Source organism: Anabas testudineus, chromosome 12 (genome assembly GCF_900324465.2).
Source record: "Anabas testudineus chromosome 12, fAnaTes1.2, whole genome shotgun sequence".
NCBI lineage: Eukaryota > Metazoa > Chordata > Actinopteri > Anabantiformes > Anabantidae > Anabas > Anabas testudineus.
In genome coordinates this window covers 14975027-15220318 of record NC_046621.1, presented here as the reverse complement: position 1 = coordinate 15220318, position 245292 = coordinate 14975027, and the positions used below count along the sequence as shown (strand labels likewise).

At 40.9% G+C, this 245292-nt stretch overlaps 20 protein-coding genes across 31 annotated transcripts; 11 read left to right on the top strand and 9 right to left on the bottom strand.

Annotated features, from left to right (window-relative positions):
• The first annotated feature begins 3334 nt into the window (after positions 1-3334).
• Positions 3335-9377, top strand: utp25 (UTP25 small subunit processor component). The gene is made up of 12 exons (XM_026356912.1): positions 3335-3503; positions 4272-4305; positions 4433-4619; positions 4705-4929; positions 5038-5126; positions 5219-5629; positions 5770-5986; positions 6077-6279; positions 7047-7229; positions 7456-7565; positions 8184-8429; positions 8840-9377. Exons 1-12 carry the CDS (start codon positions 3403-3405, stop codon positions 9093-9095), a joined length of 2262 nt encoding a protein of 753 aa, XP_026212697.1. The 5' UTR covers positions 3335-3402; the 3' UTR covers positions 9096-9377.
• A 7000-nt stretch (positions 9378-16377) lies between these two features.
• Positions 16378-19385, top strand: zmp:0000001267 (b(0,+)-type amino acid transporter 1). Its single transcript, XM_026355828.1, has 6 exons — positions 16378-17091; positions 17754-17887; positions 18070-18199; positions 18288-18412; positions 18502-18589; positions 18676-19385. The coding sequence occupies exons 1-6, from the start codon at positions 16393-16395 to the stop codon at positions 18904-18906; spliced, it is 1407 nt and encodes a 468-aa protein (XP_026211613.1). The 5' UTR covers positions 16378-16392; the 3' UTR covers positions 18907-19385.
• Positions 19386-19763: 378 nt separating this feature from the next.
• Positions 19764-22596, bottom strand: adprs (ADP-ribosylserine hydrolase). Its single transcript, XM_026354717.1, has 7 exons — positions 22450-22596; positions 22139-22351; positions 21539-21635; positions 21247-21454; positions 20943-21130; positions 20661-20761; positions 19764-20527 (listed from the first exon to the last, which is right to left on the bottom strand). The coding sequence occupies exons 2-7, from the start codon at positions 22323-22325 to the stop codon at positions 20139-20141; spliced, it is 1170 nt and encodes a 389-aa protein (XP_026210502.1). The 5' UTR covers positions 22326-22351; positions 22450-22596; the 3' UTR covers positions 19764-20138.
• Positions 22597-24238: 1642 nt separating this feature from the next.
• On the top strand, positions 24239-41056 carry si:ch211-266o15.1 (zinc finger MYM-type protein 4). Of its 7 annotated transcripts, none has more exons than XM_026354714.1 (29): positions 24239-24286; positions 25877-26492; positions 26965-27014; positions 27097-27246; positions 27448-27511; positions 28090-28286; positions 28536-28660; positions 28779-29013; positions 29125-29340; positions 29551-29701; positions 29815-29936; positions 30044-30406; positions 30567-30717; positions 31015-31190; positions 31323-31494; positions 31604-31717; positions 31992-32035; positions 32265-32403; positions 36961-37106; positions 37229-37346; positions 37436-37669; positions 37787-37863; positions 38057-38186; positions 38291-38442; positions 38549-38663; positions 38764-39021; positions 39182-39293; positions 39399-39467; positions 39561-41056. In XM_026354714.1, the coding sequence occupies exons 2-29, from the start codon at positions 25913-25915 to the stop codon at positions 39700-39702; spliced, it is 4602 nt and encodes a 1533-aa protein (XP_026210499.1). In that variant the 5' UTR covers positions 24239-24286; positions 25877-25912; the 3' UTR covers positions 39703-41056. The 7 variants fall into 7 exon arrangements, with proteins under 7 accessions (XP_026210499.1, XP_026210495.1, XP_026210498.1 ...); XM_026354710.1 differs by lacking the exon at positions 24239-24286 and adding an exon at positions 24613-24743 and having other exon boundaries at positions 29128-29340; XM_026354713.1 differs by lacking the exon at positions 24239-24286 and adding an exon at positions 24613-24743 and having other exon boundaries at positions 29815-29930; positions 36979-37106.
• Positions 41057-46824: 5768 nt separating this feature from the next.
• On the bottom strand, positions 46825-50675 carry LOC113158957 (tubulin beta-4B chain). Its single transcript, XM_026355362.1, has 7 exons — positions 50537-50675; positions 50206-50314; positions 49264-49374; positions 48764-49008; positions 48340-48662; positions 47903-48247; positions 46825-47772 (listed from the first exon to the last, which is right to left on the bottom strand). Exons 1-7 carry the CDS (start codon positions 50591-50593, stop codon positions 47625-47627), a joined length of 1338 nt encoding a protein of 445 aa, XP_026211147.1. The 5' UTR covers positions 50594-50675; the 3' UTR covers positions 46825-47624.
• A 1080-nt stretch (positions 50676-51755) lies between these two features.
• On the top strand, positions 51756-60407 carry nrde2 (NRDE-2, necessary for RNA interference, domain containing). Its single transcript, XM_026356655.1, has 19 exons — positions 51756-51865; positions 52659-52743; positions 52914-53117; positions 53234-53374; positions 53493-53755; positions 53880-54097; positions 54529-54753; positions 54885-55074; positions 55320-55453; positions 55741-55861; positions 56017-56189; positions 56290-56461; positions 56591-56811; positions 56921-57416; positions 57755-58149; positions 58479-58618; positions 58875-59013; positions 59725-59796; positions 59962-60407. Exons 1-19 carry the CDS (start codon positions 51790-51792, stop codon positions 60085-60087), a joined length of 3591 nt encoding a protein of 1196 aa, XP_026212440.1. The 5' UTR covers positions 51756-51789; the 3' UTR covers positions 60088-60407.
• A 1407-nt stretch (positions 60408-61814) lies between these two features.
• Positions 61815-69447, top strand: calm1a (calmodulin 1a). Its single transcript, XM_026354812.1, has 6 exons — positions 61815-61960; positions 67286-67316; positions 67424-67567; positions 67674-67780; positions 67956-68091; positions 68246-69447. The coding sequence occupies exons 1-6, from the start codon at positions 61958-61960 to the stop codon at positions 68272-68274; spliced, it is 450 nt and encodes a 149-aa protein (XP_026210597.1). The 5' UTR covers positions 61815-61957; the 3' UTR covers positions 68275-69447.
• A 1681-nt stretch (positions 69448-71128) lies between these two features.
• On the bottom strand, positions 71129-89673 carry ttc7b (tetratricopeptide repeat domain 7B). Of its 2 annotated transcripts, XM_026354810.1 has the most exons (23): positions 89479-89673; positions 87210-87364; positions 87011-87086; positions 86523-86615; positions 85847-86010; positions 85021-85142; positions 84097-84175; positions 83356-83531; positions 83082-83145; positions 82827-82964; positions 82432-82620; positions 82200-82317; positions 81887-81944; positions 81265-81337; positions 80978-81138; positions 80769-80885; positions 80073-80170; positions 79253-79603; positions 77427-77477; positions 75199-75339; positions 73989-74191; positions 73185-73258; positions 71129-72747 (listed from the first exon to the last, which is right to left on the bottom strand). In XM_026354810.1, the coding sequence occupies exons 1-23, from the start codon at positions 89597-89599 to the stop codon at positions 72600-72602; spliced, it is 2970 nt and encodes a 989-aa protein (XP_026210595.1). In that variant the 5' UTR covers positions 89600-89673; the 3' UTR covers positions 71129-72599. The 2 variants fall into 2 exon arrangements, with proteins under 2 accessions (XP_026210595.1, XP_026210594.1); XM_026354809.1 differs by lacking the exons at positions 77427-77477; positions 79253-79603 and having other exon boundaries at positions 89479-89672.
• A 229-nt stretch (positions 89674-89902) lies between these two features.
• On the top strand, positions 89903-93793 carry fam177a1 (family with sequence similarity 177 member A1). Its single transcript, XM_026354811.1, has 5 exons — positions 89903-90031; positions 90465-90644; positions 91593-91659; positions 91932-92029; positions 92174-93793. The coding sequence occupies exons 1-5, from the start codon at positions 89963-89965 to the stop codon at positions 92396-92398; spliced, it is 639 nt and encodes a 212-aa protein (XP_026210596.1). The 5' UTR covers positions 89903-89962; the 3' UTR covers positions 92399-93793.
• An 855-nt stretch (positions 93794-94648) lies between these two features.
• On the bottom strand, positions 94649-98674 carry ppp2r3c (protein phosphatase 2, regulatory subunit B'', gamma). Its single transcript, XM_026353694.1, has 13 exons — positions 98483-98674; positions 98142-98266; positions 97602-97706; positions 97396-97508; positions 97117-97214; positions 96803-96873; positions 96507-96639; positions 96259-96314; positions 95977-96052; positions 95640-95776; positions 95397-95534; positions 95198-95257; positions 94649-95098 (listed from the first exon to the last, which is right to left on the bottom strand). The coding sequence occupies exons 1-13, from the start codon at positions 98547-98549 to the stop codon at positions 94904-94906; spliced, it is 1374 nt and encodes a 457-aa protein (XP_026209479.1). The 5' UTR covers positions 98550-98674; the 3' UTR covers positions 94649-94903.
• Positions 98675-99071: 397 nt separating this feature from the next.
• Positions 99072-107365, top strand: prorp (protein only RNase P catalytic subunit). Its single transcript, XM_026356499.1, has 10 exons — positions 99072-99883; positions 100065-100203; positions 100373-100607; positions 100713-101017; positions 101125-101172; positions 101298-101430; positions 105682-105792; positions 106460-106608; positions 106835-107033; positions 107154-107365. Exons 1-10 carry the CDS (start codon positions 99457-99459, stop codon positions 107280-107282), a joined length of 1875 nt encoding a protein of 624 aa, XP_026212284.1. The 5' UTR covers positions 99072-99456; the 3' UTR covers positions 107283-107365.
• Positions 107366-107540: 175 nt separating this feature from the next.
• Positions 107541-113467, top strand: psma6a (proteasome 20S subunit alpha 6a). Its single transcript, XM_026356537.1, has 7 exons — positions 107541-107730; positions 108706-108800; positions 108951-109032; positions 109478-109633; positions 109873-110051; positions 112250-112344; positions 112523-113467. The coding sequence occupies exons 1-7, from the start codon at positions 107655-107657 to the stop codon at positions 112578-112580; spliced, it is 741 nt and encodes a 246-aa protein (XP_026212322.1). The 5' UTR covers positions 107541-107654; the 3' UTR covers positions 112581-113467.
• Positions 113468-114747: 1280 nt separating this feature from the next.
• nfkbiab (nuclear factor of kappa light polypeptide gene enhancer in B-cells inhibitor, alpha b) lies at positions 114748-118474 on the bottom strand. The gene is made up of 6 exons (XM_026356349.1): positions 118135-118474; positions 116965-117070; positions 116625-116835; positions 115806-115894; positions 115380-115640; positions 114748-115269 (listed from the first exon to the last, which is right to left on the bottom strand). The coding sequence occupies exons 1-6, from the start codon at positions 118386-118388 to the stop codon at positions 115234-115236; spliced, it is 957 nt and encodes a 318-aa protein (XP_026212134.1). The 5' UTR covers positions 118389-118474; the 3' UTR covers positions 114748-115233.
• Positions 118475-125398: 6924 nt separating this feature from the next.
• LOC113159847 (insulinoma-associated protein 1) lies at positions 125399-127585 on the top strand. The gene has a single exon (XM_026356795.1). The coding sequence runs from the start codon at positions 125611-125613 to the stop codon at positions 127579-127581; it is 1971 nt and encodes a 656-aa protein (XP_026212580.1). The 5' UTR covers positions 125399-125610; the 3' UTR covers positions 127582-127585.
• Positions 127586-131029: 3444 nt separating this feature from the next.
• On the bottom strand, positions 131030-186304 carry ralgapa1 (Ral GTPase activating protein catalytic subunit alpha 1). Of its 4 annotated transcripts, XM_026356793.1 has the most exons (46): positions 185864-186304; positions 182862-182972; positions 182701-182750; positions 181814-181871; positions 181533-181576; positions 181232-181406; positions 180978-181093; positions 180445-180583; positions 180077-180285; positions 179442-179765; positions 178875-179054; positions 178634-178705; positions 178403-178551; positions 178093-178216; positions 176947-177093; positions 176634-176724; positions 176030-176194; positions 170500-172311; positions 167433-167557; positions 167067-167301; positions 166759-166941; positions 165846-166016; positions 165541-165734; positions 165361-165459; positions 165023-165178; positions 164376-164504; positions 164121-164246; positions 163287-163345; positions 163046-163154; positions 160694-160804; positions 160371-160439; positions 160145-160282; positions 159729-159912; positions 158782-158900; positions 158557-158676; positions 157786-158434; positions 157318-157433; positions 156218-156342; positions 153475-153546; positions 153125-153248; positions 152682-152837; positions 150340-150498; positions 149121-149248; positions 135474-135598; positions 134286-134317; positions 131697-131828 (listed from the first exon to the last, which is right to left on the bottom strand). In XM_026356793.1, exons 1-45 carry the CDS (start codon positions 185967-185969, stop codon positions 134289-134291), a joined length of 8082 nt encoding a protein of 2693 aa, XP_026212578.1. In that variant the 5' UTR covers positions 185970-186304; the 3' UTR covers positions 131697-131828; positions 134286-134288. The 4 variants fall into 4 exon arrangements, with proteins under 4 accessions (XP_026212576.1, XP_026212577.1, XP_026212579.1 ...); XM_026356791.1 differs by lacking the exon at positions 134286-134317 and having other exon boundaries at positions 131030-131828; XM_026356792.1 differs by lacking the exon at positions 134286-134317 and having other exon boundaries at positions 131030-131828; positions 180987-181093.
• A 330-nt stretch (positions 186305-186634) lies between these two features.
• On the top strand, positions 186635-192684 carry brms1la (BRMS1 like transcriptional repressor a). The gene is made up of 9 exons (XM_026354156.1): positions 186635-186763; positions 187701-187859; positions 188393-188483; positions 188688-188815; positions 189197-189276; positions 189436-189532; positions 189642-189731; positions 189848-189912; positions 190018-192684. Exons 2-9 carry the CDS (start codon positions 187721-187723, stop codon positions 190114-190116), a joined length of 789 nt encoding a protein of 262 aa, XP_026209941.1. The 5' UTR covers positions 186635-186763; positions 187701-187720; the 3' UTR covers positions 190117-192684.
• A 976-nt stretch (positions 192685-193660) lies between these two features.
• ctage5 (CTAGE family, member 5) lies at positions 193661-212246 on the bottom strand. Its single transcript, XM_026354155.1, has 28 exons — positions 211922-212246; positions 211595-211728; positions 210749-210835; positions 206192-210545; positions 205781-206053; positions 205377-205477; positions 202042-202173; positions 201877-201898; positions 201672-201760; positions 201410-201481; positions 201146-201256; positions 200964-201035; positions 200725-200829; positions 200371-200493; positions 199962-200153; positions 199559-199649; positions 199247-199314; positions 199064-199134; positions 198872-198973; positions 198654-198750; positions 198320-198387; positions 198119-198204; positions 197873-197986; positions 197217-197375; positions 195470-195643; positions 195282-195334; positions 194984-195161; positions 193661-194901 (listed from the first exon to the last, which is right to left on the bottom strand). Exons 1-28 carry the CDS (start codon positions 212040-212042, stop codon positions 194672-194674), a joined length of 7479 nt encoding a protein of 2492 aa, XP_026209940.1. The 5' UTR covers positions 212043-212246; the 3' UTR covers positions 193661-194671.
• A 254-nt stretch (positions 212247-212500) lies between these two features.
• Positions 212501-215718, top strand: gemin2 (gem (nuclear organelle) associated protein 2). Of its 2 annotated transcripts, XM_026353870.1 has the most exons (11): positions 212501-212545; positions 212645-212783; positions 212937-213021; positions 213412-213501; positions 213783-213842; positions 214011-214127; positions 214295-214339; positions 214427-214495; positions 214664-214774; positions 214955-215013; positions 215301-215718. In XM_026353870.1, the coding sequence occupies exons 2-11, from the start codon at positions 212662-212664 to the stop codon at positions 215338-215340; spliced, it is 798 nt and encodes a 265-aa protein (XP_026209655.1). In that variant the 5' UTR covers positions 212501-212545; positions 212645-212661; the 3' UTR covers positions 215341-215718. The 2 variants fall into 2 exon arrangements, with proteins under 2 accessions (XP_026209655.1, XP_026209653.1); XM_026353868.1 differs by having other exon boundaries at positions 212501-212783.
• A 474-nt stretch (positions 215719-216192) lies between these two features.
• pnn (pinin, desmosome associated protein) lies at positions 216193-220603 on the bottom strand. The gene is made up of 9 exons (XM_026356455.1): positions 220454-220603; positions 219912-219995; positions 219561-219632; positions 219231-219306; positions 218971-219065; positions 218799-218874; positions 218413-218568; positions 218084-218222; positions 216193-217976 (listed from the first exon to the last, which is right to left on the bottom strand). Exons 1-9 carry the CDS (start codon positions 220564-220566, stop codon positions 216730-216732), a joined length of 2058 nt encoding a protein of 685 aa, XP_026212240.1. The 5' UTR covers positions 220567-220603; the 3' UTR covers positions 216193-216729.
• A 2026-nt stretch (positions 220604-222629) lies between these two features.
• On the bottom strand, positions 222630-236585 carry LOC113158788 (F-box only protein 33). Its single transcript, XM_026355013.1, has 6 exons — positions 236004-236585; positions 234155-234265; positions 232975-233135; positions 232672-232880; positions 232256-232553; positions 222630-231435 (listed from the first exon to the last, which is right to left on the bottom strand). Exons 1-6 carry the CDS (start codon positions 236447-236449, stop codon positions 231170-231172), a joined length of 1491 nt encoding a protein of 496 aa, XP_026210798.1. The 5' UTR covers positions 236450-236585; the 3' UTR covers positions 222630-231169.
• Positions 236586-245292: the final 8707 nt, after the last annotated feature.

Here is a 245292-nt window from a genome sequence, read left to right as displayed (position 1 = left end):
TCAAACAGACTTCAGGATGCTGGACTTCATGGCAGAAAAATAAAGGAAAAGGAAAGAAAGCTATCATGAAATTTTGCAAAACAATGCCATACCCTGTGGACAGCACCTGATTGGGGCCAATTTCATCCTACAACACGATAATGACCCAAAATAGTGTAGAAGAATAAGCAGTCAGTCGGAATTCAGACAGCAATGTGTGGCCAGCACAGTGTCCATATGTGAACTGTATTAAGCTGTTGTGGGAGCAGCTTGACCGTATGGTACGGAGGAAGACTCCATCAAGCCAATCAACTTGTGGGAGATGTTCCAGGAAGCATGGGGTGAAATCTCACCATATTATCTTGAAAGATTCACAGCTAGAATGTCTAAGGACTGAATATGACAATGTCAGCATGTCCTGTTCTTTTCCTATATTTCCTATTCAGACTCATTTCCAATGTGCTTTCTTGGAAAACAATAACATTTCTAAGTGATCCCAAACTTTTGAACAGTAACTGTAATGGCTCTTAACTATGGCTCTTAGGAAGAGTGAAAAGTCTGTATATGAATGGACAATAAACTTTGCACTTTGGAATCTGCATCATGATCTTTATTTGAAGGAGAATGTTTTCCAGACTTCTTTACACCTGCTTTTTGTGTTTCAACATACGTTTGACACTATTTTACTTACTACTTACAAAGTTCTGACACTACATGAAGGCATTACATCTGATGACATTACATTTTAAACAGTGACTGTTTGTAAAAAGATGGATACTTTTGCAAGCAGGGAAGTAAAAGTAATAACATTTCCTTTTTAATTGTAGTGAAGTTGAAGAATAGATGGGCACAAAATGCTGCTACAAAAGTAGAATACAATAATCTCCAATTAGCACTTTGGTGACATTAATCAGTTACTTTGTTGACAGCACCACAGATTCTAACTTTGTGGGTTTTATTTAAACTGTTGCAATAAATCCAACCTTCATAGTTCCAGATCATCATCACACTTTTTACTCTTATGCTTTTTTTCATAGCTTTTCATTGTTAAGGCCCAAAATAACATGATAATACCATAGCCGACTTTGCAAGGTACAGTATGTGGGCTCAAGCGAAGATGAAAATTAAAATAGTTTTACACCTCTACTCATTATACCACCAGGTGGTGTTAATGTTGTGGAAAGTTGGGTACATTTGTAATTTCAAGATAAATCCACTATCTCTATGGTTGCATTTCAGGTAAGAAGTACTTCAGTATTTGATGGATTGAACAAAGACACAGTTTCCATTACTGATTTACAGCTGTGTTGAACCTGAATATAAAAGCTGTTACACCATGCTTCACAGTATAGTATGTGAAATGTTTTCAAAAACCATATAAAACCCCAAATCCTTTATAAAATCTATTGCAGTTTAGCAACGGGAAATAACTGTAAAGTTTACACAGCTACTGTATAGACGTGGAATTCCAGTTAAACCTCCTATGAAGCACACTAGTGGTATTATCAAAAAGGACTTACAAAAGCATGTATGCTTACATCCATCATATGAAATTCTGTGTCACAATTGCACTCACGATGTCTTAAAAAATACAAAAAACCTTTCAGAACCCCAGCAAACATCTCACAGGGTTCATTGAAGCGTGGTTGACAGCTATCTGCCACAGGGATGTGGGCATGCACAGTTTAGCTGTATGTGTATAAAAACATGTTCAGATGTTTAGTTGATGTGTTACATATTTAGAAATGGTTAACATGATTATGTACTTGTAAACAACAACATCATTATAGATTTACATGATTTGCCAATATCATGGGGATAAATCTGACAGTGAAGAGATTTTAACCAGATACTTGTCATAAATTAATTGAGGATTCCTGGTGTAAAAAATCCAACTGTGATCAATCTTCAACCACAGGCTTTTCCCTCTTATTGACTGCACTCCTGTGAAACTCCAGCTTTGAGTTTACTCCTTTTCCCAGGGTGTCCTTTTCTGATGACGAAGTGAGCTCTTAAAGAAAAAGAGAATCAGATGAATACATATCAAAACACATGACTGAACATGCACCAAGGCCAGTATAAGAAGGTGAGGCCCTTATGATTGTAGTCATCCTGGACTGAACATACTGTAGAATCAAATAACAACTTTAAATGTATTCCTTCACTTACAGCGTACATGTTAGAGAGGTTGTTGAAAAGCACTTGGCCCGCGCTCACTTTGTTCCTCACTCCTCGAACGGTCCCGTTCTTGCTGCAGATGTTGATCCGTTTGTTGCTGAAGAGCATCTCTCTCTTGGCACTGGCGTACACAAGCAGCTCATCAGGTTCAAAGCCGTTCTCATCGACAGAGGTTTCCACCTCCAGACCATTCAAGTGGCTGTTGGCCTTGCTGGGGGGCGGTGGGCTCCCCTGCTCTGCCTCAGGGCTGCTGGTGCATTCAGAGTCCACTGAGTCCAACACTGAGCCACACCAAGCTGCTTCATCCTTGAACACCTCCGTCAAGACCCGTCCGCTGTTGGCAGATGCTACTCTAAACCTAACTGTTTTCCCACCTTTCTGTTTTAGTTTTGGCCCCTCCATTGAAATGCAAGAATATCTTACATGATTCACATCAGTTCAGAAAGGCCAGATGTGTTCTTTTAGCCTGGTCCATCGCTCTTTGCAAAACAATTATATCCTCTCTGATGTGTCAAATTGAACTGAAAATACCCCGAGTCCAAAAACTAGACACCCAAATGGTTAATAATAAATGAGGGTCTGCCATGGTAACGGTTAAAACAGGCAACAGTAAGTTGATATTAACATGTTCAATAATTGATCAAGGTTAGTTTTTACACAAGCGATAGACTACAGACCTCATGTCTAATCTTTACGAGACACACTTAGGATGTGCTCTGTCATCCCCAGGTTTAAGTTAACATTTACCCCCAACACACTACAGATCTTCCCAGTGCTGCACCCTATAGTATCATGATGTTTTAGCTGACTCGTCCCATCTGATGAAGCAACATTTTGTGCTCCTGCTTTCAAGAAGATGTTACAGAATTTGCTCCCCAAAGAGAAAAATAATAACACCAGTTAAATTGATAACTAATGAATGACTCACCACAGTTTGCACCTGTGCAAATGCCGTTGATGTTGAATGTGACCTTTTGCTATTGAATTCTTTTTTTTTCTTTTTTTCTATTTGCTTCTTTTTTTTTGTTTGTTTGTTTTAAATGTCCTGTTAGTGATAGTTAAGGAATTTAAAGGTTGTAAAAACATGTTTGTGAGCTCATATATGATCATTCATTTCATTTATTCACCACAACAGGAAAAAAACGCACATGTGTAATTCCCCGCCGATCCTGTAGGTGGTGTCAGGGAGACACAACAACCACCAACCACGAAACTGCAGAAACACACGTGTAGCACGTTGTCAACATGGGCAAAAGAAGACAGAATAAGCAACTTTTTACCAACTTGTCTAAAAAACAAAAGAAACACTTGAAAGAATTTGGAGAGGAGCATCCGTTTCACGATGTGTAAGTAGTGCAGCGGACACGGCACTAATGGTCTTAAAGGAATAGCTAAGCTACTTGTTGTTAGCCAGCTAGCTAAGTTACATTCTGTTTCCATGTCTTCAGGTGGTGATCGTAGCTGTAGACGTGTTATTGTTAAACACAGCAGTAAAACAAAGCTCATATGGATGAAAACCTAACGTCTTAAAGAGGCCTGACATGCTATGATTCTTCTTATTGCATGTAATAACCTGTGCATTCATTAGCAAAGTGGCTAGCAGCATAAAGAGTAAAGATTCAGCTAGATCCTCTGACCTTAAATACTGACTGTGACATAGTTGGTAGATTTATTTAATTCAAATTCCTTCATCAACCAGACGAATGAACCCCTCTGTGCACACACTGAACAGTAGAGAGAGATGTGCTTGGCTGACATTTTTTGGTTATCTCCTGGTGTCAACAGTATTTAAGATATGGAGCAAAATATGATGCAAAGATGTTTATTTTTCAGTAAATCTCAGTGTCTGACACGTTTTAATTTTGATGATTAGGTTTTCCAGCTCATGAAAATCAAACATTTCCTAAGATCGATCAATAATTATGGAAACGCAACAAAGAAAAGTCCAATTTCTTCAAGTGATCATTGATGTACTCTATGCTTGGTCAAGGCTCCTTTTGCGTGAATTACTTTCACTGTTGAGGTGTTAATAAAGCCCAAGATTCTTTTATAGCAGTTGTCAAGAACTTTTCTTCTCTAACTTTGTTCAACCACTTTTTCCTTCTTTTTTTTAGTGAACATCCTCAAAGAACTGAAATAGTAGAACTGGTAAGTAGACCTGAAAAATGCCAAATTATAAAAAACCAAAGACTTATTTAGGGCCATCCATTGATAATAGTAACCCAGTAATAAATAATAGTCTTATGAATTCAGATGTATTTCACATGTGCTACAGCCAGCAAGCCCAGAACAATCTGACACTGAGCCTGATGAGCTTGAAGAGGCAGAAGAGGAGGAACCTGAGCAGAAGACAGCCTATCAGAAACTTCTCTCAACTCTTAGCCATCCCACCAACAACGACCACACTGAAGACGTTGAAAGCACTGATGATGAAGAGGAAGAAGAGGAACTACTTGGTGAAGGTTAGTTATTTATTTGCAATGCTCAGAGCGCAGTACAAGCCAAGTTATAGATTTCATCCCAGCTTTGTTATATTTTTTGTTGTAGCTGGGGATGGCGATGAGGGTAGCGTTGAAGATGAGGGAGAGGCAGAGGAAGAACCAGAGGATGCAGATGAGTCTCTGACTGAAGCAGTGGAAGGGGAGGAGGAGAAAAAGCAGGAGGGAGGTGAAGAGTTCATAGACAAGACACATGAGTCCCAGTTCTGTCTCGAGACGAACTTCATGGAGAAAGAAGAAGAAGAGAACTCTGAAAGCACTGCTGACAGCAAAGGTAAGAAAGGAGTGAAGAATTTGAACAGTTTTCAAATTATTTGAACTACGCGTTGTATCAGAAAGTTTGGCTACAGTATCTCGTGTCATTTTGATTCTCTATACGCAGACATATTTTTCCAGCATTTGGACACAGAGCTTGGTGAAGATGATGTGCAGAAGATAACATCTGGCAGCAAATCCAAGACTCAGATCACGGTATTAACCACATCATTTCATTAAATCTATCAACAAGCTTTTTTCTTAAAAATAGATTGTAACTGCAGTTTCTGAAATTGCTGTTCTCTTAGTGGCCTAAATTGGGAACTCTGCTTTGTACCAGTCCCCTGGAGAAGTTTGGACCCATTGGCCAACATAAAGAGACAAACCTCCCAGTTTTTCACAAACTCTTGGAAACTCGTTGGAAGGATCTAAACCAGACATCTAACCCTAAGGGCAACCGTGAGGAGATCAGCCCTCTTCAGCTGGAGTTGTTGGCCCTTATGGGTTCCTACAAGGACCTTTATTACCCAGAAACATGTCCTCTGGACCGAGGCCCACAGGTTCGTAATGCTTACTGCCTCCATGTGCTAAACCACGTGCTGAAGGCCAACTCCCAGGTCCTGACTCACAATGCACTTCTGAGAGAGCAAAAAGCTCAGTCAAAACCTGGAGCTGAGCCACAGGATGAACCCAGAGACCAAGGACTGACTCGGCCTAAGGTAAAGCACATTAATACAGAGCTGCAAGTAGTACTTTGTCACAATAGAAGTTTGTTACTAATTAGTTTAAATGTTTATTTTTCCTCCCAAGCAGTGGTTTTGAGCTATTATTTATTTATTTATCTATTTGAATGTGTCAGGTCCTGATTCTCGTTCCATTCCGGGGGGGAGCTCTGCGAGTTGTCCAAACGCTCATAAGCCTGCTGGAGACCAAAAACAAAAAGATAGTTGTCAGCAACAAGAAGAGGTTCAAGGAAGAGTTTGGAGAGGAGGCGGATGATAAGCCACCCACTCTGCAGAGACCAGATGATTACCACGCCATCTTCACAGGCAACGTGGATGATCACTTTAGGATAGGTATGGTTTAACAAAAACAAGATGACCCACTTTTAAAAAACCTCCCGAGTTGATCTCTCTGATCTCTTGTTGCTGTCCTCTGTTCACCAGGTGTTTCCATTGTGAGGAGCAGCATTCGTCTGTACGCCCCCTTCTACTCTTCAGACATAATCATTGCATCTCCACTGGGTCTCCGCACTGTGCTGGGAGCTGAAGGGGAAAATAAGAGAGACTTTGACTTCCTCTCCTCCATTGAGCTGCTTATAGTCGACCAGGCAGACGTCTTCCTCATGCAGAACTGGGAACACATACTGGTAAGAATACATAGGGACACATCACTGCATCAGAGCATTAACCTTAGATTTATATTGCTGTGAAGATGAAGCACCATCTGCTGACCAACAACCTCTGTAGCATTTAAGAAAACAAAGTACAGATTTGTTTCCAGGAAAGTTGGGATTTTTTTCTAAATTGCATTAAAAGCTAAAATCTGTGATTTATTAACTCACTTGAGGAAAATTAACAAGTAAATTGGTAACAAGTAAGGTTATTGTGATTAGGTATAAAAGAAGCAGTTTTTGAAGAATGATTCTTCAATCAGACACATGAAACACAATTGATTTCCACTGTGTCTTTTTTGTGTTACATCTTTCCTCCTACACACTTTACACAGTGACCACACCCCAAACCTGAAATCAAACATATTAGACTATTTCCCCCACTGTATGTTATATGTGTGAGCCCACAAGTCCGTGCAGGGATAGTCCAGAGTGCAAATGTGAAAACAGCTAAGGAAGGCCATCCAGATTCTTATCAGCAAGAGGTGCAAAAGTGCTCACAACATGGGTGACTGAGCATTTGTGTGAAGATACCATTGACACAGATGTGTAAACTGGGACACAGACTGCCGCCTGTAACCTGGAAATGGATATTTCAGCAGGTCAATGCCAAATCTCATTCTGAACTGCCAGAATTTTCTTGTGACAAATAATCTTAATATTTCAGAAATGACTATTGTGGAAGGTTGTCTGTCTGTATGTTTGACCTCTTATGAAGCATAACATGGTTCCACCCCCACCAGCATGTGATGAAGCACATGAACCTGCAGCCTCTCGACTCTCACGGCGTGGATTTCTCCAGGGTGAGGATGTGGAATCTGAACAACTGGGCCCGACACTACAGGCAGACTCTAGTATTCAGTTCCATCCAGGATCCACACCTCAATAACATCCTTACAAAACATTGTGCCAACTACCGTGGTCAGGTACTACACTTTGCACTTAACAGCACACTGATCATTCGGTACGATAACAAGCAGTAATTATCTTATAGATCCTCAGTAGTTGGGCTCATTTGACAGTTTTGTGGTTTGCTATAATGCTGCATATCCCAAAAAAACACCTGATTGCTTGTACTATGCTGAACTTTCCCAGTAAACAGTGTCACAGGCAATTAAATTAGTATTTTATTTTTTAAATGGCGTGTTTCAGATCATGACTAAGAACATGCCAAAGACTGGTTCCATCTGCCAGGTGCTGGTTCAGCTGCCTCACGTGTTTCAGATGTTCTCCGCTGACAGCTTCATGGATCATGACGCTCGGTAAGGTTTTACTGCAGGCAAATCGCATCCAGTTCAACAAGTAGGCTCGGCACGATAGATGTGTGAAAAAGTGTTTTGTTTACATCCATGTTGACTCATTAGCGGTTTTCTCCTTCCCCCAATACCCTTTGTATTGCTGAAGCTCATGTGCATCCTCATGAATGCACCAGAAACAGAATAAGACCGTCTCATAACAGCATGCTCTGTAGTGCTACTTGAAGTCAGAATATTTCAATTCCTTTTTCTGTGAAAGTTATGTCTGCCATTACTATAACTCATTCAATTTCTTGGTTTATTAACCTTTTCTGCTTTTGTACTAATCAGCTGTGCTCGTGATCCAGATTGTCGTCTTTCTTTTGAAGAGTTTTTCAAAGATCTAGTCAGTGTTTATGTTGTAAATGACTATAACTGGAATCTGTCATTTTTTTAATGTAATATCTACATAGGTCAATGGCACATTGTGTTTGCTAATGTTAGTTTATCAATTTAAAAGAGTAATTGATCATTGGTCAAAATAAGAAAATCTATAATGCACCTTTCTGAGGGATCAAATTAATTACAGTACAATCATGCTTTTTAAATCTGCTCTACATCCACTGTTTCCCATTCTGCCCTCAGGTTTAATTTATTTGTAGATAAAATCCTGCCGCAGTACAAGGACTCAGTTATGTCCCACACTCTGATCTACATCCCCTCTTACTTCGACTATGTCCGAGTGCGCAACTACATGAAGAAAGAAGAGATCAACTTTACCAGCATCTGCGAGTATTCCAGCAAGTCAGAGGTGTCCCGAGCCAGACACTTCTTCCAGAAAGGGGAGAAACAGTTCCTGCTCTTCACCGAACGCTTCCACTTCTACAAGAGGTCAGTTCTTTTTAATGAGGTACCCTCAACACATGCTTGAGTAGAAGACAGTTTTTTCACCCAGCAGTCGGAGTGCAGGATTTCTCAGGTCTCTAAACTTGCTTGTCTGGAGCCACATGAAAAGTTAAAACTGAAATCTTTATTACAAATCACCAGTGGTGATTTGTCACCACTGGTGACAAACCACTGACAAACCACTGACCACTGACAAAGTATGTCAAGGACATACTTTGACAAGTTCACATTTATATTTATAAAGACTCATATGACACAGTAGTTATTACCTTTTAGTCTCTGTGAATTTTTAATGACACAAGGCTTCTTCATGCATTTCTGAAGGGATGCTAACAGATGATGATGGCACAAGCTGTTCGAGCTGCCCCTTTGATTTTCCATACTTTTTGTTTCAGATATACCATCAAAGGAATCCTGAACCTGATATTTTATGGATTGCCCACCTTCCCCCACTTCTACAGTGAGGTGTGTAACATGCTGGCAGCAGGGGGTCAGGCAGAGGAAGCCAGCTGGACCTGCACAGCCCTTTACTCTCGCTATGACGCTCACAAACTGGCCGCCATCGCTGGAGCCCAGCGAGCCGGACAGATGCTGCAATCCAATAAGAACGTTCACCTCTTTGTTACAGGAGGGGAAGATAATGCCTCCTGATGGACAGAAAAAATAAGACCATTAGACCAAAACCAGGGTAGACCTCTGAGGATGCACTCTGTTAAACTGGGATTACCCTGTGGACTAGGTGTTGACTGCAAGTCTGTAATACTGGATTACGAATTAACACAACAGGTGTTACGATCACTGAAGAGTGTAGAGATCATGAATCATTGTTATGGTTTGTAAACTGTGGTAAGAGGTTGTAAAATAATGATCATTATCACTGCTTATGTTTGTTAGGTGACCAAAACAAATAAATATATTTTTTTTGCCAGTTAACTAATTTGGTAATTAGCCATGAGCCTTTAGTAGTACTAGTAGTAGTACTAGTAGTAGTACTAGTAGTAGTACTTTCAGTTGTATTGCTACTAAACAATCTCATTTTTGATTTTGTGATAATACACAAATTAATTCAAATTTTTCAACTGAATCATTCATTTAATATATAAAATACAAAAATACAGTGAGATATGTCTGTGAGCAGCTGAGTGTGTGGATGTAAGGCACCAGCATACAAAGGACACATGAAGAACTCTGTTAGCAAGATGATAGATCTTATTTAATTTTAAGACTTATGATTACCTGGGTGTTCTCTGTCATTCGAAGACAAAAGATGGGAGCACAGTCCGAAAAGATATGTGGCCGTCACAGCATACACTTAGTAAAGATAAGGTACAAAGCATAACACGCTGTAATAAATACATTCAGAGCTATCACCCACCCACATAATTATTAACCCTGAGCTGCTGCAAGAGTGACTTTGGCCACATAATTACACTGTTTTCTCTGTAGGTAAGGTTATATGTGATAGGTGTCGGATGACAGATGCTCTGTAGGTGCTGACATTATGGATGACAAAGCACAGAAGCTCAACCTGAAGCGGGAAGTAGGGCTGGTGGGAGCCGTGTCCCTCATTGGAGGGACAATGATTGGATCCGGGATCTTCATGTCCCCACAGACAGTGCTTTCCACTATCGGCAGCCCTGGGGCCAGCTTGGTTTTGTGGGCATGCTGCGGATTATTGGTGATACTGGTGTCTTTTTGCTACGCCGAGCTGGGGACTGTCATAAAAGAATCAGGGGGAGAGTACATCTACATCCTCAGGACTTCAGGTCCAGTCGTTGCCTTTGTGTTAGTTTACACCTCTGTGCTATTTGTGAGACCTGCTGGGGTTGCTGGCATCTCACTGAGTTTTGCTCAGTATGTGGTGGCTCCATTCTACCCAGACTGCCCTCCTCCAGTGGTTCTGATCAAGTGCGTGGCTGCAGCTGCAATTTTAGTGCTGGCCACTGTGAACTGCCTCAACGTTCGCTTTTCAATGTCAGTCCAAGTGTTTTTTATGGTGGCTAAGGTTCTGGCCTTGACAATCATTATAATAGGAGGTGTGGTGATGCTTATCAAAGGTCACACTGAAAACTTTCAAGACTCCTTTGAGAACACAAATGTGGCCATCAATCCAATTGGCATTGCATTTTACCAGGGACTCTGGTCTTATGATGGCTGGAACAATCTGAATTATGTGACTGAAGAGTTGAAACGTCCAGAGGTAAGTCAAAGGCAATGAGGTGTTTCAGCTGGAGTGGCATTGACTGTGTCACTCTAGCACCATCCATCCTCCCCAGCTTCACCATAAAAAGATAAAGTAATAAATGTTTTTGAACAAACATTTGATTTATTTTTATTATTGCAAACCAAAGGCGAAAATACAGGAGTAATGTTTAAACTATTTTATTCACCACCTACATGGCTTTATAAAGTGTATGACGTAAGAGGTGGCAGTGAACACATCAGTAAACAGAATGCCTGGCTAACCAACAAGACCTGAAAACTGGGAGGAGGTTTTCAAGTCTGATGCTTTCAGCTAAACCTAAAAAACTCTCATCCAGAGCAGTGTAGTGTCACAGAACCACAGCAAATAAATACCAGGTGTACTAGCTGTATCATCATTGCACTAATCAGGCTGATGATGTAGATTACAAGCAAAGGCTTAACCAACCTGTTATTTCATAGCGTGAAATAATGTGTGAGTCATGGGAAGCATATAATGGGTTGTCATCTGTAACACAAGAGCCCACTTTGGTATAACGTAGCTGTTATGTGCATCCATCCATGTCCTGTGCACAAATACTTTTATAGAGTCATTGGAGGCTGCAGTTGATCTGATCCCATCACACATGGAGTGAGACACATCCTCTTACGGGGCACCACACAGGGCTAACACTTTGCACTCAAGAGTTTCCAGTTCACGTGACTTACTGCGAAATATCAACAAGCAGCTTTTCTTGAGATGCAGTCAGAATTATCAGTTAATCTTTGCTGTAAAACAGGAAAACATGATGGCATGAGGAGGGATGCAATGAGCAAAGTCGAACATAAACAGCCAGGCCACACCTTGGCTTAGTGGCTGTTGAAGGGTGTATTTACATCATTAAATTGTGATCACCGCTTTAAAATTACCCAGTATCCACCAGTTAATCTATAGCCAGTACAGTTCAGTAACTATCCAGTGACCACAGTGGATGCATCTGAAGAAGCAGCAGTCGGAACAATGGAGGGTGACAAACAGAAGCTCAACCTGAGGAGAGAAGTGGGGATAATAGGAGCTGTGTCGTTCATTGCTGGAACCATGATAGGGTCTGGGATCTTCATGTCTCCACAGTATGTACTCTCCACTGTTGGCAGCCCTGGAGCTAGCCTTGTTATATGGGCCTGCTGTGGGTTGATAGCCATGCTGGGGGGCCTCTGCTATGCTGAACTGGGAACAGTCATTCCAGAGTCTGGAGCAGAGTACATCTACATGCTGAGGACTGCAGGGAAGGTGGTGGCCTTCATGTTTGTCTTCAGCTTCATCCTTGTCATGAGACCTGCCAGTGCCACAGGAATTGCACTGAGCATTGCTGAATATGTTGTGGCCCCATTTTATGAAGGCTGCACCCCTCCACCGCTGGTGGTGAAGTGCGTGGCTGCAGGAAGTATCATAGTGTTGGCCATAATCAACTGTGTGAGCGTCCGCTGGGCCACCGCCATCCAAGTGGTTTCCACAGTAGCCAAAGTGCTGGCACTGGCACTGATTGCACTGGGAGGTGTTGTGATGCTTTTCCAGGGGAACACTCAGAACTTTGATAACTCCTTTGAGGGAACAAATCTTGGTGTCAGCTCCATTGGTATTGCTTTCTATCAAGGCTTGTGGTCCTATGATGGCTGGAACACTTTGAATTTTTTAACTGAGGAGCTAAAACATCCAGAAGTAAGAAACTACTGTTTATAAATTAGAAATTAAAAATGCTGCAGCAATTGTTAAGCGATTTTACATTAAGACAAAAATGTATGAACTTAAATGTACATTATCCAGCGTACTACAGCCTTAGTACGCTGGATAATGTACATTTAAGTTCATACATTTTTGTCTTTTATTGTCTATTGATGTTGTTGGGCAATCACTCAATGTTCATATCTTACACATAGAAGATCAGAATCCTGTGTCTCGTCACACAGGTAAACAAGGCTTGACAGTGAATTATACAGGTTAGTCGTTGAATAACAGAATCGGTCATACCTAGATAAGCAAAGAGACATTACAATCGATAGCTGATGTACAAACATTTACAACTACAGTGGAGTTAATAATAAAATGAAGTAACCTACGATGAACAGTTTTTACTGCCCCGTGTCCAGTGGTATTTTGCAAATCATTTCTAAAATCCGTAGCTTACATTCCTTTCATGTGTATCTATTTATCATCTATTTATTTCAAGTTCATTATTTATGTTATGCTCAGTGTTAAATATTTTACTGTTTTTAGATTTTATTTCAGATTTCTATCCTACCCAGACACAAAAAAGAGCTTTTTCTTTTTTGTTTGTTTGTTTTTGGCATTTTAGCCTTTATTAGATGACTTCACAGGAGAGAGACAGACAGGAAACATGGGGAAAGAGAGGATGTGACATGCAGCAAAGGTCCCCATCCGGACACTCTCTGGAAATGTTGCAGAAACGTGGCATGCACTCTAACTATTAGGCCATCAGTCCCCTACAGGGCAGTGTTTTTTTTTGTTTTGCTTTGTGTGTGTGTGTGTGTGTGTGTGTGTGTGTGTGTGTGTGTGTGTGTGTGTGTGTGTGTGTGTGTGTGTGCACTATATTACCCAAGTACGGTAGTACCAGGAGGGAGGGTAAATGTTTGCCAAAACATATACTTCTTAGCTGACAGGTCCAGATCCATCTATTATCTTAACTGCTTTTTCCTGTTAAGGGTAACAGTGGTGCTGCAGCCAATCCCAGCCGTCACTGGGTGAGAGACAGGACAGGTCACTAGTCCATCATATGGATGACATATAAAGACAGACAACCATTCACACGCATGGGCATTTTAGAGTCATCAATTAACCTAACCTAAGAGTCTTTGGACTATGGGAGGAAGCCTGAGTACCTTGATAAAACCCACCGGGCTGGATTCAAACTAAGGTCCTCCTAGATATGAGGCAACAGTTCCCCACACCATTGACTGGTTCTGAAGATTTTATTTTTGGCCAGGAAAGTGGTTGATTCTTCACACTGATCATTGCCATATTCAAATTAGCATTGCGTTGTTCAGCGTCATTCCACTTTGTTAGTGTGCACGTCTTTAACCAAGGCTCATTTCTTCTGTTTACGGTACAGTGTGAAGTGTTGGTACACAAGTAATTCACTTATTAAAACTGTGTCATGTAACTGACGTGCAGGAAAAAAAACCTTTCACCAGTATCGTTTGGCAGTGTTTATATACACTTTTGGAAAAAAAAAAAAAAAACTAAGGCACAGTTGCACCTTATCACTTTTTTCTGTACATGCACAGGTTGTTTTGATACAGAAAAGAGGCATCACCAGTATGGTGACCTTAGGATGGCATGTCTTACTTTTACAGGTGATTTTATATGTATTTAAATGTATTTATGGTTGACTCTGCAAATCAATTTTCAAAGGGAAAATGTTTTTTTCTAACATAATGGGTCAATTGTTAGAGGATTAAATTAACAGAAGAGCATGAAAAGTGAAATTGGCATACTTTAAATTTATCCTTGTCCTGTTAATATGTTCAAGACAGACAGGAAAACCTTATAGTCAGCCAATATAGCACTGCCAGTCAAAGCAATTACATGAAAAGAACTGTGCAATATAAGTAAGCAACAGTATTTTTACAATAGTTTGTTGTCAACTCATTATATTAATTTACACCGACCCCTATAAATTTACTTTGCACTTATTTCGATGCTGATTTATAGATATGAGATCACCTTTGCTGTAAAAAAGGAAAAATATGATTCTGTGGCAGGGCTTGTGAACACAGTTCTAACACTACAGAACAGTCAGCGGTTAATCTGTAGCCAGTTCAGTAGCTATCCAGTGACCACAGTGGATGCATCTGAAGAAGCAGCAGTTGGAACAATGGAGGGTGACAAACAGAAGCTCAACCTGAGGAGAGAAGTGGGGATAATAGGAGCTGTGTCGTTCATTGCTGGAACCATGATAGGGTCTGGGATCTTCATGTCTCCACAGTATGTACTCTCCACTGTTGGCAGCCCTGGAGCTAGCCTTGTTATATGGGCCTGCTGTGGGTTAATAGCCATGCTGGGGGGCCTCTGCTATGCTGAACTGGGAACAGTCATTCCAGAGTCTGGAGCAGAGTACATCTACATGCTGAGGACTGCAGGGAAAGTGGTGGCCTTCATATTTGTCTTCAACTTCACCATTGTCATGGTACCTACCAGTGCTGCCGCACTTGCACTGACACTCGCTCAATATTCTGTGGCCCCATTTTATGAAGGCTGCACCCCTCCACCGCTGGTGGTGAAGTGCGTGGCTGCAGGAAGTATCATAGTGTTGGCCATAATCAACTGTGTGAGCGTCCGCTGGGCCACCGCCATCCAAGTGGTTTCCACAGTAGCCAAAGTGCTGGCACTGGCACTGATTGCACTGGGAGGTGTTGTGATGCTTTTCCAGGGGAACACTCAGAACTTTGATAACTCCTTTGAGGGAACAAATCTTGGTGTCAGCTCCATTGGTATTGCTTTCTATCAAGGCTTGTGGTCCTATGATGGCTGGGGCACTTTGAATTATTTAACTGAGGAGCTGAAACATCCAGAAGTAAGTGAGTTTCAACATATATTTTTCATATATGATAACATTTACAGTTAGCAATTAAAAAAAAAAAAAAGCAGTATAATTAGGCGTTGTGGAGGTGATACAGAGCAGCACTGTCTATGTGAAAAATTCAAAAGTTGAATGGCTTTAAATCAAGTACAATAGTCTTGTGCTGACTGGCACAGAGGAGAGTGAGATTGTAACAAGCTGGATTGCATATGTTTGTTCGAGAATATAAATTATAACACTTTCTCCAAATCCAACTGTCCATCTCACTACCTGACTGGCTGTTATGCGCAGTTATTGACAGTGGTTAAACGTTGTGTTTGGTAATGTTAAGGTGATTAATTAGAAAGAGATGCCGTTGATTTGTCACTCTCTCTCTGGAAACCAGAGACCAGTGGAAACTGTACCAGCCAAATTCCTCCCACAACACAAAGAATCCCCTCAAGGATTTAGCGTTTTTCTGTAATTTATCACCCATCTGCCAACCAGATTACTCATTTACTCCAACTGCTGTAAATGTACAGTGGCATAAAAAATATGTGAACCTTTTGGAATATCCTGGTTTTCTGCATTAATTTGTCATAGTACATGACATCAGATCATCTAAGTCAAGATTAGTTACAAAAGTAATGAGCCTAAAATAATGACACACAGAAAAGTCTGATATTTCATGTTTTTTATTCAGAACAACCATATAAACCTCATAGTGCTAGTGGAAAAAGTACGTGACTCCTTGGAATTAATAACTAGTTGACCCCCTCTCCCCCCTTTGGCAGCAATAACGTCAACCAGGGGCTTCCTGTAGCTGGGGATCAGACCTGCACATTGTTCAGTATACAGTAGAAGCCCATTCTTCCCATCAGAATTGCTTTAGCTCTGTCACAGTCTTTGAACGTCTCATGTGTGTGACTCTCCTAAAGTCCATAGCTCGCATCTCTATTGATTTAAAGTCTGCGTTCTGACTTGGCCACTCCAAAAGGCGGATTTCGTTTTTCTGAAGCCATTCTGTTGTGTGTTTTGTGTCATTGCAAGTTTCAGCTGGCACACAGACAGACTCTCATCATGCTGAAGAATCCAGCTGGTAAATTTGTAGTAATCTGTTAATTTACAACCAGTTCTGTGTACACTGTGTGACCACAGTGGATGCATCTGAAGAAGCAGCAGTTGGAACTATGGAGGGTGACAAACAGAAGCTCAACCTGAGGAGAGAAGTGGGGATAATAGGAGCTGTGTCGTTCATTGCTGGAACCATGATAGGGTCTGGGATCTTCATGTCTCCACAGTATGTACTCTCCACTGTTGGCAGCCCTGGAGCTAGCGTTGTTATATGGGCCTGCTGTGGGTTGATAGCCATGCTGGGGGGCCTCTGCTATGCTGAACTGGGAACAGTCATTCCAGAGTCTGGAGCAGAGTACATCTACATGCTGAGGACTGCAGGGAAGGTGGTGGCCTTCATGTTTGTCTTCAGCTTCATCCTTGTCATGAGACCTGCCAGTGTCACAGGAATTGCACTGAGCATTGCTGAATATGTTGTGGCCCCATTTTATGAAGGCTGCACCCCTCCACCGCTGGTGGTGAAGTGCGTGGCTGCAGGAAGTATCATAGTGTTGGCCATAATCAACTGTGTGAGCGTCCGCTGGGCCACCGCCATCCAAGTGGTTTCCACAGTAGCCAAAGTGCTGGCACTGGCACTGATTGCACTGGGAGGTGTTGTGATGCTTTTCCAGGGGAACACTCAGAACTTTGATAACTCCTTTGAGGGAACAAATCTTGGTGTCAGCTCTATTGGTATTGCTTTCTATCAAGGCTTGTGGTCCTACGATGGCTGGAACACTTTGAATTTTTTAACTGAGGAGCTGAAACATCCAGAAGTAAGAAACTACTGTTTAAATTAAAAACTAAAAAATAATGCTGTAGCAAATAGATGTACATTGAAGATCATGCATTCTTTGTGTCATTCATTGTTTATTTATGTTGTTGGGCAATCACTCATTCTACAAAATAATAAGACGATCTCATTGCACACGCACATCCAGTCACCCAACCCCTCACATTTTCTTATCTCAAGATTAGAATCCTGTATATCCTGGTTTCTTTGCAGCAATGGCTTTTATCTTGATGATAATACTGTTCAGCATTGCCACAATGGCAGTTATCACTGCAGAGTATTCATTGCCATCAGAATCCAAAGTGATGGTGTTGGCATTCATTGTAGCTGGAGGGGAAGTGGAGGTTCTTTCAGAAGTCTAGAAATGTCTTCAAGAATCAAGTACTCTGGTTATATACTGACTTGTACAACAACGTCACTGAGCAGTTAAAAAGCCCAGAGGTGAGAAATTATATTGTGCACGTGTGCTTGAATGTAAAACTCTGGATGAGCAAAAGCAGCAGAACAGAACAGAATGTTTTCAACCACAGCTGGGATCAAAGTCAAGTTAAGAAACTTGTGTTAGGTAACAGTCCAACCATCGTGCAAGCTTATTTAAATTGATCAAAAGATAAAAATGTCTTCTCTTTTTTTTTTTTTTCGTAGGTCAATCTCCCTAGGGCAATTTTGATAGCCATTTCCCTGGTGACTGGCTTGTATCTGCTGGTGAATGTGAGCTATCTGACGGTAATGACGCCTAGAGAGCTCATGACCTCCAGTGCAGTAGCAGTAACCTGGGGGTAAGGAAGAACCTCATGTAGATGTCACACACTGAGGTAGTTGCATTTACTGCAAATGGATATTTTCACTTGTTTCTGGTGTTAAAATGTCTAATAGTCAAAGGAGCTTAAATCTGATTTGCCTTCGTTTTAACCTTTTCAAATGTTGAAGCTTGTGAGAGAACTTCGCTCTCTTTCGACAGGAATAAGGTGTTAGGAAGCTGGGGGTGGATCATGTCTGTAGCTGCAGCATTGTCTGCTTTTGGCTCACTGAACGGAACATTCTTCAGCGGCGGCCGCGTGTGCTTTGTCGCTGCCAGGGAAGGACACATGGTGAGAGTCTCTGTCCGTTACAAATGTGTGTGTGGTTGTTGAATATGAGAATATCGTCAGTGACTTTAACCCAGTCTTGTGTTCATAGCCAGATCTTCTGGCTATGGCTCATGTCCACAGACTGACTCCATCCCCAGCATTGATCTTCACCACTGTTGTCTCACTGTTGGTGTTAATCCCTGGGGACTTCCAGAGTATTGTCAACTTCTTCAGGTGAATCCTGGGCCTGCAGTACCTTATTTATTTCTTTATTTAAAAAAAAAAACAGTATGTTTGTCTGACATTGTTATTGTTCTTGTTAGTTTCACTGCCTGGTTTTTCTATGCCATCACCCTGGCCGGACTCCTCTATCTCAAGATCAAGAAGCCGGAGCTCCCGAGGCCATACAGGGTCAGTGTCACACACACTTCCCTGCTTTTTTACGCTACATGAGAATCCCCGCGTGTTGTCACGCTTGTCTCTTCCTCTCTCCACAGGTTCCCATTATCCTCCCCATCCTGGTCCTCATTGCAGCAATATTCCTTGTGCTGGCACCAATCGTTGACGATCCTCAGATTGAATACCTCTATGTGACTTTATTCATGTTCAGCGGAGTCTTAATCTACATACCCTTTATCCATTACAAGCTCCTCCCAGGCCTGTTGACCAAGTTAACAGTGGTCCTGCAGCTATTCTTAGAAGTTGCCCCTGCAGATAAAAACCTGTGATTTCTCGTTTTTATAGATTCGCTTCTTAATAACACGCCGTTTGCTATGACCCTCAAAAATTGCATTCACCATCCACACCCAGGGTGTATAGCCTGCCTTTTCTTCCTTGTATTATGTATGCACAGATTGTAACATCAACCATAATCCACTTGTAAAATATGTTAAATGTCAAAATTTTCATCATTAAATTGGTTTCTTCTTCTTCAGCCAAATCAGTGAAATTTGCCTGTGCAGCAGTTCATTCTGTGTAAGTACTGTATGTAGTGATAAATGACTGTGAATTTTCTACTTCAGTTTAGTATAAATGTTCTTTCGCAAATGGAGCTTTAAGATTTTATATTCCAAACATATTTCATACAATACAGGTTTTGTATAATTCAATATAGTTTTTTATCTTGACTGCTATTACCTGGCCCTGCAGCTCCATCAAGAGCATGAATCGAAAACTGCGTCATGCTTCATTATGAAACAATCACTGATTAAATACGTCTTACAGTTTCAAAGAGTTGTATGTGAATTATTTCAATGAAATCTGTGGTGGCATTAATAATGTTATTTGTTACTTGTCATCTGTGGAAAGAGTTGAAAAATTCAGTGTGTAGAAGGCACCCTTCAACAACGAGACGGCTGGAGCAGTTTGCTCAAGAGAAGTGGAACAAAATACCTGTTGACGGGTGCAGGAGTCTCATTGAGTTACAGAAATCGAACATATATACGGTTAATCATGCTAACCCAAAAAGATGGAGGTCATTTAAACCATCTCATACACTAATTTGTTGTTTTAGTTCATCTTAAATATAATATTTATTATTCAATATCTTTTACATGGCATAAAATAATTCAACACACAAAAGGAAAACAGGGAAGGGAGACAGCATTTAATATATATTGTATGCATTAGCAGACCAAATATCTGTATGACTGCTGAATTCAAAGTAGTTTGTCTGATGTGTAGCCCCGATGTAAAAGTATGACATTTTGAAAAAAAGAATTGGACATTTACATGTTGTTTGTCCAGGTTTAATATTTATTTTCTATTTGAATATCTGTGTTCTGGGCAAATGGCTGGTGGATCTTTCTGAAAAAGTCATTCTCCGTGTAAGCATAAAGGTCTCAAGACTTGCTGGATCCAAACGGGTTTTTCAAAAGAGCTAATGTGAAAGTGTCTCTAATGTGTGTTTTAAGTGTGCCTGTGTTTGTGTGAATCCTTTCAACAGAATCCAGTTGAAGCATCACTCTGCTCCAGTTTTCTTCTCTGTGCCATTAGAGTTTGACTTGTTTTTAGATCCATCTTCACAACTCTGCTCTCCTGTCCCACTCCCACCCCCCTGTGACGACTGGTGGTACAGCATGTGAAGCCGCTCTGCATTTATATCTGCATCTTTTGTCCCTTCACAGCAATTTATCCACGACTGACGAACGGCTTCGATACCATAGTGGGCACCAGCAATGGCGCCAGCCATGCAAGCTATGGTGTCTGTGTCCCCTCCCAGGGCCAGGCTGTACGCTATTGTCCTCTCCACACCACTGTAGCTCTCTGGAAGGCATTCCCGGGGCTGCAGGCAGTGGAGCACACAGAAGATGGCAGTGGGCACTGAGTGGAGTGCTGCAATGCCATTACCTGCGAAAACAAATAACGATTCACAGATTGGAAAGATGTTACTATATTAAAATGTTAAAGTTTTGCTGAGCGGTGACTGAGTGAGAGACAGAAGATTAAAGCTTGATGCAAGATGATGCAAACAGATACTGACCCAGTTCAGAGATGACCTCCTCTATGCTGACCTTGCTCCTGTCCATCAGGTCTCGAACTCTGTGGAGGCGCTCACAGAATGGCTTCTCTGCTTCCTTTAGACTGAACAGACACAGTATGTTAGGGAGCGCTGATACTGAAAAATAACACTCCCAGCATGGATTGAACTGGAAAATATCTTCCAAGTTTGCTGAGTAATAACACCAAACTTCAGATTGGACAGACATGACTAGATCATATCTGAGCTAAAGCAGAAAAATGGACATATTCATCCAAAACTTACATTCTGGCATCACGCAGTGCTGCCTCGTCGCCCTCCACTTCCTCCATCTCTGTGATTAGCCTGTTAATGAACTGGTGAGGTAAATCTAGAGCCCCATGCAGGGAGAGGTGCACAGCCAGCGCCTGCAGCACTGCTCCATTGTAACCCAGAGAACAGGAGTGGGTTAGCATGGCGCCCAGACGAGCAAACTGGATAGGACAATAGAAAGAGCACGCAGAATGTGACCGAAGACATAAATATATAAAAAATTATTTTAGTAAACATCATATGTGCACTATTTTGTTATTATATGGCCTTTTCTCACTCTTTTAACATCAGCCAGATCAGGGAAGGCCAGTGCAAAGGGGGCCGCCCTCATGGCGCCCCCATTTCCAAAGGAGCCGCGACCATTAAACTGGTCCCTGGCCGGCTGGTACACGTCACTGAGTTGGGGGGAGGATAGTTTCTTCAGCACTTGAATCACTCCAGAACCATAACCACGACCTGGGGATGAGCTGTACTCCTTAGCAAACCTAGAGGAGCAAGATGCCAAACCTCCAGTCTGCATGTTTGTGTATGTTAAGCTCGTTTCACTTACACTAGTTTTCACAACATACCTGCGAGCCATATCCTGCTCATCAAAGCCAGCATGATTGAGAAGGGACTGGACCACACAGCGTGCCATCGCCGTGTCATCACTGTACTCCAGGATACCTAACACACAAACACACACATACAAACAATGCATAATGCACAAAAAACATCTTGCATCGCATGTCCGCTCTGAAGGATTTCAACACCTTCTTCAACCCCATAAAAAACCAATCAAAGCTCTATGTCGTTAACAGCAGATGTAAATGTAATAGTGCTGAGTTTATCTGTCATAACCTTTGATTTGTCATGTAAAAGAGTTTATTACACTAAAATGAAAGTGAAGGTTGTTTTTCTCGGTTTTAAATAAAATATGGTTTTGTAGACGTCTCTTTGCATCATTTAGAAATGATAATTACAGAAAATGTTCTGTGTATAGCTTTGCTAACCACTACCCCAGGTCAGGATCATGCATCTTAATCACTGTATAAGTAATTGTAGTCTTTTCAAGCTCTTCTGCAGGATGACTACAGTAATCTGGGCGTCAGTGAAGAGCAGTGTTATCTATTCCACCGTTTTAACAACACACTGGTATGTGGCTTTTAATTTCCGCTCCTTCTACTAACCAGTCCCTTTCGTCTCATCGTCCAGGCTGTTAAGGTGCTGCAGCACATTCTCCATGGGAACATCCTCTGCTCCTTCAAACTCCCCGCCGACACAGTCTCCGAGCACAGCCGAGACCAGCGCTCCTCTGAAGCGGGACAAAGACGCAGGGCCCCCCGCTGCCACAGCTCGCACTGCCGTCATTGCCATTCATCCGCCGGGGAAGAGACTTGAACCTATACCGTAAAAAAAAACTCTTCCGCTGATCCACTGGCAGGTCGTAGAAAGTGTACGAGTGAAAACAGCAACAATCGTCGACTTAGATCCTTCTTACAACTGCTTCCTGAAAACGTTTTGATGCGTGTTTGACCCCGTTGACAGCTTCGTAGAAATAAAAACATAGAACGAGCTCGCCTTTCTTCTTCTTCGTTTTCCTCCTTCTTCCGCTTCTAGTGTTTATTGACCGTTTCAAACAGCGCCACCTTCTGGATTGACCTATGGATCAGAATGACACTATTATCAAAACTATGAAATTATTTTAAAAGTCTAGTAAAAACTTGGCTTGGAAAATGGCTATGTACAATATATGCCCTGCACTTCGTCAATATTATATATTTCTATATAATATATATTTATATATTTTATAATTGTTTAAAATCAAACGCTAATTTATGCATTATATGAGAATGCCTAAGTATTTGCCTCCCTTCTCTATTATATTACTACTATATATTAATACTCAAAGCAGTGTGATCAAACCTCATCCTAGAAATCCTCCTAGTTCTATTATTTTTACTGTTGCTGGTGTAATAACTTTGACCCTTACTTTCTTTATTCCACTCTTGTGGAATAAAGAATTATACATCAATTATACATTTAACCTTAGCTTTGCTATAACTTAGTCTCATATCTCTTACTATATATTTTTCTTGTACTCTTTCCATACCGTATTTGTCTGCTGCTTTGCTTCCATCCACCTCTGTATGGACAACAGAGAATGACACAGTGGGACTGAGGACTTTATCATCAATCTCTAAATCCTTCACCTTGTTCTCTATTGTCCCACCAAAACTCCTTATCTGTCCTCTTTACTTCTCTTCATAATATTTTAGTGACTTTGATTTCGATTCTTACATTGTTTTTCTAAATTTCAGAGCCATGTGTAAAACCGATACTGAAGTTGATCTAATAACACTACAGCACAGCCTTAAATTGGATGTTGCCAAAAAACTGAATAATGTCTTATTATGTCTTATTTCCTGAGCATGTCATGTGCTTTTCCTGCATGGAGAGATATTGCTGCTACGTTTGCTTTGTAAATTTGAGCTTTGACAGTATGCAGTCTGTTCTCCTTTGTTTATTTCTATACAGTAACATATGCTGGATACCGAAGTGGCTAGAACAAATGCGAACCTACTTTATTTAAAAAATGTAATTGTCGGTACCTAGTTGTTAAGGTTTTAAATTCTTCCTCAGTAGAGGCCTGTCAACCATCGTGATTTGCTTTTCTTTTTGCCACAGAGCTCACCATCCTTCTGCGCTACACCACTGTAGTTTGTGCACATTATAGACATATGGCGCAGATACTCTGTATATTATGGTAAAGGCGCACTTTTCTTGGGCTCGCCTCCAGCTGGACCAGACCTCTGAACCTAATGAAACACAAAGATGTCTCAGTGCTGATTTTGATTTAAGTCATTTAAAAGCAACTGATGTACAGTCGTGAAACTGAGGAAGTGCCTTTTCTTCCTCTATCATTGACTATACTCTTAACTGTGCTAATGACTTTTTGCCTAAATATTGCACAAAAAAACTCTAATTTTCCTCTTTTCACACATCCTGACAATACAGTCAGCAATACACACTACCTGTATAAATATATATCCCTATAAAATGAGGTTTCATTAATCATCACAAAGACCTAAGTAATGTAGTTTATGTGTTAAGGTTAGGTTCTTATTCAGTTTATGTTCGTGCAATCACTTAATCGTGATATTAAATTAAAAGGGGGTGGATGGATCGTGTCTGGTGTGGGTCACGATGAGTAAATCACTGTGCAGCCATTTAGCAAATATCTGTTATTTATGTGCAAGTATATCCAAAGTGGAGTTACCGTACTGTCACGAACAGAGCACCGTTCACTTTCTGTGAATTGCATTTGAAGTAGCACGGTATGTACTGCATATGGTCTACAAGTATAATGAATACAACTAATGACACTGCTATTACTGTGAATATTTAAAATATTACTATTTGCATTACATTATTATTACAAATACTAATTATCATGGCGTATTTAATGCGCTTGTAGCACGATGTTCAGCTACCGTGAGAAAATCCAGCAAAAAAAAAAAAAAAAGTCTGCAGCGTTGCAGCATAGATGTTGTCGTGTTTGCTTTTATAACCAAGTAACATATACAACTGTTTCTAAGTTATATCGTGTGTGTAACCTTATGTTAGCAGCCCAGTTGTACCAGCCTCACTGTTAGTTAGCATCGTTTTTTTCCTTTAGCTAGTTGCATACATAACCCATAACCCTCGGAGGTGGGTGGGTGTTTGGAAGCACGGCGTCTGCAGCATAATTAAAACATGGCGGATTCTGAGCAATTTAGACTTAAACGATTAAAGGTAAGAAACACACACATACAGTTTCACCACACCAACAGTCAGGCTGCAAGCTAAATCCGCTAGCTGACCTAGCTTCATAATATGTCAGTAAGTTTTTTGGGAGTAGCTTCCGGTCGAGATGTGCACATTTATGCTAACCTTAGCGAGCTAGCTTACAACCCTGTAGCTTGCTATTCAGCACTGATGAATGCTACTACGACAAGCTCAGTTATCAGGCGAACAGGCTCACCAGAATAGGACCCGGGTGTTTTTGTAACTTTGTGATCCTGCTGACTGCTGGTGCCACAAATCTCTTGCATCGCATAGGACTGCTGTGAACAATAAAGAAAAAAGTGGAGATTTTTTTAAAGTCAAGTGATGTAATGCGTGTCACTCAAATGGCATTTTATCACTTGAGTACCGCTGAAATGACTGCAGTGTCTTAATTGATTATGTGATGTACGCAATGATGTTCATAAACAAGTCAGCGTGATATATTGGTTCATTTTAAGTGGAGTTTGGTGGGACACCCCCCCCCGTGTATGACTTATCTGACATCATGAGTCCTGGATGTTATTAGTATCTGTAATGAAAGGGCACTGAGAACAAGATGCTGACTGGGAAGAATTTGTAAAAGCACAAAGAGCCAAAGTAGTTTCATACCAAATGGAAGACACTATTAAAAATGAAAGGAAGACTATGTTTATTAAAATCCTGTGTAGTTGTTGGGGAAAATTGATTGATTGATTGATTGATTGTACTGAAAGTGTTGGGGAAAAAACAAGCAGGCAGACTGTGAACAGCAGGGGCACCTGCTGGTCAGATGTATTTACAGTGAAGCTGAACATAGTGCTGCAATGTGTGCAGCAGTAATGTTGGTAGACCCATTTTCCAGCACGTATTCAGACATGTCATAGTTGGGAAAAGCACAGGTGTAAGTAATCCATTCCATTAATGTGAGCCAATACATTACGCTGTGACTGGTGTTATATGCGCTGTCACAGGCATAACATGGCACTGCAAGTAGTTTCCCATATTGTCCACTTTTATTAAGCAAATGTTATTTCAGAACATTTATGATTTGATACTTGTAGATGAATAAAGTCTAGCTGACATGAGTTTGCCCCTGTCAACTTGCTTTCCCTCCCCTACAGCACGAGGAGCACCTGTCCAGAGTGTTTGATGAAGTGATGGGACTGGGAGACTTCGCTGACTCCTCCAGGGGTTCTGCCACCTCTTCCAAAAGCAGCGGTCAGGATGAGGCAAAGGAACTAGATGACACATCGGGACAAGGGGTAAACCAGCAGGTAGAAGAGGACAGCAACAGCAGCAGACTAGAAGAAAAGATGGACGAGGGGGAGGGAGAGTCATCTTTTCCTCGCGTTTCCTCCCCTTCCTCTGGCCGAGGCTCCTCATTTACCATGGGAACTAACAAAGTAGGAGGAGCAGCAGCAGCAGCAGGAGGAGGAGGAGGAGGAGGAAGTGGAGGGGCAGCATTTGACGACGCATTGGATGGCCTTCCCTCGTTTGGACCAGAAGAAGATGACGAAGACTGGCACTTTGCCCTGCCAATGGGCTCACTGGAGGATGTTGATGTGGGTAAAGCAAACAGAAAAAGGAGCCAATCAGGAGAGGAGACTAGTGGAATTCAGGGTGATACCTTTGCTCATGAGCCCAGGGTGGAGGAGGAGGAACGAGACCAGGAAGGGAGCAGTGGGTCTGCCAACACCTCTCACTCCTCCCAAGAGCACACACCTGACAACAGCCAAGGTAAGGCTGCAAACACATGGGAACGTAGACAGTTGACAGAACAAGACCTCTTCATCTGCATCATACTGCAGTTCAGGGTCTATCCACTTTAATGTACCTTAGTGTCTTCATAAGGCCCTGACATACCTAATTACTCTAATTAAAGGAGTATTCTACTAATTTTTCATATCCTCTTCATTTTATTTGGTTTTCTCAGGATATAACTAGACTGTTTAACAAGGCTTTGAATGACTTCTTGTGAAAATGGTAGCCTTTTTATTTAGTCTGTCTCTCTGTTATACAGGATATTATTATCTTTTATTTAAGTAGTAATATTGTAATTTAAGGAACTGCAACATAACTGTAATGTAACAATGTGGTCCTTGTTTATTATTTCCTAGTATTTATAATGGCCTGTGCAGAGCACGTGCAGCTGTAAACTCTTTGTTGAAGTGTGTACTGTTGTAATGTAATAGTGTTTTCAACCTTTCAGATGGAGGCATGAACCAAACCGAGGAGACAGAAGATAGCCAGCAGGGAGAGGTGGGCATTTGGAAAGACTTCAACTAACAACAATCATTATTCAGTCTTCAGTAACTTGTCATAAATACAATCATTATTTCAGAAGTCAGACACAGCTCCAGTTGAGGACAGCAATCCCCCGCTGTTACCAAATATCAACATTAAAGATGAGCCCATTGATGAAGGGTACGACGCTGCTTTACTGCCTCAGAGCTCCATCAGACAGATCAAAGAGGAACTGGAGCATCAGGAGGTAGGTGTGGAGAGAAGAAGTTATTGTCATGCATCTGCTGTTTGCTCCTTACTCCTAACGTTTATTTTAAATGTAACATTAATTTTTTTATGTTAATCATTAGAATTCAGTCAGCAAACAACAGTATATTTGGACTGTGCTAATAGCCCATACTTTAACCACTCGAACAAAATCATAATTCTTAATGTTTGATCATTTCAGGAAGAGCTGAGGATCAGCTCTGTCTACTCTGTTGGAGGAGCAAACACCTTTGTGTCCCCTGCTCGTGAGTTGATAAAGTTCTATTTCAGGAGCATTGTTACAGTTCATTTTCCAAAATTATGACTTCACCAGCACAGGATATATAGATAATGCAGATGTTTACTTACTAGTTTTAGATTTGATCCTAAGGGCTGCATAATGAGGCCCCACACATCCATGTTACAACCACACAAGTGTTTATAGTTTGTGATTACACTTCCTCTTAAAGTTGTGTATGTGTGCACATACTGTGCTTGACTCTTGTAGGGCAAGGAAATGCACAATGTGTCAAGGTGGCCAAAAGCAGGGCAACAGGAAATGGCATGTGCAGTTTGGAGTGCTTAAGTTGTGAATGTGTGCACACATACACATACTGTATATATGTTTGATACAGAATAATTAGTGCATTAAGGTGTTCATTTCATACATGTTGGGTCAGTGGAATAGTTATATTACAGCACAAAACTCATAGACAATGCACAAAACACACGGTCAAATAAACATCACATCAAAGTTTATATAGTACATATGAGGAAATAGATGCACAATGCAGTTCATTTTCTAAATGAGAATCCTAAAAGTAACTTCTTCTATCCACCCAAGTTGCAGCAGCCGGTCCTGCCCCCCTTCCAGCAACCATTTCTATCCCAGGTAGAGGAGCTGTCCTACAAGCCATGGCCCCCCTTCCTGTCAGACCACCAGCTCCAGTCCAAGCCCTATTACCAGCTCTGGCACCAATGCCCCCGCGTCCACCTCAGCCCCCTGTTCCTGGTAGTGTTCGTTGTAGTGGCTGCTCTAAGGTACTGTTGTGTTTTGTTTTTTTTTATTTATTCACCTTTTCTCAAAGGAAAACAAAAGTCCCTGCTACATTGACATGTATATTATTAAAAAGAAAACAGTTTATTAACGTAGAATGTGAACACAATGTTTGCTCATCTACTACAGAAATGACTTCATCAGCAGATATTTGTCAGCACTGTAGGCAGTGATGAAGTGTTTTATTTTCATATATTTATGTTTATAATTTGTTGTTTTGAAAATGGTTCTAGGTTCTGTTGAAAGGCCAAACAGCATTCCAAAGAAAAGGTTCGACCCAGCTCTTCTGTTCGACAGTGTGTCTTACAGGCCATCTGCCTCCAGCCAACAAGAACCGAACCTGTTTCCAGTGCAACAGGTGCACCTCTCCTTCAGTTTGAAATCTTTTATGGTTTAGGTCTGCCTGTCAAAACTAGTCTGAATGCTTTTTTGTTTTTTTTTTTACTTCAATTTTTATTCCTTGTGCTTTTCTGCAGAGAGATTGTTCAGCCCAGGGACATGGTCACGATTCCAGCAGACGACAGCAACTACATGCACTTTTGTGGCCAGTTCTGTCTGTCTGTCTTTCGGCACAAAAGGAAAAATGCTGAGAAGATTCCTGACAAATGGGCTGACAAACGACTGGAGAGGAAACCTGATAAGCCGCCTCAGAAACAAGTGGAGCGGCAGGCTGAAAAACCCTTTTGCAGCGTCTGCAAAGTTACTAACAAGGTAAGAGAAACATTAGACTATGCAGTAAGGACACATATGGTCACGTTCTCTGAATCTTTACTCTTGTTTTCCGTCTTGTTCTTGTGTTGGTGACTGGGATCATCTCTACAGCAGATTGAGCATGAAGTTACCCATCAAGGTCGTCTGCACAGACTCTGTAGTGATGCTTGTTTCTTCACATGGCGTAAGATGCGTCAGTTAGCCATGAACTGCTGTGAAGGCTGCGGACTTTACTGTAATAGCAACTCAGGCTCCTGCCAGACGCTCACAATTGAAAGATCACAGCTCAACTTCTGTGGTCCCACCTGCATTGGAACCTACAAACAGGTATCTATCTGTGTAAAAAAAAAATACACAACTGTGTAGATTCAACAGTGCAGCGATGCTACACATGTCTGCATATTAGTTGCTTCATATGATAATAGGAGATAACTAGATATCAGCTTCAGTACTCAGAAGTCACATATCAAAAAAGTACACACCTCATCTTCAGTGTACTAAATATTGACCTCTACAATACAAAATGTTTTTGTGCAGACATGCAGAAAGACCATTGAGTGTGCCTACTGTCAGAAAATGGTGATAGTGTCCTCCACCATCATGGAACGAGACCAAAGGGGAAAAGTTCAGCTTTACTGTTCACCTGCTTGTGTGGAACAAAGTCGACCACCCCGACATACTCTAATGGGTAGGACACACCACAGCGACATATGAGCACGTGTTGGAGTGAGATAGCGAGTGGGTTAGGGTTAAAAGCTCATTTATATGAATACAAGTTCACATACAGTCCTCTCCTTCTAGGTACCCCATTCCCGTGCTGCCTGTGCAAGGTTACAGCTGTTCCTCAGTATCATCTGGCAATGGTGGATGGCACCATTCGAAACTTCTGCTCCTATGACTGTGTTTCCATTTTCAGGGTAAAGGTATCAACAACTTAATTTAATAAAAGTTGGTGTTGGGACATCTGCTGGTATAAAACTTGTCATTTTGTATATTTACAATGCAGTTTTTGTCCTTACATGTTTTACAGAGGTCTGGGTATCCCTCACAGCCAGACCTGACCAATGGAACCTCTTCTCTCAGGGACCTCTCTGTCAGAGATGCCCCAAAACCAGGGCCCTCTGCTGGAGCCAGCTCAGTCCCTCCAGTCCCTCAGGACTACCCATCTTCAGTACCCTACTCAGGCAATCATCTCAGTCATAGCTCAGTGCCCCCACTGGTGCCTCCCTGCCCAAGCATGTCCTCCCCCTCTATCCCAGGCCAAGCCCAGACCAGAGCAACCCCTGCCCAGCCCCTGAAACCAGCAGAGGCTGGGCCCAGTGATGCCTCCAAACTGACCTGCCATCAGTGCAGTAAACAGTTCAACACCAAGCCGCTGCTGTTCAGTCACCTAGTAAGGAGCACAGTTAACATCACAAAACAAATATACATGCTAAATGCTAAGATTCCTACTAGCTACCTGCATGACCTGAGTGTAACACTCATCAGTCGGCCATGATGATGATGATGATGATGATGATGATGATAATGACACTAATAATTCTTGTCTGTAGGGTCGAATATCTATGTTCTGCAGTAAGACGTGTTGTGACCAGTATAAAACCCAGAAAAATATCCTAGTACTGTGCGAGTACTGTAAAGGGGAGAAGGTGCACTTTGATACCATCAGCTACAACCAACAGGACGTGGTCTTCTGCAGTGAACGTGAGTTTACACAGAAAGTTTACTGGTGTTCAACAGTACAGTCCACATGTAAAATAAGCTGCTTGTTACAATGGTCAATGCAGAAAGTCTGATTAATGTTAGTCGACTCCATCCACTTACAGTCTTGACGAAGCAGAGTACAGTTATATATTGTAGATCTGGAATTCTGTATCCTAATTACTTAAATTTAACCCTTAAAAAACTGCTTCATTCAGTCCATGTTAGTGGACCTGTTGGAGAAACTATATGTTTGTAGTAATTTAAATAATCTCTGAACCTACGTATCCCGTGTGGCAGACTGTAAGCTACTCTTTATACAAGACCTGACCTCTCGTAACAAGGATCAACCTTGGCGTCCCTGCACCTACTGCTCTGGCATCAGCCAGAAGATGCTGCACAGCCACTATGGAGGAAGGATGGAGGAGTTCTGTAGACCTCACTGCATGTCCCAGTATACTGTATTCTACTATGGGGTAAGAAGATAGAGGTGCTAGTAAACTTTACATTTTAGGACATTGAACCAAAAGAAACATCCTACTATATGTTCTGTTTTGTTGTTTCTCTCCATCTTCTCTTGTCCCTCCTCCTTCTCTTCTCATGTCCAGATGGGGAGATGTGACAGCTGTCGGAAACAGAGCTACATGACTGAGAAGCTGCAGTGTTTGGGTTCAGTCCGTAACTTCTGCAACCTGACTTGCCTGCTGCAGTACTGCTACCTGCATTTTGAGATTAGCCAACACACCAACGGTACAGGAACAGCTCCACAGACACCATATGGTAAATTCTGTCATCACTTCAGTGTAATGTAATGTTACTATTCTTTATTTGTGATTATGTTAAAGTCATCACTCTGTGTCAGGTTTAATCCCTGTTATCTCTCTTCTAGCTCCAACCCAGCCTCATCACTCCCCAAAGATGAATCCTGTCATAGCTGATGTCGTCTCACTGGCCAATGGCTCTGCCACTCAGCCCAGCGTGTCAGCAGATACTGCTCTGACTGGTTAGTTCACACACATAGGCCTGGATGGTTGTTGTTCACAGTGACAACAGAGCAATCGGGGATGCCCCAGTGCTCCTTTCTCCTGCCGTTTCCTTTAATTTCTAATAACTTCTGAATAATGCCAAAACAAGTTCTATTTTAAATGAGTTTTTTTAGTGATTAAATCAATTGTTATAGGATTTTTTTAATGGATATTATTTATATTTGGTCATGATTTGCAAGTTTCACAGTGTGATCATGTGCTGCTGTCTGGTTTTTCATTTCTCTTTTGCAGGAGCACTTCCAACCTCCAACATCGACGGCAAGAACCTCGATCATGTATGTAATCTGTGCGTGTGTCTGTAGATCTTGACTCAACTATGTGAAACTACTCGAAAAACAATTTCAGTATCCAAAAACTACTTTTGATTTGAAGTGCAGTCAGAAATAAGAGGCTGTATAAGAGGCTCTACTGCAACAGAACATGATTAATGATTAAGAATTAAATGAAATAAATGAGATGATGTTTGTTTTTTCTTACTGTTTTGTTTTTAACATCTGTGTCCAGGCCAGTACTCAGACTGACGCCATGCGTGTGCCTGTGTCCCGGCGACGTCAAATGAAGAACAAGTCAGTTCTGTGTCGACCTTTCACCATGGACCAAGAAGTTATGTGCCAGCTTCTGACACCCACTACTGACTCAGAAGGTAACTACAAAACAAATCTCCTGAACAAATTCTTGTATTTTGCCTTCACAAACCCACACTCACACAGAACAGCTGCACAGCAGGGTTTAGGAGAACATGTTCAGGCTGAGCTACACACTGTCAAAGAGCGTTCTCACAACAGATACTTGCTGGTGACCTAATGGTTTGTGTGCATGTAATCACAACATCCCTGGTACAAGTCCGGCTGGTGACTTTTGTCGCATATCACATGCTCTCTTTCTCCTTCTTTCCTGTCTGACTGTCAAACAATTTCAGAAAGGCTAGACTACCAGCCCAACAAAAAAAAGCTTTCTCACAGCAAAGTGCACTCCAGGTTGTACCTGTACTATTTATTTTTTACCTCAGCCACTAATGTTATATCAGTATCACAGTTAGTATAATGAGTATAACAGTCTGATAGAGATTAGAAGTCAAGTACTTAGTAATAGAAAATTCTGTTTCTACATCTACATCAGCCGAGCCAGATGGAATTAGGAAGTTATGAAGTTGAATAGTCACCATAGAAAAAAACAACTTACTTGAACTTTGATATTATTGATTTTGTAGGATATTAGTTATTTATTTTTGTATGAAATCTCAACTTTCTCTGTCAAGATAAAGACCACAGTCCACATGCAGCTCTTTTAGATTTAAATGAAGTGCTTTAAAAAAGATAAAGATTCAGTTTTTTATTACAGCCTTGAGCTGTTGTCCTTTTAATTCAGATTGTTTGTGTTGGTGCTAATCAGAGTTGTTAAGTAAAGTACATTCACTTAAAAGCAATTTTGAGGTATTTGTACCCTATTGGAGTATTTCCATTTTATGTTACTTTTAAACCACTACAATTCAGAGGGAGATATTGTTCTTTTTGCAGATTCCTAATTAAAATAAATAAATGATGAACTAATATAGTAATAAATGTTTTAGATGAACCACCTGTCATTATATTAGGTGGTTACAATTGGCTTCATTTTTACCTGCTGGTGGTTTTTGAAAACCAAGTTACTACAGAAAAACAGTCCTTTGTCCTTAATTTTTATTAAATACCAGAAATGTTTCTTTGCCACTTTTTCTGCATTTCAAAGTTTATCAAATAGATCTGTGTTATTAACAACATCTAGTTCAGTGCTCTTTAAAAGACATTGCTTTCTTAGTGGAGTACAGCCCTTCTGGTACTTCTACCTTTGCATTGATTTATTTTTTAGGCAGGTATTATTTCATTTGGTGGCAGTGATGAAAGTGTCCATGTTCACCCAGGCTGTGGATGGTGGCAAAGAACAGTGCTTTACATGAGGCATAAGACAAGATATACAGTAAAAGAAAATGCGAGCCAACATTAAGACGCACATTTAAGTGATTTATGTTTGGGTTGTTTGTCACAACCCAGTTCTACATGTGTTTAATTTAATAATTGCTTTGGTTCATTCAGTTATTCACTGTTCACAACTAGCTGTTTCAACAATTGCACCAGCTCTGCTAGATAGCCCCTCGCAACCTGACCAGGCGGCTGCTGAAACATCCACGTCTCTGACAGTGTCACCGAAACCTCAGGGACAAACCGAGCCTTGTAATAGTGTGCCGGCACGCCTAACCGGACGCCATTTCCTGGGCAAGAAAAACACTGACTCTGACTGCAAGGTGTGCTCACAACACAAGAGGAACAGGGTGGAGGAAGAAGATGAGGAGAAGAGGAAGAAGCAGAAGATAGAGGAGCCAGAGAAGAAAACAGAAGAAGAGACACAAAATGAGGAGGATGAGGAGCGCAAAGAGGAAGAGCACTCTGACATGAAGGACTGTACACTGGACAGTGGACCAGTGAGGAGGCAAACTTTGTATTACTGTAAGACATGTTCATCAGAGCCCAGCCTCTGTCCTGTGCCCTGTTTTGAACTGTACCACACCAGACTGATCTACAAAACAGCTCCTGAACTGGAAACGCAAGGTGAGCTTTCTGAATAACACCAAAAGCTCAGTTCTGTCTAAACATTCAGCATTAAACAGTACAAGTTGTTTGTAACACAACTGCATCCAGTATTAAAGGTTTCTATTTCATATATGCGTACAGTGTGTGTAAACTGTGGGGGAAAAAAGAATAACAACTAGCTGACATGATCTGTTAACGCTTTTTCCAAGTAAATTCATCTGACTTCTTAAGAGGGTCGAGTGTGTCACCCGACTTTTTCTCTTCACAGCCTCCTGATATGCTGCCATGAGAAGTTGTCTTCTACCCTCACCGTGGGCAAAGATCAAACTACTACAGGGTTAATTAGTTGTGCTCACACTACTACACTACGTTCATAATGTTTATTTTTTGTGGTAGTGCTGTGAAAGGGGATGAACATAAAGGGGTCGTTCTGTATTTTGTGTTTCTTTTTTGTTAGTAATAAACTAAACTGCAGTATTTATGATTCATTCCACAGACGATATTCTCCGTTATGACTATATCCCGTTCCCATTAAGAGCATCCACTTGTGTTGCGATACTGTAACTAAGTGGTCTATATATGATGGACAAACAGACAAGGTTGAAATACAACCTCAAGTATTAACATTACACACAATAATGTAATGTTTTAAACAAACTAAGTTTTACCTCAATGAAATTAGCAGACAGATGTGCTAGTACAGCTGTCAAGTGTCTTAAAAGTCGTCAAGCTAATGTTCATGTTGTGTTAACTGCCTCAGGTAATTCAGCGGCATAGCACAAAGCTATGTTTAACAGTTCATCACGTCCAGTCCAGTGATATCATTCAGGATTCAGGCTGAAAAGTGATTCACAAATCATCTATTTCACTGCACAACAACATGTGTCCTACAGTCGGTAACCTTACTTATAATAAAGTCACTTGTGCCTACTGTAGCTCCCACCTAGATACAGCCCACAGAAAAGTTCTTTCAGGTCCAGAAGCAGTAAATTAAACAAGTATTGAGTAGATTTTGGTTCATTTTTTTATGTTAATGCAACATTCATAAGCAGATTGACATGAATTTAAAAAATAACTAAAGCACAACAGAAAACTCTAGTGCATAAATCACAGTGATTAATTATTTTAACCTTGATGAGTAGAAATGCAGTGATAAAGTGGCATAATGTGAAAAGAATGTGGAAAAAAAATGTCTGAAACAATCGCCACAGACAATATATCCTACAGGTCAACATTTGTTTGGTTATTGCACAATATGTATTGTTTGTAGATCTGGTTAAGATTCCTGAGCAGTCGGTCACACAGCTGAGAGACTCGCTGTCGGGTTTAAGAGATGCTGAAATCTGCTATCACTTGAATTTTTCTAAATGTCTGAGTGAAGAAAACAGCATTTGTTTGGATGTTTGCGCTGACTTTGTATCGTTACACTACGTGTCATGTTTAGTTTTTGAATGTGTGAAAGACTGAATTCCCAGCTGTACCTCACTGCTGATGCAGTCCCATGAACCAAGACTGACTCAGTTCATCCATCAGCTGCTGGTGGTTGCTCTTTGATTTGAACATGAGTTGATTCCAGCCTGTGTCACATTCCCGATGTTTACTTATTTTTGTTTTTTGTCGTTTGTTTGTTTTTACTTTAATATACTATAGGTGCATATTTCAGTTTCTCACACAAACTAATCTGTTTCAGAAAATGCGTTCATGTAGCATTTCTTTTGTTTTTGCTTTTCTTTTTCAAAGAATCAACCACCTGAAACAGATGTTTAGTGAAATGCAAAAAAATATGTCAATAAATTTAATTTGAAGAAAAGATGCAGATGGGACTATTTATTTCTGGTGTTATATGCCATTTTTCACACACACAAGTCAGTAATGAGTGTATATTTTGTGTAACAATGTTGAATGTACTGTCCTCACCTCAATCATCCATTAAACTATAAACTCCTGAAGGCTTTACTGTTTGAAAGTTGCCTTCATGAGAATATATGTGTGTGTGTATAGGCAGAAAGGTGTGAATAGTGATTGCTGAGGCATGTTGACAGTGTTTGACTGTTTGGTGCCACCTGCTGGTCTCAATCTTGATACTGCATTTGGATGGAAGTATTCAAACTGTATTCCACACTTCATGTGGTAAATGTAGATATTTTGATGTTGCAAAAGAAAAATATATGTTCACAACTGGCGTATACTACAGTTTGTCTCCTGAAATGTAATGTTTTAACATTTGTTGGACAGCTTAGGATTCTATAACAAAATATTTTCTTTAGTTTGAAAGACATAAATTGACATTACTGCTCACACGACTCAGAGGTTGGTAGTCTTATCAGTTGTATGATTTTTAATTTGTTTTAAAACAGGTTTTACAGTGCGATGATAGATGCTAGGCTTTGTACGTGATACATAAAAAAATACACCCACTCTAAACATAGATTAATTCTTGAAAGTACTTAAATTATATTTAATCATTTCCTTGTAACAGGAAAAGTAGATCTAGAGCTTCCAGGTGTACACAGCTAACTGTGTATGTTTCCTGTTTAATCGTATTTGTCCCTCTCTCTCCCTTTCTTTCTCTCTCTGTCTCTGTCTTTTTTTTTTTAATTGCTCCCCCTCTCATTTCCCCCTAACTCCTGCAGCTCTGCCTGTCTCCTCAGTTCCCCCTTCAGCAGGAGTGGAGAACATCAAAGTGGTGATGGTGCCAGTCCCTGTACCAGTCTTCATTCCAGTGCCTATGAACATGTACTCCCAGCACACACCTGTTCCAATGGCTATGGCCATGCCTGTACGTCTCATAACACCACATGCATGTACTCTCAGCTCTAGTTATTAAAAGGCCTTTTAATTAAGACTCAAACTCTTTCACTTACAATACGGCAGCAAATACCTCTCTTCTATTCTCTCCAGGTTCCAGTTCCTTTAGTAGTACCACCACAGAACAAAGATGTCAAAGATGCAGCTGTTCAATCAGAGCCTTTGGTTGTGATGGAAGAAATAACATATGATCAGCTTATTTCCAGTACAGGTGAGAGCTTGATAATATAGGATTTATCAGTGTTTTCTGACACCTGCAATATTTAGCTTATCCTGTTTGTTTTTATGTGTCTGCTACAGACCAGAGGGGTTCTTGTAACGGAGAGGCGAGGACAGTCACTGTCACTCCCATAATCTGTGAAGATAAGGACCCCCAACCAGCAGCACAAGGTGACCTACCTTTTTCTGCGAGTACAGAGAGGAGCACAGAGTCTACTGATCCCCGGCTTAATGCCCAGCCAGAGGGGAGCACGACAAGCACCGAGCAGCTTCCCTCCTCTCCAGTGATGGACTTGGAGACTGACTTTCCCTCTGGTGAGATACCACATAATTTAATTTCTACCCCGAATCTGCTGAAACGTGTAAAGCTGACAGATTGGAGATGGTAGGGGACAAACAGTCTCGCTCACACTCTTGTGTGTGTTTCTGCAGAACCGTTGGGTCAGAAGTCGTCTGCTCCACAGCGAGGAGTTAAGAGGCCTAGGGAAGGTTTCTCCAGGCGCAAGCGAGTACGACCCCCCCCAGCAGCTCAGCTAAACTCTTTTCATCAGCATTTGTTTTAAATTAATTTACTGTAATGACTTAATTTTGTAGCTACACGTGTCTTCCTGCGGGCTGCTCTGTTTCTCTAACAAACAATAACCACTGTACCTGTGGCAGTCTTCAGACTTAAATGTGTTTATCGCACATTTTTGTTTCCAGGGTCGAAGGCGCACTGGTTCACTGGAACGCAGTGCAGTAGTGACTCCGGCTGCCTCCAAACTGAACCACCTGTACGGGGTCAAAGCCTGGAAGAGCTGGGTCCAACAACGCAACCAGCAGCCACATGAGCGTGAGCCAGAGTTCCCCTCACTATTTCTCACCTAGTCTTTAAGTGTCATTTGCTCTTTTACATCAGTCAACTCTGTTTTATTCTACACTTCTCTCCACCTGCAGCGAGTCGAGTGCATATTAAAGAAGACATCCTTGAGTGCAACTCTGCTGAGCTGAGCTTTGCTCTGTCTTGCTTCATCAAAGAAGTGAGGCGGCCAAATGGAGAGGCCTACAGCGCCGACAGCATCTTCTACCTCTGCCTGGGCATACAGCAGGTCTACACACACACACACACACAAACATTATTCCTTTCTTTTTGTGTCTTCCTGGTTGTTCCCCACTCATTCACTCGTCTTTTCCTGTGTCCTTCTCTTTGGACAGTTCCTGTTTATGAAGGGTCGCATAGAGAACATCTTTACTGACAAGCTCTATAGCCAGTTTGCCACCGAGATCACTCGGATGCTGCAACTCTGGAAACCTAAACTACTACCTAGTGGTGTGATCATTAATCACTGTGTCAAAACACTACATCATATAAGAGGGTTGTCATAGAGACAGGCCTACAGAGAATTCTGAGCTTTCTTTTCCTCCTCCAGGCACCATTGCTTCCTCCCGTGTTGAAGAGTCGTACCTGTGGGAGTGTAAGCAGCTGGGGGCCTACTCACCCATAGTGCTGCTCAACACACTCCTGTTCTTCTGCACCAAAACCTTCCATTTTACCACACTGGCGCAGCACCGCAGCCTCTCCTTTACCAACTTCACTCGACGCTTCAAATCCTGCAGTCGAGCTGGGAAAGTCCACTACCTCCAATACCAGAGAAGCAGCACTGTTGCGCCCAGCCGGGAAGAGATAGGTGGGAGTCATACAATAAAATATATCTATTATAGTACGTGATGTCTTCTATATTTTAATACAATATATTTAAGATAACACAAGGCAGATTTATGCATTTTCTTCCTGGCTCACTGTCAGTTTGGAAATGCTGACTGAGTGTTGATACGTGCTGTTTCTAGAACGTTTAAGGAAAAGACAAGCAGAGAACGGAGGAGACCTGGAGATGCTAGAAAATGTCACCAATCCCCTACACTGTCCTGTCAGACTCTACGAGTTCTACCTCTCTAGATGGTGAGACGCACAAGCACACACACACACACACACACACACACACACACAGAAACACTGCTATTACAGTTAGGAAAGCTGAAGCAACACTTTCTCACTTGCTCACAGCCCAGAGGCAGCAAAGAAGAGAAGTAATGTGTTTTACCTCCAGCCTGAGGAGAACGTCCACACAAACAGGTCAGAGTTGGTCCACTAACGTTAACAAAAACTGCCTGTAAACACTTTTGTTTCTGTAAGCACTTTTAAGAAATGTGTGTTCAAAATCAACAGTTCCCACTGGTACACATCTCAACCGTTAGAGGACAGCACCCTGCAAAGCATGCTCACACGCATCTTGGCTGTCAGAGAGGTTCACCGGGAGGAGGGAGCAGCCCAACATCAGTCCTCAGCCACCACTGACAGCTTGGAGTGATACGAAGCTCTGCTTATACCACCATCGCCCTTTTCTGATGCCGAACAGTGCAGTCACTTCAGACTGAAGTTGGCAGGTCTATGAAATGAGGAGCTCACGTTTGGAGCCTGACCATCAAGATTTCAAAGGCAGGACAAAGAGAAATATGATGAAATGAGGCAAAGAGAGACAATATGACAAATCTGGGATTGTGGTGTAGTTGTATTTATTTACAGACAGATATTTGTATTTGTCACTGTCCAACAACATCTGATGAGGTTAAAGAGCTCATTTTTAACTGTCGTCTTGCACTAGAGTGACATTCATCCTTATCATTTCTCACATTTTGCAGGTTTATTTACTGGCAGTAAACAAACTTGCTCGACGATAATCAACTAGTGTAAGCAACAAGCTGCTCATGAAGACAGTCAGAGCTGCTATAGACAATGAGAAAGGTGTTTTATATTCGTTGGCTCTCTTTGCATAAGCATTTGCTTAAATGGAGAGTTTAGACTAGTATAGAGTGTTCAGACCTGATACTGGTATTTGTGAATTGAAAAATAACCCAGAGGAATCAGGCGTAGCTGCACAAAACTGAAGCACTTCCCACAGAAATCCATTGCATTGATAAGTGAGAGATGTAGCTGAAACACTGCATCAAAGTCATCACAATGAAGACAGATGTCACTGACTTGCTGAACTCTGACACATCTGTAATGTTGTTAAACCAGTAGATATATCAGTGTAACCCTTTGTGTAATGAGCAGACTCACAGTGCCTCTCATCTTCTGTTATAATCATCTAATATTATTTTGTTCCCCATTTATAAACTTCATTCTATGTGGCCTTATTCCCTCCTCTCCTTCCTCCTTTTACTCTGTATGTTTGCATGTGTTTGTGATCAGCTCACCAGTTTGTCCCCCTTCATTGCCTTTAATGTATCTTTGTTTTTGAACAGTGCCAATATTTTCTCATCTTAATCCCTCTTTTTTTTTCATTTTCTTTTGTTTTGTTTAGGATGACATAAGGTTTCCTGTGCTATATTGAATTTACCACAATTTTATTGGTAAATATCAGTTTTGTTCCTACTCATTCCCGAAGAATATATGAAAAATATCATTGGTCCATGCGGCTGCTGTAATAAAACTTGCCATGACACATCACTTGGCCATGAGATGTTTGGCATATGCAAACATACTGAACAGTTATGCTGTAATGTCTGTGACACATTGGTGAATTGATAGAATTGTTAAAATGTCCTTTTCATGAGGATGTCACAGTTCTGCTGGTTGGCCCACAAATCAAATATCTGTGATGCTATGTTTTTTGTGGTAATAAAAACGTATCTACCCTCAAAACCATGAGTGGAAGTCGAGGAGATGGTACATCTGGAATGTGCTCATTGTAATTTGCACTTGCTGTTACAGGTTTTTTTTTTTTTTTTTTTTAATTTAATCCCGGTGGTTGATGTGCCTTTATTGGTGCCTCCTGTCCATGTTAAAGTGTGAGTGAGCTTTAACACTATAAGACAAATCATCCCAAGATGTCTCCAGTGCTCCACACTTAACACTCCAGTTTAGAGAGTTGAGTAATGCTAAGCTAAATCTCTAATCTAATGTTGTTTTTTTAAAACATACATGTGCAAAACATGTGACTGACTGAAACTACCACTGACAGATTGTTTAGTAAGGAAAGGCCCAAAGACAGTGTCATGTTATATTACCTTTGTTAAAATGCCGTATTGCCATGAAGTATTAGAAATCATATTTACTCCTCCATTCCAAGGCACATGATTTATAACAAAAGCATGACTGAAAAGAAATGTGACGTTGAGATTGTGATTGAGGTTTTTGCAGTTTGCAGACATTGGTTCATAAAATGTGTGAAGTTGAATCTTTTTCCTGCGTTTTAGATTTAAATATCTTCATGAAAATGTCAGTTTAGTCTCTGGTGTTCTGTACACTCCCCTCCAAAAGTATTCTAAAGGAACTGGCCTCACTTTTACATTTGGGTTTGACATCAAAAGATCAATACAAGACAATTAAAAAATATATTAAAAGCATTAATTTCCAGGTGTTAACATCTGGATCTGATAAACAACTTTAGAAGATGGTACCTTTTGGTTTAATCCACCCATTTTTACATGAGAAAGGCTCCCACACTTACAGAAGCCAGGAGCTCAGACGGGTTTGATTTGCCTGGAGGCCCAAACCCTGAAGATGTCACCTGCTACCTGCTACACATCCAGACAGCCGACTTTCCAAGTGTTAACGAGGCTCAGAGGGATGTAGAGGCTGAGCACGGCTGGGACTGACAGGATTTTTGGCAAACCTGGAGCGCCCAAATGTGCCAAAAGGCCCTTTTCAGGGTCCTCGTAAAACAGTTCTCTTGTAATGCCAAAATGTTCCCAGGACAAGTGAAAACCAGAAGTAAGCTGGTCTGAGGGGAGGTCATGGTAGTCATAGTCAAAGTAATAAGGGGCAGGGGCTCTCACTGTAGTAGTGCATTTAATTTGGGCAAGGTGCAGGCATCAACAAGGGACAGACCTAGAAACAAAGAAACAGGGCTGGATGTAAAAACTGGGAATAAGGAATGGCTAAAAAGCAGTAGGTCTGATGTGAGCTTAAAAGGAGCAGGGAAGAACAGGTGAAGCAGATCAGGTGATTAGTGGCAGGGGAGCAGGTGAAATCAATGAGGGATAAAGGGACAGACAGGACAGGATCATGACACACTGTTGCATGGCCTCCTGGAGGGCTCCTGGTCTGTCCCCTGTTCCCTGTTCCTCTTGTTGTTTTCCTGTAAGAAGGAAAAAAGAGATATAAAAAAAGAAATAATAAACATGTGAAAGGAGATAAATATATATGTAGCTGTTACTTTCTCTATGGTTATGTGTTCTATTAGATTTGTCCAGTGATTGATATGTAAATACATTTTTGGATTTCCAGTTTAAGAACTATTTTTTTGGGTGACAGAAATTAATAGTGGGTTTCTATATTTAACTGAGAGATGGGAAACTTTGGTGATGTCTCAAAGAAAACATAAAGGAGATGTAGAGATTCTGCAGCTTAGCATGGTGAATAGTTTCTCTGTCACAGCTGCCCAGAGGAAATGAAGTGGTTTGCATTCCCAGGTGGCGTGGAAGTAATCATCAGGGCTTCCCAAAGGGCACTGTCAACAGATGTCTAGCCAGAGGAAATAAACCAGGTAATACACTTCCCGTCCAAAAAAAAACATCACACATTAATATTTTGTTGGACCATTAACTTTGATTACGGCACACATTTGCAGTGGCATTATTTCGATAACCTTCTGAAATGTCTCGACATTTATTCCCGTCCAGCATTCATTTTAAAAGATCTCGTATGAAGATCTTGTTGAGCATTTACCGCTCCATGGTAACATTTACTGAAGCAGAATATATATTTCAGTTTATTAGCTATGCTATATATATGTTTCCAGTTACATTTCAGTTATTTATATTAAACAAGTGTTAGCTTTGTTTAGTAATAAATGTTTTTAGATTGACTTAATTAAATATGTTACCTTGAGATTAGATAGGAAATAAAAATATTTTAAACCCATTTCAAACAGTTAGCAGTTCTTTTTTAATTATTTTGTCCTTACTTTAGCTGTTTAAACTCGGATCTGAGAGATATTTACACTAAATATAGAAATAATAATTTTCATGCTTAGTGATTAGCATTAACATTAAGCTGACCTAGCAAAATTAGCTTGTCTTGACGATACCTAGCTTAATGGCTAATCAGAGCTGAAATAAAATATGAATATGAAATTAAATAAAAACCAACTTCAAATTGTTTGATCATTATTACTTATTTTTACTCTAAACATAAATCTAAGTATTTTCACTAAACTGAGAAATATGAACTTCAACACTCAGTGATTAGCATTGACATTAGGCTAACCTAGCTTAATTATTAGCTTACTTGTTAGCTAAATTAACATTAAGCTAACTTAGCTTAATGTCAATTACCATCTTAGCTAGCTATTAAGCTAGGTAGCTTAATGAAATCGCTAGCTCAAAGGCTAGCAAACAAGCTAATTTTGCAAAGAAACAAAAAATATAAAAACTAAACAAGTTGCAACAACTATGTGAGTTTAGGTCAGGGTGGATATTCTTGCCCTACAGTGGTTTTTGTAGCTTTCTAACTATGTTGAGGCGCTCAGAGCGACGCGTCTCTCTCCAACTTCAGGAGTGAAATGACGACGATGACGAGATCGTCCAGTATTTATGTGTACCCATAGCAACCATAGAATCCTAACGTCATTCCGTTATTAATGTAAGTATGTGCTGCAAAGGCAAAAAATAACTTAATATAATTTATTTTATGTATTATTTATTTTAGTCCTAAAAGGAAAAAAATCAACTATTAGTCAAACGTATATTTAAAATGATACATAAAATAAAAACAGACCACCAACTAAAATAAAATTAATTAAAATTGCCATCGTGAATAAATCGATTCCCAAAGTTATGGACATTATTTGCAATAAGGCATATTACAATGTTTTAACATTAGTGAACGGTGTGAATTTCACACAACTGTTGCACAATTTTGCTGCAAACATTAGAGAAAGAAAAACAACTTATCAGCGCATATGTTCGGTAAAATCAGCAGTCGCTGAATTTCATTACAGTTCAAATCTTCATTAGCAGCCTCCGAATTCCTAAAACGAAATAAAATAAAGTAAATGTTTAATGTAAAATACAGTATCAGCTGTATTTATGTCATTGACATAAAACCGCCTGATTCTCACATGATAAGAAAATCTGTTCAAAGATCTTGTTAAACCCGACTTTTCACAGTGTGAATTTGGTGTGCGTTATACATGTGGGTTTTAAGACAAAATCTTTAGAGGCTTAATTAATCATTTCCTAAATAGACATTTTTACACTCAGGAATTGCACAGTAATGACGTCACTTGGGCACAAATGTAATGGGTTACAGATCAGCGAGGCGTTATATTATTATGTTATGTTGTATTGTATTATATTATATATGTATTTTTGATTTTTCCACCTTATGATACATTCACTGTCAGCAGCTCTTTCCTAAGAGAACTAGAGCTGAAGAAGGATGTGGAATTAGCATAAAAAATACATCAAGTAAAAGAAAAGTATTGTAGAAAATAACTAAGAAATATTTTTATTAAGATACAGTACATGTTCATCAATCATTCCAACATGGTTGATTTATTAAACCCCAACAAATCCTTAGCAAACAACAAATACTTTTGTAACCTTCAGAGAAGAACGGCACCACCCAGTGGAGAGTCGTGGTAATGACAGGTCAGTTCCTTTTCTGTCGCCTTCTCCAGTTCTGTGCATTGTAGTAATCACTGAGGCAGTTTCTTTGGTTTCTGTATACAGTAGGCTTTACTGATGTGCTGTCAGCTGTGAGGCACCTGAGCTAAATAAGTGTCTGATCACCTAGGCCTGTGTGATATTTCGGTTTTTCCTTTTTCATACATTGCAAACATTTCAAACATTATGGGGTACTGAGTGTAGATAAGATGAAAAAAAAAGTGAAGGGGGTTCTGAATTCACTGCAATACAGTATGACAGAATGGACATATTACATTTACTGCAATAGACTGCTCAAGTCACTAATGCTAAATATTCATAATATGGATTAACTTTAGAAATTTACATTGTGTTTTTATGGTTGAGTAAGAAAATGATTTTCAACTACTTATGGCTGAGGTCAAAGTTACCAGTCACAAGCTGTGACATGTGTCTCTGCATCTATTTGGTTTCAAGTGATAAAACACATCATTCAAATCAACCAAGTATGAAACAAAAAGACACACATCCTCCCATGATCATTTCCATCTTTCATCTGATCAAAGGAACAGGAACAGGAAGTTTTATATTATAATGAGGTTCATTTGTTATCTGCCATTCAATTGTTCCAGATGATTTTCCTTCTCTTGCACCTGCCAGGGGATGGCTCCACACGGCCACTGCTCATGTCTGCTGCAGACATGGCTGTTGCTTGTGAGGTTTATTTACTTAAATAAGCATCTGTTTGTATCTTCTTACCATAAAAAGGCAGTGAAGAGGCCAGAGAGCAATACGACAGCAACTCAAGGTACAGCTAAAAAGTCTGATTTGGTCAGAAAAACTCTGAGGATGTCTCACAATGACTTCATATGCCTAACCTAAGTCTGATTATCTGCATCTAACAGAGGACCGATGATTTCCAAGTCCATGTAGTGAGAGGAGGTGGATAAGGATGTTGTTTATCAGATGTGTCGCCTGTTCTACGAGATAACTTCCACTGATGTGTTGGACAGAAACTTCACCAACAGGCTTTGATTATTTTGCATAGGGTCATATCATCATTTGCATATCTTCTGTGAATATAAAACATGTGGATCTAATGATACGAATACAGGTCACAGCAAGAGCCTACCACTGTTCACTTACACACAAAAGCCAGGGACAGGAAACTCATGATGTACACGGTCAACAGGAAAAAAGGATGCGAGTGACTCACACAATTAAATTCTCAAACAGGAACTGATCTAGAAGAAGAATTTAGAATAAGATTTTAGAAAACAAATTAAAAATGTGATTTGGTTTAAAATCACACAACTTTATGACATTTTGACTTGTCATAGTAGGAAGAGCATGTGTTAGTAATGTTAACAATGGCTCAGCGCTGTGTGTCCCAATAAACCAACAGCATGAGAGGCAGCAAGTGCTCAAATTTCCATGATAAAATTGACCTCAGTTTAAAAGAAAAGTGGTTCTGCACAGTTTGAAATTGAACATACACACCTGACCGGACAAAGACAGGTTTATAGCTTTTCTCATTTGCTTAAATGTTTTATGATACACTGCTGCTGTTGTGAAAACAATGTGAGTCAGTTAAAGTGTGACTACTGCCACTGAAATATGAAAGTCCCTTTATCATTTTCTAGGCCAAGTTACTTGAATTTCCAGTCGCTGAAGTCCACTGACTTTGTGTTTTATTTCAATAGTATCCCCTAGTGCCTACTGAACTGGTAAAATAACCAAATAAAGTTGATATAACATTATGTATTATTGACAATTCAACAAACTGCAACTGTAGCAAAATTCTGTCATATGGCCAAGTAGCAGCAGTAATCAGTGAGTATAGCACCAATTCATAAAATCTTTATTCAAGTCTGTCTAAACTTTGATGTCAGTTACATCATAGAACAAGCACATTGACAATAACATAACAGAGACCAGTTTGACTTCAACCACAAATTTTAGTCTTTAGTGCAACTTTTGTTTTTACAATAAATGAAATTCAAATCTGCTAAAAAGTCACATTCAGTATCAAATCCAGAAAACTGTGCCTTTAACTGGTCAGTGTTACATTTTCTTTAGCCAAATATATTTTAAAACCTGAAGACTGAAAAAACACAAAGAATTAACAGAGGGCGATCATTTGAAGCTTCACACCCCTTGATGAGTGGAAAAAAGTGGTGACAGGTGCCTGCTATGGATAGAGCTGTAATACGAGAAGCCAGACTGCTCCGTGACACATTAAACAGTCAGCAGTTAACCATTAACTGTTTGTGCAGTCGATGGTCCACAATGCAATTTTAACACCTTGTTCCAAGGTTTTGCTTTTTCCATGTGAATATGAAGACAGATGCTAAATGGTGTACGTTTGCCACTCAGAAGGGAGTGATGCTTAGGCGATACCCTGAACAGAAGAAACAGTTGAAAGTTGAAAACATTCATATCAAGAACAGAGGAAGAAGAGAACTGTGTGAAAACAGAACAGACAACATTTAAAAATCAAAGTAGAATCATTTGCACTCCTGCTAAACTTGGACAGTTAACTTTCAGTGGAATTATTAAGTAGCTAATTTTCAACCAGTTTGACCCATACTACCCAGTTCTAACATTTGCATAGTAAGAAAGAGGTCAGGGAAGGTGACTAGGCTATGTCCTCTTCGCCCTCCTCCTCAAACTCTCCCTCTTCCTCAGCAGTGGCATCCTGGTACTGTTGATACTCAGACACCAGGTCATTCATGTTGCTCTCAGCCTCTGTGAACTCCATCTCATCCATACCCTCACCCGTGTACCTGAAACAGAGAGAGAAGGGAGGGGAAACAAAGAAAAAGAACTCAGGCATTTTCACAGTATAAATTTGGGGTAAAATTAGCCACCATAAGAACACAAACTTCTCCCCACTGACATCACAATTTTACTCACCAGTGGAGGAAGGCTTTGCGGCGGAACATAGCGGTGAACTGCTCTGAGATGCGCTTAAACAGCTCCTGGATGGCCGTGCTGTTGCCAATGAAGGTAGCGGCCATCTTGAGGCCACGTGGAGGGATGTCGCAGACGGCCGTCTTGACGTTGTTGGGGATCCATTCCACAAAGTAGCTGCTGTTCTTGTTCTGCACATTCAGCATCTGCTCATCCACTTCCTTCATGGACATGCGGCCACGGAAAATGGCTGCAACTGTAAGGTAGCGACCGTGACGTGGGTCGCAAGCTGCCATCATGTTCTTGGCATCAAACATCTGCTGGGTGAGCTCAGGAACAGTCAGTGCCCTTAAAAGGAAGACAATAAGCAATTTACTTAAGATCCATAAAGGTTTATGCATATAACAGAGTCTCTAAAATGCTGTTTTTGGCTGTTCTACCTGTACTGCTGGCTGCCTCGGCTGGTGAGGGGAGCAAAGCCTGGCATGAAGAAGTGCAGCCTAGGGAAAGGCACCATGTTGACAGCCAGTTTCCTCAGGTCAGCATTGAGCTGGCCAGGGAAACGCAGGCAGGTGGTCACCCCACTCATAGTGGCTGAGACAAGGTGGTTGAGATCACCGTAGGTAGGTGTGGTGAGTTTCAGCGTGCGGAAACAGATGTCATACAGGGCCTCATTATCAATGCAATACGTCTCGTCTGTGTTCTCTACCAGCTGGTGGACAGAGAGGGTGGCATTGTATGGCTCCACCACTGTGTCTGACACCTGGTGAGGAAGGGTGAAAGGTACGAGGAAGAGGGGATAGTGTTAAAGCACAGAGGAAACAAGTGGATAACCATTTCATCTTATAATATTTTAATGTGTACCTTAGGTGATGGTACCACGCTGAAAGTGTTCATGATGCGGTCTGGGTACTCCTCACGGATCTTACTGATGAGCAGTGTACCCATACCAGAGCCTGTGCCTCCACCCAGGGAGTGTGTGAGCTGGAAGCCCTGGAGACAGTCACAGCTCTCTGCCTCCTTCCTCACAACATCCAGGACTGAGTCCACCAGTTCAGCTCCCTCAGTGTAGTGGCCTTTAGCCCAGTTATTACCTGCGCCGCTCTGACCTGCGTTACATGCGAATCAAGGAAAACTTTACAACTGTGTTCTCAAAATCCAAAAACCACATCTTTTCTTTAAAATATGACTTAACTTTGCATAATTGCTTGCAATAAGCATCGCATACATTAAAACATAGGTGGCTTCTTTAACTTGAACTGTGGAACACTACTTTATTGCTTTTTAGCTTTACTTTACGCAGTTATACACAGTATTACAACTTTATAAGTCCACATTCAAATAATTTCCATTTAAATTCTCACCAAAGACAAAGTTGTCTGGTCTAAAGACTTGGCCAAATGGACCGGATCTCACAGAGTCCATTGTGCCAGGCTCCAGATCCACTAGCACTGCACGAGGGACATACTTGCCACCTGGTGATAGAAGAAAAGGCACAAAAATGTGATTACAGGAAACAATTTAACACACAATTTCTTTTTAAAATATACATTTATACAATGTACATTTATCAGCAAAGAGCTGATAAATGTACTCCATTATGATAATAGTTAAGTTATTAACTATTATCATAAGTTAATTAGTTATATGAATTATATTACTTTTCCAAATGTCAAAAGATCTCACATTTGTAATCTGTACCCCTGAATTTCCCCAAGGGGATCAATAAAGTATACATTATTATTATTATTATTCACTTGTTCCTACCTTCTTTTGTTTCAGTCATTTAATATCTGTTGATCTTTGAAAAGTCTAAATTGGGTCAAACAATTAAATTAACCTTAATCATTGTTTTATGTCTGAATGGTAGGTGACAAGCTAATCCAACACTAAACCCACTGCTAAAATTGTTTAAAAACCTGTTGAATTACATTTGTTCATAAATACTGAGGTCTATCTAACGTTCAGTTGCTTGTCATTTGGTGACAATGCGCCTTGTTTTGTTTTTAAAGTTTTAAAGAGTCGTTACATTAAAGCCAAGGCACCCATATTTGTGTGAGATCATATCGTTAGCCGGGGATTTGTTGATTTGTTGTTTCGTGGAAACGGGGCGACTGTAACTAGGAAGGAGAGCCAATAGGCCCCAGTGGATTCGAGACTAATTACTTCTTTTCTAGCGGGGGAAAGACCCTCTGCTGGATGGCTAAGGCACTAACAACCCTACCGTGGACTATTGAATTACTCTGGCTCCCTTACAAATGAGATAATCTAATACAGTAGCTCACAAGCAGCAATGTGAAGCTAACCTGTTGCCTCGTTGTAATAGACGTTGATTCGCTCCAACTGCAGGTCGCTGTCCCCGTGGTATGTCCCGGACGGGTCGATGCCATGTTCGTCACTTATCACCTCCCAGAACTAGAGTTAGAAAAACAGAAAAAAAAGAGTTGCAGTTTAGTTAGCTGTCGAGCTAACGTGAGTGAGCCTTGAGAGTGAAACGTTACGGTGGTATGGAGACCAAGGCTATCATTAGCTTCGTCGCTAAGTAAGCTAATTTAGCAGCCCGCCCAAACCAAATTTAACATTCACGTTTCTTTACAGTGAGTTAAGACCTCACTGTGAAATCAAAGTGTTCCTAACCTTGGCTCCAATCTGGTTTCCACACTGGCCAGCCTGCAGGTGAACGATTTCCCTCATTTTGGTCGAAATGAAAAACTTCTGAGCAACGACTGGACAAAGTTGTTACCGCTCTAACGATCCAGCAACGGACTAACCTGAGAAGGTAGGAACGGTGCCAATTACAGGCGGTCGAGTTACGCTATTGGAGCAACGAAACGTCAGTCAAAACATATCAGGCACCTGATTGGTCGAAAAAACTTGGTTTCGAGTTCTCATTGGGTAATGTTCTGGACTCCGTTGTCTTGGCAACACACAATAGAATCTGAAACGCCTCAGTGTTTTTTCCAAACTCAGGTTTAATGCATGTTCACGCGTGTTCGGCATTAAGGTAACACTGGAAACTCAACAACAAGAACTCTTAATGACTTTCACCGTGGCCTTGATCTCTGAATTAGATACTTAGAGTAATACATATGACAACAGTGACAACAAAATTAGACTTTATTGCATTAAACACGTGTCCTTATATGCTAAAAAAGACACTAAAGTATAACTTTACTTTTCCAAAGTGAGTGCTCATGCAAAAATACATATTTCCAAAAATCACAAACAATTATTTAATGCGACTAAAGGAAGAAGTAGATATCGGCTGTGGATTCCTTTGCCACAAGATGGTGGTGGAGAGTGTTACAAAAACGCACTTGCTGCACAAGGGCGTTTCTTCATACTGTCAAGGGATTTTGCTTGTAGTTTTCCGTCAATTCTTCAGTCTATTCTTGTGGGGCCTGGCCCTTGAATGTAAACCTCTATTAGATTATTTCAAAAGCAGTGCTTCATACATGCATCAACTCAATCGTTTTTCTTGTTCCAGGTTGTTGAGGTGATGGAGTCTATTTCAGGTTTTACTGTGTGAGAGGCAGGGCACATCCTGGACAGGTTGCTTGTCTATCACAGGGCTATAGGCTAGTAAGGTCCAAAAAAATAAATATAAATAATTTTTGTTGTAGGAGCTTCACAAAATGTTTGTGGCGTCAAGTTGATGTTGACCTTTGCGAATAAAATAGCCTACAAGAAAATTAACGTAAATAAAAAAATATTGCATACGTTGTAAAATACTTACTTGACTAACTTGGAATTTATAACGTATTTCTAAAATGATAAAAATACAATTATAAAATCTGACCGAATTGGCAAAAACTTCTCCTTTTATGAATTATTTGGTATATATCAATGGGCCGAATGTCAAGTGACGTCATGTTCCTGCGACTGTTTTTATGCGACAAAACAACATGGCTCTGTTTCCAGCTTTTGCTGAAGTAGCGAGTAGCAAAGTTGAAGATTCACCCGAAGGTGAGTACTCCTACATGTAGCACACATACACGTAGTTTACCTTGGAAAATCGCGTTGTATTTAACTGATTCAATTAGATGATATTTTCTCGAGACCTAAACCTTAAACCTTCTGAACCACAAGCTAGCTCATTTTAGCTGTTGCGGCATCAGCTTGTTGAAGTTGAATGACATGTCTTATTTGTACTTTATTGATTATTCGAATTAACTTACTTTCTGTTGTGTACCTCAGTATCATCGCGGCGTTCTAGACCACTGATATATTTTTGCATCATATTATGATCCTTTGGAGAGCGTTAGCAGAGAGGCATGTCAGGTTATTAAGGTCACTGTCTCCCATGTTTGTATGGAAAGTGACCAGATATACCAACAGAATCAAAGTTATATTTCACAAACTGTATACGTCTGTTAATAAACGACCCGTTTATTGGCAGATGCTTTACATAAGGGTGAGACCAAGCTTAAACAGTAGCAGGTGCCTTTGGTTGCAGTTTTGGGACTTTGTATAAGAATAGCATTAAACTTCCCTCTGCCTTCCCTGTATTAAAATATCTCTTGTATTTCTTGTTTCTAGTTGAAACACTTATCAAGATTAAGTCATCTATCTAAGTTAACTAACTTTGATTTATGGTTTAATAGACTCACCCCTATTCCACAGTCTACTGGATTCAGATTCTCTTTTTAATCATTAGTAATGAGTGACAGCACTACATGTCAACACACATAGTAAGCTACTGGACCTTCCAGTCTTTTAATTGCTTAGTGATGTTTTTTTGTCCCCTGTCTCCTTTTAGAATTAGACTGGCTGAACAATAAGAGTTTCCAGACCAGACATGCTCTCTCTCTTCACAGTCGGTTTTTAGAGGAGAAAGAAACAAGGTACGGACCACAAACAAAAGTCTAGTCTCTGTTTGCACACACAATACTAGATATTACTATATTTGCTCAAGCACAGTGTATATATGTATATTTTTCTTTCTTGTAGCATGTGTTACCACCTAACGTGTTCCGGCTCCATATTAACGTTTCATTAACATTACAATCCTCAGTGTTGGCAGAGAGGTGAGCTCTTTAGAGGAGGGGAAGGAAAAAGAGGACAATGTTCCACATAAAAACAGGAAAAAGAAAAGTGAAAAGAAGAGGAAAAAGAAGAAAAAACACAAAAAGAAGAGTGGGAGGTATTCAGACAGCAGTGGGTCTGACTTTGACACCATCTACCCAAGTGACCTCAAAAAGGAAGATGAGGCAGATAGGTATACACATGCATATATATGCTTACACTCTTACTTTCCTACAAAATAGCAGTGTCTTTATTCTGCCCTGTGCTTATGATCCATACGTTGTGGTGGTTCTATGTGTATATATGCAGGCACCAGGCTGCTCCGTTAGCAAATTGTTTCTCTTGGTTGGATGACCTCCAGTCACCCTCAGAGCAGCCTTTCTGCGTGGACCGAAAACCAGACACAGCCAACTGGACATACAAGTCTCTATACAGAGGAGATGTGGCAAGGTAATGCAAACCATTTGGGTAGTGCTGTGACAGCTGTTGTTTTTTTGTTCTTGATGTTAAAATAAAATGCCTATGGGTTGTCATTTTAAAGTAATTTAGAGACTGGTGTGTGTTTTAGGTACAAGAGGAAGGGCAGCTCATCGTTGGGTCTGGACCCTCGCAGACAGCAAGTCAGCTGGGAGGAGTCGGAGTCAAAGAAACAGAAAAGTGGGGACAAGAAGAAGGCAGCAGACAGATACTTTTCTACAGTCAGTCGCCAGCTGCTGAGGTCTGAGCCCCCCGTTTCTACACTACCAACAATTCCTGAAAGCAGTGACATCATTAAATCCACCTCCTTCCTCCCACTGGATGGTGTTGAGGAAAAGAAAGGAGTAGAAGCAGGTACGAGATTTTGTCATTTTGAAGTTGGTTACACACAACAGTACTGCTGTGGTCATTTGCAGATTTCAGATACACACAAGTTTCTTCTTTCATCTGACCTCAAACATTTACTGCTTCAAATCAGGTGTCAAACTGCATGAATCATCAGTAAATCCTCTTGGTGTGTACGACTCCTCCACATCACTCTGGCTGCAAGGGAAAGGACTGCAGGACCAGCAGAGGGAGGACATGCAGACAGGGCAGAGCGCTGCATTACTTGCTGGAAAGACTGAAGAGTTTAACAGACGCCTCAGAGAGCAGCCAGCAGACACACAACTGTGGATAAAATTCATACACTACCAGGTAAGGAGTAAGGCATTCTATAGCCTCATATGATTTCAAACTATGAATAGATCGACATGGGGATTTTAGATACACAATGTGCCTGATTCATTATATATTTGGCAATAAATACTGTGTTTAGTCTTCGTCAAGTTTATATTCAACGTGGGACTAATGTATTTAGTATTTGGGCTCACTCACACTTATCTTGTTTTTAATCCAGATGATTTTGTTTAATTTTTACTTTTTGTTTAAAGAAGTTTATGTGTGTTACATGTCTTTTTCATGTTTATTTTATCTTGTTGATTGTTTAATTTTGTGCATGCAACTAGTTGCAATAGAAACAAATGGCAAACATTTGTGGCAATAATTTATTGTTATTATTATTATCCTTTCTCTGGTTATTCTTCTGCAGTATCACTAATAATCTTTCTCATCTCCTCTTTCTCCAGGATGAGCTGAGTTCAACAGCATTTGGAGGAGAAGAGGAGCAGCAGGGCACCGATTCGGCTGAGCGGCGTAAATCTTCCCACAGAGCGGTCCTGGAGAAAAAGCTGAGCATCGCAGAGCGCGCAGTGGCCACCAACCCCAGCTGCATAGCTCTGCAGCTGGAACGGCTCAAGATCTGCCAAGAGCTGTGGGAGCCCTCAGCTCTGGCTAAAGAATGGAAGAAACTGGTCAGTCCTCATGTCTTTCTGTTTATCTCACTGAGATGTTTATCTTCACTGCATGCTGTAGGTGCCTGTATACCCATTCTTGTGGCCAACTTTTACTAATGAGGCCAACTCATGGTTTTGTCTCACATCAGGTGTTCCTCCACCCAAACAGTGCTCCCTTGTGGAAGGAATATCTGCTTTTTACCCAGAGCTACTTCAGCAACTTCACTGTGCCAAAGGTCAACTCTGCCTATGGGAAGTGCATAAGCACACTCAGCGCTGTGAGAGATGGCAGCATGGTGTCTCACCCTGCCTTGCCAGGGATTGAGGAGGATATGTTGGGTAAAACTGATTTTGTTTAGCTATTGCTGAACCACTTTTTTCTCACATGAATGTGAGATTAGTGGATAACTGTTACTTATTTAGTTTCTTTAGGTAGAGTTTACTACTCAGCCCACTTTTATCAACTGCTTCTCTCATACCAAGAAATTCCCCAACCCACATGTTTGCACATACACACTTGACTTAAGTGACTTTAATACATCATACATCATCACTGAATTTCTATTTTATGTTTACGTCTTTAGATATCTTCACCCAGCAGTGTCATTTCCTGCGTCAGTCTGGTCACTCAGAGAAGGCGATCGCTCTGTTTCAGGCCATGATTGACTTTACTTTCTACAAACCTGACAGCGTACAAAAACTCTCCACCAAGCAGCAGGTAGTTTTGTTTAAAATAATAAATTAATTTCAAGCTGTTGACTGAAAATGTCTGATTATTCTTTTAGTGAAGTGAAATGTAGTAACAATGTGGACACGGACAGTTTCTAGAAGTTTGTGTTCACTGGAACTTGTCTTTCTTAAGTTGGAGGAGTAAATATTTGTTACAGGCATCGTACAAAACCAACGAGACACACATGCTAGTGCTCACATAATGGAAATATAGAGGGAATTGTGGCTTTCAGTTTAGTTATGTCTTTATGTGTGTGTGTGCGTGTGTGTGTGCAGGTTGAGTTCTTTGAGCCGTTTTGGGACAGTGGGGAGGCGAGGGTTGGGGAGTTGGGGGCCAGAGGCTGGAAAGCCTGGATGCTCCAACAAGAGCGAGGAGGATGGATCCAGCCCAGTGCAGGTAGAACACACAGACACACTTGGTGCACTGTTGGGCAGGCTGTACTGCTGAGTTTACTAAGTATTTATGTGAATCCTGGAATAATTTGTAAATTGATTTATGTGCTAGAGCGATGACAACAAGAAACAAAGCTGAATGTTTTTGTGTGTTCACAGAGGAAGAAGAGGAGGATGAAGAGGATGAGGAGGAGGTGAAGGATCGGAGCCAGCCCAGATGGACAGTCTGGCTGGATGTGGAGGCGTCTCGTGAAGCAGCTCAGTGGATGCCCTGGAGGCCTGATAAAGCCAAGGGCCAATCAGAAGAAGACTGCGAGGACCCGGATAGACAGGTACTGCTGGAAAGACACACAGAGATTAATGGATATTTTTTTTCTAAGTCAATAAATAAATGCTTTATAAGATATCACTGTCAATCTTCTCCATCTGCAGGTGTTGTTTGATGACATCGGTCCATCCCTCATTTGTCTGTCTTCACCAGAGCTTCAGCTCAATCTTGTTCTCCATTTCTTGTCATTTCTGGGTCTGCCTGTCGACCTAGTTCACTTTGCCACACCTTTTCAGTCTGGCCTGCTGCTGGAGAACCTATCACTGCTCACTCAGGGTAAAAATTATTAATCATTTTAATCATATTAATAATAATAATGATATACATTTTGAAAACGGCGATCCACTTGAAGCATGTGGTTGAGATCAAGGAAGTAATGAACACATCCTACACATCCTACTGTAGGCACTGACCTCCAGCGTCCGATGACCTCCTATGACCTACCTGACCTTGGGGTTAATGCTGTAGGTCACATGACCACTCTGCAAGGGACAAAGAAGTGGGCAGGGCTTGGAAAGCATGGTGAGAGGTTTGTCACCAACGTGTTCAATATGGTCCAAGCTGTCCTTCCTGTGCACCACCGAGCTGTCCTGTCCCTCAGCTGGATGCAGTATGAGAAACTCAAGGTAGGACTCATTTGTCGCTCTATGTTTTATAAATCACTTTGGTCAACTTAATTTTAAGGGAAAAAAATTTTTTGCATTCATTTATTATTATTATGTCTTTGCATGTCAGGTCTTGCGCTGCATACACGGCAGCAACAAAAAGCGTGTCCGCTCTCAGGGCAAGAGCAGCAAGCGGGTTGCCAAGCGACTGCTCAAAGAATCTGATAACCGCTCATCACTGGTCTTGTGGCGGGAGTATGCCCACATGGAGTGGGTGCTGGGCAACCTCGACGAAGCTCGCAAAGTTTTCTCCACAGCTACAGCGATGGGGGGAACCAAAGGGCTGAGTAGCCCCAGTCTCTGCGAGCTGTGTCTGCTGTGGTCGCAGCTGGAGGTGGAATATGGGGCAAGTGTGCAAGGAGGGAGGCTAACTGATGTAACCACTTCCCCAGCTGGTTCGGTGCTAACAAAGCTAGCAGAAGGAAACTCTTCATTTGGTTCTTCGTCCTCCCAGTCCCTCTCTCCGGTTTCCATCCTAAAAGCCAGGAGGTCATATGAACAGGCTCTAATAGATGGTCTGTCAGCGCTGGATGAAGACCCCAACAAGCCTCAGACCAGCAGAAAAGGTTTGGTTTTACAACAACCTCTGTGTGTTTGAAGACATGCTCCTTTTGTCTAATAAAAATACCTACATCAGTGATTTTATATGTTTGAGCCCATCTGCTATTACTCCTTTATGGTTAGTGTTACCGCTCACTATTTATTAGTCAGAACACTGTTGGGTCTGTTTCAGGCAGTAATGTGAGGTATACACCACAGAATTTGTAGTAATTGTTGTGAAATGATGGACAATCTACAACAAAAATCATTATCTGCATCACTCTCTGCATCTTGTTGCATAGTTGTCCAATTGAATATTTTAATCATTTTATTATTTCTCATCATCACATTCTTATACCATTAGGTCAAGAGCACTTGCTGGAAGAGAAGCTGAGGCTGAGAGGCCTGGTTGGCTGCTACGCTCTGTTCCAGTACCTCACTGTGGGCATCCAAGCAGCTAATGCTGTATACAGCCAGGCCAGAGAGAGGTTGGAAGAGCTGCATCGCACATCAACAGCGGAAAGACAGCCCAGCGGCGATGGGGAAGCTAAACTTGCCAGCACTGATTCCACATATATGAGCTGTCGCTATGTTAACACGCTAGCTTCTGAGTGTACAGTATTAGCAGTACAGCACGCAGCATTGCTGAGGTACCACAACAGCATCAGTGTGTTTCCACTGGCAACATTAAGACAAACTCTGACTTCTGCCCTCTTCAGCTGGCCCAACAGCACCCCTCTGTGGAGTATTTATATACAGGTAAGCCATGGTCTTACAGCTTTTATCTAAAGCGACTTACAAGTGTGATACAAGGTACAAGGCAAAGGCAGGGTAAGCAAAGTCTTGCCTTAAGACCCTGGTCTCCCACATGGAGGCCTGTGATGTTACTACTACACTATCCAGCAGCCACATAACATATCAATTCATTTATTCAATTTTTAAAATAATAGATGAAAATCAGATAAATCTGAAATGAGCTTCAGTAGCAGATACATGCTCTTCAAACAGGTGGTGTTCCCTGGTCTTTATGCACATCCTGTTACTGACTCATTTTTATGTTCATGACCCTCCTACATCTTGTGTTTCAGGTGGAGAATCGTTACCATAGTGCTGGCCGGGCCAGGCGCTTTTTTCACACTGTAACCAGGGACAACAACAGTGTGGTGCCACGCCTCTTTGCCATTGTTGCCGAACAACAAAGGAAGCAGCTGGTGGACGCTGCTCAGAGGTGAGAGAAGGATGAGGGGTGGAGTACCTGTGGGGATTTCCTGCACCCATATTTTTCAACTTAAGAAGCAATCATAGTTTTATGATCTTTTTATGATTTTCTTTTTCTTTGTCAGCCACAAAAACTATAGACTATTAATATTAAATCTATGAAATGATTAGAGCTATCCATAATCATACTGCCTACATCCCCTACTAATGATTATACTATATTTAACTCACTTTTAAAAACACATTTATTTATGTGGTCTCTACAGGTCTTGCCATGGCGCTGCCTTGCCCATCCTGCCGGAGAATGGCCTCAGCAACCGTATTCGTGGACTGTTTGAAAGCACCATAGCGACAAAGATGGGTGCTCACTGTCCTTTACTTTGGAGGATGTACATGCACTTTCTGGTGAGATGGCAAATAACACACCCAAACTTAAACATGTTTGCGTGTGCAAACACACCACACACTTGAACTAATTTCTTACTCAAAACCAATAATACTAGTTCAGCATTTGTACCATCCTAATAGTCTACTTCACTTAAAGCTACATAGTTTAACTTTCTGAAATGGTTTTTCAGCTCTGGAAACAGATATATATTCAATTTCAAATGTTTTTGAGCCAAAAACTACAGTCCTCCATCTGTGCAAAAATATATCTGAAATAAGTAATAATATAAGTATATCTGAAACCTGTAAAATGAGTGGCAGTGATTTTAGAAAACAGTTAGCTCTTTTTGTTACTTTCTATCCATGGCAACTTAACAGGGAACAAAAGAGAGAAAAATACTGCAAAAATGTAATCCTGTTCTTTAGGTTTCATATTGTAGCTTAAATAAGAAAAAATATATTCAGCATCAGAAAGCGTAAAAAAATAAGTTTTCTTATAAAACACCTGTTAAAATTCAAATGTCATTTGTCTTGTTAATCTCTGACCTTTGACTGCTGCCAATTCTTTTCTCATTGTCCAAATATTGACTTAGAGATATAAGAACACATATAAAAAGACCAGTGTATACAGATTTAGGCTTTGTAATTTGCACATTTAGATACACAAATATTGACAGTTAAGTTTGTGCTGTGTGATTATAATATGTTTATATGGGTGTGTGTTTGCAGGTGTCAGAAGGGAAGGTGGATAAAGCCACCGGGATCTTCTACAGGGCCTTACAGAATATCCCCTGGGCTAAGGTGAGACACTCGCATAGCATAAAACATTTCTAACAGAAGCAGGTCTCTGCTCCATTACATTTTCAATTGTATTTGCAAAAAAGTAATTCTGTCTTTCTTTATCTTTGTGTATCGGTTGTGAATGGATGTACATTTCCATTGATGCAAAATGTGTTTTGTGATCAGGGTCTGTACATGGATGCTGTGCAGCTGATCCCTGAGCGTCTGCAGGAGTTTGTAGATCTGATGACAGAGAAAGAACTCCGTCTGAGACTGCCTTTGGAAGAACTGGATATATTGCTGGAAGACTAACATAAGCACACTTCATTCAAGAGCTCACTTTTGAGTCTGATTTACTGGCCACATGAAAACCCACAAGCACATAGTATCAAACTGTGAAGCTGCAGTAATCTTTTCTAAAGATGGCCAGAAAGGTCTTACTTTGTAGATAATGATGATGAATGAAAATGATTTATTTTACAAAGCCAAAAAAAATTATATAAAAAAAAAGGGGGTTTTAGTACCTGACACTGTCAATAAATATGAGTCGCGTTTATATTTTGAGTGTCTACATTTGTTTATGTAGCATTAACATGACATGTTATAAAATACTAAAATAAATAAAAAAATAAATGGACAAAAAAAGACTCATGGTCATGCTTTGGGTACTTTGAAAATATAACTTCTGTTATATACTAAGAGCTGAGAATTGCAGTATAAAGACATGACTTTTTTTTTTTTTTTTTTTACTTTCCACGTGTTGCACTTTTAGAGTTCGGTTCTTTTCATGTAAGAACATGTAATGCCATGTGATTTTTAGCCTGTACATCCAGTTTCTGTGTTTTAGTTCACACAGTTGCTGTGTGTTGTGCAAGTCTCTCAGGTAACACACCTGTGAACTACCTGCAGCTCACAGCACAGGACGTCCTGTACGCAGCCGCAGACGTGAACACGCTCCCTCCTGCCGCCGTTTCCGCGCCGTGGTTTGACGCATTGCAGATCCGGCCTGACCAATCAGCGGGCTCTGTACAGCGTGCGGAATATTGCGGGTCTACTCCGTCCAATCAGAATCCGCCTCTCAAAGGCAAGCCCGCAACTTCCCCAGTGCTGTCAGTCGCGATGTTTTAGAGCGTATCCTTCCGCCTGAATAAAGCTCAGTGCCACGCGAAATAGTCCGTCACTTTCTATGTGGCCGTGCCGTCACGTTGGTGTGTCCTGATAATCTCATCAGCCTGATCAGCATAAGATCCTTAAAGGTTTATCTCCTGAAGGGAACCGAGCAATATTATGAATAATTTAATTAATCATTTATAATTTAAAAAAAAAGTGATGAGAATGTTTTCCACAGGCAAATCTGTGCTCTGAATCATCCTCCCTTACATTTCCACTGATTATATTCAGAACAATTAAAAACAATACATAACCTTAAATATATGCGAAACTGACCAGAAGAGGGGGGAAAATATTTGGCGTTGTAATTAGGGTGATGATGCCGCACTCACATTTTGATTTTGACCTACATCATGTCATTACATACAGATCCAATTTACATGCCTGCTGCAGTGAAACGGGTTCAGATTTCTTTTAACATTGTCTGTGTGTGATTTTGATGCCAGATGTAGAGTCAGCCAATTGACTAGGGGGCATAAGTGGTGGATGGGAATTAATCACAATTTTGTGATGACCACATTCTGGCTCTAAGATAGACGAATATATTGTAAGGACTTGTATTCTGGTTGTCCCACAGGCCGTGCAGGTTTGTAGTCTAATAAACCTGCAATATCAGTGACAGCATCAAGGCTGGATAACCAACAAAGTACACAAGCAAAAAGTACACAACTGCCCCGTAGTTCCAGCTTCACTGCATGTCAAGATGCCAAGCATGCAGAGAGATAAAGAAAAGCTAAATCATGTCTTTTATAACTATGATGTCCTTAAGAGTTTTCTGTGGGGAAGATGACCAGCCCGGACACGGGTACGCGCACAGCATTAGAGTCGGATGCAAGTGTGCGTGCACGTACGTAGAGTAGCGAGGTCGCTGCGTCACTGACTGCGGAGGAATACAGTGAGTAGTACAGCGGTAGTTCGTCTTGCCTGCCCGCCTCCAGCCCTGCTCAGTGGCAACCGTCCATTTCCTTTCTACCGTAGTGTTAGCAGACCAGCGTTTGCAGCTCAAACAGACATGGTGAGTATTTAATCAAGCCTGGTTTGCGTTTTGTGACTATATAGGACTTGTGTGGTGTTGACTGTTAACCAGCCAGAGCTTCTTCTAAGTCTTTCCTGTATAGTCGTTTTGTTAAAATATCATCAAGCCTCCATTGCGGAGAGCGCGAGTTGCGGGCTCGTATGTACCGTTGAGTTGCTAGCTGGCTAATCAGTTAGCTGTGAGCGCTGAGTCGGCTAGGCAGCAACAACTTACAACTTAAACAATAACGTCACTGGTTAAGTAGCGTTAGTTGGTGTGTATTTTATTGTTTCAGGTGGGTTTAAACATTAGCATTAGCGTTAGTTGTGTTGGTTCGGTGGGCTGCGTGTTAGCATCGCAGTTAATGTTACACCCTCAGTGACTAATTTTCCGGTAGCGTTATCTGAATACTTCAGTTAGCTGTACATTTTCGCTTCAAGAGTACTTACGTGAGTTAGTTTCGGGTGTGATGCTGGGAACGCATTCGTCAGTGTTCACTCTCTATCTTTACACAGATTTTGCTGTGAAATGCGTGAACAGTTAGATTGAAAGACAGGCGTTCAGCTACGGAAAAGACTGATGGGTGAGGCATTGATGGGTTACACTCACCACTTTCTGCCTATTACACCCATCCGAACTGTCATTATTCCAGTAGCATGTACACCGACTAACCACAACATTACATCCATGTCCACATATGCAGCAAGCTGCTACACATTGTACTCTGACACCTGTCGATCATGGTCAGTGTTCAGTTTTTCACATGCAGTCTTGTTTCCGCCACCATATTAAAACTATCTGGTGGTGGTAATGTTGTGGCTGATGGGTTTACATAAGTATATATATTTTCATAGACATTCCTATCAAATTAGCAGTAATGGTTATCACAGTACAGTATGTAGCCAGTGTAAAAACTGCAATGGTAATCGATTACTGTCCTAGTTAGATGACATGATGTAACACCTCTATGTGGCTGGACAAACTGTTCAACTCTATGAAAACAACTTGGTATTAATGACGTTAGAAGAAAAAAGGAATTTTTTTGTTTCTGCAAAAGGTATTCTAGATATGATTGTCTCTCTCAGGTTTTGTACAGAACTGCCTGCACCATTCTGAATGGCTTTTGTCCATAAAAACAGCTTCTTATTTAGTGACCCTGCAACACACCCAAGGGAGTGGTAGAATCATATACCAGTCATGTAGTAAAGTTCATAGCCTCTGGAGGAAATTGCTTACATTCACATACATGTTCTGTTGTTATGAAAAAATCTGGATTGTATGGTACAGCAGACCTATGTTTCAGGTGATATGCAAGTCTTAAACATTGTTTGACAGGTTTGTAATCTGCAGAACACATAGCCTGCTGGTTATATAAATACTACTACAAAATGACATTTAAATTCATGTTTGTAGTTTTTTTGTTCTGGGTGTCACGTTAAATGAGTTAAGTGAAATAGTCAGTATTTATTTCTTTATACATCATCTTTAAATTAATGTCTTGACAAATAAATCACTTTGTTGTTGGTTTCTGCTTATCTGTTTATCCTTCCCCTCCCCCCCAGCATTGCATTAACAATAGTAAAGTATGCATCCTAGGTGCACAGTATTTTTTCTGATCACACTGCTTGGAAAAAAGGGAAGGTCCCTGTTTTAAGAAGACCCGGTTTGAAAATGTTTGTTGTTTTTGACATACTTGTAGAGTGATTAGAGTAAGAGTCTGAGTTGAATGGTAGCTGGACAGTTTCAGTGAAAATCAGACTGTGTGCAATTTCTTTGTGCGTTTAAAGGCAACCGTAGCATAACATATGCTACATTATACTTCTTAAATATAATGTGTTTTATTGTATCTTTTACTATCTTATAGTTTAAGATTTTCTCAACCAAAGTATGTTAGAAAACTAGGATGAACTCTTAGTAGTAACTGTGTATATGTAAGTAAAACACATACTCAGCTGCCAGATAACCACACCTGGATGACTTAGATGTTTTGCCAACATATCTGTTAGCATTTTCCTATACAGCTTTTAAAAATTGATATTCTGGCACATTGCAGGTTTCTGTATTGTTACTTTATCTAATTACCAGTTATATTAGATGCCATAGGTACAAAGTTGTTTTGTGGTCAGTGTGGTTAGCTAAGTTTGCAAATAATGGCCTGGGTTTGACACATCACAGTTGAAGTTGTAATGGTTCCTTCACTTAGTTGAATTGGTGTAAAGCAGAAAGACTTGTCTTATGACTCATCTTACTGCTGTTGGGGTGTGAATCATAAGCCTGCTTAAAATGAGACTATATGGGAAACAGAACATAGTTGTATTCCCAGAGTCAAATTTGATTACTGCAGTGTTTGCAGGTATAGTTCACTTTACTCCTGTTTTAAAGAAAGAACACATTAAATGGGTCAAGAAACCTTTTCTTATCAATTTTTTGTGATTGTTAGTGTTTATTCTTGATTATCTAAAAGCAGTTTTGTGATGTCAGTTTAGGTTCCCATTAGTTTTTAAATGTTGCCAATAGGTTCTGTAAAAGAAATCATAGGGCCTACTTGCTGCACTCACACTGCCTAATAAGAACATGCTCTGTATTGCCCGGCATTGCAGCACCTTCAGAGGAATTTGGCCATGATATTAGAGGGGTTAGCAGCTCGTTAACCATACCTAGTGTGCACACACACATGCATGGACACACAGACATCATTGGTACCATTATCTTCTGCTAAATCCTGAAAGCCTCATTATTATTTTTTAGAAAGTACCTTGCACAATACCTTGTAGTTAAAACATTTGAGTTTTGTCCAATATTGTCATCTTTTTGTGGCCATCCTTAAGGCCAGACAACCTATAGATTATAGAGAACATTGCATACATACTCTGTAATGAAAGAAATTGTTGCTCAAACTCTTTGCTGGTCTTGAACCAAGAGTATCGGGAGCTGGAGGTGGGTTTATTGTGACCAGCAAAAAGAACTGCAGTGTTGTGAAGAAATTGGTTTCACTGCAGCGATTCATAAGACTTTCATTCTAGTTGTCTACCAAAAGGATAATCAGACTTGTCCTGAAGTCAGGTTTTGTCTTAATAGTATGATTCTAGTCCCTGTCATGCTGAACGATGATCCATAATTCCAGTCATAGGTTAGTGGGGGCCCACAGACCTGATAAAGGAAGGAAATCTGAAGATTTGGAATAAATTAGTTGATTGTTAAATATTTGCTGTCAGCCGTATGTTGTGGAATTTATAATATTAAAAATAATATTATTATTAACCATGTGAAATGAATTGAGTTGTGTTATGTCAGATTTCTATTGTGCTTATTTACTCCAAAGAAACCCAAACTCAGGGCTCAGGGCAAACTCCTAGTGTAAACAGTGAGCCACACACAAAAAGTGAATGAGCTGATGGAGCCCCTGCCAGAGGGGGCCGTCTGACCCATGATACTGTCTAGGAGGTCATGTGACCAGCCAACTGATCCTCTGTAGGAGCTGCAACTGTATCTGTGAGATGACAAGCCACAATTGAACACATGCACATAGACATACAAAAGCCCTGTGACCTCGCCTGGTCAGGACACTAATAGTCTCACACACTCAAAATCGATTTTATTGACACATTTGGGCGACCCCCTTTGGCTTGGCCTCCTGGACACTACAGACATGCTCTTCATCTATCAGATTGTTCTTTGGTCTTCATTTCTTGAACAACTGCAGGAGGTGGAGCTTCACCTGTGCATCCATCTTTCCTGTACATCTCTAGAAGAGATGAACCGACAGCTAAGCCTTTGATTGTCTTTTACACACACACACACACACACACACACACACACACTCTCTCTCTCTCTCTCAGGGAGTGGAGATCTCCAATGTCTCACCCAGCTGGAGTCAGATGCAGTCAGAGAAGATAGCGTCTGGTCACCAACACTCACTGTTCTGCAAGACACATATACAGACAGATGGATTTATTGAGAGACGGATGAGATGGATGTTTACCTGACAAACATTAACAGAAGGACCAGCTATTCCATCAGCTCATCATGCAGCTACACTGAAGAGGGAGATATTGCCTGTCAGGTCCGCAGCAGTCCGCTGACCTTTGCCATTCCAGGAAGAGTGTGAAAAGTTCTGTCATCTATCCAGCCACACCCTGGAAAGATCGAAAGACAAGTGCTTTAATTGTCCAGTAAACCTGCTCACCATTCATTTGTCCAATGAACTTTCCACAGATCTGGGAGAACTGTGAACACCCATCTATCTTCTAAAATCAAGACTCAAACTCAAGTTGACCTCAGCTATAGGAGATGGCAAAATTGGTCCTTGCAGCCGTTTTACCAATTAGGAGCTGCTGATAGATGTCTGGCCATTTTTTTCATCCAGTTGTTCCTCCCATCCTGAGACATCATTTTTGCCCTTGTTGCCATTATTCATTTATCATGCTGCCTAAGAAGGTTGCTTTGTACCCACCAGAAGATGATCTGTTGAGCCTGTCCACCGTCTATGATCTCTTGGACGAACAACAGCAGTATTACAAGGAGCTCATCCAGCAGCAGGAAAGAAACTATAGAGCTTTCCTGCAGATGCTGATGGACACGTCGTCCAGTCGCATGGACAGCCTTGTCAGAGAGATGCAGGACTTGAGGAACTGCCTGCAGAGAACCAAGGCAGAGCTGGCCGAGGTTAAAAAACAGGGTGTCCAGAACAGCAAGCGTGCAGAGTGTCTTGCTGAAGGCTTGGTGATGGTGCGAGGGGCACTGGATGGCCTGAGCATCAAAACGGAGAGAACTGGAGGAAGTGCAGGAGGAAGAGGTTTAGACCTAAAGCAATGCCGAGGTGGCGGTGGGCTAAGACTGGATGGGGGAGGAAGAGGAGGTGGAGGCAGAGGTGGAGATGTGAAAAATACAGAGCCAAAAGCAGCAAAGCTAGTGGCAGACCTCACAGATATCCACTTTGATGATATAAAGGTTGTGATCAGATGTGCACAAATAATAATTGGAGGAGATAGACCTTTCTGTATCATTAGGTAGTGTATTGGTATTGGTGGTTTATGTGCAGCTTGGTGTTTCTGAGTTGGCTTATGGCTGTGGTTCAAACTGGACATGATCAGTAGCCACTACACATGTAAACTTGCTTGCCTCTATTTACTGTGTGCTCACTTTTTCTGTCTGACTCGTGATTGTTGCACAAATTGTATGCCTGTAAGTGAGAAGTATTGTGTTCTAGGTCAAGCATTGATTGAAAATCATTCTCTATTTGAGTCAAATCCTTTACCTGAATGATCATATAGAACTGTGTTTATTTTTCCTCATCTGTGTTCTTTGTCTCTTTGTTATTTTAAGGCTGACCAACTAACAGAAGAGCAGATTGCAGGTAATTGGACCACATTAAAACGCTGTTTTACCATCTTGAATATTTAATAGTTTTACGTTGCTTTGTTGACCCTCTGTATTAATTTTTGTTTGTTCATGCCTGTCTAGAGTTCAAGGAGGCTTTCTCCTTGTTTGATAAGGACGGAGATGGGACCATTACCACAAAGGAACTGGGCACCGTTATGAGGTCACTGGGTCAAAACCCAACTGAGGCTGAACTTCAGGACATGATCAATGAGGTGGATGCAGATGGTACGCTAGTTCTCCTCCACATTGAAGTTTATTTGTTACACTTTATGTGGCATAGCTATTTTGCAGAGCTTTATTTATAAATTCCTCCTGACCTCCTCTTCCTTAGGTAACGGGACTATTGATTTCCCCGAGTTCCTGACAATGATGGCAAGGAAGATGAAGGACACTGACAGTGAGGAGGAGATCAGGGAGGCATTCAGGGTCTTTGATAAGGTAGGCTTGTCTATGTGTATTTTTATTTTATTTTTTATTTTTTTGGTGAATGCAAGGTTGTGGTTAAGTGCACTTTGTTTTTCTAATTAGCAATTTAGTGCTAATACACACAATCTAAGTTGACAGTTCTTAAAGTGACTGTGTTTAACTGACTACTTCTCCCTCAATTGGCCAGGATGGTAATGGTTACATTAGCGCTGCAGAGTTGCGTCATGTGATGACCAACCTGGGGGAGAAGCTGACAGATGAGGAAGTAGATGAGATGATCAGAGAAGCCGACATTGACGGAGATGGACAGGTCAATTATGAAGGTAAAGGAAGTTGAAGTTTGTTTAAAAAAAGTTGGTTACTACTTTATGTAAACTGATCTAGTGGATGTTTTCTCTTAGTCTGATCATACACTTTTAATGTGTTACAAAATGTTAAACACTACCTAATGTTTTTATTTTGTTTCTCCTCCCACAGAATTTGTTCAGATGATGACCGCCAAATGAACTGGGCTGACATTATAAAGAATCAGTCAAATGTTTCACTTACCTCTTATTGCAAAAATATACATTTATTCATACTGTTCTGTATAGACAATTTAAACTGAATGTTGGAAAACTGAAAATCTGTCCATATAAACAAACTCAAAAAAGGTAAAAGACAAAAAGAGAAAACCTAAATTAATTTGCATGTACTGGCTTGTATCCCCACCCCCCCCCCCCCCCCCAATGCTGAGCTGCCCAATCAGATCTTAACTCGTTAGCCAAGCTGCTTCTCTGCAGCCGGCTGGCTTGGCCACTGCTCCTCTGCTTCCTGGTTCCATCTGCCTGATGTCATGATGATTATCTGGGCTGGGCAATTGCCTTTTCTCTATGACTTCCTGTTTTTGTTTTCTTTCCTTGTTCTTCATGCATGCAGCTTTAGATGGGTTACTGTTCAGAGCCCAGTGGTGGAATGCTAGTGTTGGGGCCCCAGGTTGGCCTGGGACCCACAGTGTCAAGGGACGACTTAAGTGATGGATGGGAGTGAGTGAACCAGTAAATGCTTTGCAGTTGCTTAACTAAAAGAGGTCCGTAACAACAGAGATATTTTTAAGAAAAACATTAAAACTGAATAAATAAGAACTCATTTAGATTCTGTGTTTCTGGCATGTCAGGATGCTCGCTTTATCCTTTGTGTGTTTACCTTTTTTGAAGGTGTAGCTCGGTTGGGGCATAGATTTGCGCCCCTTGGATGGCGTGTCCTAGATTATTGGAAGGGTTGGGTGGGCTTTAAAGGTGATGATATACAAGAGCAATTTTGGGGCAATAACACTATCTTGGGTATACATTTTTCAGAGTTGGACATTTACAAACAAATGAGAGTGTACATCAGTAGTGAACTAAAGTGTGGTGATTCCTCACTGAAGCATGCTCATGTAAAGTGTCTTGCCTCAGATATTGCATGTGTAACATGATTCTACGGGGGTTTAATTTCAGTTTAGTGGGGACGGGGTCGGTGCTTTGCGGCATTTCTATCTTGTGTTTGTATGTGAGTTTGCGTGTGTAAGTGTGTGTGTGGGTGCGGCGAGACCCGTCCCAGTCCAACTGTTCTGTTCAGTTCAGTTGATCTGCATTCCAAGTTGTACATGCTAGTCTTTACATTTTGTTTTTCCAATAAAATACCATGAATTAACATCTCGTATTGAGCCTTTGTGTCTTTTGTCAAAAGTGTCTTCTCAGTGAAGGCTGATCCTGTCGATCCTGCCTATTGCATGTGATGTCTTACAGAGAGCAAAGTGTTGGCACAGACACCCACAAACACCGAGTTACTCTGATTATCTTGCTATGAGAGAATTACAAAAACAGGAAGTAGGTTATAAAAAAACAGGAAGTATACAAACAGAAAAATAATTTTCTTATAAGGTAAATGTAGTTTCTAAAGCATCGAAGGTGTTGATTCAAGTTATGAGATTATTTCAGTTTTCCCATCTCAAGTGATGGTTATAGACACCATCGTGTCACAAATGCATGGATAGGTGCCGCAAGGGCTTCTCCACGTCGTCAAGAACCATCTGTCTACAGATTAAGAGCCGTTGCCAGGCAACGGAGCGAGGCATAGGATGGGTGGAAGTGAAAGAGGGGGAGCAGAAAACTGGGCATTTGAGAAGAGAGAAGGCGAGTAGGGGGGAGAAACCCAGCAGTTGAGGAAGAGAGCGAGAGATGACAAGATTATTGCATTTGATGCAGTTAATTATTTGAAATCTTGTAAAAATACCTTATTTTCTTTGTGATCCTGAAGCTCATACTGTTTTTACAACTTCAACTGAAGCCAGTTGAAGTTGTAGTTCTAACAAAGACACTAAAGCCTTCACTTAAAGCTTAATTACTATGTCTGTATATCCTATATAACTTATACTGTATTTGTAATACGTGAATATAGTGCTACTGATGCTACTTTTTAGCATTACACCATAGGATGTGGCCTTGACAGGAAGCAGACAGACAAATGAAGAGTAAAGACAAGAAGGAGAAGCATATAAGGTGTGTGCTATAATTTATCCGTGCATCTCTCTGTGTCTCACACACACAGTCAGTAGCTGAAGTTATGTAACTGAAGTGTATTAATATATCATGCTCCTCTCTGATGGTTATTGGTGAGCTGCCACTCCAGCGTTTTTTTCTGATCCAGAAGATTCTGCCTCATGTTTGCTTTAGATTCATCTCAGACACGCACAAAATCAGCATGCTGCTTATATTGGCAAAAATGCTCCAGTATTCACTCACATAAATATTCCAGTATTTTACCTGACAGCCAGAAGAATGCAGCGGGGAGAGTGTGTGTGTGAAAGAAAGGCAGGGTTGGTCATATTTCCATATTGTTGCCATATTTCAGTAAGTAATCATGACTTTAATTTATTACCTCAGAGGCTGTATTTTGGACCAAATACACTACAAAACTGGAACCTGTTTTAAACTACTGACTAAAACATAAGCTATGAGCACCCTTAAAAACTCCATGTGTCTGTTCTAGGGCCGTGACCTTTGCGAGAGACGGTTATTGACACCGGAGAGTCCAGCAGGGAGCTGAGCAGTGGGGGAGCTGTGGTGACTCAACTGTAGCTCCCTGACACTCCGGGACAAAACCTGTCAGTGCTGTAATCCTGTGATGAAAAAACACACAAAAAAAGGACACACCCATTCACTGACAGACACACATATGAGAAAGTAACACACACGGATGACCCTGAGACCACAGGCAGAGGGTATACCACACACACACACACACACACACACACACACTTACCAAAGTGTGGTGATGCACAGAGGCTGCATTTCCACATTAAGAAGAACTTACAGGGACAATAACAACAAATCAACATGTTTTTCTCCACTTTTATTATCTTGGTCATTATTGTCATCCTAATTTCAGACGTGAATTTACAGCACAAAGGAGTCACTGACTTAACTGAATCAGTTCAACCTCTTAGTTCTCCAACAGCATCTCAGTAACATCACTCTCCAGAAAATAGAATCATAATTTACTTTCTAAAAGAATAACAATAATAATATACACGGAACAATCAAATATGCAACAATAATTCTTTGTCTTTATAATTAAAATTTAAACAAAATTAAAAAACAAAAACTATATTCATCTGGTTGTATTAAACAAGACTGTGACAGGACACAGATAGCAGAGGTTGCATTTACACACAAGAGAAAGTCGGATTTTTGAGAAAATGTGCAACAGATTCCGATTTACAGATGTAATCTGTCTATTCCTTTATTGTCAATTTATTATTTAAAATTCCATGAGAAGACAGCCGGTGGACATTAGCTGTTAATAACTGGACCTCTCTGTGTGTAAGTGCAGCCTATGATTTGGCATGTAGACTTTTACTGGTTGATTCTTCTGTGATCTGTTGATCATGCACATTAATGCTCCAGTAGATTCTCAAAGATCTGGCTGTACTGAGCCAGACGTACAGTAACAATGGCCGTCACCATATGAAACAGCAACAAGTGAATATGTGGATGAATGTGATTATCAGTACTATTTGGCTTCGAAAAGACACCAATAAAACTGGTCGTCTGCACGAGATATATTTTTATATCTATAGCTTTACCCTCAGTGTGCGACATGAAAGTCAAAGTGAGCGTGTGTGTGTGTGTGTGAGAGAGAGAGAGTGTTTTGGGACTTAGTTCAATGTAAACAAAATGTAAACTCTTAGGCTTCTGAATGCGAGCAATCCTAGTGTAGTGCAGTAACCCGAACTGAATCTTATTTTACAAGACAAAACAGCAAACACACAGCTCACTACAAATCACCTTACGACCAGACACGAGCAAATATGCACAGGCGACATCTTGGCACACATACACAAACGTGAGTGTACATGCGCAGACACAAACAGGCACTTTAGAAGTGCAGGTCAACGCGCACAAGCAACATATAGCAGCACAGGGATTCACGCTCTCAAACGCATGCGCACACCCAGCCAGGGGACACAACTACAGAGGCAGGGATGGGGTTCGACAGCATTAAACCGAATCTGAATCCAGTCCTGAATCCCGAGACTGGATATTTTAACCAAGTTGGAACTGGATCCAAAATGGGACTGGGACTCCATCTCCACACAGCAAGGGATTGTAGGAAAGGTGGGAAGTGTGTATGTATGGTTATTTGTACTATGTGCATTTCTATACAGTGTGTTCTGAGGGTATGGCAGTAAAACCTTGGTGAAGGAGTGTGGAGGTGACATGCAGGCATGCTGTGTCTGTGTACAGCTTCCAGGTCCATCGTTTGTGCCGCTGTGCTACAGTACTGACGAGATAACTGCGCATGTGTCTCATAGGGCTCTGGGTATGATGGTGAATGGCAGGATGGGGCTGCTGGCCTCCAGCTCCAAAGCGGTGAGGAAACACTCTGTGGCAGCGGCAGCGTTTCCCTGAGCCTGCAACACCTCGCCCAGACTGTTCCACACATCATGAGCCGTACTGAGGACAGGAGAGGAGAGAGGAGGAGAGGAAAGGAAAACACAGATAAGGATGGAGAAAGAGGAGAATAGGAAGGGAGGCAATGGTGGGAAAGGGAAAGAGGCAGAAGAGGAGAGAGAAAGACGGGGAAAGAGAGGAGGAAGTGAGAGGAGCGGGAATGAAAAGTAGACAGTAGGAAATAAGTGAATGAGTGCAATAAAAAATGCAGTAATTAAAAACATTAATTAACACACACACACATTCAGTGTGAGGACACTCATTCATGTAATGCATTCCCCCTACTGTTCAACTGCTCTGTAACATTTTTTAAGTTATCACATGTACTGCCCTAACCAAAACCTAATTCTAACTCTACAACCTAGCTCGCTCACACATAACCACACACACACACACACACACACACACACACACACACACACACACACTCCTACACCTACCTGTTGACCTGCACGGCATCCCTCAGGACTTTTTCAGATAAGCTGTAGCGCTGCAGCTGGTGGAGAATCAGACCCTGTGGAAAAGCAGAACGGCAAAAAAATGAAGAAAAAAAAGGAGCATGTTGGCGGGCACAGCTTAACGGGACGTTTTAATTCACTTTAAAGTGTTGGTATTGTTTCTTTGAATTTAGAAACAGAAATCTACACTGTCTGTCCAAAAAAAAAAAAAAAATGTAACACTCTAATACTTGTTGGACCGCCTTCAGCTTTAATTACGGCACACAATGACACATTTATTCCTGTCCAGAGTTGAGAGTCGGACCGCTGCAAAAAGTCTCCTCCAACACATCCCAAAGATTCTCAGTGGGATAAAGGTCTGGACTCTGTGGTGGCCAATCCATGTGTAAAAATTATGTGTCATGCTCCCTGAACCACACTTTCAGTTTGAGCCAGATGAATCCTGACATTGTCGTCTTAAGGCCATTTCATTTACAGCAGGTGTTCATACATGAGTAACTGATGGTGTCGCCACCCTCCCACTGGAACTCTCTCCTTTAATGTACGTGTGTGTAAATCCACGATTAAAAAGGAAAACCATAAGGTGTGACAAACATATAGGAAAGAGCAGAGTTGTTTTGATTTGGATGTACTCTACGATAGAAAATTTAATAGTCGCCTGCAAAATAAATAAAATATTTTTTTATAAATATAGAAGATATATATTAGTGATTTATGAACTTGAAGACTTGAAGTCTGATGTCGACATGTCAAAGTGCAAACTCAGTGTGTGTTTGGTGCATGTACCAGTCTCTGCATGGTCTTGACATGTGTCGGGTTGATGGACAGGGCCTCTTCATACCAGCGCTTGGCCTCGTCTATGTTGCCCCTCAGCTCGGCTATTTGCCCCTTCGTGTACAGAACGTTATGAGATGTGGGAAAGAGGTTGGCGGCTTCCTGTGTGCATGCCGAGGCCTCTGCAGGTTTCGACATGCCAATGTACACCTCAGCTGTGAGACAGACACAGACAGGGAGGTCAAGTAAACCAGTGCGGCAAGTTTTACTACATTCTGGAAAATGTACAACTGCTGATTTCAACATCAGCATCTTTACGGCATTAACTGAGACAATAGTGAATGTTACTCTATCCACACATAAGGCTGCATTTCCCATAAATGATGTTGTTCTGCCGTACAAACAGGTTGTTGCTCCAATACAAGCAGCATTTCACTTTGTTTCCCATCTCTCAAACTGAACTAAGGTATTGTAATCAGACATGTCTTATGTCTTAAGAAAGCATAACTCAATTTGTTTACCTCAAACAGCATCAGCAGGAGAAACATTTTCACCTAATGCATTGAGTGTGTCGCTGTGATGTAGGAACGATCCTCGCAGAGGACGAGACAGACAGAGGAAATGAGTTTGAACTGTCTGTCTGTCTGTCCTGCGACTGGATGATTGTATTAGCTGTGTCGCCAAGCTGGAAATGACCACCTCTGACAGGAAGCAGCAGGGGACATTAACTGGAGTACAAAACAACCTGTGTGTGTGTGTGTGCTGTCTGCATCTGTTTATGTACACATTTTATTTTGCCTGGGTTTTTGTCTGCTGCTGATGCTGAAATGAGAATCAGGGCTCCGGTGTACTCTGTAAGGAAATCTGATACAGTGTGATTGTAAAGGCTGTCAAGCTGATGTTAAAGTCCTGCACGTTAATACCAGCATGTCCCTGACTATTCAGTTGGTTTGATGAAGTCTGTGCTGTTTTATATTAGTACATTGTACCACCAGTGGTATGTTGTATAATAATATGTCATGGAAAGATATTCATATAAACTCTACATGTTAAATATTATCTTGGGTTTAAATATTCACCTTGACCTCATCCAGAATTCACCAATATAAGATAAAAAACTACAAAAAACTTTTTGTTGAGATGGTCACTGTTAGGTAGGATGTGTCTGTGGAAAAAATACCAGTACAATGCATACATCTGTTGTGTTTGTTGATGTGCATACCTGCATGCAGCCAGATCTGTGCCAAAGTCATCCAGGGGTGCAGGGGACCATGTTTGGGTGCGCTGCTCTGCAGGGAGGAGGCGACCTCAGAGAGGGCCTGCTCTACACGACTGGCTGCTATAGATGTAGCATGCACTGAACCTGGAGGGAGAGAATCAAACCATTATACACAAAGGCCCCTGATGGTAAAGACTTATCACTACAGCAGCGTTTGGCTGGCATGTGCCACAGTGCAGGCTTCTAATTCAACCAAATATTGCAACAGATTTCACAGGTTACCACCATTTCAAGGAGAAAAGACGGACCCGTCTGTGAAATCTGGACCGTTTGTTTGCAATAAGAAGCTCAAGAATCTGGGCTCACATTGGCACACAGTTTCCTGCTCTAAAGCTTTTATCGGTCCACAGCAGTCCACATGCTGCAACACTCAGTGTGGTGGCTCTGGATTAACCATGTTAGAATGTATTAATTTCTGGCACCACCATGCATAAACACTGCATCACTCTGCACTCTGCGGATTAGTAACTGTAAGAAGTGTCTGTGATGTCTGGTCTCTTCGCTTCGGCACAGGGAAGCAAGACGGACACAACATGGGGCTGCAGACGCACAATATTAGGATTTTAGTTTTGTGTTTAGACTTGTGGTGTGTCGCGGGTGTGTTCACGTACAGTATAGATTGAAGGTCATCTGTGTTTTGTAAACAGAGCCTAAAGGACTGCATTTTAAATATAATGATAATAATAATACAATGATTAATAGATTTATTAAAGTCATTGTTATTATGCCATAGCTTTAGTCAGACTTTTTTTGGCTTCAGGCCTGTTTAGTTTTACTGATTTGTCATTTCAGTTACAGCCTAAATGGATTAGATATGATACTGTAGAGATGACTTTACACTGTGAAACATAGAAATTCTACTATTATTCTGGTCTCCCACAGTCTGTCCTGTTTCTACATTCATTACATTGATAGAAACTGCTTGTCTGTGTTGTAAGGGACAGAAACAACCCATGTGTGAACGATGAGCGAGAATAGAAAAAAAAAAAAAAAAAAGAATATTAAGGTTTGTGTGTGTGGGAGTAAGAGAGGAAGTGTGTGTGGCTGATAGTGGATTTTAGGGAAATGACACAAGAAAGTATCTTTAGCTTTGCCACACAACTCAAGTGCATTTCAATTTGTACATCTTGATTTAAAGGTTACACAGTAGGAAGTAACGTTTCAGATGAGAGCACACATATTAAGATATTTAATTGCTGACACCTTAATTCAGACAGCTTCCTGCGGCGACTTGTTTCTTAAATGTTCACTACTCACACAGCAACACTCCTGCTAAAGCTGCATCACTGACTTAAAGGAATACACTGACCTACAGGAAAGAAGCAACTAGTCATCTCAAACTAAGATGATTAGTGTGCTAATGTGCGTTTCCCCTCTGGTTTAGTACGTCCTTACAGCTGTTACACACAATTAGCTGAAATGTGAGTGTAAGTGGCAACACAACAACTAAATCATAACAGATAAGCACAGAGCTGAAATGGATTTATGGAGTTTTCTCTTAAAATTGTATTTTCAATGGGATATCACATGATGAATTTTTCCTCTGGTTGATCTTTATGAAAGACTCAGTCATGCAACCTTGTTAGATATCAGACTTATTCACTATGAAGCTTTGATAAAAGTACTGGAAACATCTGAGATCATTAGTAACCTCATGCCGAGAGCACCATTAGTATTCTTATTCGTCAATTACAGCCACATTTCACAGATGATTAGAGTCACAAACATGAAGCTGCTTCTTGTTTTCTCTCCTGCTGTCACTGTGAATATTTGCTCTTTTGCTTTTCACCTCTTTACTGAAAGAAAAGTGCAAATTCATCATCATCATCTGTCTTTTATTACTCAGTGTTACGAAAGATTTGCAGAAAAAATTTGGAGTTTCCCAGATAGTTTCCTACTATATTAGGAGAAGGTTCACTGGCTTTGGAAATATATTCCTCTAAGTCATTGTATTCCTTTAAATCATAGACTACCAACATGATAACAATTCTCTAAAATTCTCTTGGAAACTGGCTGCAGACATCAGCTTAAAGCGGTGGATATATGTACATAGTTTCTCCATACATATATCTGAACTTCATCAGGAAAGTGGAAGGTCAACAGGGACCAAAGGATGGACAGAACAATGGATGAAAAAAGGAACGTCAGGTGGAGGTTACATGGCTACTTACAAACAGAAAACATGGAGGAAAAACCAAGAGTGTTAGCGTCCTGAGGGCCGCCTTGAAACAAATGGAGGGATGGGAAAATAAAAAAAGAAAGAACTGTTAATAATTGAAATAGAGGAAGAGACAGAAGTAATATCCAAATTACTTTTGAAAACAAGGCAGGAGAGTACAACAAGGAGGTTTCCCTTTTGTTAGTGTCCTTTTAGACCACCAGCTGCTCCTACTTTTTTTTAAGCTTCCTAAATATGTTGACGCTCTCCGGGGAGATGTTACCTATTCTAGCAACTTATTCTCATACAACCTTAAATAATGCAATTGTTGTGGTGCTGGCTGAGAAAAGCCATGTCCTGGTGCTCTTTAGTGCAGCTAAATGATTTAACTAAATAACAACCAATGTTATTTTTCAATAGACAGATCACTAGTAGAAGAGACGGCAACAGGGAGGGAGAGACGACATAAGGTTGGAACTGGGAAACGAGACAAAATAAGTTTGGCAGAAATGACAAATCTTCACAGAAACAGAGAGAGCGTGAAAAAGGAACGAGGAGGATGCGAAATTGTGTCAAAAACAAAAGAGACAGAAAAACAGATAGATGTGATGAAACAGTAATGCAGTTATTGGTGAAAACTCTTCTTTTTTTTTTTGTAATGTCAACACAACTGTCATCTAAAATCACATCTGCACCAGGTGTGAGTGTGTGTGGTGGTTAAAACCTGTGTCAAATAAGTTTACCTGAGAGCTTGCAACAGTAAAACTACTGCTGGAGCTTTGTGGAGGCTCAACCGCACTCGATTCCACACCCAAAGCAACAACACACGTGACCATGCTCGGATCTACAGCAAGCCAGTCAAATATATGCGACTACGAAGCGCATCCAATACTCTGCAAGTTAGTTTAGTTTCAACTCATCCATGCGTGTGAGGTTTTAACAACCTGTTAACTTCAAGAGTAACCTCATCTGCTATCACTGTTTGGAAGGACGCTCGGTAACTTGTCAGAAGTGGAATACACTGAGTTTTTAATCGATCAGCTTGTTGAGTATCGTTCCTAAAATAATCCATATGTTTGTTGCAGTCTGGCCATGATGGTGCTACATGCTAATACTGCAGCAACACCACAAGATACTCTCCTTAAACTAGAAAATGATGGTATGGTATGCAGCTAAGCCTGACAGCTAAAAGTGATAAGCTCAGAGTTGTTCTACTAATACTAATAAGTATTTCCTGTGTATCTAAACTGTGATATATATTATATATATAACTTTATCTGTGGCTTTGAGGTCAACCTGTTTACGTAACACAAATGGGGGGGGGGGGGTTAGAAAAAAATGGACCCACTGACTAATACATTAATTTAGCTTTTTCATTAGACAAAAGAATTAATCAAATATTAACTGTGTTATTCTTTAGAAACCTGCAGCTCTGACATGTACAACAAAGCCATGTACTGAGATGCTGAACTTCTACTTGGGTGACAGTCAGCTTAGATGTATGTGGTGATTACTCACGATTATCTGCTTGGTTCACAATTTGCTGTAGGTCTAAATGTAAACATGTGCTGTGTATGTAGACATTAAAAGGATCATGTTTGGGGTTTTATGTTCACAGATTTTACACTGGCATGTGTCAAATAAGGAGGAAATTCCACTAAAATAGTTTTTGCGGCAGTCCAAGAAGGATCTGATTCTTGGTTCACATGTGAATGCTCCTGAATTCAAATAGAAGGATGATCCCCCATTTGTAACAGCTTATCTACCGAAAACTCAGTGTTTACTTTCTGTCACTTTCCACACCATGCTACAAGGTGAGTAGACGTGGAGGTAGATTACAGTTGGAGGAGAGCTGGCGGAGAGTGACGTGGTTGCAAAAGGAGTGTGTCCTGGTCTTGGTGGGTGCAGGAGGAGGATGTGGGACGTGAGGAGGATGAGGGACGTGAGGAGGATGAGGGACGTGAAGAGGATCAGGGATGTGAGGAGGATGAGGGATGTGAGGAGGATGAGGGATGTGAGGAAGAAGAGGAGGGAGAAAGGATGGGTTTTTGGGTGGTGGAAAAGGAGGAGGCTGGCAGAAGAAGACAGGGGAAGAAGGGGAGGACAGCGGGGATGAGATGGTGGAAAAGGTGGATGGGGAGGTGGGGGAGACTGGTTCAGAACCACAGTAAGAAGAGGAAGAACCTGAGACTAAAACAAATGAAATAAAAATTAAATTAATCAAGAAATAAATCAAACAGGAGATCACTGGTTTCACTTTACATAGTTAGTATTCGCTGTTTTTAAAAAAACAGAAAAACATTTCTAAGATTCTTTAATTTTAACTAATGTATCTGTGATTACAACAAAGCACAGGTAACAGAATATGATTAATTAAGTCAGTGCAATAACTGAAAATCTTTTTTGTCACATAAATAAAAGCAAATCACATTTTGGTTTATTCTTCTCTTAAAAAGGGGTTTGTAAAAAAAAGAGGAGGCTGTATCTCCCTGCCTCATAAATAAATAATCATTTACTGCAGGTGATTTTCCTAGTACCACAAAAAGCAATTAGAGTCTCTTTAGATAAGAGAAATAAATAGTGTATGTGAATGTGAGTGGGGAGAGCTCCTGAACAAGTCTCAAACAGGTAGTGGGTGTGTGTGTGTTTGTGCTCATACCTGTCTCAGGGTCACTGAAGTCAGGCAAAGTCATAGCATTGAGCTGTCTTCTATCTGCAATAGCTCTATCCAACAGACTGCTGCCACGCCCCGAATCACTGCCACAAACACGTTTATGTACACTTGAGCACAGATACACGCAGCTCTGTAGTTTCACAATCCCCAGGTTGCTAAGCTAGAACAATCCCCAAAACCAACAGATAATACAAGTTACCTTTTGTTTTGTTAGTGACTGTTTCAAAGAACAACGGAGCACGGTTGCTTCAAACTAAGCCTAGTTAAAACAGAACACAAACTAGCTCCTATATTGAAATTACTAGTTACAAAATATTTACACCGGTTTATGGATTAACTCCGGTAAGTGCAACTGAAAAAATTCTGTTTTATATATAACTTATCTAGACTGAATGGTAAAGGTGCTGATTTTAGAATACATATTGCTTTAACACTACTGACTCTCAGGCACAAATTTCTCCTGTCATACTTATATAGTACAGTTTATATACGTACAAAGAAACTGTATAGATACAAACATACATTATAGATGTTTCTATAGCAACCAATGTGCACATTACAGAAGTATTTGCAAGCAAAGGGCAAACTGATCTAATCAGTAGTTTGAATAAATGAGCCAAAAACAAACATAAGCACTGTTATTTGCATTTGGGGGGTGAGTGAGTGTGTGTTTGTGTGTACCTAGGGTTGGTAAGGTTGTAAAAGCTCTTCCAGATCTGCAACATGTGTTTACAAGTGAGCAGAGCTTCTTCTGGTCCTCTACACATCGCCTCCAACTTCACCTTGGTATATAGCAGACTAGAACAACACATGCGTAAGTACATCGCTGACACCTAATGCAGTACGACAGGCACGTGTATGAGATTGTAATGAAGTGTAGTGGGTCTTACTTGAAGTTCTCGGGGTACTCAGACAGAGCCATCTCGATAATGTTGAGAGCGTCATGGTAGTGTTTCTGAGCAGAGAGCAGCAAGGCCAGCAGATGAAGGGAGTGAACATCATCCCCTTGAAGCTGCAGCGCCTGTCGAACATAACCTAGTGCCTCGGGGATCTACACATACACACATATACAAACTACAGGTTTTTACTACAGTTGGGATCAAAAGCAGCACATAAAGTTTACAAATGTTTAATTTAAAGATCTTCTGACTTTTGCTTTCTAACACGCCCGTCATACCTGTCTGGACACAGCAAGCTGCAGAGCCAAATAGAAGGCTGCTAGATGGTCAGTAGGAGACAGACTCTGAGCTCTATAGATAGAGACAGAGAAACCTTTTTTGTTTAGGCATGCTGAATAAAAAATTTAATAAGATTAGATGAATCTTTAAAAATCCGTTGGGAAACTGGGCCCCTGCAGCAGCAAGAGACTGCAAAGTAGTACAAGATGGAAGGAATCTAATGTAAGTAAATGTAGAAAAAAACATTTACACAAACTTAAATCCACAGTACTATATTAACAAATACAATGAATAAATGAAAAGCATGAACAGACATATTGCAAAGCCGAGTATGTACATTAACACTATTACGACATTTTGCCTTTTTAATAGACAAATTTTAGTCAAGTATGTGCAATGAAGTCTTGTTCCAATACAGTCATCACTCTGTGAACATATTTATGGATGGAAATTAGTGCCAGATTACAAAAAGCTACAAGTAAATACAGAATCAAACGATCCAGTCTATCAAGCCGTCCTCATTTTGTCGACTGAAAAAAGCGGTTTGTGCTGTGACAAATAATGCTGAAGGAAATGTGGGTGTAAAAGAGAAAACAGAGAGCAACATGGCTCAGTCCCAACCTCTGGAAGGCTCCCAAAGCTTTCCTTTGGTAGTCCTCCTGTGTGCTTCGCAAAGATGCTAAAACGAGAAAATAATTGGGTTAGTTAATCGACATTATATTAAAGAGTCACTTAAGATGCAGATTCTACATGTTGCGCAACACCTGAATCTCAAACAGAAATGCATGCATCTCTTGTCTTGTGTTTCAACAGAGGAAATTTGATTTGCTGTCAATCATATCTAAATAAAAGGTGCCAATTCAGAATTCTTTGCGATAAGCAAGGAAGAGTTACTGTAAGTACAAAAACACGAACAAAAAGTGTACATACTTACCATCAGTGGCTTTGAGGCTGTAAACCAGGCCTATGGCCAAGAAGCCTTTGGCTCTAAACTCAGCTGCTTTCTCTCCCATGTCAATCACCATTTTTGCAAAGCACTCCCCCTCATCCAACTGGACCATGGAGTTCACAGACACAAGATGAGAGGAAAGCAAAGAAGTCAGACGCAAAAGGAAGCCCTACTAGTGTAGCTGCTTTTGAGTTTACATCTGCAGAATGGTTCTTACCCAGTGCAAGGGCCCAATACACAGCTTAACAGCCAGCAGTGGGATGGTGGGGTCATTAGGCTTCAGACGAATACACTCTTTGAGGACCTTAGCAGCACGAGCCGATTTGCCAGCTGCCATTAGTGACAAGGCGAGCTGGTACCACAAGTGGAATTCTTCAAATGCAAACTTCATGGCTCTCTCCAAACACTAGAGGCATTGGAAATAGGACACGTTTCATTAGTGTCATATTTTCGATAAGATCTTGTTAACGTGTTTTGTGGTTTTACTTCCGCTACAAAGTCAATTCTTGAACAAGCCACTGCATTGGCTTGTATAGGGAAGTGAATGTGGGTGTACCAGCTATTCGCAGTCACTATGATTGTGACTACGCAGCCTTCAGTAAGATTACTCACCTCTGACAGCATCTCATACTGCCCCCTCCTGCCCAGAGCTATAGTCAGCAGGTCGTACACCACAGAGGCAGACTGTAGGCTGATGATACGATCATTATTGTGTTCAGGAATTCTGCTAAGGACAGCATCACGATTAGCCTGAAACACACACGACAGTTTTTATAGTTAATAAAAAACGCACTGTATGAAGGCCACCTAGCCCTAGTATGATCTACTGCTTTAGAGATGAGCGTTTTCCACATGTTTGTGTCTTACCATGGACTCACTGATGAGCAGCAACAGCAAAGCTTCTTCTGTGTTCTCCTGAGGGCAAAACAGACTGGGAAGAGATAAATGTAGAGTCAGAAAAGATTGAGTTGGGAAAGGATGAGGGAGGAAATGGGTAAAATGTAAAGAAAAGTGATAAAGAGGAGATGGAGAGTGCTACTGGTGAATTATTACATTGGCCACAGACTTAATTTTAGAGCAATGTTGGCCATTTTCCTCAATACTCCAAGTTTAGCATCAACAAACACACATTATCACTTACTTCTCTCCTGAGTACACTCGTGGGCGCCGGCTAATGCTGTAGTTCTTGCTGAGAGTGTGTCCTTGCTGTGTGGGATCGTCCAATGGTGACACTGTGGGTGGGTCTTCCAGTGGGGACCAGTAGCTCTGTTCGCACATTCCTCTGAGCAAGATCTCTGCAAGCTGTCTGGCTATGGTCTACATGCACACACATACATACGCACTTGGCAAAGACATTCTGGCACCTACATAGCAGCAATCTGTCTAGTTGGGTGCTTACTTTACTTACTGTGAAACGGTTACATTACCACTGTTACACTGTTCACGGTGTAGCTGGCTTTTTAATATACATTATTAAGTCTGCTTGGATGTTTTGCATCTATGCTGATAATACTGAGCTGAGGTTAAGATTTGCCGTCACTGTTTTTAACCATCCAGAAAATTAGAAACAGTGAAAAATGGTAAATGGTGGAAACAGCTACCCTGGCTCCTAATTAACATGTTATATCTTGTTTTTTAATCTGAACAAAAGAATATTAAATGGAGAAAAGGTGGGGGCTATAGCCTAGTTCTTGGCTAGAAGAAAGCTGCCAGGCTACTGGAGACTTTATCTGTCTCTCAGCATGAAAACAAATAAGCACATTTCCCAAAATGCCAACTATTCCTTTAGGTACCATAAGACGCTTGAGGAGCCTGAGGGAAGTGAGATGTAAATACTGCCTCATGTAAAACAACAAGCCCACCCCAACAACCTCCCCCTCACCATGCGCAGATTCTGGGTGGTTCTGGTCTCAACGGCTCGAAGAATCTCTCGAAATCGGCCAACACCTTGTGTCAGGTTGCTAAGAAAATGAAGACGAGAAACAGTAAGAAAAACACTCAAAGTCAAATCAAATCAAACAGGTTCTTTATATTACATCTACAGCAGATCAAGAGTAGTGAGTCAGTAAATGGGTGAATATTAAGGTGCATCACTGGCAGATGTTTCTTTGTATCATCTTAAGATGATGTTCTAATGCCAAGTAAAATATTTATCACCAAACTTAACTTTCACATGTCTCATGACTTTGATGTCTTTATCTTTCCAGATACTTCAAGCTGTGCTCTGCCAGTATGCATTCTGACAGCTTTGAATACGAGCAAAATACAATGTCTTCACTGCATTTCTGATCAAATCTGCTTTTCCTTTAAAAACATGGTCATTTCTATGTGACTCTGAACCTTTTAATGGTAGTGTACATATTTCATGTTACCTCTTTGTTTCCTCTACTGTCATTGGGATGACTCCATTGCTAAAACAATGAGCGAGCAGTGAATCTCTTCACCACAATCTTACAATATATGCTCAGCACCAACTCTTTGCTTTACTTAAAACAACAACACTATCGTGACTACTTTCATTTGCACTGTGTATGTTACTTAACTGAGTTCACACTTTCCTGCTTTTAACCACCTGTCAGCAGCTTTGTAACACAATAACAGCAAAGTGGGTGGAAAATGTCAACAAAGGTTGGTTCTTGGTTTGAGTTTAAACAACTGATCTCCTATCTAAACTAGAAAAGTCAAAATTCTGTATAAATACTGCAGAACGTGTTTTGTGGCACTGAGTGACAGGCAACTCTCATTTTTCTTTTTCTCCCTTACCTGTCTTTCAGTATCTCTACTGTCACACTCTGCCATCTCTTACCCATTCTTGAAGTGGATAACGTGGGCTCTCTGCAGGCCTGTCTCCAGAAAGTAGCCCAGCTCCTGGTCCTGGGTGGTCGGGCCTGGCTTTGGACTGCGGTTCTGAATGCCTGCTGACAGCGCCTGCAGAAACACACATACAAGGTTAAAAAACGAACCGAAATAACGTTTTGCCTGAATCTCCCCGTAGATTAGATTAAGTGTAGATAGAATTAATAGATCTGTTTCAAGACAGATCTAAATGTTGCCACTTTTATGTGTACGGGCCTTTACTGACAACTCCCAAGAGAAACAATGGGTCTGATATTGTTTATAATTTGAAAACATTCAAACTGACTCACCTATAGATGCTTGTGTGTCTATCTTGGCTATCTTGAAAATGCTATTTGTTAATAGTAATCTACAGCTGTGTTAACAATAATCTCACATTCCTAACCGAGGGGAATATAATGAGACTGTAATTAATTACTCATTCTATTAAGGTCTACTGCTTCACTATGCGTAATAGAAACAATCATTGTAAATCTCAAACTATTCACTGAATAACTAACTTGCATTTTCATTTCCTCTTAGACCAGTTTGTGCTCCCTGTGAGATGTTCTCCAAATTAAAATGAAGACATTTGTTTGCCAGTTGGCCGTCATAGGCAGTAGTGGCCAATTAGTCAAACTGCTGACACTGTCAGCGGAATATTCATCACTCACCCACAGTGACAGCTTAACACTTGAGAGTCCAGGCGCTAACGGCATGTTTGGTGAGCACTTGTGTGACAGTTAAGAAAATGAAAAAAGTATGCCAATTTCACACCATCAAATACACAAACAAACCTTCTCAGCCTCCTGCAGGTAGAGCAGAGCAATGTCCCCAGACTTCTCATAGCAGGTGATGATTTCCTGCTCCCGCTCTGTCACGCCCTTATTGGATGCTGGAGACCCAGTGTTCTTATTGGACAGAGATGGCGAGGCGACTGGGATCTTCTCTAGACACAATCCTGAGAGCAGAGAGGGAGTGTGCAGGGTGACAGCAAAACAAACAAAGTGTGACAAATACACAACATCTTATCAGGGTCCTGTCAAGGCATTAATATATACAAATTCATATTACTTCATAACATATCAGTCTGCCTTGTACCTAAAAATATAACTAATAATTTACAGCAAGCATATTCATGTTTATCAATCACAAAAGAATGGCTATGGTTCCTTGAGTTTGATTAATTAATACAACTGCATTCATGAACAATTAAAAAATGGAATGGCAATAAAAAAATATGGAAAATGCATTTACATTAGTGACAAGGACAAACAGATTTGCCATATTTCAGGTTACACACGCAAAGCAGTACATTAGCAGTGACACTGTACTGACACCAAGTGGAGCAAACCTGTGTTGCAGAAATTAAACCAGATAGGATTGAAGGCAGGTGACATTAAGGACGACATGAGATGAGATATAAACTGATGACTGGTGTGTGTCTATATGTCTGTGTACATGTGTTTGTACCTTTAGTAGCATAGGCCTCAGCTATCATAGACAGCCTGTACACAGGAGCTCCGACCAGCTGCATGTCATCCAGGTTCACCCTGCTGTAGTGATCTGTCAACACATTATTTACATCCCAGTGAATGAATTGTAAAATTTTTTGATTCATTAAAACAATGTCCCTCAAACAGTAAAAAGTACTGTACAATTTAGAGGTACTTGTACTTCACAAGTTAAAAACACTGTACTTTATTTTACATCTATGCATTAATAAACATGAACCAGCTATCAGAACATAAAGCTGTTGTTTTTATCTCTATAGTAGCAGGTCTTTGTCCTATTTTGTATTATTAATTACTATAAATCATGTACTTCTATATTTAAAGTTAATTTTACTTTGTACTTGTGTGTGTAGTGAAGTATTTTTAGGCAAAATACTTAAACTTTTATGTAAGGGTTAAGTTTGTGTATATTAGTACAGGAACCAAACTAGAGCAGAGTACTGTTACCTAAAGCATCTCTGTATTCTCCCTCCACGTAGCACAGTTTGGCCATCAGCAGGCTGGCTTCTTGGAGGTAATCAGCCTGGAGGACAGAGACCACAACAACCACATTACTTCAGCATTACTTGCAATAAATAAAAAAAGAGCAACTTAACTAAATAAACTATTAAGTCAGTGTGGACACCATCTCTCACTCCACTGTTACCTTGAGGTTTCCTCTGTCCAGAGCAGCAGTAAGGTGCTTCCTGACCTCCACCAGTTTGGGATTTGGACCCTTTGGACTGGCTCCCTGTTTGATGGGATTCTCCTTCAAATATGTCTGAAGCTTGCATTCTCCCAGCAGCAGCTCCCCTAGATCATCTACACATACACATAAAAAAACAAGTATTTTCATTTAATAATAACATTACCTAATCCCTCTATTACATTAATATGCTTGGGTTAAGTAAAATACAGACACACTAGAAACAAAACCAGTCTGTCTTCCACTTTAAATCTGTCAACCAACCTGAGATAAAGTAATGTAAAATCTATGGCAATGTATCATTAGTTTAGGTATACTGTATATGTTTTTAATGTGCAATAACACACTGACGTGTCCCCTTTAAGGGTTCTCCTGAGGTACAGCTTAACTGAGATTATGGGAAATACAACAACATTAAACTCTGTACTTGCACATACCAGGCAGAATTATGAAAAGTCAAAACAAGCTCCAACATTGTGTGGGTTTATGTTTAAAGCTTCAAATGGTGAACTGAACACAAATTTAGTATTCCTCAGCACTTCATACTGATTCTAGTTAGTGATCAGAGCAAATAGCTCTCATGTGCCAATATTGCTGACATAGCACATCAACACTATTAATAGCAGTCAGTAACACTGACAGTTCAGTTTCAGCTTCCTATTGACAAGAACACATTAACCCTTGGTTTGGCTGTACATGCTTAACTACTACACAGAGCTAAAATATTAATCATTTATCCTTTCCTTTCCAGAATAATCTTTTACCCATTGGCACCTGACTCATAAGGATGATTATTCATATAAGAAATTTGTTACAGAGTTGTAACACTATTAAGATGTTAATGCCCCAGTAGGAGACACAGATTGCACTTACAGTACTTACAGTATATAATAGTACAATAAACCAAGACATGGCATGTTTTTGGTTTGCCATAGAATAAAACAAATAAGATGTGAAAAGAGCTGAATTGCTGCTTGCTTACACTATTTAAGTAGAGAGAAATATTCAATGTGCCATTTGGTATCATTGTGTGCATCTTACTTAGCAGTGAAATCCCAAACCATCTTCTTACTGTTACTGTTAGCACACTTGTTTTTTATTATTAAGAACAAAGTCAAGCTCCCAGGACGTGGTCACAAGCGGGCAACTGACTCCATACTAAACAGAGGGAACAGTTTTAGGACAAATTACACTAAATGAGAACTTTATGGTTACATCGGCTCTGTGTTCAAAGAAGAAATAAATAAGCATTAAAAGAAAAAAACACCACCCCCACTGAGAAACATGGAGAAGCTCAGTCATGTTAAGAGGTTGTGTTACGGAAATTGAAATGAATAAAAGACATCAACAGCTCTGAACCACATTTGGACCTCCTGCATGACAAGGTCATGATTTTTGTCAGTTTGTCAAATCTACTGGCTCATTACCAGCGAATAAAATTAAAATGCTCAGACAGGCAATGCTTTTTAATGTGTAAACAACCTTTTACCTAATGATAAACTGCACTATTAACAGCGCAGTTTTCCATTCAGTATCATTAGGATGCAGTTTGACAGCCAGCAGCTAGCTACGTTCAGTACGGCTAGCAGCTAAGCAAATCTACTATTTAATTATCTTATGTTGGCTTTGGCAAAAGGGAGAGGTTACTGAGGTAATTATTATAAATATAACTGAAAATACATAGTTCTAGTAAATTTAGCATAAAAAAAATCTACAGAAACTGTTTTACTCCAGTAAACTTTGAACGTGCTAGTAGCCTAACGTTAGACAGTCGAGCTACCATCCAGCTGATGGTGTGGGCTGAAGAGGTGTTGTTTTGGTTGTTAGGTGTCTATAGCTGTATGCCAATAACTGGTAAAACTTCATTAGCTTGTCACACAAGCCAAACAAAGACAACATTATTCTAGCTTTGCTGGAACCAGGGGACAGAGCTGTCAAACCGCAGGAACTAGCGTTAACTAAGAGTTGACTTACAAGTTCTCCTTTTGTTAATAATCAAAGGGGATGTTTTACGTGTACGCATAAAACTACCCAAAAGTGCTATAACACTCAGAGGGAAAACATGTCTCTTCATTGACCTTTGCTAGCTCGCTGGCTGTAAGCACATCACAGCGCCGGAAAACTCAGCAGCAGCAGCGGCGGCCGCTGTCAGGAAGTACCGAGGACTGAGCCCCCAGAGAAGGCCTTGTACACCAGAATGAACGAACGGGGGAATCTGTACGTTTCTTACCATTAGAGATTAGTTTGGCTGAGAGCTGTCGTACTAACTCTGGTATCTTGTCCCATTGATTCTCTGAACGGCACCGCTCTATTTCAGTCTCCAGTCGTGAGCCAGACTTCCTCGCTGTCATTTTGGTGAGAGGGGTCGACTGGACCAAAACACACAGAGAGGATCCTGCCTCTCTGTGGAGATGTGGAGGGGAAATACAACTTCCGGACATGACTTTCAACACAAGGCCCGTGTTTACACACACACACACACACACAGCAGACTTCCTATTAAAAGAGCATATAAACTGGTATAGCTTCCCTGAATAGTGTGTATAGATTAGTCGGTGCAAATTAGCTACCACATAACAATGCAGCTGAATTTTCTTTTCAAATTGCCCGATTTTATTTTTCGCTAACAGCTTTTATTGTGAAGGTATCAGGAAGGAAGTGTTGCTAGTAGAGCACGGACAACCAGATTGTATTAAGGTGGAAGTTTGACAGAGATGGCAGCTTTGTCGTTGTATTTAACTAATAACAACGTTTCTGTGGGACAAACTATGGAAGTTGAAAAGGTTAATCAATGCGATACTACTTTCGAAACTTTTCAATCTGTATTTGTTCTTTTTAAAAACAAAGCCTATTTACATTAATATCGAATTACTTCCTTAGCTGAGAAGCTAAGTTAGCTAACAGTCAACAAATCTAAAGTAGCTAGCTAGGGTAGAGATAGCTAATTAACAATACCGAACCTGTGGAAACAGGAAGATCTATGATTTAGGGTAATGAATTTTATTTATCTCCATGACTACCTGATGTGTATTTGGAGATACATAGCTGCATGTACCGATAGTTATCCCTAAATATGTTAAATAAGTTATATTTGAAGATGCCACCACACTGTAGGACACGTCCGTCTAAAATATTTGTTTGTTTGTTTGTTTTTATTATTTAATTTTATGGTGATGGCGTCGATTGCATTCATTGACTATTCTCAATTATTACCAGAGTCCAGGAGGGGCGACAGACTTTGAAAATGTGGAGATGGGAGAGCCTGCGGGGAGGCAGGGGAAAGTTCCCCGCAGGACCATCTATTTTGCCAGTGGAGAAACCATGGAGGAGTACAGCACTGACGAAGAGGAGGAAGAAGAGGAGTCAGTGAAGAAAGATGTCATTCCCGTAGATTCGGTAATCTGAGATTTTAAAGAAAGTTTTAGGGTCACTTAAATTTAATGGCAATCTTCTGTGAGGTGTTTGCGTGAGACCAGTTTTTTTGCTGAGGTCTAGGTATGACCACATTTCTTAGGCCCGACACTCCCTTCTAGTCTAGTAAATGATCTCAAAAGTCTGAAATAATAAAATACAGCATATGGCCCTTAAATAGAAAATTAGGTACAGAATATAAAAAAATCAGACTTTGCTACTCTCTTAGGGACTACTGTTAACCCTCCAATAAAGTCATTTAACATTACATGTTAAAGGCGAGTGCAGGCAGGTTGGAGCGGGTGGAGGAAAGTGTCAGGAGTGTTGTGTGACAAAAGAGTGTCAGCAAGACTCAAAGGAAAGGTGTACAAGACAGTGGTGAGACCAGCTCTGCTCTATGGGTTAGAGACGGTAGCAGTGAGACAGAGACAAGAGGCTGAGATGGAGGTAGCAGAGATGAAGATGTTGAGGTTCTCCTTAGGAGTGACCAGGTTAGACAGAATAAGGAACGAGTACATCAGAGGGACGGCTGACGTTGCCTGTGTTAGCGACAAAGTCAGAGAGGCCAGACTGAGATGGTTTGGACATGTTCAGAGGAGGGATAGTGAGTATATTGGTAGAAGGATGTTGGAGATGGAGCTGCCAGGCAGGAGGGCAAGAGGACGACCAAAGAGGAGATATATGGATGTGTTAACAGAGGACATGAGGTTGGCTAGTGTTAGGGTAGAAGATGCCCATGATAGAGTTAGGTGGAGAAGGATGATTCGCTGTGGCGACCCCTGATGGGAAAAGCCGAAAGAGAAGAAGAACATTACATGTTAAAATGATTTATTCTAATAGTGCTTGAGATGTAATGTCATGTTAAATTTCTTCCTTTGTGAAGAAAGGAAGCAGATGTGAGGTCTAACATAACTATTTTCACGTGTGTTCCAGTCCAAACTGACCTGGGGTCCATATTTCTGGTTCCAGATGTGGAGAATGGCCACCTCCACAATCACAGGTAAAAGAGTCTACTGCAAGATCTGGTATTCACGCTAGCGATGACCACATTTTACAGTGTTTTTACATGGAAAATCCTAAAATATGAGTTGTGAATAGTGTTTACCAGACAAAGGAAGTCATGTCAAAGAGGAATGTATTAGGATGTAGTTTGTTTCATGTTTTTGTTTCATTTAGATGTTAGATGTTTTTGATCCCCTTCACCTTTATTACCAAAATGTGGATTAAGTGTTGAAGTTACCTGTATGTAATCTTTGTTTATCCTTCCTGCAGTTTGTGACTATATGGGAGAGAAACTGGCTTCTCTTTTTGGCATTACTACACCTAAATACCAGTATGCTATTGATGAGTACTACCGTATGAAGAAAGAGGTAGGACACATACTCGAGCTTGGGGTCACTTTCTATAAATAGTAAATGTGAATAAGGTAAAATATTAAAAGGTATTCATGCAGTGCCAGGTGCAAGTGAGCAAATATCCTCTATTTATATCCACACACTGATGTCTTTTTGCAGGAGGAGGAGGAAGAGGAGGAGAACCGTCTGGCTGATGAGGCAGAGCGTCACTTTGCTGAGCAGCACAGGGTTGATCACAATGATCCCACAGCTTCACAAACTGCCACTGTGGAGCAGCCAGAGATGTCCAGAGCCTCCTTTGTAAACATTAGCTTCGAGCTTGAACCTGAGCCTCCTGTCAATGCTTCAGACACCAAAAGAGTCCCCTCTCCTCTGCCGTCCTGAAACAGACACTCACATAGAGAGCTATTACACTCACCTTTCTATCAGTCTGCAAAACCTTAACTTGCTCAGCGGTATATATTAATATTATTGTTATTTTTCTAGTTTAGATTTCTTTTACTACTACACAGTGCAGGGAATAACTAAAAGGGCTTTGGAAGTGGCTGCACCAGCCTTATCTGTGAATGTAAATTTGTGTTTTGTATATGATATATAGTCATATGAAAGTCTGAGATATAGAATTGAATTATTTGTGCATCAAAATTAATGTTGAAGTTCAAGAACAAACTAAAATTAAGGTCAACTCACCTTAAGGAAAATATTAGATGATGGATTTGAATCAGCCATCAGGCTCAGTTTTGTCATTAGCCTGCCCAGCCACTTGTGCTGTCAGTCTCCCTCTTTCTGTCTCTGACATTAACTGGACTTGGCGTTTGAATTCATTTGTAAAGTGTAATCCAGCTGGATTCTTTTTTATTCATAACTAAAATGATAAGCAAGTAGTGATGATCTGTAGCCAAAACAGCTGAACAGCTGTACTGCTGCACTGGGAATAGCATACTATGGCTATGCTGAAGAAATCTAAAAGAATACTGGTTAAATGTAATGGGTTATATGAACCATATGATGTTGACTTTAGCTGCACATAAAATGTTTGGGATGAACATGATGTTCAAATACATCTGACAACCTTTCCACTGCTGCCTTTCATCCAGTAGTGTACCTCTGGACACACTTATATCTGGAATCTGAAATATCTTCAGCTGCTTTACTGTGAGTGATACAGATACATCTCACTTGGTTGATTGTTGCACAGCCAAACTAAGAGATAATATAAAAGATAATATAAAAGTAAACTTTGAGCAGAATGATAATTTTCTTCATATGTTTGTCATATGACTATAATCTTTTAACATATTTACAGTAATCACAGCCAGTGAAAATTGGTTGGTTCAGACAAGAAACAGCAGCATTATGCTGATAAAATTGTCTTTAACATTCTTTACTTTCCAGTTGTCCAGATGTAAAACTTGTTTTTTGTGATGACGTACTAGGTGGTAAAAATGACATGCTAATTTTCATCTAAGTGAAAAGATCAAATAATAAAACAGACATAGTCCAAATCTTTTAAAGTCTGCTACAAACCAAATACTGACTGTTGAATTCTATTTGGAAATAGAACTGCCCTCAAACACTGGTAATACCTGTGTGTGTGCTGAGGGTTCATCCTTCAAGTGGCCTTGCCTGAGCTGTCATAAGCTTCTTATTAATTATTTTAGCCACTGGTGTGGCTGTGTGGTGTGACTGGCATTAATGTGTAACAACACAGCAACAACATATGCAAAATGTTTTATTTGAACTGAAACTTTTAATGAATCTGTAAATACATATTTATATTTTCTGCGTGTTAATAAAACATATTGAAAAGTTTTATTTTTGTTGCTTTTATTATGCACAACGTCCATTTTTACTTCTAGTGATATATTCATTATTTATGTAATGTAACTTTGATGATGTGGGTCCATTTTTAATGTTAGAAAATTCTCCCAAAAGATCTTTTTACATAAGTATGATGTTTTTAAAATCATTAGTAAAACATCCATAGATAACATCCATTAGTAAAAATTCTGAATTTCTGACATTGTCCAGAAATGTGCAACAAAATAATATTCTATTAATGACAAAGATTATAAGTTAAATCTGATTTCAGGTTGTTTTATCTGATTCAAATCCCCAAAACAGACCTCCATGCTCTATAAATCACGTATGTAGTACCCACTGCAGCTGTTCAATGTTCAGGACAGGATTTTTACTCAAACCTAAATGTTATTAAGGAGATGTTAACTGCAGTGTAGACCTTACTGGGCTGTTTTAACTCCTATCTTTCAGTAGCCTTCCCCTGCATGATAAATCCTGACAGCTTTCAAACTCCATTACACAGGCAGGTGCATGTGTCAAGTACAGCTCCCAGCCCTAAAGCGTGCTGACTGTGGGACTATGATACAGTCTTCTGATTATGCTGAGTAACCTGAACTTCTTGTTTGAAATTAGTGGAATATTCCTTTGATATCAGCAAAAACTATTTTGTAGCTTTTTAATATCCCAGTCCTTGTTTTGCTCTAATGACCTGCCAGATTTACAGAATGTTTGTGAATTTGGGCTATTTGAGTTTCTCACACCTGTTCCATTTCAGTAGGTGTAAATGAGATGGTGCTTCTTGCAAAACATGAGCAAAAGGGATGTTTAGTCGTTGTCAGAAAGGGTATGAAAAGATTTATTTTAAAAAGGTCAGTGACAAAAAATATTTATATACATTAAGCAGAGAGGAACACAGAACTACATTTACACAAAGTACCATGTCAGGATTAACTCTGTCTTCATCTCCTTTTCACATTGTAGACACTCAAGCAAAAGTTGACCAGAGGAATCTGAGTCCACATGTAAAAATGTTTAATGTCCTGAAAAGGCTAAGTTTTTATAGTTATTAATTTTTTTGCTCTTTGGTCTTCAGGTGTCGTCAAGGTCAGCTGTGTTGCTGCTGTCGTTGTCATTAGCAACCAACACTTCTCTGTTCTCATAGGTCCAGAAGCCGTTGAGGTCAATCAGGATGCTGGTGACAGTATCACCCTGGCAACTGTTTACCAAATCCTGCAGCGTGATCTTATAGGGGTCTTTAGGTTTCACCATGTCAAAGATTTCATCCTGAGGAGAGAGAGTGATATATAATATGCAACTTTACTCTTACCCCCAAAACCCATGTTAACGGAAAAAGTTTGTTAATCCACAATATGTTTTCTCTACCTTGACATCCTGGAAGGAGACAGGCTCCTGACCATGCAGCTTCATCTGCTCCTGAATGGCCTGAAGTACAAAAAAAATTATATAAAAAAAGTTGTAATAATGAACACATCATCCTCATGAAAAGCTGACACAGCTGTTTCAATGTATGGCTTCATTTTCCACCCGTATTTTGTTTGTGTGATAAATGAGCAGCTGATACCCTGAAGAAGTAGTTGAGTGAGAAGACGTTGAGGTATCCTTGATTCTCCATGTCCAAAAGCTTAAAAATGTACTGTAATGCTGCTGGCTCCTTCCTGTTTTCCAAGGCCAGTACAAAGTCTAGATACGTCTTATAGTCCTGGTATAGAAGAGGACGGCCAAACAAAATCATGTTCAGTAAATATCTGATTTGAGCCCTGCAATGATGATAAATATACAAATATGATAATATCACTGATTGTACCATTTCTCCATCATATGTGAGGCACTCCTGAAACACTCTGTCCAGAAAGACTGAGGTGAGAGTGGCTGTGCCATAGCGTGAAAGCTCCTCTTTGCTCAACATGCCATTGTGATCTTTATCCAGGTTGAGGTACTGACCTGCAAAAAGATGGGTACAAATCCAGAAATTAACAAGACAGTCAGGCTGTAGTTTCTAATATTTACTGAAGTTACACCTTACACAGACACATAAAGGGTTGTTTGTCTCCCTGATTCAAATTTTATAATTCATGATTTCAGGTCATAACACCTGATGTGAGTATGAGATTTTAGCATTTACACAGACATTTTGTCCTTACCATAGACTCTGAGAGCTGAAGGGGCTGAGAACCAGTTGGACTCCTGACTCTCTTTGGACAGCTCCTCATCTCTCAACTAGAAACTCAGAGGGAAAAAGAGCATGAGACGTGAATCAACAAATGACATCAGGAGCACCTAAAGGCCAAACTTTAGAATGTTTGTGCTAAACTGATTGATATAACTGTCATGAAGACTTTTACATTGCAGTATATTTATTTATTCATTACAAGTAGGGGGTTGGTATACGTATAATATGAATTCTAAGTAATAAAAATAATCACCTCCAACAAGTCGTCGAGAAAACTACAGGCCAAGATATCCTGGATTTTAATCTTTCCTGAAAAAAAAAAAACAACATATAAAGGACTGTAAACCAAGTTCACAACGACACAAGTCCACTATTCATACATGGTTCTCTACCTTCAACCTCTTAAATATTGCTATTGCTATGTTTTGATGTATATTATTTAACATTTTACAGTAGAAATACTTGTGCACATGTGTAATAAATTGTGAGGTTAAGTCTCACCGGTTCGCAGGGGGTCGAGGAAAAAAAAGAACTTGCGAACAGCAGTGCACACATAAAAAGAGTAGAAAGACTTCTCAAGTCCATCTAGTTGAGGCAAAGTGGGGATCAGCTCCAGGATGTAGTTCTCCAGATCCTAATAATGAAAATAATGAAGAGGATCATATTTTCCCAGCAGTGTAATTATCATGAAATAATTCCTCCACCAGCTGCTAATGAAGTTAGTGAGTAAAGTTGTTACTTCAGGAAGTAAAAACCTTTTGTGTTACTTCAACTGTAGTTTGTAATTAAATCCTTACCGACTCTCTGAGGTAGCCCTGCCCTGCCACATCATACAGACTCAGACCTATTCGGGTTTGATGCAACCACACTAGATGGATGGAGAAAACAGAAATAAGCAACACTCCTTTACCAGTACTGATGATACCACGTAAATCAATGACGGGAGCTTGCCAATAAAGTAAAATATCAAGACAGAAAATTGTAGCAGTCTTTATGACCTGGATTTGTTTAGTTCTGTTCCATCTAGCCTCCATACACCACTTTTTTTCTAACTGCTAAGCATGTGAAAAGAGATGTAATAAGAACAAGAAAATCAAATTGAAATCCAGACCCTTTCTCATGACGTAGTTAAAGAACTGCATGATGGAGATCCTGCCGTAAGGATCATTGTGGAGCAGCTTGGCGTACACTCTGGCTGTGAAGAATTTTCTGATGAAAGAAAGGAACAGTATGCATGTTAACATGTTAATACCACATTAATATAATGTAAAGTCAATGTCAGATTATTCCTTAATCAAACATAAATACTTGGTGTAAACAAAAAACATACATGCTCTTTTAAAGAAGCCTTGTGTGAACGGTTTAACTTTAAATTTTTTCTGTTACTTACTTGCACTTCGGCCCAGCCTTCTCGCCCACCTGCAAGTAGGCTTCATAGCTGATCATGGCCTCCTCTCCATTTACTGGAGGCACCTGGTGCTTATCAAGCAGGAACCACAGGTTCTAGAAAACAGAAAATGTTTTACATACACAGCAAAAATACAGCTTAAGCTGCGTCTGACTTGTATTAAGTGTATGTGTGTGTGTCGGTTTTACCTGAAGTTCCTCATTATCCAGCAGCTCTCTGCTTTTCCTCTGGAGGAAGACTGCTCTGGATTCCTCTCTCAGTTTCTGAAGTAGTACTTCATCCTCTGCTGGTAGCTGCAGAACATCATCAATATAAGTTCATTTTCATTCTGCACTTCTTCATTATTAAACAAGTCATGACACCTCTCAATTCTGGTGGGAGTTACACATTAGTAATGTCATCGGTTTTATGATTTGTTTTGTTTCAGCGCCATTTTTAAGAAGGTGTCCTACTATGCATTACTTTGAATTAATCTTGTGGTTGAATAATTTGGGAACAAAATATATTTAATTAAATAGCATGATACTGTATGTATTCTAGCTCCTTATACTCTAAACTTTTTATCTATCTATCTATCTATCTACCTTCTTTTTTAAATGAAAAAATATATTTATTTACTGTAACAAATGCTGCTAGGGAGATTTAGTGATGTGATTGTACCATAACACAAAATGTTTGTATGAATGAGAGCAGTTTTCATTGGGTTTACTCCTATATTTTAATAATACCCTGTAGTAGAATCGTGGGATGTTCTTGTAGGACTTGTCTTTGTCGCTTCCTTCTTTCCACTCGGTGTAATATTTGGTGAACAGCTCAGTTTCTTCTGCTTTCTTTTCCTCCTCCCTTCTCTCATCTGTAGTTATAATGATTGGACAATACGAAACGAGAAACTTATTAATATCCGTAAAATAAAGCGTAACGGTTCCCTGTAAATGTTAAAATGGTTTAGTGAGTAAAGCTCGATACATTCAATATAAAATAAGTATAGCTTATAGCTAGCTTGCTTTATTTAGCTGTCGTTAGCAAACACTTAGCTAAACATAGTTTAGTCTGTCTCTGCTAACATTACCTTTTTTTGAGTTTGTTATCCTTCTTTTCAGAATATCCGACCAGTGAGGTTGTTGTTCTTTAGCCATACTTGCAAAAAATTTAATCTAAAACGTCATTGTAACGACATTTCTAATCTTAAAAGTAAAAAAAGTAGATTTGTGTACAATAGCAGCTAAACCAACCGAAAGGGGACAAGTGTCAAGTTGGTGACTTGAGGCTTCCGGTATAAGGTATCTATTTCAAAATAAAAGCTCAACAGCACAAACGTCCTTGGGAATTAAAAGTGGCATTAAATAATAAAGTATCTTTGCTTATTTCCAAACAAAAAATGTAACTGACTTTTTGCAAAAATTGTACAAAATGCCAACTTTCTAAATATAACCTACATAAGTACACGGCGTGTGTGTCTGTGTAATAAATTACATATTAATGTGTAAGAAAATCATATAAATACAATATTTACTCTTGAAACGTCGAATTTCTTCAGCTTTAAGCAGGTTTCACTCGCGATATATTTTGCGCCCTTATTTTGAAGACAAGTAAGTTCCGTTTATTTCTAGTTTTCTTTCAAAAACTTGACGCAGCTCACAGAGTGAACTGTCAAGCGCTGATGACGTCGAAGTGTGCGACTCAAGTCATGCCTACGGTTGTGTTCATGCTGTATAAGGTTTTGTAACATAGAAGAACTGTTATTCTGTTATATTATTGAGACCATATGTGACCTTTAAAGACTATGGTGACCTTCAGGGCAAGCGAGAGAGTGATAGTTCTCTTTAAGTAACTTCAGGTGGGCGACAAGCAAGGTTAGCTGGGTAGCCTCAGTTTCCTGATTATTGATTCATGTTACTAGCAGTATGTGTTAGTTCTGTTTTCAGTTGCTTTGGTTAAAAAGTGTTTATAGAATTTGTAAATGTCTTGTAAATGATGATTACCGATCATTTATAACTGAAGCGAACGTGCAGCATACATTATATTAGCATCTACATATCTAATATGGGTTCCACCATGATATTAAAAGCAAGAATATGCCTTAAGCCCCTACAACCTTTCTATCACCAAGGAAGTTCATTGTGTGTGACACTGTGTGAGTCATCACGGCTGCCCTCCGCTGCACGCTTTCTGTGCACCAGAGATGCTAAACCTAACCATGGTGGCAGATTGACAGATATAAAGAAAGGAAGCCAGACTGATGGACAGGATGGGGAAAGAAATAGGACCGTCAGACAGAGGAAAGAGGAGCGGTGGGAAAACACAGTAGTTAGAAAAGGTAAGAGCTTCACTCTTCAACAGAAGTCTTCCTTCCCCAAATCTGTGTTTGCTGCTGGGACAGCAAAGAGGACGGCAGAGATGCTAAAGAGGAAAGCAGGTCTGTTTTCGGAAGATGAGGATGAGACTGAAGGGAAGGCAACTAAAGAAGCAGGTAGGACATACTAGAACTGTCTGCTTTAGTGTGCATCTGTTCTTATTTGGCAAAGATTTCTGTCTGACTATTTGTATTTAACTGTGCACACATATGTCTTATGAACTCTAAATGAATCATTCAAAGTGTATTAGAATGTAGTGGTTTCAGGTTTCCGCACTCAAACTTAAATGTTTCACAGAAAAGATACAGCCTCCTGACCGTCCACTATCTGTTGCTGAGTGGAGGAAGCTGAAGGAGTCTCTGGGAAATTTGCGGCGCTTTGAAATCCACATGATGCGTGTGCTGTTCAACTCTGGGGCAGAACTGGACATTGCCAAGTGAGAGGACGATTAGTTTGTGTGTAATGGTGGAAAACATTTTTTGTGGAAGTTTAAGTATTCTCACAGTCATGGAACGTTTTACAGATAGTTTGGAGTCAGGTTTACTGTGTACTTGAGGCTTTGTAGATGAATTAATTATGTCTGTGTTTAAAATCCTTTGTCACAGGTCTCTACTGACCTTTACAGCCATGGAAACAGGGACGCTGTCCTATGAGCTGTTACTACGCTACCTAACACTGTGTGTGAGTAGTGGCCACGATGCTGAGGTAATTGATGTCTACAACATCATGCGGGGAAGTTTCCCATCTTTAGAAACGGGAGCCTCCACCCTCTTTATCAAGTCCTTCAGTCGGACAGCAAGGTGGAGGGAGGCTATCAGCATCCTGCATGATGTTAAGAAGGTGAGAAGCTACTGGCTTGTTCATAAAGCATATTAAACTCATAGGGGAGCTATAGGACAGGCCATACATTGTATATCCTCATTTTATTTGCTGTCATCCCAACAGGTCTTCACCCCATCACCACGCAACTACGGCGATATCATTGCGGCAGCCATTCTGCACAGTGACATTACCACCGCCTGGGCTCTTTATGATGAATTAATTGAAAATGGTCTGAGTCCACACCAGGAGACTTGGGATGCTCTGTTTAAGGGATCGAGGAAGACTAAGGAGAGTGACACAAAGAACGTGGAGACCATTTCTGAGTTGGAACATCAGGAGAGGCTGTTGGGGATTCTGCAGTACATGAGGAACAACCAGATCTACCCGGACCACAACCTTTGCTCCAGCATCAAAAGCTGGTTTGAGAGGTACAAGGGAGTGATGGTTAGATAGTAAACTTCTTTATCCACTTCAACCTGTTACTCCTTACGCTCATATTTTGTTTATCTGTATTTCTCTTCATCCTTGCCTTCAGTCTCACAGGAGAAAAATGGACAGCAAGTTGGACCACCACCACCCCACAGTAATTACACTACACTACTCCTACCATAAACCCTTAGCAACAAAATGATATGTTCTGTATGTGTGTGTTATGGCATGTGCCATCTATGAATATCTGTATGTGTGTGTGTGTGTGTGTGTGTTTAGTGGTGTGTGTGGATGTTGTCGGTCAGAGTTAGAGTCCATCCAGCTGACTGCTGAGGAGTACCAGCACCTGAGGGACAGAGTGATGACTGACATAATTGAGGGTCAAGATGTTTTTAACAAGACTACACCAGAGGTACACACACACACACACACACACACACACACACACACACACACATATATTTGTATGGCAGTCATTGACCTAATGCACTCCGTAGCCCCCTACTGTCACGTAAGACATGTGCTCTCCCAGTTGGATGCATTTTTACTTTCAGGTTAAGACAAAGCATCAGTAATTCAGTCTAAGCTCTGCTAGATGGCATCATTGGTTCGCTTGCAGCAACCAGAATGTTGAAGTTAGCTGAAGAAGTTTATCGGTCTGAGTTGGTTAAACAGTGACTTTCACTTTCCAGATGAATGTGAGCAAAACAGATAGTGAACAGAAATCCTTTGATGCCCTTATTGGAGATTTACAGCACTGTACTGTAAATGAAGTTAGGTTTAGCCCAGGTGCAGTGAGGCATTTGTTTGTCCACCTGGCTCAAAGACGGTACTGATTTCCCTTTACTGGTATGACTTTGATATTTAGTAAGATTAGTCCAGGACACAGGATGAGACACCCAGTTGTTTTAACCATGCTCAATGTTTGATGTTTTATGGCTATTACAGTAATAGGGAATTCAGACAGTTTTTACAATACAGACAGCTAACAGGATAGTCGTAGTTCTACTCACAGCAGGTTTAGAGACATGAAATATAAAGAATGGTTTAAATAGTAACCATTTTGTACAACAAATATGAAGCTACAGTCATTTGTCAGTTGGCTTAGCACAAAGGCTGGGAAACTGGGGACTAAGCTAGGCTAGCTCTGTCCAAAGCTAACAAAATCCACTATCCACTATTTCTTAGGCTTACAAATGATATATCTCAGATTAAACACTTTTTTGTTGTTGATGTTTAAGCTAAAGAAAGACCCTTTGCTGCCTGTTGAAGGAAGCTGCCACATATGTAGTAGATACTGTACCACAAGCGTTCATTTAGGTCAGTTATCTACCTTATTAACAGGTACTGATATTTAAAACAGCTTTTTTAACATCTAACACAGCTGAATCTTTATCCTATTCAACTAAAAAGTAGGTTTTGGTGCAGTGACCTTCCTAATTAAGCTGTAGTAGAATCAATTTGTGTCTATAATTAAAAAAAAAATCATAAATTGTCATTCATATAGCAAAGGCATGCTACGTGGTTCGCTCTGTTTCCAGGATTTATGCTAGCTTCATAATAAACAGGCAGATATGAGAGTGCTATCGATTTTCTCATCAACTTTCGGCATAAGAGTGAATAAGGGATTTTCCCAAACTCTTCTGTTAAGGTAATTTTTTTTGCAGCTTTGTGCATCTGTGAAGTTTTACATGAAATGTGAAAGAAAACGCCGTATTTTGCATGTTTCGAGGCGGGTGGAACGATTGCTCCTCCAGTCACAGGAAGACAACGTGGTGCGTGAAGACTCAAATGCATCAATGAGAGCATCTGTCATTCAGCTCATGGTTAAAAGCTCTTTGAAACTCATAGGACTCATGTTGCCTGCTTGATAAGCAGCTTCCAGCTTACAATTAGGATCCTTGATACAATTTTATAGCCAAAACAAGGCAGTCAGCACTTGATCTTGCATGCACTCGTGCACTGTCTGTGTGGAGAGGGAGCCAGGGAACAAGCCTTTCATTGCATTGGAATGTACTGGCTGTATTTTCTTTGTAATGCCACTGATAACAAACTTAAAAAACAAGTTTATCACCTGAAATAGTTCCAATTATAAACTTGGCAACATTAGTCATTTGTAGTTAATAATAGGTCATATTTAAATGTATGCACACATAGAGGGTTAGAGTGTTGCTGTGTGTTTTGCAGTAGTCAGGGGGAGTTTGTTGGTGGAATGTTAAATTGAGGGGATTTCCAGCATATGGAGCACCATGTGAATCTGGACCACAACTACCTCCTGCCGAGCAGACGGACAGAGGAAGGCAGACCGACATGCACTTCAACTTGCCTTTATTAATTCCCCATTTAAGGCAATTAATTTTAAGGGCAAAGCAACACTAATGGAACAGATGCAGGGAGGGACGGAGATAGATGGGGGAAGAGGGGGAGGACATCGACATGTAGGAGAAGAGGAGCTGTGTCTTTCTTTCTGTGTGTGGTGACTGCTGTTAGGAAAGCATGATGCCTTTTTAAGCATAGATAAATGTACATGATAAATGTCACAGCATTTTCCAACAGTAGCTCTTTCTCCCTTTTTTGCTTTTGAACTGATAAAGTGTACTTCAGTGCATCTAAAAATATGTAGCAGATAATGAATTATAGTTTGAATAACACGAGAGTTGTCATAATTCATATTCTCTAATATACTGTAGAGTAAGTAAAGTAGTTTTATTAGATTGATGTGCTTTCCTATGTATTGTTCTCTACATTTCTCTACAGTGTGATTTTATGCATAATGACTAGAAGTAATCAGAAATAAGAAATATACATTCATAATCAAATCAAAATATAAACTTATGGATGTATTTATAGCATAGTGCTAATGCTGTGGGTTATGTCCTAATACTATCATGCTTTGTGCAATACTGGTGCATGAGCAGTATTGTAAGCTTATGGATTTATGTGCTGTGTGTGTATGTGTGTGTGTTGTGTTTAAGTAGTCATATTATCCACAGCAGCACAATGAGCTGGTTTCACATATCAGTTCTGGAAAGTCCCTGGATAATTATACTGGACTTTCTCTACGTCTTTCTCTTCATTTGCCTGCGTTTATTCTGTCCTTCTTTTCCTTTGCTAATTTAGCCGTTAGTCACTACTATTTTGTAGGTTTGTACTCGTATTCTATCATAACTAATCACTCTCCTCATCTCGACCCTTCCATCTGTCCATCTGCCTTCAGCCGTGTTCCCTCAACCCTCTTCGTTTCTACCCAAAATATAAATCTCCTCTGTCTCAACCAAAACCACTTTTCAGTGTCAAAATGAACATTGTTGTTAAGTAGTTCTTGCCCCTCCCTTTATGCATGTGTCTTTGACGAGTTAATGCAATCTAAACTGGAGCGCTGACGGGACTTAGCAAGCATTTTATCTAGTTCACAGTTCCATCAGAGGAGGAATATAGCACCCTTTTTGACATTTTTAGGGCCGCATTTGACTGTGATAGCGTGCACACAGTGCACACAAGTTTCAAGTCCAGGGGAATTCACAGCAGCCTATTTCCATATTGCTGCTATCTAAAAGTGAAAGTACTAACAATGTTCACATGCACTGCTATTCTAAGATACAGCGCTACTTTCCTGTTATAGTACACAATATATCTTGACTAGAATGAGATATGAGTAGAAGGACAAAATGGGGCCTGATACTATTTGCTGCAATTCTGTGCATTGAGCATATTAAGGCACTCTGCGAAAATATACAGATGTCTTTCCACTTTAAACATTTGAGTCAAATGCTGTACATTAGCCTATTTAGAGGAAGTTGGTTTAGGTACTGAACTGACTGCAAATAGTACTATTTGACCATTTGTAACATATACAGTACACCTGAGAGTCGGATGACAGTAGCCCTCTTTACATTTTATCATTCGAGCTGCCAGCTGGCACTCTGCCATCTCAGTACTAAGAAGGAAAAGCCAGGTAGATTTATTACTGGCAGGCTTGTGATCAGTCAGCGAGAAAACCAGCCAACCATCAGGCTAGTGAGCTCACAGATGGAGATCAGTTACGGTCTTCAACCACAATAAGGAACCCACCCATGTGTGTTATTAGAGAGTTCTGCAGACTTTTTCTTTTCACGTTTAGTACTGTAAATAATTTAGCTGTTCAGTTACTTAGACAGTCAAGTCATCCAGTTACCTTTACTTTTTGCAGCTGTTTCATATTTATCTGTGCAGTTCTTGTTTTGGCTCCACAGTCATGAATGGGGAATGCAACTGAGTAAATCTGAAATAATACACAAATGAAAGAACACATATCCCAGAGGAATAAAATAAACAACAGAAATGTCTGTGTGGAGGTGGTTGGTATCTATTCTTTCAATAAAAAGTATAATTTATTCTTTCTTCACAGGGTTTTATGGTCCTCAAAGGGTGAATCCTAAAGGTTACATAGAACCTCATAGCCACTGAACTTTTTTTTTAGCTCTAAATTATTGTTGTCATTATATTGGTAAATGTAGAATGTTCTTGTGCACTTTTTATTAGTTATAATGTTGGTGTCTGTCCTTGGACAATACATTACGGTATCCACTTGCCTATCTTTATCCATTTCTTCTATTCCTTCACTGACCTATTTTTCTTTATACAGTAGCATCATTCTCTGTTTATTTCTGTGTGTCTGGTCTAGGAGTTGGAACGGTTCAAAGCATTTGTGAAAAGGAAGCCAGCTTTTGATGTGGTCATAGATGGGCTGAATGTAGCTCATGTGAACAAGGACAAAAGCAAACTGTCAGAGACGGTGAGAATCCATACGCATGCACATGCATGCAAAATGTATACATACAGAAAGTAGCTGAGAGTTAAATTAAACAGTTGAACATATTTTGCCACAGAATATTCAGAATCTTCTCTGCACCTGCACACACACAGCTTTACAGTCTAGATTTGAGTGGCTTCTTCCTACATAGATGCCTGTCCGACCCAGGGGCTTTTCTGCCAGTTGCACAATGACTAACCAACAGTATGTGTTTGTATGTGAATGACAGATGTGTGTATGACTTTAACAAAATCTAGCCTACATGTCTGCCTTCCCACTTCTGGCTTGTCTGTCAAGATGTGCGTGTGTCAATTTAATGTCTGTCACTCTGCAGAAAATGTGTCACATTTTTCTCTCAAGTTTAAGTAGCTGCAAGACAAAAGAAAGTCCAGACACTAAACAAATCAATTTTCCTATCTACTTATCTAGTTTGTGGGAGAGCTAGACACTGAAATTATTCCAAAAGTCATCAATGTTTACACTAGAACAGAAACTTTTATTCAAATGATTAGCTAACAAAGAGTATACAGCCATTATATCTACACTTATCAGGCTAATTACACAGTAAGAGTAAACAGTAAAATAAGTAGTAGAACATAAAAACCATATAAAAACTGTCATGTATTCCTACACCGTGTGTGTTTTTTAGTTGTTGGCAGTGGTCTCAGAGCTCAACCATCAGGACTTGAATGTCCTGGTTCTAGGGAGGAAACATATGCTACTGCCCTCTCGATCCTGGGACAGACGCAACATGAATCTGATCCAGCAGAAAGCCCAGTGCTTCTTTACTGAAAACATGTGAGTACATGGTAGTAAAAGAATAGTGTGGAATACACTTCAGCATTGTATTCATCAAAAAGCTGCTCTAAAATAAAAAGTTAATCAAAGAAAAATACTGCAACATATGTGAGGCTGACTAATAGAGTAAAACCAGAACTGCGAACTTGCAACATTCAGCACTTTTTCTTCTTACAGGCTTCATTTTGCAATGAGTGTACCTCACATCTGTCTGTTTACATGTCAGTTCGGAGGATGACCCCTTCCTACTGTATGCCACTTTGCATTCAGGCAATGGCTGTCTGTTTGTGAGTAGCGATCTCATGAGGGACCATAAGGCCTGCCTTCCAGATGGTGCCACCAGACGGCTCTTCTTCAAATGGCAGAGAGGCCATCAGCTGGTGGTGGATGGATACGTCGCCTTAGGCAGGAGGGTCAGATTTCAGGTGAGGAAGAGGAGAAATTTGTTAGAGGAGACGGTGGAAATCTTGGGAGAAATGGAGATGCATACATATTAACTGTGTGTGTCTGTGTGTTTGTCTGTGTGTGTGCTTGTGCGTGTTCAGAGTATTCCCAGCTATGACACTATTATCCAGACTTCAGGAGATATGTGGCATATTCCCTATGATGACACACAAGACAGGAGCACCTATGAAGTACCACAACGATGGCTGTGTCTCACCAAAAAGCACTGAACACACACACACACACACACACACACACACACACACACACACTCATTACTCATATACTTTAATTTTAATTGTGGACTGTGGGCAATAAAATATTTGTCACAAATAACCAAGTGTCCTGAAACTTTACTTTAAGCCATAGAAAATGTTTTCTTAGTCATAATAAAAAAGAATAAACGCGTGTATTTGTGGAATATTATTGCAACATTATTCTGTGAACTCCACTTGTAACAGTCTGCGAAGGTGACCCGGATATAGAAGCCCTCAGTAGGACAGAGCACATCCGGAGCAGATGTTTGCCATGTTTTGCCTCTGTTGCCACTTACTTTAGTTTCAATTTTAAGTTACAACAGTTTACCTCAGTTATTTGCAGTCATGTCTCGGGGGTCAAGTGCGGGTTTTGACCGCCATATAACCATCTTCTCTCCAGAGGGAAGACTCTACCAAGTCGGTAAGCAGAGAAAGAAAATTACTGGAACTCAACCTGCTCTGTCATCACTACTAGCTAGCAGGCTAACATTAGCTTGTAGCTTATTCTTTTATAATCATTGTTGTGTAGACACATAGTCAGCTATTTAAATAAACAACTGTAAGGCAGAGATGTCCATAACAGGGTTAATACATGACTAAAATAAAAGGAATTGTAACACTAGTTAAGCAAATGATAATACAAAGTAATCATGATACAGCTATGCTAGCTAACTTGGCTATCCTAATTTAGCTGTAGACATGTAACTTAGGTTTGTGCCTACTTAATACGCATTAATAATTCATCAAAAATGAATTAGCCAGTGTAATTAGCATTTCAATATCAGATGATAAGCTTCATGGTAGCTGAGGTGATAGCACAAGTACTCGTTTGTTTATATATCGAAAATATTTACTTTATATTAAGTACTTCTCTATATTGGACCGCTGTAATTATAGAATATTTATTCTCATACCTACATTTTTTACGTCCTAAAATACTAAAATATGAAGACAACAGAAATGTGGTATGGTATTCGTTTAATAAGCAGATGTAGCCAGGCTAACACACCTCCTCAGCTCAACATTACCTTCTGAATATTAACACATTAGCATTGTTACTCTGTCTAATGTTAGCATTCTATGCTCACAGCACAGCTATGTACAGTATAGGGAAAAAACATATAATGCCATATTAGTTATATGGGTGTTGGGCAAGAAGGTACAACATGCACTTGCCTAGTTATATTGCTCTCGCTCTCTTTAGTGTGTCAGTATAGCTGACCTGGATTAAATTCTTTAGACCTGGGTGAAACAAAACAGTTTTCTTCTGTGTCAAAGGTTTATTTGTGCAAGAGATTTAATGTCATTTGTATGTACAGTACAGTTACAGTTACACACATCTTTGAAACGTTTGAAGTGCACAAAGCATGTAGTTTTTTTTATTCTTTGTCTTCAGAATATGCTTTTAAAGCCATCAACCAGGGAGGACTGACCTCTGTAGCGATCAGAGGGAAGGACTGTGTTGTGGTCGTCACTCAGAAGAAAGTCCCAGTGAGTATACATCCGCGCTGACGTTGTATAAACACACAGATAATTTATTATAACTCTTACAAGGCATGTAGTCCCATTCTCCAGTTGATTATGGTTGTTACATCACCGGTGGAGTTTATTGTAGATTTCAGAGTCTTGTGTGTTTCTCAGGACAAGCTGCTGGATGCCTCGACAGTCACACATCTGTTCAGAATCACTGAGAACATTGGCTGTGTTATGACTGGCATGACCGGTAAGAAGTATGTCCTGAAACTGGTGGTTATATAAAAAAGTCTCAAACCATTAAATGGGTAAAAGTGTTAAAACCTACTGCCAACAATAATGGTCAGTGAAATATTCTGTATAGTTTTTGTTGCCTGCAGGAGGTTTCCTCCTTGTTGTTGTACAAAGCTGGACATGCATCAGCAATACATTTTGTGTGAATGTGTAATTTTAGCCCAGAAAAAGTAAAATATGTTACCTCCATATTACAGCAAGTGGTAGACGTAGTCCATTTGAAGCTCTGTTGTATATCTAACATATAAAACATCTTACTGTGTGTTTCTATTTACTTATAGCTTTCTGTTAAAAGAGAAGAGTTGAAGAAAAAGTATTGTAATGTACTATTTATTCATGTGTTGGTCCGCACTTTAATTAATTCACATAAAATACCTTTTTCTGTCTCTTCTGCTCTCTAGCTGACAGCAAGTCTCAGGTGCAGAGAGCACGGTATGAAGCTGCTAACTGGATGTATAAGTATGGCTATGAGATCCCTGTGGACATGCTGTGCAAACGCATGGCTGACATCTGCCAAGTCTATACGCAAAATGCTGAGATGAGGCCATTAGGCTGCTGTGAGTAGTATCTAAGTTTGTTTGTTGCCAGAAACCTCCTCATTGATTATTTTACCTAAAATTGACCTGTTAAAAATGCATAGAATTACTAAACATTATCCCAAAACTCGCTGTCATCACCAGAGATGGGGAATTCTTGTGAACTCTGTGGCCCACATGTTCAAATTGATGTCATTGTCCCATTTCTTTGTTTCTACTGTCTTGTCTTCACTCTGCTTTGCTTTGCATCCTTCTTCTAGGTATGATAGTTGTCGGAATAGATGAGGAGTTGGGACCGCAGCTCTATAAGTGTGATCCAGCTGGCTACTACTGTGGCTTTAAGGCCACAGCAGCTGGAGTCAAACAGATTGAGGCCACCAGCTTCCTGGAGAAGAAAGTCAAGAAGAAGCAGGATTGGACCTATGAGCAGGCTATAGAGGTATGAGACAGCCAAAGACATACTCCCACATATGCTATATTTACAGCGATAAAGTGACAAAAAATAAGTCAACCATACGGAAATGCCTACACTCATGTATAAATTTTTCTTCAATTACAATAATGAACACAACTTATTTTCGCTTATAATTAGATACCATCACATTTAAACTGATGCAGGAACCTGAATGGTACTGAATTCATAATGTAACGTAGTAACAAAGAAGTCATTTCTGTTATGAAAAGCAAGTCCATGCTTCTCAATGTCAGTGTTTAGTTATGTGTTTTGTATATTTTACACACCACATACAAGTAAAGAGGTCATAGGAGGAGAACGTCTGTGTAACATAGAAATTATGTGTTATAAATTAACTCTGGTTTCCTGAAGGAAATAAACATAATACAACTACAGCGGTTCCTTCTGTTTTCACACCTGGGCTCACACAGATTAAGGGGCGCGCAGGATAACGTCCAGGTTGTTTCCAAGCTGCCTTACTCCAGTGCATTTGTGACAGCAGCAATAGTAATGTCAGGAGTTTTGACATTCATCAGTCCACAGTTTGACAAACTGTCTAAATAGAGAGCACTTAGTGCTATGTCCTGGTGGCCAGTGCAACATAGAAATCTCAGTGAATCATGTTTTTCTGCTCAAAGGAGAGAGCTGGGATACACCATCCTCAGTGTTTCTCACAGAATTTGGATTGTTTGTTTGATTGTTGTTGTAGTGGCTAACGGCACTGGGAAAGTAGGATTGACACGGTGACAACCTGGTGTGCATAGTAACACACAGTATGTTTGCTTATTTAATCTAAGTTTTTTTTTTTTTTTTTTTTATATCTTTGCCAAAGATGCTCAGTATAAATAGTAGAAATAAATGAGTGTACTGTAGACCTGACATAGCAGAAGAAGACTTAATAAATACTTTAAATGCTGAAGGTCCTGATTCTGAATTTGATTTATTGAAATGAACATTTGTACTAGGAGAGTCTGAAGCTGAACCGAAATCAGCTGCTGATTTTTCTAGAGATGACATTTGACCCTGAGTTCATGGAACTAGATTACACAAACAGTCCTCTCTGATTGTTCAGAGGAGTTACAGAGTGATGCCTCTTACCTCAGTTAAACAATCTTGGGCTACATACCACAATGTTGTATTGAATCTTTTCTCTCCACCACCATGCTTTTCTCACACACACACACACACACATACACACACACACACACACACACAGTCACCAGCATGCTTGTTCTGTCATCAATTTAAATAGTGGAATTAACATAAATTAGTGACAACCGATCAAAGCTGCTGTTTCATATTTTAACCAGCAAATGTCTGACCTACAGGTGCGGTAGAGCCCGGGGGGAAAAGTCTTTGACTTAATGGTTAAATATAAAATCTATCTGTGGGAACACAAATCCCAAACTAAAGGTGTTTTACCAGATAGACAGGTGCTGACTGGAATGATCTGAAACTTTATTAAAACATCCCTACACTTTGTGCTTTGACATTTTATCACCACGTAAGGGTTAATTTACGGGGGGTTTTTATACATGATGACTGTTGCCAAGCTTCCCGTGTTCAACAAATGCCTCATATAGTCATATTGGAATGTCATCCTAAAACAACCCTTAGCGATGTGGACCGTGGAATTCAGTCACGGATGTTTTACATTCTGGGGTTTCCACTGGTTGTGACATTTTCGGAATGTCAGGGTTTTTTTTCTTGACTCTTTCTTAACAGGAAAACTCTGGGAGTTGTCTGGGAATTTTACAAAAGTGCCACTTTGTTGTAATATCACTTCTATGGGCAACTGGAGGGAAAATCAAACTGTTACAGTCATTATAGATAATTTAGGGAAATATCAAAAGGACTCCAGATATTAATAGAATCAGTGTTACATCTGCATTTAGTGATGACCCTCACGTCCACAGTTTAATATTTATTGGTAGACAAGCAGAGCAGTTGGGCAAATGTGCTGTGGCTATGTTTATTTCCTAGACGTTAGAACATCTATTAACATGCTGAAACACAGCTGTTCCTTTTTAGTCTTTCTTGGTGACATTGAACATTGTATTTGCTGTCAAATGTTTACAGACATATTCATGATGACATCCCTATGCTGTCTCCAAATGTATTTGTTTCCTCTCCTCTCCTTCCCTTTATGCTTTTTAACAACTTTCCATCTTGTTTTGCAACAGACAGCTATCTCATGCCTGTCGACCGTTCTGTCCATCGACTTCAAGCCCTCGGAGCTGGAGGTGGGAATTATCACTAAACAGGAACCGAGATTCAAGTGAGTTATTTTCCTGAAGTACACATGAAGAGTGAAGTAGGTTATTGCTGAAAAGGGTAAATGGGCTACTAATTTAAAACTACTACTACAATTAAAACCAGAGATTTGCATAGTTAAATATGTTTGTGTGTGGCATGTAAAATTAGCAGCATTATGATGGTTGACTTGTGTGTTTCAGGATTCTATCAGAGTCTGAGATTGACACTCACCTGGTGGCTTTGTCTGAGAGAGAATAAGGGAAGTTTGCAGCCACTCTGTGGCCCTGTGATGAATTATAAAAACTGGAAAACCTCACCTCCCCCTCGAGACAAAGGAGGAGCTGGGTTCATCCAAATTCAGAAGAGGCGTGCGACAGTGAGGTCAAAGCAAACAGAAAGACAAACAATATTACCATTTTTACCAGGTGGATAGAAAAACTGATCCGTCGGCTCTGGCACTTACCCCTCCCCCTGACTGGACACAATCCACATCGACCCCTCCTGCGTTTATCATCTAGCCACACTGACACATCCCTACATTGCATCCAGCTGTCAAATGTCCCAAAGCCTGGAAAGATGTTGGGCATTCCCATCAGTCCCCTAAATATGACACGTCAGTTTGATTTGCTCAGTGGTCACTAATGACCACAGCGCCCAGCACAGATGACTTCAGCTGATTTGTGACAATAGCAGATTAGAAGATGAAGGTATGGCAACACTAAAACTACAGGAAAAAAAAAACCCTTAAGTAAGAACTCAGTGTGCCGGTACCATCCTGAGTTACTGTGTTCAAACAGTGCTTCCTGACCATCTTTACTCAGGGCTGCCACAACTTGTACTGTCTGAATCTCTGTCCTTTTAATCATCGCCTCACCGGCTCTCATCATTGCTGGGTTTAGCGTCAGAATAATGTTTATACTCCGATGGACTGTGATGATAACCTAGGGAGGGGCTGAGGGAGTTCTCCCATTGCATCAGTTATCATCCTCGTCATCACTGCCTTGTTTAGGTCTGCTCAGGTCAATCTCTGTAGGAAGTCACTAATAATTTTACCCTCTCCATTGTATTTTGATCCTCCTCCTCTCTGCTCCCATGTCTGTACATTACTGCGCTTCTATTAAACAGTGTTTTTATTGGACAGTTCAGGTTTGCGGTTTGTTTTCATTGCATGTTTAATCTCATGGTGCTCCCGCCCTTTCACATGAACTCGACAGCATTTAATTCAGACTGATGCTGTGTTGAAAAAGTTAATACAGACTTGTTATCGCTGTTGTGACTGTGACTGAAGTCACAACTCTGGTAACATTTGAAGAAATGAACTGCATGTCTGAATGTGTCTTCAGTGGCCACATTAATAGATACACACGTGCAATCCACTATTCTAGCTTTTCCATAACATCTGTCTTCACAAAAATGAAAAGCTAATAATGTTGACTTTTTGTTGATGTTCTTAGAAATGTGTCAATTCAATCATATATTTAGTACTGACGTCATTTTTAAAGGTGGTTCTGTGCTGGACTGATACTAATGATGCAGTCCAGTGCAGCACCGTCACTGTGATGTCAGCCCTACTACTGTATCATTGAATTAACGCCCCTGTGGCTGTGTCAACAAAAAGTGAACATTACAGGGATCATAAAATTGCAAAACTGCCTTTTTGGTTTTCATCAAACTGAACAAGCTTTGTCATGGTTCCTGTGATGATTGTCGTTACATCATGTCAGGTAATTTGACATGGGTTTTTTTTTCTATTATCTTACTGACATGATTTTTATTAAATGTTAATAAAATTGTCATTTATTATTTACATTTCCTTTAGACTAAGCTGGTCAAAGTTTGCAAACTTCTAAATGTGCATCTGCAGCTGTTTACACCAAAGACTACACACTGACAGGACAAACAGCAGCCTGTGCTTGACTGAAGCATCCTGTTGGACCGCAAAGATTCCCATCTTTGCACGATGATAAGCGGGAATGTCACGAACAGCTGAGTGTTCTGTTCCGCGGAATTTCCTGTCCCTTCCCTCGTAGCCCCACCCTCCTAAAAGAAACAACTTCCTGATTTAGATGACTGACTAATCAACCTCATTCCACACACACAAAATTTCCCAGAGCCTCTTATCGCCCTCTCTCTCTACACAAACCCCCAGCAGGAGGAACTGTATTGCATGCGCAATTGGCCAACATTTCCTCATTCAGTAGAAATGAGTTATCTGCGTTTTCCTGCATGAAAACAAAAAAGCGGTTGGTCTAAACTGAGACTCAGTTGTCATGCATTGATAGAAGCATCTATGCAAGTACAGACACATTGATAGCAGCGGTTACGAAACCATTCTTATCCAATCAGAGCCTCGGTTGCAATCTCAGGCCACCTGTTGACCCTCCAAGTCACTCAAAATTTCACAAATGCACTCACACAGGAGATCTCTTCTGTTAAATATGAGTCTTTTAATTTAAATGGAGTGTGCTGGACTGTTTGCTGCCTTAACATATACAACTTGCTCAACTGTACACATTCACAGCTTCCATAAAAATACATTTTTTGTATACACAGCATTTACAATATCATACAACAGAGCTGTTGCAGGTTCATCTGTGTGGATGGATGATTTAGTGACAATGATTTGCAGTGTCCAGAATACAAGTGATCCTCTTTATACAGCAATATGTAATTGCTCTCCTGCAGCGTAGTACAGTTTCATTGGTTCTGGCCATCTCTGTGATTTGCCTTTGCGGCTGCCTGTCCATCTGTTTGTCAGCGATCGTGTCCATGCCATGTCACCCACACGGTTGGGCTCCGGTGACGTCATCTCAGGAAGTAGCGGACGAGCCGAGCCATTTCTCCTGTCTTTTACCGTCATCATCACAGCCTCCTGCCCCTGTAACTTCCTCTCTCTCTCTCTGATTTCCTGCTAATGTCCATTCCACTGAATGTCATCATATCCCACCTGCAGGCACACAGAACAGGAAAATGGTTAGACACCAAGCAGGGATTTTTTTATGTTTCATTAATGCCAACCTGGTATTGGAGTGGAACTTCTACACTTTCAACACACACCTCCTCATCAGAAATGTTGCCCTCTTCTTCCTCGCTGTCATCTGACTCGCTCTCAGGCAGCTCCCTCAGATCGGGACTGGTTTGCAAGTACAGCTCTTGCCTGATGTCGAGACTACCATAACCGTAGGTGAGGTGGTAGGGGGTGTGGCCTCCAGAGGACAGGAGGTTGGGATCAGCTCCTTTTTTCAGCAGCAGTTTGACCAGTGAGAGGTTCTGCTGGTCTACGGCCAGATGCAGTGCACTGCGACCGTTGTGCTGCTCCTAGTAAACAGAAAGAGAGGCGTGAGTGTTGGCTGGTCCTCATTACCTCACAATTACTAATTATGAAACTTATACAATTGGGTATGGGTCCATAAATTGTTAATAATTCTATACAAAAAAATTTAAGGTACTCATTTACATAAAGATAGTTTGTTTTTTTGTTACCTTTGCATTAATATCAGCTCCCAGTTCCACCATGCTCTCCACCAGTGAGAGGAAACCATGAACTGAAGCCAGGTGGAGGCAGTTCAAACCTGCAGAAGACCAAAAAAAAAAAAAAAAAAACAGTTTAATGACTCACCGAAACAGTAAATGTCATTCTTTAACAGTTTTGAAGAACATCCAGCATTGTGGACATTATTGTTATTAGCTCAGATATGTGAAGCTTATTATAGGAGAACAGACTTTTACATAGTGCGATTTACATTTTAATATTTAATATTAGCTATTATATTTCAAAAACCAAAATTTAACGACTCAACATACTTAATGCCATACTTCTGGGCACAAGTCTAAAAGTAGAATCCTCTACCTTTCTATTTTGGAGCCTCAGCATCTAGCATTAAGGGTCATGTAATAGACAGGTCTTAGTCAGGATGTAATTCTATGAAAGGCTATGGCATTCCCCTTGCTTTCTTTAATGTTTCCTTCCTCCTAGCCATAGTGTTCAGGCATAATGGGCAGCAGAAATGACTCTTTCTGACCACCAAGCCTCCTTTTAAATACTAGTTAAGACCAGCAGCAATAAGTGTCTCATCTTATTCCATGCAGCAAGGGTGGCCTACCACAGAGGGAAAATATCCACCACCACAGAATGTAATATCCTAATAATGCTGCCTGTGACTGCTAAACTCAAACACTCTGGTTGCCTAACGTACAGTTTTGATGCTGGCAAAAGAAGTAGAAGCTCAGAGTGTCTAAACTGGGAACGGAACAGAAACAAAGATCGGGAAATAAAACTCACTTCTCCCACTATATTCTTACCATTATAGTTGCAGGCGGCCATCATTGTGCGTAGATGTTCTTTCTGAGAGTTCTGTGTGATGACGCTGAAGCACAGCAGGTTGCCATGGCGACAGGCGATGTGAAGAGGTGTGTCCCCTCTGTTGTCCACCAGCGTGGGGTCGCAGCCAGACTGCAGGAGGTGTTGACACACTTCTGCCTGGTTTGTTATTACAGCTAAGTGAAGAGGAGTCTGGAGTGGGAACATAGGAAGATGAGACACATAAGTTACTAAGTCTCAAACCTTTTTATTAACATTTATTATTGTGGACACGGTGGTGGAAGGTGGATAAATAACAATACATTCTTTTGAAAACTGTACCTGTCTCAGATCATTTTGTATGTTCAGGAAGTCTGTGTTCTTGGACTGGTCAATCATAGCTTTCATGTAGTCTTTGGCCTCGTGGATGATGGCAAGGTGGAGCAGCCTGTAGGGACAGAAGAGGGGACGTGAGCAAATCTGCAAATACATACACATCTGTTTATGCATTTAATCTACATCACACTGTAAGTGTTGAACAAGCCCTCGTGTTTGACAGTTATAACTAACCTAAGGGTTAGAATAATAAATACTGGTTTTACTGTGTGTTAAATCAAATGCAGGTTACAGGGACTTTTTTATGCGATAACAGTAGAGAACTGACAGATCAGCACTGAATATGCACCGTATGGAGATGATTCTTCAAGTGTTAATACTGCATTATATCATTTTCCACCTCAAACCCCCCCCCACGCACATTGAAACCCGCTGATTTGCTTTTGCATCTTTGCAATGTGGTTTGATGCTCGAGTGCTCGGTGTGAACCAGCCCTGCTGCTGCTGCTGCTGCTGCTGCTGCTGCTGCTTTCACCAGCACCGAGCACCGAGCACCGTGCTGGGACTAGATTTCTCAGCGGAAGGATGATGTTATAACAACACTTTGTGGGATTCTTTTCATGTTGTTCCCGTGAGTTGTTGTTTTTTTTTTTTTTTTGTGACATCAACAACCCGCAGGCGTCTGTTTCAGGTTAGGGTTTCGATCGCCTCCTCCACTTACACTGGTGTACTTTAAAAAAGGTACTTTTACAAGCTTTCTCTTTTCTCTTGTTTTGCGGGAGCGCGCCTCGGCCGGATTCCTTGGCGGCGCGCCCGGGACTTTCCCAGTGTGACCCGCGGCCATAGTAGATCCCCTCCTGATAATGGCCCTTTGTTTACGTCCTGTACACCGCGTCTGACCACAGCTAGAGCCATTAGCACACCGGACACCAGCTCTGTGCGGTGCTAACACTGCTACTTTTAAAGTCCCGACGCATAAACGTTAGCACCGGCCCGACTGAGCCGGGCCCGGGCCTGCGCGTCGTACTGCCGAGCTGGAGGAAGACGTTCCCACAGGAGGGGGATCAGGTTTCCTCCAGGACCAGCGCTGGGCCTACTCAGGCTAAACTCTCCCCAAACAAGCCGAGGGAACATCTCCGAGCTCAGCTCACCAAACGGTGTAAATCGTGAAACTTACGTGTCTCCGTCCTCCGTCGTCTCCGTTTTCCATTGGTGCAGCTGGGCGGTTACAGCGGGACACTGGCTGCGCTGCGGCGGCTCACAGTCCACCTGGAGCCGACGGATCTCGGCCGCCACAGCCTGGTACTCCTCCTCTTTCAGCGAGTCCAAACCGCTGTCGAGCCGCTCCTCTGTCGACGGAGACGGCTTTCCTTCTTTAGATTCCCGGTTGTAATCCATTTGGTTTAATATGCTGGTCCGGTGAAGGTCCATAGCGGTGTGTTCGTGACGAGGTTCGTTTGGTTGTATCCTGTCGTAGTTGTGCAGCGGTCTGTAAATGCCCTCTGTGTGTGTGAGGCGGGCGGAGCTAACTACTAGGTGGGGGATTTCCACAAACTGCCACCTAGAATAACACAGCACACAGATCGCTGGCTCCAAGAGGGGATTTCTGTTGAGACACATAAATACACTAGTCAGTTTGTCACCGAGACACCAACTTCATGTTGCAGGCTACATCTGCTGCACTTAAAATCTACATTTTCTAAAGTCGTTTGTGCAGCCTGATAATCTTTACTGCAGCATTGAGACAAATGCTGCACTCCACATCAAACATGCATTTGCTGTTAATAAATCTGTTTTTGTAGCAGATTATGTTAATGAAATAAACAAAAGGTTTATAAATAACAAGTTGCAGCTGTCAAACTTCATTATTTCAGTATATATTCATTCTTTATTAATTTATTTGTCATTTTTAATTCTATTTTAATTCTATTGCTGCAGTTTGAGAAAAAGAGTTTCCATGCAAGTGCTTCAAGAAATCAGATATGTTAATACTGCAAGAAGGGGAAACACTGAAGTCCAGGAAGTCAGAATAACTTGATAACTTGCTTATAGAGGCTATATTTTCCCTTCAGTAAAAACTGGTCACATAGGCGTTGGTGCATCACAATTCCATTAATGACTTTCTGTTTTGACATGACTGAGGGATGGATGCATGGAAAGTCCTAAAACTGCACCTTCATTAGCGTGTCCCCGCTGAATCATATGAACAGAAGGAAATGTTGCTCTGCAGCCCCTCTGCATTCGGGTAGGCGGGCGGATCTGCTGCAGGGGGTCTGCAGCATGCACAGGAGTTTCCTCCAAAACTTCAAGAGTGATTGCACCAGGTGTGTCTGTTTGCGATACTGAGAAAATAATACAGTAAACACAAGAACAAGCCCACAGGGCCCTGCAGCGGAGTTTCCCCAACACTAGCAGGTCTTGACCACATGGTTTATGTTTGCTGTTAAAGATATATTTTACTTTGAGATAACACTGACAGCTTTTATTTTGTATCTCAGGGGAGATGCTGCAGACATCATGTGTGCTTTATGCATGTCTCTGGTTTCTGAGAAATCATTCAATTTTGAAAAAAAAAAAAAGTATTTGCAAGTATTGTTGTGGCTTATGTGTGCATGCATTTGCTTAACATCCAACTCTATCTAAACATAATCAATTATTTTTACTGAGAAGTGGAATCAACACCCACAGATTCTAACACAGTGCCTCTAATAATCCAGGATCAAATCAATCATTCGGTTGCTTTGTAGATGAGGTGGAAGGACGCCAAGTTCTCAGTGAGGCCGCGAGACTTCATGAGGCCGTGACCTGTCGCTTTAAAAACAAACATCAAGCTGAACGTGATGTTCTGGATGCCTGGGGGAAACTCCGGGCTTCTTTTACCTCCCATTGTTCAGTCCATGTGACCAGTTAGACTGGGAAGCTCAGGCCTCGCTCTCAGCATATTTTTACTGTCACGCTAGCAACTGTTGAGTAACGTAGTAGGATTTTAGGCAGGACACACACACACACACACACACACACACACACATTCACAGTGTTACACAAAGTTTCTCTGCAGAATATTGTGCATCATTAATTAGATTCAGCTTTTACTATGTCTCAAAAAAGCCACATTCACACCCGCAGTTCTTATTAAATACATATTATGCATCTCAACTGGTGATTGCAATCAGCAGCGGGCAGAATCATAAACAAGGACTGTGTTTGAACCAAAAGAAGGCAGATGAATGGAGGGAAGGAGCGCACACACACAGAGGAACGTTTGTACTGTGCTCAAAGTTGTGGGTCTCATTTCAGCATCATTTACTTTCCGTTTTCTAATGCGGTTCAAGTAAAATTCACTAGGAGATTGACTCTCACACATAGATGACAGTGAAGGGGCCACGCCTGATCCTCCTGGGAGCAAGTGTCTTACCAGAGGACACGCTGACATACAGCATGGACAAAGGACAAGCTGGGGATTGAACCGCTCGCCCTGCCTGAACCACAGGAGGTGGAGTGGACACTGGGTCCACGAAAAAAGGAGTCAGTAAAAGTATTTAACTTGCTACTCAGGAGGGGTCCTGTGCTGTCTGAATTTTAGGAGGACCATACCAGTACACATGAGACGATTTAGAAACTAAAATGGGTCTAAAATCATAATTTTACAAGATCTAAAAACAAAGCACGTAAAGATGAAATGTAATATTTCAATGCATTAGAAACATTGTGCACCTCATACAACTTTACATGTGAACTAATAGGTATAATCAGTTGCTCCGTCTTTCAGTGTTGGACACTGACAGAAAACCCCAGGGTGCTTTTAATATTTAACTACAGATATGTTAAAATTATGCAAATATGACAGAGTGGAACTGAATCATTTTGACTGGAAATCAGGGGCACTGTTACATGATGTTACACGATATTCTGAAACAATCAACTCTTAAAACAGTACAGAAACTAAATTCCAATGAGCTGAAATTCAGCCCCGAGACGTAGAAGGAAGTAAACACAGTTGCAAAAGCAATCAGTTCCTGAATCATTGCTTGCAATTAGTACTTTTTCAGGCTTTTTCCAAATTGCCCACAGTAACCATTTGTGGTTCCTGGAAAACCTGGTGAAAGGGAACTTAGACACTGTTTTTTTAGTGGATCTCTGTATATTTCACAATATGTCATAAAGTCAAGAGACACTTTCAACAGGTTGTAAAAACACAGTCTGTGATATACATTAATGTTGCACGTGACAGTTTTTCCGTTATAGTTAAAATAATAAAAACCACAGTGAAGGGAAAAGATGAAAGAGTAGTTTTAGTGTGGAAATTCATTTGTAGCATGTAGAAAAAATGTAAAAACTCTGAAAAGCCTGAAAGTGTGAATTCATGTGCTGAATGTCCTCCAAGAGGATATGACACTTTGTGCACCTGCCTGTACTTCGTGCACGTTTGCGTGTCTGCCAATGGGAATCCCTGAGCCTTCTAGACATGAGCGGGCATGTACAGCATTAAATGACTCATAATGAATCACTCAAGCAGCCACACACCCAGTAAAATACAGTAAGGTGAAAGGTCCAACTGAACACTGATTCATCAAATCACATGCTTCTGACTATTATGAGACATAAAACCCCCTTGAACTCTGAAACATCACAGGGTTTCACTGTGCTCACCTGCGTCTTTACCTGCTTCCTCTTTTCTGCATTTTCTGTTTCCTGTGCTCGACTGGAGACCGACTTCTTGCCCGACTCACTTTCCTCTGCGTTTGCTGGACACTTTAATAGTTATGTGCTGTGTCACTGGCTGTTCTTTCAGTCTGACCTGCTGTGTGTCATTCCAATCATTTTAGATTGTGGTTAGTGTGATTAAACCTCGTACCATCTCCAAGGTACAGTTGGGTTTATTTCTCAAAACTTTCTGATAGTGCTGTTGGTGCCTCTGGACTTTGCTGAGTCTGCTTTATGGAGCAGTCAGCAGTGCAGACTTCCCTTTAGTAATGATTGTTTTTCAAACCGTCTGTCTCAGAGCACTGTGTTGAAAAAGCTGCTAAACAGATTGTGCAAACTTGGAGTATCCTGCAGAGATCCCGTTTCCTGTCATTCACTGCTAGTGGACACAAGGCGACTTGAGTCAAATGTTTTTTTTTGCTGCAGATCAAGTCTAAACATGATTCCCATTTGTATGAGCTGAGCTGAGCACTGGGTGCACAGGGACACACTGTCAGGGAGAATGAGAAAATACCAGCACCAGGGTGGGTCTGTGGGAAGCAGCTGTTTTCTCAGCAGACAGGATCTCTGTCAGCAGAGGGAGCGGGCCAGCTGCACATCATTACAGACAGTCGATCACAAGACAAAACCAATTAGCACAAGGGCTGGAGAGAGTCCTCGCTTTGCTCAAGGGCACCGACGCAGGGTCCGGGTTTTCTCACAGGCACATTTCGATCAGAGTCATCCAGAGATTAAGAGTGAATGTTAAACCGAAACCTTTACACAAATGTGGACAAGACGTCATTCAACTTCTCAGGAAAATGAAAATGCGGTCACCTACACTCTCATACAGTAACTGAGCAGACATCTTCGGCTGAGGAAGATCAGGAAATATGCTTGAAAGCTCCAGAAAAGCTCATGTGACTGTTTGGTCGAGTGAGTCATGCAGTTTAACAAAATGAGCCCCACTCAGGGCACATTGTCCACACACTGAATGTTCATCAGTGGACGGAGCTGCAGTTGCCAAGGAGCTGGGACAGTTACAAATTCATGGACTTATCTACACATGAATACAGTCTGATTGTACAGCAAAACAACGCCACACAACTCAAGAGTTGTGAGTCCTGGGACTCTCCATCACCACCAGATGGCGACAGATGATCACGTCAGTGGGATGAGGAGGTGTCCACTGCCACAGCCTGCAGCACGGTGTAGACTGATAGAGAGGGGGGGAAGTCATTTTAAAGACTGTGCTGTAAAGGTTACACTTCACCGCACGCACCCACAGAGCTCAGACACTTAACAGACTGTCGACGACGTGCATGTGAAAGACAGATTGAATCGAATTACTCTATATGTCTATTTGAATGTGTCCTTTCTGTTTTGTTACAGGTCCACATGGTGAGAAAGACGGATGATGGATTACTGCACTTTCCCTTCACTACATTCAGCCTTTTAAATAACAAATGTGTTAAATTAGGTTTTCTTGTTTGTTCTTATAAACGCACACAGAATGAATGCAGGTTGAAACAGAGTTCAGGTAAGATGCAAACTCAACAGAGGGACAGACAGCTCAGGTGTGATGCTGCAGTACTTAGTGGCTTGCTACTGAGAAGCACAGATCAATAGAGTCATTTTCAGCAGTCTGGAGGATTATCCACCTCACTGCCCACTGATGTGATGCAAACTAAACACACACACACACACTTCATGTCCTCCAGCCAGCAGTTTCTTCACATTGTCTATGGATCCATATTTTTTACAGGAGATTGACTGAGAACATTTACCCCGTTTTTAAAAAATGCTGAAAGCTGCTTGTTCCATCCTCTTCCTCCTTTTAAAATTAGGTTTTATACTTTTAGCCTCTGGCAAGGTCCCTACCCACTCTTTTCTTTTCTTTTCTGATGCCATTTGATTCACCTTTTCTTTCCTGAACATCACTGTGATGATGTTCTGTCAGCTTATGAACAAATGTAGATTTAGTTGCACTATGCCGATGAGCCGTCTATTTATTCTGCTGTAGCTGTTTCTTCAGTGTAGTGGCAAAATAAAACTGCAAACTCTAATTTCAAACTGACTGCCAAAGACAACAGTGTCAACTACAAATAATTAAAATGAATCGATAAAACGATACCTTCCAACTGTGATACAACTTATTTGCTTCCCATCTATCTCATCTGCTCTGATCAGGAAACCTTAATCTGCTGCATTTAAAGGTTAATACAATAATTAGTCAGTCACATGTAGAGCAGAAAGCAATTTGTTTGAACAGATGGAAAATTGTGTAGTTTAGTTGCTGCGATTGTGGAAAGTGCTCTACAACAATTTGTATTATTACAGTAATATCATAATAACGTTTTTAAATTGAAATATACACAGTCTAAATGATTGTGAGATATTCCACGTCAAATCTGATATGACCTTATTTAAGTAATAATTATAAAATAGATTTTTTTTTAAATGTCACAATTGAAATAAAATACAAAGGTATCTCATTGTTTAATTGCATTTAAATGTGTAAGAAGTTCAAATGAAACCAAATGGTGAAATTGGAAAAGGCCTCGGTCAATCACACGTTATCTGTTGGAGTCAGTGAGGTCAATACAAGTTGAACCAGGCCAAGTTGTCTCTGTGGGAAACAATTATATCGACACAACAACCAAACTGAAGTTCTAGGAAGCCTGGCGCTTAATTAGTGTCAAGTGTCTCATTTCTATTCCCTGAGCGGCCTCGTCAAGCCACGCTCTCCCCCCTTGATTGATTTCCAGGGAGCGACGCCGGCTGGCCAGAGCCCACTGGCCGAGCTATAGAGCGCCTGGCCCGCGCAGAAGGACCGGCCGAGCCCGGGGGGAGAGCATGGATGGATGGATGGATGGATGGATGTCCCTCCGATCTCTTATCAGCCAGAGCAGCTTCTAGTGGGGGAGGACGGGAGTGAATAGCCCCTACACACACACACACACACACACACACACACACACACACACACACACACACACAGAGCGCATGCATGCACGAGCACGAGCACACGCAGAGGGAAAGCTATACCCGAGGTATTCCCACCAACAACAAAGACTGATAATCAGACACTTAAGCGGGACAGAAGCGGTCATTAGCAGCCGTAGAGAGATGTTATCGGTATCTGATCCCCACGGGTGCTGCTCCTAATTAAAGCGGCTCTAACACATAAACCGACCCGATCAGTTTTTCTACTTTATGTGCATGTTCACCGGTGACAGGTGAGAGGTCATCAGCCCCTAGAAATAAAAGAGAAATCAGTGACAGAAGGTGTGACACAGAACAGCAAGAAGAGTCCTGAACAATTCACCTGGTGAATAAATCCTACTACTAATAATAATTTAACACGAAGTCTGTCGTTGGTTTGCTGTTCACCTTTTAAATCAGATATCTGAACCTGCAAAATGCATTTGTCGAAATTGTTAACCATAATATTAATATAAGATGAACATAATATTTAACCAATTGTAAACTTTTATTTTAGGAGGAAACAACATCTCGACAGAAGAAGAGTCAGAAGATTCACAGGATAACAACAATAAAACAATGTCTGACAAAAAAACAACAACAAAATAAAAAGGTAAAAACATACATAACACACAAACACTAAGAAGACGTCATTCTTTCATTCAGGGATTAATCAGAGACACTAACTCTTTTAAAGAGCAGGAAAAAAATGAATGAACTTATCCAGTGTTTGGGGTAAAGTGTGTGTGTGTGTGTGTGTGTGTGTGTGTGTGTGTGTGTGTGTGTGTGTGTGTGTGAGAGAGACACTGGTGGATAAAACATACACGCGCACCAGCAGCCCTCACACCTGCGCGCGCCCCTCTCTCTCTCTCTCCTCCACTTCAAAGCTCAACTTGAGAGTGAGCTCGAGACCGGAGTTGTTGTTGTTCGTGCCGGTGCCTCGTGCCTCGCTCCCAGCACCGGCGTCATCACCACCACCACCATCATGCCTCGAGGATTCTTGGTGAAGAGAACCCGGCGCTGCTCGGCGTCTTACCGGCCACGAAGTAACAACAACTACCAGGAGACCAGCCCGGCGGAGGGAAAGGACAGCGATGACGCGCTGAGTGCTCTCCCGTTTGGACGGGGTGGACAGTCCCCGGTGTCCCGCGAGGACTCCACTGGTGTCAGAGAGTCGTGGAGCCCGCACGTGGAGCCGGCGCTCGAGGCAGAGGCGGAGCGGCGCGCTCAGCTCCCGGAGACGGAGGAGCAGGAGAGCGAGGTGGACGTGTTGACCCCTGGTGGGGACTTCTCCTGCTTCTTCCCACCTCCTCCTCCTCATCCTCCTCCGCACGACTTGACGTTAACGGAGTCCTGTAGCCCCGTTAAACCGGTCGGCACGAGACTGCTGGAGCAGCACTCAGAGGGAGACAAGCAACCGCTGTTCCCGGTCAGGCGCTGTCCCCTGGCGTCACCCGCGGTGCCGGACTTACCGGAGCTGCCGTTCCTGGTGAGCTCCACGCCGACGTCCGTGTCCGCTTCTATCGAGAGGCTCCTCGCGAGCAGCGGCGGCAGCAGCAGCCGCCCCCACGCGCCGACCTACGGTGACAAATACGAGCCGAACGCGGCTCACGTGCACTTGTTCCCAACGCTGACGCTGATGGAGCAGGAGCAGCACGAGGCGAGGAAACGCTCCTTCGTGGAACCGGAGCATCGCGTGAACAGCAGCAGACACAGCAAACAGGCGGCGGGAAACCCGAGCAAGAAGCCCAAAGCCAACCGGAAACTTCACTTCGAGGACGAAGTCACCACGTCGCCGGTTCTGGGTCTGCGGATCAAGAAAGAGAGTCCCGAGCTGAGCAGACAGCGGGACAAGTCGTGCGGGCAGCAGCCGCTGGGAGAGTTCATCTGTCAGCTCTGCAAAGAGGAGTATCCAGACCCGTTCTCCCTCGCGCAGCACAAGTGCTCCCGCATAGTGCGCGTGGAGTACCGGTGTCCCGAGTGCGACAAAGTCTTCAGCTGTCCCGCCAACTTGGCCTCTCACCGCCGCTGGCACAAACCGCGTCCGGTGAACACGGGGCACGGGGGGGACGCTCAGAGCGACAAGAGCCAGCCGTTAAAGGAGGCCCGAGGGCTCGTTCAGCACGAGCGGCAGCCGTTGGAGACGGAGGGCAAAGAGAACGAGCTGCTGCGCGTGAACACCAACCAGCACCACGGGGCGCTGGACAGCTCCCGCATCAGGCGCGAGCCCCCCCTGCTGCTGCTCCACGCTCGGTCGCGGGACGGTCCGGACGGCGACGGCCTCGCTCCTCCTCGCTACGACTCCTCGCCTCGTTACCGGAGCGCGGCGGAGAGCTGCCTGGACCCGCAGCGGCAGGACGGGCCGCCCCGCAGCCTCCTGCTCCTCAGCGGCGACCCGGAGGAGCGCGCGGACCTGCCGCAGCAGCCGCCGCCGTCTCTCCCGCACCCGCCGCTGTCGTTCGTGCAGTCCCTGCCGGACGAGGACGTGTACGACTGCCGCTACTGTGGGAAGAAGTTCCGTCGACAGGCTTACCTGAAGAAACACCTGGCCGCGCACGAGCTGACAGCGAGGGCATCGCCGCCGCCGCCGCCATCTTTTGGCCAGGTGCGCGAGACCGGGGGCGGACAGAGCCAGGTGTTCCTGTGCCACCTGTGCGGCGCGCGCTTCCCGTCGACTGAAATCAGGGACAAGCACCGTGTGTGGCACGCGATGAGGGACGAGCTGCTGGCGGGGACTCTGGGAGGAGGACTCGGAGCGGACGTGTTTCACAGAGAAGAGAGCGGCGCCGCGGACTGCGAGCAGCAGCAGCAGCAGCAGCAGCAGCAGCAGATCTTCACGTGTAAGCACTGTCCGTCCACCTTCTTCAGCTCTCCGGGCCTCACGAGGCACATAAACAAGTCTCACCCCACTGAGAACCGGCAGGTGATGCTGCTGCAGATGACCGTGCGACCGTAGCACAGACACGCACACCGACAGGTGATGTACACTGACACTACAATGATGCAAATGTTGTTCATGGAAACTTCTGATGAATCAGTCACGTTAGCTCTGAATCCAGCTGATTGTTGTAATGTGGGGGACAGAGAGTGAACGCTGGGCCTGAACTGTCCATGGTGCTGAAACTAAGCAAGCGGCTTCTTCACACTTGACACAAGCAGAACTGCAATACTGCCACGACAGGATTACTGCATGGACACCAACTAGAGGCAAAACAGTGGCACCGTTGTTCAATATAATAAGTCAACATTTGCTATTTTCTCATAATGAATACATTCATAAGTCAAACTGTGTTGATGTCTACTCTCCTATAGAGAATATATACTGTATTGTATGTTACATCTCCTCACATTCAAATGTGTTTGACAGAAAGGGAGTTCTGAAACAATAATTCTCCACATCCTAAAGCAGCGAGTGATATTTTCTCTACATGTAGGGCACAATTAAAGTCATGGTCCACATATTCCTGTGGTGATCAGATCACACTGATGTTCCCGAGCCTCAGCATTAAGTTAAGTTAGTGGGTTACATTAGTGACTGGTGTCATTTGTGAAGCAGAGGCTGCATTCACATTTAGAGAGTGACCTTCCTCAACTTGAAAACTGGAGAGAGAATCAATATAACTCTATTTGAAAAAACAATTTTATGTATAGTTAATAAAAAGCAAAACGATAAAAGAATCAGATGGACCAAAATATGCAGCACAATAAAAGCGCTGGTTAAATTCTGGACTATAAAATATTTTCATAGAAAAAGAAAACATTTAATGTTAGAACTGGTAAAATGTCTTTCATCTTCATTGATTACACTTCAGTTAAAAATATTTGCTAAATGCCTTCAACTATGTAATTGTGGAAGCTTATACCTATACAGTACTATTTTGATATGTTTGAAGTTGAATGTGAAATTTATTCTAAATCACTGTCAATAAATGGTAATAAAGTCTAATCCAATAGATGCTGCATTGTCAGCTTATTGCTGTTCTGACACCCACACACCAGGTAAAACTCAGTCAGTGAGTCAGTGGTACGAATCATTTATTGTCAAATTTCATCATCGCACATCCACACTCTGCGTGTCCGGAAGAGACGTTAACATACTACAGTCTGACAGTATCGTAGTTTGAGGAGTGTGTGCCGTGGTACAGCTGTTACATGGTCAACACATGCAGTTAGTACTGGACTGGTGTCATGCAGTATGTATAGTCAGTAGTTACAAACATCAGCTTTGTCCCAAGCGGACAGCTGAACCCGTATCCTTCTACTCAGGCACAGAAGTTCCACATTTTCATTCAGGGCAGATGAAGGGGAATTTAGGCTGCTGCTATGAAAAACAGTAAAAAAACAACAAATGCTACAGATGAACAGGGGCTCTGCAGCTGATGGGAATTTTATTATACTGCTGAAAAGCTTTGAGTAACTTCTCGTTCTACACCTTTGGTTGCTGCTCATATTGTATTTATGAAGTCGTACGTCTGAGTTCAGTCCAGTCGAGCTATTTTTGAGCACAGTGCCAAACATGAGATACTCAGGCAGGTTTTCTGTTGGTAAAACATTGTAAAATGTCTCCAGCTTTGCTCCAGACATTAAAGGAGCAGCAGGACTCAAATCATCATACTAACTCACTGGTATTTTAATCCAGTGAGCATATAGGAGTGTAAACATAATGCTGCTGTGTGGTTCAGGTTCAGGGACAGAGTCTGGAATGTGGCCCTGTGGACAGGCTCAGATTGTCAAAGTGGTTACATGATGTAACCCATCAAACTTGGGGTTGGGGGCTGGAAGGTGAGTGCAGGGGGGTTATACCAGACCATGATACAATAAGGATAATAACTGTGACAGCAATAATTTAAAGTGACAACATGTAAAGTAACATGACATGAATTTGACCTGATATTCCAATGTTAAAATTGAAAAGTTAACAATTTCAACCCAAAGGAGGAGTCAAAACCAAAAATCCCTTTCCTCTCTCCAGAGACTCTATGGTTGAAATGAAAAATAAAACAGCAACAGAAACTATAGCTGTGAGTACACTTACTTAAAGCAGTGAAGCTAAATGCAAAACCTTTGACTCGGAGTTGTCATATACATGTTTCATTTATGAGGGATCAAGCCATGTTTAAAAAAATAAGTCATCATGTAAAATTAATGGAGAACAAATGGGAAACTACACTTGTGACATTTATAAAGACAAACCCGTGCTTCAGTACTTCAGCTGTTTGAGTGGAGCTAAGCTGCTGGGAGTGCTGACATGATAAATACATCATCATCATGTGTGGTAGTGTTAAAAAATGTCTGGACTGTGACTACATGCCAATCCCCTCCATGCACAACTGGAACCAGGGATAAGTCCACATGTATAAGATGAACATTAAATGAAAAGAAAAAAAAAAAATCTATGAGGACAAGTTGACATCTCTTTCCTTTCTCTCCGTCTTTGGCCTCGAAGCTACGTTGAACACTTGGCTTTTCTTCTTCCAAAACTTACTATGGTGCTGAAATTGACCAATGACGTGTTTTAAACCTGCCTGTGTGCATCATCTAACAACGTGTCGAACAGTAAAACACGAGGAAAACCTCGGCCACAAACGTGGCGTCATCGCAGAAGTTTTACCTCAAATCTCAGCCCGGTCGGGCCGGGACACCAAAATTATCAACAGTGAAGAAAAGTGTTTGAGCAAAAGAGAAAAAAAATCCTTGGATGAAGTGCAAACTGGTTATGAATAAAGAACCGTTGAAGCATAAAACATCGTAGTGTCAACCTATTGTTAGCAGGTTTGTGGTCCGAGGTTAAACCACAGTTTGGTTTTGGCAGCTATTCTCACAGAACAGTATATACACAACAATCCTCACACTGTACACATTCTTATAGATATTCATATATCTACTATATATATATATATATTTATAGTCATACATATATAGATATACAGAATATATATATATACTAAGACAAACATAGGAAGAAAAGCTGTGGTTCCATTGCATCAGAGTGACTAAAAATACAGCAACATCTTAGTTTGGTTCAAAACACATTTTACAGTCAGTTAAAAAAACAAAACAAACAAAAAAAAAAACCCCCCCCCAAAAAAATAACAAGGAGAAATAAATGCAATGAACATCAGTGCTTGTTCATATTTTACAGCATGAGCAAAACAAACACCAACCTTATGTAACAAGTGCTCGTTCTTTGATCAGTTTGTCGTGTTTAATTTTCTAGAAAGCGCTTTGTCTACTTCACGCAAGACAAATAATGCGTTTGTCGTTCCTCTACATCCAGTAACACTGTTTTCTTCACGCCGCTCCGCTCACACGGTCACCCTCAGTCCTTTAAACTCAGGGAGGGGATTCAAATGCAGAAAAGATGTGTGGCTTGAGAGAATTGTTAGCATGAGTGAGTGAATGAATGAGTTTCTATTTACATTAGATGAGGACCGAACAGAAACACCCCACCGCTCTTAATGTTGTAGGTCTAATGCTGCACCAAGAGCATAAACAGACTCGCATCACTTTCTCCATGCAGCACTTTGTAGCCATCATCAAAACTCTGCAGCCTCACTATAGCACAAATATACAGATTCCCCACTAATGCTTAACAGAACAACTTTAAATGTGCACTCCAGCAGCATATAATGTGGCACAGGTGTTTGCTGTTCTAGTTACACTGGAGTTTTTTTATTTTTATTTATAACTGTTTAAGATGGCACAGATTATTAGAAACTAATACACTGTATTGGCTACACTGATTCAGCTTTACCTGCTGTGGTGAAGATCAGCATGCTGCAGCACTGGTTGAACTTGTTTTCATGTTATTTGTGAGCAAAGCTGAGGATAAATACAGCAGTTGTGAGCGATTTCAAAATAAAGTTACAGTATAGCATACGCCACAGAATCCTATGATGTGCGATTTTTGGGAGTACAACTGTGTGACGAAGCGTACTGTACATAAAAGGGCAGTGCCTGTTCAGAACAGAGGCATGCTGGAGTAAGTTACAGCTGATTGGCTTGTGTGATATGCAGAGTCACTTTGGACTGGGCCAAACTCTACAACCTGGGGAACTCAAGTCTTGTTGGCCGATCCAGAGGAGCGTCGCAGCTTCATGGACATGCGGCTCTTGCTAGTCCGAGGAGACATGGGGGACGCTGAGTCGCTCCCGGCCTCCCCAAGAGCCGGACTTTCTCCCCGAAGAATCTCGAGGCAGGAGCCTGAAGAAGAAGAGGGCGAGGCAGGGTGGGGGTGGGGAGGAGGCAAGTGATGAGGATGGATTGGTGGAGGAGGGAGGGATAAAGGAGACGAGGTGAATACGAGGAGGGAGGGATAAAAGGGACAATAAGAAAATTACATCACACCGCATCGTGTTCTACTGAGCCAGACCCCTACAGTGACTGAGACACACACACACACACACACACACACACACACAGACACACACAGACACACACAGACACACACACACAGGACAACAGAAAAAAAGCCAGGAAGACAGGCGACATACCAACTCTCCTTACGTATTTGCTTATTTTTATTTTTGGCTCCTCTCAGGTTCCTTGAAAACCACTGGACAAGCTGAAGTCTGACAAACACCATCTACTATGAAAATCACCCTTTGCTGACGGTTCAACTTTGTACTGTAAAGAAATAAAACTCTCTGAGAGTTTACAGCATGTGAATTTAAAAGCTAGAGAACATGTCTACTCTTGACACTGTACAGTGCTGATGCTGCAACAGCTGTTGATCTCTGATTTCAACATTAGCTAATTCTCTTCTCTTCAAGTACACTTAAGTAGTTTTTTCTTGTTTTTTGAAATATTTGTGATAATGTACATCAATACTGCTAGAAAATCAGAACAGTGGGCATTACAGTCTAAAGATAATATTAAGTAGGTAGAAGATAAAAAAAAAAGTAACTTTTTGATCTGTAGTGTACCATTCACAGCCTGCATGAAGGACTTTCTGTTTGAGGCCTTTCCCCTTCACCCTGAGCAGGTTTAAACTGTCTAGTGGTTTAGGAACCATCAGATACATAACACTGTTGTCCTCTGTGAGGAGAGGAAGAGGAGAGGAGAGGAGAGGGGAGGAGAGGAGAGGAGAGGAGAGGAGAGGAGAGGAGAGGAGAGGAGAGGAGAGGAGAGGAGAGGAGAGAAAATAAGCGACAATGAAAGAAGAAGAGAAAAGAAAGCAGGAAGGAAATAGAGAAAAGCAAACAAGCAGAAAAGAAGGAGGAGGAGAGGCAAAGGGAAGGCCAATATGAAAAATAGAGGACAAGACATAAGTAAGGAAAAGAAACAGAGATAAAATACAGGGAAACAGAAGAAAGGAAAATAAACAGGAAAGAGGAGAAGGGCAAGTAAATAAAGAGAAGAGGAAGGAGCAGTTCAGGGAAGTGAAGGAGGGAAGGCCGGAGAAAACAATAGAAAAAATAATAATAAGAAGATAAATACACACGAAGAAAACAAAAACAACAAGAGATTCAACAGACTGAATGAAAAGAACAAACACACTGACAACACGTCACTTCATACACACAATCATTTCAAAGAACACAAAAGTAAAACATGTGCCGACCAGTCTGAAGTGACCTTTACCCATTCTTAACTGTGGCTATGTGTGTGGTGCTACAGTGCTACATCACCAAAACAAGGCAGAGAGGAGCATACGGCAGGTTAGAGGTAAAGCTTCACCAGGTCAGTGTGACATCACAGGTTAACAGAACACACAGGAACATTATTATGTGAGTGAACAGACAAGATAGGAGAGGTCTCATGTTATTCTACCAAACATTTCTCACTTTTCACCATGCCACTGAGTGTAGTTTGGTATTCTATCAGCCTTTCATCCAACAAAGCTGGAAGGTGCTGGGTTTGTGTCTTTGAGAATCTTAATTGTTTTTGGCTGTTGCCCTCAGCTGCTGCTATCCTGCACAGCGACTTTGTGAAGTTAGACCTTGTAGGCCAATACAGGAACTTAATTTATGTTTGGGTTGAGCTTTTATTTTGGTAAACTTCTACAAATCAATTTCTCTTCGCATGAATGCAGGTACAGGACTCCAACTACTGGGAGTTACCTTGTTGGACTGTTCCAGTCATAAGAGAGGAGGGAGTAGGTAGAGGGTGTTCACGTCTTTTGTGTGGTGTTGTTTTAGTTTGTCAGGTAATAAGTAGTAAAAGGCCAGAGATCCTGATCAAGTGTCTTCACACTGATGCGGTTTGTTTTTTCATTACGTTTGAGGGAATAAATCATCAAAAACACACTACAACACCTGTCTGGCACAAAGTTAGAGACTAGCATCTTTAACATGTGAGGAACCTGACAGAGCCAGGACCTGTTTAGTGGGTGGAAAATAGGACTAACAATTACAAATGTGTCAGGATGAAAAGCGGTGGTTGAAGTAGAGCTAATTTTTGAGCTCTTTTAATTTCATACCCTGTTCCACACACTGAAGTAGCCATCGTGAGTCATACCAAACTACACTTCGAGATGAGTTGAAAACAACATTTTTCTTTTAAATAGAAAGAGAAGGCTGCTATTAACACATGCAGACCTGTATAAACAGAGGAAGAAACGCAGAGATAAACACGAAACGGCGGACGAAGTGGAGGAAAGCACAGGTTAGGCTGAAGTGTCAGTAGAACGGGGCAGGTCAATCATGTGACCAGGCTTACCTTTTAACTATAGGCAAGTGAGACATTACGATCTAAAGGAGGGAGGAACAGAAAAAAACAAAAAAACACAAAACAAAACAAAATAAAAAATAAAAAAGGAAAAATAAAAAAGGAAACAGAAATAAATTAATAGGTTGTAAAACAAATCAAATGGATGAAGGAGAAAAAAAAACAGAGAGAAAAATGTTTGATCATTGTGCTGTTAAGGGAAGGGCAACCTGTGAGTTAATATAAGAAGAACAGGGTCAGAAGGGAGAGGGCTAGTTTGGGGCTGAACAACATATGTGCAGTAGTACTGACAAGCTGATACATTCTACTATGTGACCAAGGGGATTGAAACCCCAGATTCTGAATGAACATGTGTATCAGGCTGTGCTCACTGTTACTCAGCCTCAAAGCAGGTTGATTACTATTGTAAAATCATTGTTTTTGACACAGCAGCTGGTGAGGCTGAGGAGCTGCTGTACAAGAACAAACCTGATCAATTACTCTCACATATAGACAAACACATATACTTAGCCTTCGTGACCAGTAAAGAAGAGAGACTTTATTCCTTTGACCTGTCTCATCAAAACACTGATATGTGACAAACAAACAGACGTCACACAGCAGGTTCCTTCGTGCTATATATGTAAAACCTCAATGGAAAAAAAAAAAAAACAGTGTGGCTCTGTTATGGAATCAAATTATTGTAGATAAGTGCCGTGTGAAATAATCAGAGTGAGTCAGAGCACACTGGATAATTTCACCAGACACATCACAGGCAAAAACGTCTGTATCTGCCTAATAAACCTCACAGGATACATATTAGAGCCAGACATTTGAATCTAACTCCCACGTGCATGCTTGACATCTCCACGTCTGATCACATGTTGGCTAATTCCTCAGAGATGCTCTGGAGACAGGAGAAGGCTGAGCACAGCTTCGGATAGAAAACAGAACTCATCAGACGAAGCTCTGAGTCTGTGTGTGAGCTTCCTGTGTGTGTGTGTGTGGTTTTAAATGTCGCTGGAAAGTAAGCCATTTCTAACCTAGCAGCCAGATTCTTCCTTATATACCTCAAAAAGAAGAAAAGTCACTTCATTGAACTTTACATTAAGTCATGATGACACATTCATCTGGCCACCAAGGCTTTGACTGCTGTGAAGTGTGTCTGTTGGGGAGTCAGCTATATGTGTCGGGTCTTACCTGTGTCAGTGGGCAGGTGTGAGCAGGGAGCAGGGCTGTAGACTCGGGCTGCATAATCCTCAAAAGTGGTCGGCTCCAGGTGGTGCTGCACGATGTTCTCCAGATATCGAGCTCGCTCCTCATAGCTGAGGTCAAAGGTCAAGGTCAGACAGAAATAGAGAGGAATACCAACAGAACAAAGAAACAAAGGAAACAGAAGATAGAAAAAAAGTCAGTGGAAAAAATTGTGGCCTGATAACGAAATCCACAAAAGGCTGTGATGTTGGTTGTCACTCTCAATGCAGACGAAAAAATGCACTAGACAACAACACTAGACAGAAAAAGTAGAAACTGTCTATTGTTAACTAACTAAGTAACTACACAATGAATAAAAGGTTAAAATGCTGTGCGACATAAGCCAGCTTTAACTCCATACACATAGTTTTCCACAATACTGCAGCAAAAAAAAAAAAAATAAAAAATAAATAAATAAAAAAGCAAACCAAAGAGCTTTTGTCATTTGCTATTACAGCCTTTAGCGATGAATTCAAAGAAAGATGGATTCGGCAGAGAGCAGAGTAAATGGAAACCAGGACCTCAACTGTCCATCTATTAGAGGTAACCTCATTGACAGAATGACCCTTTCTTCCTTAGTCCTTGTCATACATCCAACTGTAATGACAGCCATATGCAGCAGTTACACTCTCCTGGACACACACAGCCTAATCATCTCCCAATAGTATTACCATTCACTCAGTGAGCTCCAATAACAGAGGCTTTTCAATGACAGCGGTGTGTGTCTGTGGATTTGATAAGGCTGGTTGTGAACAGGCATAATGTGTGTATGTAAGTGCGTGTGTCCCTGTTTGAGTGTGTGATGGGATTAGGCCAATGAATCTTCAGAATGAAATCTTTGTGTTTGTACCTCACTGTGTGTGTGTGTGTGTGTGTGTGTGTGTGTGAGTGTGTGTGTGAGTGTGTGTGAATGGGTCAGCCATCAGTAATAGCGCCCATGGGTTTTCTATTGAGTTAGAGAGCTGGCCTATGGGGCTCAGAAGGAGAAGATTCAGGTCTAATGGTAACTGATCCAGTTAGAGACAATGATAATAACAACAATATGGCTCCTTTAAAGTGGAGGGACAGACTGCGCTGGCAGAAAAGACGAGAAAGTAGGAGGGCAGAGACAGCGACAGTGTGTGTGTGTGTGTGTATGGGTGTGAGTGGAAAAATCTGGCAAAGCAGAGAGGACAAAACTTTGATAAACTTAAAAGAGATGATGCAGTCTAGTGAACATTTCAAGAAAACAGGAATTTCAAGGAGTAAAATCCCAGCTGTTTCAAAGACGAACGAAATCATGGGGGGGAACTAGTGAAAGAACGAAAGGAAAGCAGCATATAGGTGCATAGAAAGCAGGATGCTGAGGGAGAAAGAAAAAAAAACTCAGAGGAGGTGTGAGGGGAAGACAGAGGGCGCGATATTTGGGTAAGTGCATGGTGCGGTTTATCCGAGTGTGTCTGTCTCCTGGACAGAGCTGAGAGAAGAGCAGCAGTCACACCAGTGTCTCTCACACCGAGTCTCTGTGTGATCTCACGGTTTGCCTTCCTGCTTCCCGCTCCCCTGCATGACACTTCCCTCCTAGGTGAATGAATGAGTGAGTGTGTTTGTGTGTGTGTGTGTGTGTGTGTGTGTGAAGGAAAGGGAAGTAATTTGAGGATGCAATGCAATTAAGATCAAGTGTTATATATTGTGGCAAACAACACCTTCATATGATGTTTTAATAATGTGTGGCTGCAAAAAGAGAGGAAAAACAAAACAAACAAACAAAAACCTAATCGCAGGTCTTTTAAAGCGAGTGTTTCGTAATTTCTGAGAACAGGGACAGTCGTGGAAGAAAAGAAAGTCTACAATAAACACACACACGCGGTACCACTGCTGAGATAAACGACAGGAACATCCACTTGACTTTTCTTTACTTTTTGTCCGTGAGTGTCTTTCATTGCACTCCCCCTGTCTTCCTCTCAGCGTGGAAAAGAGGAAACGCCAGGAGAAAGGCATTATGTGCACGCGGCCTGAACCGTGATTTTTGAGGACTTTACAGAGAACATACATTTCACTGTTCAATCAATTTCAATAAAAAATATTAAGGTTAAATGATTTTGGAATAAGGTAAAGCCACCTGTGTGTGCACTATGTTTGTGTGTTTGGGCTTTAAAAGTAAGTTATAGATATTTAGACCATCATTTTTCTGAATGCTTTTCCAAGTTCGTATGTTGGCGTTATGTTGCAGCAAATTCCTCTTTCTGAAGAGCACGTTTCTGTTGATTCACTTCGCCAGAAGCAAACTGCATCATTTGTTTTTGCACGATGGGTTTTCACAGGTTTTTAGCTCATCGGGTTCGACCTTTCCTTTGTAATCTGCCTTTTATTTTTTGTCACCCTTACACAACTTTTTAGAAATTTATTTGAAATTACGATGTCACTCTTGTTCATTTTGAAAACAGTGACATTTAGCAGCTAAAGCTTCCGTTTGTGTCGCATCTTCTTTATCTATATTATTTATCTTTGTTTACGTCCCCTAACTTTTTTTTCCTAATGTTAATCTTATTACATGTATGGGGTCTCAGCATGAAACATGCTATACAAATAGTTATTATTAGCAGTGTTAAAAAAGTCGAAATCAGCGAGAGGTCAAAGAAAATAGACTTGCAGTGTGTTCACACGTCTGTGCCTCCATCCAAATGACAGTCATCACCATGAAATCTACTGTAATTGAATTTCAGATGGCTCCTCTTATTAAGTCATTAGCAGAAAATATCTCTCGTTTGGAGGGAAAAGAGGAAAGAAAGAGGGAAAATTATGAGGGGAGAAAGAGGAGAAAAAGCCTGGTGAGGGAGAAAAAGGAGAAAGCAGAGCAGAGAAAGGCAGACAGGAGAAAGATAGAGGAGAGAGGGGGTGGATGAAAAGGTTCTTTTGTGTTGAGTCAGAAACTCATTTTCTTGTGCGTGGCTCAAAGAGTGAAGTGTTCGTGCCTTCTGTGGCGCTTTCGCTCCCTCTCTCCATTTCAGCCCTTTTCTCTCCGTCTCTCCCGCAGCGCAGTTCATTGTGGCGGTGTTAGACTCCTGCGATCACTTGAGACCGAGGGAGGCTGGAGGAGAGGAGGCGAGGGGAGGAGAAAGGGAGCTTGTTAGCGCATTAGGAGCTGGGCCCACTGCTGAGGTGTGTGTGTGTGTGTGTGTGTGAGAGTGCGTGTGTGCCGGTACAGTGTTGCAAATTTCACATGGTTTATTAATATTCACAACAAAATGTATCCACTACAAGTTGGGCTTTCTACACCTGCATGCTGCTGACTGGGACTGGTTTGAAAGGAAGGGTGACCCCATCTGCCAACAAATCCTAGGTGCTGTACAGAAATACTGACGCCTGCTGTGAATACTACTGGACCTTGTGCCAACATAGCACCTCAGTGAGGTTGGCATTCCACGTGATCAGGATATGAATAATGTTATTCTGATTTATTCATAGACAGAATAAAAAGTGCTTGAACATTTTTTTTTTACTTAAATGTGTCCCATTATGTCAGCACCCCCTTTAATGCCACAATAATTCCCAAATTACAAGGTAGTCTCTCTTTTTCTGAGCTCATTGTTTGTGCTGATTTCTTAGATTAAGATGATTTATTTACCCGACATGAATGATGGAGGTGCTCAAATAAGTAGAAAAAGGTAGAGATGCCAATTTTACACATTTAAAGTAGTGAAGGGAAGGTTCTAATGTATCGATGCATGAATAAACTCATCAATGAGTCTAAGTTCTTAGTTTTTAACTACCGGTAACCTAAATACACTCATGGACGCGCACATAACACCACTGCTGGAAAATAAAATCTTTGGGGAAACACTGCTGTAGATGGTGTAAATATACTATGTGTATGATGTCATACATGTGAAAATACCTGTGAAAAACACCTATTAAGAGCGTTCACCCCCACTGGTATCTGACAGAATATCAGACCGGGTTTAAAACTGTGAGTCGACAGCTCATTTGGAGTCTTTCTCCACAGCGTCAGTACTGTATGTGACAAAATGTGTAGAAAAGATTTAGACTCTAGAGTCTCAAAATGTCCAAATTGTAGGTTCTCTGAATTTAAATATTAGACAGAAGGATCCAACTGGTGGACATACAGTACAGCCACATATACATGTCATTGTACCAACGCTGTAGAAATTACTTTGGTGACAGCAGCTACAACGTCACTGAGAGAGCAGATCAATAGAGTCCTCTGCTGTTCAAGTGAAGCAGCAGAGCAGATAATGTCTAACATGACTTTCAATATGATCAACCCAGGTGTCACTAACAACTAAAATAACATTTTAGCTTGGAGCAACACCTCTAACCTTTCCTACTAGCAGTGACCTGTGGATTGACACTACTTCTGAAAGAAAATTCCCTGGCATGAAAGACGTGATATGTTTGAACATATGGAAAAAAATAGAAGAACTGGGCAGTTAAACATGAGGAAAGAGAATCATACTGTATCTACAGACACCGAAGCCATCGCCACTGTATACACCCACCAAAATAGGTCTTGGCGACTCAGTAGAAAAAAGGTACACACTATAACTAAACCAAAACTAGGAGGATGACATTAGTATTTAATAAGAAGTAACCTGCATCACCTGCAGGGGTGAGATCATTATGCATGTTCTAAAAAATAAAATAAAAGCAAATAATAGCAAGGCAACTACAACTACATGGAGAACAGACATCCACTATAATAATCAGTTACAGCAGAGATGGAGCAGAAAAGTCTGCACATCAATTTATCTCCTGCTGTTTGCACTTCCTGACTTCAGGCTTCAGCCTGATATCTGCAGTTAGCTACCTAGCTACTGTTAGCTACCCCGCAGGAGTAAAATCCACTCACTGTTCTGTCAGCTCCTGCAGCTTTGTCTCTAGTAAGTGGTAATAATGCCTTATCTGTGAGGCATCAGCACAAACTGAGAGACTCTCTTCTGTCTGTGTTACTTTTACACTCAAAACAAACTTGGGCACATCTAAAATGACATAACATTTTGCACATTGTGTAAAAACACTAGTTTTGTCTGGAATGTTTTTATTAATCATTCTCCTTGACAAGAGGGAGACAGTGAATCAAACCATCATTCAAATGGGTGAATAATGGGTGAATAACATCTCTAATAGCATGAAGTAGCACAGTCTCCCCTCTTTTCCAGGACCTTTTAAAGGTTAACATTTTCTAAAGCTTGTCTATAACATACCTTTTAAGAAACACACTGTATCTCACCGTGTATCACACACACACACACACACTAACCCACACACCCACCCTATCTGTCCTCTCCACCCCAGGCATTGGAACAGACAACAGAGAGAAGGACATCAGAGGGATAATACAATTGGAAAAGCTTTACAGTGTGTAATGATAAACCTGTGTGTGTGTGTGTGTGTGTGTCCAAGCCCAAAGGAACAAGCTAATGGGTTTATATCTTTCTGTGATAGCAATGATATGGAGGCTTTGTGATTTCATTACAAGTGTGTGTGTGTCCACATACGCCAAAGATGAGGACAGAGATAGGTTGGTCTAATGCACTACTTATTGTCTACATGCACGAACACCCCACACACACACACACAAAATCATATTTACCCCCTATTCATCTGCTCTTTAACCCAATGTAGAAACAGAGGCAGAGGAGAAAACCAGACGTGATACATTAATTGGCCCCTTGTCACCCCACTATGTCACCCTTTGACATGTGTGTAAGTGTGTGTACACACACACACAGACAGGCACACACACACACACACACAGACCATCCGCACTGTCACCACTGGGGAGCCCTAAAGCTGCCAGCGCAATTACAAGCCTTATTTAACACGGGCACATGCACCAAAGTGCACAAACACACACATTCACACATGCATTGTGGGTGCTGGTGATCGTAACAGAGGCCATAATAATAATTCTCTGATTAGGGAGATGGATCCTGCTCTTATCTGCAGGCTCTATACAATATTCATCATCCACACACACACACACACACACACACACACACACACACACACACACACACCCATATACATAAGGTTTGAAACCTTATAACATGGATATGAATGATGGCAGGAATAACATGTCTGACATCCCAGCTGTTTTGTACAGATGTTAAACCTAGTCTCATTGAGAACACCTGCTAAAATTAAACTGGCATCCCACAGAAGCGCAAACACTGGCAACTGTTGGCTAATACAGTATGTGTTGTTCTTTTAATCTAAATTTTAATATTGATTAATCATTTTTGAATCATTCATCAACATCTCTACTCTTAGCCTCATTTTCTGTCCCTTTAAGGACAAACTGAAGACAATATTAAAACTCATGACACACAGTTTGCTAAGCTGCACTTCACCGTGGTCTTGGTTATTCGTGACATCCCGCCCTGAATCTTAAACAGCTTGTCACATGAAAATACTAACATTCACACACTCTGCCTCAAAGTGCATTCACGCATTTGCACACACACATGCACGGACATGCACACACATACTGCAGATTAGCTTGTTTACCAGTCAGAGGGGGGTCTGCTCCAACAAGGTGCGATCAAGCCACTGATGGCTACAACTCATGTGTCTGCACAGCTCTCGGTGACGAGACACGTACGTGTGAACACAAATACATGCACACACACTTGCAGAAACAAGCACACAAACAGTCATTAGATGAATCATATATTCCAGAAATTAGGCCAAAAAAAAAAAAAAAAAAAAAAAAAAAAAAAAACAAACAAACAAAACCAAAAAAACATGATAGAACATAAGTAATAAGTTACACACCTCGCTAGAAACTAATTTGTCTTTGTGATAACTCAGATCTCACATCTCTCTATGGACAATATCAAGTGTGTGTGTGTCTGTGCGTGCATGGCATCATATGCCTGAAACAGATATGTATCTTCACTTTACCGCAACGTTAAATAATAAAAACATCAGTGCTTTTTGATTTTGTGACAACCACTCCTGCAAGTTTGAAGATCAGATCTTGTCAAAATGTAAATACATTTATTTATCTTTAAGCAATGCAGGGAATGTTTCGTCATTTTTTTCCAATTAATTCAATCAATAATCTTTTGTATTGCCTCATGATTTCTACCACTTGATCTACTTTAATTATAATATCTGTATAATATCATTATGCACCAAAGCATCAAAGATCATGGTGCTAAAACTGCGTGTGCACACACACACCCACACACTTCCCCAAGGAGAAAGTGGAAGAGATTAGCCACGACCCCTCCTCCTCACCCTTTTCTTTTCATTTCCTCTATCTACCCAACGGGAAACAATTAACTACAATCAACCCCCCCACCCCACCCCCCACACACACCCCACACACCACACACACACACACACACACACACACACACACACACACACACACACACACACATATTTATTTCTTTACCCTTAACCCTAATCCTAATTGTATCTTTAAGCATCTATGATTTGCCATTGCTGCCTGTGTTTCCACTGAGATACAGATGTGTAAAATATATTTATAGTCTTATGTCTCATAGACATTTTATTCTTCACTTAAAACATGCTCCTAATTTAACATGTTCCTTTATTTTAATAATTTGTTGTTTTTTTTGTTTGAAATATGATATGTGTCAATTAGCAGCAGCATCAGCAGCTGTTGATATCTTTTTAATTTCATCAGGTGCAACAATATGCAATCTAAAGAGAAGCAGGGCTGCAGCTTTATTTTATGTCAAATCAAGTGCTCTTTCCCTATCTGATGACTATAGAGGAGCTCAGGGAAGGTTAAGAATAATATGACCCCGTTTCAGCATCAGCAATAACAATAACAAAATGTCTTCAATTTGTAAGGTTTTGCCCTCACCTTTCTACCATGGTGATAACACACACTCCTTGTCACACACACGGTAGAATGTAGCCTTACTGGGACAATAGGCTCTATTGTGGGAGCTGGCAAAGGGAAGCCAGGCAGGCCGCTAGGCGTTTGGCTGCTCTGTGTGTGTGTGTGTGTCTGTGTGTGTGTGTGTGTGTTTGTGGGGATATGGGGGATAATAGCGCTACATGCCCAGAGCTGCCATCGTTTCACTGGGAACGGAGTGTGAAAGAGATGGAAAGCCAGTGACACACACACAAACACGTGCACGGAAAACACAGACACACAAACACAGCATCGCTATCACACTGAGCCATATGCTGACCCCAGCCTCAGTGCAGCTATCTCTGCCAATCAACTACTAGAGGGGATGTCCCACACACGCAAACAATAGCTCTAATCCGGAGAGAGAAATTTATACACATATACGGATGAAACATAAAAACCAAATGCAGAAGTGTAAATGTAGAGATGATATACATTTGAAAATTCACGCATACATACACGCATACACACTCTTACTGGCAAAGTGTGTAGTAGCTTAGTATCTTTCCAACATTGTTCCCCAGAACCACAATCACCCAGGAGCAGATGGAGGATGGCCACAGCTTACTCTTTCACACACACATATACTAACACGTACATCCTCACATGCACAAATGCACACACACAAATGCCTATCAGGTAAAAATATCTATCAAACTCTGTCTCTCTCTCTCACACACGCACAGAGTAAAACAGATATCAGATGGGAGAGCAGCTGTAGCAGACCTAGCTAGGTGAACCTTGGCCAAAGAGACGGAGCAGTCCACTGTGGCTCCATTTGAAGAAAGCATGGTCACAGAAAGACTTTCAGAATAACCCAAATCTGTCTCTTAAACTGACAACGTCTACATTTTTTACAGTGGACTTTCTACAAAACAAACAAAAATAAATTGTCGATAACTATAAATCACTGTAGCACAGAGATTCAATTGATCAACACGTGATAAACTTTTAATGACCACTAATATAAAGTGACTGATACTTTTTGTAAGATTGTAAATAAGGTGATTGAATTTACAAAAGGAAAAATAACAATACATTCATATGGTGTAAGTCTGTCTCTTCATAACTTTGTGTTGCACACAGTCTCAAAGTCACGGTTATTCATAAAAAAGATCAATAAGGAAGCTAAAAGTTGACAAATGGGTCAAATAATCATATAATCAATAATAAATCTAATATGCACTAGTTTGTTTGTTTTTTTTTAGCAAACATTACTCAAACAAAAGGAAAATATGTTGTCAAAAGATGTTGGAAAGTTTTTTGCAATCCAAATGTGAGATAAGAGTTTGTATATTTATTAATTTACTATTTCAATTAATTAATGCAAATAGAAACCCTGCAAATGTAATAAATTGTTTGGCACATAAAAACAATACATAAAAACTTCCACTTTGTCATTATGGGTTATAGTGTGTAGCCTGACAGCGCAAATTGCATTTTTTTTGCATTTTAAAATAATTCACAACACAGTTAAATGTGCAAAGGGGTATGAATGCTTACTGAAGTGACTACACGAGGGACAGGCTCTAAATAAACTACAATTTATGCAAATAAACTACCGTTTATTTAGACAAAGCACTACAGCACACAGGAATAAGACATGTATGATATGTTGACAATAAGAAAAACACAAAGAATATCACGAGTGTTACCATTTACTGAAAGTGTTGCGTTCTCTCATATGACCTGTAGGCACTATTAGGTTCAAGAACTCTGCTGGCGCTTAAGGAGTGGTGACACCAATATATCGCACAGCAGTTTGCTCCTTTCTCTCATCTGCTCTGATCTAGGAGTTGAGAGGGATTGATTTCACTGTGGTGGGCTTCAGGAGGAATCCATCTGATTCTACGCTGACCACAGGTCTGCTGCTGTGAGTACACGTCATCAGAGGGTAGAAAAGTTTTTAAATCCAAGTGTGTATTGTGTTTCATTGTGCTGCATGTGAATTCGATGAAGGCTATATGCAGAGGGGCTCAATGTGTGTTAGGCAGTCTTGGAGTGGTTTCCTTGCTGCAATAAGCTGATATGTGAGATAGAGCTGTGCTCACACACAGCTGCCCCAGCAGCCTGGCACTCTGTGTTTGTGTGTGCGCGCGCTTTTGGATGGCTTGAGTCATGGTGAATGAAAGATCAGAGAGAGAGGGAAGGCAGATGGACTGCCCTGAGGGCCAGACGACAGAAAGAGAGTGATAGAGGGAGGGAAGACAGACAGAGAGAAAGAAAGAAAGAAACAAATAATGCCAGTTTAACACTGACACACTTAGCCCTGCCAACCTTCTTTCCATCTCTCTTCCCCCCATTCCACTGTGTCAGCCCCTCAGTGAGGATACTTGATGTCACAATGCAGCACTCAGAAACAAAGAGGACACAGTCTGCAGCCTGATGCAGCACTTAAGGGGGCCCACACACAAGGACATGTAACCCTGGTGTGTTTTATATGCCCTAATCTTTAGGAATGTCTAAATCTTATTTTAAAACAAAAACGTAAAAGCTGTGCATATTCTCTTCATCTATTAGACTCCACACCTCTACTGCTGCTGCTGTACCTCACGTGTATTCATTTCTTTTTTCTTTTTTTTTTTTTTTTTAATTAGTTGAGTTGAAGACTGCTATTCACCATCATGGTGTGTCTCTCTTAGTTTAGGACAATAAGAATGAGCAGAGAAGATAATAGAGTAAAATAAAACTTAAAAATTAAATGAAGTAAGAAAAGTAACAAAATCTGAAAGAGACAAAAAATGAACAATAGGACAGAGCAGAAAGAGGATGCCCTAAGATAAGAGAGTTAAAGAGACAGAAGACAAAACACAGGGACAGAGAATTAGAGATAGAGATAGAAAAATGATGATAAGGGGCAGAGATGGACACAATACAGGAGCAGACAGTGCCACGTTATGGCCGAGACATACAGTAGATGAAGAAGAAAAGGACAGAAGAACAGAGTGACAGAAGTAGAGTGGCAGAGTAGGGAGGGAGAGGTGGAGAGACAGAAGAGGAGAGGAGAGAGGTGTGTGTAGCAGAGAGATGGGGAGTCAATAATGACTGATTACTGTAATTCAGCCTGTCAGAGACATCGACCTGCTGCAACCACCAATCAATACACACCAGGACACTCGCAGACATACACAAACACCTCCAAACGAGCATGCACGACACATTTGTGTTATCTGCCACATGTACACGGCCCCACACACATACATACAGTAGGTGTGTGGACAACAATCGCACAATGTGTAGAGATGTCTACATGTCTGCACACTTGGTCAAGACTGCACACACAAAACTCACACACACAAAGTTGAGATGGGGAAGATATGCGAGTAGATGCACACTCTCAACACAATGGGGTCGGGGGAGGGGAGGGGGGTTAGATACAAGCTACAGCCCCACACTGAGCCTAACAATCTCTCCGTCTCTGCTTCACTTGGTGGACGTGGCAGCGCAAAATGGCTTCTTCAGCCTCCTACTTTCCCCACTTCCAACCCACACTCCTTCATGGCTAGCATTGCCTCTAGCACTCAAATTATCTTGCTGAAAAGGGGAGAGAGGGGGTGGAAGAAGAGAAGGAGGAGAGGAAAGGGATAGAGAAAGTGAAGAAGGTAATGTAATGGTCGAGAAGGTAAAAAAAAAAGTTGGACAAGAAGGGAGAAAGAGAAAGCTGACTTGAGAGACAGAATGATGAAGGAGAGATGGAAGGAAGGGATGAGGGACAAAGTAAACAAGTTGACAAACAGAGTGTAAGAGACAGCATTTAGGTGAAAAAAGAAGAAGACTGGTATCAAATAAGTGGACAAGGTTTCTATCTTTATATTGCAGGCCCTTTCTGAATAGAATGAGAAATAGAGACATTTCTACCTGGGATCTGTGCTATTTTGGGTTTATTATGAGTTGAATTATAGATATAAGACTACTTAACATTTGACCTTTTTGTCCACAGTGTGTCTCTTAGAGTTAGTCTCAGCTAATTTACTGCTTTACTGCATGGCCACCTGTTGCAGCCACCAGTTTATCCTTGACTGGAGAGGCATTACCATTGTTTAAGAAGGCCTTACCTCTTACAAGAAGATGCTCTTCAAATGGTTTTAGTAGCTACTGCAACATCCTGCAACGCTGCTACACTCAGTGATTTGTTTTATCAAGCCCAGTATAATCCATGGCTATGCTGTGGAGGCAGAGATATTTTTATAGATATAGCATGCAACTCAAGTATTTTTTAATTGAAGTATGCTCCAGAAAAATCCTAATGTGGAGAGGTGCTGTCAAAGCCTCCTTTGATTTAGACCCAAGCACTGAAAAGTTAAAGTGTTGTTGAGTGAGTCTTCTAAACAAAAAATCTTTGGAGCATTCTTGTACTGTAATTTCATAACAATGACTGTCTGAACCGCTGTACAGATCACGATGAAGCAAAGCAAAGCACAGAAAAACAGCAAAGGGAGGAGCTGGGTGTATCAGAGTTAATTGACTTAGACTCTTATGTAAGTTGCATATTGTAGCTTGAAGAGCTTGGGTTTTATATTTCTGTCATTCCAGGCTGCAAGTGACTGTATGCAATTTCCCCATTGTGGGACTAATAAAGGTTTTCTTTTCTTATCTTATCTTACTTTGCTGATGTAATTTATGTTGATCTGTTTATACTTGATGTGACTATACACTGTCTGCTAAAGCACTGCTTTTTGTTTTCACCATAATCACAGTTGCAATTTGTGTAATCTCAACGCAAAATTAACTTGACCTTTTCTGGATACGAAGGGAAGAAGTGTAGAAAAAAGAACAGGCAGACAAACTAGAAAACAGCACCACTGTATGTATATTGGTATGTAGGTGTATGCATTATTGAACTTTTGAGGTGTCCGTGTGAGTGTAATAATCTGTGTTTGTTAAAATGAAGAGTGTATAGATACATGTGACACCACATACCAAAACTCTCATTTAGACTCACTCATTTAGAGACAGTGTTTGAGGAGAGTTATTGATACTATGTTTTGAGGATCTGAATCTTCAAGTGTGCCAAATATAAAATATACTTTTTCACAGAACTGCAATTAGTGGCCACTACCAGATCAGATTAAGACAGGCTGTAAACACATCTGTCTCTTTCTCCTGCACAGCCACATGCATGCTCTCTCTCTCTCACACACACACACACACACACACACACACACACACACACACACACACACACACACACACACACACACACACACACACACACACACACACACACACACACAAACAAACTTGTGTGTACTAACCCAAACCCGAACTCTAAAACCTATTTTTAACCCCCAAAACACGTTTTTTACATCCTCACCATATAGCAAAAATGAGAAAACATGCACACACACGCACACAAAGACAGAGACACATACACATACACACACACACACACACACACACACACACACACACAGAGCCTGTCCCATATGCCTGACTGTGCATGACAAGCACACACACTTGATATACAGCACTTCAGAGCCAACTAAATACAGCTCTATCACACCAACACTTACAATCTGCCAAACACCACTGGACACTGATTTGCTATTCTTAAAACTAGAGCTACTAGTGCAAGGATGTGCAGCCAGCACAACAGTACAGACATACCATTTTTAAAGATACAATCACAACGTGTTACCACAGACAGAGAAAGGCTTCTGTAGTCCACCTTTGGTTTGTACCGTTTCAAAGGATACAAGTTCTGGTACAGAGGAATGAGTGATTTCAGAGCTCGACTGGCATTGATAGCTGTTGCTCTGACCATTGTGGGCAGAATCTTCATGTCCACTATGGCACCATCAAACAGGGGACCAAAGAATGGCACCTACAGGCACAAAGACAAGCAGTGAAACATGTTAATAATGAAGTTTCTCACAGACACAAAATTCGAGATATTTTTTTGAACCAGAACAAACTGGGGCAGTCACTTTGTTTTAGTGAACCAAGTGTGATACACAGTAACCGACATGGCAGTGTTTTCTCTGTGATATACTATTTGATTCAGGCTATGGCCTTCTGATTTAATTCAATACTCTGCTTGTGGAATCCACCAAAGAAAATAATGTCAGGGTTTTTATTAAATTTATCTGTAGACCAGGTCTCAAAACCATGCACTCTGTGACTGTGAGCAGTGCTTTCAGGACGACAACACAGAGACTATCTTATCTAACTTGTTTTTGGATTCATGATAATTCAATATTTTTGCTTGTAGAATGAATGAAAGAGAATAAGGTTATGACATTAGTGATGTGGTTTCTATGTCATACAGAAAAAACTGCATTTTATTGTGTTAGGTCTTGTTTGAAATACAGTTATGCTATCAGTGCTGCAGTATTAATGTCTGTGTGTTTTAGACTAATACATTGACCAGAGCAGCAAGACTTGGGACAAGACGCTCTCTAGGATTGTTAGTCAGTCTGGATACATATCTTCGTCCTATCTGATAGGAAACACAAAATTATGTATTAAAACACACTGTGTGTGTGTGTGTGTGTGTGTGTGTGTGTGTGTGTGTGTCTTTACAAATTTATGCCCTGCTCATAGACTGTCCAAATACATTCAACATTAAGCTCCTATCATACATACCTAGGGCTGTGACAATTAGCCAACAAACTTACTGACACTAGTTCTGACAACGGATAAAATGTTAAAGGTGTAAAGTTTTCACATTTAGGCTGTTGGGAAGTGTCACTGTGGCGAGTGAGAATGGTGTAAAAATGCTACTTGGTTTACAATTTTTATATCTGCAGTACTAGGTAGAAAATAATAAATAATAACCCCCCCCCAATAAAAGACTCTAGAAAAACTGTCAAGGATTCACCAAAGTGATTGGGATTCACCTACTTAATGATCAGTTTAAAAGTCAAATTTTACCCAATGACGCCAAATGATGGAAACACAGAACACTGTTATTACCTCTGGTTTTTTGAGAATATGGATGGAGTACATGTGGTTCTTCATAGGGTAGATGATGATTAGCACATCTCCAAACTCAGTGGGGATTATTCCTCGACGGTAGTCCCTGGAATGCTCTGACCAGACGATGTGGACCTCGTCGTTACCCAGGTGTCTCAGCTTCAGGAAATGCAAATGGTAAGAGATATTAATACAAGAACTAAAACAAAAGAAACATTTTTCTTGGCACTGCATAACCCCCCGCCCCCACCACACACACACTAAGGGTCTCATACAATGAGCCCAATAGACTATATCCATCATAAACATAAGGCTTTGGATTTTCTGTGTATGTGGTATAGGTGGCCCTGGAGTGATGGAGTGAGTGTGTGAAGATGGAAAGTGTACACAAAGACAGAGTGAAGCCCCAGAAAGATGGAGTATGTGCTGGAAGACAGATGGGATCAACTCTGACACTGGTGTGTGTGTGGGGTTTACATTCACTCAGTGGGCTACACTCAGGTCTGGTGACAGCTCTGTCATTAACCTTGATGTCTGCCAAAATACCCCCACACCCCCATCCTGCATCCACACACCGTCTCTCGACTTGTCTGGTGCATCACACACCTGCAGATGGTGGCTGATCTTGGCCTTGGCCCTGAGACTAACATTTCCTCTTAAATGTGTTTTAAGTAGAATGGGTTGTACATTTTATCCTCTGTGGTATCATAGAGAGGTATCGTTTCTGTGAATTATGTGAAGAGATTTGTTAAGGGGTTGTTCACATTTCATTAGAATGTGAATCTTTCCAGAATACACATAATTTTGTCTTTAAACACACATATGACTCAACTACACTCCCACAGGCCTGAGGTTGGATTCATTAATTTGTCACCTTATTCATCTTGTTTGAAAGTGACTTCACCCGTTTGCCGTAATGACACTCCTTGTATGTACCTCACTGCATTGAGTTATAGGCCTTAAGTAATTAACCCGATGTTTTCTTGAGTAGTGATACATCAAGTTGATAAATTAAGAAGAATTTAGAAAAGCGGATAAGAGATATATTTATCAAATTCTATTTGAAATATATCTATTAATGGCACTTCCATGTGACGGTGCTTGCAATTCAGCGTCAGAATCACAACTCACAGCGACACAAAGAACTGAAGGGCTCTGCCATTATCATATTTGGAGTGTGAGAATTATGAGCTCTCAGCAGTATTTTTGGGCATCAGAACAATTAGGTGACAGTCTAATAAGGCAAAGTGGAGTCTCACCGTCTGATGTGCTTCTTTGAGCCATATTTATTGAAAAAAAGAAAAAAAAATTAACGATGAAGGTCCCCAGTGATGTCATTTCTGATGCTACGATCAGTTGGTGTAATGCAGTTTTAATCCTTTTAGTCATGTTTCAAGCAAAGATCTGTGATGGACTGACAGCAGTGTGTTTGTGTATGATAAATGCATGCCTGTGTGTATGCCTGTCAGTTTAACCTTTCTTTGTCGAAACGTCTGTAAGCCTGTGTACTCACTAACGTGCGTGTGTGTATGTGCTCCTGTGTCCAACAGTAACACAAATTTATAGCCATGTGGTTATTTGCGCAGACTGATGTGAATGAAGCCCTTAGTGATTGTGTGTTTGTGTCAGCTTTATAGTCTGTGTGCGTGTGTGTATGTGAGAATGCGTGTTCGATAGGGCCCGTCAGCTGATCACAGAGACGGATGGTGTCGGACCAGGTGCTGATAATCCAATCAGGAGCCTGCAGCGACGTGATAGGCCGAGAAACAGGAAGTATGATCTGATTAAAGGGACATTATGGCCATGTGCAGAGTGCCCAGTGCCTGGGGGCTGACAGGTGTGCACACACACATACACACAATAAACCTGCTGCCTACACACTGATACAAGCCTGCACCATGCACAAACACAGACGTGATTGCTACTAAGAATTACTGAAAACACTGGTGTGCTGTAAAAACACCGACATCCACAGCTTGTGGGTGTGTTTGTGTGTGCTCGCTTGCAATGTTACAATGAGACAAAGAGAAGATTGGGCAAGAGGAAAAGAGAGAGGTGAAAAAGGAAAGGATCAGGAAAAGAGGACTCTCATTGTAAATATTGAGAGTCTCATTATATAAGTGATATTAGTAAGATCAAAAGCCTTTTGTTAACCTAAAGCGTTATTACTCTATACTTTGTATTTCACAATTCACAGACCCACATTATTGCAGTGTGTGTTGCTTGAAATTTCTCACAAACACAGGCAATTAGTTACCCTGACTTTAACTGGACTAGAATGAACACAGTACTTCCATTAAAAACAATGATACGTCACCGGTCAGAAAGCTGGTGTGTGTTACCTTCTTGGTGAGGTTATGGTCCTGGTCATGGGGCATGCGGGTGGAGACATGGTAGATAACCTCAGTGGTAGAGGTGGCGTAGTAAGGTGTGGTCTGTCCAGTACTGCGATTGCGCTGGAGGCCTCCCATGAAGCCACAGTGAGTGGTAAGGTCCACCTAAGTGAAACATACATTAGCAACTCCCTTCTTAATACAGCCCATTAAAGTAAAAACATAAATCAAACCTACTTGTGGTCAACACAAAAAAAAATCTGTTTCATTTTAATCAATTTAACTCCAAATCATATTATAATAATTAAAATATTAGCTGTAAATCAGATAATAATATAAAAAAGTCAAACCTTTTTGACATTCTGAAGAAAAAATATAAAGATAAAAGTATATTTTAAAGATGCTCACTTCTTCTGTATAAAGAAGAAGTGAGCATCTAATTCTGATCTTACCTCCCAGCCTAGTCCAGAAACAAAGTCTTCATAAGCCTGGCTGCCTGCTGTGTTGGTTAATATGGAGTGTTTGTCTTCTTGGCCTTCAGCCACATAAAACACTGCTATTTTATGGGTCTCTCGGCTAGAAAAGAACAAAGGACAACAAGACAACTAATGAGAAATGTAAAATCAGTAACTCAAAGAAGTATTTGTCTTAGTACTTACCCACCCCTTAATGCTGGCATTAGATTTGCCAAAACAGCTACAACATTGTCATTACATTAACACTAGTGGCTAAAATCCTAAACGAACAGATGGAAAAGAGGGAAAGGTACAGAATAAGTGCTTTATTTTATATAATTTCTTACCACTGCCTTGAGTCCAGGTTCTTCAGCTCTCTCAGTAACTTCTCATTCTTCCTCAACAAATGAAAGTTACTCCTGTAAGACACAGGTACACAGTTTAGGAGTCATTAGTCAATGTTATAATTAAACCTACCTCTCTACCACTATTAGATTGGAGTATGCTTTTTAAAGAGGTAATGTTTTAGGTTTTATGATGCAGCTGCTTTATAAAGTATTCAGACTCCTTAATTTCTAAAATTCCTAGAAAGGCACCAAACAAAAAGTTAAAAGGGTCTGAACACTTACTAAAAGCCAATGTGCTTGCTGAAAACCTTATGAACACAGTTTTAAAAATCAATTTCAGCTCAAAATATTTTTTCTCAAAAATGTGTATCATCTTCATATCATCATCATATAGATGTCAGCATAAAAATGATTGACTAAACAGCCTGTATTGCCATAAACACCATCAGGTGGTGGTGTGACAGATTGGCTAGTCCAGCTAAAGGTTTGATTATTGTATATTGTAATATTGTTACTTTTTTAAATCTAGAAACAGTCAGCAACATAAATAAAACCTACCCTCTCCAAGTTGATGACTGATGCATTAAAGGTCAAACTGTCTTTAAATTAAAAACTCAGCTCCAACAGTTGTTTTTGCAGCTTTTCAAACATTCATTTGGCTGGTTGATATCAAATGTAAATTAAAATTCCTCGGAGGAGATGGTCTCACGGCTTGTTAAAAAGGCCAAGTTTTGCCATTTTTTAGGACCTCATCCTCAGACCAATTCTTGCACAAAGAAACAATTGTGTGTACCTTGTGTATATGCACAGTGATACCCTGTGTAACGCTGCCCTTGAATGATGTCCTCTCTACAGGACAGGCCATGTCTGAAAAGAAATATCTGTGTGTTGTGTTGTCTGTCAACATCTGAAAACAAAACTATTCATAAATGACCTGACCACATTCAAAGGCAGGCTGAAAACACGTCCATCACACCGAGAGGCGAGAAATGTGATAATGGTTTAAATATGTCGATGATGGCATGTATGATGAAAAGGAAGTGTTCACTGAAAAAGTGACAGAGGGCTTATTACAAACTTCAAACCCTGTTTACTTTCTCACCTCTACACACCTGGCCAGTTGCTGCGTGAAGTAGGTGTTAATGACGGATGATTGTTTGGAGAAGTTTTCAGATTTTGCCTAACAACACGGGAAAGAGGATTTCTGAGGTTTGGCCAATCAGCAAGCACATCTGTTTCTCAATATGGTCCCTGGTTTGGCCTTACAAATACAGATCACTGCTTATTATTACTGTACCACAAATGAGTAAATACAACAGCATCTGATGCAGAACACAGCTAGAGTCATCACCACTTTCAGGGTCCACTTAGAAAAGGAAAGGACCTTATATCTTAATGAAAACAAAAGCCTTTCATGTAGACCACAGGTCGCTCAAAATGTCCAAGGGACCAGCCCCCAGCCCTGGCAGTGCCAATATAAAGCCAAGACTCAAGCAGTGAAGCTTGAAGTGGACTGATAATGACACGTCATTCTTTTCACTCTTCCAGAGAGGAAAAAAGAGAAAGAGCTGGAGATAAAGAGAGAGGCAGCAATTTGCTCTTTATTAAAGTGATACTTGGTAATGGCCTCATTCTCTGCTCTCAAAGACTCCATTTACACCCTGGATTATAGGGAAAAGCATAAAAGGGGACATACACACGCACATGCACACACACGGGTGACTGTCAGTATCTTAGTGTCTGTAATGTCCCATATGAATACCTGGAGAGACATAAGAGGACAATAACAAATCATTAGACAATCTCTTCTTCTCTTTCCTTCTATTCTGTCTTTCTCCTTTCCCCCCCAGTTTCTTTACTCTTCTAATTTTCCACTGTGGATCCATTTATTTATTTTTTTGTTTTTATTCTCTCCATCTACACTTGCCTTATCATCCTGTTTTCTGATTTGCCATGTCTCCATCCAGCATTCTCTTCTTCAACTACAGCCTTTTATTCTAACTCCAAATGGGTTGAGTTTGATCAATAGAGTACTATGCTCATTATCGCACACACACACACACACACACACACACACACACACACACACACACACACACACACACACACACACACACACACACACACACACACACACACACACGTGTCCGTGTGTGTGTTGTTAACGCACACAGTGCGTTAAGAAGTCTATTGTGCAGCCTGAATGTAGACGGTGTAATTCCCTGGATAAAGTATAAAAAGGGATGAGTGTCCATTAGCTGGCCAGACACATTTAAAGTGATACCTTGACATTGTGTATTTTAGCCCAGAGTCATTGAGAAGATGAAATGCTGCACTGTGTGAATGGGAAAAAGTGGGGTCTAATTAACGCAAAATACTTGTTGAATTTTGAATTTTTTGTCTCATTTGCATTCAACAAGCATTTGGTTTGTTCTAGGGGAGACAAAAATTAATAAAAGACTTCCCACGTGCCTTACAGCAACATGAAAAACAGCCTTTTATTATTCGTTTCTCCTTAGGCATAAAACGTGCTTTCGGTTGTATTCATTTTAGTTTTCTACATGTTTTCTTGTAAAGGTAAAACTGTAGAGGAGGTTAAAGAAAAATCCCTACAAAAAGAAAGTCAACAGAAATACACAGAACAAACTAAATATTTGAGACATATGCTTATTGTATCTTTTAACATTTAAAACAAACAAAAACTTTTTAATTTGAGTTTTTGTATGCATGTGTCTGGTCTCACCTCTTTTCCCAGGAGTTGAGTCCCAGTATGTTGATCAGTAGTCTGCAGTAGTAGAAGGCCGACTGTGGTGTCTGGGTCTCTGGTTCCGTCTGCTGCACCGCCCTCATGTTCAGCTCCTCACCTCTCTGAAATATTCTACATTTAGTTGCAATAGTACAAACTGAAAATACATACAATACATAAATGAATAATGAACAGAGCTGAAAACATTGTGTATGTGCTTTTTAGAAAGGGTAACAGTGTTTAGATTTGATTTATCTGTTTTTGTCAGTTTGGATGTAAAAGTTTTGTAACGTTGAATCCTCTGGCCCCGACCAAATTGTGCAAAAGATGAATGTGAGAGAAAAGATCCACATTTCAGTTTTTATGTTCAGATGTTTACATCTGTACTTTTGTTAATGAAGTCTTCTGCGAACAGTAGATTGTGATACTTTCACTCCTGCCCTCTGGAGGTTGTTGTTGATGTCACTAACAGTTATTTGAGGGTCTTTCTTTACAACTCTTACAATGTTTCTGTCGTCAACTGCTGTTGTCTTCCTTAGTCTACTTGTTTGATGTTTGTTACTTAGTGCACCAGTGGTTTCTTTCTTCTTCAGGACGTAGCAAATGGTTGTACTGGCTATGAACAATGTTTGTGCAGTCACTATGATTGATTTTCCATCTTCTCTCAGCTTCACAATTGCTTGCTTAGCTTTCTCACCCGAAAGCTAACCAGCTTATCCCCTCTCCCTCTTTCTGGAGGAAAGGGGAGATAGGTGGGTGTGCAGAAAATGTGCTGCAGTAGGCAAAAAACATTTTTGCATTTGAATCACATTTTTAAATACTCTGGATATAATAGTCAGGTGAAAATTTGAGCTGTAATGCCCCTTTGAAAGTGTCTCATGGAAAACACCTATGGAAATTTGTAGAATTTGTGTATCGTTTACTTTCTAAAACCTGATATTATTGCTAGGGCACGAGGCTAGATATAGGCTATATTTCTGCTTGTACTGCATCGTTAGGAACCACTAATTGAGTATCCTCTCCATTAAGAAAGAAATAATGAAATAATTTAAATGTTTTTGACTAATTCTATTCAAATGAACATGGTCACTACATACATGAAGGACAAACTCTCTTTCAGCGGCACTCTGCTTCAGAATGGCATTGATCACGTCGTTCTCCTGCTTCTCTGAGACACATGCTGGAGGCGGGGCTGGGATGTTGAGGGGCATGCCTGGTGGGACCAATCAGGAGTCAAAAATTAGTCTTGTTGTGGTGGTGTGTATTGTCAGACACTGTGGCACGCCAGTATACACCTACACATGATTTGATGCAGGTTCCTTTGTGTATACGGAACATACTGAGGAATGTCCATCTGTTAAATGCACTTATTCTAGGTTTTAATTAGATGGTATTGCAGAGGAATATATCATTTTCTAATTTAGAGTTATTTCAAGAAATTGTATAAATACAAACTACTGGCAGCTTCTTTTCAAACATACCTCTATTATATATATGTTTAAAATTATTAAAATATGATCAGGACAATTCCAAAGTCACAAACATCAGGTGCTGGGTGTATATACCTGTTCTCTGCAGACACTCAGGACTCGAGTATCCCAGATACTGCAGCATTTCATCCAGCGCATCATCACCGTCCCTCAGTGAATCCCACGCTGGCACCGCCTCCCGACAAACGCGCTTAGCCAGTGGCGGAGCCAAACGCTGTTCCAAGACCATGTCTCTACGATCCCTCTCCCCATCCAATTTATGCTCCTTTTTCTCCTCCTCCTGCTGCTGCTGCTCCTCCTCTTCCCTTTCCCCTACTCCATCTCCTCTTTGATCGGATTTCTCTTCCTCGCTGATGTTTCTCTCCTCTACATCTTCCTCCCCCTCTCTCTGAAACTCATCACCCTCCATCCCTTGTCCTCCCTCCTCAGAATCCCTCTCCTCCTGCTGCTGCTCTTCCTCGCCTCCTTCTCTCTTTACTCCCATCTTCGTCGGCGGACCTCCTGGTGGGGTGCGTAAATGAAGATTTGCACTGTGAGGTGATTGTGTGTGTGTTAAAAGTGCATGTGCTGGGCTGTTTGGGGAACACGGTGGAGGCCCGTAGAGGACAGCAGAGTCCCAGGAGTGTTTTCCAGCTACATCTCGAATGATAACACGAACGCAAGCAGGAGCAGATGACAAGCCAGCTGTCATTCCGCCTCCTGGTACACCAGACTCTGACCGGATCTAGGAAATAGACGAGAGAAGAGACACAGGCTGCCTAAATTTTCCAGATATTAAAGAATTCATCCTGGCACCAAGTTAACACATGAAAATCTGTCAAGGAAACTCCATTCAGTTAATTTTACCTGTAGCACTGAGAGCAGTGTGGAGCCGTTCAGAACCAGAAACTGTAAGTTTGGTGAATGAAACAGCTCTGGTCCAAGATCTGCACTTTCACAGAATGGGTTGTCTTGGTTTTCACACACCTAAAAATCATGGGCCACAGGGTTGAAAGAGTTTTATTCTCCTTAGTAAAAGCATATCCAGTTCATTATCGCAGTGTCATTATAGTTACACTAAATAACCTGTACCTGACTAGAAAGAGTAGCAGGTCCACCAGACATTGGATAATGTCCAAGATGATTGACTAGGTGGGTGATGACTGTTCTGGCTGCAATGGAAACCAGGCCCTGCTGAATACGACTACGAACTGCAGAAAGAACAGACAAAAGACAGTAAAAGGATGAGTACTACTATAAGGATATAAGAAGGAGAAACTGTTACTACTATGATTTAGTATTTAAGCTCCAAGTTACAGAAAAGCTCCTGGAACAACTGAACTAAAAACTCAGAAGAGGCACAAACACAGCTTCTACATAGTTTGCCCCATGCTGTGAGAAAGCCAATGCCATCACATACGGTGCTGCCAGAAGATCCTGGCTAATCAACATCATTACACACACACTGTGACACACACAGACTTTCCAACAGCTCCTTATTGACAGGGCTGCGTGTAGAGTACAGATATGTACCAGCTGCCTAAACCTCAGAAGTGCACAGAGAGAGGAAGTAAAAGAGTTGAGGCAAATTAACAAAAAACAGCCGAAAGAAGAGAACCGACGAAGACAAACATAAAAGAAATGAAAGCTCTAGCAGGGTGATCCAGTCGTTAGAGTTGTCACTGTGTCCTTGGGGACCACAGCAGGAGATAATACACTCTTCCACATAGAAGCAGACAGGTGTGCTTGCATACATACACCTACCCTTCTCAATTTGTAGTGTCTGTCGGTGATTTGGACTTTGTGTCTCCTAGTTTGTGTGTGTGTGCATCACTTCACATGCATGCAAAAATTACAGACTCTAAACAGATTACTGGCAGCAGTCTTGTGTGTGTAAGATATTTTGGACCATGGGAATAGCAAAACAAATAAATGCTAATTTCTCTGGTCCTGTCCCTTGGAAATCAGTCATGATGCAAAATGATGGGAACTATGTGTTCTTAAGTTGTGCAGTGTGTTTACACTGTTTGATCAATTACCTTCAGTGACAGGCTGTAGTTTGCTGGAACGTTCCGAGTCCGGACTGTGCAGAGGTTCTGGTTCTCTGAGGCTCTCTAATGGCAGGAATGGGTCGTAGTCTGGACTCGACAGGTCTGAGAGCTGCAGTGGGTAATACTTGGGACTGTTGAAAGAATGGGCCCCATACACACAGCCATGCAATACCTAGACATAGTTATTAAGAAAAAATATAGTGCAGTAATTAGCTTTACTGAACTTAGGTTTATGTGTCTTTATTCTCAATAGAGATCATGTATTTTCAAAACATAATATACCATAACATCTTAATAATGACATTTTAACATGAGATGCTTGTGCCAAGTGGTGTTAATCTTGATGAACATCATTTATTTCAGTGTAAATGCTATGCCACAATGACACAAGCACACTTACAAACCTTATAAATACAGCTGAGCAGAGTCTTGGTAGGCTGGTCCTTCTCTGGAGGGCTTCGTGTTTGAACAGGCTGAAGGAGAGTGTTTGGAGGCAGAGCCATTACCCAGTCCAACAGACACAACAGAAGGGAAACTACAAGCTGTAATACACACAGGAGTTGACAGGATAAGACACTGTAAAACAAGATTACTATCAAAACAAAATGAGTAATAGAGTGTGTAGTTTACCCTCTTATCAAGTTCATGAGGAGAAGACTCTGTAGTTGGCAGCAAGTGTGTAATGGTGGCAATTAAAATCTGAGGAAAATACAACCAGACAAAATTGTTGTCGGTGTTAAAACTTTTGCTACTACTTCAAAACCAGGGACATTAAAAATAAATGAATATCATGCTGAAGTAAAAAGTGACATGCTGCTACATGTATGATATTCGAAGGCCCTAGTTTTTACACATTATGATATGACATGCTGACTGTGACTTGATAAATTAAAAATTAGACCAGGGCATATATACATATTCCATTATTTATTCAGAAGTGATTTATGTCTTACCTCTACAATCTTCTTTGGCGTGTCAGGGGGGAATTTCTGAAGATGATCCACGTAACTAATCAGGAGGTGAAGGATGTCTGATGCCACCAGTGCTACACTCTTATTGGGGTACTTAGAAATCAAACACACAATACTGATGTTAATTCATTTTCTGTGGGTAATGTCATAGTCAAGCAAGATATTTTTCCCATTATTCCTGCACTAAAGAATAGGTCATAGATAAAAATTCCACAAAGTAAGATATACCATTATTTATCCATTATAGTATTTTCAATCCTCTGTTTTCTTGGAATTGTAGTTTTACATGAACTACTCATAAAATGTGTAAATAGAGGTTAATTAATATATTTGTAAAGAATTTGAAAAAAAAGGGAGAAGAATTTGTAGTTTATTCTAATGAGGACCACCCAACAAAACAGAAATGCTTCTAGATAAAACTGAGGGAGGATGAAGAGGACAACATGAAGTGGCTCTGCGCTGAAATATGATAAACCCTCAAGTTGTGTGTATGCGTGTGAGTAATTGTGTGTACATGGCTGCCGGTATGTAGGCAAGAAATTCAAAAGTGGACAAAATGTGTGTATATTTGTAACTGTGAGTGTGATGCTGCTTGCAGCATTCCCCCTGGATTAGTCTCCTATCTGAAGGAGGACCAAACATATTGACAGTCCAGGGTTCGCTCCCAGGAGTAAGTGAATGCATGTGTGTTGCTGTAGTGTCCTAGCAGGCCATTGGCTGCCGATACACAAGCTAGGGATTCCAAGGTGGAAAAGGTATGTGTGTGTGTGTGTGTGTCCATCTCAAGCCACTTGGCTGTAGATGAGACAGTGCATGTTGGACAGTTTTATTCTGATGCACAGGCCTCCCAGTCTTGTGGGCTGAAACAGACAAAACCAACTGAGGCTATTTCACTAACATCAACAATCATCTCCATGTTTGCATCAGACCTTGGCTGCCCACAATGTTTAATACAGGCCAACCATCCCTTACCATGACTGTCTCTATCCAGGACACAGTTCCTATTTCAGTGTACTTAAAGTTACAGGATGCAACTTTAAAATAAAAAAAAATATTTTTCTTGGTAGAAATATGTTACATATATCTTAATATGTTGACATGTTAAATATATCTTAATATGAAAATGTGCTGTTACATTACAGTCATTTAGCAGACGCTTTTATCCAAAGCGACTTACAAGTCATTACAAGGTACAAAGGTAGGCAGGGCAGCGTGAGGAGGTCTTGCCTAAGGACCCCTACTGGAGGTAGCCATAGCTGGGATTTGAACCCCAGTCTCCCACATGGGAGGCGGTGATGTTACCACTACACTAACCAGCCGCCTCAGGTGCTGTTGATGCTTGCTGCAGAATCATTGGACAGCATTGGCATCAGTGCAGAGATATCCGCTTCTAAATATTTTTAAGTGAGGCTAGCCTTTTAAGCCTTTTCTTTTTCACTGTGATTTTGAGTCACGCTTTAACAGTAGCAGACAGTAGAGGAGGGCAGAGTCTTGTATTAGTGCTTGAATTAGTTTAAGTTACATGTTATGGCTTTTAGATTGTAACCCTTTATCCTCACTCATGCTATGGCCCTGATCAGACAGAGCACTTTCAGCAGGCACATCTCACTGCCTTTTTGTTAAAGCCTGTTCTCATGTATGAACAGAGACCTGTGTAGGTGAACAAAACTCTCAGAAAGAGGGAAGAGCATGGGGCCTGGATGATGGGGACAATCTTGCTGTCAATCTCAATCAAATTAATTGATTTGACAATAGAAAAGGCATTGAGAGGGCTACTGAGAAAACTAAGGTGCACAGAGCAGAAAAATGCTCAGCAAAGCAGAAGGCTTCATTATCACTGTAAATCTTTACAAAAAGATGCTGCATGTTGGTAAACGTCCCCTTAATCCTTGTCTCTGTGATTTTGCTTCGCTACAAATGTTAAACTTGGTTATTTAGACAATATATTATTGTAGTAAATCATGAAATATTCTATGGACAAGCATTAAACTACACTAAGCCTAATTATACATCTGGACAGAATATGAGCAGATGCTCACAGTCTACTGTGTTGTGCAGATCAGTTCACATACAGTCAATCAGCAGCCTGTTGGACTCTGTCACTGCTTTGGTCTTGTTTCACTGGATCACAGTCAGAAGGACTGCAGTGATCAGCAGCGACAGAGTTTGAAAACAGGCAAAGGCCAAAGGCCAAAGGCTGTATGCGATCATCGCACTCAGATTGACATGTGACCCTTTCATGTGACGCTTATATATTACATTTCACAGTAAGAAAAGTTAAAGGTTACAGTCTGTGTGTAACATAACCAATGTTTTTTACACAGTTTGACTGACCTTTAGAGTAACACAGATGACATTGAGAGCATCTTTAATCTGCAGATGATGAGTCTCATGAGCCAACTCTTCACACAGCCAGATACCGAGACTGCACAGAGCCACACACCTAAAAAAGTACAGTAAACAAACAGTAAAGACACACTGCTGTTATACACATAGAGAAATAGATACACATAAAGAAGCACACAAGATCAAAGTACACATGTACACATGTAAAGTACGCCACCAGTAGTATTACCTAGCAGGAGCAGAGGGTTCATCCCTGGCAGACGTTAGAATGGTTTTGATAATGTGCTCCTATAAAACAAAGAACACACAAACGCAGGTAATAAATGCCATTTGTTTTGTGTTGTTATGTTGACTGTGTAACCTCACATTCAGGTCTCAGACACAAAGTTAACCTCTCTTTCTTCTTGAAAACTGATACAAGGAATTGGTATGAGGTGTTAATCCATAGCATGTTATACACATACAAGCTGTAATAAAGGCGGACACACAGCCCAGACACATTCAGACACTCATTGGTTCCGTCCCTGTGATTAATGAGTGCTTAGTGATTCGAAACAAGTTTCTGCCCTGAAAGAAACCAGCGAGCGGACTGAGGTGCTGCCTTGCATGGCATTAACTGTTTACACAACAACAACAACAACAACATTACTCCCATAGCTCTGGACTGTTACAAGAATAGCTGATGAGGTATTAACCTATTAGCTTGGTTCTGAGACACCCTACGGACAGCAGGCGTGTTACAAGGTTTAGACTGACCTGGATTACACACAGAGTAGATAAAGGTTTGACCCTCAGCTTTGTTATGTGAGACTGATGATCCAATCAAACTCTTCTCTACACTAACTGGTTCATTAAAGTCAGGGACCAATCTCAGTGTGGATGTAATCGCCAGTCCGAACTAAGTATCTACTACCAACAAAAAAGTATTAAAAAGTAGTTATTTTTTCCAAAAGCATCTTTAGCATTAATTTCATTTTCATAACTTACTATGACAAAGGACAATGTGGTGTTGTTTATAGGTCAACATACTACCCCTCAATCCCCTACTATTGCTTGCTTTTACCTTGACGTCAGTGAACTTGGTGAGCACCATGTCAGCCGTGGTGGGATGGAGGGCTGGAAGCTCCCCATAAAAGTTGGGAAAACATACCAGAGATCCAAGGAGGATCTGCGCCTCCACTCTCGGAGCCTGCATGGAGGAGGGAAAAGACAAAATGTAAAGAGAAACACACACGAAATGAAAATTAAAAAAGAAAACACTAATGTACTGTATGTGTGTGTGTCTGGACTGAACAGCTGAATTGTTTGTGTTGGTTACATTGAGTGATGAGCAGGTGGTGACCCTAGAAGCTGCAATGATGAAGTCCAGGATGAGCATGGTGGCTCCAGGTAGACCAATACTGAAGAACCGGGGACTACAGTGCTTGATAATGGTGTTCACAATGTCCTGTAGAAATAACACATATTTTAAAACACACTCTTATAGCTGAAGCAGACATTCTACAGCTAGAGCACAAAACACACCATGTTTCATCTTTTAATCTGAAACAGTACACACAGTTTAACTAATAATAATAATAATAACTAATAATAGTAACTACTTACTGTATATTGTTTTTGAAGTTATATATGCAATCGTATTAAAATTAATGTGGACACTGAACATACTTGTTAGTTTAACTTGAAATAAGTTGTTTTGTGATTGTGATCATACAGTTACTTTAATCACTCTTCAAAGTATTCCCGGTTATTCCAAAATGCTGCAGCAAGAGTAGTGACTGGATGATGAATCTGAGCCATCTTTTAGCTATGCTGCTACATATTTAGGTTCTAGGAGACTCCTGTACTCTCCTCTAAATGCTACTATTAACAGTCATTAACTTTGTGTCTTCATTCTCCCATAGTTGTGCACAGATGTATGTTCCCTACATAAAAATTAAATTGAACTGAATTGAAAGACTCTACCTGGTCTTGGTGCAGCAGCCCTTGGTGCATGATGTTGTAGAAGTGTGTGAGAAAGTCTGTGTTTGGGGAAACATCTTGTCGTCTCTTCATGATCCTGCATATCAGCTTGTAGGCATGAAGCTTCCCCTGCTTGTAACGCTCAGTCAGCATGGTGGCCTTCAGGAAAATAAACACAGAAAAAAACATAAAAACATAACAGAAACACACACATACATATGAGTGTTTACACTGTAAACTGGAAACTATTCATATTTATTGAGGGAAAGTAATAAATACATGACAATAAGATTTCACTATGAATAGCAGATCTCCTATAGTGACCAGTCAGTCACACCTACCTTGAAGAGCCAGGGGGTTAGGATTCTCAGAGGTGGGATCAGAACAGGTGGTGGAGGAGATGACTGGTTGTCCAAAGAAATACCCAAATTATCTCTTATCTGAAAAAAGAAATGCAATTTTTACCAACAGAATCTTTATAGAAAGCGTTTTGTCACGGTTATAATTGTGTCAGTACTTGCCTTAGCCAAGTTTTGCCACAGTTCACACAGATAGTCGAACACTTGAGCATGGATCTCTGGGTCTTTGATGCTATTGACATCCCCCAGGATACCCAGCATCCTCCTCCACATTACCGTGGCAACATCTGCGTGCCATCCAGTTCGAGAACCACCCGCCATCACGCTGCAGTCCTCGCTGGGGAACTCACTGGTTTCTACAATCAATCAATGAATCAGTCATTGACTCTTGCCTCTCATTCACAGCTGTGACTTTAGTGGACAAAAAAGAAGGAAATTGTGTTTTTCATTGTGTGTATGACTATTACCCAGATCATCAGGGGTCTGTAAGACAGAGTTGTGGAGTTTCTGGTCCAGCTGAAGGTGTGTGTGTGAGTGAGAGTGTACATGATCGGTGTGCTCTGCTGTCAGCGTAGCAGGGGAGGGTGTCTGAGACCGAGAGCCCCCAAGGGAATGCATTGGAGACGCGCTCTCAGAACCTAGACAAGGCAGTCACATGACAAGGAGAAAAGAAGAGAAACATGAAGAGGCTGAAGAAACAGATGCTTCATTTGTTTCTATTTCACTTGGTTAAATTTGGTTAAACCTATCCACCATGTTTAATTTCTCTCAGATGTTAGAGGAACATCACTTTAAGAACTGTGCTCCATTTTACTTAATATTCCTGTACACCGACCTATTAAAATTGTAAAATCAATCACAGCCGAAAGGACACTTGTGTAGGTGGTTAGAGCTGGGAATCAAAGCCCTGACCCCATAGTTGATGGTGGATCCTTTTACCTGTTGAACCACAGCTGTGTTAGTAGCTGGACAGAGCTCAAGTTAACATGGCTTTGATCTTGATCACATGACGGGATTCAGTCTTGTTGGTTAGCATGGGCGGTAAAGTGCTAAGTCACTGCAGTTTAAACAGAATCGGACCACTCAAAAAGAGCCGTTTCTGGTCAAACTGTAAGTCCTACTTCCGATTTTATGTTTAAAAAATCTGCCTCTCCCACTCTAAGCTGCGATATCACCCGCTCTAGCATCTGAAGGTTCCATTCATTCACTCCCATTATAAACTTGAAAATTGTCAAAAATCCATCATGATACATAAACTGTGATTCTAATAATTACCTATTTAATATAATGTATATATCCACTATTGAAGGTACTGTTCCTTGCATAGATGGCTATACAGAAATACGTCTAGAGATGTCTTCATATTAGTGGGGGACATACCAGTAACAGTGACAGTGTGGCTGAGACTACTGGTCTCTGAATCAATGTGAAGTGTTGTCAAACTGGCAACTTCATGTTCTTCACAAGCCACACCCCCGCCCAGGCTGTCCTGGTCCAGTGAGCTGCCTCGACCTCCTCCAGATCCTACTCCTGCTCCACACGCTTCTGAACTCAAAGTAAAATCTACAAAATACCACTGAGTAACTAGACAGGAAAGAACTGCAATACAAATCAGACAAAATGTTCTGGCCAATCACTCAAAATATTGGTAATCGCTACATAAAAAAATGTGGTCCTTTGTTTCTTACTATCAAACTTGCAGGTGGAGTACTGAAAGGCATTAAAGGAATCTGATTGGCTGTCTGAGCTGATGACATCAGAACCACTGGCACTTGCAGGTGATGTCCACTCAGATGGAACCCCTGGATCATCAATAGGCCGAAGATCATCTGAGGGTCGTAATCCAGGACTCTGCCCCGCCTCCAAGAGTTCAGGCAGATCCCTGGGAACCTCTAGACTCCCTGGGCTGCTGCCACGACGACCCTGGGCATCAAAAGGTTAGTTAGTAGCATTTAATATTATGCTATGTTATAATATTTTTATTTATTATAACAAATTATCATTTGTTTAGTCATAATGAAGATTTCATCAGTAAGTCTGCATGTTGTACTGACCACTGTTCCTTTGTTCCTCAGTCTTTCCTGAATGAACTCATCCATGAGGTCGGAGAAGTTTGGGTTGCTGCTTCCTACATCAGTGGAGACTGGGCGAGCCTTCTGCACCACCTCCTCTTTGTTGGCTACACAGAAATGCAGACATAGACCAAGTTAAGATAGAAAAAAAGCATAACACACACACAGACAGAAATGGAAGACAGAGAGTAAAATGTAAACGCTGTAATTTCTCTGTTGTAACTATTAAAGCCCTCTTTGTGTGTTTCTGCTGTAGGACTTAATCTTAATTAAAGACTGGTGTTTAAAAAAAGCCACATCACAGTAGCCATCAAAACCCACCAGACAAGCAATGCAGGAGTTAATTCACACCATGCACAGAGAGCGAGTAAGAGTATTGTTAGGTTCAAACAAGCAGCATAACAGGGGCCTACATTAGTGCAGTTATTATGAGTTATGTTGCTGTTAGCTAAAAAGCGATGACAGCGGTCAGTAGGAGTTTATCAACTTTGATGAGTAAATATCAATCAACTCTAGGTCAGATGAGTTTCAACCTGCTGCTTTAAGAATTAACCAACCAAATTACTTCTTAATCTTGATCTCAATCTAAAATCCAGGTCCCAACGCAGTTGACAGAGCCTGGTTACTTCTAATCCAAGCTACTGAACAAAGCCACTCTTGATTTTGCTGTCAACTAGTTGATGGAAATTTCATGTTGTTGCACTAAAACCTCCACTTACCCCGTGGCTGCTAAACAACAGAGGTTATGTTCACATTGCGCTACCATGCAGGTGCAATATTACATCACTTGTGACCGGTTGTGATCAGATGCACAACAAAAGTTGACACTTACAGCCCACAATGGTCAGTGCAACAACAACAACTGTCTTTCATTACAGGTTAAGCTCCTTATTCTAATAATCAGGGTGCAGTAAAAAGGTGAGATCATGAGGGAACTCAAGCTAAGAGCAAATGTTTAAGGAATTTTAAGAAAGCCCAAAATAAAATTTTGTTAGGAATAACTTAGCTGATATATTAACACATACAATTAGTATGTTACTCAGGTGTCTCTTCTTGCCCAGATGTTAAAAACCTTGAATCTAGTTGTGTCTACTGGTAAACTATTTGAGTGTAATGGTTATTTGCCATGCCAACAGCAACAGGAATGAGATTTCAGTATGGTACAATATAGTATGTTAGCCTGAAAAATCTGATCCCAATAGGATTCTTTCTTACAGCCTAGGCCTAATAAATAAATACTGGCATGTATTACGGATTGTGAATATCATAGCAGGACTAAAACATGAAAGGACTGGCACTGCATTTCGAGAAGTGAGTAACACTGCAGACATGCTAAACTGCAATGTAGGATGGCATTAACATTACATTTCACATAACCTTTGTTTTCTAATGCGACTTAATTAGGGGTTTGGCAACTTGCCTTTTTGTTGTATTTTCTAAGTCTATCAGAATGAACCGACTTCTTTTCTCCTGGTGTGTTTGACAGTACCTCCCCAAAGCTAACAAATTAAATGCTGCAAATCTTCTTAACTAGAAGCTGAGGAACTGCTAACCTTGCTGTTATTCTGTAAGAGAGATAGTCCAAAGATAGGGCAGAATCACTGCAACAGCTCTAAAAGCATCGCACAGCAGAACAGCTTAGACAACTGGCAGGTGACTGCTTCACTGAGAAGCTTAAAAATTACAGAAAACTGCCATCATCTGAAAACACTTTAGGTTAACATAGCTCAGGTCAGGGCAGAGACTCTGACACTTGATTGTATTTCAGCAAAATACACATGTATAAAAATGTAGCAGAGGGGAGAGCAGCAAAGCACGCAACACCACAGCTACAGTGGCTGCACCGGTGGAAAGGTGATATAAGCTTCCTTGTCCTTTCGCTGAGGACTTGCACCCATTCTGTAAAAGGAATGGGTACCTGCTCCCTTCACAGGAGGCTGAGCATTAACATGCATTTGTGTGAAACTGCGCTATAATACATTACTATATGCAATAAATTGCACACAACCAACACAAAGGTAAACAAACCAAACATATATACAAGGTGAAAAGAAACATCTAAATAAAAAAAATGTGGCTGTGCAACAGTAACTCCACATCGCGATTCAGGCAATTAGTAGTATTACCTATCTGATCCTCAAAACAAAATAAATTCACTCAAGTTCTACAGTCTTCATTAGAAAATATAGATGTGTACTTCAGATTCATGTGTGGTATTATCCTGTGGCAGTGTGTAAGGCAAATAACCATTTCAGATTGCTTAACTTGAATACCCTTCAAATTCTAGTGTATATCATCATATTACAGGTGGAGTTCATACATAAAGTCTTATGCTGCACTCTTGTGGCTTCAAGATGCAACTACAGCAATATGTTCATGCTACATATGCAGTAAATGTGCAAAAGCTCTAAAATCAGATTTTCCTTCTAGATGTCTAAAAATATATGTTACAAGGATCTGAAGATACAAAATGCAATAAAAACTAAAAAGGCTTTCTCTCGGGTATTATGAACGTGTAAGTGTATTTCTTTTATTTGTGCTTTTAACATTTCAACTTGCAGTTCTTTTTTCCTTGTTTCCTTCTGTGTAGCTGAAGAGAGGCTGGAGTCCATGGGGGGAGGCGAAGGAGGCACAAGGAGGCCGCATGCAACATTGAGGAGAGGGAGGAGGTGGAGGAAGGGGAAAGCAATAGAAGAGGTTAAAATTCCAAAACCCTTAGAGGACAGAAGACAGGAGAAGGAGGAAGGGGGCTTCTCAGGTAGAGAAACAAGTGGCAAGGTATGGGAGGAGGGGGGGTGGGTCCTTGACAGGAGGCAGGCTTGAGGTGGGGCTACGTTCAAGAGGAAACACATCAACAGGGAGTTGAATTTCAGTCCAGCAGCAAGATGATGAGTGTCAGCCAAAAAAAATGATTTAAAAAACCATTCCATCATAACAAACCAGTTAAAAACAGCCAAAAAGGAGAAGAGAGTTGATGTTTGTGTTTTGTATTTTGGTCTCCACAATCTGCTGTGTCCTTTGTGAGCACTTCGTTCCTTGCAATCCTCACCTGGTGTTGACGTCTTTCGTCCAAAGTAGCCCAGGACATGGGAGTAGAGGTCCCTGAGTGATGCATCACCCATGGCTGCCCGGCCCTGCCTCTGTGGCGACGAGCCTTGGGATGACCCCTGACCTCGGGGCCTGGGTTTGGAGGACAGAGCATGAACCACAGTCTTATAAACGCCACCAAGTAGAGCCCCTTGGTGGTGGCGTGAGACAGTGCTGCCTGGTTCCTGAGAACGTGAGCGGGAGGCTCGAGATCGCAATGCGGAGCGTCCTAATCGGCCACGCACGCCTGAGGAGCACAAGCTGTCTGATGATACCTCTGAGTGCAACTCAGAGCCTAGGCTGGATCCTGCACAAGATCCGGGATACTGCTTGTCATTGTCCACTCCAGACCCAGATCTGTTTTCCAAACCTCCAATTCCTGCTGTGCCCCCTGCCCTGCTGTTATCCATAAAAGTCCCAGAGGCTAATTTCTCATGTGCTCCTGCTCTATGGCTAATACCAGCCACAGAGCCAAACTTACCTGCACCCCCTGCTCCAAACTTTCCTCCTGACCCCAACCCAGTCCCTGGCCTTTCCCCAGCTGAGTGACTGTGTGTGTGGAAGTGACTGAGGCGACGCAGTCTAGCCTTCCAGTGAGCCTCTTTACTCTCAAGGGGGTTGTGGAATTGGACAGACTCAGTTGAGGGCCGGAAGCTGACATGAACACTGCCAGAATGGTGCCTCTTGGTGCTACTACGGGACGCTTTAGCCTTAGTTGTATCTGAAGTTTGGGGAGTTTGATTAGCTTCAGTGCTGAATTCTACAGGATCTTGTCTAATTAAAAAGGGCCTCTCATTTGCTGCTGCTTCATCCTGTTTCTTCTCTCCTATTTCCCTCCACATGTCACATTTGCCTTCCAATGCTTCTTCTCCCTTCTTCTCCCCCATGTTTCGCTCTGAACTAGAACTTCCCCTTGAACTGGGTGAGGGCCACTGACACTGCAACTCCAGACATTCATAGATGCTTCGCTGCTCTGCCTCATTCTCCTCTGCTGAATCTACACTGCTATGTCTCACTGAGTTACTTACCTGTCTGTCCTCTCTTATCACCTGTATTGCTTCTCTTAACTGTCCAGTGTGTTCTACTTGAGTTCTAGCCACCCCTGTTTCCACTGGTGTAGGTAAAGTAACACTGTCTAATGTATAACCACGGCTATCTCCCTCTCCAGCCTCCTCCTTCCTTTCACCTCCCTTTTGAGTGAGGTAGTCCCTAATGGAGGAGAATAAGTCATCCTCCTCTGCCCCAACTCCCATTTCACTATCTTCTTCATCTATGTCCTTTTCAGATGAAAAGGCAAAAGCAGAATCCCACTCGCTTACCCAATCAGAGCTAGAACCTTGGCTTTGAGAGCCAGTGTGGTGCCAGAACTGGTCGTAAGTACTACCATCATCTTGTCCCTCTGAGGTCGAGGAAACAACACCATTAGAGAAGGTAAAAAGGGTGGGAAAGGGGGAGGTGAGGGTGTGTGGGAGTGGCTGAGCCGCGTGGCTGTTGGTTGCGAGTAAAGAAGTAGTGGAGTGTTGGTGGGGGGGATTCAGGATCAAAGTGGGATCCCTCTGTGGGTCTTCACCTTTGACCCGCTCAGCGATGAAAGGCTCCATGATGTCAGAGGCACTGCTGCTCCTCGCAAGGGAGGATGGGGCTGGGGTATCCAGGTCACAAGCCCCACCCTGAAACACCTCTGAACAGGAGGTGGCAGGAGCCTCATCGCTCTGGGAGGAGTGACGCATCCGAGAGGCGCGGGAGGTCAGCGTGATTGGTGGGTCCTCAAGATCTAGTAATTAGGGAAAGATAAAGGAAGGGGAGGGAGGTTAGTTAATGGGTAACTGGGAAAGAACACACCTTTCTAATGAGTGCTAAGAAGATCATTAAACAGACTAGCTAAACATACAGCCACTTTTCTATCATGATCATCATGAGCTTGGCAGCATGTCTCTGAACTAGATTAAAGGGAGGTGTGCAGGAGATCATAAATTACATGGACTGTACAAATTTTACTTTAGAACAAATCAGACTTTTCAATTCAAGGGAAGAAGAATTCACATATTCATCATGACTTTGAACACATTTCTTTTCAGTATTAACATTTATCTTTCAGTTTGTTACAGTTTTATGAACATGCTAGTGCTGTCTGCCATATAAACACATTTAAGACCAACACAAAAACAAAAACACCTTCACTTTAGATTTCTACTTCAGTGATATCCACATCTTGAGATCAACTGAATTGTAGAAGGTTTCAGTAACCTGAAACAACACGTTAAATATGCACTGTCACACGACAATGGACATGCACTCCATCCTTGATCATGAATTTCAAAACTCTACAGAAGAGCAACATCTTTAAGATATTTCCACAAACACAAAGCAAATGTAACAAACATAATATCTAAGTAAATTACTGTCATAGAGGATACTTTAAACTCTTCACCACTTGTAGGCTCATTTAACGCCACCCAAAGTATAAATGATATGAAGTTACAGTGGCAAGAATAAGTATTTGAACCTTTTGAAATTTTGTGGTTTTCTGCAATAATTTCTCATAAAACATGATCCGATCTTCATCTAAGTCAAGAGTATTAACAAATATAATGTGCCTAAAATAATAACACGAAAAAAATTCTGATCTCTCATGATTTGCCAATACTGCTGTGGAGTGTTAATGTGCTCTTTCGCCAACTTCAGGTGTGCAGTAATATTAATTTTAGTAAGCAGTAGCTTCCTTCGTGGCGTCCTGTCATAGACACCATGCTACTTCAATGTTTTACGTATTGTAGACTCATGAACACAGATATTAGCCAGTTCCACTGATGCCTCCAAATCTTCGGTGGTCACTCAGGGTTGCTTCTTTACCTCATTAATGAGTGATGTGCTCTTGGGGATATTTTGACTGGCCGTCCACTTGTTGGTAGAGTAGCCACAGTACCAAAGTGTCTCCATTTGTAGAATGTTTGCCAACTGTAGACTAGTGAGTTTCTAAAGTCTTTGAAATCACTTTGGAACCCTTGCCAGTTTTATGTAAATCAACATTTCTTGATTGTAGACTCTCTGAAAGTTTTTTCAGGACATGGCTCAGAAGTACATTCTTCTTTTGTGGAGCAAACTTAAAAGGTCTGATTAGTTTTTGTTAGTCAGAGTAGCTCTAGTCGACACCTCCAAACAAATTTTCTTAACAAGAATCCAGTTAGCTTTTTTGAGGTCATTATTCTTTTTCATCATTAAGGGTTCACATAAGTTTTTATGGTTATTCTCAATGATGATCTGAATTTGTTTTATGCTATCATTTTAGGCACATTATATTTGTTAATACTAACTTAGATGAAGATCAGATAGCATTTTATGACAAATGAATACAGTAAACCATGAAATTTCCTTGCCACTGTAAATGTCACGAGTAAATTACAGAAGCAGAGAAACAAAAAGGAAAAAGTGCAGACGTGGATAAAAAAAAAAAACCATGCAGGCAGGAAGTTTAGTAAAAGATTCAGCTTAACAGGCAGAGAAACAAGCAGACAGGAAAACAGGTAGGTTGAGTTTCATGCTAACATGTCAACAACAACAGTAACAACTTTGTCTTTCAACCTGTAACAAATGTCTAGTTTACATTATTGAATATTTGTATAATAAAATGAACAACACACATCTTTCTTTGGTTTTACCTTGACAATATTTAATTGATGAATGCTTCTTCTATGACTATGCGTTTTGCTCTTTAATAGCTGCTGAACACATGGCCAATTAAAATTTTTTACTTAGTTGAAAATTTGCCTCCTGGCTTCAGTAAGAGACTTTACAAGCTCGGCTGTGACAAGGAAGTGTACAGTGAGTTATTCCTGCCAACAGCTGTCACCTTTTACAATGACTCTCCCCTGACAGCGAAGAAATCTCATCTGACAGTATAACTCTTGCTACAGGACAGACTTTCATTACTTATTACTTAAATTCATTCTTCATTCATACAATTGCACATCATATACAATACCTGTTGTAGATTCAACTGATCCTATGAGTATGTTATCCATCTATGCCATGTCTCTATCTGTCTACCCATGTATCCACCAACCTACCCATGTTGATTGATTGATGTCCCTAAAATAAAACTAAAACTAAATAGAAATAAATTGTCCCACCACGCACACACGCGCGCGCGCGCGCACACACGCACTCACGCACACACATTATGGACATCCATTTTTCACATGCAAAGTTTTAAACTATGTTGATTAGAATATTGCAAAGTTCTCATAAAATGATGCATGCTGGATGTTCATGCTTTTCTCAAAATCACACTAAACATACTTTTTACAAAAAGGAAGGGGCTGTATGATTCCTCATGTAGAACATATAAATTATTGCTTCAGTGATGATGGTAAGTAGATGATAGTACTATACATGTATTGATAAAGAAACGAGGATAGGTAAAGTTCCTCTTTCTAACAGACGTGTAACCAACTACAGTTTCCAGGCAGACAGGTAGTGCAAAGAGAGTGTACCTGCCAGCTGGTCAGCAAGGGGGGGTAGTAAAGGGTGGTGGTGGTGGTGAAGAAGGACAGGAAGAGGCGGAGCCAGAGCAGGAGCACTCTTAGCACTGCGGATAAAGGCTGAGGACAGCAGAGAGTCCCCCGTAGAACAGCTACGCAGGGCTGAGGAAGTGACAATCACAGAACAGAAAAAGAAGAAAAGGGGGAAGAGTGTGAGACAGAAGACGGCAAAGAGGAAGGAAAGACAAAAGGTTTGTGAAAAGACAGGACAGTGTAGAAAAGAGGAAGGATCGAGAGTGGACATAGAGAGGGAAAGAGACAGGAAAAGGAGTAGGTGAAGGAGGAGTGAGACAGGGTTAGAGCTAGAGGAAAGATAGTGAGCGGCTGGTGGCAGCCTGGCACTCTCACAGCTCAAATCTCCTCTGAAGACCATGCACAGGGGTACTGCCTTTTCTACACTATACTAATGCACATATACCATTAACTCACGACCAAACAAGGCTGTCTATGAATTTCTAACACATTTGCAGTTCAATATGCATGTGACAATAAATATGACAAACAGCTACACTACAGTAAGAATTTTGATCCACTTAATAAGTGTTCAGTAACACTTATTAAGTGTTACTATATTACCAAGATATTGTATTATGTTTAAGGCATTTGGATAGTCTGCATAAATTTGCTATTTTATTTATATTTAAGGAAAATAAATATGACTGTTATATGGAATGCTTTGAGAACCTCTTAAGAGGAGATCCAACCTTATCCTCAGATTTGTTTTTTATCACAAGTTGTTATCGTCTTGCATTAAGCTATAACACCACCATGTGCTGGTGTGATCATTTCATTTCTCTCACATCGTGGGCAGACGTAGCTGAAGGCCTCACGTAAACAACATTATAGTGAGAAAGGGCAATGACCGTAACCATATACCACCTTTTTGTGAGACAGACAGGAAGATGGGAGGAACCAACTCCAATAAGAAAGAGGAGCCAGAGTAATACTGACCTACAGTCTTCTGACGGACAATACTCCTGGCCTTTTCGATGCCTGGGGAGCCAGCAGTGGTGGCACTTCTCTGCCTCATGGCTGCTGCCTGGCCTGGCTGGTCTCTGCTCCAACCTTTTGAGAAGGATCGATCTACAACCTGTCGTTGACCCTCTGAACCAATACCTGGTGTGTGGAGGGAAGTTGAGAATTTAATTTCAATGGAGATGTTTTCTATTTCTATCTGGGACTATATACACATAACATCTATTTGTAATGAACATTTTTCTTTTGTTTGTCATATTTTGTAACTTGGTGTATTTATTTAAATATCCCAGTGTCTGTGTGTTTTTCTACTCTACAAATGTTTTTAAAAAATTGTCAAAATTTGTTGTGTGAATTACTGAAAGGATGACACTGGAAGATTAAAATAGGGTGTCTGCACTGTATGTTTGTTTTTGCACGTTAGATATTAAACTAAGCACTGCTGTATCATGTTAAAAAAAACTTTGTTTGAGATGCAGTTAGCTCTGTTTGATGTATGATAATGTCCACAGATGGCTGCCATTAGTTCATTTAGTTAGTGTATCTTTTCAATGTTCATAGGGGTTTTTTGCTGACAAACCTTTTCCTTTATGTTTTTTCTGTTTTTGTTCACTGAGTTTGTCCAGAGGCAGCTCGTTCAGATCGACACTGTACAAATTCCTTGCCAACACCTAGAACAAAAAAAAAAAAGAAAAACACTGCTGTTACCATACTGGTTAAGTATTAAGCAACATAATCTAACTGGAACACATTAGGGGGAAAATGCTGACAATTTCTGCTAAATACATCTGTCTAAAAAAGTCTACAAATCTACTATAACATTCTTCTCAGAAATTTGCACTTCAAATTTATCTAACTTGGAGGAAGCATAGTGAAAATATAACTTTCAGTACCTTGGTGAGGGTTTCCATGGTGAGAGACCACTCTGTGACTAGTTCCTCCCAGCATGTTAGAGAGGAGAGGACAGACAGGAGGTCGTCCCATAGCTCTCTGCTGATGTAGACGTTTAAGTTCCCCTTGATCCAGGCAACTATTAAAGTCTGTGCAGAAAGATGACATGATAGAATTTCAGACGAGGCTTTTCAGCTGCAGTTCTCTACACATCAAAACTAAGCATTTTGGAACTGAGGGAAGCTTTTATTTTGAATTCACATATTGTTATCAATATGTGACAGGTCTGGACTACAGGCAGGCCAGTTTAGAGCCCAGAATCTTTTATTTGATGTTGTACTACATGCACAATGTGAATGTGCATTGTGTTGATGAAATAAGCAAGGGATTAAAACTTGCATTTATATCAGTCAGCATTCATTTTACAGCATGCAATTTATCAATGTTATGTACACTAAATGCACCCCCCACACAATGATGATGATTCCAGTGGAGCAGGGTGACTTCCAAAAAAAGAATTTCAAATTTTGACTTGTCACTGACTACAGGACAGCTTTCTAGTTTGCCTCAGTCCATCTTAAATCACCTCAGGCCCAGTGAAGACAACAGTGTTTCTGAACACAGTTCACTGACATCGTTTTTTGGAAGTGCTCCAGAGATTTCTACTCCAGAATATGATGATACTGCTTTTTGGTCCCATGTGTATAGACTTAAAATTGCAAAGATCTTGTCAACAACTATGTTGAGTTGAGAAATACCATTAAGTTTGTAATTATTTGCCTATCACAGAGTGCTAAAACTCTTCCCATCCCTACTTCTGAAAGACTCAGCATCTCTGGGATTATCTTTTTAGTCCCCATAATGATGCTGATATGTTCCCAATAAACCAAATTATTTTTAAGATGTTCCACAAAGTGTTTTTTAAAATATTACACAACTTTTCCAGTCTTTTGTTGAAATGTGTTGCTGACATCGCATTTATTCAATGAGCATAAAAAAAGATATTTCTCAGTCTTTATTCTCAGTCTTCAATAATGTAATCAGTTTTTCCAATCAATTATAGGTTCAACTGATTTGCAAACAGACATGAGGCGACACACTGTTTTTATTTGCATTTTACAGAACAGATGTAAGAGTCAGTGGTATACCTGAAAGATAGGTCCAGCCAGCCTCCCTGACAGTGTGTTGTTCTTTTTGCCCTGAGGCATGATAGATGGAGGCCTTTTCATCACCGACTCTGTCACTCTCAGCAGAACCAGTAAGATCTGCTCCCTACAAACAAACATAGGACCAATTAAAGTTTAAAAAAAAAAAAAAACACACAAAAAAACATACTTCTTTAACAGCTACAAGCAAACAGACATGAGGCGACACACTAATTAAATAATTACAAGACGCTATTTATAGTGATAAATGCAATAACACAGAAATCTGTGTCCAGGTTCTTTTTTATTTTACCATGTTTTCTGGTCCATGGTCTCATGCATTACAAGGCTGCGATAGATGTTCAGGACTCGCTTGCACATGTCGACATGTTCCTCTAAGAGGATCTTGATGTCATTGGCTGGCTCCAACAGGAAAACATTGGATGAATGGGTGATAAAAACCTGAAAAGGAGACAAGCAGTTAGAACATAAAATAGGTCAAAAAAGGAGGACAGATGCTTTTAAGTCAATGTGAAAACCACACCTGTAGTGTAGTCTGAACTCCAGCATGAACATTGAACTCCAGCAGTTCACTGTCAATCACTTTGTTCATTCCCTGAAGAAGAAAGAAAATTCACCAGTGCATCATCACACACCAGTTCAGTTTACTCTAAACCACGAAAATGATACTTTTCTGTCTTGAGATTTAACACTCTGGAGGCACGTTTAAAATATCTGCACATAAAAATATGTTTACTTGGTCTACCATTTACTTAATTCTTCACCTCATCCTCTTTGTCTCCAAGCTGAGAGCCTGAATCCAGACTGCTAGCTGTGGCTATGGGATAAGGACCTTCTTCTGGCTCCTTCATGAAGACTGGTTTGTCCTCCATGGAGATCCACTCCTGGTAAACACGAACCACCTTTCGCATTGCGGCTGCCTCACACATGGGAAGAAGAAATGCCTACATTTGCAGAAACAGACAAATTAATCTTAGGAGAATTTTTATGTTCTAAGTAAAACATTCAGACTAGTGAAAACGCAAATATTTGAATTTATGACATCTAATATTTGGGAAATACCACTTAAAAGGTTAATCAAAAGTGTGACACATTGGAATTTAGTTGGCTACTGTAATTATCCCCCCCCCTTTAATCCTTCCTTGGTTAGTAGGTTGTATGGCTGTGGTCTGAGTGGGGACTTAAGTTCTGTATGTTTACTAAGATCAGCTGGTAAAAGTCAAAGCACCATAGGCTACATTTTGAAAAAATGAGCAGATAATTTCACTGTTATTATAGTCAAGCCAGTTAGCCGCCATTCAGGCCCCGCTCCCTGATAGTTAATTCTTCACCTGTCTAAAGATCTCTGTGATGAAGTTGACGTTTGTTCTGGTGCTGGTCAGTACTCTTCTGACCACCTCCATGTCTGTCAGCTGCTCTTCATCTATGGAGCAGAGTGAGGAGGAGCTGGGTTCCCTCTCCGTCAGTGTAGATGTGTTGGAGTGGCTCTGCTCAGGCTCACCCCCAACACCTGGACCGCCTGACAGCCCCATGATGCATCCTCCTGGCCCACATGAGCCCCCACCGCCTTCCAGGTGACTGTCAGACCGAATCCCACCTCCGCCACTGTCGTCTGAGCTGCCTGCAGAGCGAGCTGCCAGTCCGGCTGCCGCTCGCTGGGGGTCAAGAGTTGGATTTTATAGGGAGCAACTCATTTAAAGAAACCATGGACAGAGAACAATTTTTGATTTAAGTATTTGTGGTGAGTAACATTTTAATTCAGTCAGATCTTTATATTATTTAAACATCCTTACTACAGACGTCTGCCAAACATAATACATTTGCTGTTTTAAACACTTTATGTCTAGTGGTCATCATATTGTGTAGGTTGAATAATTAAAAGATCTGGTTGGATCAATCAGCAGAATCAGTTAATTCATTATCATTCATCAAGTCGTATCCAGAAGCACGATATGACACGTGTTACCTGTATGTTCTTGGGGACGTTCTCTCCCTCTGTTCCTGGGATGTGTGTCTGTGTGTTGGGTCGTGGCTCCAGCCAGAAAGAAACCAGCCAGCGGATGAAGATGACTCGTGCCTGAAGGAAGCTCTCCTTGGTGCAATACATTGTTTCACTGCTATCCTGCTCCCGGCGGACCACGCTGTAGTACGGCTTAGGACGCATTGGAGGCACATCTACGGAAAGGCGATATTTAATCACGTGGTTACCACATTAATTAATACTATTTACTATTTGTGCATGATTTATTTATACGTGTTTAACATAACATTACATTTCAATGGGTTTCTTTATTTAAAGTATCTAATAGCTTTTAATGACTTTACGGTACTAACCTAGTATGGGGCTGTAAAGGCTGGTTTCCATGGAGAAATTGGGAAATATGTGAGGAAGGTAAAACTTCCTAAAGTGACCAAAGAGGAAGCTGAAGCCACGTTCATGGTTCTCTTTACAACGCCACTCAAGAGACTTGGCCTGGGACACACACACATACACAGAAAGACAAACAAGCTTGTGTTACAAAGAGAGAATTGAGCACCCAAAGTAGGGTCAAGTGGAGAAGAGCACCATTGTTTTAGGGGAGAATGTTATCAGTGTGTACATGGTTGCATGCATGTGTATGTGATAAAAATACAAGGAAATACAAGAACAAAGTATGCTTGTGTCAATGAGGGATGAGATACGTATCTAAGGCAGTTAGTGATATTATAGTTAGAGTTAGATAAATACTTAATCTATAACAGGTTTGTATTTGACAGTGTAATACAGATCTAATACCTGGTTATCTCCAATATGTTGAGAAATTCCCATTTTTTCAACTGTGTAGTTATGTAGTGTTAGCTGTGTTAGTAAGAATTAAAGATAATACCTGGTTTACCATGTATTTCAGTAGTGCTTCTAGGAAGTAGGCAGTCAGGTCTTCCTGATTCTTGTCACCTGACTGTGGAGGAACCAGTGGAGTGATCTCTTCTGGAGTCACCTGGGCTGCAAGGTGAGAAGCACAGAGATCAAATTTTTATGGTAAAATGTAATATGGCTTTGACTAAAAGACTTTCTTATTATGTCAAAAGTGTTTAACAGTCAGTGGCTGTTATTGCCGATGTGTGTGTTTATTCTACTAACTCTCTGTTAAACTCAGCGCTGGGTTGATCAGAGTGTCCAGAGTGCGTGGTGTCCCATGGCAGATTGGAGCTGGGAAGCCAGGAATCAAACAGGCAAACATACAGAGCAGCTCACGCTCATTACTCTGTAATGCTTGCATCCAGAGCAGGAATAGGCGCACACCTTCACGGCGGATCTACAATGTAAATAAGAGGAAATAACGGAATGTCACGTAAACAATTCGATTTTTGCAATATTAAAAGTTTAAAAGTCAGGGGGTGGGATAGTTAGGATATAGGGGCTGGGACTGATGACCTGGTACCTTTAAAGAGTTTCCAGTGTGTAACAGCTTCTTGAGAATCAGTCCTAAAGGAGGAACATATCAGCACAGTCACTCAAAACTGTGATGCATTACAAATATACTCTAAGTTAGGAGCTCTGCATACATTAGTAGCTGATTATACATTAATTTGTATTTAGGGTAATAAAAAGTTCCACTACAACATTTTTTCACTTTGCTGAGTTTTAATGGTCTCTCACACACTACATAGAGTCATTTTTCTTGTGAGTAGCTACACTGTCTAAAACTAATTTAAGAGTTACCAATGCTGTGGAACTGCCACCGGCTCTGGATTCTTTCTGGCAGGAGCTGGAGGATTTTCTGGAGAAAGAGATGTTTATTATATTATTAGACTTTGTTTTTTTTTGCAATATGATTCATCATGTTATTCTAAGTGAGTGATTTATATGCAGTAGCTGGCCATTCAACTAGTGACAATATATATATATTGATAACAATTAATGATTAAATTAACTGACAATGTACACAATGTAATGACAGCAACAACTGTTACACAAACAATACATTTCAGTCAGAATTATATTTATGTCATCAAGTAATTATTAACACCAAAAGAATCAAATTTATCCAGACCCATTTCCAACTCACTTTTATCAGGGAAAACTTCTATCAAACACATTCTTGTACCCAAGTGCCTACTGCAGGCGTGCAGCCTGTTCTGAATGTAAAGAGGAGTGTTTGGAACGTTAAGGGCCAAATGGAGGTCAGTAACACACTCATACTGACCATCTGCTATCTTATCCTAGCTACCCAAAGCATCATCACTCAGTTCTGGGTGTTGCTAAATGCCAGTGGTCTTAGACTGCAGTCAATGCCAGCTGGTGGTGTGATACTAACCAAGACTACCTACAGAAAATTCCTAACTGTCAACAAAACAACTAGTAATGTGTGACGGACTGTCAAAGTTCAGAGGAAATAACAGGATCATCTATCACATGACGTGACTGTTTTTCAGGAATGAAATACAAATGCCACACATATTCAGTGAGATGATATAGAGGTTTAAGCCATGCCCTACTTACATGTGACAAACTAATTAGACACACTTGTTGTTCACAGTACACTGTAGCCCTCATCTTAGTTTTCTCTACACTTCCATGTTGTGTAGAAATCTTTGAAATGTAATTACCTCAAAGATAAAGAGGATTGAGTCCAGCTCCTCCCTCTGAGACTTGTGGCCTGAAACACAGAGACTAGCATGAAGGATGCACAATCATGTGGTTTTACTGGCAATGGTTTATTGCTTTATACTTATCCCCACCTGTGACTTTTAGGTTCATTAAAACCTACCTTTTTGTTTGAGGCTGGCCTCGATGGTGACAAAGTTCTCAAAGAAGACATAGTAGATGTGGGAGTAGTTCACATCAAAGAACTGCTTCAGCTCTGATGGCTCTGCATTTTCTGGAAAATGAGAGGAAAAATAAAGCTGAGAGAGCTCAAGAAACTTTATCTTTGCTAAAAACTGTGCTCGACACTCTTTTCTATGTTTGTCCTAGTTTTCATCGCTTATATCACATAATCATAAACATTTGGCAGACGCTTTTATCCAAAGAAACTTACAAGTAAGGTACAAGGGCAGGGTTTCCGTCTTGCCTAAGGACCCCTACTGGAGGTAGGTCACAGCCAGGATTTGAACCTCAGCCTCCGACATGAAGGGCAACAATCTTACCACTACACTATCCAGTTGCTCATAAAATGACTTTAATGCCTCCAAACACTCACTACCACTTTATACATAGAGAACATCAAGTGCAATTCTCAATTTGACCTTCACATATTACTCCCTTCACTTTCAAGGCTGTTTGCAATCAGAGAATTGTTAAGAAAAGTAATTGAATAAAGCAACAAAAACAGAAGAATGACTATCCATGGAATCTGATTTTGAAAAGGAAAATTAAACCAGTTACTGGCTCCTCTCTGTGTGTTTTGAGTCTAAATGCACATATAATAAATGATAAAAAAAAAGGCTTTTCATCACAGGAAGTCCTTTGAGTAATCCAACTTCAACGCAGCATCTGGGTTCTCTATATACACTAGTCATGTCAAGCCACAGAAAAGTCTCACCAGCTGCTGTTTAAGATATACTTTCCTAGAAGATAGGAAGTTTACCTTTGTGGGCTTCTGGACTTATTCTGCACCTCAACAGCAGTGGCTGTCATTAGAAAGGAGACACGCTGACACTGACATAAAACATACACTCAAGTCAAGAATGTCATTATAGTTCAGTTACAAAAATAATTTTAAAAAAATGTACGCAGGTACACACGCACAGATAAGCCTCTGCTGCTTGTCTCTGTGTTTGTTTATATGAAGTGTGAAAGCTGAACTCTCACTCACACACACAAACTGAGGCCATCTGTGTTCTGTGACATAGCGGTTGCCCTTGTACAGCCTCAGTGGCCCAGGCTGAGCGGTTTTCTATCTTATTTTTAACATATTTCTCACCTCCTGATTACCGCCTCTTGTACAAAACCCACAGCAAATTATTTAGTCACTTCTGGTGAACAGAAGTGTGTACCAGCAATATTTTAAACTCACTACAAGCTACTTGAAGTTTTCCTGAGATCCTTAACCAGACTGAAGCAATACTCTTTTGTGTTTTCTTTTTCTGTCACTGTGAAAAGCGACTGAAAAAAGTGACATGGAAACATGACATGAAGTCATCACAATAGGAAGAAAAATACTCAACAATGTTAGAGAAATACTGAAATCGTAATGTGACATCAACTGTCATAATGAACAATATTATAATATGAATCACAAACCTTGCACACTACTGTCTTAGTTATAATTTGTTAACCTTGCTGAAGTCCACATAAACTATGTCATGGCTATTGCAGTATCATAAAAACAACTTTACAGCCAAAAAAAGCAAAGTGTTTTTTGTTGTGGCATCAAAACGTGGGCCAACAGTTGGCAGCAGTTACTTAATAACCAGATTGCATGTAAGGGATTGCAAAGCGCTGCATTAGCTCGGTCTTTGGGATCAGCTATGAAGTATAAAATAAATTACAAATAGCCAGTAGTCTCAATGTTTGTTTCCCACAATGGCAAAGGTAAACATTTTTCAGTGGAGAGTATTATTTAAGGGCAAAGATAAGTAGTAAATTACAATCTCTTATCATGAAAATGATGTCTAAATGAATACAAGCAGCAACATATGGTGGCGTTTATTATTTAGCATGTTTGCTCTCTAATGTGCCTTTGCTCCAGTTATCAATTCTAATCAGTGCTGCAACTAAAAGTGTGCATTTTCCAAAGTGGTGGTCTGGCACCAAGTCAGTTAAAACTGTGTATTTAGCTACTGTGCAGCAGTCTTAGTATGCCCTTTCAAACAATGTCACTGCAAGTGTATTTGTGTGTGCATGTCTCTGTGATTATTATCAAGGTCTTGAGTTCCCCATAGAGCACAGAGACGGGGCACACCCCTTTGTCTCTCTCTGTCCAGCACACATACACAAACACAGAGCCCAGTAATTCTTACAATAGAAACAGGAAGTTGAGCTACTGTACTGGACATAGAGAGGAAATAGTAGAGGCTGTTTCCCTCTCGGGTCAGAGTGTGTGTGTGTGTGTGTGTGTGTGTGTGTACATGTGTGAGAGCAAGTGAGTGTCAGTGAAAGATCCATCACTTATTCATACCCATTTCCCTGTCATCCTCCCTATTCTCATGCACACTCAAAGCACTGCAATGGGTGTTGTGTTGTAACATGTCTGTTGCAACAAAACACTTTGTCACACAACATGTAGCATTACTGTGCCTACATCTCAGCTGTATGTAGTCAGCTCTCATACAGTAGTAAAGACATGACACCCGAGTCTCCTGTATGCAGACAGTCTCAGCCGAACTCCACTAAACCTCTGTCACTTACATACAGCATAAACATCTTTGAACTCGACAGATTCTGTTGACAGCGGATACAGCTAACCTCATTAACTTTTAAACATCTTTCACTTTTGGCCTATAGATGCAAGGCTGACTGATGGCCATCATCGTCACCGAGGAGAGAAGAAAATTAATAACTCAAGATTAGCACATAAGAAACTGAGTAATAAGTAAATAATAGAATGATTTGTTGTAGACTACAGGTGAGAAGCCGAAGTGATGAGTGGATAGCAAAAAATCTGAAAAACACTTAAAGTTGGTTTTTAAAACAACGCGTGTCTGTTTACATGCAAACAAACTTTAAATTTCACGCTTTTCAAGATGAGTTTGGTGTGGCATGCTCTGCATACACAGACTGACACATAGTAGCTAACATGTTAGCTGCCTAATAAGGTTTTTAACTCACCTATGACAATTCTAAGATGCTTAAGTCTCGTCAACACGTCCTTCTTTGGGTCCAACACTTTCTGTGTTGATTTTTTAACGTCCCCATGAGGCTTTTTGGAAAACATTCCTGAGGCAGGAGACCAAGAACGCGATGGTAGACACCAAGGAGGAGCTAGCTGTGTGTAGCCACTTAACAGCCTCAGCTAGCGTAAATCTTCAAACTATAACGAAAACCGGTGGCTCCAGGGTCATTTGTTAACGCTGCACCGACAATTAGTGCCCCTCTGCACCAGCAAGAAGGATATCCTGGGGTAATTTTTGTAGGAGAGGTAGCATTCTGTTTAAACTAAAACAAATATGTAAAACGTAGCGGGGCGAAGCATCCATCCATTGCACCTCCCTTCCACAACAGTCCGCTGTCTGAAGGCTACAGTAAACTAGCTGGTTAGCTAGCTCCGCTGTTCACTTAGAAAACATCATGGCGGAGGGGGGAAATGAATTGATACCAGAAAAATCCAACGCCAACATAGTTCAACAATAAACATGCTTTGTTATCTTAAGGTTTAAAATGTGTTTAAAAACTGTTGTGAAACTGCAATATACTTCTAATACAAGCGGCGTTTCCAAATAAAGTTTCAGGTCCTTTTCAACAATTTAGCTTGAAGACTCTGCCTCAAGCTGCAATGCGGAATTCTGGGTAACGTAGTTTACTACTAGCTGGCAGCCCTTTAATAATGTGAAAAATAGCGATGCAGAAAACTACAGCCCCCACTATTATTAAGAGCGCCCTTCTGAGATTTGTTTTTAGCTTAGCTGGGGAACACGAGTGAAATTGTGTCCGATGAGAAAAACAAACTTATTTTCTTTGGAAACTGCGTTTCTTTGAATATAATCGAAAGCGTCAACACCTCCTCATTCCGTAAGCTACTTTTTTGCTGTTTCTTAATATATTTTGAACAAGTCGTGTTAGTACTACTTGCTACGTTAACTGTACTGGCTCGCTAACATGCTAACGCATTAGTGGATGTATTGTCATTTATTGTGCAGCGTTATTTGTTTTGTGTAGTTTAACAGTTAACATACAAATTTTAGTTAAAATGTATTTGCCTGACTAACCTTTAATACAATAAGTAATTTGAAGCATAAGGCCTTCCAACAACAGGGCTTTATTGTTTTCAGGTCCCTTCGTTGATGTAACAACGTATTTGTCACATCATTTAAAAATACATTTTCAAAGTTGATGCTCAATAAAGAAATGTAGCAGGTAAAGAAAAATATGTATCAAACATTTTTATTAGAAATAGAGTAATGAAGGCTGTTAAGGCCACATCGATGTGGTTCGATCGTCCAAATGGTATAATGAGGGTTAATGAAGATAATACCACGAAATCATAAATATGAACGTGTATAATATGTAAACTGCTAAAGCAAACATGGAAAATAAAATGTATTCGCATTATTTATAATTATCTATAATTACTTTAAACTACCATGTTATTTGAGTGGCCATGCCCATATGGCAGGAATGCACTAGTGAACAATAATTGTGAAAAAACTATTTGTCTTTCATGTTCAGACTTGTTTATTCATCTCCACAACTCAAAGCGTAAGGTGATTGTTCTGTAAAGTCACTTCTCAACTAACACACAATGAAGCAATTCTAATTACACATCAAGTAGCATCAGTAATATTGAAGTACTGTAGATCCTGACGGTACTTTCTGATGTACAAGCATGTTATTTGTGTATCTAAATTGTGGACAAGCTTTGAAATTCAAATTTTTTTGTCTAAAACTAAAGAAATGGAATCATACAAAGTTTGATGGTAAAACCGTCTTTTTGTTTTGACACTACCAGTCTGAAGTTAACTTACTGCCATGCCAGTGCACCGTGATCGGGAGAAGAAGGAGAGCACTGCAGAGGAGATGGAGGTGGAAGAACAGGAGCATGAGGCATCTAGCTCAGAGGATGAGGATTCTGACACCTCCTCTGTGTCTGAGGATGGAGACAGCTCAGGTGCGTTTTAGTGGATGCCTCAAAAATAATAATTATTTGATTTCATGATATGTTCATGATGAGTTCAGTGAGTTACGCACTGTCTGTGATGCAAATTCGCAAACACTTTACACATCTTTATAAAACCTAATCAGAACAAAGTTAAAAAGACAGAACGGTTATTTTGAAAGTACAAAACGTATGTCTGGTTAAAAAAAAAAAAAAGTCTTGAAGGTATAAACTATGACATAAAGGACAATTCTTTGCAACTGATCAGAGAAAATGAATGCAATTAAACATATGGTTGTGAAATTTGTAGGCAGAACTGTTATTCATATCATCTGTTAGAGCTTGAAGTATTGTGATGTGTAAAATGTGTGGATCAACTGTACTTTACATGAATATTGTGGTAAAGTGTAAAAAGCCCAAATGAACAAAAGCATTGTATTATGTGACTGATACACCGTTTATGCAAATGAAAATAATTCTCATAGCTCTTATTTATATGACCTAACCTGGATGTGGGTGTGTTGGGATACATGCTGCTGTTTCAGAAATGGATGAAGAGGACTGTGAGCGGAGGAGGATGGAGTGTTTGGATGAGATGTCCAACCTGGAGAAACAATTCACTGATCTCAAAGACCAGTAAGACTGACACATTTTTGTACAGTTTGTCTTGAATATTAAAAAAATCAAAGTTATCAGAATCAAGAAAAGTTGTCCTCATGTTTGTGCACAGCACTTTGGCTAACAGTGTTGTTTTTAAAGATGCTTTATAAATAAAAGTAAAACAAGTTATCAGAATGAAAAATGAGCTACATCTGTAGCTACACTTATGCTTGTGTGCAGGCTGTATCGTGAGCGTCTCAGTCAGGTGAACAGCAAGCTGGCAGAAGTGGAAGCTGGACGGGCAGCAGAATATCTGGAGCCGCTTGCTGTACTGCTGGAGAACATGCAGGTCCGCACCAAAGTGGCAGGCAAGTTCAACACAAGCACACACTCTTTTATTATACGCCCCTGAAACATTGAGGCTTTACTGACAGATACACTTTGTGCAATTGCTGAATTATACTTTTTCATAGCCTTCAGTCATTATAATATAGACATGACTTGGAATAACTGCTAGATTGGCTGCTAGATAAAGGTTAAGAGTGAAATAACGATAGGTTTGTTAAAGATTCGTTTAAAAAACTCTAAAACATGTGATTCTGCTCAAATTGAGGCAGAAAAGAAGATCCAATCCTCCATACTATTCTTTTAACATGTTTTGGAAACTTGGTGTCATAAGTACCATTATTACTGTCTTGTTTTCTCATAAGCCCTAACGTTGTGTCTCTCTCTCTCTTGGTCTTTGACAGGTATCTACAGAGAGCTGTGTGTGGAGTCTGTGAAAAACAAGTACCAGTGTGAGATCCAGGCAGCATTCCAGCACTGGGAGGTAGAACACATATATACACATACTTTAATTATCTTCCATTTCACAGAGAAGTATTACTAAGCTGATGCAATTTCTTTTTTGAGTCATTGAAAATTCAAATTTGTATTTTGTATGCATTTGTGTTAAATCTGTGTGCTTTGCATGGTTCTGTGTGTGCAGAGTGAGAAGCTGCTGCTGTTTGATACAGTACAGAGTGAACTGGAGGAGAAAATTAGAAGACTAGAGGAAGACAGACACAGCATAGATATTACATCAGGTAATGCTCACAACTCTTGCAGTCATTATATCATGTCTTGTCATACATGTGCAACACAATTTAATAATACAGTTAGTATAAACTAGTTTTCTGTCTGTCTCTCTATTAGAGCTGTGGAATGACGAGTTGACAGGGAGGAAGAAGAGGAGAGATGCTTTAAGTCCAGACAAGAAGAGGAGAAGACCTTCAGTAGTGTCTGATATCCTTGTAGTGCTGTTAACATCGATACTCCTACTGCTCCTGCTCCTAAAACACCCCAAAAACTGTTATCTAGAATATGCTGTCGTATTGAATTCTGTCCTTAACTCTGCTCACGACCATATATTGTTTATATGCTGCCTGACTTAGACATCCTGGAGGACTGGACAGCCATCAGAAAGGTGTGTGCAAGTGTGTCCAGTGTTATGCAGAGCCTTGTCTTTGCCAACTAGGTGGCATTTGCTTCCTCAGGCATCTTTTAAAAAACAACTTTTGCTGTTTCTCAGGCCGTGGCTACGCTGGGTCCCCACAGAGGGAAGACTGACTCGGACAGCTCCGTGTTCCCGTTCAGACCCGACAGAAACAGACCCATTCTCAATTGCTGAGGAACACACACACACACACTCACACACATCAGGAAACATGTTCAAACACAAGGACCTCAACTGACACACATACACACACACACACACACACACACACACACACACACACACACACACACACACACACACGGTAGCATTAACTTCTGCAGTGGAGAAAAAGGACACATCCAGTCCTCAATGCTACAATTTTTTTTATCTCTCAGTCTTCCTGCAATCCACTACACCAACAGCGACACCAGTCTGTAAGCTGACCCTCATGCTGAAAGGCAGACACAGTAAGGACTCTTGGATTTGAATCTTATTAAAGCACAAACGGGAACAGAAACATTTTTTTTTTCACTGACATGTTCAGAATTAGAATATATTTTCCTGACCACTGTTGGTTTTTGTTTGCTCAGTAAGATGGCGTTTTCCTATAACCAGATAATTACATGAAAGAGTTAATCCTATGAAGGTCTGATGTAGCTCCTGAAATGCATTTCAGTGTTGGCTGCATTGCTTTTCCTCGCAAAAAGTTATTTTAGAAATCACTTTGTGCCCCGGTGTTGCTTCTGGGCCTGAAAACAACTGATAGCAAAGCTAATAAAAGCAGGTTTTTATTGACTGATGCCTTGGAATTGTTCAATGGAAGTGGCCCAATGCAAATGGTCTATTTCATATTTTCTTATCTTTTCAAAAGAAGGGTTGTGCTCTTGTTGGCATAAAAAATTACCCCTTCATGCAAATGAAACATGATTTAAGTAGGAAGTATTAGTGTTAATACACGCTAATTCATTTATTACATAATTTCAGATTTCACCTCTGAGAGTTAGTATTACTCAACAGTTTTCCTCAAAATGTACATCACAGTTTGGGTTGAAATAGTTCTTACATATTAGATAACTTTTCTTTGAAAACTAGTATTTTGTGTTTGCTCAGGTTGCTTTTGTTCTGTTAGATTTAGTGTGAAGGTCTCAGAGTCTAGGTTGAGATACAAAAAGAGAAGAATTCAGGAGGACAAGTTTTTCATTCCTAGAGTTGTTTCTGCACCTGCCAGATAGATGCAGTTTGCAGTGCAGTGCTTTTACAATTCATTTGTAAAGGCCGTGCTGCAGACGGCACTTGGTATGTACATGTAGACAAAAATGAGTGGGAAGAGTGACCACAATCTCCCATTGTGTTTAGATTGTAGCAGTGTGATTACGCCTTCCAGCTAAACTTGTTTCTGCACAAGTTAGTTCACACCCTGAGCACACTGTGAACAGTGTCACGTCACATGGCCACAGACACTGTTAAACCTTGACTCATTTGAACTGTTTTCCCAGTTGTTTGAGCTTTGCAGTCCACAGAATTTTCTTTCTTTTAGTATTCAAACCACATCGATAGGATCAAGAAGAAGGCTCCACATCATCATGTGTAACTGTAGCCTCTGAGACTTTCAGCCTTAAATGGTTAATAATGAAGCTTCCAATGACACACAAGGAAATATTTCTTGATATATATGAACCTGTTCTATTTTGTATTCTTGTAAGTGAATGAGTTTAAATGTATTGTATGTACTCTTTGTTATGTTTAAATATTTCGGTGGTGTTGGTATGACAGTTTGTACAACATTTCCTTGTTTCAGAGAACATCCAGCACTGAGTAGTACCTACGTTTGAAGTTTAAGTCCTCATCACAATCTTCTGTTTTAATAGTAGTTACAGTTTGGCTGTTGTGACAACGTTATATAGAAAGGAATAATATCACACCAGCGCTTTCATACAATCTGAAAACTGTTTGTTTAATATAGCACCTACACAACACTGGGTTAAAGTTACCCAGTGCCACGGTTGACCCCGTGTTTATCCATCAGCACTGGGTCACTGGATCAAAAGAACGTAAAAACACATTATTGTGTAGGTGCTACACTGACACAACACTGAGTTTGCTTAAAGCCAAGATTTGAGAGTGTAACACACATCTTTATTATATGGCCTAACCTGCTTCTACAAATTGACCACCTAATCTGTGATTGCAGTTAGAATAGCTGCTCACAGTACAATGACAGGGTAACTACATTAAAAAAGAAGATTTTAAATCACAGCAAACTGTCACACAAAGAAGGGTTATAATAGCTATGGCGGTAACCTTTCATAGGTGTTATTGTTATCTGTTTATGCATCTACCTCTCTTCCCCACTCACATCCACTCTTCAAAGCAACATTCACATTTGCATTTTTACTCAACACACTTCCGTTGTTATGACTATCCTGTCCAGATAGTTTCAGTATATTTTTTTGTTTTTTCTTTTATGCCTGCAGCAATGATGGTTAATTGTATATACAAAGAAGGAACCAAACCATGTCCTTCAAGTCATACCTCATCACTGAGTCTTCACAGATCTAAAAAAAATTGTTTTATAAAGGAAGGTGAACAAACTGCCATTTAATAGTATTGATTTTTATAAACAATGATTTTTAACATTGAGGTTGTGGGGATAAGAAATGTTCAAATTGAGAATTTTCAACAATTTATGTTATGTTATTTGGGTAAATTAGTGTCTTTATCGTGAAAAATGGCTTTTACAATTAAACATTTTATAATTACTCTATGGTGATGTAGTAATTACTTAGCAGGAAAGGAGTCAAAAAATGTGCTGCCAGACCAAGGAGTGCCACCGTATTTCCAGCCCTGCTGCTTCGCAAGAAATGCTAAGACAACATAAAAAGGAAGTGATGGCTGATGCAGGAACTGATAAGGAGGTCAAACTCTTAACATTACTAACATCAACAGATAGCAATATTTCCATTTTAGTTACACATTAAGAAAACTGTTAGTTAAAGTTAGTGATAGTGAATGTCCTCCATTATAGCTTCTACGTGTCACCATATGCCTGTGCTTTTCCTGCAGTGATATATTAAAACATGTTCCTCTGAAAATCATGTGTGGTCACAAAAAAATAGTGAGTTTCTGTGCAAGTAATTTTGGCAGCTAACTAACTTTGCTTGTAATATGCATGTAATATACATTAGAAACAAGTTAATGTCCACACTGTTTTTTATTCTGTGCTGCCATCTGTATTAATTCACCCAACAGTTCACCCTCAGGTCACTTAGAGAACATATCACATACGTAGAGTTTTTTTCAAAGACTAGTTTAAAACTGCAAACAATGACCAGAAAGTCAGCTCTTTTGTAATCTGTGATAATACCCGGTAGTTACCAGTTACATTTCATGTTAAAGATTACTTTACTTGCAAATCTATTTAAATGTTCGGCTCATTTTGAAACAAACTTGCTATAAATGTCTAAAACGACACAACAGTTTGGTTAGGTAACATTACAAAGGAGTTGTGCTGTACAATCTAGGTTGCAATAATTTAAAGTGGTTTCAAGAATACTGAAATCATTAGCAAGGAGTAATTTACCATTATTACAGAACTTCCATTGCATGTCTATGTACAATTTTAAATGAAAGGTTGATCAAGAAATCCCTGATGTCCTGTTACTCACAGCAGCTGCTGATTGCTGATTGTACAATTCCATACAAAACTAACTAAACATAATTATTATTGAAATATGGAGACACTATTAGACAGGCTTTATTAATATATTCATAATCACTTTTTACAAAATTCACATAGGTGATCTTTCTAGCTTTCATGTTTGCTTTTTTTCCCCAGTCAGTGCTTTTAATTCAACACTGTGTGACTGACACGATGAGTCACGGACTATTTGAACAGAAAATGGCTTCTGTAATCCACATTTAAAAAAGCAAAGGGCTTACGTAAGTCATTGTAACCTGATGGAAAGCACACTTTGCTGTTTCAAAGCCTACAGCGAAGCCATTAAAATTAAGATATGCGCTTATATTTCAACAGTCTCATTTGACCTCTGAGGAACATTTACGAAGGATAAAAGACGTGGTGAGATCTGATTTAGGCGTTGTTAACGGGGTGATTAACTAAGCAAATTCTAAATGGCTAAAAATGTACATGACAAAGGCAAATGTGTTGGTGTAACAAAATATAATGCTCCAGCCCAAATAGGACAGTCCTTCCCTGGTAGGTTGTTTCTTTTTTGTGTCGCTGGGATAAAACTGATGCTGTATGTAAAACACTGTCCTACATACACACACATTTCAATTTAAGTCCCATTAAAAACTTTTCCAGTATTATCAAGCAACCAAGCAACTGTTTGTGGTTCACATGGCAACATTCCCACAGATTAGACTGCCTGTGAGATTACATATGAAAGCCTAGTTATGTTCACTGTGACTCCACCACAAGTGGCACGACCTCACAGAGTATGTAGCTGGATGTTGATAGGGCAGACTGAGAGCAACAGAAAGAAAGCAGACAGTAGAGAGAAAACAGGACGTGAATACAGGAGAAAGACTGAGCAGAAGCAGACAGACAGAAACTAAGTGGCAGATGAAAACTGGTGGCTTCTCTTCTGCTAGAACTCTTCATCAAATACATCCTACAGAAAATAGAGAGGTGGAAAACTGCAGTCTGCTGCCATCCATCTACCACAAAGTTCAAATTTAACCAGAAATGCATCATCTCACAGCTCAAGTAGAAACTTGGTGAGGCTCAAATTGTGTCTTCAGGTGAGGCTGTGTGCTCCTCTGCTGACTGGCTGTGTGGTGGGGAAGGGAGGGACTGCTGAGGAGGGGGAGGACCCGTGGAAGGAGTTGGAAGCCCATCGGGTGCAGGGGGCCGCATGGGGGGAGCGTAGTAAGGATGAGTAGCAGGTGGAAGAGAAGGTCCACCAGGGGGAAAACGAGGAGGGAACATCATTCCTGGAGGTGGAGGAGCCCATACTGGAGGGAGAGAGAGTAAATTTTACTGATGATGTTCAGTGATATGATGATTCATAACCTGAAGATGACTGCAACTGCTTACTAGGTCTCATAGGAGGGCCCCCAGGTCCCCTTGGTGGATAAAAATCAGGAGGTGGAGGTCCATAGGGGGCTCTACGAGGAAAGGGACCATCCATGGGGCCCATTGGGGGTCCAGAAGGGGGTGGGCCACCCATCCTTGGATCTGCTTCAGGGGGAGTTCTCCGATCACCAGGACCAGACTAGTGACACGCAGACACAGATACACATACAATTTGGTAAATGTTGCATCGGTATCATAACACAACATATCACATTCTAAAGCACGCGCACACACAAACACAGACGTACACATCTTTTACCTCTCTGTGTTCCTGTTCACCGGGTCCAAGCCTGTTTTCTCTGTATGGGCCATCTGCATTGACAGACAAATTTAGCTTGTATTTATACACATGAATGGAGTTTCAGTAAGTGTCAGTAAATACATTAGTAAGACATGTATCACACAAACAGACAGACTTACTGAAGGCACGACAAGCTGCTGACTTACCTGCCATGTCTGCAGGGTGAGGAGGTCCCAGTGGTGCAGCAGATGGGAAACCCCTAGTATGGGGAAGAGGAGGGCCAGGTGGCAGAGAGCCAGGAGGAGGCAAAATCCCTGCAGCTCCTGGAGGAGGTGGAGGTCTCCTGTACATTGGACCTCCTGGTTCTGGGAACATATAGCCTGAGAGAGAGACACAGCGAGAGAGAAAGACGACACTAAGGCCAAGAACTCTTTCCACAGCTGTTAATAAATTAAACAGCAAATGTCATGTTGACATTTTTGACATTAACAACACTGGGTATGAAGTGTGATGAGCTCAATTTAGATACATTTACATACCAATGCATCAACACACTGTTTAAATTGTGTTTTCAGGATTCTCAGTTATTCAGGTGAAGTTATCTGGAAGTTGAGTCATTGCAACTGGACTTCCTTTTTAAGGATGATGTAACAAATGATGTGACAACCACTATACTATAAACCACAGAGCTTTATAGTATAGACCACTGTAGTTTGCTTTGAAATGCATTAGAAACTACACACGTGCACTGCCACCATGCATTTAACATTCATGGGCATGTTTCACTTTACATGACTTTAGTACAGATGCAAGTAATAATGATATCGAGCACTGTGCATGCTGTTGTAGCAACAGACACAACTACTGCTTTCCTGCCTTTACAATGGTTTTGAAATATCGTGCCACAAAACAATCACGGTGCAAGACACGCAACACAAAGTCGCACTGTAGTGTTAACAGCATATGGCCCAGCAGAAATCCAGCTGAAGTGAGGACATTAAAAAAAACAAAAAGTATGATCCTTCCTGCAGACTAAATGCTGATTCTCACTTTGCAATCATAACATTGTCAGTAAAGAGCTTCTTTTTTTATTTAGGCTATCTTGAACTATAGGTTTTACACAGATAGAACCATGGTAGTGCAAAGAGACAAATCAAAACTCACCTCTAAGTTAAACACTTACCTGCTTAGTTTTGGCTCAAACTCAAAAGTAATCACTGGTAACTATGATCTAAATCGAAATCTTCAATAAGTTCAGAGGGCAGTCAGTAGTGGTTAACTGTGGGCATCTACCAAAACCTTCTACAATCTGTGTCTTTCCCTTTCTTACATATACAGTGGCAAGAGAAAGCATGGGAACCTTTTGAAATGTTGAAAGTGCTTTGGGTTCTTTTCAAATAGTTCAATATAGTTTCATCAGTCCACAAAACATTTTGCCAATACTGCTGTGGAGTGTCAATGTGCTCTTTGGCAAACCTCAGGTGAGCAGCAATGTTCTTTTTATTGAGCAGCAGCTTCCTTTGTGGTGTCCTGTCATATGGGACCACATGCAAACACCCTGCTAGTTCAATGTTTTACCTACTGTAGAGTCATAAACCCAGATGTTAGCCAGTTCCAATGATACCTTCAAATCTTTGGTTGTTGCTCCGAGTTGCTTTTTTACCTTATGGATGAGTGTTTGTTGTGCTCCTGAGGTTAGTTTGACTGGCCATCCACTTCATCCTAAAGTAGCTTTTTGAGGTTATTATTCTAAGGGTTGACATACCTTTCCCACTAGCACTATGAGGTTTCTATGGTTGTTCTTAATGACGACATGAAAGATCAGAATTTGTTTGTGTTATTATTTTGAATTATGATGAAGATTAGACAAAATGTTGAAAACAACACAAATCCAAAAGGTTCACATACTTTTTTTGCCACTGTACACACACATACACACACACACATACACACCTGGAGGTCCTATAGGTCCAGGGGGCCCAAGGGGTCCTAGTAGGGGGCCCCTGCGATCTCTCTCCCACGTAGGAGAGATGGAGCCACTGTCTGAATGAGGACCACCACTCCGCTCCAACTCTCCTTGGCCTCCTGGGGGCTCCACTGGACCACGAGCCACTGTGGAAGAAAGGATCAAGGAGACAACAAGGAAACAAGGGTAGAAGGGAAAGGGGAATGAAGTGATAATTGATGTTGACAAGAGTGAGAGAGAGAGAGATGAAGAGGAAGCAACAGGCCAAAGGTAACAAATCAAAGAATTAGGTCAGAACAAGAGAGAGACAGAGGAAGTGTGAAAGTATCATGTCAGCCAAAATAAACCAACATCACATATCAACACATTACACATTTTCCCTATAAACCTCACACAGCAAACACAGCATGCCAGCGTACAGATCATGCCACAACAGATATTTAAGCATCTATGCTTCATTGTGCTACAACCAGCAATTCATCACCAACATGCTGCGTGTAATGACTTTGTGAACTCTGCAGATCTACTGTATATACAATAAAAAAAGAAGAAAACCTACTTAAATTTGATTTGCAGTTCCAACTACCGGTAACTGTATATTTATAGACTGATGCTTTCAGTTAGCCGGTGTGTGTGTGTTTACCTCTAGGAGACAATCGAGTAGGTGGTCCTTCCATTAACGTAGGAGGAGAGAGGAAAGGTCTGGTTTCAGATGCTGGTCGTCCGAGAGGAGATGGCCCGTATGGTGACCTTTCAGCTAGAGGTGAAAGAAAGCTTAGTGAGAGCAAAGTCAAGGAAATCTGGGGCCCCAGTGGCTCTACTGACCTACTGGGTTCATCAGCTACAGGATATACTATAAGCTTAATAATGCGTGAGTGTGTACGCTAACCTCGAAAAGGCAGTGGTCGGGCCAGACTGTCCAAGGCATAGGGATCCTTGTCAATTGCATCCAGTTTAAACTGTGTGTCTGTTAGCCTGTGAATATGTACATGTGAATATGAAGCACATGAAAACTTCATAAAGCCTATATTCGGAATAAAGCTGTTGAAATTGTACCACTGTGTGTTTTTATGTATTAAGTCCTGCTTACTTCTGTCTGAGCAGGGCATTCTCTCTCCTGATGTCTGCTAGATCTCTCTCTGCTGCTCGAGCTGCCAGCTGGAAGGTTAAGCCAAGATCAGTAACATAACTCTTCACATTTAAAAAGGCAAGTCATTTATCTCAGTTCTCTCAACATTATAGATAAAGAAACCAAATGTGTGTCGCTAAATGTCAGAGCATGTCTGAGTGTGTGCTGCAGTGTCAGACAGGAAATGTGGAAACATTCATTTGACTGTCATCACTGATCAATTTCAGCCACACCACATCTATTAGACTGTAAAGACTGAATAACACAGGTCTTTATCTGTATGTTTTGTACTAACCCAGTTATTGTGAGCCTTCTTCTCATGTGCAGATATTTGGGTCTGGTAAGACTGTTTAGTTTTCTCCAGCTCTTCCTCCATCTCTTCGGCTCGTTGTCTAAGAAAACGTAACAATGCACTAGTGAGGCTGTGTGTGTTTAGTGGAGACTCACAAATGCCTTTAGGATATTACAGACTCTTACTACATGTGTTCAGTAATACATTCCAGAAGCAGCTACCTGTAGTTGCTGACTTCCTCTATGGCCAACGCAATGTTTTTGTCTGCTTTATTCAACTTCTCTTCTTTTTGCAGGCGCTCCCTTTCCTCCACTGTCAGCAGTCTGCAAACAAATGTTCAACAGCATTCTCTTTAATTTCCTAACATCCTACAGCTGCAGCTGGACTCAAACACATTCACATCTGTACTGTACCTGTGCAGCTTGAGTTCATTCTCCTGGTACATTTCTGTCATAATCTGGAGTTTCTGTTGTAACCGCAGCACCTGAACACATGAACATATTAAATCTAAATGTTAATTCAGAATGAAAATTAATGCAGGACTATATAATATATCTAATCTAATATTACAGTATTATATTTATACAATCAGATACCTGATCTGAATAGTGCTCAGCTTCTGACTGCAGAGATAATTTCTCATTCTCCAGCTCCTTAATGCTTTCTAGAGGAAAAACACAAACAGTTGCACACACATGCAAAGATTTATATCAGTGAAATCCGTGTTTTACAACATCCCTTATCAACTATTTTTTAGAAATGAAAAAATTAAAACGAAAAATTACAAACCAGTTTGAACACACTTTATTGTGCTTTATCTCTGTTACTTTTCCTGACCTGCTGGTTCTGTGTCAGATGCCAGCCTTAGACAGGTGGGACAAACATGAATTTTGTTGCACTTTACTCACCATGCAGGTCTTCTTTAGCTTTAACTTCATCATTCAGTTTGGCAAATACTCTGTCCTTGTCTTCATCTAGAGATTTGAGATCTGCATTCAGCTGTGTATAAACACAAACAAACCTTTTTAGCATAGCTCAAAGGTCCACAGTGCTAAACATCCAACATCAAATGACTACTGGATGTTGTACCTAACTTGTAAGTCACTTTGATTAAAAGTGCCAAATGACTAAATGTAAATGTAAAATGCTATAATCCTGGATAAGGTTATTCAGTTATGTTTACTCTTCAGACCCTCTTGAGAAATGGATTAGAAAAACTGGATTTAGATGAGAGTTCCCCAACACAAAATATTGTCCAGATCTAAGCATTGCTGTGAACCTGCATTACATAAATACTGTAGAATTGTGTACCTTGGCAGCATAAATGAGTTTCTGGACTTTCTGGAGATGGCGTTGTGTGTCTGTTATGTCCCCTTTTTCACTCTCCTCTCCTTTTCCTGCCGTCCCATTAGATGTCTCCTTCTTTCCTCCTTCCCCCTCACCCTCCTCTTTTTCCAGGTCTGAATCCCAAGCTTTCATTCCTAACAGGTGGTCTGTCAGGGACTAAACACAAACAAATATTTGACAACAGCCTAAGATGCTCAAACGGTTAATCATACAGTTGTTGTTTTTTTAACCAAAAATCCCTTTCATATTTGCATTCTTTTTGTGTAGCAGCTAGAGATATGTTCCTTGTCTGAAATAGTTTTATAGCTAATTCAAGGACAATATATAGTAGCTTTTTACAATTTAATATACTCAATGCTACAACCGACCATACCATTATACGTTCATCTTTATTGGCCACATCCTGCTTCATCCCGCTGTAGGCGACTTCACACCTCCTCATCTCAGTCTCTAACTCACTTACTCTTTCTGCCCATCCCTCTACCTGCTGCCTCAACTGCAGAAAGAGACAGGCAGAGAAATTAAATCATGGTTCAAGGAAGAAGGAGAACTTGTATATATGTTGTAGTAGAAAAGACAAGACAACACAAGTTTTACAAAGGAAACCACAGATCTAGTAAAAATGTAGCATGTGACTGGATGGACTAAATGGAACAAATTCAACTACGCAAAAGGAAGGCAGCTTCATTTGCTAATTTACAAACTGGGTGTGTGTACAACATCCTACCTGAGCATTGCTCTCCTGTAGAAGTGTATTCTCCTCTCCAGCTGTTTCCAGGTTCCTGTGTAGTCTGTTACTGTTCATATTGTACACTTTCAATGTAGTTTGTGCCTACAATCAGATAGACAGTGATAACGTAAATTAAGCACAGGGGAGCAAAGTAGAGGAGGAAAAGAAAAAGTAGCAGAAGGAAGAGAACTGGAAAGTAAAGGACAAGTAAAAATAATAAGAATAGAGGACAGCACCTGTTCTTCCTGTGACTGGAGGTCTTTGGTTTCATCTTCTAATGTTTTCATGCTCTCCTCGAGCACTGCTATCTGAAAGGATAACCAAAGATTTCACTTATAATAAAACTGCAACACACTCTCACGTAGTACAGCTAACTTGTCTTCCACAACATTGCTGTTATTACTGCACTGGTTCCTACCCTTCTTTCTTGCTCTATCCGATGTTCTCGCTGCTGTTCCAGTTGACCTTTCAGTTGTCCTATGTCCCTCTCCAGCTCCCTTTTAGCGTGTTCCATCTGCCTGGCTTTGATCTGAAGGAGGACAAAAAATATCTTTAGAAAATACATGTGTAAGAGAGAGATGTGGAGGTAAAAGAGGAAGGTTTTGACTTTAACTACACCATCAAAAGGAAAAACATAATTTATATATTTTAAAGTTTTGTTTATGTCTTTTTCTGTATTAACCTCCAGATGTTCTGTTTTTTCAGTTTGGGCCAAGACTCCACTGTCCCTCAGTGAATCCTCCAGTTCATCATACTGCAAAAGACATTTAATTAAGAAAAAAACAGATTAAGTCTGACCAGGAGCCACAACAGCAACAACAACAACTATGCATTTAATCAACATTTTAATTTATGTTTATAATTAACTAGGGACTAGAACCCACCTCTTGTTGACATTTACTGAGAGTCTCGAGGTTTATAATTAACTAGGGACTAGAACCCACCTCTTGTTGACATTTACTGAGAGTCTCGAGGTCTTTACACTTCTCATCCAGTAGCTGCGCCACCTGTTCAGCCATCCGGCGCTCTTTACCTGATAAACAGGGAAGTTTATAAGCATTTTCTAATTATTTTTCAGTCATTTATAAAATAGTTTAATTTTGTCACTCATGAAAACACAATATTAAGGAATACATAATGCAAACTTACTTCTATACATTCTGCTTTTGATCTGTGAGGAAATAAGACAAAAAACAATGAGGAATAAAAGGGCTGTTGAAAGGACTGATCAAGTGTGTCCTCTTGAGTGTTTGAAACATCAGTACTACTACAAATGCATATACTGTGAATATATATACATAGCTGTGAACTCACAGAGCTGTAACATCTGCAGGTGAACAATAGCAATGTTACTAGCCCCACAAGACAGGAGATGATGACCGGTTCCCATGGCAACCCGTACAGGTCTGGCCCAGGTCTGATGTCATCAGGCAGCGCTGACACAACCTGGACAAACAGAGAATGTATGATATAGCTAAAATAAGACGCGTTATTCTCTTTATTCTGCAAAAAAAAAAAACTACACTCTGTTTTTAACATACATACAAGAATATCAATTATGCACAGTAGGATTAGCATCTTAGTACACTGCCTGTTTTGTTGGACCACCTTTAAATTTGATCTTGGAATGCAATCACCATGGCTTTGTTTCCATAGGCTTCTGCAGTGTCACTGCATTTATTCCCGTCCAGAGTTGCATTCATTTTTCACCAAGAAAGTAAAGTCTTCTCCAGCACATCCCAAAGATTCTCAATGGGGTTAAGGTCTGGACGCTGTGGTGACCAATCCATGTCTGAAAATGATGTGTCATGCTCCCTGAACCACTGTTCACAATTTGAGCTAGATGAATCCCGACATCGTCATCTTGGAATACATCCGTGTCATCAGGTAAGAAAAAATCCATTGATGGAATAACCTGATCATTCAGTATATTCAGGTAGTCAGCTGACCTCATTCTTTATCTCATAATGTTGCTGAACCTAGACCTGACCAACTGCAGCAAATCACCAGATCATAGCACTGCCCCCACAAGCTTGTACAGTAGGAGCAAGGCATGATGGATGCATCACTTCACTCACCTCTCTTCTTACACTGATGCTCCCATCACTACCAGAGTAAATCTGGACTCATCAGACCACATGACCTTCTTCCATTGGACAGTTCTTAATCTCAATCTCATTATATTTTTTTCTTTACTTAATTCATGCCTTTAATTTGACCCTTCTGAAACTGATTCCCACCTTTTCCACGACAACAGGATGTGTCTTTAGACATGATTGTTTAGGAAATCAGGAGCTACTCACTGCATCAGTTAAGGTTGAATAACTTGTTGGCAACAAAAAAATAAACATCCATGCAGTAATTATACAATGGGAGGATATTATCTATTTGCTTAGTTAAATCCAGGTGGTGACTTTTTTTTTTGGTCAGGCAGCGTATTTCAGACGAGCCTGCAAACCAGTTCTACTTAGGACATCTGAGCAAAGCCATATTCTAACAGACAATTAAATATCTTTTCAAGTAAAGCTATAGTAATTGTAATTGGCTTATCCTCACCCTTTAGTCAGAGGTTTTTCATTAAACGTATTGTTTTGAAACAACTGTTGCGTCAATGGGGGAATATATGCTTCCGTATTTTCATGACCGAAACTGTTTTCTCATTTTATATTTGAGTAGTTGTGGTTAATGTTAAATATAGGCACAAACGTTAGTGAGTACGCCAGCCAGTCATCTCCTAGCAAATAGCTAGTTAAAATCATTGACAGTTTACTAAACAGCTGTTATATGAACATGAGTTATGGTAGAGATATTCAGTTGCACTTTTGTGCATGTGAGTTATAGTTTTTAGATTTCATAATTTCTTTTAGATTTTTATAGGAAAAAAAAAATCGACACAGCAGAGAGCCGAAAAAAAAGAAATCATTAGTGACGAGTCAAGTGGGTAGCTAACTGGTAACATTATATGCTAACGCTAGCTCTGTGAACATTCACAAACACATTTGAAAAAAACACCTATATGAATTTTTAAATAGTGTTGTCAGTTGCAGGAGTAGAAAAAAACGAGGGTTACAAAATTACAAGACACAGTAGTTTTTGATTAATGCTACGTGACAGCCCGTTACGTTGTTTCAGCTGGGGATGCTAGTTAGAAAATGCTAACGAAACCTGCCACATAACGTACATCCTTCACTTTCTCCACGGCGATGGTGTAGTAAGCCTCTGCCGTCGCCTGGAATTCGAGCGCTGTGCTGGCCAACTGGTCAGTTGACGGAGGTTCTGCCATTATAAAATTATTTCATGTGGCTGCTATTTTAGTTAATCAATGTATTTCTACCGACATTGGGAGCAGAAACTATAGCTATCAACAAACCCGGGATAGCGGCGACTTCACATCCTCTTCACAACACCGACGCTTAAGAGTCCGGCTGCAACGTCATAGGTAGGATTCATTTTCATTTTCTCTGTAAACGTCTTGTAACACCTATTCATAATTACAACCAATACTGAAAATTATGAAGATACACATGGATCATGTATATGGAATAAATAAGCTACTAATAATAATTGTTTCGGCTTGTAAAAGTTACTTTAGATTATGTTACACCCCCGCTGGCGTAAATGGTTCACTCGAAACGTCACCAATTGTAAAATGCCACACTGGCACATCGGAGTGTTTTCAAAGTGACACCGGAGCAAAACAGGTGTCATGATGATAAACAAACTATTGTCAGTATTGTGTTTAAATTGTACAATACTGTATATGAGTAACATAAAGTAAGTACCCTTTCTAGAGAGCTACTGTAATGGTGCCACCTGTTTTGAGTTACGACCACACAGGCTAATACCAACTAATTAGGAGGCTCAGTCCCAAATCATCTACTCACCGAACTGTGTTCATTTTCGTCCATTTGAAACTAAAGAACCACCAGGCCTCTCAAACCATTTGAAACAATTTGGCTTTGCAGCACTGGGTGATCGCCAACTGGCTCTCGGTGTGTAACAGACACACCAGCATTTGGGAATGTGAGTGATGTGGACGGAGCGAAGCCAGCACGACAGCTGAGACGTAGGTAAAGCTGAATGTCAGAGGTACAGTCAGATCAACATGTCACAAGTCCAGCGTCTTAAAGAACCAGGCCTCACAGTTTGCACACACGGTATGACTGATCAGTCAGTTGTTCTGTACCCAGGTGGCAATAAAAATGATTCAGCGTCTGCCTTTATACACCTTGGCTTAGATTTCCTGAGTAAACATGATATGACTGGATCCATCGTGACTTTACCATCTGTAAATAATCAATGCTCATCAGACTGTGCAGCAAAAAAAACAAAACAAAAAAAAAAAAAACACCAATGCACCAATGAACTGGTGCTAAAATCCCTTATGAGTTTCATTAAGATTTTAAGCAAGCATTTGGGCTTTTCTATTTTTTAATTGTTATTTTGTTCTTTTTTTGTTGCAATGATGAAACATTCTTCTAACTACACATCTGACATCGCTACACTGTGCAATAAATCATATTGTAGGGGATAGTTGATTTACATTGCATTTCATAGTTTGTTGTCACTGGTTTATGACAAACAAATTACACAGATCATTTAGTGATAACTACATTTGTCTGCTGAAAGAAAAACAAGTGTTTCCCTACCTGCACAGTAATCCATATGAGGAGCTTTCTCACTGCATGAGCATGAGTGACTGAGTCTTTGGCGATCTGATGAACCACATCCAGAACTTGCTTCAGTGTCCCTGGAGTTAGAGTGAAATCCATATAATGCAATTTAGAATATAATCTCTCTATCTATACAGAAATGTATATTGATTAGACAAAAAATTACTAGAATTAAACTCAATGCTTTCAGTCTTTGTAGCATAAATGTACTAGTGTAACATAATGTTGTGGCCAAGCCATATGGTCCAAGGTTGTGAGGTTGTGTGCCGCTGGAATGAGGATGCAGCAGGTCGAGCAGCTCCTTCTCATATGTTATCGCTTAATATCTTTTAATCATCTTTTAATCCATCTTGATTAAGGGATACCAGAGTCATCCATACCTTCCAGTGGCTGTGGTGATCCTTGCTGAATGCGAGGATGGGACTCAGGTAACACGCGCTCTTCTTTACTTCTCTTCTCATCTCTCTTCCAATCCTCAGTTTTTCTTGCATTTCCTATTACACCACCCAGTTGTTCATTGTCTTTCTCCACTGCATTCCACTTATCTCTCTGGGTGTTGATGTCTTGGGCTACAGAAGAATCTTGTGTCCTCCTTGACTCTTCCTTATCTTGACTGTGAGTTGAACAGGATGCACTGACACAGCTGGCCTCAGCTGCATTTGACAGGGGAACACATGCATTCTGATTGACAAGAGGTAATCCCAAAACCATAGCTAAACTCAAATATTAAAACAGATCAGAATACCAATAGCTTTGGCTATGATTGTTGAGGCAATGTACACAGAAAGTACCTTGAAGATTTGCTTTATTGATCTCTGATTTTCTTGTGTTGAATGTCTCTCTCAGTTTTCCCACTAGCATTTCTAGTTTCTGAAGAGCAATAAGAGTTCTAGTCTTTTGCTCATCCTCCTGAGGTGCATGAGGAGCCATCATGTCAGGAGCAACCAGTGTCTCCATGTGGTGATGCAAAAGTCGTTCTATGTCTGACAGTATAGATTCATCGTTATCGGGATCATCAGTCACAGTTTCTGAACTGCCCAACATATAATCCAAAAACTGCAGCTTGTGTCGCCCAAACAGATCCAACAAAATCGTTATCTCATCCACACTGGCGTGGCTGAGGAGGTTTTTGTAATGTTTGGAAAGGGTTTTTGTTTGGAGAGGGGTTTCTGCGCTTGGAGACGGAGTAGCGACGTGAGACTGGACCTGAGGAGTGGGAGGAGGTTGTCTGTGCTGCTCGGTGGGTATGCTAACAGGAGATTCTCTGTGTGTACCTTGCACTGGAACGTGAATCGAATCAGGTGTGGAATCTGGTTCTCGTTCAGGAGTCAGAGACGCTCGTGGCTGAGATGTCTCAGCTGCATTTGTGTCCAAACTCGGAGGGGATTCTGTCAGCTCCTTACTTTTGGTGACAGGTGTTTGGCTGAATAAGCTAAAGGCATTTTTGAAAAGACCAAATGCTCCTGCTCTTTGATGCTCTACTACCACATCTCTATTGTGATCACCAGTTGGAACTGAGGAACCATCTTGAGATATGTGGGGAAAGGTTTGCTCAGTCTGAATTTCCTCAGGGTCACTAGCTGAAGACAAACTTTCCATCTCATGCTCAGAGGTTATTTTATCAGGGGAAATCCTGTTGCTACTAGTTTTTCTGACCTCGAGCTCAAGTCCCCTATATCCCTGACTGGACATATGGTCATCAGAAAGATCAGCATTAACCACCTGATCCTGTTCTTTAGTTTCAGGCCTATGATCCATTTCATTAGGAAGTCCATGGTGGCCAGGCTGCTGATCATTAGCTCTTATCTGCTCAGCTTCTAAACCATTATGATGAGACATGTTAGAGTTGTTACCATAAATGTCTTCATGTCCACTTGCATTTAACATTATGCTCTTTTCTCGCTCATCAGCCTCATAATCATTTGATGTTTTTTCTTTTTGTTCTTCTCCTAGTCTGTTTATCTCTGTACCCTCAGATGGTATCTTCTCACTCGCTCCTGTCCTGTCTGCTAATATCTGAATTGGCACTTTGTCTGCTGAACTTGGTTCCTCCTCAGACATGTTTTCCTTTGTGTCTCTCTCAGATTCATCTTCAGTAGCCTGGTGGCAATCTTTGTTGGAACATTTAAGGCTCTCCTTTTCTTCCTCTTCCCTCCTCTCACCTCCCCCATCATTCACCTGTTGCATTTCCACAACCTCCCCTTTCTCCTCAACCTTTTCTACCGTCTCACGTTTTGTCTTTTCCTCCTCCCTCTCCTCCTCCTCTGGCTTCACGTTCTCATCATGTGTCTCCTCCTCACTGCTTTCTGACTCTGGCTTGCTGATGTCATGAGTGTATTTCTTCTGTTTCTCCAAATCAGGTGCTTGTACGTGTTTTTCTTCACTTTCCTCATTTTCTTTTTCCTTTGAACTGTTTTCTTCCATTAACTCCTCCTGCTTCCCATCTTCCTTTAATGTCTGCACTTCCTCCTGCTTCTCCTCCTTTAACTCTTCCACCTTTGCCTGCTTTTCTTCCACCTGTACCTCTTTTGTCTTCTCCTGCTTTGCCTCCTCTGTTACCTCCCTCACCAGAACCCCTTTCTCTTCTTCCATTAACTCCTCTTCCTCATCATGCTTCTCCTCCTCCCTTAACTTCTCCACCTCACTCAAGCCTTCCTGCTTCTCCTCTTCCTTTACTTCCACCGTCTGCACCACTTCTTCCTTGAACTCCTTCACCTCCTGATATTCCTTTTCCTTTACCTCCTCCGTCTCTTCCTGCCTCTTCTCTCCTTTTCGATTACCCACTTCCTCCTGCTTTTCTTCCTTCTGTAACTCTTCTATTTCCTCCTTCTTCTGCTCTTCCTTTACCTCCTCCTTCTCATCATGCCTCTCCGCTTCTATTAACTTCTTTATATCCTCCTGTTTTTCTTTTTTCTCTAACTTGTACACTCCTTCCTGCCTCTTTTCTTCCCCTATCTCATCTTCCTCCTGCTTTCTCTCCTCCACTACCTCTTCTAATTCCTCATGTTTCTGCTCTTCATTTAACACTTCCACTTCCTTAGCCTTGGGAGACCCAGAGTCATGATCTGTGCTGTCTTGTGTGACCGTGAGTGTTTGGTCCTCTGAGGCATTTTCATCCCAACTTTTAGTGCTTATATTAGCAGAGTGGGATGTTTCAAACTCTTGAGAGCTGCTTTCAACAGTATTTGCGTCTTCGTTCCGCACCATCTCACCATCATGTGGGTCTATTTCTAAATCGACAGCATCGGCTGTTACACTGTCGTCCTCACTGTGGGTTGGTTCAAGTCCCTCCTTAGTGGTACCTGACATTAAGGAAGACTGATTTTTTCCTCTGCTCTCCTCTGTGTTACCACTAACTTGACTTTGTTCTGCTGATTCATCTGTCAGAGTTGTGTAAATTTCTGTGTGAAGTACGTCTGCCTCTGAACTGCTCCTCTCATGTTCATGACCGTCGTTATCAGCACCACTTTCAAGAGATGCCACACTGGATTCTTCTATGTTACTGACCTGATATGTGATTTTGGCTCTGGCCTCTTCTAAACCTTCTCCTTTCCCACTTTGCAATTGGTCGTTTTTGCCCTCCATAATGTTCAATACAGATTGCTCCTTTAAATCTATAGAATATATGTCAGAGCCTAAATCAGTGTCAGATTGTGTAAATAAATCCTCGTTGTTGTCGCTCACTGTTTTAATTTCCTCTTCTCCTGGCTCTCTGTTATTATCCTCACCCTCATTTCCTGTTGATTTGTGCATCTGATGTTCTTCGGCCTCATCTTCTGCAGATTTTCCCTCGTCTATCATGGAGGACATTTCACCTACATCCTGGGACTTTTCCTCGAACATTGTCTGAGGGGAACTATTTTTTTCATCAAATCTGGCTGCAGCATCAACAGGTAAAATGCTTCCCTTGCTGCCATCTGAAGCATCCCTGTTGTTATTAAAATCGTCTTCAGGTGCTAAGGTGGCAGTCTCTGTTTCAGATTGGGGAAACTGATCATTTGATTGTTGTTCCACATTTGATTTATTTGTGTCTTTGCTGGAGCTGCTGCTAATACTATTATCTCCCACTTCAGGTATAGTTTCAACCCCAACCTTTTCTTCCAGTCTTTGTATGTCTGGTTCTGTTTTTTCCTCCTCTGTTTGTGTAGGTTGTGATTGACTGATGTCCCCATTGTCCAAGGCTGTTGTTTGTTCTAAGGCTGCATCCTTTTCTCTGTCCTTAAAGTCACTTAATGTACTCTCATCAACTTCACTAGTAGATTTCCCAAAGCCCAAAATGTCCCCTACCCCGATATCTAGCCAAGAAGTAGACACTGGCTTTTCCTTTGGCTCCTCGACTGGCTCCAACTTCTGTTTGTTCACGCCAAACCCAAGCGTGCTCGACAGTCCGTTTCCAAGCCAGTCCAGCGTCCCCATCTCTTTCTCCTCTTCTTGTAACTGGCTGCCTTCTAGGTCCAGTGACATCCTTCTGCTTCTGAATGTCTCTTTCGGTTCACTTTCTTCATCTGTCTCTCTTTCCGCATGCTGCTCTTTTTTTGTGGAATCAGTTTGTTTCTCCTCTCCAAAGCCAAGCCAGCCAGTCATGGTTGAAGTGAAGGAAGCTGTAGTTTCTTTATCTTCTTCTCCGTTGCTTACAGCGTCATCAGGTCTTTCTTCACCTCCGAACCCCAACCATCCAGTCACAGATGAAGTTAAAGAAGCTTCTGCCTGTGCCTCTTCTCTCTCATCTTTCTTCTCTTCTTCGGCCACATTACCAGGCTGTTCCTCTCTTCCCAGACTTAGCCATCCTGTCACAGAAGAGCCAAGCCAGGAAGAAGAAAGAGACCCACCTTGTTCACTTGGAGCCGCAGGAGTCTCTTGTGTTTCCTCATGAGTCGTGGCAGCAGTATCACCGACATTTTTGTTTTCCTCTTCTTCCGTTGATGTGCCACCAGGCTGCTGTGGAGATTCCGTAAAGGGATCGGTAGATGTTGAAGGACTTTCAGCACTGGTGTCGTCAGCGTGCACAATGGTTTGGGTGGTTTCTGACTCCCGGTTTTGGATTTTCTTATCATCATCATCATCATCATTATCATCTTCATTATTGTCCAGGTGACTGGAGTCAATGGGATAGCCAGACTCATCCATACAGAAAAAATCGGATTTCTGAAACATGACATGAAATGAGGTGGCTTCATTAATCAGACTATTTTTTTCAAACAACAACTACTAGTTTAGGTATAAAATCTATAACACTATATCACACACCAGTTTGCTATTTATTCTATTAATTTACATTCACCTGGTGGAGTGATTATGAAAGACAAAACAACTAAACTGAAGAGCAACTCAAATCAATGCCAATTTACCTGTGTTTCCACTACTTTCTCTGTTGTCGCATAAACTTGCTCTTCTTGCACTGCATCCTTTGGAAAATAGCCAAACTGTCTGTCAATCTGAAATAAAAAGCAATCGGTGCATTGATCACAGTTCCACAATTCAACACAGATATCAGAAATAAACTGAGGATGGAGCACAGAGAGGAGAATTAAGTAGTAAAGCATTTAAAACATTTTTTTTTTTTTAGTTTTCTTTTTCTCAGTTCTTTAAAGTGTAAGCTATTTAATGTGTAAATCAGTAGGAGATACAGTAGTTCCACAAGAAAGCAGGTGTGGATGATATCTGGTATTTGTTACAGAAATGATCTTAAAGATCTTTTTTTATAACTTGTCATATGTATGTGTATTGATAACTGTCTTCCATATCACTGATATCCAGTGTTATTAAAATACTTATAATTTCAAGCCCTCAGCAGAGGTACTTACAGTCACACAGTACGAAGAAGCAGTATATTAAAATGTAAATGTACTAAGTTAATACCACTCTATTGAGGCATAAATCTCATAAAATACTCCACATTAAACCTCTGAGTAAATATTCTACATTCACTACTCAGTATTCACCTCAAAGCCCTACTGGGTGATATAAGCACATTAGTAAAGTCACTGGTGTTCAAAAATCACAGAGTGGAACAGTGTTAAAGAAAAAGTAAATAAACCTGATTATTCTCACAGATGTTTATCAGGCATATTGTGACAGCATCTGTATTATAATCAAGACTAATCTCTTTATCCTTAACCTGAGATGAGGGACTATTTAAATAGAACGGGTTATTCATTATATTCTACTCTAAAGAGAGAAAGACAAAGACATACTGTGCCTGCCCAGAGATCTTCTCTTTTTCCAGTCAGTTTGTGGTAAACAAAGATGGTGTCTCCACGCCTGAAGTTTAGGAAACGGCAGTCCTTACCGTGGTGGTCCCTGGTAGCCTGCACCCTGCTCAAGAGGCCTACACACACACACACACACACACACACACACACACAGCAAATAGACACAGGCACAAAGAGACGATTAAAACAGAAAATGAATGCATGTATTCGTAAAGACAGGCCATTATGATAACACAACAACAGCAACAATAAATAGAGGCCATAGAGAGCGTATATTATAAACCACCATTCAGTGGCTTTATGACTTACTTTCGCACTCAGGGTCTCCACAGATCTTGTAATCAGACAACAATCCCAGATTAAAGCAAGGTAAAATCACCAAAATGCTGCCTGTAAACCACAGGATTTTGCAAGCATGCGAAAAAGCCATTTTCTGTGTTTCGAATAGGTCGTATCAAGAGAAAATATCCATAACAGGGGGAAAAAAAAACCTCTGAGCAGCTTTGCTGGCAAGTGGACATTGCCTCTAAGCTGCTGCTGTGATGAAGACTCAACTTAAAGTTGAGTCGAGCGTTGAGATAAGATATAAGGCTAGCAGGGGATAATCATTAACATCCCACTGCTACTAGAAATACAAAACATGATCCGCTCACTGGTCAAAGGTTTTTATTTTATTTCAGAGTTTAATACTAGAGGAAAGTCCTATAATTTACTTTTCACCACTAAATAAATAAAAAGTAGCACGGCGACAGATGCATGTTTTGGCCAGATAAAACGTGGACATCTTGTGGACTTTGTCCTAAAAGCTTGCAACACGCGTGGCGTTGATCACCATGACAACCAACGGCCGCGCGCAGAAAATGCGTCATCACTCTGCGTTTACAATCAAGATGGCCGACTAGTATGTGTGATGTTGTACGCCCGTGATTAAATGTAAGTGTTTTGGTCGCCAGAGGACAAGTTTGTTGTAATTCGACGCTTTAGTTGTACGTGGGTACAATTCACCTTTTTATTTTTTGATTAAAAAAAAAGTTTACATTTGATACAAAATGAAGTCGGACGTGGAGGAGTTAATGCCCAGGCTTCTGCCTGTTGAGTTTGGAGAGAGGACAGATGAAGTGGACCTGAAGGGACCGCCGAGAACCCCGCAGGAGTACCTCCGACAGGTCCAGTAAGTTCACCACATTCCCTTTTTCCAGCAACGTTAGTGTTTAATGTGACACATTGTGCCAATGTCATAGCGAATATCGCTTTCCTGCTATACATATTTTATGTGTATTATGCTACTTGTGTATCATGGAGTTGTTTTCTTTCTCTTCATTAGATTGGAGGCGTCATTGTGTCCAGATGTGGTCGTTGCTCAGATTGACCCCAAGAAACTGAAGAAGAAACAAACAGTTAATGCATCTGTGAGTAGATGTTCACATCAACAGTGAGGCCTGTCTTTGAGATTTCTGCTGCACAAACATTCAGTGAAGTATCTTAATGGTCCATTTGTTGTAATTGGGCTTAATAAGTGTTTTCTTGTTTTGCTGTATCAATCAGTTCTAGTCAAAGATGAATATTACTAGACAGACACATTTGGCACTATGGTGTCTGGAAACAAAATACTAATTAGTCAAACCAAGCTACCCGATCTTTAATATATAAATGAAAATCCATTCACTGCTTTTTTTTAGTTATCAGCCTGCATGCATGAAGTTTGAGAGGAGTATACATGGGTAATGTTAACATGTTTAACATTAAGTGGGATGAACATTTATTCCCACTTGTCTGACAAGTGTGTGTCTTTGTTTCAGGTGGCAGGTTGCCATACTGCCCCAGTGGGTTTCTGTCCCAGTCTCAGTTGGCAGCAGCAGCAAGTCAGCAACTTCTCCGATGTCAGACAGGTAAAAACACACTATACGCACTGGTGGACAGGGGTCAGCATTATAAAAAACGGAATCTAAAACAAAATCTATGAATGCTGGGAAAAGTGTAATCCATGATATAGAAGAACAAAAGTGATGTTGCTCAGCTCAGTAGTTGTCCAGTTTTTTTTTTTAAATGTGTTGCAATGACGTGTAGGTATGGTTACTGATAAAGACAGGAGTTGAGCTCTCTAAGGTCATGCAAAATGTGGAGTATGTTGACCATCACAAGCTAAAACATTTCTGCATTTTGATTTCAGAGCATCATGAAGAACAGGAACCACTGGAGCAGCCACACTCTGGACGACAATGTGCACATGGTGAGGAGATAGCACGGACACAAAGCTCTTTCAGTTTTTAGAAGACACATGTCGAGCTCTTTATCCTTCAGGCGTCTGTTACTGTGTTTCAGTCACATGCAGGTTACTCTAAATTAACGTGTCAAATTGATGTTCATAGTTTTACTAATGTGTCTTTTTGTGCCACAGCCAAAGCTAACAGATGAGGAGGGCTGGAAAAAGTTTTGTTTAGGGGAGGAGGTCTATCTGGGCACTTTGTCGTGTGACACAGAACCAGAAGCAGAGCCAGCACTGGACTTTACCAAGGTTGTAATTTAATGAAACCCTATTTATTTTACTTATAATGTGTCTAATAGAGTTCTTACTAAGTTTATTAAACAAAAGTGAGGACACTGTAATGTCATTAAGAACACAGGAAAACTGCCACTTAAAACTAAAACTAAATCTTTATTAGAGCTTGTGTTTGTGTTCAGGTGGGGTTCCCTCCTTTCCTAAGCATCGTCAGCAGACTAAACCAGGTATAATACCTCCCAATTTAGTTATTTATCTCACAACCTCTAATTCAATATTCAGATTAGTTTTGTCATGTCTCTGTGTGTCTACAGTCCACAGTGATGACGGTGCTGGACATACTGATCAGTTGGTTCGAGCAGAGGGAATTTGTTCCACAGTTGGTGAGTTTGGTTTATCCATATTTTCTTGGTGCTGTTTCCTTATAAATTCAATACTAATTACACTGTAGGTGGATCGCTGGCATTTTCAGTAGATGTGTGATTGCACACAAGTCTTGGTGAAAGAGAGGGCACCACTAGGAAGATGATGAGAGAACATGGTTGTTACAGGGCCGTTGGTTATATGCTTTGCTGGCTTGCCTGGAGAAGCCTCTGCTGCCTGAAGCCCACTCCTCGATCAGACAGCTGGCCAGGAGATGTGCCCAGCTCCGCAGCACACTGGTAGGATTCAGCCTACTCTACTGTCCTCTAGCACGTCTCACTGAACTACCACCACTTAATGTTTGAACTCTTACATGCTCCTTTCTTTCCTGTGTAATTTAAATTGAATTCTACAAGTTGCTCTTTTTGCTTGTTTTATGCGAAGACCCTTAAACCGTCTGTCCTGCTTTAATTCCACAGCAGAGTCAGGAGGATGAGAAACTGCCTGCCCTCAACCTGCTCATCTGTCTTGTTGCCAGGTATCTACCACTGGGCAGAAATTTAAAACTGTCAAACTTAAATTTAACATTTTAAACATTTTATGGAGGCTGTATAGTTAAGTTCTATTAAGTCCAACAGTAAGTTGAGAGTATGAACTTAAGAACTGAAGAGTCTGGGGACCTGAATACCAATATCTAATTTGTTTATTGTAATTAGACCAACATAGAAATATTAGAATTTGACTTACATACACTGTAGATAGATACCATGTTAGATTGAACTTGCTTACATGTCATTATGCTCATTCTCTCTTTTTAACCTACAGGTACTTTGAGCAGAATGATCTGGCGGACCAGCCAGAGTGAACGCAGGGTTGAATTGTGCAATGACTGTTTACACACAGGTGGAACATTCAGTCAGACAGGATCTATATTCAAACAAGATCCAACAGTGGAATCAAAATGGAGAGCCTTTCTCAAGCTAGTATTATAGATGGATGGAAGATGTGCACATCTATGTGGAGCAGTGGATGATAAAAAGAAATTCTGCACATGCTGGGATGCAGGATGAGGACAGAACCAAAGTGACTGAATTCTGAATACAAATTGTATGTTCGTAATGAATTTGCTTTTCAAAGCAGACACCCGGCAAAGGGCAGATTCACTATATTTTTTTCCCCCGTAGATGTGTGAATTTTTTTCTATTCAATTTAAGTTGTTTCCATTAAACTGATTTTTAGCATACATTTGTGTGGACATTTGTCTTTAAGCCTGTATACATATTTCAAATATAGCTGCCAATATTTCATTACTGTAGATAGTTAGCTATACAAAGGAGTAATCTGCACATGCCAACCTTGACATTTAAGTCATAACAATTATGATATAGATGAGCCCCAGTGATCTCAGTGAACACTTTTTTTCTCTCAATCATCCGTTTCTATTTGCTTACGAGTAATGGCACCAACACGACAACACCAGCCAAAGATTGCATTGGATAATGGAGCATTCTGCAAAGGACAGTGGACAACTGGTTGTGATCAGATGAGTTTACGCAAGTACATCTAGTGCTAGGAAGAAATAATTTTAATGCCGACATGCTCTAATTCTAGATTTTCAAATTTAAGGACTTTTTTTTCCCACAGCTTTTTTGTAAATGTAACCTAATACAGAACTGTCAAGTTCCACGTTGATGTAATGCAAAAATCACCACACACATTTCCACTAATTCTTTGCCTTTAATTTGAAGCAAATTATCAGTTGGTACAAAAATATGGAAAACAGTTCCAAACCCCAGCAGACCACACAGATACGCGGCCTTGACATTGATCAAATAGTGGAAATAAATGAAGTTGTCACATGAACTTGAAAACACAGCTACTATACATTAATAGTCACTCCTACTATAACCACTAATACCCCAGCTTATGGCATTATGAGGATGTTAAAAAAACAAAAAGAAAACAAACCTTTTAAAAACAGAGGCTTAGTCATATGGATTTAAAATGACATTTCTCTAATCTGTTCGTGAGGGGCCCAATTATCAGTATCTGTAAAGTTTACATTTCTTTTGCCAAGGCAAACATTTGGGGTTTCCACAATTTCAATTTAGTTCCTATGTTAAAACTTGCACTGGCCCATGTGGCATTTTAACACCACTTTAAAAACCTGTGTCGTCTCGTGTCATTAATAGTGTGAGGTTCACCTTCCCTATGTGTGTTAACTTTACCATACGTGGGCTGCATGAGAACCAGATCAACGTCTCTTGTCCTTCCTGTCTCTATCTTTATGCTCTCTATCGCTTCGGGACGACCTGCCCCTTCCTTCCTCACTCCTCCTCTTCCTCCTTTCTTTCGATCCCTTCGAGTCCCTCCCTCCTCCGCTACTCCCTCCTCTCTTGTGGTGACTTCGCTCATCTCCCTTCTTCCTGTCCCTGTCTCTCTCCGATGGCCTCCTCTTGTGCTTACCGCTGTCTCGGCTGCGACTTCTACTGCTGCTGTTGGACGAGGAGGAGGATGAGGAGGATGACGACGAAGAGGAACGGCTGGATCCAGAGGAAGAGGAGGAACTTCCACTGGAAGAGGAGCCGGAGGAGGACGAGGTGGAGCTGTGACTGTGACTATGGCCCTTCCTTGGCTCCTTTTCCTTCTTCCTCCCTCTCCTACTGTCCTCAACTGTACCCCCCTCTTCCTTGGGGGGTACAGCAGTTGAGTTGGGGGCCTCCCGGGAATCAGGTACTTTATGTGGGGCTTCGTCCACCGATTTCCCTTCTGCAGCCTGGTTCTCCTGTGCTGAGTCCCCAACCTGAAGGCCAGGGATGATGAAATCCTGCCCAGCTGTGGTGGAGGCTGTTTGGGGTTCTGGTTTAGGAGAGGCCACCGGAGCCTCAGGGCACTGTTGTGCAGGTTCCCCTGCAGTGGGACTGGACTGCTCTTGCTGATGGGTATCTGGTGCTTCTTGGCTGGTTACAGTTGGTTCTGAGGACTGTGTGTCTTGGATCTTTTCTTTTTGCAGGTCTGTGGGCCCCTCTTTACTATCTGTTTCTCCCACCTCTTTGCTCCTGTCCTGCTCTGCCTCCACCTCCATCTCTTCTGACCCTGGACTTACATCCTTGTCTCTGTTTTCTCTCGATTCCCCTCTGCTCTTAACACCCTCTTCTCTTCCCTTCTCCTCACCTAACTCCATTCTCTCCTCCTCTTCATCTACCTTCTTCAACCCTTCCAACTCCTCTTCCTCCCCCTTGTCCTTCTCTGTAATCTTCATATATTCTACCTTTTCCCTTTCCTCCTCTTCCTCATCTTCATCCTCCTCTTCCTCCATCTCTGCATCCCCCCTGTTACCCGTCACCTTAACTATCTGACCTGCTGGCTTACCCTCCGCCGAGTGGTCCTTTCCTGTTGCCGCTGTGTTGCCATCCTGGTCGCGGTTTGGTTGACGCCGGGGGCGGGACTCCATCTTGCTGAGGTGCTCGGCAAAAGCCTCACGCCTCTCTTCAAACACAGCTGTAATGAGACAAACCGTTAACCACAGATCACAGAGTGACCACCACAAACAAACCCATTTAGCAACAATCCTCTGCATTATTGAAACTAAATGAAACCCCACTGACCATTTAGTTTCTTGGTGGACTCATCGAGGAGTTTCTGTGTGGCGGAGCACATTTTCCCAGGCACATAGAAGATGTGAGGTTTGGTCTTTGTGCGAATGTATTTCACCAGACAATTATTGTGGCTGGTCCACTCCTCTTGCTGTTGATAGAAAGAAAACAAATTGTCCATCTGCTGATGACTGTAATGTGACAGAAAGCCTTAACGGATCCTATTGCTAAATTATTCTAATTGTACAGAATAGATTTAAAGTAATAATAAGAGAGAAGAAATTACATTCGAGAATTCAATGCAACTAATTAGCTGAGTGCTTTCCCCCCCCCCCTCTTACCAGCTGAGCCAATTCCACTTTCTGCTCCAGGAGTCTCAGCTCAGTCTGTTTGGCTCTCCTTTCTTCAAACAGTTCCCTCTTTTCATTCTCCACTTTCTTTCTCTCAGCCTCAGCCTGAACCTCAAGCTTCTGCTCAATCTCTGAACGCCGTTTTTGCTGTTGGGTGAATAAAGGACAGTCAGGGATGAAATACAAAACTGCAGAGTTAAAGAAAAAGGGAAACGCAGCTGAACTAAAGTGGGACTGGGCAATTTGAAACTGAATTTGATAGCATACACAATAAGTTTAAATATACATTTGCCTTGGAGGTTTGTGTACTTGCTTTATCTACCAAGTTCATGAACAGGAAGCTTAACAGTTCAATAAAACAGGATGGATCTTCTTACCTTCTCTGAAGAAACATTGGATTCCTGTTTGAATTTTTGCAGAGTTCCCATTAGCAGGCCAAACATACGCCGATTCCTGGCCAAAACAAACAAACAAACCTCATGTCACACACCATTTATTAATGCCTTCTCTTTAACAGAGTTTTTTTCTTCAGAGGCAAAGCGTGTTTACCTCTGTTTGCCCCTCTCGTCCATGGTCTGATCTTGAATGAGGTCTCGGCGTGTTCTCTCCTTGGAGGTAGCTACTACAGACGACTGCAACGCCGGCTGAAGCACAGAGCACGTTTAAGAAAACAACAGTTTGTTAACATCTGTCTCTCACCAAGAAACTACAACATGTGACGGAGACAATCAACTATTAGTATCACAATACATTTAGCTACACTAGTGATGCCCTGACAAACCAGACCAGGTTGCAATCTTTCTTCGTACCTTTTTGACATCGTCATCGTCCTCGGCGTCGCTGTCGTGACGCGCGTCTCTCCTGGCCCTCTGGTCCCCTGCCAGCCTGCACACATGAAAAGTCAATACCAGATGCACATTTAGTAATTAATGCAAATCTTGGACCTGCTGTTTTGACACAAATCTAGGAATTAAAGTGAATATACACTAGGGCTATCATCAGCACACAAGTATTCAAACGTTCTAACATTCATGGTATTAGCCATGGCACAAGGCCTTGCTTGAAGTAACTTTTACCAGATATTGTCTGCACAGCGGTTGTATATCAAAATAAAAATAATGCCTAAATTGAGACCTCACCTCAGCAAAGCTCCTTCAATGTCCCTCTGCTTGGCAGGGGGGCCGCCGCTTCCAATGTCTGAGAGACTACGCCTGAGAAAGGAAACAGATACAGACTCTTCAGTTAAAAAATATTAGCCGATTCCTAACTAATAAGGGATGAAACTGTTTTCAAACAGCTACTTTTGTCCAAACCACTACACAGTGCATTTTATTTGTAGTTTATTAGGTACAGACTTAATACTGCCCTCGTGAATGCCATAATATTGACTATAATTGTTGTACAAGTGGTGATGGGAGTTTTAGTTTTAAAAAGTCATTTAATTTTTGAAGAAATATTATGGGTTAAACTGTGTAGGGCCACAACTTTACCTGAGCAAGTTGATTCCTCTGCCTCTACCTCCACCTCCACCGACGCCTGCCATCGGGCCGCCGGGCCGACGGATCTGACCCGGTCTGTGTATATACAATAAAAAACACAAGGTCAATATAAAGCTAGAATCAGTAGTGTTAACTCACATCAATGAAAAAACTGCTATCGTGGTTACTTAACCGGGAATCTATTTAACACTCGTTTAGACGTGTAGCTAAACCTGTGATGACACTCGGACGACGCCTACCTACTAGGCCTAGAGAGAGCTGGCCTTCCAGGAATAAAAATACTCACTCCAAGATTACAGTAAATAATACATTGCGGGTTATCATAATGATTTCTGTGGCTAATACATCAGAATGAACAAAGACGAGCCGTGAAGGTTCAGCGAAAACGCACACTAAGGACGTGGTCATGTTTGTTAGCTAACTAGCTCGCAGTCTCATGCTAGTACATCACGCTAGTCGTTTGAACGTTAGGAAATTGATTAGCTTGTCGCTAGAAGTATGCCCAACGCTAAATAAACACTATGTTTTTTTACCTCGACTCATTTGGATCGCGTCCAGTTAATTTTCGAATATTATCGTCCACATGTTTTAAGCTTTCCTTGGCTTTTTCCAGCTGGTCTTGCAAGCTCCGCACCGCCACCGCCATCTTTGCTTTCAGTGAGCGCGAATCACGTGTTCCTTCTTCTTCTTCTACGTTCGTAGACTCTTTTTCTTCTTCTACTGGTTTCGCTCCAGCTGACATGCGACTTCTGCCGCGAGACTGACACCTGCTGAAAATGTTTCTTTTGTTAAAAGTGATCAAAACTATCATCACCTTTGTGCCCCTTCACCAAACAGAAGTGCGTGCAAATACCAACATCTTCTTACTTGCATTCATTTTTACATCCACATATAAAGGGCGAATTTATTTCAATTCATTGTCATTTTGACTGGGAACTACTGTTCTATACTACTATTTACTATATACTAGTAAAAATGTTACTTTCAATAACTGTTGATAGTTTGATAATTGATCATTTTAGGGGCGCTGAAATTACACTAAAAAGGGTCTAGAACCTCCCCTGATATACTGGTCAATGAACTCATAATTTAATGTTTTACTCTATTCCTTTTTAAATCACCAACAACAAGAGAGTTCTCCTGTGCATAAAAAAAGTATTTTACTTCTTCTGTATGGCTGTCTGTCTCTTTTGAACTGCATCACAAACCGCAGTGTGCTGAGACCGCCAGCACACAAATAGTGAACACGGAAGAAAAGAAAAAAAAAAAAAAACCTCTTAAGATGCGCTCTTGCAGCTTTTGCATATGAAAGTGGGAACTAAGCATTAAACCGCAGCTGATTTCCTGGTTCACATCTGCTGGATTTCTGCCATTTCACAGATGATGCTGATTTATTATCAGTATTTAAAGCGCTTGGCTGCAGAGAATCTACATGTTGAGGCATACGGTCACATAATCATGTCAGCGTTACAGGGTAGATTCACTCTAAATCACTCCTCACAAAAGCTATTTGCTACATTTGAACACAGCTTTCTTTGTCTACATAGACCGACCAAGAAACACATTAACTTAAAGCATATTGTGGTCAAAATAACAACTAGTGTGTTGATGTGATTTACTGTAGCAGTTGAAAAAAATATCAGTATAATTTGTTTTCTCGCAAGACTGTCAATTCCAGCACTAATATCACGCTCTATTACACAACAAAAACCCTTCTCCGAAAGCCTAATTCCTTTCATTGTTTCCTAAATAACTTAATGCCACCCACTTAGCTGTTTGTCATCTCCGCTCTAACTGTGACATGCACAAAAACGGGTTATTGTTTCCACCCCGTAACACCAAGATTCTAATCTTATAATCTCACGCTCTAAATCTTCGTCTGAGGTCATAACAAAGCTGCAAACAAACTAAAATTAGCTGCTAAACTCCTCTGTTTTGTCACCATGTGCCTGCCTGTGTGTTTGGGTGCAAATACAAACGGACAAGATCCACAGCGTGTGTGAGTCATCTAATGACAAAGTAATGACCAGAGAGGTGTTGGCTGATTGTGAAACAGTCATTTATTTCAGCTAAGCTACATTTAAAATAAATAATTACAAAAAGCAACCAATCCTTTCCTTTGGGCCTTTCTCTGCGGTTGTTAGGCGCAGCTTTTGGCTGCATCGTCGTTATTCTCACGCACACTGTTTCTTTTCCCAGTTGTACAAGCATAAAATATACACTATGACCAATTCATTACTGGCTGCTGCTTAGATGTAAATCCTCCGCTTGAGCTGTGAAATTACGTGTTTATCAAAACTAAATAGGAAGGACAAATAGGGAGTTCACTCCATGGACATGTCTCGGTTCTGATTGATTCAGCTGTAGGAGGTTTTACAGATCAACAGCAAGTAGGGCTACAGTGTGTGCAAGCGTAAAACCATCAAAACATCCCAGTTGTTTACTGTAGCAGTGGATTTCAGTGTGGAAAGCAACTATGTCTTAACATTTGGTGACTTAAACTCAGTTGTCGATTAAGCAATGGTGCCGAGGTCCCATAACAAAAGTGGTGAGAGTCAGAATGAGGACATATGGATGGCTTCAACAACCAAACAGAATCAGGTTTGTTTTCAAGATCTATCAGTTTGAATACATTCAGGAGGTCTGGAAATTGTATGGTATTGTGCTGCTGATGAGAATCTACTAAAGAAACAAAACAGTGAGACCAAGTGACGTTTTTAATGCTTTTATTCACAGACTAAAAGAAGAGAAGCATTCATTCAACATTAATTCTAATCAACATTCGGCAGGTTGACCCCCACGTGTCCACCATCTGTCGGTTAAGAGGTTTTTAAAGTGGAGGTTTGTAATGTTTCCTCCTTTTTTTTTTTCTCCACAACAGAACCATGGATCAACACTATTCTCATTGATAAAAATCTGTCCTCTCAGCCGGTGAGGACTATTTCCCTGCAGACTCATCCAATAAACAGCTGGGAACATTTCAAACCAGAGTTTTTAGATCATTTAAATTCACAGAGGCTTCATCGGTTACTCAAAGAAAATGCATTTTAGCTAGTGGGGACTCTATAGGGGGAAACTTGACTTAATCGTAACAAGTCGAAATCCTTCCTCTTTGTTTGTGGAACCACAGCTTGTTTGAAATGTTCAGTTATAATTCAGCTGAGTTAGAAACTATTCTCCAAAGTTTTAAAAGACGTGTACAGGTCAGATTTAAACGTTTCAGATAGGAGATCGAGTGCATTTGAAATGTGCTCTGTGGTATATGAAATCTCATCCAGCTGTATTTTGGGTTGTGTCTGGTTCGCTGCTTACAGAAAGAAGGTAAAACCCACTGCTATGTGCTCACTTTAACAAACACAATCAAACTGGAACATAATGCTCAGAATATTCAACATTAAGGATGATAAAATTATTTTTGCAAAAAACAAAACAAAACAAAAAAACACATTAACACAGCGTCTGTTTTACAAAGTCTGTGTGATTTTATAATATACTTCATGTTCATAAATTGAACCCGGACATGTGTTGCATAAGAGTATACCACGGTAATGCATTGCTGATACCTATACAAATATGCACTGTGTGAGTTTATATTTCTATTTATATAGTTCATATTTCTTCCTCTATGGTTTTCTATAGACGCAGCCGGGTGCTGTCAGCACTGCTTGTGCCCCTTTGTGGCCACTAGTATGACTGCTGTTATTGCAAACTGTCCTGATTTTAAACAAATGCACAACATTCGTACCACGATAAAACTGGGGCTGTCTAGCCAGTCTCACAGAGACCAAGAGTGAGCCTATCGTCACCGCTGCTGTCGCTGGGCTGGCTGACCAGAACCACAAGATCTCAAAACTAAAATGATAAGATTTCATAAAGCATCATAAGGCCAAGTATTGTCATTGCAAGTTCTTATTAGTTTACCTCTTTATTTCTACGGTGTGACAGTGAGGAAAAATAAACAACTAAACATAAACAACAAAACAAAAAAACACAGAAGAGTGTGGATTATATGCATTCCTCTTGCATAGTTGTGAGACTGGACTGGGCAGCAGGCCGGCCTGCCTAGCTAATTAGGAGATTTGGGTCTCCAGACTTGACAAGAAAGACTTTGTTTACCAGCCAGAAACATCAGAGCCACAGTAGCTGAGATTGTAATGAAGATAGTTGGCTGACACGGAGCATGGATATCATCAAGTTCCTTAATGTAACCAAGCACTACAGCAAGTGTAGCAGAGCTACACCGAGTTTGGTCAGTTTGTTATCAGTGCCATTTTGTTGTTTCTTAAGTGGAACTACAGAGTAGCAAGTGTACGACATAACATCCCAGTCATGCTGAGATTTATCAGAAACTATCTGGAACACCAGTTTTAGTGTCAGCTATGGCTAAAAGTGAAATCTGAAGAATCCAAACTTCCTCTCAGTATGGCTATTACTGAACTTCCTCTTCACTGAGATTAAAACTAGCATCATACATATGACATATGTCTGTTACACAGGACTGATTTTATACCAGTGCAATGCACCTCCAGTGTTTTTCTCCAAGTAACAAAAACATATATTGATGTTATTCGGATTCATCAAATTTCTGCCTAAGTGCAGCTCTGAGTGAGCTCATTCAAAGTCTTGCATGGTAGTTGTCTATGGTCTTAGCATTCAGATAAAAAAAAACCCTACACAACAAACACAAAGTGTCTAAAATCTCACACTGTGATGAGGAAACCCTGTCTCTTTTCATTTCAGGAACATTTCACCTGTTCTACAGCTATTTTTATGTTTACTTTCCAAAACACTGCAAACATCCTGAGAATCAACAACACAAACTTTCAACTTGGCATCGAGTCTGAACAATGACTAACATGGAAATAAAACTGGTCATGTTTGATGTGTGTCTGTCTGTGGCTCTGAGCCTGTGTTTAGACTGACGCAGATCTGACAAAGTCTGCTGCTTTGGTACTAATGGAACACACACTCACACTTCTGTTCATTTCAGTGGTATTAGTATTGGCTATTAAGTGACAAACGCAACTCTTTGTATATGGGTGTGATCAGACATCCAGATCCCCGTGTATGTACAGTTCTGTGATCGCCACACAGTTCGAGTCTGTGTTCAAACAGACTTTTACTCTGCAAACAAAAAAACACAGCTCTTCTTATTTATTTCATTCTGCAAAGGTGCTGTGTTGGTCAGTCAAGGATTCCTGATGATTGTTTTGTAATATGAACTCTGTATTTCTACTGTTCATTGCAAGATTGTCATGATGAAACTGTCAGAACTGGTATCAAACAGTTGTGTTGTTTTAATGCAGGACAAATGTCTGTTTGAACACACCCTGTATAAGCAATTGAAGCCAACTGTCTCAGATGGGCAACATGAGAGATCAGCTCTATGGGTTTAATTACCCACAAGGCCACAGGGGGCCTGGTATCTATATGCATATAAAGAACACAGGAAAAAAAAGGGAGGGGAGAAAAAAAAGAAAAAGGGCTGCAGCATACAGTAATTGCTGGATAACCAACACCACACTTCCCAACTAGAGCTTTTAAATGGCAGAAGTTATTAAAAGTAAGGTTCTGCTAGCTGTGTGTCAAACTGTTCTGTGTATAAACAGTGCAGTCATACACAGACTTGTCTGCATATGGTGTATAAATAACTCCAGCTCAAAAATGTCCTAAATATGCAGACTAAGCTCCTCTTACTGTGCTGTGACGCTCTTTAGCTGGCAGGTTGATTTAATCAGTGAAACCAACTCATTTAATAGAAAGTGCTCGTATTTATTACAGTCAGCGTGGAGTGCTTTCACTTGGAACCTGTTGTGTACCCGACACAAAAAAAAAAAGGCGGCCAAAGCATCAAGTGAAAGCAACGCTTGGCATCGCAGAAACACACTTTAGTAACAACAATGGCTGACCTTTAAAAGAGCGGCACACTTTACACAACCACTTCTAAATAGTATCACACCTCCACTCTGCTCAGACCTGCTGGTTTATATGGTGTGATTCGTCAGTACCAGTTGCTGTATCCATAATATCCCCTTCAAAGTAAAAAATATATAATAAAAATAATATTTATATGTAGAGAGAGACTAATGCAGACACTTCGGCCACCAAGTAAACCGATTGCTAGTCACATGGCTTGAGTGACACTCCCCCTCCTCTTATGTGGAATGTCCTGTTGTAAAAAGATCTCGAGCAGCAAGTCATTTTAGAGCTCCAAAGGCCTGGGACAAAACCTTTTCCCATCAAATCTGACCTTGGCCACGGGCTAACAGACCACAAAACGTATCACACAGGCACACTGGCCTTTCTCCTACATGAGCGACTACAATGTGTCACAAAGTAGCTTTTGGAAGCATCTGACAGAGTGACTGACCCAAACTCCTCGTTCTCCTCTCCAATAGTTTTACATTCACTCCTCACAGTGACAACAGGTGATGGAGAAAAGAGATAGAGGGAGGAAAATGGTGGCCTCCAGACATCTCTGCTTAAGGGTGTGTCAAACTATGGAACTAGACTGCACTGGAGTGGAAAGGCCTCGCTTTGCTCTGAAAAGTCTTAGGCACTGCCCGAGTGCCATTCAGAGATCAAAATAACACTTTCACCACCGCAGGGTGCAGCCACTAACGCAACGTTGGACAAGCTTTTATGGGTCTGCTTTGGTCTGCATTTAATCCAACCACAGAACGAGATTGTTCACATTTTACCGGGTCCAGCACAGTGTGGTCTGTAGTATAACAAGGCCAGAGTTTAGAGAAACAAAAACAGACCGACAGTCAGTGGAAGCAAACCAGGAGTATGGAAAAAGACAGAAATGCTGGACTAGAGAGCACTGGAAGGAGGTGTGGAGTAGAAGAGAATACTGGACCAGCTTCCTGCCAGTGTGTGTGTGTGTGTGTGTGTGTGTGTGTGTGTACACGGGCACTTCACATAGACTTGCGTCTGGCTTAAGTTTGTTCCACTGTAGTCTTTGGCAGCATAAAACACATCAAGAGAGGAGAACAGATCCAGTGACTCCTAATATTCACATACGTGAGCTAGAGGCCTGAGCTATTGTTACTTTCCCTCCTCCTCCTCTACTTTAAAACCGATTGTACCCTGAGATCGAACGATTTCTGTTCCTGTTTGCTGCTGCAGTAGAAGTGTAAGACTACACTCTAGCAACTTGTTCACAAAGACGCCGTCACACCATCTTATTCATGCATTTCTACTGTATACGCTTGAGTGTTTTACTTGAAAACTTTGCGCGGGAAATACAGGCACCATCCAAGAGAAAAGAAAATGTGCTGAAACTCTAGCTACTGTAGCCTATAACCTGTTTCTATAAATAGGGAACTAATTTCAGTTAACAACTAGCAAACAACACAACACCAATAACATGGGGAGAGGAGAAAAAGCAGTGAGACTCTTGAAGCTTTCAGGCACGAGACGGCTGAACATTTAGCCATTGGCGATGACACACAGGGGTCAGGGAGAGGTCATTGTACTGACTGTACAAAATGCTATGCTATACTTTGACCAGGGCTGTCTCCTGATGTGAGTGTAAAGTACAATGCCTGCACTGCTCATAGAGTGCCTCACTTCTTCTCTCCTTGCACACAGGGTCATTTCGACAGAATCTTCACTCAAACTCTGGTCCATTTTGCAGAACAAACAACAACTAACACAAGCACTATTAAAGAAGACACTGGTTTGCAATGCCTTTCAGTTCTAATAATCTAATTCATCTTTCTTTTTTCCTCCCAGTTTTGTGGCATAAGGGTTCATAAGAACACCTAAACAGCCTGTCCTTTAGTTTTGGTCAGAAACAACGTAAGGGCTACACTGGACTGCCCGAACACTTAAAATCTGACTTCTAGTGTAGAGCCAATAAAATCTCAAGAACAGGAAAGAGGAGGAAGCACACAAGATAGGGGTGCAGGGGTCTGTAAAAATGAACTTGTTAAAAGTATGTCTACATACTTGCTGTGATTTTCCCTGTTTATCAGGCAATGGCTGTACACAAGACAAACAAACATAGCTGAGCTCTAAAATGAGAGCGATGTAAAGAAAAAAACAACAACAAAAGAAGGGAAGAGGAAGGTAAGATAAAAACCAACACGTTCTGGTCGGAGTAAATTATGTTGGTATCACTTTCCCTGCTCCTTGTGAGAGTACTGCTCTATATGCACAGTCACAGACAGCCTTTAAAAGGAACTCTTGGTACTAAAGTGCACACATTCTGAGACATGGACCAGGAAATAGAGATTTTTCATGGCAAAATCATCAAGGTCCCTTAACACACAGGCATATATATTTGGTAACCACAGGCCCATTAACAAGACCGATTCATTCTGAACCAAGCAAAGTGCTGGCATGCTGTGTAACACTGGTTCCATATCAGTCCATGGGGGGAATAAAATAATCACTCAACCTTGTAAACTATAGACCTTGATATGGACCTTCACAGTCTGCAGTGCCATTACCCTAACCCCAGCCTATTCTTTGCACAGCTAGTTGAAAACAATTACTTCACAAAGTTCAGTGCCCTAAAGTCCAATGTAACTTTGACTCTTCTGGTAAAATCCCACCTCCACTTAGGAAATGCCTTAAGACACTAGTGTATCGCAGCTGTCGTAGCCACTCACATAGCATAGCAATCACAACACAACAATAGAGCACCGGCTGTAACCATACTGGGGCCCAGTTATCGACGGGTGATACTTATAATTAAATCTGTCTGGAGAACAACATAGTTTGTCTACAATGCCTGAGCAATGAGCGTGGCAAGCAAACACTCAGTTCAGTTCTCAGACATTAACTGGGCCAAGCAGGTTCTCGATCAACATGGATTTTCTACTGCTCCATAGCCACTCTGTTGCCCACAACATCCACTGGAGATATAAAACGTGCAGTGGGCAGACTGGTTTTGCCATCCTTTAGTCTTTATCAACCTTAATCTTTAAAAACAAATGTATGATTAGGTTTGCCAACCCTCCAACAGCACTGGAGTGAGGGTTCATAAGATGGCAAGGAACAACATCATCAACATCAATACAACAATATCCAGAGAACAGGTGGCTGTTTCCAAGGCAACTGTGACTCAAGAGGAAATTAAAAAAAAAAAAAAAAGAAAGAAAGAAAAATTAAAAACAACAACAACTCTATTTCAACAAAACTATTTCTTACATTAAATGATTGTTTCACACACCCAACACAACATCAACACCACCACTGTCCTGGTCATGTGATGTTAAAAACCTACCTGAGACTGACAGAAGAACTTTTTGCCACAATAAAAACCGTGTGCTGCAGACGCCATTTCTCAAACAAAGAACCAAAGAACCAGTCTGTCAGTGGGACAATGTCCAAAACTCAATTATTCAGCAGCCCTGATTGTTGTGGCAACGTATACATTTCTGTGGCAAATATCGCTATAGAGTAAGCCTTCACTGTAAAAACTGGCCAGCACAATAAGAGAATGAGAGTTAAGTTACATTCAGTGCATTCTTTTCTGTTCCCTATTCATAATGATGAAATATTTGTCTCCAAAGCCAGAAGTCCACCACTGAGAAGGTTCCTACCTATAGTACTGCTGGTATGACTGCAAAACCTAGGGTTTGTTATTTGCCACCTTAGGAAGCTGTGCCTACAGAATACTGGTGTTTTAGCATGGACTTACCAAGAACATAGAAGTAGCCACAGAGATCTTATTACAGATAAAACACAGATAAATAGGGCATTTATGGAAAGAAAGCCTATGTCTTCTATTTGAAAATGTTAATATAATCAGAGCCCCTCATGTCAACTCCTGTTTGCTTTGAATTGACGACCTGAAATCTGAAAAGAAGAGGGCTCTGAAACCAGTAAAACCAGTCAGAAGATTTTGACCTCTAAAGGAGAGCAAAGGCAGCTATAATCATTATGAATACAGAAAAACAGCTCACAACAGATCAAAACTAAACACAGTAGATGTGTGTTGTACTGTGACGGGTTGAATCTTACAGTTTGGCTCTGAATGTTAGTTGGAAGACGAAGCTCCCCATTTAATTGACCAGTGAGGTTTCCCTAAATGTCAATGAGTAAGAAGGGTGTTGGCAACAAGTATGTAACAATAATCTCCATAACACCATTTGTCAGGAGGTCAGAACCCTTAATAAAACTCACTTAGAATGATCTGAGTCATGGCACTGACATGACTGTTGCCGACAACTGCATTAAAACTGATTAGCACCAGCCACAGTCTGCCATTTTACAGTGGAGACACCCACCCTGCTGGCAAGGCTTTCACAAGGTGCTCATTCCAGAGCAACAGAAGAAGCAGCTATGGTTGTGTTATCCAGGAAGTGATTGATCAGTTAGCGTACAAACTCCAACATTAGAGTGGAGCAGACAGACGGACACAGAGCGAAAGTTGAAAAAACCAGAGAGAAAAATCATTTCACAATTGAACATAGTAGCGTGTGTATGAACGCACATTCCCCACCTAATCCCACAGATCCACTGCTCAACCCCCCTGCCTGTCCTGTTCTAGCTGTGAGCAGGATAATAATATATCTGTATTTAAATACACACAAAGCCTATACAGGCAAGGGCACCACCACACAGGAAAAACAAGATTAATACACAGAGCAGGGAGAGATGTAAAAACAGTCAAATAAAAAAGAAAAAACAAATCAAAGTTCGATATACAGAGGCTGGCTCTGGAGGTTATTAAGGTGAAGGAGAGACGTTGGGCTCTGAATACTTGTTGTGAGCAAGACCAGACCAGACTGGGCCATTACAGACACAGGGGCATTTGAAGAAGCAGGACAGCCCATTTTAGCAGACACATTAAAAATTCTCGTGACTTGTCAATGTCAGAGATCACCGGTTAGAATTTAATTACTTTAGTTCAATTACTTTAATATTCAAGGTTAAGTAAATGTTCTTAATTTTAAACATTTTGAAGATGAAAGGCTGAATCTGTTTTTCCAAGTCTGGCTAACTAACCAATCAAGAGGCAAAGCAAGTAAACAAGGATACTGAGGGAAAACAGTTGATTTGGATGGTGTGCTAAAACCCCCGTGAAAGAAACACAAAAATAAAAATAAAATAAAAACAATCAGCCTCCATCAGTTCACATTAATGTAATTTATAGGTTGGGCTATGATCCCGTTTAGATTTCTCACTTAAGTCTGCTTTTGGCCTGGTTCAGGGGTCGGAGCTGACTTGGACCTGGTGGGTCTGGCCTGGTCTTGGCACAGTGTAGGCTGTGTTGTGTTTGCCTTCCCTGCCTACATGCCTATGCTGAAGGCGTGCAATTCGCGGTGGAAGTGCTGGGTGGGTTCGGACAAAACAAGGCTGGAATCCAGACAAGGGTGCCAGACGCGTCCAAGGCCCAGGGAAACCTCCTTGACGAGGTTATGGACCGGGTCGCCTTCCATGCATACCGACTGGTCCGGGTCGAAGTCGATGCTCTCCTCAGAGACAGTCAGGACACGGAGACTGGAACCTCGTAGTCGAGAGATAGCAACCAAGTTGTGGGACCACACAGTGTAACCTGCAGAGAGACGGGGTGATACAGAGCATTATATACTGAATATAATGTACAGCGCAACAGTAAACACAGTGGTAAAAACATGACACAATAAATAATGATGTAACGCACAAAATTCCCTTGTGGATTCAATAATTAAGTTTGGGCTTCTTTCTCTTTCTTTTTGTCACTTCCTCATCTCATTTAGTTACCCACATGGAACTTTGACCTAATTCCAGACAAATCATGCGATCAGCTCAAGTGGCAGTTGCTAAAGACAAATGTTGCTTTTTTTTGCTGCAAGAAAAATAACTATTTTGTCTCTCCCTCCCACTCAAAATAATAAAACAAAAACACAGAAGAGAAGCTTTTAGCTAAACAATAATGTGCTGTTCAACCTGTGGAAAAAAAAAAAAACGGTCTAGCATATATGGGTGAAGCTAGCAGTTAATCTCTCCCAGGTATGTTATATCCCAACCGGCTGAGGCTCACACACACACACACACACTAGTTAACTAAATTGTATGAACATGTGTTAATGATGAAAAGAATGGTCAATTTATGATGAACCCACATATAACCTGTTCTTAACTTTTTGCTTTTGTAACAAAAAAAAAAAAACATAGTTTTAATAACAGTAATGTTAAAGGACTGGATCAATAAGCAGCACCGGCAAGAGCAGTAGTATCATTAAATACTGAAACCCATTCCTGCTTAACATTTAACCAACCCCAGTGCCAGAAACATATTCTAATAAAAATCACTTCCATCTTCTCAAAAGGTGCCAGCACAAAGCTACATGAGGTGCCAATCCTCTTATATCAATAAAACAGGTAGAACTCACCATGTATCACCAGTACAGCCAGCTGAGTACACCTCCATGCTAACAGGACCAATGGGTCTTCGTTGCGATTGACGCTGAGGTCAGGGAAGTCGGGGTCATCCCTCAGGAGCAGGAAATGAGTCAGTGTTTTGTTGTACTGCTGAGAGATGAGCTCCAGTGTGGCGTCAGTCACCAGCGTGCTGTAACTGTCTAGGTGCAGGCGCTCCAGAGGGAGGCTAGGCTTTAGAACCCTGAGGAGCTCTGAGCTGTCGACCTCCAGAGCCATGATGTACACTCGCAGGTTGGCGCTGACACGGACCTGGGGAAGATCAAGTAAACCTGACTTATGTACTAAAGCATTTCAACAAACATTTACATATATATTTTTTTTTAATTAAGCCAACAACACAGCAAATCACTGAGGGCTGCTGCCTTACCAGTGCCTTCCAGTCATCCTCTGTAGCTGTCCCGTCTAGTGGTTTGAACTCCAGGGCAGCGCCATTCAGCAGCAGGGACAGGCGATGCAGTGGAGTTTGACGTGGAGACGCCAGCAGGCCACAAAGCTCAGATGTCAAGTCAGAGAAATCCAGAGCCAGAGAATGAAGGTTAGAGAGACGGTCCAACTCTGATGGTGAGATGAGGGGACCTAAGAATGATAAGAGAGGTGGAACAGTTTATAAAAAAATACTATCAAATAGTATTCAGACATTAAGCTTGTGATATATGAGACAAAGACATACCTAGCTGGTGGTCCAGTAAACTGAGGTGCTGCAGGGTCTCAGCTGAAGGATTAGATAGACAAGCTAAGGAGCAGGGAGTCACTAGACCCAGCATGAAGCTACAAGACAACCACCTCAGCTGCCTGCTGTTAGACAAGAACTCCATGAACAACTGCTGGATTCTGCCGAAGTGCAATGAAGAGAGAGGAGGAAAATTAGCTTCAACCCACTTTGCCAAGATGATGATCACTTCCTCCAGGGTTTATTTAACACACCTGAGACATGTTCATGCAGGTTTCTATCACATTTAAGACATATTATATCCTGAAAATAAGCCTTTAGAGTGAATAAAGAAATGATAAAAGACTAAGAAAGGCATATACACTCATAGAGAGACATACACATAGATTCAAAATGTGCTACAAAGCAGAATATAGAAGGTATATGTTAACATTGCATTTTCATGTGATGCCACCCACCTCACTACCACTGAGTTAAAAAATACACACTGGTTGCTATGAATGAGGAAAAACTGTAACAGTGGGAAAAAAAAGGTTAAAATTGGCAGTTTACAGCCAATTTTCTGTGTAAATAGGTTACAAAATTGTGATTCCTAACACATATGTACATATATGTATGGCAACACTGTGCTTACATCTCTCAATCCACACTGATTTAACCCTGACATTATCAGCATATTTATTTTTCTCTTACTTTGATTTGATCACAGTTTGGTAAAGTTCTCCATCTGCTAATTAGCACGTAAGTCTTTGTACTTCATCATCGACATCATCATTTGTAGCCCTCAGCCTTAAAACAGTCCCTCCCTTTTTAGAAGCCGTGACCCACATCGTCGTTAACGTTTCAAAATAGACAGTAGAACAATAAAGCAGCGGTTTGGTGATGCAAATCTGGTCACACAATCCATTGAATCCATTTTGTAAATAAGTTACCATTCTGAGACACCAAATGCCATTTTGTAAATAATAATAATAATAATTAATAATTTTAAAACCCACAAAAAATGAAAAATGGTGGCAACATTATTTTGTTGAGTCGAGCCCAACAATCAAAATATTAACAATAATGTACTGTGTTACAGTCTAATACAAAGTACATTTAATTTACACAGCAAGAACTGTGGACAGAAACAACAATAGTAACAATTTCCGACACATGCTGTTATGTTGACTACGCTTACTCATTGATCTTTTTGTCCCCCTGGTGAATTTGGTGCAGGTTAGAGCTGTCTAATAGTCCCTCCTGCTGGAGGATACACGTGTCTCCGTACAGACTCAATTTCTGCAGGTTTCTAAAGAATGAAAGAGAAAAAAAACAATGTTAGAAACGCAAGAACGGAAGAAAAACCCTCAACTGATCTACCGATCGAACAAAATTTAGTCCTAACATCCATGGAAACATGGCAGTTAACTGAGAAGGATGGTGTCACTATCATCTGTTTAATCGGTCTACATGTGCGTCATAGGTGCTGCAAGTTGTTTATCTGGTAAAACAGAAACAGCAGATTGACTAGGTGTCCAATCCAAACAACTTCACCATTAGGTCCACTGTAGACATTTTGTGCATCAGTTTTTTTGTGCACAGAATATTGGCCACTCTGCACTTTGATGCACTGCTGTCTAGGGCCCTTCCACCCTCATACCCAAAATAGACCGGCAACAATCAAGCAGCAGATTACTGTATATGCCAAACATTGAGGCTTTCAAAAGCAGTCAAAGTGAGCACATACGTCACAATGCACCCAGCTGCCTTCTTTTGATAGTGTTGTTCAGAAAATCCCTACTGTAGAGTGTGGAAAAGAATTTTAAAATATGCGTCTACCATTCAGGCTTACATATATGCACCATGTTCATTATATCTGATGCAGCCAACTTCCTGTAAAACGCTTCTGCAGTAAAACTCAACAGCAGTCTTGTGCAACTACCAAATGTGTGAAACCGCTAATAAAAGGAGCATTGAGGTATTTTATCCACTTTGAAAATGTACCCGTAGTCTTCAAACATGTTCAATTTCTGAGTAGACGCAGAAAACAAAAAGAAATTTGGACACTTTCTTATGTTATACGATATATTTATGGAGACCTGTTATCTGCATTTCATTCATGCCTAATTAGATGTTATTTTGTTACATTTGAAAACCACAATAGAATCAATGTGCAGTGCAGAACGCTGACAGAGGTTAGGTTGGATTTTTGTACAGAAACTGCTCAATTAGGAGGATTGAGACAATGAACGGTTTTCAGCCCCCTCAGCAGAAATAAGACACGAAGGGCAGAGCTTTGAATGAATGCTGTTCAAATACTACAAAGAGCTGAAGAGAATAATAGAGAAAGTGAGAGAAGGTACAGTAGAGGCTGGGCACTAAAAATCAGCCATGTTAACATTAAGAGGAAAGTTTAATAGAAAACCAAGTTTCCCAGCAGACAGTTGCCAGGTGCTGTTCATGCTATGTAGGTGATTAAATTACATCCTACAACATGCCATGATGTTATACCATACTATTGCTCAAAACATACACAGTATATATATGTTTGTGTGTGTGTGTGTCAGTGCTGATTCCAGCAAGTCACAGCAAACAAAGCCTCCTCTAGTCCTCACCGGTGCTGCAGTGCATGTGCTGGCATAGGGAAACCAGTGTAACATGGAAAACAGAACTGGCAACACGAAGACATGCACACTGGCCAGTGAAGCCTCGGTGACGCCTAATACGCACCAGTATTTGATGACTGCAAATGCAACACGTTTTTTTGCTAATGGGTGAAATACTGTTAACGTTATTTTAAAAGTAACACACACCTAAAGGACACGTACGGTTAGCGTTGGCTGGTCGCTCCACTGCAAAGACATGACCCGATTACGTAACTCCTAATGTCAAGGTTTGTTTATAGCTAACTAAGCTAGCTAGCTAGCTTATTGCGCCGGAACAAATAGTGTGATATCTAAACAACAGCAGAATGTGTCGTGCTAATTCCTGAAACCAAATAAAAACAAAGACCTATAAAAGACGTTTTGGAGCCAATTTGAAGTTACCTGTTGTTGCGGATGCTGGTGAACACACACAGCACCTGGTCCAAGTAGGTGGCCATGGCGTCTCTCCATCGCTCTGAGAGCTGCGGGTCGCTATCGGGACCGGAAAGCTGGTCCATCCTGGTGGTCGACGGGTCGTTGTTCAGGGGGCTGAGGTAACCTTCCACCGGTGCGAGCTCCAGCCGCAGCTCCCGCACGAAAGAACCGAACTTCCGCATGAGAAACTCCAGCCTCGGGGTCTCCTCGGAGCTGGAGCCGCCGCCGCCGTTACAACCGCCGCCGATCCGCAGTTTGAGCTCGGTCCACAGCGCCGGGTAGAAGAGACACTCCCTCCACCGCGAGCACACGGCCGAGGCCCGGAGCTTGTCTCGGTCGGAGAGAAAGGAGAATATGTGCACGATGAGCTCGCTGGGAAGAGCCATGGCCCCGACACCCCCGCACAGAGCCATGGCGAGCTAGGAAAGCTGCAGCGTGAAAACCAACCAGATATAAAAGAAATGTTACAGTGGTGTTTTAAAAATCAGTGCTGCAGCAGCGGATCACGGCGACGCTTCTTCTCGCTCCGTGAAAACAAACCGTTTATCAGCTCTGCCTTCAATACTATCGGACCGTACCACTCGCTGCCAACGCACGGGAAACAAACCAATCAGCGTAAATGTGACAACAAACGCTCGGTGGACACGTGTCGGTGTTTGAGTTTCACAATGCTGCCATTTTATTAAATAAATCATGCAAAATGCTTTAGTGCCATTTTTCGCCAGATGTTTGTTCATCCGTGTCCGCATCGCTACGTCGTCAGGTGAATGGTTCAGTCCTGAGGTGCTGTTATTTTTGCCATACCGCCACGCTCCGCGGGAGGGCGGTGTTTCTCAGCAGTAAACAGCTCGACAAACACGTGATCTTTATTTTGGAATCGGGTGCATCGTGGTTCCCACCCAGACACACCCCCCTCCAGTTCAAACCCCACTCCTAGGATAGAGGAAGAATAACAAATGATAAAGTAATAATAAGAATAATAAAACCAAAGCAAAAGTGACTACAAAAACGATCACAAGACTAGGAGATTACATTGTCAAATGCATTAGAATACACTGTCAGATGTTATTATTTGTGTCCTGCTGAATCACCATATTAGGATAAAAGAAACTTCTGTTTTTGCCATTTTCAAATAGTCATTTTTAACCATAGTCTGTAACCTATGGTTTATAGAATTACCAATACTGGGATGTAATGCCAGTGACTGTGGGGTATTCATTCAGTTCCACTTACAGCAGTACGACTCAACTCAGCACCACAAAAGAACTAGTTCTACTTCAAACATAAGAGATCCATCTAATTTCTTTACATTACAAGGTGGATGGCATATTAAGACCATCTTCTCATAAAATCTAGCAAATAATGTTTCACTTCACCAGTGCAGCAGTGGGATAATGGTCTGCTACACATACAATGACTAAACGTGGAAAAATGATTTGCTTTAAAATTAATTTAATGCTGTGGCTTATTAGTATAGTTTGTGTTCAGTGCTCCATTAGAAATGGACACTCTGGTAGCAACAAAATAGCCTCGGTGTGTCTGTACAGGCATTAATGAGATCATGTTTTTGGCAGAAACTCTATAGCTTCCTGCTGAAGTGCCTTTGAGCAAGTTACTTAATCCTCCTTGACGACTGATCTTGCACGCTAACCAGAAGAAGACAAAACAAAACACACTTTTCCTGCTCAGCAATATTGAGAAAAAAAAAACCAAACAAAACGTCACATCAGGTAAAGTTTAATGTTGCTGAATACCAACGTGCAGGAGGGATGTGATGAAACTACTAATCTCCACTCCTCCATTGTGAGATAAACAGCTTTAGTTCCACCTGCAGAGCCTGATGGCGGCTGCTCCGGCTCTCATGTGGATACCTTAATGATGCTTCACACATTCACTATGTGGTAAAGATAAGTGCTGTGAAAAGGAGAGCAAAAGATTGTTGATTGTAACCAGGTGTATGAGGTGAAAATTGAGCGACTGCTGAGGCAACAACAAAACGAAAATGAAAGCGTATTCATTGCGGTTGTCTGTGTTTTCTTTTTCCTTAACAAGGGCCTTTACCATTGTGCCTCCTTTGTTACAGCCTGCTAATCAATGACATCCTTACTAACTCTATCTCAGTGCTGTGATTGCTTGCAGACCTGTTGGTGTCTCCCCCTGAATACTCATCAGCTTTCGAGTTTTCACCGCACACATATTTGACAGTCTGTCTGCTTTTCCCTTCACTCCACTATCACAGGGACTATTTTATAACAAAATGCCACAGAAGCCAACACACAGACAACACAAAAGACAATCCTAGAAATAAGAATGTTTTCATTTTGTATGCTCGCTCATTCTTTTCTTGTGTTTATGTGGAGCAAATCTCCATGTTCACCAAATTTCAAATAGAATACAATGAATAAAAAATATTATATCCTTTTAGTGCTGAATCACCAGCTGCTTCAAACTGCTGCATATACACTACAGAGCACTGGGTGGTGGTAGAGCTCCGTGACTGAGTGCTGCTGATGCTGATGCTATAGTGACAGGAGGGGATAAGATGCAGATACAGACAGCTAAGAAACACTGTAGATAAAAATGAATAATAAAATCTAAACTATAAAAAAAAAAAAAAAACTAACACTATAAATACAAATAGTACAAGTACTCCACTATCTAAAGGGAACACCAGTTGTTCTTATGTAGTTCAACAACACCACATCATACAATATCCACAATAAAGATATACATTTCAGTTTAAGTACAATGGCAACCAAGTGACATCAGTGTAAGTGCAGGTATACACATAGACTGGGGAAAAACGGTGGCTGATTGTTGGAGATGACTGAGAGTGGGGTGCTGTGGGTCAGAAAGGTAGGGAGGGAAAAGGAAAAGAGGCTGAGAATGAAGACCCTGAAGGACACCGGGGAGTGCCTAATAAAGGCTGTGAAGACTGCGGAGAGGAAGACAGTGATTGTCAAGAAGAGGCTGGTTCACTTGCGGCTTCTCTACAGGGCAGGCTGGCTGAAAAACAGAAAGATGGAGGATGAGGTGAAGAGGTTTGACAGGCAGCAAGCCATCAAGTTGAGTGTGCTACACAATCATGTACAGCCAAGAAGATGGATAACATCCAAAATACTGTGCTACTAGTGACCAGTGATTCAGGGAGTTCAGCTCCCTGAATAACTAGTCACTGAACTAGATTCCTCCCTTGTATAGTAGTAAATCTTAAGTGTTAATTATATTTTTTGGCAAGACAAATATGATAGAGAAAATAATGACATCTGAGGGCAAATCAAATTTGAATTTGTGGTTTGTAAGACTGAAAACACAAAGTTTTCAGTCTTACACCTACGTTTACTGTATTGAGTTGCTGTGATGAGAGATCCTATCAGTGTCCATGTGTGGTACATATATAGCATCAGCTGAGTGGTCCTGAGTTACAACCTCCTGCAGGGAGGAACTGAGTCAACAACATGCAGAGCTGGGTTGTAAGACGACTATAGAAAGCATCTGGTTTAGAGACAAAAAGTGCATTTTTATGGAAGCAGCATCTTCATGATTCATCCAAAGATCAAAGTGTTATTGGTCACCTTATGGTGAAATTATTCTGAAAACACAATTATATTTCCCTTCTGCTGAATCTGAACTCGTTCACAGCCGCAATCTGCCATGCCACCTGGGTTTTCTCTTTGAAACGAGTGCTTGTTTGCGTCAGTATCAGCAGCACGCTCGCTACTGTTGATTTTAACCTACCAGATTTGAATCTCATTTTCGAAACTTTCAAAAGATGATCTGTTTATGATGTCGAGCTATAACTCGTTTGTTTTCCAAATTCGCAACATGAAAACTGTTATTTGACACACAATGTGATTTACTCTCCCGTCAATCTCCCACAAATCAAAATAAATGCCCTACTGTACTTGCTATAATATAATATATTATATATAATAATACATGCAGGAGCTCTGTAGGGAAATTTCCCAGTCAAATAAATTTGAACAAATGTTGAAAAAAACACATAGGATGGAAAGAGACATCAGTAGAGTTTGTGTGTCATAAAATTAAATCCAACTTGACTCTGCCAGTAACTGGCACAGTATAACGTTTTCACAGTTCAGTTATGTAGTGTGTCAGCCTTTGCACTGTCTTTCAGCAGCAGCAGAAATAAGTGATTTTAGTCTGATTCTCCTAATTCGTGTCATTTACTTGTTTTCCATGAAAACATACCCTCCCGTCTCAGCTGACATAAGTTCTTTCATAAGTTTTTTCTAGTTGAACCCTTCAAACTGACATTTCTACGTGACCTCAAACTTTTAAACATTAAAATCATCTGATGCCTGAGTTTCACATTCGGCTTGTGTAACACTGGCAAAATAAAATGTTGACAATGCTAACAGAGAAATGTTCAGAGGAGAAGAGAAAAGAATGAAAAACACTACACACTTGTTTTGTAGACACAGAGAATAAAGAGAAGGGAACTTCATTATGCACAGAAACAAATGGCCAATTTTTAGAAGGTAGAAAAAAGGATAAAGCCAGAATTAGATGTGTGGACTTTCACAGGATTCATTAGCATCAGGCTGATGAAACCAAAAAAAGAAACCAGACATCATTAGGGAATCTGAAGAGAAAAAAGAAAAACTTTGCTTGGCCTAACTTCAGTCTGGATTTCTGAATACAAGTCCAGCGTTGTGTACACTGAGGCAGTAGAAGACGGACAGATGGACATTCGGCTCTTTCCGAAATGCTCGAGCTGCCACACAACAAAGCTCACTCTGGTGTAAAATCTCAAACTCATTTATTTCATGAGAACATACAGAGCCCCTGCTCACTGTCAACAAAGCAGCAGCACAACAAGCTGCTGCAGGAACGCCGCCTCCAATCTGCCTTCCTCTGCCTTCAGGGAAGAGTTGTTAGGTGTTCACATGCAAACTTACATTAAGCAAGGGGAAGAATTCGAAGTTTAAAGGAGCAGAAATATGCTAGAACAAGCACCATTCGAGTGAAATAGGTGTTTACAGATCCTGGAGTTTGGAAATTACAGAATGACATCCCAGGAAGTAGCCACGTCCAGATTGAATCAGTCATATTTCCTGGCTATTACAGCATCAGGCAGATCTCAGAGCGCAAGTCCGGTTGCAATGAATCAACTTCCAGCAAACCTCACCTGGATGACTGAGACGTTTACGAGCCATGTAAAGCAACATCACAGCACAATTCACTGTGGTGGAGGAGAAGTCGCATTCGGAGTGAGCAGTATGAGGTGAGAGAGAATTGATTCCCATGGAAGCTGCAAATTTCAAGACAATCAAACGGCGCAAAAGTGAAAGCGCACGTTTTAATGTACTCAGAAGCACATGTATAAAATACCACATATAAATGTGACTTGTATGCTCAATAGCCTTTCACAATCAAATAGGATATTGACCTTTGTGGTTTATAGGGGGAGTAAATTCCCTGGCTCAATAAACCGGGGAGAAAGTTTGTGGGAGTGTGCGTGTCAGCAGGTTGTAGGATTCATATTTCATGTAGATGTGCCAGGATTGATTTTAGCATCTCATCAAAGTGCTGTAAATGTGCTGCTACTGGCAGGAGTGTGTGATGGGCGTATACAACACATTCATAATGTTCAAAATACTAATCGTACTACATTTGCCAATCTCAGTCTCTGTACAGTCTGTACAGATTTGCAGTCTATGTAACAAAAACACAAAGTGCACTGTGCACATCACTGGAGCATCATTTGAGTTAGGCTGTACTTCTCTTCTCTTCTCTCTCTACTATCTTTCAACAATTACCATCACGATAGCTAAGAGATCATAAAGTGACTTTAACAAATGGTTTTCTTTTATTCGTGGTGGTGGGCGTTGGTGACAAACCTTCTTAGGATGAAACCCTTCCAGGCAGTTGTGCATGTTGGGGACAGGTTGTTCTAAAACGCTACAGCAACAGAAAGACGATGACTGAAGTCATCAACTCTGTGATGCCAGTCCTGTAAATGCATACCTGTCCTGCTCATGCTTTTCATCAGAGGACTATTGAGATAGTGGTGGATCCACTAACCAACACCATCATCCCTAGAACCGCGCTGCCAGTGTGGATAAAATTACTGTATTTGCGTCCTTAACAAAAAGCAAAGCTTCCAAAGTGGTTTTCTCTGGTTGTAACATTCAAGTTAAACAGTGATTTCCAGCTGCATTCAAATGTCAAAACGACGATAAAGCAGCAAACTAAGCATCTCCGTCTACTGTACGGTATATTTAAAGTCTAACATGTCCACTATGCTCTACTCCCACTGTGTTCTGAGAACAAAGTATTGTTAAATAAACCACTTCTACTAAATCCTCTCTGGTTTGCTTTTGGCTTGTTCATCGGCAAATTCTGTGTGTGTGTCTTTCACTACCTTATTTAAGAAAGCCTCTCTGCCTATATTTTCTTGAAACTAGTGGGTTGAGTGTTCACAGTGCCAGGAAGCTGTGAGTCTCTTTCTTGCTCACTGTTGAAAGATCAAGCACACTGGAGTGTGTAGGCGTCCAGAGTCCCATCCATTCATCATGCCAGCAGTTGGATCTCAATTATACCGGGTGTGTGGAGGGAGACTGAGTCTATTCAGTCTATTCAGTAACATCAAAACTGAAATAAAAAACGAGAAGGAACGAAACATGAGGGGATTTTTCCCAATAGCTGTGGACAAGATTAAATAAATACACATGAAATGTTATGAAAATATGGCTGTACAAACTGTTTTTAAATATCTATTTAGAACTATAATTATCCAGTTATGGTTGGCATGTTGCGTTGGAATAATTCTTGCAATGTGTATATTGGACACCGCAATCACGTATAACAATCTCACTCTATTGTTAGTGTTCTCATATTCAACCTCACATTTGGCCAACATTACGTTGTAAAGGGACAAGATACAATCTTTGGTTCTGTGACACACTGGTATTTGTTTTCCATTTTTAGATTTATTGCATGGTATTACATATATGACATAGATAGGTTATGTTTTTCTCTGGCTTTGAGTTTGTATAAAGTTCTGCTGGTGTGTGTTCAGATCTGGGAACATCTCAGTGAACTTGTAGAGCTTGCAAGTCAAAGACATGCTGGTCATGCTCGCAGCGTTCTATGAATGTCATGTACATTAATCCCCTGTTGAGCTTCAGTGGATTTCCAGCATCAGTCTGTTTGACTGTACATGCCAAACATCTGTCTGCAGCTGTCCAGGCCTCTCCAGAGAAAACTGGGAAGACTTAGTTTAAACTGCTGCATTCAGTTAAATCAGGGATGGCTCTTGCTTAGCAGACTTTGTGTACAGTGAATCATTCCAAAGCTTGTACTCCTCACTCTATTTATCACAGATATATTCTGTTTATGACATTATATAAGACTACTGAAATCCATGCAGTGTGCAGTATAGTGATGCTGTAGAGATCTGATAGTGTTGACAGAAAACAAATGAACATAAACACAGTAGATGTACAGAACACTGATACAATAAATCACACACTTTTCATTTCAATGGGTGTTTGTGTTACTTTCCTTCAGTATACAATTACTGACTTTCTGCACATCATCAATGAACACAGATAGGTCACAATGCACATGTTATCATACTGTAAAGCAGCCTGCATCTCACACACAAATATGAAGGTGGATGAAAACAAGAGACAAAGAAAAGTGTTCTCTTCAAAACCAACACAACAAGGCACACGACCAATGGGACACTAGTTCAAATGAGATGTTACTACTCCCCTGGGATAGTCCTGTTGATGCTGAATCATCTGGTTTTCATTGGAGAGCACTGGTTCATTCAGACTGTGCAAGTTTTTATCCTCTTTGAGGTGCAAAAAGTTTCTCTCTGCCTTAGATATGGGATTTGTGATGATTTCCAGCAGACTGAGAGTCAGCACAAGCCTGCCTTAGAGGATGTTTTGGACGGATGATAGCAGACACAGGAGTGGCTTTGCAGCCCCAGGCTCGGGGTGATGGGAGGGACAGAGTGTCTGACTTAGACCTCGAGTTCTTCTTGGTTCTCAAAATGTCCACAGATTGACATCAGAGTGAGGCCTCACTGGAAAGAGTCATGCGAAGAAAAATGAGGTGTCAACCAGTTCGGTGTTTGAAAAATGCTGTTCTCTGCAGGGAGAAAATGGTGTCACATCTCTCCTTCATCACAGGTGCTGTGTAGGTGACTGCTGGTGTTCAATCTACATTCACCTTGAACTGCCTTCTGAAAGCAAGCGGATGTCTCCTTTCAGAAGGCACAATGTTACTTTGACAGTACGTGTCACTGATGGTAACTTCATCCTAGTTGTGTTTCTAAGTCCTCAATTCAATAGATCAGTATAGAAGCAATTGCTTGTGCAATGACTGCATTGTGCTTTAGAATAGTAAAAGGCTGTGACATTAGTTGCAAATAGCACATTTAGGACAAGTGTTACTGAAAAGTAAGGTGCAAGTGGCAGACAGCTGGCAACACTGGTTACGGTACAACCTTTTATTGCATTAAAGGCATTGTCAGTTTTTTCCATTCATCTCTCAACTCCATTCGTGAGGAAAAGCAGCTCCCACCTGCTTGCACTGCAACAAATGACGTCGTAAGCACACATCATACTTATGGCCCCAAATCTTATTTTGTACAATGCCAGAGGCACTTTTGAAAATTGGCTGAGAAATTTTGTTTCACTTGTGCATGGAGTCATTGTCAGACATCATTTTAAATGGAATCAGACTATTTACAGCTTTGCAAATTAACTTTAATGACCAAATGTGGCATGCTGCCATTTGGAAATGGAGCTAGATGTTACTTCATTTGAATCTGGAGGACATATTGCAGGTTGCATAATAAACACAAAGGACTGGGTCCATGAAGGACAAATAAAATATCATCTTCCTGTTTTTCTGGTTATTACCTCTGCTCATGTTGTTTGGTTAATGTCCTTTTTAATGTGCTTTTTTCCCATTCTGACCAGTTGCACTGTTTGTTTTGATTTTCATTCCATCCTTTTCTCTCCAACTAGTTTGTGACTTTGATTACAAATTCATTTTTATTTTTGTTGTTTATTGTTGTCTTTATATGCTGTCACATAGATTGAACTAGTGTGGTTTCTCCTGATTATCAGTTTCAGTAGTAACATGGACAGATAACATATCAAGGGAAAAACCATCATGAAGCATCTTGGGAAGATGCTGGGCTACCACGCTAGCAACTTTAGTATGCAATGCAGTTTAGTTTCTCTAAAGGCGGCTGGTTAGTGTAGTGGTA

Coding starts and splice junctions, on each gene's coding strand:
- LOC113158957 (XM_026355362.1), bottom strand. CDS start 50,593: ATGAGGGAAATCGTTCACCTGCAGGCTGGCCAGTGTGGAAACCAGATT. Junction 49,009..49,263: donor ACCAGACAACTTTGTCTTTG/GTGAGAATTTAA, acceptor CATGTAACGCAG/GTCAGAGCGGCGCAGGTAAT. Junction 48,248..48,339: donor CGAGGCAGCCAGCAGTACAG/GTAGAACAGCCA, acceptor CTTCCTTTTAAG/GGCACTGACTGTTCCTGAGC.
- ctage5 (XM_026354155.1), bottom strand. CDS start 212,042: ATGGCTTTTTCGCATGCTTGCAAAATCCTGTGGTTTACAGGCAGCATT. Junction 199,650..199,961: donor AACTCATTTATGCTGCCAAG/GTACACAATTCT, acceptor GTTTATACACAG/CTGAATGCAGATCTCAAATC. Junction 199,135..199,246: donor CTGAGCACTATTCAGATCAG/GTATCTGATTGT, acceptor TCATGTGTTCAG/GTGCTGCGGTTACAACAGAA.
- utp25 (XM_026356912.1), top strand. CDS start 3,403: ATGGGCAAAAGAAGACAGAATAAGCAACTTTTTACCAACTTGTCTAAA. Junction 5,987..6,076: donor GGATGATCACTTTAGGATAG/GTATGGTTTAAC, acceptor TCTGTTCACCAG/GTGTTTCCATTGTGAGGAGC. Junction 7,230..7,455: donor GTGCCAACTACCGTGGTCAG/GTACTACACTTT, acceptor GGCGTGTTTCAG/ATCATGACTAAGAACATGCC.
- ppp2r3c (XM_026353694.1), bottom strand. CDS start 98,549: ATGGCTAAAGAACAACAACCTCACTGGTCGGATATTCTGAAAAGAAGG. Junction 97,707..98,141: donor TCCCACGATTCTACTACAGG/GTATTATTAAAA, acceptor GATGTTCTGCAG/CTACCAGCAGAGGATGAAGT. Junction 95,535..95,639: donor TCACATATGATGGAGAAATG/GTACAATCAGTG, acceptor CTTCTATACCAG/GACTATAAGACGTATCTAGA.
- prorp (XM_026356499.1), top strand. CDS start 99,457: ATGGGTTCCACCATGATATTAAAAGCAAGAATATGCCTTAAGCCCCTA. Junction 99,884..100,064: donor GAAGGCAACTAAAGAAGCAG/GTAGGACATACT, acceptor AATGTTTCACAG/AAAAGATACAGCCTCCTGAC. Junction 100,608..100,712: donor TCCTGCATGATGTTAAGAAG/GTGAGAAGCTAC, acceptor TCATCCCAACAG/GTCTTCACCCCATCACCACG.
- LOC113159847 (XM_026356795.1), top strand. CDS start 125,611: ATGCCTCGAGGATTCTTGGTGAAGAGAACCCGGCGCTGCTCGGCGTCT.
- brms1la (XM_026354156.1), top strand. CDS start 187,721: ATGCCAGTGCACCGTGATCGGGAGAAGAAGGAGAGCACTGCAGAGGAG. Junction 189,732..189,847: donor AAGACCTTCAGTAGTGTCTG/ATATCCTTGTAG, acceptor AACTCTGCTCAC/GACCATATATTGTTTATATG. Junction 189,913..190,017: donor ACTGGACAGCCATCAGAAAG/GTGTGTGCAAGT, acceptor GCTGTTTCTCAG/GCCGTGGCTACGCTGGGTCC.
- ttc7b (XM_026354810.1), bottom strand. CDS start 89,599: ATGACAGCGAGGAAGTCTGGCTCACGACTGGAGACTGAAATAGAGCGG. Junction 87,087..87,209: donor TGGACAGAGGAAACCTCAAG/GTAACAGTGGAG, acceptor TCTGTCCTCCAG/GCTGATTACCTCCAAGAAGC. Junction 72,748..73,184: donor GATGCCGTGCAGGTCAACAG/GTAGGTGTAGGA, acceptor TCCTGTCCTCAG/TACGGCTCATGATGTGTGGA.
- pnn (XM_026356455.1), bottom strand. CDS start 220,566: ATGGCGGTGGCGGTGCGGAGCTTGCAAGACCAGCTGGAAAAAGCCAAG. Junction 219,996..220,453: donor CGCGATCCAAATGAGTCGAG/GTAAAAAAACAT, acceptor GTATATACACAG/ACCGGGTCAGATCCGTCGGC. Junction 217,977..218,083: donor GTCCACCAAGAAACTAAATG/GTCAGTGGGGTT, acceptor GTCTCATTACAG/CTGTGTTTGAAGAGAGGCGT.
- si:ch211-266o15.1 (XM_026354709.1), top strand. CDS start 24,705: ATGGCGGATTCTGAGCAATTTAGACTTAAACGATTAAAG. Junction 30,407..30,566: donor CGCTGCTGTTCAGTCACCTA/GTAAGGAGCACA, acceptor TCTTGTCTGTAG/GGTCGAATATCTATGTTCTG. Junction 37,107..37,228: donor CAATGGCTATGGCCATGCCT/GTACGTCTCATA, acceptor TATTCTCTCCAG/GTTCCAGTTCCTTTAGTAGT.
- psma6a (XM_026356537.1), top strand. CDS start 107,655: ATGTCTCGGGGGTCAAGTGCGGGTTTTGACCGCCATATAACCATCTTC. Junction 107,731..108,705: donor GGGAAGACTCTACCAAGTCG/GTAAGCAGAGAA, acceptor CTTTGTCTTCAG/AATATGCTTTTAAAGCCATC. Junction 109,634..109,872: donor GATGAGGCCATTAGGCTGCT/GTGAGTAGTATC, acceptor TCCTTCTTCTAG/GTATGATAGTTGTCGGAATA.
- LOC113158788 (XM_026355013.1), bottom strand. CDS start 236,449: ATGGCTCTGTGCGGGGGTGTCGGGGCCATGGCTCTTCCCAGCGAGCTC. Junction 233,136..234,154: donor GGGGACAAAAAGATCAATGA/GTAAGCGTAGTC, acceptor GCACTTCGGCAG/AATCCAGCAGTTGTTCATGG. Junction 232,881..232,974: donor TTTACTGGACCACCAGCTAG/GTATGTCTTTGT, acceptor TATCATTCTTAG/GTCCCCTCATCTCACCATCA.
- ralgapa1 (XM_026356791.1), bottom strand. CDS start 185,969: ATGTTTTCCAAAAAGCCTCATGGGGACGTTAAAAAATCAACACAGAAA. Junction 165,460..165,540: donor TGTGGCAAAACTTGGCTAAG/GCAAGTACTGAC, acceptor TTCTTTTTTCAG/ATAAGAGATAATTTGGGTAT. Junction 156,343..157,317: donor AAAGAGAGTTTGTCCTTCAT/GTATGTAGTGAC, acceptor AGAATATTTCAG/AGAGGTGAGGAGCTGAACAT.
- nfkbiab (XM_026356349.1), bottom strand. CDS start 118,388: ATGGACCTTCACCGGACCAGCATATTAAACCAAATGGATTACAACCGG. Junction 115,895..116,624: donor GGCCGCCTGCAACTATAATG/GTAAGAATATAG, acceptor GGTCTTCTGCAG/GTTTGAACTGCCTCCACCTG. Junction 115,641..115,805: donor GAGCTGATATTAATGCAAAG/GTAACAAAAAAA, acceptor TCTGTTTACTAG/GAGCAGCACAACGGTCGCAG.
- gemin2 (XM_026353870.1), top strand. CDS start 212,662: ATGAAGTCGGACGTGGAGGAGTTAATGCCCAGGCTTCTGCCTGTTGAG. Junction 213,022..213,411: donor AACAAACAGTTAATGCATCT/GTGAGTAGATGT, acceptor TCTTTGTTTCAG/GTGGCAGGTTGCCATACTGC. Junction 214,775..214,954: donor CCCAGCTCCGCAGCACACTG/GTAGGATTCAGC, acceptor TTAATTCCACAG/CAGAGTCAGGAGGATGAGAA.
- zmp:0000001267 (XM_026355828.1), top strand. CDS start 16,393: ATGGAGGGTGACAAACAGAAGCTCAACCTGAGGAGAGAAGTGGGGATA. Junction 17,888..18,069: donor GCAGTAGCAGTAACCTGGGG/GTAAGGAAGAAC, acceptor CTCTTTCGACAG/GAATAAGGTGTTAGGAAGCT. Junction 18,200..18,287: donor CTGCCAGGGAAGGACACATG/GTGAGAGTCTCT, acceptor TTGTGTTCATAG/CCAGATCTTCTGGCTATGGC.
- nrde2 (XM_026356655.1), top strand. CDS start 51,790: ATGCGACAAAACAACATGGCTCTGTTTCCAGCTTTTGCTGAAGTAGCG. Junction 56,462..56,590: donor CCTATCACTGCTCACTCAGG/GTAAAAATTATT, acceptor ATCCTACTGTAG/GCACTGACCTCCAGCGTCCG. Junction 58,150..58,478: donor TGTGGAGTATTTATATACAG/GTAAGCCATGGT, acceptor CTTGTGTTTCAG/GTGGAGAATCGTTACCATAG.
- adprs (XM_026354717.1), bottom strand. CDS start 22,325: ATGGCAATGACGGCAGTGCGAGCTGTGGCAGCGGGGGGCCCTGCGTCT. Junction 21,455..21,538: donor GAGCAGGATATGGCTCGCAG/GTATGTTGTGAA, acceptor TTGCTCCTCTAG/GTTTGCTAAGGAGTACAGCT. Junction 20,528..20,660: donor GGAGGTCATCTCTGAACTGG/GTCAGTATCTGT, acceptor TTGTTTTCGCAG/GTAATGGCATTGCAGCACTC.
- fam177a1 (XM_026354811.1), top strand. CDS start 89,963: ATGGCAGCTTTGTCGTTGTATTTAACTAATAACAACGTTTCTGTGGGA. Junction 90,645..91,592: donor ATGTCATTCCCGTAGATTCG/GTAATCTGAGAT, acceptor CGTGTGTTCCAG/TCCAAACTGACCTGGGGTCC. Junction 92,030..92,173: donor ACTACCGTATGAAGAAAGAG/GTAGGACACATA, acceptor GTCTTTTTGCAG/GAGGAGGAGGAAGAGGAGGA.
- calm1a (XM_026354812.1), top strand. Junction 67,781..67,955: donor CATTCAGGGTCTTTGATAAG/GTAGGCTTGTCT, acceptor TCAATTGGCCAG/GATGGTAATGGTTACATTAG. Junction 68,092..68,245: donor TGGACAGGTCAATTATGAAG/GTAAAGGAAGTT, acceptor CTCCTCCCACAG/AATTTGTTCAGATGATGACC.